Raw genomic sequence first — 288,358 nt, forward strand, 5'->3', positions numbered from 1 at the left:
GTCTTCTATCCACCTTGAGGTTATTTTTGTGTATGGTGTAAGTTGGTGATTGAGTTTCATGTCTTTGCATGTAGCTGTCCAGATCTCCCAACACCATTTATTTTAGAGGCTCTTTTTACTTCACTTTATGCTTCCGCTCCTTTGACAGATATTAAGTAACCATAGAATCTTGGGCTTATTTCTGAGCTCTGTATTCTGTTTCATTGATCTATGTGTCCATTCTTATGCCAGTACCAGACTGTTTTGATTACCATGGCCTTGTAATATAGTTTGATATCAGGTATTGTGATCCCTTAATTTTTTCTTTTTCTCTCAAAATTGTTGCAACTATTCAGGGTTGTTTATGGTTTTTCTCTTGTTGAATATTATTTTATTTTAAAATTATGTAAATTTTTCACATTCTTACAAATTTACATCTATAAAACATCATATATTGAATGGACTCTAGCTTTTCTTTCCATCACCTCAACTTGTTTTTTTTCTTCCCACAAAATAATATGCTGTTTAATATTATGGTCTGGAGGTTAATTCTTCTTCTTGTAAATGTAAACGTATTGTATACATGTGTGCATATAAATATATAAGACACTACACACACATTATTTTTTCATAGGAAAATATACATTTTCCTACTTTGTTCGAATTCCATTCTTACTTTTAAGATTTCACTCATAGTATCATATAGAGTTATTCCTCATTCCTTACTATAGCTGCCTATTATCTTTTCTGGTAGGTCTACCAGAATTTATTCAATAGTTTGCTTATAAGGGATATTTGTGATGTCTCCATCTTTTGCTATACAATTTTTTTCCTTCACGCATGCTTTTGCATATACACTGCAATGTATTCTTAAAGTAGGGTGTATTTGGAACAAATGTCAATATACATCTAAATTTGATAGATATTGCTACTTTATCTCTATAGATATTGTATCATTTTGTTTTTCCACTAACATGATTTCTTCATGGTCTCCACAACAAAGCATATTGTCAATATGTTGGATAAAAGTTATATATCACTTTAAAAATCTTTGTCATTTATCTCATTATTACTCAGTTTGAGAATAATTTATATGATAAAGGGCAATGAGCATTCTTTTTATGCAAAATATGTGTTCATATAGCTAATCTATTTTTCTATAGAGGTGTTGGTATTCTTTAATATATTCTCTTTTAAAAAAAGGATTGTTTTTATATGTGGATTTCCAATTTTTCCAGCACCATTATGTGGTTTTGGCTCCTTTGTCAAAAATTATTTTCCTATATGCCTATTATTTTCTTTCTAGACTCTCAGTTCTGTTCCATTGGTCTACATGTCTGTGTCCCTCTTTTTCCCAATACTATTCTGTTTTAATTATTGTTGCTCTGTAGTATAATTTGAAGTGAGGTAGTGTATAAACAACAGCCCCAACAGGGGGTTAATATCAAAAATATATGAAAAACTCATACAATGCAAAACCAAACCAGTAATTCAAATAAAAACAGAGAACCTGAACAGACACTTCTCCCAAGAAAAGAAACAAATGGCCATCAGATATATAAAAATATTCTCAACTTCACTAGCTATTAAGGAAATGCAAATCAAAATAACAATGAAATACCACTTCACATTGTTAAAATGGCTATTATCAACAAGACACATAATAACAAATGTTGGAGAGGTTGTAGAGAAAGAGGAATCCTCATTCACTATTCATGGGACTATAAACTGGTATAGCCACTATGAAAAACAGTATGAATTTTCTTCAAAAATTAAGAATAGAATTACCATAGTACCCAGCAATCCTTCTTTTGGGTATATACCTGAAAAACTTGAAATAATATGTTTGCAAAGATATATGTGTCCCTATGTTCATTGCAGCATTATTCATAGTGGCAAAGACAGGACAACAACCAAAATGTCTTTTGATCAATTATTGGATAAAGAAGATGTGCTACATACATACTATTGAATACTAATCAGCTCTCCAAAGAGATGAAATACTGCCATTTGCAACATTTTGGATGACTGTGAGAATATTTATATTATACCATATGATTTCATTCAATATGGTGATTACCAGAGGGAAGGTGAGTAGGGGGTAGTTAAGGGTAAAGGGAGCCAAATATGTGGTGAGGAAAGGTGATTTGACTTTGGGTGGTGGGAACCAGATGCAGTATACATATCATATATCATAAAAATGTATACTTAAAATTTATATGATTCTTTTAACCAATGTCACCCTAATGAATTTAATGTAAAAATAAAAAATAAAAATAAAGGATCACCCTGGCTGGTGTGGCTCAGTGGGTTGGGTGCCAGCCTGTGAACCAAAAGGTTGCTGTTTTGATTCCCAGTCAGGGAATATGCCTGGGTCGCAGGCCAGGTCCCCAGTAGGGGACATGAAAGAGGCAGCCACACATTGATGTTTCACTCCCTCTCTTTTCCATCCTTTCCTCTTTCTTTAAAACTAAATAAATAAAATATTTTTAAAAAATAAATAAAAAATAAAAGATAAAATTTTATATTAGGTAAAATCTTTTTTTCAGTGTTTTAAATTGCACCAAAATTTCATTGACACATTTAAGACTCCATTATTAATGCTACTGAGAAGTAAAGAAAGTCAGACAATAATGAACACACCTTTTGCACAACATAATCTAAACCTGAGTTCAAAAGTGAAGGGTGAATATAAAGCCTTAGATTTTATGATTGCTGGAATTTTTATAAAATGACATGTGTAGTCTTCCATGTAGAAGACCAGAAATTCCAAAGAAAAATCCAAATTCTTACAGTTTAGGTTTTCATGCAGTTCTTGAAGAAGAGAAAATAATGTAGAGTTTTTGTTCTCTTTCCTTGGAAAGATTTAGCTATGGTGGAGGGAGTAATAGAAGAAGCAATAAAGTTCTTTCAGAACAAAGAATAATTGAATAGCACAAATGTGCTTATAGGTCTGTCAAGTGACCTGTATAACAGCAGCCCAGAAAAGCAAGATAAAATGCTATTTATTCTCAAGCAAATAGAGGTAAATGCACTTGAAGTTCCCAACCACATTAATGCAGACATTTTTTTTAAGTTAAAGATTTTGAGTGAAAAAGGTAAAAACAAGCCCCATATAATTGTTTTAATTCCCATTCCCTGCCATTTCCCCTTTGGCAAACTTAAGCTTGCTCTCTATATCCATGAGTCTGTTTCAGTTTTGTTATGATTATTAATTTCTTTTTATTTTTCTTTCTTATCTATTTTATTGTTGTTCTATTACAGTTGTTCTAATTTTCTCCCATTGCTCTCCCCTGCCCAACCCACCTCCCACTTCCACAGTCAATCCACACCTTGTTGTTCAAGTCCATGGGTCATTTATTCTTGTTCTTTGACTAGATCCTTCCTCTTCTTTCCCACCTTATACCCTTCCCCTTCCCCTCTGGTGGCTGTCAGTCTGTTCCTTGTTTCCATACCTCTGGTTCTATTTTGCTCATTTGTTAGTTTTGTTCCACTTATAGGTGAGATTAAATGGTATTCATATTTCATCACCTGGTTTATTTCACTTAGCATGATACTCTCCCGTTCCACCCACACTGTTGAGAAAGATAGGAGTTCCATCCTTCTTTCTTTCGTGTATTATTCCATTGTGTTAATGTACAACAGTTTTTGATCTATTCATTTACTGATAGGAACTGAAACTGTTTCTAGCACTTGGCTATTATAAATAATGCTCTTATGAACATAGGGGTTCATAGGTTCTTTTCAACTAGTGTTTCAGGATTCTTAAGGTATAATTCCAGCAGTGGAATCCTTAGATCAAAAGGAAGTTTCATTTTTAGATTTTCTGAGGAAATTCCATACTATTTTCCACAGTGGCTGCAAGAGTCTGCATTCCCACCAACAGTGCACTAGCACTTTTATCTACTTTTATCCCTTTTATCCACATCCTCACCAGTACTTGTTGTTTATTGATTTGTTAATGATGGCCATTCTAAGCAAAATAAACCAGGTGATGAAAGACAAATCTCATATTATCTCACATATAAAGGTAACCTAATCAACAAAACAAACAAGCAAGCAAAATATGAACAGAGACATTGAAATAAAGAACAAACTGACAGTAACCAGAGGGGAAGAAAGAGGGGATAATGGGGGAAGGCAGGGAAGGTTCATCAAGGAACATGTATAAAGGACCATGGACAAAGTCAAAGGGAGACTGAGGGTGGGAGGTGGGGGTCAGTGGGGCCAGGGAGAGAAGTGAGAGGAAAATGGAGATAACCGCTTGAATAACAATAAAAAAAGGATAGAGAGATGGCCATTCTGACCAGTGTGAGGTGATATCTCATTGTGGTTTTAATTTGCATCTATTTGATGGCTAGTAATGTTGGTATTCCTTTCATATACCTCTGGGCCCTATGTATCTCCTCCTTGGAGATGTGTCTATTCAGGTGTTTTACCCATTTTTTATTTGGACTGTTTTGTCTTCCTGGTGTTGAGTCATATGAGTTCCTTATACATTTTGGAGATAAAACTGTTGTCCAAGGTATCATTGGAATATATGTTTTCCCATACAGTTGGTTCCTTTTTCATTTTGATGATGGTTTCTTTAGCTGTGCAGAAGCATTTTAATTGGATATAGTCCCCATTTCATTATTCTTTCCTTTATTCCCTTTCCCTAGAGGATATATAATCGAAAAATATTGCTGCATGGGATATCTGAAATTTTACTGCCATGTTTTCCTCTAGGACTTTTATAGTGTTATAGGTTCTACTGAAGTCCTTTATCTATCTTTGTTTTATTCTGGTGTATGGTTTAAGTTGGTGGTCTAGTTTGATGTTTTTGCATGTACCATTCCAGTTATCTCAACACCATTTATTGAAAAGGCTAATTCTACCCATTTTATGCTCCTTCCCCTTTGTTGAATATGAATTGACCATAGCGACATTGGTTTATTTCTGAGCTCTCTATTTTGTTCCACTGATTTATGTATCTGTTCTTATGCCAGTACCAGACTGTTTTGATTATAGTGGCCTTGTAATATAGTTATATATCAGGTATTGTGATCTCCCCTATGTTGTTCTTCTTTCTCTAGATTGATGAGGCTATTTGGGATTCTTTATGGTTCCATACAAATTTTTGCAGTATTTGTTCTAAGTCTGTAAAATATGTCATTGGTATTTTAATAAGAATTGTGTTGAATCTACCACATTTATTCAACATAGTATTGGAAGTTGTGGCCACAACAATCAGACAGGAAAAAGAAATTAAAGCCATCCAAATTGAAAGGAGGAAGTAAAACGGTCATTATTTGCAGATGACATGATTGTGTACATAGGAAACCCTGTAGCAGGGGTATCAAATTCATGTTCACTAGGGGCCACATCAGCCTTGTGGTTGCCTTCAAAAGGCCAAAATTATTTTAGGACTGTATAAATGTAACTACTTCTTAACTGTTAAGTTGTTGAAATTACATTATGCCCTTTGAAGGCAACTGTGAGGTTGATGTGGCCCCCAGTGAAAATAAGTTTGACACCCCTGCCCTATAGGCGCCACCAAAAAATTATTCAACCTAATCAGTAAATTTGGCAAATAGTGAGATATAAAGTCAATATTCAGAAATTGAAGGCATTTTTGTTCACCAACCATGAAATATCAGAAACAGAAACTAGGTAAAAAATCCCATTTGCTATAGCAACAAGAAAAATAAGGTACCTAGGAATAGAATTAACCAAGGATACAAAGGATCTGCACTCAGAAGACTACACAATACTGAAGAAAGAAATTAAGGAAGTCACAAGTAAATGGAAGCCTATATCATGTTCATGGATTGGAAGAATTAACATCAATAAAATGATTATTCATTTGTTTTTACTTTTAAGTATTTTTAATTTTTATTCAGCACAGCTGATATACAACGTTATATTAGTTTCTGGTGTACAATATAATGATTCAACTTTTGTATGAATTACAATGTGATCATCACACTAAACCTTGTAATTTTGTGTTACTGGGAAAACTATCACAATATAATTGACTATAATCCACATATATTGAAATCATGTTATTTGTATTTGTCTGATTTACTTCACTTAATCTTACCATATCCTCTAAGTCCAAGATTTTTAATCCTGATTCTATTCAATTGTCTTAATAATTTAAAAAAGTTTATATCTTTCATTATCATAATTGGAGGGCAAAACAGTCTGGGTTTCTGTGGAAGTATTACTACCCTTTTTTGTTAGTCTGAATAATCTTATAGATTGAATCAAATGCTATATGGGATTAGAAATAATGCTCTTCTTCAAATTCAATGTGTTTTTTCAACTGAAGTTTATTCCACTGTTCTTTTGATGGAATGTTAGACTTTCTCAAGAGCTACAGGTTGCAGGTCTTGTAAATACTCTTTGTCACACTATGCAAATAAATAGAGGATTTAAGTCAGAGAACCATAGAATTTTTTAAATCTGAAAGGTAATTTGGAATTTTCTGCTCTAATCTCTTAATAACCAGTGAAAAAATAAATGAGTCAAGTGGGTTGCATTATGTGACCCTAAGCACAGTGTTATTTATTGGAACAGCAAAAGCATGATTTAGCTCTCTTTGTTTCAGTATGTTGTTATTTTCTGCTAAGCCAAGTTGACGCTACTAAATACTGTCAATTAAATCAGAAAACACACAACATAGAGTCACCCTTGGCCACAGATCTAATGATATCAGATAATATTTCTAAATTTAACATGGACTATCAACAGTTTTATATTTGTTCTCCAATTTAAATTGTATAAGCCTTTGGATTTTACAGGGGGCAACTAGAGGGTTAAAACATTTTATATGTAGCCCATGCTAGAATTGAAAGTTTAAGCCTAACCAATTTCAATTTTCCATATCACCTGTAACCTCATCATTATAATTAAGTTGGATATTTACTTTTAATCTTGAAACTCAAGAGCAACATAGACAAGATCATGTAAAATAGTAGTCACTAGGGTATCATTGAACAAAGGAGCTCTACACCTGGGAAATCTGGTATAAGCTGCCATAGCTTGTGCTTACAGAGGCTCTTACTTATCTGTCTTCATCAGTAGTTCTTAGACACCAAAAGGCTTTTTTTTAATGCTACAGTTAACACAAAAGACAGAGAACTAAATATAAGCTTTCAACTAGTAAAGGCTTCAAAGGCATAGTTTTGATTGTCTAATATGCCTGTGTATGTGAAGGTCACATATAAGTTCCAGTTCTTTCACAGTATTGTAGACATTCATAGAGCCTACACTACATGCTGTTTTGCCCCTTCATGATAAACGGTAAGGGTCTGAGCAAAGCTCTGGTACAGTCTAGAATTCAGTGACTTTTTTGGAGCCCCAAATCCAAACTTTGCTTTACTTTATCATTGAAGGTGTCTTAACCCCACTGCTAACAAACTCCTAGAAAGTAACTTTTTTTTTTACATGAAATGGCTTAAAAAGAGAGGATGAACTATATATATCCTTAATGCTGTGTGCACCTGCTGCTTGTCTTCTGATACATGGTCAGCACTGTGAGGACAAATACGTCGATTATGGCTGAATGGTTCAAACTGATGTAAGTTGTGATAAACCTTTCGTAATTGTTTTAATATTCCAGATTCCATAATGTGAAATTGTAATGCAATAAATAAAGCAGAGGCTTGAGGTCACACTGTCCTATAAAAATCTAGAATTGTTACAACTTCAGGAAACTCGCTTCAACTCTTTGAACTTTATTTTTCTTTCCTCTGAATTTAATGTGGTTTCCTCTTTCTGGAATTCTTTTCCCCCCTCTTCAGTTCAGTTTACTGTCTCATCTTTAGTTCTTAGCTCAGGTATCCCAGTATCAAGGAGGTCTTTTCAAACTTTCTAGTAAAAATAGCACATGGACCTTACATGGCATTCCTATTCTGCTTCCCTGAATTGTTGTCAATGTTACCTACAATCAGCTGACATGGTGTGTGTTTCATTTGTGCATTCTTTGGGGGTTAATGCTGGATATGACCCTTCCACCATTTGTGATGGAAGACTGGCCAGAGGGTCCCTGCCTTGAAGGAGTGTGTATTATCCTGAGATTCTGAGGAACTGAATGTAGCTCCCTCATCTCTTCTGGGGATCAGTTTCTTGCCCAGTGACTGCTTCTTGATCTTTCCCTCCTGCACCTACACACTGATATAATGTGGCTCTAGGCTGCATGCAGGTTTGTGCAACTTAGGCCAGTCCCACCTTTGCCTGGAGCTCCTTATAAGGAGCCTCTAACTGGAGGAAGTATTATCCTGCTTTGCTGATTTGTCACTGTGGATGCTCCCTGTGATATGAGTAATAAAGACTATGCCTGCTCCATCAGGTCCTCCTTGTAGTTTTTTAGGTCTATCCAAACTAGTGACCAAGATCCCTAGGCTTTACCTCCTGCTTTACAACTGTGTGTATCCCAGACTGGAATGTAAGTTTTATGCAGGGAAGGACTCCCGTCTGTGCTGATTATTGCATTCTCATCAACATTTAAAAGACGCTCATGCTATGCAGCATGACAATATACTCAATATATTGTCAAACAAATTTAATAGAATTATACAAAATAGGAAAATATCCATCTCCAAAGGATGTTGAGAAGATCAAGTGAAATAATTTTCTCAACAAATATTATCAAGCATCATTTATACATACATAAGAGCCTTCACAGGTATTTGAGACACTGGTTAAAATTAGGTGAATTTGGTGCCAACTTTCACTGGTCCTATATTTTTAACCAATATAAGTAGACATTAAGGTACAGAGTCTACTATAAATCATTTAATTAATTTTATATATACTATGAAAGGCAGTAAATGGTGAAATGAGAGGGTATGGCAAAGAATTATTAATGGTCCAGCATCGGGGAAACAGAGAAGTAATGTTTAACTTGAAACATAAAGGTTCAGTGGGTTTTCAGGATCAAGTGGGGAATGATTCTATACACTGAACAGCATGTGTAAAGGCACCGATGTTTAAAAAAAAAAAAGCGTATATTTGTTGACTGAAAAAAAACCAGCATGGGTGGAGTAAGAGAGTGAGCACAAGTATCTCTTGAGGTGAGAATAAAGAGACAGGTAGGCTGGAGCACATTCATTGCCATGCCTGGAGCATAGTGGCCTCTCAGTAAATTGTAGCCATATGTAATCAACATAAATTTCCAAGAATCACAGTTTCAATAATTCAGAGGAAAGTAACTGTGGCTGGATATCTACTCTAGGGTGGCCGTAGAATATGATGGGTGTAGATATCCAGCGTGTAAAGGCATAAGCAGGAAAACAGAAACTAATATGGGCACTTCAAATAGAATAATTTTAATGCAGAAAATTGTTCTCATGATATTGGAATACCTAAGAAAATAAAGAGGGACCTAGTCATTAACAAAACAGGAAAACACTGTCTTCTAAAAAATGAGGGTACCAGGAGAGGAGGCAGTATAACTGTAACCTGGTGGAGACTGACTAGAGTGTGACCATATGGCAGGTCTGAGAGCCATAGCAAAGGCCTTGCAGTCTCTTGTACAGAGAGATACTGGCCAGGAAGAGAGAGAAGAAAACATGTGCTCTTTCTTCCTTCCACCTTCAAATCACAAGCCTATGCCTCCTAACTGCTGAACTTAGTGGAAAGCCAGTAGCGAGGCATCCTGGAAAATGTAGTTTCTGTGATAGTTGAATGACAAAAAATCAAGGGATGTTGCTGAAAGCAGTCACTTCACAAGTAACCCACTTTTAATAGAAATACAGATGCTAATCCTTTTACAGGTTGTGCCCCATCTCCATAGCTGTCATGTGCCAAGTTATTTTTTTATCTATTCAATGTCAGAAAGAGAATAATTGTAGTTACATAAATTTGAAAAATAATGAAATCTCATTTCATTGAAGGTAATATAGTATTATAGCAAGTGACAAAGTGTGAATAAAATTTAAAGCATTGGTTCCCATTGCATGAGTAGAAACAAACAAAGCAAAACGTTTTTTTAAAATACATTTTATTGATTATGCTATTTGTTGTCCCATTTTTTCTCCCCTTTATTCCCCTCCATCGTTCCCCTACCTTACTTCATGTCCATGGGTCATACATATAACTTATTTGGCTTCTCCAATTCCCATTCTTTTCTTAACCTCCCCTGCTTATTTTTTATCTACCATTTATACTACTTATTCCCAGTACCTTTTCCCCCATTCTCCCCTCACCCTCTCCCTGTTGATAACCCTCCATGTGATCTCCATTTTTGTGATTCTGTTCCTGTTCTAGTTGTTTGCTTAGTTTGTTCTTGGTTTTTTTGTTTTTTTTTTTTTAGGTTCAGTTGTTGATACTTGTGGGTTTGTTGTCATTTTACTGTTCATATTTTTTATCTTCTTTTTCTTAGATAAGTCTCTTTAGCATTTCCTATAATAAGGGCTTGGTGATGATGAACTCAATTAACTTGACCTTATCTGGGAAGCACTTTATCTGCCCTTCCATTCAAACTGATAACTTTGCTGCCTAGAGTAATCTTGGATGTAGGCTCTTGCCTTTCATGACTTGGAATACTTCTTTCCAGCCCCTTCTTGCCTGTAAGGTCTCTTTGGAGAAATCAGCTGACAGTCTTATGGGAACCCCTTTGTAGGTAACTGTCTCCTTTTCTCTTCCTGCTTCTAAGATTCTCTCCTTCTGCTTCATCTTGGCTAATGTAATTATGATGTGCCTTGGTGTGTTCCTCCTTGGGTCCAGCTTCTTTGGGACTCTCTGAGCTTCCTGGACTTCCTGGAAGTCTATTTCCTTTATCAGATTAGGGAAGTTCTCCTTCATTATTTTTTCAAGTAAGTTTTCAAATTTTTGCTGTTCCTCTTCTCCTTCTGGAACCCCTAAGATTCAGAAGTTGGAACATTTAAAGTTGTCCTGGAGGTTCCTAATCCCCTCCTCATTTTTTTGAATTCTTGTTTCTTCATTCTGTTCTGGTTGAAGATTTATTTCTTCCTTCTGGTCCAAACCATTAATTTGATTCCTGGTTTCCTTTCTTTCACTGTTGGTTCCCTTTATTTCACTTTCCATGGCCTTCATTTTTTTTCTCTATTTTGTGACCATACTCAACCAATTCTGTGATCATTTTGATTACCAATGTTTTGAACTCTGCATCTAATAGGTTGGCTATCTCTTTGTCACTTAATTGTATTTTTTCTGTAGCTTTGATCTCTTCTTTCATCTGGGTCATATATATTTTTTTATTGTTTTTTCAGCATTCCTGTTATGTAGTAAGGGATGGAGCTTTAGGTATTTGCCAGGGTGGGGCAACCCATGTAGCTGTGATGTGGCATTGTATGTGGGGGAGGGGTCCAAGAGGGAACAATGCTGCTTGCTCACCTCTCAGTAGGCTTTCAGTCACTTCCTCTGCTACCCACAAGCAAGTTGGGCCATTCTGATGCTCATTTCCAAGTGGGTGGTTTTGTGTCCATTCTAGGGCCCTGTGGGTCTCTCCAATGAACTCTCCTGTGAGTCTGGGAGTTTCTCCTGCTACCTCAACCCCCACAGGTTTTTTCAATTAGAGGTTTTGAGGCTTTATTTCCCCTTGCTGATACCCTCCCCAGTGCGATCTCACTCCCCAGTTGTTCCTCCCAGTTTATCCTCATGCAAATGTGGGACCGGCAGCTCTGCCAGCTGCAGCCTCACCTGCTCCAGTCCTCCAGTTGCTGCCTTGCTGTGAGTCCTCTCCACCCCAGCTGCCCGTGTCTGCCCCTTCTACTGATCTGCATGAATGTTTCTTCTTTAACTCCTTGGTTGTCAGGCTTCCACCCAGTTTGATTTTTCTGGCAGTTCTGTTTTTTGTTTTTTGTTTTTTTTTTAAATTTGTTGTTGTCCTTCTTTTGGTTGTATGAGAAGGAAAAGTGTATCTACCTACACCTCCATCTTGGTTGGACGTCCAGAAGCAAAACCTTTTGATGGAAACATCTTGGGACTAAACCAAAATTTGGTTTAAATGTTTCTTTATGAATTGAAAACTAATTAGAAGATAATACTAATAATCATGAAGATTGATCCATTTTCTCAGTCTTTTTACTTCTATTTTATTTGCTAATTTTATATATTTGGGATAATACTAAGCATAATTGTTAATTTATATTAATATGGTAGGAAAGGGTATATTCTTTTCTAAGTTCACATTATTAGATTTTAAATACTTTTTTCCCCTTAGGTCTTCATAATATACACACTTAAAACAAGTGGCTTCAGATGAATTTGGAGAATAGGTATCATGATCAACAATATTGTCCACTTGAAAAGGAAAAAAAATATTCTTGTCAAAAGCTGAATAAGCTGAATGGAAGCTGAATATTGTCTCCTTGAAAAGGAAAAATAATATTCTTGATGAAAGCTTTATTTGAAGCTAAATGAGCTTTCACAGAGTATTTACTGAAAACAATCAATAAGTCCCTAGTAAGTGTAAGTCAATGTATACAAAGTCAAAGTACACTATTACTTGGAAGTCAATACGTTTTGCCAAGCTCATAGAAAATTTACATTAAAACAGGCCACTGATGTTTCCAATCTATTTTTTGTTGGTAGTATAATGTATGGCAACTCAAGCAAAACCATGTTACCAAGTAACTAAATCACTCGGTAAAAAATGCATTTAGCCAATTCTCAAGAAAATAATATTAAATTGACTCCAAAAAGCCTCCTCAGATTGTTAGTCCATGAGCATAGTTTGGAGTGCATTCCTTCTTTCTGCCCTTACCTTGCAGGAACCATGGAGAGGGCAGTGGTTATGGGTGCAGACATCAGCTATACACTTGGATTCTAAGCTCCAGTTTGGCACTTACTAGTTCTGTGATGTTGGGGAAATTATTTAACCTTTTCGAGCTAAGAGCTTTCAGGTTTTTTTTCTCCTTCCCCCAGCTTTCATATGTTCATACTTTTAAACTCACGCTTAACTTTTTTATTAACCAAATATTTTCTGATGTCTACTCAATGAGATGGAAAGATCTGACAGCTGAGTATGAGAAGTCTCACTTAACATCACAAAGACAGTCTTTCTTGTACTCTTGGACTTGCTTCTATGGACAACTGTTTAAACTACTGTCTCACTAAGAGAAACCTGACCTTGGACGTCTTTTCTGGCTGTTGTCTGCAAGGCCAGACTGGACTGATGGGTTATTGCACAGCAATAGAAGAAGCTTCCTGGGAGAGCAATAGAGCTGACTGGTCAATCAGGAGCTCAACTTGATCAATGTTCAAATCCATCTATTTCTATATTATCATATTTTATTTGTTAAACATAGTATAACAGTTTTATTTTATGAGTTGGAGGGTTGTCATATTTTTATCTGTAAACTGGAAAACAGACAGTGCATATTCTATAGGGCAGGAGATGGTCTGTATCTGGACAAACATTAGTAAGCAAAGGATGGAAGGCCTGAACAACAACACAGGCTGTAGAGTTAGGCTAGGGCATCAGCTGGCTTGCCCAATCATCACCCTTTCAAAGTGCCAAGAGACTGGTAGAAGAAGAGCATGAATATGCTGCACTACGCAAGACAGATCCAAGAAGGATGCTACGGAAGCACAGGAAAGTGAGTGTTCTCTTAGGGTTTTAAAGATCAAGAATGATATCATGAGTTTCTTGGCCTGGATTCCAGCACAGTGGTCAAAGTTTCTAGAGGTAAAATAAAGGCAAGGAGTATTCTGGTGACCAAGATCCAGAATGTGAGTTTGCTGTGATGACTTCATGGGAATGACAGACAACACCATTCCACAGAGCTTGTGATTGAAGGATTATCAGGACACATAAAGCTGGGGAAGTAGTTTTGCCAAATAAATAAATAGCTCTGATATGCAGTAGAATTTAATATAGAATGATCCATCCTTGATTGTTGTATGTGCTTGATTTGATTTTTTTAAATAGAATAACCTGTGTAATCTGACAATTCTTTAAGACAATCTTTACAATTGTATGACAGACTTTAGATAAGTGAGAAGGTAGATAGAGATATAAATTATGAGGATTGTAAAGTCTGCTATTTCCTAAAATGTATTCAAAGTAACTAACTCTTCATGGAATTTGACTAAACGTTGCATGGAAGCAAAGATATATATAAAATTGTTTTTGTAAAACCAGACCTACATAACATAACACAGATTCCTTCACTACAAGATATCTAATAAACTCATATGTACAGCACATATCAAGGAAGAGCTAATAGCATGTAGCACTCTACAAACTTGTTTGACCATGACAATCTCCTTTAAAGAAGCATATTGCAGAAACATTGTTTAGAGATCCTATCTTCAGTGCAGTGGATTCTGTAATAGGGCCCTCACTGTATTGTTAGATACACTCTGTGTTGGTAACATTTGTAACTTCTGTTTCTAGTTTGGCAAGGGGTAAGTCCTCCAGAAATATTTATTTGAATGAAGTTGACAGAAGGAGCAGAATTAGAAAGAAATGTGGATAGAGAATAGGGTTGGACACTTGCACTTGCCTGGTTCTCTACACTACATTATCCTCAAATCATTGCTTTTGGGGTTTGTAGGGTGTGACCATTCAGCAAATTAGATTTGGAAGATGGGCTTATAGAAAAATAATCTAGAAATATTATATTTGGGGCTGGAATAATTTCCCCTGCTATTGTCCTATGTAATCTACAACCTAAACCAATTTGTCTTTTAAAGTATCATCATAGAAAGTGTTTCTCAAAGGAATCTTATTATTAAACATGGATGAGCTAGAATTTACTGGTGCCATAGACAATGAATGACAAGTAGTGTGGCAAAGAAAGACAACCTGATTTACTGAAAAAATATATTATTAGAGCTGGAAAGGCTTTCATGGGATGCTAGCTTTCCTACTTACTAATTGTGGGACAATGGGGAAGTTATTTAATCTATTTCAACTTTAGTTTTTGTTTTTTCTTTTTATCTGTAAAAATGTGAAATTAATAATACAGAGTACAGTATTTGAGCATGTTAAATAAGGTTATGAACTTAAAGTTCTTAGTACTGTGTCTGGGTCTTAGTAGCCCTTCAATAAATGGATTATAGAGAGTTTACAAGAGCTAAAGAAATTCCAGAATCATCCCTGGCATGAAAAAAAGTGGCAAAATTATAATAATCTTCTAAGCAGGATAATGAGATATTGAATGTCATCAATACAAGCACAAAACCATAGAGTTTAGGCTCAGGAAGAGGATGTATTCCTCCTTCAATACACAAGATGTACAGAAATCACTTCATTTTTTTTTAATAAAAAGCCACCACTTGTTGGGCTATGCACCTTTTCAGCCAATTCTTAGAACAATTCTATGAATTTGATTATGTTTGTGTCCACCATGTTTCCAGCCCAGTATAATATTTTTGGAAAATAAAAATGCATAGTTATTTTTAATGACAAGAACACTCTCCGTTTTATGGCAGAGAATTAGAAACACCCATACAAAGTGCATTTGAGGGAATAGTAATTCACTGTGGCTGGAGAAGAGATTTAGAGGGAGAGTGGGAAGAGATAAAAAAGTAAGCATTCACCTTTAACTGGAACATAATCAACAAAAGAAAAAAGCAAACAAAATATAACCAGAGACATTGAAATTAAGAACATTGTAACAATAGGCAGAGGGGAGTGGGGAGGGGATAGTGGGGAGAGGGGTCTATAGGAGCTACTATAAAGGACACAAGGACAAAATCAAGGGGGAAGGTAGAGGTGGGGGAAGGAGGTGGGACTGGCTGGGGTGGGGTGGAGGGAAGGGGAGAAAATGCAGACAATTGTAACTGAATAAAAACAAATAAATGAATTGAAAAGAAAAAGAAAAAAGTAAGCATTTACAGATGATTGAATCAGGATAGATTACAACCAAATTGAGGAGGGAATATAAACCAGGTCTAGGTGTGTGTGCTGATCTGCCCAGAAGACACAGCTATTAAGGGATTCTGAACTGGAGAAGAACAATATGGGAGTAATTTGCTTTAGAAGACACAATCTGATAATGGTAATTTTTCAGCTGTGATTTGATCAGGTTTACTGACTATACTTCCCAGCTTCACACAGAAACTGTGACACCAAGTTCAGGAGATTTTCTTCCTCTTGCATTTGTCACATTTTGTGATTAATTTTTAGAAAGTCATCCAAGTTAGTTGTTCAGAGCAGATGCTCTGGAGCTAGCTACCAGCTCTTACACTAGCTGTATGACCTTATTTAAATCATTTAATCCTAAACAAAACAGGGTTTTTTTCCCATCTGTCAAAGTGCTGATGTGACTTTTCTAATAAGGGAAGGTTAACTTAGCTCCAGATACTATAATAGTGCCTACCACACAGTAAATGCTGAAATTGTTTATTTTGTATTATTATTACAATCTTTTTTTTAAAGCATTGGCATTTTCACAAGACTTCCTCTTAGGAAGATTTACATTCTAACTAGCCCTTGGATTTAAAATTTATCTCTACTACCTTGCTCTGATAATCAGTGTTTTAAGAAGAGATACATTGTCAGAAATATCAGAATTCCTAAGCTTTGGAAATTTTTAAATTGTAATATAAGTATTTTTGTTGCTCTTGATCTCCTGTTTCTCTATGTGTCTCCCTACCCCTACACATGTGTTTTACCACAATACTGTCACTTCTCTCTCAGAGCTTCAAAACTTGGCTACTTTAGGAAATTAACCCCCAGCATTAGTAACTCTGAGTGCAACCATTTTTTATTTTCTGACCCTAAAGCTAAAAATCTGTAATTTGACTGTTTTCTTTTATGGACATACAGTCCTCTTAGCTATGTTCACACTGCCATTTATGATAAGTGTAATCAGAAAATCACATGGGGTCACTTGGGCAGAGGGAGTTTGTTTCTGCTGTGGCATCTGAACCTTCATTTACTTCACTCTCACCTGAGCTGAAAAGATGACAAAAGTGAGCAGAATCTCTGGGTAATGCTTCCCAAACTGTGTAATCTTTTCTAGAATTAGGGTTATAAGAAGGTGAAACAGGACAGGTCTCACTGTTCTGTTTGGCTTTCAATGTGCACCTAGAAGTGTGCAAATCAGCTTTAGTTTGAATTTTTGAATGAAAATGTGCTTAAAGCAGAAAGTGTGACATTCTCCTACCTTTATGAACACAATTCACTCTTTTCCTAAAGACATTTGTGGTCCTCAGGAACATCTTTTATTCCTGTCTTTGCCATGTATGTTGATAAAATGAGCTGTCCAGGGACATGTGCTTGACTAAATGGTATACTATCTGTGTGCATTTGAAGCCCTGAGTCTGCTGTTTGTTTATTTCTGACACCTTATTAGACTTTCCTCCTAGCATTTCTCTCTTGCTTTTTTTATTCATTCTGTCAATAGGCAGTCTTGTTCACCCCACACTCATCCCCAATACATTTTTAAAAAATTTGTTGTTCAGTTGCAGTTGCCCCCAATTTCCCCCATTACTCTCCCCTGCTCTATCCAGCCCCCGTCTCCCATATTCAATCCTTCCCCCTCTTGTCTTTGTCCATGGGTCCTTTACAAATATCCTTGACTTGACCCTTCCCCTTATTTCCCCCATTATCTTCTGGGCCCTCCACTCTAGTCACTGTCAGTTTGTTCTTTATTTCCATGTCTCTGATTCTATTTTGCTCATTTGTTTGTTTTGGTTCCACTTATACATGAGATCATATGGAATTCATATGATCATATATATGATCATATGAACATTATAACATATGCTTCTAATAATTTATTCCAGGAGCTGGGAAATTCAGCATCCAAGCTCCTCAGAATTATATCAGACAGGAAAAAAAGAGTCTCTTAAGTAAAGGCTTTGAGAGTTCTATACTGAGTGGTATTTGTTTGCTTCTTATACTTACCTCCATGATTCAAATCTTCTCATCTTCTACCTGGACTATTGAGACCACCTACATGACACTTGGTACTCTGCATTTTTTTTTAACAAGGCTGACATTTCAAGTATGATTATGGTGGCTTTCTATTTAAAGTCATTTGGAGGTGTTCCACTGACTAACAACATAATCTGAGCTCCTCTGCATAACATTTAAGGTTCTACATGTTCTGAATGCTTCCCAACTTGCAGATTCATATCTGCCTCACCTACCTCACTGCCTACTATAAACACTAGGGAGTGCTGGCTTTCCCTCAAAAAATAAAAGAAGAGGGAGGAAAGAAAGAAAAAGGAAGAGAGAGAGAGAAGAAAGAAAAGAAGGAGGGAAGGAAGGAAGGAGGGAAGGAAGGAAGGAAGGAAGGAAGGAAGGAAGGAAGGAAGGAAGGAAGGAAGGAAGGAAAGAAAGAAAGAAGGAAGGGAGGAAGAAAGGGAGGAAGGAAGAAATCTTGTCCCATCTCTAAATCTTCAAATGTGTTGCAATCTCCACCTAGAATATTCTTGACATCTAGATACCCTTCAGAACATAGCTGAGGGTGTTCAGGCTGGTTATTGGCCCTCCAAAGGGTCTGTCAGTACATTTTTTATTTCATGATTTAAAAGCGCTCTCACTCACCAGGCCCTAGGACTATGGGCAGAGGCTATAACTAGTTGGGAGTGAGAGCTCCGTGGCCTTTCCAATCTCTTATCTACCTCCCACTGAGAATAAAGTTTCTCAGTCATGCCAGGCTGCTATTGTTGCTCTTCATACCTTTACCCTTGGTGTGAACTCCTCATGGGTCCAGATTCATCACAAGGTTACTTTACTTAAGGGCTTCCATAAAGCTCCAGATAGAAATGACTTCCTTCATTTTTAAGTCAAGTTTTCATACTTGTGTGATATCTGGTACTTTGTTGTCAACTTTAAGAACCTAAATTCCACCTGTAGACTTACATTTTCTTAAGAGGAGGAAATGTATTTGATTTTTCTTTGTGTTATCTGAGAAGAACATGGTACCTACTTAAATTAGGTTCTCATTATCAATGGTATATTAAATGAAAAATGCTTATTGTAATTCTGTTCTGCTGAGAAAGGAGGAAGAGAGTGTTGGTGATATACACCCACATATGTATGTGTATATATATAGATGTACATATATATGTGTGTGTGTATATATATATATATATATATATATATATATATATATAATTTCCATTGATTTGGACATGTTCTTGATTAGTGGTTCTCAAACAGGGCTGAAGTTTAAACATACCTGGATATAATTTAATAAACACCCTTGACCAGTGTTTTTCAGATGTTAATGTTCATAGGAAACACCTAGGAAGCTTTCTGAAATACAGATTGCAACTCAGTAGATATAAGGTGGGTTTAAGATTTCATTTTTCTAGCAAGCTCCCAGGAGATTGGCATATTTCTGAACACAGGTCATAGTGAGTAGTGTCAGCCATGACCTCCTGAATTGGAATGTAAAATTCTGCAATGTGCCTTGGTAATTCCACATTTCTAAGAATTTCTCAAGTAATGCAGCCCTGGCTGGTATAGGTCAGCAGATTGAGTGCTGGCCTGAGAACCAAAGAGTCGCTGGTTCCATTCCCAGTCAGGGCACATGCCTGGGTCGTGGGATAGTTCCCCAGTGGGGGGCATGTGAGAGGCAACTACACACTGATGCTTCTCTCCTTCTCTTTCTCCCTCCCTTCCCCTCTCTCTAAAAATAAATAAATAAATTCTTAAAAAAAAGATTTTCTGAAATCATGTTGATAATCAAGATTGTCACCTATATAAGGAATGATTTTGTGTATTCTAGTATCCATCATTTATTTATACTCTGCAACATTATTGAGCAGTTGGTCATACATAGTGCCAGAGGATGTGTCTGTATGGGTGAAGGACACAGGAATGTTCCAGACCTCATGAAGCTCAAAATATAATGGGAAAAAACAGATAAAAATATGTAATAAATGTTCTTACACATTGAGGTAAATGCTAAGAAAAATATAAAGTCACTTATTTGGCAATAATGAGGTTAGACCTACATTTCAGCTAACATTTGAATGATGTCATCGCACCATCTCTGGGATTATCAGTACAGGGTTGTTTCACACAAAATTAAGTGTATTTGTAAGTCTCTGAGTGACATAAGAGCCTGGCAAATTATAGATTCTGCACACAGACCCTTGTGGGTGGTAGAAGAAGTACAAATGGTAAAATGCCAAGCTGTGAAATGAGCAGGGAAAAAACAGGCACACACAAATTGGTCATGTAACCCAGCGGCATAATGTGAGAAACTTTCTCTAATCAACACCTGGGACAGTGGTGCTGTGGGTATTTTCCTTGTCTCTCTTGGTCCCTTTGTGACACTTCCTAGGTAAGAAAATCAGTAATAATTTCAATATTTGTATTTCTGATTTTCTGGATACACTTATGCATAAGAACAACAATATGAGCAATAACTATTTTTTACTTTTCAATAAGCTTTTATCTTTGTTTTACATTTATCTAAATTAGCAATTATGAAAGATTTCTGTCAATTTATTATTGGGACTAGTGTGTTGAAAAGCCAGTGCCCTCTAAAATTTCCTCAAGTAAGAATTTACTCAATTACAGGAGTGAAGCATAGACTGGCATTTTTCTTGATCAAAATTTTCAAGTTACTTCAAATCATAGGCCATCCATCATATGCCAGATTCTACATCTCTTGACATAGTTTCAAGAGATACCAGAACATAGTTTCAAAACATACCAGAATAGATGCATCTTCTACTACTTTCTGTACCCTGGATTCTATATCTTGGTGAATGATTGGTGCTAATTCCTTCATTTATGTCCTTTTTTATAACATTTTCATTGTTCTCATTTTTTTTATTTTAAAGCTCAGGTTACCTTAACCTTGATTTAATAATAAAATTAAAATTGGCATTTTAATTGTTTTATCAACCAACATGATTTTCAACTTACCTCCCCAAAATTCTCAAAATGTGTATATTCTGAAAACTATTTTTGAAACAGCCCAATATTTTTCCAATACACATAGTTTTTAACTGACATTACAACAAAAACATCTTAATGTAATAGCTAGTCAAATTGGTTTTACAACAAGTAGCAACAAAATAATCTAAGGGAATAGTCTTATTTATTCATTGTTTCTTTTCCATCCATACTTTATTTCTGAGTGAGCATTGTATTCTTTGCCTTGTTAGCCATAACATTATGCATTGTAATGTAGCAATTCTTTCTAATATCTTTAGATTCAAATCTTCAAATCTATTACAATTAAATAATTAGATAAAGCAGCTCAGTGCTTGACACAGAATAACAACTTGATAAATAGTAACTATTTTATTAATATCCTTAATTCCTTTCTGATACTATGATATGAAAATATTCGCAATAGCAACCTTGAGAATTTTATTACCTATTGCATGTAAGGACAGGGGAGTTTAGAGGGCAGGCCAATATTAGGAGACTCGAAATCTAGAGAAAATAGTTTTCAATAAAATAAAGAAAACATATACTTAATTCACTTCCAACACTTGAAGATCTAATAAGAAAGAAAATAGGTAGAAAACTATGGACAGACATTTTTATGATGGTTTTTCCTCATTACTTAATGTAATCATGAAACTTGTAAAAGTTTGTCCTATCTTTATAGATGATAAAACTGAGTCTCAGAGATATTAGAATTATAACACAGCCAGTAAGAAATTACACTAAGACTCAAAGAGATCTGACTTACACCAAAGTCCAAAACCCAAACTTAACTCTGAAACTTGAGCTTGCAATTTGGAATGGCAGAGTGACAAATCTGTGCCAGTGTCTATTCTCCATCAGTCATCCCTGCACCACATCCTCACTTTTCCTTGAGCCAACACAGTGGGTGCTGCTAATCAGGGCATGGGAAAGATGTTAATCTGCAGAAGTAGCAAATAGGCAATGGTTGCGTAAAAATGACCAATAGTGGAAATCCTTCTGTGGTATAGATTTCTTTTATTTTCTTTTTTTAATGTTGTTCAGTTACAGTGGTCCCTATTACCCCCCATTACTCTCCTCTGTCCTACCCACCCCCCCACCTGCCACCTCCCACCTCCCACATTCAACCCTTCCCCAGTTGTCATTGTCCATGGGTCCTTTATACATGTTCTTTGACTTGACCCCCCTTTCCTTTCCCCTGTTATCACCCACGCCCTCCCCTCTGGTCATTGTCAGTTTGTTCTTTATTTCCATGTCTCTGGTTCTATTTTGCTTATTTGTTTGTTTTGTCAATTAGGTTCACTTATAGGTGAGATCATATGGTATTTGTCTTTCACCACCTGGCTTATTTCACTCAGCATAATACTCTCCAGCTCCATCCATGATGTCACAAAGGGTAGAAGTTCTTTCTTTCTGCTGCATATTATTCCATTGTGTAAATGTACCAAAGTGTTTTTATCCACTCATTTATGATGGGCACTTAGGCTGTTTCCAGCACTTGGCTATTGTAAATAATGTAGCTATGAACATTGGGGTGCATAGGTTCTTTGCATCCAATAGGTTCTTTGAATTGGTGTTTCAGGATTCTTAGGGTATAATCCCAGCAGTGGAATTGCTGGGTCAAAATGCAGTTCCAATTTTAGTTTTCTGAGAAAATTCCATACTGTTTTCCACAGTGGCTGCACCAGTCTGCTTTCCCACCAACACACAATGGCAATCACAGTTTCAACTAAACAAAAATAATTTACATTGACCAATGAAATGCTCACTTTGGGGAAATTTTCAGGAGTATAGATTAGTAGGCTGAATGATGAAGATGTTACCATAAAAACCCAAGCCAAAGTCTCTCATCTTACAGTTTCTTATTTATCTACATCACCCTACAACATATTGTGTCAGGGACACTGGCTTTGTGTTTGAATGCGACATACTTGTTGTGTTTCTTCACAATAAGACTCTAGTACTTTAGTAGGTGAATATGCACAAGTAACAATTTTGAAACTTTTTTGGGGGGAGGAACACTTATTAAACATTGTTAAGTAATTTATATTCTGTTCTCAGAGATAGGGGAACCCTCCTTCTCTATTGGACCTAAGTGATTTGATATTTAGAGCCTTCACTTTTGTTACAATTCTATCAAGTTGTGATCCTTTCTTATGGTGTATTCTATTTAACAGTGTTCATCCTGTCTTGAAGCAATCTGTCTGAGTCGCTTCCAGCTGTTTCAATTCAAAAGTGAAAGAAAGAAATGTCGCCAAAATAACTGAAGTTACAACCTGAAGTTGGAGTTGAGAACAGAGGTAGAATAAGCAATCACTGATCCAGTCACAAGAAGTAGACAAATGATCAGTGAATCTTTTTGCTTGCACATCCTATCAAATAAACAAATGCAAGCATCTTTCAAATTCATGTATTACTGTCAAGTTATATTATATGTATTATAAAACAAATAAAAACCAGTTTTGCATTGGAGCTAATGATAAAAATGTATATTTTAATATCTTGCCACTTATTTCAGCTTTAAATTATCATTAGCCAGTTTCTTAAGGCACAAATATGCTTAAGACAAAGTTTATCTTTCATAGTTTACAGGCTATTTCAAACAGGCTCTATATAATTTTGACACTAGGTGGTCAAGTAGCAGTAAATGAGATTGCATCAGGAAATGGAAGGCCACCATCTCTATTTCTTGTCATTTCTTTTCTTATCCATCCTCATCGCAAGAATCTGTTCTGTGAGGATTCGTATATGTCCAAACTCAATAATATAGTCTGAAAATCTACTCAACAGGCCACAGGTCTGTACCTGGGAAGAAGGAGAGAACTCTGAGCTCTCTGCCCTGTAGATTGACCTCTGTCCTTGGAGTGCTTTACCTATCCTATCCTTTGTGACCTGAAAGTGAAGACAGAAAGACCTACAAGAGTGTAATTATCAGCCCATGCCAGTTTTTTGTTAAGATTATTTTTATTTATAAATTAGCTTAAAATATAAACATAAATGATGTTGTAATGTTTTTTTTTCCCAGTATATAAAATGTTACCTTATTTGGAAAGGAGTCTTAGCACATATAATTAAGGTAATAATCTTGAGATGAGTAGACTATTTTGGATTATCCAGAGATAGTCTACTATAGCCAGATAATCCAAGACTATATGACATTACTACTGTTCTTCTAAGTGAGAGACAGTGGCAGATTAGGCACAGACACAAAGGAGGAGGCAATGTGACCTCAGAATCAGAGAATGGAGTGATATGGCCACAAGCAAAGGACTGGTGGCAGCCACCAAAGGCTGAAATAAATGAGGTACATATGTTCCTCCAAATCCTCTGGAGAGAAGGCAGACCTGCTAACACCTTGATTTTAGACTTTTGGCCTCCAGAAATTTAAGTGAATAAATGTGCTTTGTGGTTAGGCAGTAAGTTTAATGTAATTTATTATGACTGCAAGAGGAAAGTAATACTGGTATTAGACATAAAATAATATTCTACCCATTTAGAAATCAGAATGAGTAAGTATAGGAAGTGATAGGTGTGATTTAACAACTTTTCAGTAGCAGTAGGACAAGGCTTAATGAAGAGTTTGGCAAGATGGGACTGGTTCCAAGAAGCAAGCTTTTACATCTTGGAAATGAAGTAAACACAAAGGTACATTTTATGTGCTGAGGACCATATATCAAGATCTTCATATTCTTGTCATTTTATTTTATTCTCACAAAATGAAGTGGGAGGTTTGAAATATTTCCCCCTTTTTATGGGTTGAAGTTAAATCTTAAAGATAACAAATTACTTGTCTATGAGCAAAGAATTTATGACTTGCACAGTTGGATGTATGCCCCAGGTCTTCTGATTCTAGTTTCAGGGTTTATATGACACTTACCCAGTATCCTTTCATTTCTTTTTCCAAAAAAGGAGCAGCATGAATTGCATGCCCTTGCAGGCCCATTACAGATTCATTCTATAAAAAACATATAGATTTGGTGGCAAATGTATATGGGAAAATGTTTCCATCCTGAGTGGCAGAGTCCCCCTGAATGTACAGAAAGTGAATGTGGTTGGTATTAATGCTTATAATTCCATTCACTGATGGGAACTGAGCAGATGATATGGCTTTATCATCCATTTAGGAAAAAATGGCACAACCCCTAAAAATACATGAATAAGAATCTGTTAGGTTTGCACTGCAATATAGAAACCGAAAATTACATTTGACATTCTCAGAATCCAAAAATCTTTCTCCAAATGCTAAATATTCAACATAGTCTTTTCACTATTGATATTCTTCCAAAAGATTGATTTATGTGATCCCATTAGTTAGTTAGTAAAAAATATGTATATTTTTAAATATACAAAGAAACATTCTACTATCATTCAATTATGATATTAGCTATAGACTCCATAAAAGTTATCCCTGACTTCATTTTCATCCAAGGCACTTCAAGACTGCATTCCAGAGAGAAATATGTGTGATAATGCCATACATTTGTGAGTAAAGATTCTTCAATGACCTTTGAACACATAAAAATAGATCTCATTCTCTGTAACAGGATTTTGGTAGTGAATCTCATCTGTAAGTCAGTCTTCTTGCACTGGCCCCATATTTTCCCCAAACAGTAGGCATACATATCAGGACATAAGGGTGTGGGTTCTGGTCATTCCTGTCTTGAGCCCCTCTGCTTGGCTTACTCTCTTTCTATACTGGCTCCCATCTGGCCCAGTTCCTTGGCTTTCTCTCCTACTTAACGACCTATGTATGTCTTCATAGTTGGTGTCTGTTTCTAGTTTCTTCCTCATAAGTTTCTCACTTTTTTGATTCTAGGACCTTAGCTCAGAATCACATTACCAGTCTATCCTGTTTCATACTGACTTGTTGTCCAAAGAATCTGATTTCTTGCTCCAGAATACTAGTGGGTGCACTTTTTGGCCCCCTGACCCCACTGTGCACAGATATTAGTAGTCCTGAGCAAATTTAAAGTCTTAATGAGGTTTCCCATTTAAAATATTCTCTAGAATCAACTTGAATATTCTAGTACAAATAATACACTAAATAATACACAGCTTATGCTCTAGTGAGTTCACAATTTAGAAAGAGAAGTATATATTATATATAATAAACATGATAATAAAAAGAAACATAGCACAGAAGTTACAGACAGAAGAGTGACTACAGTGAAGAAACAAGAGGTTCTTGAAAAAAATGAGTAAGATTTTTCTAGATAGATAAAGATAAAACTACTTAATTTGAAGCAAAGAGAGAGTTACTTACTCAAAATGTAAAATAGTATGGTCCCTTGGACAATTAAAACCATTTGGAATTACTAAACTAGCCTCAAACATGGAAACCAGAAAGATAGACTGTCAGCCTTTAGGGTCTCTTGGGCCAGGAAATATGAAATTCCTTAAAACATAAAAAATGGATATTAAGTCACAATATCTTAAGAAAAATATTAATAAAATTTAGCTTCTAATACAATTTTAAGAGCTCCATTATACTCTGAGATATTATTACAAGAATAGGAAAGTGTGTAACTCAGAAATCAAGGAGAGTGTACCACTGAGCCACACAGTTCTCTTACCACAAAAAGTTACACCATGAAGACACGGAGTCAAAGCAGATCAATCTAATATTCAGAAACAATCAAGATGTGTCACCTAAAGTGGGAAGAAAAAGAAACAACCCCCAATCAAAATGGAAGGAGCAATCCTCCGAAAGGTTGCTAATTGAAATGGAAGTACGCAAATGATCCAACACTGAGTTCAAAATAATGGTTATAAGCTCAATGAGCTCAGTGAGAACTACAAGAAACTTCATATAAGGTAGAAGGAACTTATTGCAAACTACATTGGCCTGAAAAAGGACATAAAAATTATCAGGAAGAGCCAGGAGAAAATGAAGAATACAATATTTGAAATGAATAATACATAAGAAGGAATTTTAAAAATGCTAGATGAAGCAGAGGATTGAATCAGTGAGCAGGAAGACAAGGTAGAAAAAAAAAAACCCACCAAACAAAGCAACAAAACAAAAAAAAGACTAAAAAAAATGAAGAGTTTATAAGGTAGCTGCAGGACAACATGAAACACAGTAATACTCACATCACAGGGATACCACAAACAGAAGAGGAGCAAGGGATAGAAAACCTGTTTGAAAAATTAATAACAGAAAATTTCCTTAATTTGAAGAGGGAAAATTTCATGCAAGTTCAAGAAGCACAGAGGGTCCCAATCAAGGTGGACCCAGAGAAACTCACTCCAAGACACATTATAATTAAAATGGCAAATTTTAAAGACCAAAAGAGAAATTTACAGGCAGCAAGGGAGAAATAACTACTAATGTGTAAAGGAGATCTGATAAGGCTATCAGCTAATTTCTCAGCAGAAATACTACAAGCCAAAAGGAATCACAAGAACTATTCCAAGTAATGAAAAGCAAACGCCTACAACCAAGACTACTCTACTCAGCAAGGCTCTCATTTAAAATGGAAGGTGAGCCCTGGCTGGTGTGGCTCAGTGGATTGAGTGCTGGCCTTAGAACCAAAGGGTTACCAGTTCGATTCCCAGTCAGGACACATGCCTGGGTTGTGGGCCAGGTCCCCCATGAGGGGCATGCAAGAGGCAACCATACATTGATGTTTCTCCCCCTCTCTTTCTCCCTCCTCTCTAAAAATAAATAAATAAATAAAATCTTAAAAAAATAAAATAAAATGGAAGGTGAAATAGGGAGCTTCCCAGACCAAAAAAAAAAAAAAAAGGATAAAAGAATACATATCCACCTAACCAGCATTGTAAGAGATGCTAAAGGAACTGCTTTAAGGAGATGAAGAATAAAGAGAGAGAGGAATACAGATACCAAGGGAAAAAATGAAAATGTATAAGCACCTATCAGTAATAACCCTAAATGTAAATGAATTAAATGCTCATTCAAAAGACAGTATAGCTAAATGGATAAGAAAACAACCTGCATAAATGCTGTCTATAAGAAACTCACTTAGAAAAAAGTATCTACACAGACTGAAAGTGAAAGTATGGAAAAATATTTCAAGAAAACTGACACAATAAAAAAGATCAGGTAATGCTTATATCAGAAAAATAGACTACAAAATAAGGCCATAAAAAGAGATAAAGAATATAATCCATGTAGACATAAATGCACCCAACATAGGAGCACCTAAATATATAAGGAAAATCTTGGAGGACTTCAAGAAAGATATAGACAGCAACACACTCATCATAGGGGATTTTACTACCCCATTGTCAACTATGGACAGATCTTCCAAGCAAAGAATCAACAAGAAAACGGTGGCATTGAACAACACTAAATCAAATGGACTTAATTGACATATACAGAACTTACTACACTGAGGAAGCAATATATATATTCTTTTCAAATGCGCATGGAACATTTTCAAAGATAGATTACATGATAGGACACAAAACAAGCCTCAACAAATTCAAGAAATTGAAATCATATCAAGTATTTTCATATACCACAGTGGCTTAAGATTATAAATCAGCCCCAAGGAAAAAAAACTCAAAAACTTTCAAATACATGGACTCCGAATAACTTGCTATTACATAATGAATGGGTCAACAATGAGATCAATGAAGTAAACAAAAAGTACCTGGAAACAAATAAAAAGGAACACACAACAGTCCAAAACCTATGGGACACAGCAAAGGCAGTTCTGAGAGGGAAGTTCATAGCAATACAGGCCAACTTAGAAACCATGGAAACATTTCAAATAAATGACTTAACCCTACATCTACAAGAACCAGAGGGACATCAACAAGCAAAACCCAGAGCAAGTAGAAGGATGGAAACAATCAAGATTAAAGCAGAATTAAATGACATAGAAATTAAAAAATAAATTCAAAGGATCAGTAAATCCAAGAGGTGGTTCTTTTGGATAAAGATAAAGATAAAGTTGACAAACCTTTAACCAGACTCATCAAGAAAAAAAGAGAGAGGACCCAAGTAAATAAAATCAAAATTGAAAGAATAGAAATTATAGCCAATATAACACAAATACAAAGGATTTTCAGAAACTATTGTGATCAACTATCATCCAAGAAATTTGACAACGTGGGTGAAATGGACAAATTCCTAGAAACATACAGTCTTCCAAAACTGAATCAAGAAGAAGTAGAATAGTCTGATAACTATTGAAATTGAAGCAGCAATAAAAAAAACTCCTGGCACACAAAAGCCATGAACCGGATGGCTTAAAAGCAGAATTTTACAAATCATTTAAAGAAGATCCAACTCATAACCTCCTCATTATTCCAAAAAAAATCAAGAAGGTGGACAATCAAACTCTTTTTTATGAGGCCACTATTTATTATCCGAATTCCAAAACAAAGATACAACAAAGAAAGAAAACTACAAACCAATATCTCTGATGAACATAGATGCTAAAATCCTCAACAAAATATTAGAAAACCAGATCCAGAAATACATTTAAAAGATTATTCACCATGGCCAATGGGATTCATCCCAGGATGCTAGTATGGTACAATATTTACAAATGAGTAAATGTAATACACCATATAAACAAAATGGAAGACAGAAATCACATGATCATATCAATAGATGTTGAAAAAGCATTTAATAAAGTACAGCACCCATTTACGATAAAAATACTTAGGAAAGCAGGAATAGAGGGCACATACCTTAACATAATAAGGGCCATCTGTGAGAATCCTACAGCCAACATCATACTCAAAGGGCAAAAACTAAAACTTTCCCTCTAAAATCAGGCACAAGACAAGTGTGTCTGCTTTCACCACTTCTATTCAACATATTAACAGAAGTTCTAACCACACTGATCGGACAAGAAAAAGAAATAGAAGACATCCAAATTGGAAAGGAGGAAGTAAAGCTGTCACTGTATGAAGATGACATGATAGTGTACTTAGGGGGGGATAATAGAGGAAAGAAGGGAAAGGGTCACCAAAGAACATGTATAAAGAACCCATGGACAAAGCCAAAGGGTAGTAGGATTGAATATGGGAGGTAGGTGTCGGTGGGGCTGGGGAATGTGGTCAGGGCAAATGGAGACAACTGTACTTGACCAACAACAAAAAAAGTATATGTTGTTATATGGAGAAAAAAAGAAAAGAAAACCCTGCATTCTCTATCAAAAAACTACTTAACCTAATAAGTGAATTTGGCAAAATAGTGGGATACAACTTCATTATTCAGAAATCAAAGGCATTTTTGTACACCATAAATGAAATATCAGAAAAAGAAACCTGGAAAAAATCCCACTTGCTATAGAAATAAGAAAAATAAAAGTATTTTTTTATTACAAAAATAAAACTTAACCAAGGAGTTAAAAAGCCTGTACTCAGAAAACTGCAGAATACTGAAGAAACAAATTAAGGAATACAAGCAAATGGGAGCATATACCATGTTCATGGATTGAAATTATTAACATCATTAAAATATTCACATTACCCAAAGCAATTTATAGATGCAATGCAATCACTATTAAAATACCAATGACATGTTTCATAGATGTAGCAAAAACATTTTGGCAATTTATATGGAACCGTAAATGACCTGGAAAGTGTCAGCAATCTTGAGAAAGAAGGACAAAATAAGAAAAATCACAAAACTTGAAAGCAAACAATTTTACAAGGCCATTGTCATCCAAACAGAATTGTACTGACATAACAATAGACACATAGATTAATGGAACAGAATACAGAGCCAGAAATAAAACCATGTTCTTATGGTCAATTACTATTTGACAACATGGCAGAAGCATAAAATGAAGTAAAAATAACCTCTTCAATAAATTGTGTTGGGAGATCTGGACAGGTACACGCAAAAAAAAAAAAAAATGAAGCTAGACCACTAAGTTACACTATACACCATAATAAACTCAAGCCATGACATCATAAAAGTCCTAGAGGAAAACATAGGCAGAAATTTTAGATATCCCACCCAGCAATATTTTTTTCTGATATATCCTGTAGAGCAAGGGAAATAAAGTAAAATTAGCAAATGAGATTACATCAAATTTAAAAAATTCTTCACACTAAAGAAAATAGCAGCAAAATAAAAAGTTGTCCAATCATGTGGGAAAACATATTTGTCAATGATATCTCAGGCAAGCATTTGATCTCCAAAATTTATAAAGAACTCACACAACTCCACAGGAGGAAGACAACCACCCCCACAAAAAAAAGAAAAAATGGGCAACAGACCTGAACAGCCATTTCTCCAAGGAGGACCTACAGATGGCCCATAGTCATATGAAAGGGTACTCAACATCACTAGCAATCGGAGAGATACAAATTAAAACTACAATGAGATACCACCTCACACTGGTCAAAATGGCTAACATTAACAAATCAACAAACAAATGCTGATGAGGACGTGGAGAAAAGGGAACCCTAGTGCACTCTTGGTGGTAATGCAGACTGGTACAACCACTGTGGGAAACAGTGGGGAATCTCCTCTGTTTTTATAGAATACTCTGCAGTGGAAGGAAGGAAGGAGCTCTTACCTGTGGTGACAGCATGGATGGCACTGGAGAATATTTTGCTAAGTGAAATAAGTTTGGCAATGAAAGGCAAATACCATATGATCTCACCTAGAAGAGTAGCCTAATGAACAAAATGAACAAACAAGCACAATGAACCAGTGGCATGGAAACAGGGAACAGACTGACACTGACCAGAGGGAAGGGATGAGGGGGATAAGCATGGAAAGAATGGGAAGGGACTAGTCAAGGAACATGTACGAATGACACATGTACATGGACAACAGTGTGGGGATTGACTGTGGGAGGGGGGGTGGGTTGGTTGGAGGAGAGCAAAGGGGGAAAAATTTGGAAAACTATAATAGAATAATAGTATCATATTTAATAAAAATAAAATAAAGCAAAATAAACTTTATGGAAGAAAGAGAAAAATGTATAACCCCATTTATAGGCTGAGTAAGGCTGGTAGAAAGTGCTGTACTCACTTTTCCATCTCTTTGCTCTCTGGTAACATTTGCTAAAGATGCCTCCAAAACTACAGTTAGGAAATGGGTTCCTACATTTGTACTGCACCAGTAATCCAAATTATTTGTGGAAACTGTGATAGCTTCATTTTTGATATTTAGAAGTCAGGCTCTGGAGGTTGTTCACCTTTCTATCCATGCAGTGTCTGCCTTTTGATGACAGCTAAGTGCGTTTTGACATTTACCTAAAAGATAAAAAACCATTTGAAGCAGAATACAGTCAATACCAAGAATGAATTTCAAAGTTATAGGGCTTTCTTTAGGGGTAATATTTCTGGACTTTAATGGGAAATGATGTTTTGGGAAGTTAGTTAAACCATGATTCAGACCCCAATTCTGCTACTTACAGGTATGCGAGTATGAGAAACTTGTTCAAGCTCTCCAAGTTTTCATGTCTTCAACTTTAAAATTGGAATAGAAACTTACTGGTAAACTAAAAATAAAATTAAAAAGCTAAAGTGAAAGGCATTACAGTTTTATTTTCAATCATAGACTCGCAATCCAAAGGCATGGACTCAGAAAGAAAGTCAAACTATGTCCGGAATACAGGGTGAGGGCAAAAAGATTTTATGGCAAAAGGAAGGGAATGATCACGTGAATAGAAGAAATGGGAATTTTTGGTGTTAGGAAGCTTAGTTACTCTTTACCTATACAGGGTTGCTTACTGATTCTAAATAATGCCCATAATCATCAGTCTTTGTGGTCAGAATGGCTGTTTTCCTGTTAACTTCACAAAGAGTTGTTTGGAAGATGTTGACATGACCCAGTCCAAAGGGTATTTTGCCCAATTCAAATATTCTAACTGTTAAAGGAAAAAGAAATGAAAGGAAGTTCCTCTAGCATGGCTGCTCTGGCTCCATTTTAAAGTGGCTACTCTTATGTATGCTTTTCACATTTTCCCCTTTTGATTGAGACCATTCTTTGAAAGCATTGCTGTTGAAAACTCGGAAAGCATTGCTGGTCAGTTATTAAAAGAAATGTTGATCGTCCAACACTGGGAAGGCTCATTCCTATGGGAGGAAATAGTTTCCATAGAAGGCTGAGGCTGTATCTTAGCAGTAAAGGCATGAGAACAGAGAAAGGCTTTACCACCATGTTACTTAGGGGATATATTTTTTACAGTTTTCTAAGATTTCTCACATAAAATTTCAAAGGCCTTAGTGAGAACCAAAAGTGTTGAGTGATCACTATCTGAGTGGTAGTTTTATAATACCAAGCTATTAAAAAAAAGACTTAAAACAAAATAAACAATCTTAAATAATCTTATAAATATTCACCTGAATTTCTTTTTTTTAATTTTTTATTGTTATTCAATTACACTTGTCGGCATTTTCTCCCCATCCCTCCACCCGACCCAAGCCAAACCCACCTCCCTCCCCCACCTCCACCCTCCCCCTTGATTTGGTCCATGTGTCCTTTATAGTAGCTCTTGTAAACCACTCTCCCCACTGTCCCCTTCCAACTCCCCTCTAGCTATTGTTACATTGCTCTTAACTTCAATGTCTCTGGTTATATTTTGTTTGCTTTTTTCTTTTGTTGATTATGTTCCAGTTAAAGGTGAGGTCATATGGTATTTGTCCCTCAACATCTGGCTTATTTCACTTCGCATAATGCTCTCCAGTTCCATCCATGCTGTTGCAAAGGGTATAAGCTCCTTCTTTCTCTCTGCTGCATAGAATTCCATTGTGTAAATGTACCATAGTTTTTTGATCCACTCATTTACTGATGGGCACTTAGGAACTCACACGACTCCACTCCAGGAAGACAAACAATCCAATTAAAAGATAGAATGCTAAAATTTTGAAGGCTAATGATAAGTTTACATTTTACCAAGTCATACTGAATATGTATAATATGTACACAGTTGTGTAATCAGATAAAGAACTCTGAAGAAATTTGGCTTAGAAACATGCATTTGGGTATCAGCTACATGTCAGCAGCATACTAGTCTGATGAGGCTGCCATAAGGTTCCACAGACTGTGCCTTTAACAATAAAATTTTATTTCCTCACATTTCCAGAGGATAGAAGTCCAAGATTAAGTTGTTGCCAAGGTGAGTTTCTTCTCCTTGGCTTATAGATGACTATCATCTAATGATACCTTCACACAGTCTTTTCCTTTATTCATATCTGCACCCTAATCTCGTCTTCTTGAAAGACAACAGTCATACTGGGGTAAAGCCCACACATATGGCTTTATTTTACCTTAATTATCTCAATTATCTCTTAAAAGCCCAATCTTCAAATACAGTCAAATTCTAAGGTTCTGAGGCAGGGGTTATTGCTTCAATATACATATTTTGGGGAGATACAGTTTAGTCCACACAATTGGTGGTAATTGCTGCTGTGGGTGTGGGGCAATATTGCCTCTTATGGAACATCTAAAGGGAGAGGGTCTTGGATTGCAACATGAGGAATTCAACATACAGTACCCAAAGAAAGAATGGAGAAAGAAGAATAAGAATCTTCATGAGAAAACACAGGAAAGAGCTAGGTTACAGAAGTCAAGGGAGTTGATGTCTTGACAAGAAGGCCATTGTGAAAATGTAGATTAATGAAAGATCTCATATAATCAGGACTGGAAAAGGATTATTGTTTTTTGTTTTATCTACTCAATGTCTAACCTAGTAACTTGGGTCTAGTGGTCATAAAGCAATGAATTAACTACATGTTGCCATATTTAAGTCATGAGGGAGCAGAAAGTTGACAAGGCTGAACATTTTAGAACTGACTAACCATATCTATGCAAACTTGAAGAAGTTAATATCTCAGAACTCAGTTTCAAATTATGTAAATTAAATTTGATAACTTTTATTTCCCTGTATTGATTGAGATTATATATCTTCTACACATATCAAGGAAACAAAGTGACTATCATTCTACTGATTGAAATACTTTAAGCATTGCACTTAAATTGTTTAGAGGTAGAAAGAAATAGAGAATGAATCTATATCAGGCCATCTCCTTACTAGAGAAAAATAGGGACTAAATCCAGAAAGGCTTTTTTCGGATATTAATTTCAAAGGGTGATTTGGGGTGAGAAATGGGAGTTTCTGCTACAGTGTAAGAGAACAAAAGCAACAGCAATAGAGCAAGCACAGAGCAAAACTAGGCAAAGTAAGCATCCCACACTCTAACATGAGCAGGTCAGGGTGTGGTCAGCTCAGTGTGACTAATGTCTGAATATTATGAAAAATGGAAAATGCCCTGGCCAGTGTAGCCAGTTGGTAACAACATTGTCTGTAGCTGAAAAGTTGTGGGTTCCATTCCCAGTCAGTGTACGTGCCTAGGTTACAGGTTTGATCCCTGTTCTGGGAATGAATGGGAGAAAACCAATTGATGTTTCTCTCTCAAATCAGTGTTTCTCTTTCTCCCTTCCTCTCTCTCTAAAGACAATAAAAAATATCCTTGGGTAAGGATAAAACAGTTTTTAAGAATCAAACCCAGAAATGAAATATTTTTTAATATATGTAGTATTTTTCCAAGACAATCAGTCACTCAAAGATATGGGTTATGTATATAATACAGGTAAACCTTTAACAAAGAAAGATAAGATCCTTACCTTAAGACAATACTCTAATATCTTGGTGGATGAAACATTCAGAGTTAAACACATATCAAACAAAAGGGCCTTTGTAGGGCATTTGTCAGAATAACCCAACATTTTCCCTACCTCAGGACCTGAGTTGTATAGGTGGCTTGTACAGGTGGGTGAAAATTCATGAACATGACCTTTGTAGCATGACCCATTGAAATAGAGATAGATGGCAAGAAAGTACAAAAATTGCCCTTAAAGAAATTGATCATGATAATAGCACATTTACTTCTCATAACTTCATTAAAGAAATATTGTTGACTGTACTGCACATATCCAGTTTTGAAACCTATAGAACATACACAGTTGGCAATGAGCAGAACCACAGTTTGTACCCATAGTTTCTAATGGAGTTCCTGGCACATAGTTGGCTCTCACTAATATTTATTGATATAAAACAAGGCCAATTGTGCAGCAGATTCCCTTAACTTTTCTTATTTTTAATAAGGAAATTTTTGAGTAAATTTTCCAAAGGATGATTTTCATAAATCAATTTGAAATCTGTCACTCTAATCTGATCTATCCTAAGATGGCATTTGGGAGGGATGAGGAGAAAATGCAGACAATTGTAACTGAATAAAAATAAATTATTTAATTAAAAAAAAAACATTAGTACCCAGAAAAAAAAGACGGCATTTGATAGGTTAGAGAGATAAGTTTGTGTTGTTGTTTGTAATAAAGGAGAAAGTAAACAAGTTTAAATAGATATAGAGAGGGAGATAGAGATCTGTTACTCAGATCTTTATTTATCCTATGCTACCTCTGGCATTCCTTTTCAAAATAGACATCCACAAAAAGAAAGTCAGCACAGAGGAAGATGGCGGCAACATAGGTGGGAGCGGAATCCACTTCCCCTCAGCGCCAGGGAAATACCTAGCTGATCTGAGGAGCAGAGCGAACAGCCAACAGTACTCCAGCATATACGAAGATTAGAGACCAAAGATAGAGGACATTGAAAGATCTGACGGTAAGAAGAGTGCTCAAGGACAATAAGGTCCCTGGGAACCGGGACCGCGCGGTACAAGGGCTGCAGAGGCGCCAGCCCTGGCGCAGGGGCTGCTGCAGGAGTCCTGGGAGAGGGCCAGGCTGCGCTGTGAGCAGCCAGGTGCTTGATTGGACCAGGGGGGCTTGAGAAGGAGGAATTTCTCAAAAAGAAAAAGAAAATAGAGACACTCAGGGGCTAGTTAGAGAACTCTCGGTGGTGGCCGAGGCCCCTGGCGCCCCTCCCCCCTCCGCCCCTGGACTGCGAACACGGAACGCGGGATAAGCAGCACCGGCGCTCACCTGAGGTCCGCTCACCTGAGGTCCGGTTGCGCACGGTCGCGCGAACGCAGATTAGCGAACGGGGCCCATACATGAAACCCCGGAGGGGCGCCCACACCTGAAACCTCCGAGATCTTTTGGAGCAGAGACTAGCTGCTCCACCCACAGACCCAAAACCTCGGAACCGAGTACCGCGTGATTCGGTCCCAGGGCGGCCCCGCCCACCCAAGAGTCTCAAGCCCCGGGTGGCTGGATCGGGCCCCCAAGCGTAGAGCCTCTGGCTCGGCGGCGGGCTGCGCGCTCACCAAGCATAGGGCCGGTTGGATGCGCACTTCCCAAGCACAAAGGGGCTGGCGAGAGTCGTAACACCAAGGCGGCTGAACCAGCAGCTTGCAGCGCGCCAGCCTCCCTAGCCTGGGCGGCTCAATTGGTCGATTGGTCGGCCGGCTGCGCGCTCAGAGCCCAAATAACGTCACAAACCCAAAGCGGCTGGATTCCCCTGCTGCGCGCACACGCGTCCGGAGCCAAAGCGGCTGGAGCGGCCACTCGAGAGTCCCAAGAACAAAGCTGCTGGATTGGCTGATCAACGGCCTGATTGCCTGCCAGGGACCACACCTACAAAACAGTGAAGAGTGTGACCCAGGAAGGAAGAAAAGTGAAACCAATCCTTCCAACCACCCCCTCCCGTTGCACAGACAGGACAACAGCAGAAATAACCTGAACGGTTTAAAGCCAACAGAAGATTTTTTTTTTTTTCCTTTTCCTTTCCCCTTGAACTCCTTCTTCCTCTCTCTCTCTTTTTTTTCTTTCATTCCTTCTTCCTCCCATCCTTTACCATTTTTATGTCTTCTTCCTGCCTTCTTTTATCTATTTCTATGTTTTAATTTTTGTTAAAATTCCTTCTTATCTTGCCTCCGATCTTTCTTTAATCCTTCTTCCCTCCTTCCTTCCTTTCCTCCTTTCCTATTTCCTTTTTCCCTCCTTCCCATCTTTGGTTTTTTTTTTGTTTGTTTGTTTGTTTTTTCCTTTTCTTTCGCCCCCCCTTTCTATTTTTCCCACAGGTGCGACAACAAAACCTGGAGTGCTGAAAAGACTAGAGTTAGACCGTGTTAAACACATAAACGTCAGCTCAAGACCAGTGAGCACAGGAGAGTAAGGAGACAGCACCACCGAATCCCATTGACATTCTACCATAGAAGTTCATATCATAAACCCAGGGATTCAGAACAAAGCAATTTAAGAAGCAGAGGCCAACAAGAAGAGCCTCACAAACAATGGGAAGACAAAGAAACAATTCCCAAATGAAAGGAAAGGAGGAAGTCTCAGAAAGAATACTAACCGAAAAAGAGGCAAGTCAACTATCAGATACTGAGTTCAAAGCAATGGTCATCAGGAAGCTCACTGAGCTCTCTGAGCTCAAAGAGAACTACCAGAAACTACAAGGAAACTACAATGAACTCACTGCAAACTATATCAACATGAAAAAGGAAATAGAAAATATCAACAAGAGCCAAGAGGAAATGAAGAATACAATTTCTGAATTGAAGAACACAGTAGAAGGAATTAAAAGCAGACTTGATGAAGCAGAGGATCGGATCAGCGAGCTGGAGGATAAAGTAGAAAAAAACACCCAGAAGGAGCAAGAAAAGGAAAAGAGGCTCAGAAAGAATGAAGAGGCAATAAGGGAAATGCAGGACAACATGAAACGTAACAATATCCGTATAATAGGAATACCAGAAGGAGAAGAAGAAGAGCAAGGGATAGAAAACCTGTTTGAAAAAGTAATGATGGAAAATTTCCCTAATCTGAGGAGAGAAAAAGTCACCCAAATCCAGGAATCACAGAGAGTCCCAAACAAGAGGAACCCAAAGAGACCCACTGCAAGACACATCATAATTAAAATGGCAAATTTCCAAGACAAAGAGAGGATCTTAAAGGCAGCAAGGGAGAAAAAGGAAGTAACATACAAGGGAGCCCCAATAAGGTTAGCAACTGACTTCTCAATGGAAACGCTCCAAGCCAGAAGAGAATGGCAAAAAATATTCCAAGTAATGAGAACCAGAGGCCTCCAACCAAGACTACTTTACCCAGCAAGGCTCTCAATCAAGATAGAAGACCAAATAAAGAGCTTCCCAGACAAAAGAAGTCTAAAAGAATACAGCTCCACCAAACCAGTTCTGCAAGAGATGCTAAAGGGACTGCTTTAAGGAAAGGAAGGAAAAGAGAAAGACAGAGGAACACAGGTAGGAAATAATGGCAATGAATAACTACCTATCGATAATAACCTTAAACGTAAATGGATTAAATGCTCCAATCAAAAGACATAGAACAGCTGAATGGATAAGAAAACATGACCCACACATATGCTGCCTACAAGAAACCCATCTCAGGACAAAAGACTTACACAGACTGAAAGTGAAGGGCTGGAAACAAATTTTCCAAGCAAACGGACAGGAAAAAAAAGCAGGGGTAGCAATACTAATATCAGACAAAATAGACTTCCAAAGAAGGGCCATAAAGAGAGACCCAGAAGGTCACTTCATAATACTCAAAGGAAGAATCCACCAAGAAGACATAAACATTATAAATATATATGCACCCAACATAGGAGCACCCAAATACATAAAGAAAATCTTGGAGGATTTCAAGAAAGATATTGGCAGCAACACAATTATAGTAGGGGATTTTAACACCCCACTATCAAAAATGGACAGGTCTTCCAAACAAAAGATTAACAAAGATATTGTGTCACTTAACAATACCCTAGAGGAAATGGACTTAACTGATATATACAGAGCTTTTCATCCCAAAGAAGCAAAATACACATTCTTTTCAAGTGTCCATGGAACTTTTTCAAAGATAGACCACATGATAGGACACAAAGCAACCCTCAACAAATTCAAGAAAATTGAAATCATATCAAGCATCTTCTCTGACCACAAGGGTCTGAAACTAGAAACCAACCCCAAGGGTAAAAACCCAAAACACTCAAAATCATGGAGACTGAATAGCATGCTATTAAACAATGAATAGGTCAAGAACGAGTTTAGGGAAGAAATCAAAAACTTCCTGGAAACAAATGAAAACGAACTCACAACAACCCAAAACCTATGGGACACAGCAAAGGCAGTCCTGAGAGGGAAGTTCATAGCAATACAGGCCTACCTTAAGAAGTTAGAAACAGTTCACACAAACAACCTAACCCTACGCCTACAAGAACTGGAGGAACAACAACAAAGACAGCCCAGAGCAAGCAGAAGGAAGGAAATAACCAAGATCAGAGCAGAACTAAATGACATAGAGACTAAAAGCACAATTGTAAGGATCAATGAATCCAGAAGCTGGTTCTTTGAAAAGATAAACAAAATCGACAAGCCTTTAAGTAGGCTTATCAAGAAGAAAAGAGAGAGGATCCAAATAAACAGAATTAGAAATGAAAGTGGAGAGATTACAACTGATACCACAGAAATACAAAGGATCGTAAGAAATTACTATGAAGACCTATATGCTAAGAAATTTGAAAACCTAGATGAAATGGACACATTTCTAGAAAAATATAATCTTCCAAAACTGACTGAAGAAGAAGCAGAAAACCTGAACAGACCAATATCAGCAAAGGAAATTGAAGCAGTCATCAAGAAACTCCCATCACACAAAAGCCCTGGTCCAGATGGTTTCACAGGAGATTTCTACAAAGCATTTAAGGAAGAACTAACCCCTATCCTTCACAGACTATTCGAAAAAATCCAAACTGATGGAAGACTCCCAAACTCTTTTTATGAAGCCAACATCATCCTAATCCCAAAACCAGATAAAGACACAACGAAGAAAGAAAACTTCAGGCCAATATCGCTGATGAACATAGACGCTAAAATTCTCAACAAAATATTAGCAAACCGCATCCAGCAATATATTAAAAAGATCATCCACCATGACCAAGTGGGATTCATCCCAGGGATGCAAGGATGGTACAATATTCGCAAATCAATAAACATAATACATCACATCAACAACAGCAAAGACAAAAATCACATGATCATATCAATAGATGCGGAAAAAGCATTCGATAAGATACAGCACCCATTTCTGATAAAAACACTCAGCAAAGTGGGAATAAAGGGAGCAGTCCTCAACATAATTAAGGCCATATATGAGAGACCTACAGCCAACATCACATTCAATGGACAAAAACTTAGAGCTTTCCCACTAAGATCAGGAACAAGACAAGGATGCCCTCTCTCACCACTCCTATTCAACATAGTATTGGAAGTCCTAGCCACAGCAATCAGACAAGAAAAAGCAATAAAAGGCATCCAAATTGGAAAGGAGGAAATGAAACTGTCACTGTTTGCAGACGACATGATAGTGTACATGGAAAACCCTATAGACTCCACTCAAAAACTACTCGACCTAATAAATGAATTTGGCAAAATAGCTGGATACAGAGTCAATACCCAGAAATCAAAGGCATTCCTGTACACCAACAACGAAACTGCAGAAACACAAATCAGGAAAAAAATCCCATTCGATATAGCAACAAGAAAAATAAAGTACCTAGGAATAAACCTAACCAAGGAGGTAAAAGACCTGTACTCAGAAAACTACACAACACTGAAGAAAGAAATTAAGGAAGATACAAACAAATGGAAGCATGTACCATGTTCATGGATTGGAAGAATTAACATCATCAAAATGGCCATACTACCCAAAGCAATTTATAGATTCAATGCAATCCCTATTAGAGTACCCATGACATATTTCACAGATATAGAACAAACATTGCAGAAATTCATATGGAACCATAAACGACCTCGAATAGCAGCAGCAATTTTGAGAAAGAAGGACAAAGCAGGAGGTATCACAATACCTGATATCAAACTGTATTACAAGGCCACGGTAATCAAAACAGCCTGGTACTGGCATAAAAACAGGCTCATAGACCAATGGAACAGAATAGAGAGCCCAGAAATAAACTCAAATCTATACGATCAATTAATATTTGACAAAGGAGGCAGGAGCATAAAATGGAGCAAAAACAGTCTCTTCAACAGATGGTGTTGGGAGATCTGGACAGCTACGTGCAAAAAAATGAAACTCGATCACCAACTTACGCCATACACGAAAATAAACTCAAGATGGATAAAAGACTTAAATATAAGCCGTAACACCATAAAAGTCCTTGAGGAAAACATTGGCAGGAAAATCTCAGACATTCCACGCAGCAACATCCTCACAGACACATCCCCTAAAGCAAGGGACATAAAGGAAAGAATAAACAAATGGGACCTCATCAAAATAAAAAGCTTCTGCATGGCTAAAGAAAACAGCACCAAATTACAAAGAGAACCAACAATATGGGAAAGCATATTTGCCAATGATACCTCAGACAAGGGCCTGATCTCCAAAATATATAAAGAACTCACACGACTCCACTCCAGGAAGACAAACAACCCAATTAAAAAATGGGCAAAGGACTTGAACAGACACTTCTCCAAGGAAGACATACAGAAGGCCCAGAGACATATGAAAAGATGCTCAGCATCACTAGCCATCAGAGAGATGCAAATTAAAACCACAATGAGGTATCATCTGACACCAGTCAGAGTGGCCAACATAAACAAATCCACAAACAAATGTTGGAGAGGATGCGGAGAAAAGGGAACCCTCGTGCACTGTTGGTGGGAATGCAGACTGGTGAGGCCACTGTGGAAAACAATATGGAATTTCCTCAGAAAACTAAAAATGGAACTGCCCTTTGACCCAGTAATTCCGCTGCTGGGATTATACCCTAAGAACACTGAAACACCAATCCAAAAGAATCTGTGCACCCCAATGTTCATAGCAGCACAATTTACAATAGCCAAATACTGGAAGCAACCGAAGTGCCCATCAGCAAACGAGTGGATCCAAAAACTATGGTATATTTACACAATGGAATTCTATGCAGCAGAGAGAAAGAAGGAGCTTATACCCTTTGCAACAGCATGGATGAAACTGGAGAGCATTATGCTAAGTGAAATAAGCCAGGAAGTGAGGGACAAATACCATATGATCTCACCTTTAACTGGAACATAAGCAATAGAAGGAAAAAGCAAACAAAATATAACCAGAGACATTGAAGTTAAGAACAATGTAACAATAGCAAGGGCGGGGGTGGGGGGTGGGGGCAGGGACAGTGGGTAGAGGGGATTACAGGAACTACTATAAAGGACACATGAACAAATCCAAGGGGGAGGGTGGAGAGGGGGGAGGGAAGTGGGTTCACCTGGGGTGGGGTGAAGGGATGGGGGAAAAGACATACAACTGTAATTAAATAACAATAAATAAATTAAAAAAAAAAAAAAAAGAAAGTCAGCACATTATCCATTAAAATATTATGATACAGAGTCAGTTCTTAAAGAAATAGGAGTATCTTCCCATTGGGAGATACAAGGGTACCCCATGGAGACCTGCACTTTCTGATTTGGCTCTGCCTTATGGAATTAAAAAAAAAAATGTATTACCATGCTTTAGGCACTTTGCTGGTCTACCTCCAAGGAAGACAGACTCAGTGCAAGAAAGCTTCTCATTGTATATCCTCTTTGTGTTTCTCTTTCAAATTAGTCTGAAATCCTGGGGTGCAGAGGTTGGGATATATGAGAAGTCCTAGCCCTCCACCTTCCCTGGGCTTGGGATAAGTCTCTCCCTTATTCTGAGTCACCATTTCCCAATCTTTAAAGGACTATAAAGACACATGATGAGATAGTCTCTAAAACTTCTCCAGATCAAGGATTTCATGATCTAAAGAAATTACAAGGTTGCTCATGCTGAAAGGTTTAATTGTTGTTTCTGAGCAATTTTGGTACCAACCTAAAAATGTCCTGGAAATAACATGAGGAATATCCTCACCACGACAACTATTTGATTGCAGTGTGGTTGATATGCTGATTTCCTAAAGTTAACTACATTTTGGGCAGATGATAGACCAAGGTAGACATAGATGTCAACCACTTGGCTTTGGTCTCTGGGAGCCCTGGTGCTTTTTAGTACTAGTATCAAAAGTCTCCTTGATGTTTTAAAAAGTATCAATTCCTCCATTCTTCTAACCCTGCTCTTCCTTTTCAAAAACTAAGAAAAGCAACTCTAGCATTTAAAGTTACCTCAGGAAGCCTTCCTTCCCCATGACTCTCTCACTCTTACTTGATCTGCTACTCCCAACTCCTATTGACCTTCTACTCTATCTCTTTTTTCTATTTACTGCTTATTTTTCTATCATTCTTCATCCTTTGGCCCAATCACGATTTACAAAAATAACCATAGAATTCATTATAAGTGAAACCATTTAAAAGGGTTTTCTTTAATGCAGGTCCTTATTTTTGAAAATAATGTTTATGACTTCAATTCAATAAGCTCTGAGTTTGTGCAGTAGTGAGGCTATATTGGACACTGAAGTTGTGAAGATAAATAATATACAGCCCCTTTATGAAAAATCTAGGGAGGAAAATACATGTGTGATGGTGTTACAGAGCAGAAGCAGGGGTGGTTCCTTCACGATAAATTATTACAGAAAGGATTCCCCCTTTCTGTCTCTGGAGGTTCCTTCCCCCCACGCCTCCACCTGCTAGGTTCGCAATGCCCGCCGCCAGAGGAAGGACGTCTCTCAATGCCAGAGACTGGTGAAAAGGAAAGGAATTGTTTATTTGAAAGTTACACAGACTTAGAGTAATGGCCTAATGTCTTCAATAAGATACTAAAGTCCTCTAGAATACCCACAGATGCACAGTCCTTCCCTCTCCCTGTGCCCAGTCCGGGGTACCGTGTCTCAGGAAAAGATGTAGAAGTCCGTGATTCAGGCTCCCGGCACCATCCGCTGTGTGGCTGCTGCGATCTCCAGTTAATCCAAAGCCGTGTGGCACCTTCTCATGGCCCACCAGCAAGAGTCCTCTCTCCCCTTTCTCTATGGCTGCAAAGTCTCTCCTGCTGCCTAAGCCGCGTGGCAAGAGGAAGCACTCCAAAACCTCGTGGTCCTCTTCCTTTCCCTCAGAATCGCGGGGTCTCTTTTCCCCACTTCAGAACCACATGGACCTCTATCTATCTACTTGCTTCAGAGCCTCGTGGTTCTCCCATTTACTTCAGAGCCACGTGGTCTCTTCTTCTCCTTAAAACCTTGTGGTCCTCCCCACTACTTTGAAGCCGTGTGGTCTCTCTCCTTTTTCTATGGCTGCCGGGCCTAGGTTTAAATCCCAGTGCCCATCTTCCTTTGCAGCCCATTTCTGACTCCTCCTACAGTCAGCTACACCTGCCAGCATCCCTGTATTCTTCCAGCTTTACTGGGCTGCCATAGTAAGTCTGGGCAGGTGTGGCCCCATGGCATAGAGCCAATCATCTCCACGCTCTCACGCAGGCCCTGTAACCAGGGGGAGTTACTTCCCAGTCCCATCCTGGGTGGAATTTGGTCCCATCCCCCTGGCTCAAAGCATGGCCACAGCTACTTAACACATCCATGAAACCAGTTAAAGGTTATAGATATGTTAAATGACTGTGCCAGGGGTTAGCTGCAAAGCTCTTGCTACCCAAAACAGCTCTGAATGGCCCTGTTCCATGTGTCCCATCCCCCTTGGCTCAGGCCTGTGGGGGTGAAGACATCCTACATACATTTTTCTAATATTTCCTGGACACCCTGAGTCCTGGACCCCATTACAAATCCCTTCTTGGGGCCCTCCTCTTGGCTGCACCCTGCTTCAATGGGTCATTGTGAAATAGTTTTATTTTTCCAATAACTTCCACACTTGCACTTTGTCATTTCCCCTTTGTCACTGAAGAGTGGATTCATTGAGTGTCATGTCCTTCCCTTAGGACTTTAATTGTTATTTATTGCTTTATATTATCTAGGTACACATTTCTATACTAAAAGCCTTTTTTTTTCAACAGTTGCAGATTCATTCACCATAAGAATATCTATTCTACCGTGATGGCAATATTTCTAATCCCAACACTTTTTGAACCAAACATGAGAAACATTTTATACAAAATTACAACATTTTCTGCCATTTAACTGCTGTCAGTTGAAAGATAGTTATCACAGAATATATGCATGGATGTAAGAATGAATTCACAGATTTCAGTCAAGATAAATTGAAATTCTTAGGTTCCTTCTTAGCCTCTAGCTTGCTCCTTCTGCCTAGGCTATTTTCTCTTAGAACAAAATATGTACTGTAAAGTACCAGGCAATGAAACAACATGAAAAGATAGATTTCAGTCTTGGATACCTACATGTTTTAGAAACATGTGCTTTGCAAACACTTTATCTTTAAAAAAATGTATACTATCTGGCAGATGCAAGTCTGTGGCCAAGTCAGTAACCCACTGGTATCTTTGACAGATAGGCTTTGTACCTGACCCAGTCATTATCAGTCATTTCACATGTTAGGTGCTTCCTGAAATTGTTCCATCTTCACATATAGCATATTTCATTTGAAGCTTTATCAGTTACAGACATTTGGATACTTGGGTCTCATTGAATGTATAAAAATCTGACTGTCTAGGGTTAGGATGCTGACATCTGACATCTGTTTATTTTTAAACACATTTATTGTTATTCTATTACATTTGTCTCAATTTCCCCCTTTTCCATCTCTGCCCATCCCCTCTGCTGCTCCCACAGTCAATTGCCACACTATTGTCCATGTCCATGGGTCATTCAATACATGCTCTTTGTCTAGTCCCTTCCTCTTCTTTCTACCATTATCCCCTCCCCCTTACCTTCTGGTCACTTTCAGTCTGTTCTATGGTTCCATGTCTGTGGTTCTATTTTGTTCATTAGTGTATTTTGTTAATTAGATTCCTCTTATAGGTGAGACCATATGGTATTTGTCTTTCATGGACAGGCTTATTTCACTTAGCATTATATTCTTCAGTTCCATCCATGCTTTCACAAAAGATAGGAGTTCTTTATTTCTTTCTGCTTCTTATTTTTATTTATTTGTTTTTTTGTCTTTAAATAAGTGATTAGATGCACATTGTTTTTAGAATTGTGTCTCTGCTAACTTTCAGGACAATAGTTTAAGATATATAAATGACCAGGAAATGATCTTTGCCAGAACAGCCTAACAAAAGTTGTGAGCAAATCACAAATAAGATAGTACAGAAGACAGAAAGGAGCTGTCAGGGACCTGGGTGGCTACACGCAATGCATACCCTGATTATCAGAAGAAAGAAGAGATTATCTAAGCCTAAAAGGCAGCAAAATGCATTTTAGAGAACAGAAGCAACTGTTAAAAGGGAAAAGAGGAGGGTAGATGCTAATGGTTGAGTTTAAAATAAATAGATATTGGATACAAGGAATCAAAGTCAGATTATTTTTCTGAGGTGATTATGAATAGAAATAGGGATTAAATATATTTTCTTAATCAGGCAGGAGGATGGTAGTCAGTCACATGTCATTTAAAGTCATTAACGAATTTCAAATAAAAACAAAAGTAGCTCTTGAGGAAGTTGTTTCATGAAATCATATTCCTCTAGACCAGACTGCCTGAGAACCCTCAAGTTCTAATGATAGTTGTTATTAGAGCATGAAGAAAGGGAGGAACCTTGTACTTTATGATTGAATCCACTGGGGTTAGTAGCCTTGTCAAATTTTAATTTTGTTGACTAACTGTTTTGGAGAATGGGATTTATGAAAATAGTCATACACAAATAATTTAATGAACCAAATATGAGTGTCTTGCAAGTACTTAGTTTTAAAATTAATCTTACACCCCTTGCCTTAGATAATATAATTTTCCTCCAGTCATCAACAGTTAGTTTCAAAAAGAAAACTGAATGGCAGCATGCAATGCCTGCCATCATTTAAATGTTATTTATTTATTTTATTTTTTTATGAATGAGGTGAGTAATCACAGAAGTAAGGAGAGTGCTAGGGCAGCTGGTTTGGGGGATTGGTGAATGAAGAGCTGGGAGAAGGGGATGATAAACTTGTTTTCTCCTCTGCTGCTAACTTGACAGTTTGCTACAGGGAAAGATGCTGAGTCCCAAGTGCCTCCAGGTCCCTGTTACATAGTCAGAAATAATGAAGCACTGTACTTATTGGTGTTCTATCTCCAGGCTCATTAAATATGTTAATGGACTTCTGCCTACACAGTTTATCTTATACATTTCTCTTATTATTGGTGGACATGAGGTGTGGGGAACCTTATCCAAGCGTGGGAAATGTGGCTCAGCCCCCACTCAGAAAAACCAGTGGGGAGTGAGGTTGGCGGGCAGGACCCACGTCCATGGATAAGTTCTCCAGTGGGAAATCAGGCCTGCATTGTACCCAGACTGCTATGAGACTTGCTCTTGCTGAAACTCCCTCACCCTGAATTGAGGAAGCAAATGTTTACTGAGTATTTTTATCTTTACAGAATCTGGGCTAGACCCTCCAGGTATGGGACATAGCCGTTTAGACCTTTTCTCCTTTTACATTGCAAATGTCCTCCTTTGATGTATTCAGTGACATCCTCTCTTTTGTCAGCAAAAGATAACCACCCAAGACAAACCTTTGTATAGTAAAAGAGGACCTTCTTTGATGTGAGAGGCCTGAAAAACCTATAATGGCTGGTCAAGGCAAGGCTCTGGGCGTTCCCCCCTTGAGAAAGTGGCCCAGGCGATCAGAAGCACTCTCCTCTTGAGAGAGTGGCCATGCTGTCCCTTTTCCCCCAAAGGACCTCTGTAGTCGTTTGTATGTGTATTGGAATCTGAAACCTCAACAGCAGATCTTGCAGGCCGAGATCTGCGTCAATGAGGCATGCAGGGATCCACCGTATTAAATCCTGAGCTGATATTTTCCGGCAACCATAAGCAAAAGTTTCAAGGGATAAAATACTTATTTACTAGAAAATACAAAACAGAGGGTAAAGTCCACTTAAAGGGAGAAGTATTGATATTTGTGTGGATGGATATTTCCAGCAGGGGAGAAGCTGATCTTCCCATCTTCTGGTCTCATCTCAGAAATCATGGGTATTTCAACAAAGGAGTTCTATAGAATGGAATTTAGGACAATAGATGCAAGGGTAGCTTTGGGAAATGAACACATAAGAAATTGAGCAATAGTTTTCTGGAAAGCAATTTTACAATATGTGTCAAAAACATTTAAATATTTTAAGGGTTTTATTTTGCAATTTCACTTTTAGAATTCCATCTTTAAGAATAATAATGTATGAAATCTTACCTTTTGTGACAGCATGGATGAACCTGGAGAATATTATACTAAGTAAAATAAGCCAGTCAGAGAAAGACAAATGGTTATTATTTCATTTATATATGGAATCAAGTGAACAAAATAAGCAAAACAAACAGAAACAGATTCATAGATATAGAGATATACTGAAAGCTGTCAGAACGGAGGCAGTTTGGAGGGATGTGTGAAAAAGCAAAGAGAATAAAGAGCAAAAATTGGTAGTTACAGAATAGCCACAGATGTAGATTACAGCATGGGGAGTATAGTCAATAATACCATAAACGTGTATGGGGCCAAGTTGGTAGCTGAAGCAGCAGCGGGCTACTCTGTAAAGCACATGATTTTCTAACCACTATGCTCTGCATCTAAAACTAACACAGAGTAAGACTGAATGCAGACTATGACTGATAAAATTTTAAAAAGAGAAAAGAAAAATAATATGTGAAAATAAAAATGTAAGCAAAAAAGTTGTTCATCATGTTATTATTTTTTAAAGAAAAATTAGGAATAGCCTAGATACCCAACAGGTTTAAAAGTTTAAGTGAAAAGTGTCCATCACTATAGTAAACTATTGTGCACCCATTTAAAAATTATGTTTATAAATTGTTTGATGACCTGATGAGATTTTTACAAATATAATCTTAAATACAAAGAGTTAGATATAAATTTATGTGCACAATTTGACCCTTTGTAAATATGTATGTGTTAAGTGTGAGTGAATAACTGTATGTGAAGACAGAGAATGAAAGGAAATTAATTAACATACTGTTAGCAACACTGATCTATGAATGCTTAAGATTATCGTGTTTTATGTTTTTCTCTTTAGTATGTTTTCTCAATTGACAAATTATCTATCATACCTAATCTGTATATTTACACTTAAAAAAGCCAATAGTGTGGCAAGTACATCTCTAATTATTTCTGCATGGAGGCCATGCTTGTGTATTAACTTATTTTGACTGGTGGAGTGAAAGCAGAAGTGGCATGTGCCGCTGCTGAGAAAAACCTCTGAGAGCCTTCATGTGGTTCCACTGTGTATTTATTGGTTATGCCTGAGAACTGCAATGTCCCTGACAGGTGCTTCTCTTTTAATCTAGATCTCAAAAGAAAAAAGGGAACTCTAGTGCACTGTTGGTGGGAATGCAGATTGGTGCAGTCACTGTGGAAAACAGTATGGAATTGCCTCAGAAAACTAAAAGTGGAACTGCCTTTTGACCCAGTAATTCCACTGCTGGGATTATATCCTAAGAGCCTTAAAACACCAATCCAAAACAACCTATGAACCCCAATGTTCATTTTTGAAGTGTAAATATATAGCAGCACAATTTACAATAGCCAAGTTCTGGAAGCAGCCTAAGTGCCCATCAGTAAATGAGTGAATAAAAAAAAAAAAGATACATTTACACAATGGAATACTACACAGCAGAGAGCAAGAAGGCACTCCTACCCTTTGTGAAAGCATGGATGGAACTGGAGAGCATTATGCTAAGTGAAATAAGCCAGGCAGTGAGGAACAAATACCATATGATCTCATCTTTAACTGGAATATAATCAACAAAAGAAAAAAGCAAACAAAATATAACCAGAGACATTGAAATCAAGAACAATCTAACAATAACCAGAGTGGAGGGGGGAGGGGACAATGGGGGGAAGGGTTTTCAGGAACTACTGTAAAGGACACATGGACAAAACCAAGGGGGAGGGTGGGCTTGGCTGGGGTCAGGGGGAGTGGTAAGGGGAAAATGGAGACAACTGTAATTGAATAACAATAAAATTATTAAAAAAATAAAAATAAAAAAAGAAATGTAGAGTAGAGCCAGTGGGGACCCACAATGGCATGTATATGGCATGAATGAGAATTCAACCTTTTCTGTAATATACCACTGAGAATTGAGGTCTGTTTTTACTAAAGAATAACAAAGAGAAAACTTGAGTATCACAGTCTATCTTACTAAATTTTCCATTTTAAACATTGGTTAAGTGACTATTTAGCTGGTTATTTTAAGCAAGTAACTTATTGTTAATCTCATAGACCCAGATAGAGAGGCTCAACTATGCCATGAATAACAACATAAAGACAAACTAAACAAAATCTCCTCTTACCTTGTCACATTTGTCCAGTTATATTTCCAATGTTTTTGGTCAGATACATGAATAAATAAAATTTAGTTTCTATCTTCACTTCTATACCTTCATTGCTTTACCTTTTGAAATCTGATTTCTATCTGTGCCAACATAGTAAATTTATTCACAATTTTGATATTTTAAATTTTCCAGTTCAATTATTTTCTAGAATACACTTGTATTTCTTTAATAACTTAAATTTTCACATGATTATATTTGTTTATATATTTTGGTAGGAATTCCAATTAAATAATGTTATTTTCTTCTCAGTAAATTACAACAGAAAGCACAGAATGTCATTTTGCCCCGTCACTGGAAATGTTTACTTTAATCTCTTAGTTAAGATGGTGTTTAACAGGATTCTTCACTCTAACGGTTGCTATTTTTCCCTTTGTAATTAATGGGCAATATGTTGAAAGATACTTTGAGACCATGTAAATATCATGTTCTTCATGAAACATCCATTAATTTTCATATACATGTGGTTTTATCTGAAATTATTCTCTATTTATATCAGAATAAACACATCCATTTTCATTGTGTTGAATATGTTATAATCTGTGATGATAATTATCTGCTTTGTTGATCAAGTTGCCCAAGTTTGGTCACTGAGAGTTCCTTCAGTCTGGCTCCTATCTTTTTGGTGTGTCCCTACACCTCTTGAGATGTTTCATAAAGTGTATCTTGCACTTTCCCTGTCCTATTCCTGAAATCAGGCATTTTTCCCAAGGGGTTCTGGGTTTCTTTGATAGAGAAGAGTGTTTAAAAACTGTTACCAGGGAGACCGAAGTCTTGGGGCTCCATGTCTCTTCTCAGTTCCTCTCTTGCTTGTAAGAGATGAATTCAATCACGAGACAACATGTAAAGTGGAAATGAGATAGCAAATTTATGACGCACACAGGCACGAGACTACAGGCAGGCACCCACCTAGTCTAAATGCCCCAAATATAGAGGAAGTAAAGTTGTTATTAAGTTTGTTCTATACACTTGAGCTAAGCCTACAAGTGGGTACATTCAGCTAATCTGAATGTATTGACTATTGGGGGTCAGGGGTTATATACTTTAGTTAGCTTCTAGGTCTCCCCACCTTCTCCCCCTTCTAAACCTTGGGGATAATGTACAGCTACACAGGCTTTCTTTCTCAGATAGTAAAGGCTCTTTTGTCTTAGTTAATAAAATTGCTACCGAGGATCCCTTTCCCAGTACACAGAATTTCAAAGACTCTCTTCCTCTTGCACTATCATTGCTTGTAATGTTCGGAACACCTGGCAATCTTACCAGACCAGTCTCAGGACTGCTGAATCAATGGGTGGGGCATCTCTCCCTCCTCCTCCCTGCCTTAGTTTATTAACTACCCTAACTAACAAAACCAAGATGTGGGATTTGGGTGTTTTCATTACCAGTGATGTACCATTCTACTAGACTCAGTGGAGCTGGGAAATATGGATAGTTATAAATATTTTGATATCTTCATATCTTTATCTAAAAACTTGACTTCATGCTGTTGTTTCCAATTCCAAGTTCACATAGTTCAGTTTATACTATCCTCTAAACTATATGTGGAAGTTACTTTAATACTGAAAATCCTATTCACATTACACTCATATTTAATTTTTTGCTCAAACATGTAATACACTGAAGGTAATTTCAGAACTACTAACTCACACTAATTGAAAAAGACACCTAGAACTACATTTCACAAATTATTTATAGTTATTTTCATCTTTAGTCTGTGTATAGTCAAACATTCAAAGCTACTTAAATTACAGTTCTTTTCCTTCATGGTGGTTACGTTACAATATTCCTTGGAAACATAGTTATGTCATTTGGTTTTATTTTAATCCAAATTTAGGATTTTTTCTTTCCAGTGCTTATTGATTTCATTTTATATTTTGGAATATATAAAACAACAACCTGGTTCCCTAAGTCAAAACCATACAAAAATATGCATCAAAAAAGTAACCTTCCTTCATCCTAATTTCTACTTCATTCATAGCCACCCTTCCTAAGTAATCAGTCTCATTAATGTATGATTTATTTTATAGAGTTTCTTTTACTGAAAATAAATTCAATTCACATGCATTTTTATTTTCCATATTTTCTAATAGGAAATAGCATACTTTTTTTAATTGTTATTCAATTACAGTTGTATGCCTTTTCTCCCCTTCCCTTCCCCCCCACCCCAGCTGAACCCACCTCTCGCCCCCACCCCCACCATCCCCCCCGATTTTGATTTTGTGCATGTGTCCTTCATAATAGTTCCTGCAATCCCCTCTTCCCACTGTCCCCACCCCACTCCCCCCTGGCCACTGCTAGACTGTTCCCAACCTCAATGTCTCTGGTTGTATTTTGTTTGCTTTTTTCCTTTGTTGATTATGTTCCAGTTAAAGGTGAGATCATATGGTATTTGTACCTCACCGCCTGGCTTATTTCACTTAGCATAATGCTCTCCAGTTTCATTCATGCTGTTGCAAAGGGTATAAGATCCTCCTTTCTCTCTGCTGCATAGAATTCCATTGTGTAAATATACCATAGTTTTTAGATCCACTCATTTGCTGATGGGCACTTAGGTTGCTTCCAGTACTTGGCTATTGTAAATTGTGCTGCTATGAACATTGGGGTGCACAGGTTCTTTAGGATTGGTGTTTCAGGGTTCTTAGGGTATAATCCCAGCAGCAGAATTGCTGGGTCAAAGGGCAGTTCCATTTTTAGTTTTCTGAGGAAATTCCATAGTGTTTTCCACAGAGGCCTCACCAGTCTGCATTCCCACCAACAGTGCACTAGGGTTCCCTTTTCTCCGCATCCTCTCCAACATTTGTTTGTGGATTTGTTTATGCTGGCCACTCTGACTGGTGTGAGATGGTACCTCATTGTGGTTTTAATTTGCATCTCTCTGATGGCTATTGAGGGTGAGCAGGTTTTCATATGTCTCTGGGCCCTCTGTATGTCTTCCTTGGAGAAGTGTCTGTTCAAGTCCTTTGCCCATTTTTTAATTGGGTTGTTTGTCTTCCTGGAGTGCAGTGGTGTGAGTTCTTTATATATTTTGGAGATCACACCCTTGTCTGAGGTATCATTGGCAAATATGTTTTCCCATACTGTTGGTTCTCTTTGTAATTTGGTGCTATTTTCTTTAGCCTTGCAGAAGCTTTTCATTTTGATGAGGTCCCATTTGTTTATTCTTTCCTTTATGTCCCTTGCTTTAGGGGACATGTCTGTGAGGATGTTGCTGCGTGGAATGTCTGAGATTTTCCTCCCGATGTTTTCCTCGAGGACTTTTATGGTGTTACAACTTATATTTAAGTCTTTTATCCATCTTGAGTTTATTTTCGTGTATGGCGTAAGTTGGTGATCGAGTTTCATTTTTCTGCACGTAGTTGTCCAGATCTCCCAACACCATCTGTTGAAGAGGCTATTTTTGCTCCATTTTATGTTCCTGCCTCCTTTGTCAAATATTAATTGACCGTAAAGATTTGGGTTTATTTCTGGGCTCTCTGTTCTGTTCCATTGGTCTATGTGCCTGTTTTTATGCCAGTACCAGGCTGTTTTGATTACAGTGGCCTTGTGATACAGTTTGATATCAGGTATTGTGATCCCTCCTGCTTTGTTCTTCTTTCTCAAAATTGCTGCAGGTATTCGGGGTCGTTTATGGTTCCATATAAATTTCTGAAATATTCATTCTATATCTGTGAAATATGTCATGGGTACTCTAATAGGGATTGCATTGAATCTATAAATTGCTTTGGGTAGTATGGCCATTTTGATGATGTTAATTCTTCCAATCCATGAGCATGGTAAATGCTTCCATTTGTTTGTGTCTTCCTTAATTTCTTTCTTCAATGTTGTGTAGTTTTCCAAGTACAGGTCTTTTACCTCCTTGGTTAGGTTTATTCCTAGGTACTTTATTTTTCTTGTTGCTATATCAAATGGGATTTTTTTCTTGATTTCTGTTTCTGCAGATTCATTGCTGGTGTACAGAAATGCCTTTGATTTCTGAGCATTGAATTTGTATCCAGCTGTTTTGCCAAATTCATTTATTAGGTCGAGTAGTTTTTTGGTGGAGTCTATAGGATTTTCCATGTACACTATCATGTCATCTGCAAACAGTGACAGTTTCATTTCCTCCTTTCCAATTTGGATGCCTTTTATTGCTTTTTCTTGTCTGATTGCTGTGGCTAGGACTTCCAATACTTTGTTGAATAGAAGTGGTGAGAGAGGGCATCCTTGTCTTGTTCCTGATCTTACTGGGAAAGCTCTAAGATTTTGTCCATTGAGTATGATGTTGGCTGTAGGTCTCTCATATATGGCCTTTATTATGTTGAGGAATGCTCCCTCTATTCCCACTTTGCTGAGCGTTTTTATCAGAAATGGGTGCTGTACCTTATCAAATACTTTTTCTGCATCTATTGATATGATCATGTGATTTTTGCCTTTGCTGTTGTTGATGTGATGTATTATGTTTATTGATTTGCGAATATTGTACCATCCTTGCATCCCTGGGATGAATCCCACTTGCTCATGGTGGATGATCTTTTTAATGTATTGCTGGATGCGGTTTGCCAATATTTTCTTGAGAATTTTAGTGTCTATGTTCATCAGTGATATTGGCCTGAAGTTTTCTTTCTTCGTTGTGTCTGTATCTGGTTTTGGGATTAGGATGATGCTGGCTTCATAAAAAGAGTTTGGGAGTCTTCCATCAGTTTGGATTTTTTCAAATAGTCTGTGAAGGATAGGGGTTAGCTCTTCCTTAAAGGCTTTGTAGAATTCTCCCGTGAAACCATCTGGTCCAGGGCTTTTGTGTGTTGGGAGTTTTTTGATGACTACCTCAATTTCCTCTGTTGTTATTGGTCTGTTCAGGTTTTTTCCTTCATCTTCATTCCATTTTGGAAGATTATATTTTTCCAGAAATGTGTCCATTTCACCTAGGTTTTCAAATTTCTTGGCTTACAGTTCTTCGTAGTAATTTCTTACAATCCTTTGTATTTCTCTGGTATCAGTTGTAATCTCTCCTCTTTCATTTCTAATTGTGTTTATTTGGATTCTCTCTCTTTTCTTCTTGATGAGCCTACTTAAAGGCTTGTCGATTTTGTTTATCTTTTCAAAGAACCAGCTCCTGGATATATTGATACTTAGAATTGTGCTTTTACTCTTTATGCCATTTAGTTCTGCTCTGATCTTGGGTAGTTCCTTCCTTCTGCTTGCTCTGGGCTGTCTTTGTTGTTGTTCCTCCACTTCTTGTAGGTGTAGGGTTAGGTTGTTTGTTTGAAATGTTTCTATCTTTTTAAGGTAGGCCTGTATTGCTATGAACTTCCCTCTCAGGACTGCCTTTGCTGTGTCCCATAGGTTTTGGGTTGTTGTGAGTTCATTTTCATTTGTTTCCAGAAAGTTTTTGATTTCTGCCCTAATCTCGTTCTTGACCCATTCATTGTTTAATAGCATGCTATTCAGTCTCCATGATTTTGAGTGTTTTGGGTTTTTTCCTTTGGGGTTGGTTTCTAGTTTCAGTCCCTTGTGGTCAGAGAAAATGCTTGATATGATTTCAATTTTCTTGAATTTGTTGAGGCTTGCTTTGTGTCCTATCATGTGGTCTATCTTTGAAAAAGTTCCATGGACACTTGAAAAGAATGTGTGTTTTGCTTCTTTGGGATGAAACGCTCTATATATATCAGTTAAGTACATTTCCTCTATGGTATTGTTAACTGACACAATATCCTTGTTGATATTTTGTTTGGAAGACATGTCTATTTTTGATAGTGGGGTGTTAATGTCCCCTACTATAATTGTGTTGCTGTCAATATCTTTCTTGAAATCCTCCAAGATTTTCTTAATGTATTTGGGTGCTCCCATGTTGGGTGCATATATATTTACAATGTTTATGTCTTCTTGCTGGATTATTCCTTTGAGTATTATGAAGTGACCTTCATGGTCTCTCTTTATGGCCCTTCTTTGTAAGTCTATTTTGTCTGATATGAGTATTGCTACCCCTGCTTTTTTTTCTGTCCAGTTGCTTGGAAAATTTGTTTCAAGCCCTTCACTTTCAGCCTGTATAAGTCTTTTGTCCTCAGATGGGTCTCTTGTAGGCAGCATATGTGTGGGTCATGTTTTCTTATCCATTCAGCTATTCTATGCCTTTTGATTGGAGCATTTAATCCATGTACATTTAAGGTTATTATCGATAGGTAGTTATTCATTACCTTTATTCCTACCTGTGTTCCTCTGTCTTTCTCTTTTCCTTCCTTTCCTTAAAGCAGTCCCTTTATTATCTCTTGCAGAGCTGGTTTGGTGGAAGTGTATTCTTTTAGACTTCTTTTGTCTGGAAACTCTTTATTTGGCCTTCTATCTTGATTGAGAGCCTTGCTGGGTGAAGTAGCCTTGGTTGCAGACCTCAGTTTCTCCTTACTTGGAATATTTTTTGCCATTCTCTTCTGGCTTGGAGCGTTTCCATTGAGAAGTCAGTTGCTAACCTAATTGGGGCTCCCTTGTACGTTACTTCCTTTTTCTCCCTTGGTGCTTTTAAGAACCTCTCTTTGTCTTGGAAATTTGCCATTTTAATTATGATGTGTCTTGCAGTGGATATCTTTGGGTTCCTATTGCTTGGGACTCTCTGTGATTCCTGGATTTGGGCGACTTTTTCTCTCCTCTGATTAGGGAAATTTTCCATCATTACTTTTTCAAACAGGTTTTCTATCCCTTGCTCTTCTTCTTCTCCTTCTGGTATTCCTATTATACGGATATTGTTATGTTTCATGTTGTCCTGCATTTCCCTTATTGCCTCTTCATTCTTTCTGAGTCTCTTTCCCTTTTCTTGCTCTTTCTGGGTGTTGTTTTCTACTTTGTCCTCCAGCTCGCTGATCCAATCTTCTGCTTCATCAAGTCTGCTTTTCATTCCTTCTACTGTGTTCTTCAATTCAGAAATTGTATTCTTCATTTCCTCTTGTCTCTTGTTGATAGTTTCTATTTCCTTTTTCATGTTGATATAGTTTGCAGTGAGTTCATTGTAGTTTCCCTGTAGTTTCTGGTAGTTCTCTTTGAGCTCAGAGACCTCAGTGAGCTTCCTGATAACCATTGCTTTGAACTCAGTATCTGATAGCTGACTTGCCTCTTTTTCAGTTAGCATTCTTTCTGAGACTTCCTCCTTTCCTTTCATTTGGGAATTGTTTCTTTGTCTTCCCATTGTTTGTGAGACACTTCTTGTTAGCCCCTGCTTCTTAAATTGTTGTATTCTGACTCCCTGGATTTATGGTATTAACTTCTATGGTAGAATGCCAATGGGATTCGGTGGTGGTGTCTCCTTAATCTCCTGTGCTCACTGGTCTTGAGCTGACATTTATGGGTGTAACACGGTCTAACTCTGGTCTTTTCAGCACTCCAGGTTTTGTTGTCTCACCTGTGGGAAAAAGAGAAAGGGGGGAAGAAAAATAAAAGAAAAAAAAAAGAAGAAGGGAAGGAGGGAAAAAGGAAATAGAAAAGGAAAGAAAGGAAGGAAGAGGGAATAAAGAAAGATCAGAGGCAAGATAAGAAGGAATTTTAACAAAAATTAAAACATAGGAATAAATAAGAGAAGGCAGGAATAAGGCATAAAAAAGGCAAAGGATGGGAGGAAGAAGGAATAAAAAAAAAAAGAAAGGAAGAAGGAATTCAGTGGGAAAGGAGGAAAGGGGAGAAAAAAAAAATCTTCTGCTGGCTTTAAACTGGTCAGGTTAGTTTTGCTGGTCGTCCTGTCTATGGAACAGGAGGGGGTGGTTGGAAGGATTAGTTTCACTTTTCTCCCTTCCTGGGCCATACTCTTTGCTGTTGTTCAGCCTGCAGTCCAGTTCCTCATGGTCCTTCTGCTCCCCAGTAGGCCTTTAGTTCACCAGTTCTGCTGTCCTTGAGTTGCACCAATTAGGTGCAATTCACACTGTACCTTCTTGCTCTTTGCTGTCTTAGATGCTAGGTGCTCTGGGTGCTGCTATGGGGTAGTTCAGCCCCCTAATGGGTCGAGTCTTTCCGGGAATGCAGTCTCTTCTAGCCCTGCAGCTCCCCTCTGCTGGGTGTTCTGCCTTTGTCCTAGAGAGCTAGTAGGCCCTGCAGGGCTCTGTGTGCAGGTGTTAGGTAGGTGTTGTAGGTGTGGTCCCTGGTAGGCAGCCAGACCTTTGATCAGCCAATGCAGCTGCTTTGTGCTTGGGATGCACGCGTGTAACCAGCAGATCCAGTGGCTTTGGGCTTGGGATGCTAGGGCTGGCGGGGCCGGGGGACTGAGTCAGGTGGCACTGGGTACGCTGTTTTGGGCCTGTGGGTGGAGCAGCTAACCTCTGCTCCAGATGCTCTCCCACCTGAGGTTTCAGGTGTGGGCCCCTAGTTCGCTAATCTGCGTGCACCCAACCGGGCCTCGGGTGAGTGCTGGGGCTGCTTATCCTGAGTTCACAGTCCAGGGGCGGAGGGGGGAGGGGCGCCAGGGGCCGCGGCTTTTGCCCAGAGTTCTCTAACCAGCCCCTGAGTGCCTCTATTTTCTTTTTCTTTTTGAGAAATTCTTCCTATTTAAGCCCCCCTGGTCCAAACAAGCACCTGGCTGCTCACAGCTCAGCCTGGCCCTCTCCCAAGACTCCTGCAGCAGCCCCTGCGCCTGGGCTGGGGCTTCTGCCGCCCTTGTCCCTGCGTGGGTCCCGGGTCCGGGGGACCTTATTGTCCTTAAGCACTCTTCTTACCGTCAGATCTTTCAATGTCCTCTATCTTTGGTCTCTGATCTTCATATATGCTGGAATACTGTTGGCTGTTCGCTCTGCTCCTCAGATCAGCTAGGTATTTCCCTGGCGTTGAGGGGAAGTGCACTCCGCTCCCACCTATGTTGCCACCATCTTCCCACCATTTAATCTAGCATACTTTTTAATTTGCCTTTTTTAGTTAGCAATATATCTTGGGAATCATTCCATAACATTTGGATAAGTCATAGGTTATTCAATCAACCTCTTACATTTGACCTTTAAAGTTATTTCCAACTTTAAAGATATTTCCAACATTTTGTTATGACCGAGTGTAGAAATCAGTAACTTCACACATATGAAAGTTCATTGGATTCGTGATGTACCTTCACAGTAAATTCCTATAATTGGATCAAAAGTGAAATTTATTTTTCATTTTGTTAAATATTTTCAAATTCTTTTTCATAATGGTTATTCCAATTTTATGTTTACCATAAGACTTATATGAGATCATCTGTTTTCCCAAAACCAAGCTACTGAAAGCATTCTGGTGGTTCAGCTTGACTCTCTATTTAAACTATTTTCTAGAATTTCCATTACTTCAAGTGGAATAAGGGACATTCTGCATGAACCCAGTTCATTAACTGATAAGAAATATTTCTGTTGAATAGAATTTTTGGCAGGTGTCACAACTTTGACTTTGTTATAGTAACATTCATATATCCTCCTCAGTAGATCTTAAGCTCATCAATAGAAGAAAATCAGGGGCTGTTTGATCTTTACCCACTGTCTAATGCAGATATCTATATTTAGCTCTCAGAAAATATTTTCTTAACTAGTGTATTTATTCTTAAAAGATAGGTTATAAACAATGGACTACTAAGGCACAATTAAAAGAAAATACATGTAAAGCCAGTTTGTTTTTTGTTTCCCTTCAGTACTGTAGTTACAGTCTTTCTAGATTTCACCATGACTTTCTTTGTTGTTTTAAAACAAAAGTGAAACCAAAATAAAGGGACCACTTAGTGAGGGACACTATAAGACACCATGAGAAATTATCAGGCCACCTGACAAGAGATGTGAATTTGCAAATGATTCCTTGATGAGCCTGAAATACAGTATGTCTCTTTCTCTGAACTTTCCATTTCCTGCTGCCTTTTCTTACATCAGCCTCTAACACAGGAAAGTTTCTGGAGGAATTTAACCTCATAGTTCCATGCTGATTAGAAGCCTTAGGACATGGTATCTCTGAAATTAGATCAATGTCAGAGTGCTTTTGCCCACAGCAGCTACGAAAGAAGGGAAAAACAAAATAAAAAAAATATTTCACAACATTTTTATTAGAAGAAAATATGAGTCAGAAGCATGGGTAAGAAAAAGGAAAGGGTTCCACATTGTGCCCTTAAAAAGTTTCAGCAATGCCAATAAGAGACAAACTTTCTTCCTCTAACTAGTATCAGTAAAGGCCTCCATATCCACATAAAATATGCCACAACTTGAAATTACAAATATTCTAAAGCATCTGGCCTGTACATTTGTAAATACTTCATCTACAGTAATTTATTTTTGAAATAAAATTGAGAGGAAGAAACCGAATTCCCAATTACTCCCTGCCCCACATACATTCATCACTATAATCATACATTAGGTAACTTTCTTAATAAGTACTATAAGTACTTATCTATTTGTTAACCCATCCTTTATGGAGGCAGAAGAACAGAGAGATTATTTTCTCCCTATCTGGATTCTTCGGACTAAGTTCCAGGATTCACCACCTTGCAGGTCTTCAGAAATGTATATCATATGAAAGTAAATGGATGAGTGAGTTAAAATATAAGAAAAGGTTTGAGCAGTGCTGATCCTGAGTGTAATATATATAACATCTTTGTAGGTAATGCAACAGCCTAATAAGCTTTCCATCCATCCTCATGCCTGCTAATCCAGTTATGTAAATACCACTCAACTGTTTATGTTATCTATTGAAACAGAGTCATGACTGGGTGTGTATTTGGATTATTGAAGTAAGAAGAGTCTGAGGGAACTGAAGTTTAAAAAAGGAAAGAGAAGATACTGCCTCCAACAGCTCCTCTCTTGCTTTGAGTACATAATGAAGCTGGACAAGGGGCTCTGTCTGAGCAGCAGGGTTATGAGTTGTGAAGCCAATGCTCATGGCCCAATAATCTCATATAGCATCAGTGAAAATATTTTAAGAGTATAATAGAATATAGTTTATTTGTACATATATGTAAAGTGTACAATTTCATCTGTGTTACTTAGTATAAACCTGGGACACTATAACCATTGTCAAGGTATCGAGCATTCTTTTCACTTTCCAGAGTTTTCTAATGCCCTGTTAATAATGCCTTGTTCCAGATCCCATCTCCAGGTAGCCTCTGATTTGTTTTCTTGAAGTATAGATTATTTTGCATTTTTCAGAATTTTTTGCATAAATGGAATAACATAATATGTACTATTTTTGCTCTGATTCTTTTCACTCTAATATTTTTAAAGAAATGTAAACTATATTATTAGTAGTAATAATGAGGATCATTAGTGACTCAATTTAATACTATATATTCTCTTTTAACTAATTATATCTGCAATGCTCTGCCAAGCCAACTTACTAAAGGAATTTTTAAAATTATTTTTATTGTTGTTCAAATACAATTGTCCCCATTTTCCCCCATTACTCTCCCTCAACTTCCCACATTCAATACTCCCCCACATTGTCTTTGTCCATGGGCACTTTATACAGGTTCCTTGACTTGACCTTTCCCCTTCTTTCCCCTGTTATCCCACTCCCAACTCACTTTGGTCACTGTCAGTTTGTTCTATATTTCCATGTCTCTGGTTCTATTTTGTTCACTTGTCTTTTTTTTGTTGATTAGGTTACATTTATAGGTAAGATCATATAGAGTTTGCCTTTCACCCACTGGCTTATTTCACTTAGCATAATCTCCAGTTCCATCCATGCTGTTGTGAAAAACAGGAGTTTCTTCTTCTTTTCTGCTGTGTAGTATTCAGTTATGTAAATGCACCACAATTTTTTTTGATAACTAATTTATTGATGGGCATTTAGGTTGCTTCTGGGCACTTGGCTATTGTAAATTGTGCTGGTATGAACACTGGGGTGCATAGGTTCTTTTGGATTGGTGTTTCAGTGTTCTTAGGGTATAATCCCAGCAGTGGAACTGCCAGGTCAAAAGGTAGTTCCACCTTTCATTTTTTGAGGAAATTCCACACTGTTTTCTGATGTAGTCACCAGCCCACAGTGTCTCTGGCGTTGTGGCTGAAATGAGACAAATTCACACAGACTACGAAATCCTGTGGAGGAAAAAGGATGGCACGGCCATTTTCTCAAGGGGAGAGTGCCCTGACCCTTGCCTTGACAGGCTTTTATTGCTTTTCTGGGCACATTACATTAAGGATGGTCCTTATTTACCTTTTACAGAAAACAAAGGAGAGGATGTTGCTAATTACATCAAAAAGGAAGGATATCGGCAAATGTAAAGGGAAAAGTGGTTGAAATGGTTACACTTAGCATAGATTTTAGGAAGTTACTTTAAAGATATGCAGTAAACATTTGCTGCCTCAATTCAAGGTGAGGGAGTTTTAGCAAAAAACAAGCCTCAAAGCAGCCTAGGTACAATGCAGGCCTGATTCCCCATGGGAGAATCTATCTCTGGGCATGGGTCCTGTGTGCTGGACCTCGCTTTCCACTGGCCTTTCTGAGTGGGAGCTGGGCCCATGCCATGCAGAACAGTCTCCTATAGTTTTCCACAGTGGCTGCACCAGTTTGCATTCCCACCAATAGTGTACTAGGGTTTCCTTTTTCCACAATGTCCCCAGTACTTGTTGTTTGTTGATTTTTTTTGATAGCCATTATGACTAGTGTGAAGTGGTATCTCATTGTAGTTTTAATTTGCATCTCTCTAATGGCTAGTGATGCTGACCATCCTTTCAAATATCTCTGGTCCCTCTGTATGTTCTTTTTAGAAAAGTCCTTTGTCCATTTTTTAATTGGGTTTTTTGTCTTCCTGGAGTGGAGTTGTGTGAGTTCTTTACATATTTTGGAGATCCAACCCTTGACTGAGATATCATAAGCAAAAATATTTTCCCATACAGTTGGTTCCCTTTTCATTTTGCTGATATTTTCTTTAGCCATGTAGAAGCTTTTTAATTTAATATAATCCTATTTGTTTATTCTTTACTTTATATCCCTTGCTCTAGGGGACATGTTGGTGAAAATATTGCTACACGAAATATCTGAAACTTCACTGCCTATATTCTCTTCTAGTACTTTTATGGAGTCACAAATTATTTTGAAGTATTTTATCCATCATGAGTTTATTTTTCTGTATGGTGTAAGTTGTTTGTTCAGTTTCATTTTTTGCATGTAGCTTTCCAGACCTCCAAAAACCATTTTTTGAAGAAGATATTTTTACTCCATTTTATGCTGCTGCCCCCTTTGTCAAATATTAATTGACCACAGAGACATGGGTTTATTTCGGGGCTCTCTATTCTGTTCCACCAATCTATGTGTCTGTTATTGGAGTTCTAAACTATTTTGATTACAGCAGCCTTGTAATACAGTTTGAAATTGGGTATTGTGGTTCCTCCTACTTTGTTCTTCTTTCACAAAGTTGCTGAGGCTATTCAGGATCATTTACAGTTTCATATAAATTTTTGAAATGTTTAATCTATGTTTTTCAAATATGTAATTGGTATTTTAATAAGGATTGTGTTGAATCTATAAATTGCTTTGGGTAGTAAGGACATTTTGATGATGTTAATCTTCCAAACCATGAACATGGTATATTCTTCCATTTGTTTGTGTCTTCCTTAATTTCTTTCTTCAGTATTCTGTAGTTTACTGAGTACATGTCTTTAACCTCCTTAACTAAGTTTATCCTAGACACTTTATTTTTCTTCTTGCTATAGCAAATGGATTTTTTTCTGATTTTTCTTTCTGATGTTTCATTATTGGTGTATAAAAATATGTTTGATTTCTGAATATTGACTTTGTATCACACTGTTTTTCCAAATTCACTTATTAGGCTGAGTAGTTTTTCGGTGGAGTTTATGGGGTTTTCTATGTACAGTATCATGTCATCTGCAAACAGTGACCATTTTACTTCTTCCTTTCCAATTTGGATGTCTTTTATTTATTTTTCTTGTCTGATTGCTCTGGCTAGGTCTTCCAATACTATGTTAAATGAAGTGATTGCCTTGTGTTGGTCCTTATCTTACTGGGAAAGCTTTTAGTTTCTGCCCGTTGAGTATGATGTTGGCTATAAGTTTCTCATATATGACCTTTATTATTTTGAGGTATGTTACTTTTACTCCCACTTTGCTGAGTGAAATTGGTGCTGTACTGTGCTTTTTCCCCTTCTATTGATATTATCATGTGATTTTTATCTTTCCTTTTGTTTATGTCATATATTATGTATAGTGATTTGCTAATGTTGTACTATCCTTGCAACTCTGGATGAATCCCATTTGATCATCTGTATGATCTTTCTAATGTATTGCTGGATGTGGTTTGTCAATATTTTGTAGTGGATTTTAACTTCTATACTTATTAGTAATATTGCCCTGTGGTTTTCCTACTATATTGTGTATTTATCTGGTTTTGGGATTAGGATGACATTTGCTTCATAAAAAGAGTATGGGAGTCATCCATCTTCTTGGATTTTTTGGAATATTTTGAGAAAGATAGGGGTTAGCTCTTTCTTATATGTTTTGTAAAATTTTTCTGTGAAACTCACTGGTTTCAGGGCTTTTGTGTGACTGAAGTTTTTTTTTATTACTTCTTCAATTTCATCAGCTATTATTTTTTTCTGTTCAGGCTTTCTGCTTCTTCTTCATTCAGTTTTGAAAGATTACATTTTTCTAGAAATTTGTCCATTTCACCCAGGTTTTCAAATTTCGTGGCATATTTTTGTATGTAGTAATTTCTTATAATCCTTTGTATTTCTGTGGTATTAGTTGTAATTTTTCCTCTTTCATTTCTGATTTTATTTACTTGGGTCCCTTCTCTTTTTTTCCTGATGTGTCTGGTTAAAGGCTGTTGGTTTTGTTTATCTTTTCAAAGAACCAGTTCCTGGATTTATTGATTCTTTGATTTGTTCTTTTAGTCTCAATGTCATTTAATTCTTCTTGGATCTTCACCATTTCATTCCCTCTACTTGCTCTGGGCTTTGTTTGTTGTTGTTCCTCTAGTCCTTGTAGATGTCCAGTTAGGTTGTTTATTTGAAATGTTTCTACTTTTTCTTAGGCAGGCCTGTATTGCTGTGAACTTCCCTCTCAGGACTGCCTTCTCTATGTCCCATAGGTTTTGGACTGTTCAGTGTTCATTTTCATTTGTTTACAGAAACTTTTTGATTTCTTCCTTGATCTCATTCTTAACCCATTCATTGTTTAATAGCATGCTTTTCAGTCTTGATGAATTTGAATGTTTTTGAGATTTTTTCCTTGAGGTTGGTTTCTAGTTTCAGTCCCTTGTGGTCCAAAAAATGCTTGCTATGATTTCTACTTTTTTGAATTTGTTGGAGTTTGTTATGTGTCCTACTGATGGGTTAAAAAGACCTTGAGAATCCTCCGTTTATCCCCAAGCTGTGACCTTCATTGGAAGAGTGAAATATAGGCATACTATCTCCCAGGGACAACTGGCCCTTCTCCCTGGGACATTAATACCTTTAACCTTTAATTGTTCCAATTCTTCAGAAGAATTGGCCCTTCTCCCAGAGGGACTGGTTTGTTAGTCAAGGCACACAAGGCCCTTGGTGAATAGCCACTTTTGTCTAAAACATACTTAATCATAACCCCCAAAGTGAGACTTTGGAATCTCACCAAAGGGAAGGACACTTCACTCGGAACTTTTCCCAGTAGGACACTGAATGCTGTCTCTGGGATTCCCCAGCATCTATGTTCAGGTGTTGGTGATTTCCCACCTGGTGATGTGTGCTCTTGATTCTTGCTTTTCTTTTTGCTGTAGCTTAATAAAGTGCTTAACTATTCACCTTTGACTTGGGGTTTTTATTGTCTGAGAATGTGAACCTCCAAATTAAGTGGTCACAATCCCTTATGTGCCCCTTAATGGCACATAATTGGAGTCACGAATAGGATTCAAGGACAATATGCCCTTTTTTTCCGTAAGCCTGAAGTGGAAGTGCTGGGGTGGGAGAGCTTGCCATTCTCCAAGATCGCACATGGCGTAAGGGAATGGGCCCCTGTTAGGACTGGGGAGGCAAGGTCAAGACTGGGGAACCACCCCAGTTGGTAGAATGCCTCCAGGAAGTAGTGATAGAGAAAGGAAAGGAAATAGTCAGTGTCTGCCACAGGGGATGGGTCATTCTAACTGTATATCAAAGTGTCATGAAACGAAAGAGCATATCATGATGGAAAAACTTCAGCTAGAGCAAGAGATTGCAGAATTGCAGGGGAAACTTTCCATGTTACAAGGTCAATATATTACTCTGGGGGATCAAGTCAGAAATTATCCGGCAGTGGCTGAAAAGGCTGCAGTACAGTATACTCAATATAAATATAAGAAGTGCCCGTGGAAGGTAAACACAAAGAAAGTGCACACCATAATTGTTTCTGCTCCACTTATTTGGGGCCCTGGTAAGTGGGATGAGGATATCTGGGATGAGAGAATTGGAGGAGGAGGCAAAATATCCCATTCAACAACAAGAGGAAAAGTGGTGCTTCTACGGTTCTGGTCTAGAAAATTGCCCAATGCAGGGGAGTCATATACTCCCTTTGAACAGCAACTTCTTGCTGCTTACTTAGATTTGACAGAAATAGAAAAGTTAACTGTGGGAAATGATGTCCTACTATGAACTGGAATCCCCATTATGAATTGGATATTGAGTGCCCCAGCATCCCAAAATATTGGGCATGCCCAAGAAGCTAGTATAATTAAATGGAATTGATATATGCAGAATAAGATGATGGATGGCAAATCAGGAGTGGCCACAACTTCACGAACTGGTAATATATGGAGGACAACTGGAGGGGAGACAACTATACTCCCCTGTACTAAGGAAAAGCTTACTTCCCCCATCCATTGGGGAGGGGGATATACCTCCTTAACCCCTGCCAAAAAACAGTATGCTTGGTTTATGATGGAACAGCTAAATATATTAGTTAAGAAAGACATTGGAAGGCTATTGCTTACAATCACAATCCCCACACTCAAGTCACTTTAGAAACCACTGGAAAACAAGGCAGCAGTCAACTGGCTAAGCTGAAAACTGTTCACCAAACCCTTGTACAGGAGAAGGGGAGAGAATGTCATTTATTTACTGACTCCAGGGCAGTAGCCAATGGATTAACTACATGGATGCCCATTTGGAAATGGAATAATTAGGAAATTCATGGACAGGAGCTTTGGGGAAAACATCTATGGGAAGAAATTTGGGATATTGTTCAATACACTATCTCTGTTTTTCATGTAGACACACATACTAAGAAGGATTCACCTGAGTGTGGGTATAATGCCACTGCAGATGCTCTGGGATAAATAGCTGCTACCACCACCTCTGAAGACAACTATTCCCTTGCCCAATGGATACACCGTCAAGTGGGACATTTAGGAGCACAAGCTATGAACATATGAGCACATGCCCTAGGAATAGATGTCCCTCTGTCCAGTTTGAGGCAAATAAAGGATGAGTGTGAAATCTGTCAGAAGGATGCTTTACACTCCATCCCCAAGATAGTAATGGGGGAATTAGCTAGAGGTACACTCTCTGCTCAAATTTGGCAACGAGATTATATTGGACCATTGCCTGTAAGTTGGTAATGCCAATTTACTTGTGCTTGTGTAGATACCTATTTGGGGGTATTGGTCCCCTGTGCATACCAACATTCTACCCAGAAAAATACATGCAAAACCCTTGACATAATTACACTTTATTATTGTTCCCTTTTACAAATTCAGAGTGATAACAGTTCTTATTTTAAAGAAAAGGAAATTGAGACTTACTGTCAGCAACATAATCTGGAATGGGTATATCACATTCCTTATTACCCACAGGCTGCAGGCCTATTTGAAAGAATGAATGGTCTCCACCAAAAAAGCTGAGAGTGTTAGGAAATAATTCTTATAAAAACTGGAAAGATCACTTATTCCTTGCTTTGCAACAATTGAATAATTGGCTTTTAGGCAATTCTATATCTTTGACTTGAATAATGACTCCCAATTTGCAGATTCATAGCCAGCAATGTCCTTCTACCTTAAAATGGTGGGCAATTGATTGTAATGTTCAAGCTCCATATAAGGGCACTTTAGGATTAGCAGGAAGTGATTTATGCACACTGCAAGAGATCTGGATTGATCCTAATATTACTCAGACTATCCCCACAGGATTAGGTATACAAATCCCAAGAGAACATTTTGGACATATGCTCCCATGATCCAGCCTAGCTTTAAAAGGATTGCAAATTATGGCTGGAGTTATTGATTCAGACTATGTGGGAGAAATAAAAGTACTACTGCATTATGTATCTTCACAACCTGTACAACTGCAAGCCCAGGAATGGGTGGCTCAATTAGTCATTATCCCCTATCACAAGGGGCAATGGCAACAACTTCCCCAGACTCTTGATGACACCACCTCAGTGGGAGGCTTTGGGTCTACCAATATGAAGACTGGAGCTAAGGTATAGGTAAAGAAACATCCTCATGATTGGTGCAGGGCCACAGATGTTTATTGCTGAAGGAGGTAACAATACCCTAGCAGTTACTTATACAGGAGAGGACAATATTGAAATTCTACCCACTAATCAGTTGTTCCTGCAGGAGTAACAATGTCTTTTAGGGCTTCTCCTTGGATGATGGTAATATGGATGGTCAAAATCTGGACACCCAGAACTTTTCTTGCCAGTCCTACACCACACCTGCTGCTCTTTTGGACTAACATCAGTCATTCTTGACAGATTAGCGGCAACCAGACAAGACAACAAGATGACTTTACTTGTCCAGCCTGCCAATGTTGTAATGTGTTTAATTGGACTGTGGGCCCTGATGTTTAATTATAGAAAGCACCTAATCCTGTTTGGATCTTTTAACATAATCTTATTACCAGGTAAACTGTTCTGAAAACTACTGTCTAAGAGAAATAATCTATTATGACCCTCAGCATGTTAAAACATTATGCCAATACCATTTACTCCTTTTGTGTTAAGAAACTTTTTTGCTGTGCCCCAATTAACTGGGACATGTATAGATTTGCCAAATGTGACATATAATCTCCAAGACTGTATTTCCACCCATCAAGGTTTGATATGTAATGGCTTAGCTAGACAAATGGAACCGTGCTTACTACATCATTCCTCTGATTTATGTATTCTTACTTTATTTCCTGTTAACAATTATTCAGCATTGTATGAAATAGAAGTACAGCATATATGCTTGGTTAGCAATAATCAGACAGAGATGGCCGTGCTGGGGGCAGAAGCTCCATACTCTGGGTGTCTGCAGCATCTAGAGGTTCCCCACTGGCAGGGTGATGTTTTTTACCTTTCCCCTGTCTGAGTGGATGATGTTTCTATCACCTGGGTACCCAAGTCTTTACCTCTTCCTTCTGTATATATATGTATTTACACTCCTTAATAAAGCTAATCAAGAATTCTACACCAATGCAAAAATTATTAGATCAAAACCAGAATCAACTTGTTCATTCCCTTCAATAGCTCAGCTGGTAGAGCAGAAAACTGTAGTGGTTTCCTTTCAACTTAATCAATCAATGTAGAGTACAAACACATATAATTGCTAATAAGTTGGTTGAAGCTTCCCATCTTATTGAAACCGATACTAATCATCATTAGTATTATTCCCTGTTTAAGTCTGTATCTGCATCTAAGTATTAGAATGCAACATTTCATCAGATTTTAATATGTATTATTATAATAGTTTTGCTCTATGTATGTAATATTTTCATGTATTGTCAAATAAGGAAAATGTATTTGACCACAAACCCCAAGATGTTAACTAGCTTTGCCATAAGTATGTCAAATTTTAGGGCCAAATTGATGGGTTAAAGGGACCTTGAGAATCCTCCCTCTTTATCCCCAAGCTGTGACCTTCATTGGAAGAGTGAAAAATAGGCATACTATCTTCCAGGGAGAACTGGCCCTTCTCCCAGAGGGACTGGTTTGTTAGTCAAGGCACACAAGGCCCTTGGTGAATAGCCACTTTTGTCTAAAACATACTTAATCATAACCCCCAAAGTGAGACTTTGGAATCTCACCAAAGGGAAGGACACTTCACTCGGAACTTTTCCCAGTAGGACACTGAATGCTGTCTCTGGGATTCCCCAGCATCTATGTTCAGGTGTTGGTGATTTCCCACCTGGTGATGTGTGCTCTTGATTCTTGCTTTTCTTTTTGCTGTAGCTTAATAAAGTGCTTAACTATTCACCTTTGACTTGGGGTTTTTATTGTCTGAGAATGTGAACCTCCAAATTAAGTGGTCACAATCCCTTATGTGCCCCTTAATGGCACATAATTGGAGTCACGAATAGGATTCAAGGACAATATGCCCTTTTTTTCCGTAAGCCTGAAGTGGAAGTGCTGGGGTGGGAGAGCTTGCCATTCTCCAAGATCGCACATGGCGTAAGGGAATGGGCCCCTGTTAGGACTGGGGAGGCAAGGTCAAGACTGGGGAACCACCCCAGTTGGTAGAATGCCTCCAGGAAGTAGTGATAGAGAAAGGAAAGGAAATAGTCAGTGTCTGCCACAGGGGATGGGTCATTCTAACTGTATATCAAAGTGTCATGAAACGAAAGAGCATATCATGATGGAAAAACTTCAGCTAGAGCAAGAGATTGCAGAATTGCAGGGGAAACTTTCCATGTTACAAGGTCAATATATTACTCTGGGGGATCAAGTCAGAAATTATCCGGCAGTGGCTGAAAAGGCTGCAGTACAGTATACTCAATATAAATATAAGAAGTGCCCGTGGAAGGTAAACACAAAGAAAGTGCACACCATAATTGTTTCTGCTCCACTTATTTGGGGCCCTGGTAAGTGGGATGAGGATATCTGGGATGAGAGAATTGGAGGAGGAGGCAAAATATCCCATTCAACAACAAGAGGAAAAGTGGTGCTTCTACGGTTCTGGTCTAGAAAATTGCCCAATGCAGGGGAGTCATATACTCCCTTTGAACAGCAACTTCTTGCTGCTTACTTAGATTTGACAGAAATAGAAAAGTTAACTGTGGGAAATGATGTCCTACTATGAACTGGAATCCCCATTATGAATTGGATATTGAGTGCCCCAGCATCCCAAAATATTGGGCATGCCCAAGAAGCTAGTATAATTAAATGGAATTGATATATGCAGAATAAGATGATGGATGGCAAATCAGGAGTGGCCACAACTTCACGAACTGGTAATATATGGAGGACAACTGGAGGGGAGACAACTATACTCCCCTGTACTAAGGAAAAGCTTACTTCCCCCATCCATTGGGGAGGGGGATATACCTCCTTAACCCCTGCCAAAAAACAGTATGCTTGGTTTATGATGGAACAGCTAAATATATTAGTTAAGAAAGACATTGGAAGGCTATTGCTTACAATCACAATCCCCACACTCAAGTCACTTTAGAAACCACTGGAAAACAAGGCAGCAGTCAACTGGCTAAGCTGAAAACTGTTCACCAAACCCTTGTACAGGAGAAGGGGAGAGAATGTCATTTATTTACTGACTCCAGGGCAGTAGCCAATGGATTAACTACATGGATGCCCATTTGGAAATGGAATAATTAGGAAATTCATGGACAGGAGCTTTGGGGAAAACATCTATGGGAAGAAATTTGGGATATTGTTCAATACACTATCTCTGTTTTTCATGTAGACACACATACTAAGAAGGATTCACCTGAGTGTGGGTATAATGCCACTGCAGATGCTCTGGGATAAATAGCTGCTACCACCACCTCTGAAGACAACTATTCCCTTGCCCAATGGATACACCGTCAAGTGGGACATTTAGGAGCACAAGCTATGAACATATGAGCACATGCCCTAGGAATAGATGTCCCTCTGTCCAGTTTGAGGCAAATAAAGGATGAGTGTGAAATCTGTCAGAAGGATGCTTTACACTCCATCCCCAAGATAGTAATGGGGGAATTAGCTAGAGGTACACTCTCTGCTCAAATTTGGCAACGAGATTATATTGGACCATTGCCTGTAAGTTGGTAATGCCAATTTACTTGTGCTTGTGTAGATACCTATTTGGGGGTATTGGTCCCCTGTGCATACCAACATTCTACCCAGAAAAATACATGCAAAACCCTTGACATAATTACACTTTATTATTGTTCCCTTTTACAAATTCAGAGTGATAACAGTTCTTATTTTAAAGAAAAGGAAATTGAGACTTACTGTCAGCAACATAATCTGGAATGGGTATATCACATTCCTTATTACCCACAGGCTGCAGGCCTATTTGAAAGAATGAATGGTCTCCACCAAAAAAGCTGAGAGTGTTAGGAAATAATTCTTATAAAAACTGGAAAGATCACTTATTCCTTGCTTTGCAACAATTGAATAATTGGCTTTTAGGCAATTCTATATCTTTGACTTGAATAATGACTCCCAATTTGCAGATTCATAGCCAGCAATGTCCTTCTACCTTAAAATGGTGGGCAATTGATTGTAATGTTCAAGCTCCATATAAGGGCACTTTAGGATTAGCAGGAAGTGATTTATGCACACTGCAAGAGATCTGGATTGATCCTAATATTACTCAGACTATCCCCACAGGATTAGGTATACAAATCCCAAGAGAACATTTTGGACATATGCTCCCATGATCCAGCCTAGCTTTAAAAGGATTGCAAATTATGGCTGGAGTTATTGATTCAGACTATGTGGGAGAAATAAAAGTACTACTGCATTATGTATCTTCACAACCTGTACAACTGCAAGCCCAGGAATGGGTGGCTCAATTAGTCATTATCCCCTATCACAAGGGGCAATGGCAACAACTTCCCCAGACTCTTGATGACACCACCTCAGTGGGAGGCTTTGGGTCTACCAATATGAAGACTGGAGCTAAGGTATAGGTAAAGAAACATCCTCATGATTGGTGCAGGGCCACAGATGTTTATTGCTGAAGGAGGTAACAATACCCTAGCAGTTACTTATACAGGAGAGGACAATATTGAAATTCTACCCACTAATCAGTTGTTCCTGCAGGAGTAACAATGTCTTTTAGGGCTTCTCCTTGGATGATGGTAATATGGATGGTCAAAATCTGGACACCCAGAACTTTTCTTGCCAGTCCTACACCACACCTGCTGCTCTTTTGGACTAACATCAGTCATTCTTGACAGATTAGCGGCAACCAGACAAGACAACAAGATGACTTTACTTGTCCAGCCTGCCAATGTTGTAATGTGTTTAATTGGACTGTGGGCCCTGATGTTTAATTATAGAAAGCACCTAATCCTGTTTGGATCTTTTAACATAATCTTATTACCAGGTAAACTGTTCTGAAAACTACTGTCTAAGAGAAATAATCTATTATGACCCTCAGCATGTTAAAACATTATGCCAATACCATTTACTCCTTTTGTGTTAAGAAACTTTTTTGCTGTGCCCCAATTAACTGGGACATGTATAGATTTGCCAAATGTGACATATAATCTCCAAGACTGTATTTCCACCCATCAAGGTTTGATATATAATGGCTTAGCTAGACAAATGGAACCGTGCTTACTACATCATTCCTCTGATTTATGTATTCTTACTTTATTTCCTGTTAACAATTATTCAGCATTGTATGAAATAGAAGTACAGCATATATGCTTGGTTAGCAATAATCAGACAGAGATGGCCGTGCTGGGGGCAGAAGCTCCATACTCTGGGTGTCTGCAGCATCTAGAGGTTCCCCACTGGCAGGGTGATGTTTTTTACCTTTCCCCTGTCTGAGTGGATGATGTTTCTATCACCTGGGTACCCAAGTCTTTACCTCTTCCTTCTGTATATATATGTATTTACACTCCTTAATAAAGCTAATCAAGAATTCTACACCAATGCAAAAATTATTAGATCAAAACCAGAATCAACTTGTTCATTCCCTTCAATAGCTCAGCTGGTAGAGCAGAAAACTGTAGTGGTTTCCTTTCAACTTAATCAATCAATGTAGAGTACAAACACATATAATTGCTAATAAGTTGGTTGAAGCTTCCCATCTTATTGAAACCGATACTAATCATCATTAGTATTATTCCCTGTTTAAGTCTGTATCTGCATCTAAGTATTAGAATGCAACATTTCATCAGATTTTAATATGTATTATTATAATAGTTTTGCTCTATGTATGTAATATTTTCATGTATTGTCAAATAAGGAAAATGTATTTGACCACAAACCCCAAGATGTTAACTAGCTTTGCCATAAGTATGTCAAATTTTAGGGCCAAATTGATGGGTTAAAGGGACCTTGAGAATCCTCCCTCTTTATCCCCAAGCTGTGACCTTCATTGGAAGAGTGAAAAATAGGCATACTATCTTCCAGGGAGAACTGGCCCTTCTCCCAGAGGGACTGGTTTGTTAGTCAAGGCACACAAGGCCCTTGGTGAATAGCCACTTTTGTCTAAAACATACTTAATCATAACCCCCAAAGTGAGACTTTGGAATCTCACCAAAGGGAAGGACACTTCACTCGGAACTTTTCCCAGTAGGACACTGAATGCTGTCTCTGGGATTCCCCAGCATCTATGTTCAGGTGTTGGTGATTTCCCACCTGGTGATGTGTGCTCTTGATTCTTGCTTTTCTTTTTGCTGTAGCTTAATAAAGTGCTTAACTATTCACCTTTGACTTGGGGTTTTTATTGTCTGAGAATGTGAACCTCCAAATTAAGTGGTCACAATCCCTTATGTGCCCCTTAATGGCACATAATTGGAGTCACGAATAGGATTCAAGGACAATATGCCCTTTTTTTCCGTAAGCCTGAAGTGGAAGTGCTGGGGTGGGAGAGCTTGCCATTCTCCAAGATCGCACATGGCGTAAGGGAATGGGCCCCTGTTAGGACTGGGGAGGCAAGGTCAAGACTGGGGAACCACCCCAGTTGGTAGAATGCCTCCAGGAAGTAGTGATAGAGAAAGGAAAGGAAATAGTCAGTGTCTGCCACAGGGGATGGGTCATTCTAACTGTATATCAAAGTGTCATGAAACGAAAGAGCATATCATGATGGAAAAACTTCAGCTAGAGCAAGAGATTGCAGAATTGCAGGGGAAACTTTCCATGTTACAAGGTCAATATATTACTCTGGGGGATCAAGTCAGAAATTATCCGGCAGTGGCTGAAAAGGCTGCAGTACAGTATACTCAATATAAATATAAGAAGTGCCCGTGGAAGGTAAACACAAAGAAAGTGCACACCATAATTGTTTCTGCTCCACTTATTTGGGGCCCTGGTAAGTGGGATGAGGATATCTGGGATGAGAGAATTGGAGGAGGAGGCAAAATATCCCATTCAACAACAAGAGGAAAAGTGGTGCTTCTACGGTTCTGGTCTAGAAAATTGCCCAATGCAGGGGAGTCATATACTCCCTTTGAACAGCAACTTCTTGCTGCTTACTTAGATTTGACAGAAATAGAAAAGTTAACTGTGGGAAATGATGTCCTACTATGAACTGGAATCCCCATTATGAATTGGATATTGAGTGCCCCAGCATCCCAAAATATTGGGCATGCCCAAGAAGCTAGTATAATTAAATGGAATTGATATATGCAGAATAAGATGATGGATGGCAAATCAGGAGTGGCCACAACTTCACGAACTGGTAATATATGGAGGACAACTGGAGGGGAGACAACTATACTCCCCTGTACTAAGGAAAAGCTTACTTCCCCCATCCATTGGGGAGGGGGATATACCTCCTTAACCCCTGCCAAAAAACAGTATGCTTGGTTTATGATGGAACAGCTAAATATATTAGTTAAGAAAGACATTGGAAGGCTATTGCTTACAATCACAATCCCCACACTCAAGTCACTTTAGAAACCACTGGAAAACAAGGCAGCAGTCAACTGGCTAAGCTGAAAACTGTTCACCAAACCCTTGTACAGGAGAAGGGGAGAGAATGTCATTTATTTACTGACTCCAGGGCAGTAGCCAATGGATTAACTACATGGATGCCCATTTGGAAATGGAATAATTAGGAAATTCATGGACAGGAGCTTTGGGGAAAACATCTATGGGAAGAAATTTGGGATATTGTTCAATACACTATCTCTGTTTTTCATGTAGACACACATACTAAGAAGGATTCACCTGAGTGTGGGTATAATGCCACTGCAGATGCTCTGGGATAAATAGCTGCTACCACCACCTCTGAAGACAACTATTCCCTTGCCCAATGGATACACCGTCAAGTGGGACATTTAGGAGCACAAGCTATGAACATATGAGCACATGCCCTAGGAATAGATGTCCCTCTGTCCAGTTTGAGGCAAATAAAGGATGAGTGTGAAATCTGTCAGAAGGATGCTTTACACTCCATCCCCAAGATAGTAATGGGGGAATTAGCTAGAGGTACACTCTCTGCTCAAATTTGGCAACGAGATTATATTGGACCATTGCCTGTAAGTTGGTAATGCCAATTTACTTGTGCTTGTGTAGATACCTATTTGGGGGTATTGGTCCCCTGTGCATACCAACATTCTACCCAGAAAAATACATGCAAAACCCTTGACATAATTACACTTTATTATTGTTCCCTTTTACAAATTCAGAGTGATAACAGTTCTTATTTTAAAGAAAAGGAAATTGAGACTTACTGTCAGCAACATAATCTGGAATGGGTATATCACATTCCTTATTACCCACAGGCTGCAGGCCTATTTGAAAGAATGAATGGTCTCCACCAAAAAAGCTGAGAGTGTTAGGAAATAATTCTTATAAAAACTGGAAAGATCACTTATTCCTTGCTTTGCAACAATTGAATAATTGGCTTTTAGGCAATTCTATATCTTTGACTTGAATAATGACTCCCAATTTGCAGATTCATAGCCAGCAATGTCCTTCTACCTTAAAATGGTGGGCAATTGATTGTAATGTTCAAGCTCCATATAAGGGCACTTTAGGATTAGCAGGAAGTGATTTATGCACACTGCAAGAGATCTGGATTGATCCTAATATTACTCAGACTATCCCCACAGGATTAGGTATACAAATCCCAAGAGAACATTTTGGACATATGCTCCCATGATCCAGCCTAGCTTTAAAAGGATTGCAAATTATGGCTGGAGTTATTGATTCAGACTATGTGGGAGAAATAAAAGTACTACTGCATTATGTATCTTCACAACCTGTACAACTGCAAGCCCAGGAATGGGTGGCTCAATTAGTCATTATCCCCTATCACAAGGGGCAATGGCAACAACTTCCCCAGACTCTTGATGACACCACCTCAGTGGGAGGCTTTGGGTCTACCAATATGAAGACTGGAGCTAAGGTATAGGTAAAGAAACATCCTCATGATTGGTGCAGGGCCACAGATGTTTATTGCTGAAGGAGGTAACAATACCCTAGCAGTTACTTATACAGGAGAGGACAATATTGAAATTCTACCCACTAATCAGTTGTTCCTGCAGGAGTAACAATGTCTTTTAGGGCTTCTCCTTGGATGATGGTAATATGGATGGTCAAAATCTGGACACCCAGAACTTTTCTTGCCAGTCCTACACCACACCTGCTGCTCTTTTGGACTAACATCAGTCATTCTTGACAGATTAGCGGCAACCAGACAAGACAACAAGATGACTTTACTTGTCCAGCCTGCCAATGTTGTAATGTGTTTAATTGGACTGTGGGCCCTGATGTTTAATTATAGAAAGCACCTAATCCTGTTTGGATCTTTTAACATAATCTTATTACCAGGTAAACTGTTCTGAAAACTACTGTCTAAGAGAAATAATCTATTATGACCCTCAGCATGTTAAAACATTATGCCAATACCATTTACTCCTTTTGTGTTAAGAAACTTTTTTGCTGTGCCCCAATTAACTGGGACATGTATAGATTTGCCAAATGTGACATATAATCTCCAAGACTGTATTTCCACCCATCAAGGTTTGATATGTAATGGCTTAGCTAGACAAATGGAACCGTGCTTACTACATCATTCCTCTGATTTATGTATTCTTACTTTATTTCCTGTTAACAATTATTCAGCATTGTATGAAATAGAAGTACAGCATATATGCTTGGTTAGCAATAATCAGACAGAGATGGCCGTGCTGGGGGCAGAAGCTCCATACTCTGGGTGTCTGCAGCATCTAGAGGTTCCCCACTGGCAGGGTGATGTTTTTTACCTTTCCCCTGTCTGAGTGGATGATGTTTCTATCACCTGGGTACCCAAGTCTTTACCTCTTCCTTCTGTATATATATGTATTTACACTCCTTAATAAAGCTAATCAAGAATTCTACACCAATGCAAAAATTATTAGATCAAAACCAGAATCAACTTGTTCATTCCCTTCAATAGCTCAGCTGGTAGAGCAGAAAACTGTAGTGGTTTCCTTTCAACTTAATCAATCAATGTAGAGTACAAACACATATAATTGCTAATAAGTTGGTTGAAGCTTCCCATCTTATTGAAACCGATACTAATCATCATTAGTATTATTCCCTGTTTAAGTCTGTATCTGCATCTAAGTATTAGAATGCAACATTTCATCAGATTTTAATATGTATTATTATAATAGTTTTGCTCTATGTATGTAATATTTTCATGTATTGTCAAATAAGGAAAATGTATTTGACCACAAACCCCAAGATGTTAACTAGCTTTGCCATAAGTATGTCAAATTTTAGGGCCAAATTGATGGGTTAAAGGGACCTTGAGAATCCTCCCTCTTTATCCCCAAGCTGTGACCTTCATTGGAAGAGTGAAAAATAGGCATACTATCTTCCAGGGAGAACTGGCCCTTCTCCCAGAGGGACTGGTTTGTTAGTCAAGGCACACAAGGCCCTTGGTGAATAGCCACTTTTGTCTAAAACATACTTAATCATAACCCCCAAAGTGAGACTTTGGAATCTCACCAAAGGGAAGGACACTTCACTCGGAACTTTTCCCAGTAGGACACTGAATGCTGTCTCTGGGATTCCCCAGCATCTATGTTCAGGTGTTGGTGATTTCCCACCTGGTGATGTGTGCTCTTGATTCTTGCTTTTCTTTTTGCTGTAGCTTAATAAAGTGCTTAACTATTCACCTTTGACTTGGGGTTTTTATTGTCTGAGAATGTGAACCTCCAAATCAAGTGGTCACAATCTCATATGTGCCCCTTAATGGCATACCTATGATGTGGTCTATCTTTGAAATGTTCCATGTGCTTTTGAAAGGAATGTATATTTTGCTTCTTTTTGATGGAACATTATATCAATCTATCTATCTATCTATCTATCTATCTATCTATCTATCTATCTATATGTGTGTGTGTGTGTGTGTGTGTAAAGTTAAATCTATTTGATCTAGTGGAACATTCAGTGCCACAATATCCTTGTTGATATTTTGTTTGGAGGATCTATCCATTGTTGACAATGGGTTATTAAATTTCTCTACTATAAGTGTGTTGCTGTCTATATCTTTCTTGAAGTCCTCCAAGATTTTCCTTATATATTTGGATGCTCCTATGTTGGGTGCATGTATGTTTATAATATTTGTGTCCTCTTGATGGATTATTCCCTTGAGTATTATGAAGTATCCTCTGTGTCTCTTTTTAAGGCCATTGTTTGAAGTCTATTTCCTCTGATGTAAGTATTACAATCCCAGCTTTTTCTCCCTGTCCATTTTCTTGGAGTATTTTTTCTAACCCTTCACTTTCAGTCTGTGTAGGTCTTTTGTTCTGAGGTGGGACTCTTGTAGGCAGCATATTTGCCAGTCGATTTTTCTCATCCATTCAGCTACCCTATGTCTATTAAAGGACCTTTAACAGGGTCTTTATGCAAACTGATTTGTTTGTGACAAGGATACTTCTCCATTTACAAAGGCTGATTATTTTACTCACATAATAGAAACTATGCATTGCTCTCGTGCAAGTAACAAAAAGGTGACTGCAATAAAATGACAATTTATTGTTTATTTATTAAAAATAGCATTTTTCCAGCTCATTTCAACTAATTCTCTCAGAAATGTAAGCACATACTTCGGATTTAAAGTTCAGGATAAAGCATCAATTGTATACGTTTTTCTTTTGTGCAGCTGCTTCCTAAGTGCCTTTATGCTTTGAAAACTCTCACAACCCTCTCTAAATCTGCATGCTGGCTTCACATCTAACTTGAGCAAGAATATTAATGGAAAAAGATAACTTTTTATATAATATTTTAAAAAGACCTTTTTCGGAGCTGATGGAGGTGTTATAAAATCATATTTTAATAAAAGGAAGACATGTGCATTTCACAGACTCTTAGAAGGCACACCCAGGGTGGCGACTCTTAGAAGGCACACCCAGGGTGGCATGAATATAATTCTATTTCAACAAAAATGTGTCTTTCAAAAAATTTCATTCTATAATTGTTTTTACTTTATGTATTGTGACCAAAAAAATACTTTCATGTGTAAATGGAAGTATTAAATATTCATATAACCCTCACATCAAAAATGTTTCCTGACATTTCTATCCAGTTTACCATCAGTCAACAATATCCTTTTTCCTATGTGTCTATCAGCAAGAAATTATGCTAGGTGCTGTTGGTGAAAAGACACCTTTTAAAGCACAGTTGCTCTTTCAAGGAATAATGCATGCAAATGATAGAAAACAAGAAATACATAGTGATACACAGTCAGTTTGCAAAAACATGAGGAGGTAAAGTGCACTATGTGATTAGAAGAGAGAGCCAGTGGTGGCCACATGGCCCCAGGAGCATCAGAATGAAGAACTGGGGATCAATTTTGAGGCAAGTGGGATTCAAACAGCATAGTGATGGGGGATGAGGGCAGGATAAAGTTCCTGGGCAGAGAAATGGGAGATTACAAAAAGAAAAAGGCAAAGTATAATCTCATAGAATAGACTTATAAGGAATATATGACAAGGCACAGAGAAGATGTGTCAAATTGGGTTTGGAAAACCCAGAAGAAGGATACTTAAACAATGTATACTTCGATCTGGGGCTCAGGACATGTGCTTACTCTATACTTCAGATAATTCTGGAATTTTTCTACACTCTCATCCTTCACAAAATCATTGCAGACATCCCATGTTTATAGTTGTGAGCAGAGGGGTAGCAGAGTTGGTCATAGCTGTTACTTGATCCAAGCCCATTTGGGTGAGGCTAGATTATTAAACCTCTGGCAGTCACACAGAAAGCCCCCAAATATTGCCTTTTATTTTTGAACCAGTGTTGAGGGGGCTGGGTTGTGCAAGTAGTGCTGTCCCCATAATTGAGCGTCAGATTATACATGTTTCATCCAAGGCCACATAATTAAGAGGTTTAATTAGAACCATATTTTTTGCTGACATTTCAGGGTTCTTTTCAGTAAACCAAATAGCTACTAAATACTGAGTTTATTTGTAAATATTGACAGAAGTCAAGTAAGGTGCAATCTGGAATTCAATCACTGTTAAACAATGTTAGTGAACTTTAGTAAACAGTAGTCTACAATGTCTTTTAAAATTATGTTATTTGTAAATAATAAATATTTTTACCAACTCTAGACTAAAATGTTGAATTTATCACACATTTTTTAAAATATATATTTTTTTACTTTAATTCCCTTTTCTTTCTTCCTTTGCCACTGCCCTACAGAATCCTTTACTCTTCTGTTCAGCCAGTGTAAAAGCACCAAACACATCCAATTAGACCACTAGATCTGAGGTAACCTGTGCTTTTATGGCTGTGTCCCCAGGACACCAGACAGTGCCCGCCCGAGTAGGATGGGGCCAGTGATACCTGAGGATGAATGAGAGGACATGAATGAATATTTGAACTCCATGATGAAAATAAATCCCTTCCCAATGCTGCAATCCTAGGCTCATTGAGTTTGAATTATTCTTGGTAGTGTTTCTAAACTTGTCCTCTTTTAGCCACAGTCAAGAAATCAACCAAGAACAATGAACAAAGGCTTATTATGTGCCTTTTATGATAGCTAATTCTTGGCAACTGGTATGTTGGAAACACATTAGCAGAATGTATTTCTCAAAAAACCAAAAGTTTCACACTCCCTTTTCTCTCTGTTATTCTGTGATATTTCTATTTCTTTTTTGCTGAAATCTCCATGAATATATTTAACACTGAACATTATTTTATCTAATTTCTAAGTGAACCAACTGACTGGTAAGTAATTACAAATCATTTGGGTCAAACAGAAGGTTATGTGTGTCAGTTTCCTCTGTCATTGATACATATGTCATTGTGTCATGAGAAATTATTGGGCCATGTTTTCTAATACTTCTTATTTGTTTAGTTTTACAATGTAAATATCTTGGTGGTGAATACCAACTTTTTAAAATAAGGGGTAAAATGTCCATTCCTTCCTCTATCAACTTCTCAGAAAAAATATTGCCCCTTATCAATAAAGTAGAGTAGTTATATTATAGGATCTTTAATCTGAACACTAATAAAGTGCAAAAGTTTGATTTTAGATGTGATACACATATCTGTGGAAATCTGTGGACAGTGGCTAATTTTCATTATTTTGAGTACAAAGAGAAAAAAGGTTTTTCATATTTGTTTGATTATATTTTGTTTTACCTCCACTAAGAGTCGAGGATTGTATTGAGGAAATTAAAAAGCTTGTCACAGCTTCTGTTGTCCTTCAGGTATGTGGTTGGTGCTGAACTCCCTGCTTTGTCTTAGATGCATCCCATGCATGTCAGCACTCCTATGTTTTTACTTCACTGCAAATACTATTCACTCTAATTTTTCCACATTTTTTTCACAATTTTTTCTTCAAATTTCTGACTTTAAATGACTTTATTTTTAATTACAGTGGACATACAAGATTATATTGGTTTCAGGCATATAATCCAGTGATTAGACATTATATAATTTAATAAGTGATCACCCTAATAAATCTTACACCCATCTGACACCATGCAAAGCTATTACAATATTATTGACTATATTCCCTACACTGTATTTATATCTCTATGCCTATTCTATAACTGCTAATTTGAACTTCTTAATGTGTTTACTTTTTTCACCCAGCCTCCCAACTCTTCCACCATCTGGCAACTTTCAAAATATTCTATATTTTTTTAATCCTCACCCCAGGATACAATTTTTTTTCTATTTACTTTAGGGGTTAGGGAGAGAGAGTAAGGGAGAGAGAGAGAGGGGTAAACATTGAACACTGATGTGAGAGAAACACTAATCAGTTGCCTCCCATACATGACCTGACCTGGGTTTGAAACCACAGCCTAAGAATGTGACCTGAATGGGAATCAGACTCACAACCTTATGGTGTATGGGAAGATTTTCCAACCAATTAATCCACCTGGCCAAGGCTTAAAATGTTCTCTGTATCTGTGAGTTTGTTTCTGATCTGCTTGTTTGTCTATTTTGTTTTATAGGTTCAATTGTTCATAAATAGTATTCTATTGTGAAAATGTACCTCAGTTTTTTGATCCACTCATTTACTGATGGGCACTTTATCTGTCTTCTGATTCTAAATGACAGCTTACCTAGATAGAGTAATTTAGGTTATAGGCCCTTGCTTTTTATTTCTTTAAATATTTCTTGTGATTCCCTTCTGGCCTGCCAATTTTCTGTTAAGAAAATCAGCTGACAGTCTTATGGAAGATCCCTTATAGATAACTAACTGCTTTTTTCTTGCTGCTTTTAAGATTTTCTCTTTGTCTTTCACCTTTGGCATTTTAATAATGATATGTCTTGGTGTGAGCCTCTTAGGATTAATCTTGTTTGGTACTGTCTGCACTTCCTCAGCTTGTTGTCTACATTCTTCTCTAGGTTAGGGAAGTTTTCCATTATTATTTTTCACCTGGTTTTTAAATTATTTACTCTCTCTCTTTTCCTTCTGCCCCCCCACCATGATGCAAATCTTGTATGCTTGAAATTGTCCCAGAGGCTCCTTATACCATCGTCATATTTTTTTGTTGGGGTAGATTCTTCATTTTTCATGCTGGTATTATTAGGTGTTTTCCACTTCCTTATTGTCCAAATCTCTGATTTGATCCTAGCTTTATCTATTCCACTGTTGATTCCCTGTAATGTATTTTTCATTTCAGTTAATGTATTCTTCATTTATGACTTGTTATTCTTGTCTAGTTCTGTTTTTATGTTTCTTATCTCTTTGTTGAAGTTCTCTTTAAGTTCACATACTCTTCTCCTAAGTTTACGGACCATCTTTGTTTTGAACTCTGTATCTAGTTGCTTTTTTCCATTTAGTTTAGGTTTTTTTTTTTTTCCTGGTAGTTTTGTCAAATTTTTTCCTTTGGAAGATGTTTCCTTATCTCCTCATTTTGGCTGCCTCCCTGTGTTTGCTTCTATAAATTAGGTAGAGCTACTACATGTTCAGAACTTGGTAGAGTGGCCTAATGTAGTATCTATCCCCTAGGGTCTAGTGGCACAGCCTCTGCATTCACCCAAGTTGAGCACTCTGGTTGCAACCCCCACCATCCCATGTAAACTATATACATCCTCCTGTTGGAGATAAGTCTTAATTGCTATTGACACATCAATGGGAGTGATTTACCCTCAGGCCAATCAGCTTCAATAATTGGCTGTGGCCACATTGTAAGATCACCTGAGAAGGGTCCCATTCTGCAGAGCAGGACTTACTTAAGCAGTGCTTCTATACCCCCTAAGATTGCCCCTTGAGTGTGCTACTTGTGAATGCAGTTGGATAGTGCTTTGATGGGGTCTGAAGCTGTGCACTGGGTACAGTGACTCTGCAGCCTTCAAGGAGTTGCAGGCCAAGTTTAGCTAACACCTGTGCCTGCCCAGGGTCACCTGGCATGAGCTACAAAGCATTCTCCAAATGGCTGATACCTGTGCTGGGCATGATAATGCCTGGGAGAAGTCAAGCTGAGAACCAAGGACGGGCCTGAGGTCACTTAGCAGGACGTATGGGCACACTGCAGCCAGGTGCAGCTTATTTTAGAGATTTTAGAAAAGTCTGTGGCATGAACCAAGACAGGCCGTTTGTATGGTAAAGCTACTGGAAATAGCATAGGTGGGTCCAAAAGTTGGGTAGGACGAGGCCTCAAGGAATCACCAGGACAAAGCGAATTATGTTAGCCAGGTTGATGGAGACTTACATACGGTGCCCCCCTGCCAGCTCCCTGGGTCAGAGGTGAGCTTAGAAAAGGAACAGTTGCTTCTGCCAGCACTTATATCTGGGAAAAAAGCAGCCCCTCAAGTTCTTGCCCAGAAGCTAGACAATTCAGTTCCTCCTGTTATGTCCCTATTGCCATATGAGTTGCTGCTCCAGTGCTGGAGTTCAGAGCAAGAGAATCTGATTAATTTGTATGGGGGCTTTTTAAGAGGAACACCTGGGACTCAGATACCCTTCAGCCAAAATCCATGCTGGTTTTTATAGTCAAAAGTTATGGGGAATTCTTTTCTAGGCACTGAAGCTCTAGGCTGGGGACCTGGTGTGGGACTGGGACCTGTCATTTCTCAGGGGGGACCTCTACAGCTGAGATATCCCTCTTAATTTTTAACTGCCATATGTAGGTGTAGGACCAACTAGTTCAGCATTATTGCCCCTCCTACAAGTCTGGATGTGGCTTCTTTATATCTTTACTTGTAGGACCTCTGCTCATCTACATTTCAGGTGGTTCTGAATGATGTTTTTCTGTAGTTTAGCTGTAATTTAGATGTGGTTGTGGGAGGATGTGAGTACCATATTTACCTAAGCTGTCATGTTGAACCAAAATCACTAATTTTTTTAAAGGTCTATTGCAGTACACATACACACTATAACTCAGTAGGTCTTCTGCTACTCATTGTGAGGTGCCAGATTGGGTGATGGAGCTGCATGGAGCCTACCCAAAAGTCCACACTAGGCAGTGGGGATCACCATGGAGAGTTGTGCAGAGCTCCAGAGACAAATATGGATGCTAGGCAGTATAGAAAAGTCAGCCAAGTAGACATCCAATCAGAGAATATAGAAAATGCGAAGCTTCAAAAAGAACGTTGTCTGCTTGGAAAAGATGTTTTGAAATGCTTGGAGCAACATGTATTTCTCCATAAGAGGCAGGAGATAACTCATGGCAGCTCAGTGAGAAATATGAGGTGACACAGACAACTTTTGATTCTTTGTTCTCAGAGTGAATGACTACACTTCTTAGGAAAACACATGGAATCTTCCTTCAGGGAAGCCTCTGAGACATGCAATAGTCCTGTGTGAACATTAGGGATGAGGAAGAAAGAGAGAAAGGAATGGAAGCAAACAGAGGGGGAAGCTGGACTTAATGGAGTAGACACACTAGAAGCAACTGTGAAAGAAAGAGAGGATACTTTATAAAAAAAAAATAAAGAATATGTTTACTAATTTGTGAGAGAGAGAGAGAAGAGAGAGAAACATTGATGTGAGAGAGAAACATTGATTAATTGCCTCCCATATGTGCCCCGACTGACTGGGGATTGGACCCACAACCTAGGTATGTGCCCTGGGGAATTGAACCCCCAGTCTTTTGGTGTACTGGGGACACTCTAATCAACTGAACTACACTGGCCAGGACAAGGATATTTTTACATTTGTACATAGAGACTTAAATCAATCTCATACTGGGTTCAATTTTTACTTCTAATTTACCACAGAAGACAAACCTACAAGGAAAGGCAATGACAGGATTAGGACAGCATGAACATGTGCTACAGAGTGATTTTGTCCGTGAGTTTTGTCTTCCTCGGCCACGTGATTTGTGAAACATACTGTACTGGCCTTGTGTACACACCATTTTCTCCTGCTCTCTGTTGAGCTCTTAAGGTTAAGCCCCTCTCTTCATCTTGGAATCACTAGTATCTAACACAACCCTGGAACACAAGCAACTGCTCCACCCTTTGTATCAAACTATTTAAGACATTTGTTTCATACCCTAACTTTTTATTTATGTTGCCATGGTTTTTGTGAAAAATATGAAAGAATGGATTACCAAACTCTCAAAAATATCATTAAGTAAAATATAAAAGACACCATTGAACCTACCCTCTTTGTTTTTGTCCATGTGTCCTTTATACATATTCCTTGATGGACTTTTCCCTATTTTTCCCAGTTTTGAAGGTGTGAGGTGGGGTTGGGTGGGGTGAGGGGTCATGGTTGGGTGAAAATGGAGACAACTGCACTTGAAAAAAATTTAAAATATATATATATATATATATAAAAGACAAAGTTTGTCACATTTATTATTTAAAATATATATTTATATAAATATATATGCACAGGACTATCTGAAGTCTCTCAGGATTAACATTCTACATCTTGTGATGGGTCCTCCTTCATCCCTCTACTTAGATCATTTATTTACTTTATCATTGACAATAGAGTTATTGAGAACTATTACATTTGACTGAAGAGAAATGTATCGTAATACTTTTTTATGAACAACCAAAAATGAAGAAAAAAATGTGTACACTTTAATAACAAGTTCCATTGACTTGCCTTGCAGTCGGAGGGTAGGAAATAGCTAGTTATCTGCACAAATGCTACTGCAGAGAAGTGATACATCCATGCTTCGTCACCACCCTGAAAAAAGGATGACATAAAAATAACTACAAAAGTATTAACCTTTTTCCAAATGCTGGGTTACTTTTTGACTGTTGAAAGTTTCTATTTAAAATTGGAGATCGTAAATGAAGCAGACATAACACAGAAGAGATAAAAACTAAAAACAAAACTTATTGTTGGAATATACTTAACTAACCCAAGGAAATATTTTATTTCAGACATATTATTATTTGATTGCTTTTGGATTGGCTGCATCAATAGAGGGCAGAGCAACAGTGCCTGGGAGAAAATAGGTTTCCAATATCCTTTTCTTTACCTACATGGAAGAAGGAAAAGTGAAATTAAGAAAAATCTACCAAAATTAACTTTACATATGCTGTTTTTAGATAAAATATCAGACTAGCGATGTTTCATTTTAGAACTTATGTACATGTCTGTGTTCTACTAAATTAAAAAAAATTAAATTCTTTTAAAAATAATTAGCAGTGTATAAATATTCAGCAGTCCTATGTACCAAGCATTATAATAAAAACTATAGGTTATTTATTGCATATTGAGTGAGGAAGAGACCTTTCCCTTGAAGTAAGATAAGAAGATAGGATATTACCTTTATGCAACTCATACCTCTAAGAAAGTTTTGTGTTTTAATATGCACAGAAGTCCAGCTGGGTGCTTGGAAACATGAATATTACACCCCCACCCAAAGGGAGTCTGGTTCATTACCTCTGGGATTAAGCCCAAGAAACTCAATTTTTAACATATGTTGTCAAGTGTTTGGTAATGTGGCCAGCAGGATTCAAACCTATCTGCATATTAAAATACCCAGGTGATTTTTATAAAAATTCAAATGCTTAGTCCCCACACTCAAAGTTCTAATCTAATTGCTTCTGGTATAGTATTTTTGAAAGATATTCAGTTTATTCTAAGGCACACTCAGAGCTGAGGAACATTGCTTTACAGAACCAGAACAATGAAGTTAGGCACCCCTGGAAGATTACTTACATTGGGTGGGATCTACCTTTTTCTAATGTGACCCTGCTTCCTAGATCCTAATTAACTAATCATCATACCATCATCATCATCATTGTCAAAATCATCAGCAAAGAAATAGCTACTCCCTATTTTACTTTTGTCTTTTATATTGCAGGCGCTCTTATGCTTTACACAGTTATAATTTTGTTTAATTTTCCCAATCATGATCTTGTTTCTTCATTTGTACAAGATGGGGGTTGATTTTATCATCTTAAAGATTGTTTTCTTGTTCTCTGGAGAGGAACAAAGAAATCTGCATTTTATTCACACATTGTAGGGGATTGTTATTTGTATTAAATTTGAGAGTCATTAACTTCTTTTTTTAAATCATTTTATTGTTGTTTAAGTACAGTTCTCTGCATTTACTTCCCACAACTCTCCCCACACCACAGCCATCCTCACCTTCCTCCCCTGCTTCCACCCCCCTTTGCTTTTTTCCATGTGTCCTTTACAGTTGTTCCTGAAAACCCTACCCCGCTTCCCCCCTTTATCCCCTCCCGCCTCCCATCTGGTTACTGCCAGATTGTTCTTAATTTCAATGTCTCTGGTTATATTTTGCTTGTTTGTTTGTTTTGTTGATTAGATTCCACTTAAAGGTAAGATCATATGGTATTTTTCCCTCACTGCCTGGCTTATTTCACTTAGCATGATTCTCTGCAATTTCACCCATGCTTTGCAAAGGGTAGGAGTTCCTTCTTTCTTTCTGCAGCATAGTATTCTATTGTGTAAATGTACTATAGTTTTTTGATCCATTCACTTACTGATGGGCACTTAGGTTGCATCCAGCACTTGGCTATTGTAAATTGGGGTGCATAAGTTCCTTTGGATTGGTGTCTCAGGGTTCTTAGGATATAATTCCAGCAGTGGAATTGCCGGGTCAAAAGGCAGAGACAGTAACTTCTGATCCTTTCTCTTCAAAACTGCCAGTATAACTTTCATTAATGCCCACCATGTGATCTTGTAAAATCACAATCTGAGGATAAATGACCTTGCTTGAAGCTCTCAGAGCCTCTGACCCCACTGGTGATTATTTTGAGGTGCATTTCTGCTTCGTACCCTCAGATCTTGTGGTTATGAGTATTAAGAAAAGGCATCTGTTTGTAAAGAAATATGAATGTCCAGAAACCAATAAGTATAAAATCTGACCCCAATGTCAGTTTGCCTCTCTAGTTTCCTCATCATCATCCTCCCCACAGGTGCACACACAAACACTCTAAACTCTTTGAAGAAACAACACAACGCTCCTTCTGCTCTGGTAGCAGAAGCTGTGGAACTAATTTTGCCACAACATGTTTCATGCCAAGATCCTGCATCAAAATCTCAGATGCAGTAGTTTTTGGAATCACCAGATCAGCTTCTAATTGTCAAACTGTTAGTTGCCAATCAAGTGTCCAGCCATGCAATAGGAAAAATAGAGAAATTTATTGAAGAAGATACAAGATACAAGAGATATTATACATAGGACAATGATGCCTCAGTCTTCTTCAAAATAGGGCCCTTGGTACCTCACACAGTTTTCCCAGGGTCTCTTTCACTGTTCGAAACACTGCAAAATCCTTTGCTGGAATCACCATCAGCTGCCCCATTGTATTTTCTTGAATCTCACTGATGGTCTGAAATTTCTTCCCTTTCAAAGGTCATTTTAGTTTCGGGAAAAGCCAGAAGTCTCAGGGCACCAAATCTAGATTGTAGGGGAGCTGAGTCACCTGGGTGATTTGATTTTGCCAAAAAACTCTGCATGGGCATGATGCATGACCATGCAAATTGTCATGATGAAGCTGCCAGTCACCAGTTACCCATAGATGCGGCCTTCTGAATCATCTGAATAGTTTCTCTAGAGGAATTTTCAAGCTTAACACAAAATTTGATACAGATTCCATTGCTCTACTTGTACAGTCATTTTGAATGTGATGGCTACACAGTATGCATGTTCACAGAATGGCATCTACTGCCCGCCCCCAAAGTAGTACAGTGAAGTTGTCATTGTTCACACATGTTGCATTCCAGTCCACTCTCCTTGGCTGTCAGGTTACATCTATGTTACACAAACCATTCTTGTTATATTAACAATGACTGGGCTTTTTCTGTGTAGACTCGTGTATATGTATAAATACATATATAAATGAGAGTACATCTACATCTAACTAGCTATATAAAAACTTTAATTAGTTTATAAATATATTATAAAAATGATCAGATTTTATAAACTATTTTTCCAGAGAAAATTTCTCCAAACTTTGAAACAGATTTTCATATTGAGATAGTACTTATTAGTGCTTTACAGACAGCAGAGAAGTCCCATGAGTTGGGCTACTCTAAAGACATCAGCCTATATCCAGGCCATTCCAGAGATGTTGCTATTGCTCCAAAGTTGCTACTGATTATCCACATGCACTAGGAAATGTGACTGAGTACCACTATGATGATAACCCTATCGTTGTCTCCGCAACAAAAATTCACTATTTCCTGTTTATTTGTTCTGAACAATAGATAAGTTGCCAGTAGGTCTAATTATGTCTCAATATAATGTTAAAAATATAAAGAGAGGTAGAATCAATTATGAGGAAGTTGGGTTTCTCCCCTGGTATTTTTTCCATATAAATTTTAAATACAAACATGGGCATATAAAGTATTAAAACCATCAGGACCTTTTTGAGACTATATTTCCAAACTTTAGCTTCATGACAATTGAAAATAAACCTCAAATATTCTGGGAAAATGAATGTTATTCAGAGAATTTAAAGAGTACTTTGATGTTAATTTATATTATAAAATCAATAGAATCAATCGTAAAATGTCACTACACTTTTTTTACTGAATTTTCCAGCAGGAGCTACACATAATGTTCATCCAAGGAAATATTTTCATTGCATCTGTAGAGACAGAGGAAGGGCGAGAAAGAAACACCAATTGGTTTCCTCTCATACACTCCCAGACTGGGGACTGAACCTGCAACCTAGGTATATGTCTGACCAGGTTGTGGGAATCAAACCCACAACCTTTTGGTTATGGGATGACACTCTAACCAAATGAGACACACCAGCCAGGAACAATAATTTTTAATGTCTGTTTTATATTATTCCTGTATATTTCCTTTTAATATATATTAATCTCTAAATTCATAAATAGCCATATGATGAAATATTATACTGGTATTAAAATACATAAGAAATGAAAAAACAGGGTTTATAATTTATATGTACTTACTACAAATTATAAAATAATATATTATATATTTGCTAAAAGTATTACACATAAACAAAACAAAATAGTTAATACCCATTAGATATTTGTGATGAAATCATGTTCTTATTTTAATAACAATATTTTGCTTTCCATAATTTTGATAATGAATATGTGAAAATAAAAGCCATGTGACTTCATTTAATTATGCATGTAAATTAAGTAGAATTTCACATGTGAAATACCCAAGACAGTACAATGCTCAATGAAATTTCAGCCTTAGTGATGTTTACACCCTGAGATTATATTTGAAAGCAATCAGAATAGTTTCTTCTCAACATAGCTTGTCCACAATCATTTACAGTTATTGAAATTCCACCATTAGGAATTTTTTTCACTTGAGTCTTGAAGCTGTTTAATTATGAGCATGCCTGTGATAATTTAGTTAATGCTTGAAGGAATCCAAGAAAGAATTGCCTGCAATTGGTGTGGTTTTTTTTTTTTAGATACTACAATACATATAAATAAAGTCATATTATATTTGTCTTTCTCTGCCTGATTAACTTATGTTAGCATAGTACCCTCTAGGTCCACCACGCTGTTGCAAACAGTAAGACTTGTGTTTGGGTGGGGGGGTTGCAGGCAGGGAGCTGAGTAGCATTGCATTGTAAATATGTACCATTTTTTCTTTTAGAACCATTTACTAATGGACACTTTGGTTTCTTCCATGTTGTGGCTTTTGTAAATCCTGCTGCAATGAACATATAGATGTATATATCTTTTCATATTAGTGTTTTGGATTTCTTTGAATAAATATCCAGAAGTGGAATTGTTGGGTCATATAGTTCTATTATTTTTAATTTTTGAGGAACCTTCACATTGTTTTCCCTAGTGACTCCATCAATTTGCAATTTTACCTACACTGCAGGAGGATTTCTTTTCCAGATACTCACCAAAACTTGTTTATTGATTTAGTGATGATAGCCACACTGACATGTGTGAATTATCTCACTCTGGTATTAATTTGTACTTTTCTGATGATTAGTGACATTGAACATCCAATCATATGTCTGTTGGTCACATGTATGTCCTCTTTGGGGAAATATTTATTCAGGTTCTGTGCTCATTTTTAACTGGATTGTGTGTGTGTGTGTGTGTATGTGTGTTAAGTTCTATGAGTTCCTTATATATTTTGGACATTAATCCATTATCAGATATATCATTACCGAATATCTGCTCCCATTCAGTAGACTGTTTTTGTTGAGGATTTTCTTTTAGCATGCCAAACATTTTAGTTTGATATAGTCACATTTGTTAAGTTGGTAATCAAAGCAGTTGAACAATTTACTGCCTATGTTTCCTTCTAGGAGTTTTATATTTTTGGGTCACTGCTTTTCTGGGATTTGTGGAGCTTTAAAAGACTTTTAGGAAAGTATGCAGTGTGGGTTGAGGCCACTGCTTGTGAGGAATAGTAGCCACTGAAAGAGTTTCTGGTTGTTATATGAGCTGGCTGGGATAGAGTCTCAGGGAATAATCAGGATGGGAAAAGCTCTGTTAGCCAGGATAATGGAAACTCAGATTAGGTACCCAACTTTCCCTGCAAAATGGGTAGGGAAAAGGCTTAATAAGTTAACAGCAATGCTGACCAACACTTCCATATGAGAGAGAGCTGCTTCTCTATCCCTTGCCCTGAAGCCAGACAGTTCCTCCCTGCATGCCCCTTGCACTTTTTTGAGCTGTTGTCCCTTTGCTGGAGCTTAGGGTGAATGTTTGTGAGCCAGAGAGTCTACACACAGGTCTTCTAAAAAGGAACCTAGGTCTACAGCAACCCCCATCTCACCTGGATGGAACCCCTGCTAATTTTCACAGCTTGATATTGTGGAGATTCCTTTTCCTAGCACTGATGCTCTGGGCTGCAGAGCCTGTTGTAGGGCTGGAACCCTTGCTTTGTAGGGAGGACCTCCACAGAATGAAAGAAAAATAATTGAGCACTTTTACTTTGATTCTTCAGAATCTTAAATATGCTAAAGTACATCATGAATTAGTGAATCATCCAGAGGAGAACTTAGCACTCAGTATACCACAAAGCTGTGTGACAATGAATCCACCTTTCTCAGTGCACTCATTCAACTCTCCTGAAACTAATATTTTCTGAACATAGTTTTAAAGATGCTGGTCTCCATCAAGAGTCTCAAGAGATAGTATGAGCAATCCACTGTTTTGTATCCCAGCTGAGAAAGACCATAACAGCCACGTCATTGAGAAAGTTTAACTATATTCTTATCTGAAAAATTCATTTGCATGTTGGGGCTGAGTAACTTCCTGGAAAGTAAAATGTTTAAACCTTGTTTACTTTTAAAATTTAAGTATTGTGTCATTCAAGATTTTGGGTTCCCGCAGGAAAATGACCCTGATGACATTAAACAATGGAAATTCATTTTTTAAAATATATACCCATAATAGCTCACATTATTGAGGAGAGTCTTGAAAATAAGCTTGATTAGCATGAGGAAACCATGGAGGGCCTGAATGGTTAAGAAGCAGCTAACTGAATTTCCATACTTAACTAATATAGTCTAGAAAGTGTGCTGGCACAACTAGGTACAAATGCCTAGAAACATTGATGCCACAATGAGTTATTCAATGTGTTCTAAATAGTTCTCAGCCCACTTACTCATGATTCAACATTTTATGGAGAATTATGCAATTGGTAAAGCCTATGTTATCTGTCTTTTTCTTTTGCTGGCAAAACTAAGAAAATAAATTACATGTCTCCTAGAATTTAGAGTGGTAGAGGCTATCTGCCTCCCATTGAGGCTAGACACTTGTGGGTTTCCTCAAAACATTCTGTTTAAAGACATGAATGTTGAACATCCAAATACATACAAACTTCCATACTTGCATACATATGTATATATAGAATATGAGCCATATTTCCCTGTGGATTATTATAACTTTATCTAAAAGACTTGGATGGATCTGACAGAGGGCTTAGTATAGGGAAAGCAATGAAAACTGGCAGAGAAATATCACCATTAAGTAATGAATGTCATTTAAAGAACCAAATGCTACAACTATGCATGAATTTGGAGAATTCTCTTGAGAACGTTCAGGTTGGAGGCTTCATGAGAAATCTGACTATGTGGTCAAGCAGGAGGAAGTTCATAGTCACTGAAATTTGGACATACATGTTAATAGAACTATTTGTCTATTCAAGGCTGAGAAATATAAAACACAGTTTTTAGTGTATTTATTCAGTCATTAATTCCCTCATTTATTTATTGACTTGCTAATCCAATTATATTGTCATGAAGATGGACTACTATCTTTGAGGAGCTTGAGAGAATCAACATAAAAGTACATCATTACGATAAAGGATAATACATGAAATGATGTATTCAACAAATTTCTTGAGCACTGATTATGTGTTATGCTTCTGAGAGATACAGATATTCAATACCTAGTGATGACTCTCAAAAGAACTCCAGTTAATGATAGAAATAAATGAATAAATAAGTGTAGTAATTACAGTACTGTGTGATAAGTGCAATAGTAGAAATATAGATGCTGGTAACAGAGATGATTTAATAAACTATAATGCACATTAGAGCAAGTACTTGGTAATTATTGAGTACAAGAGGTGAAAAATAGTAATAATATTTTCTAATTTATTAGTTCAAAAATTTTCTAATTCTAATGTTCCTCTCACTCCCAGTTGTTCCTTTATTGAATGATCTCTCTGGCTTCATCCACCATATTATAAAACACCTTACCATTAAGTAGCCTTTAGTCAGCAGCTCTCAGTTACCATGGGAGAAGGAATTGCATTCAAGAGTTATATTTAAGATTTGACATTTATATTTGTTGTGAATGCAGGAGGGGGTCAGTGAAAATATTTAGATGAGTAATATACTATATGATATTGCTCTCACTATTCATATTATCAACTACAAAGATAAAAGCCAAATTACTTCTGGGTCCTAATTGGCCAATCTTATTTATGCATACATGGATCCATTTGATTATTCAATAAATACTTCTTGTGCTTGATACCCATATCACACAGAGAAATCTGACACAGTCATGGATTTGAGATGCTAGAAAAAATATTGAAATATTATTAGGTGATTAAGTACAATAATAATAGTAATTTTAAGAATGTTCACATAGGAGAGTACCTGGAAGTCCATAGGAGCCAACATTTTATTAGTTGGTTTTATAGTAGTAGAGCAAGTTGTTTGTAGATCAGTTTGCCACAATGAATTCTTATGACAGAAATCAGGAAAGAAAGAATTGGTTTAGAAATTATATATGGGGACAGTAACTGAATAGATTGGTATATGTTTTTCCCAGTGAAACAATCACTAAATTGCTGAAATTATTTTTTTAAAAACTAACAAAAGAAATTAAAGACAGCCAGTTAGTTTCTGGAAATTTTCCTAAGCAGAAACAGAAAACAGAGATGCATGTATTTATGAAAATATGTTAAACTCTCAGTAAAAACAGTGAGTCTGTGGCATGACCACCTTTTTTTCCTCTGATCTCATCATACAGGGAGCTCTGTAATAGAAGAATGTAGCCAAGAACATGCATACACACTCATAGCAGCTGCTAAGCTATAACTATAGTTTCCCTCCAGGAAGGGCAGGCCACTGACATCTTCTTGAACCCTCTCCCCATCTTTGACTTACAAATGTTTAATTATTTCACACAGATGTGAGTACAAGGACTGGTGTTCTCTTAATATTGTTAAGATACAACTCTCACTGAATTGTTGTAAAGATTCAACATATTTTCAATCAAAAGTCTAGCTTCCTCTTTTGCAGAAATTATCAAGTCGATCCTTAAATTCATATGGAAATGTAGAGATGCATAATAGCCCAAATAATCTTGAAAAAAGTTTGAAAATCACAGAGTTTGAGAACTCAAATTCCTGATTTATTTTTCCCCAGCTTTGCTTGAGGTACAAATGACAAATAGAATGATACTATATTTAAAGATTACAATTTGATGATTTGATATACATATATACTGTGAAAGGATTCCCACAATAAGTTAGCACACCCATCATCTCACATATTTTTTCCTTTCTTTCTATAGTAATTTATTTTCTTTTTTCTTTCTTTATTTTTTCTCTTCCTTCCTTGCTCCCCCCTCCCTCCTTATCTCTACCCCCTCTTTTTTCTTTCTCTCTCTCTATTTTTTTTTCTTCCTTTCCTTCTTTTTTGTCAAGAACACTTAAGATACAATATTATGAATGATAGATACCATGCTGTAAATTAGATCCATAAAACTTATTTAACTTAAAGCTGGAAATGTGTACCTTTTAATTAATGTCTTTTCATTTCTCCCACTCCAAAGTCCTTAGCAACCACCATACCACTCTCTGCTTCTGTGAGTTTGACCATATCACACTTGTCTGTCTTTCTCTCTGACAATACATAATGCCCTCCAGGTTCATCCATGTTATTGTGTTATCATAAATGCAAGATTTCCTTCTCCACTGAAACTGAATTATATACCTTCTTATGTATACATACATGCACACATATGTGTGTATATATACATAAATACATATATGTATCATATTTTTAAGTTTTAAAACTATGTATAAAGTCAGAATAATCAAAGCAACATGGTACTGGTATATATATTTTTTTAATTTAAAAAAAAGGCCAGAAATAAAACCAATCATCTACACTCAGTTGATTTTTGACAAGGGTACTGAATCCACTAAATGGGGAAATGAATAATTTTGTCAACAAATGGTGCTGAGACACCTGTATATCCATATACAATAGAATTAAGTTGATCACTCTGCTCACTCCATAGACATAAATTAACTCCAAATAAATTGTAAGGGGAAGGTAAAAATTAAAAATATAAAACTTTCAGAATAAAATGTAGAAGTATATCTTTATGACTTCGCATTGGGCTTTGTTTTTATTTTTATGAAACACCAAAATTCAAATCAACATGGGAAAAATAGATGAATCAAAATACACTAAAATAAAACTTTATGTTTGCAAACAACACCATTAAGAATGTGAAAGAAAAACCACAGAATTACAGAAAATATTTGAAAATTATCTATCTGATAAGGGAATTATATCAAGAATATATATAAATCACTTTCAACTTAATAACATGATAGATAATCTAACAAAAGTAGGCAAAGCATCCTAAATTTCCTCTACTTGTACAGGTGAGAGTCACGTTAGCACCAACAACTCAATCTCCCTGGCTTTGGTCTTCGCTTTTTTATATTGGGCCATGGTTTCCTCCAAAGTCACTCTCCTCAGTAATATTTGGGTGTCTTCCATGTGTACACCAATAGATTTCTCCTTACCAGCATCCTTGCTCAGTGCTCTGAGCTCTGCTATCTCTACTCCACAGAACTCCACTGGCACTGGAGTCTGCTCTTTGCTCCACTTGTCGCTTTGGGGCCTGCTGCTGTCACCTTTGGTATGCCTCACCCTGTGGGGTGCCTCTGCTGCCCTTCATTGTATGCCCCTGCTGGTCCACACAAGCTATACTTGTGGCCACTGCTGGAGGACTAGACTCCTTGGGCACACACCGAGTCTAAGCCACATCATGGTATGCTGTATCAACAAGTGACCATTGGGGTTTAAGGCAAGATAGAGAATGAAGCTCTCTTTCACATTTTATCTGTTAGGGTAAGCATCATTGGTTACTTACTGGGATTTTGAATTTCAGCAGAGACCTAAAGTTTTAGAGCCATCTCTTTTCCTGTATGCACATCCATAGAGTTGGGCCGAGTGTGTAACAGTCCCCTCACTACAGATCTCACAAGACAGACCTCCACAAGGCTGTGTACATGCACTATTCCAAAGACTAAGTAAAGTTTTGTTTCTAATTTATCTTTTAGTAGCTTCCTCCTTCTTCTAATTTGAGCTATTTTCTGAATGCTACCATATAGACTTTGTCTACCTAACTAGTTCATATTCAGCCCATAGCTGAATTGCAACAGTAAATAAGGTTTGAGTTTTTCAAGAGGCAATTCAGTCCTCCTGGGAATAGAGTCTCACTTCTCTTCTCCTATACCATTTGTTATGCACTCCTCCCTTAGCATACACCGTGACATACTGTGATTATTAATTTACTTCTATGTCATTCTTCTATGCCTCTCTGGAGAACCTTCAGGGCAGGAACAATGCATTATGCAATTTTTTTGTATTAATCCTAGTGTCAAGGACTAAGCAAACACTCAGCAAATGTGTCCTGAATTAATGAATTAAGTCATATTCCATTTATTTGTTTTCCTGTCATTCCTGCTTATTAAGCTCCTTGAACTAAAGATATCTTATTCATCTAATTCTCCCAACAAACTAGCAAAGTTGGGCTCATTTTAGACACGCACTAAATATTTGTTAAATTAAATTTTGTGGAATTTATAAATGTGTGAGAATTATTCATAAATTATTAAAAATTTGATTATAATATAAGTCCTAAACTATTGTTGTAGGCCCTATCACATTAATTTCTTTTTAAATGAATATAAACTGTAAAAACCTAATCAACAAAACAAACAACAAGCAAAATATAACCAGAGACATTGAAATAAAGAACAAATGGACAGTAACCAGAGGGGAGTGGGGAGGGGGATAATGGGGGAAATAAGGGAAGGATCACCAAGAAACATGTATAAAGGACCCACGGACAAAGCCAAAGGGAGTAGTATTGAAGGTGGGAGGTCGGAGTGAGTAGAGGGAGGAAAAGTGGTGGCAGTAAAGTGGAGACAACTGTACTTGAACAATAACAATAATAGAAAAAAAAAGTATTTGGTTACTCTGGAAGTAGATCTCCAACCTCCAACCAAGTAGGCATTTAGACACAAGCTAGAATGAAATAAGCTGATGCATTCCATTCAAAGGTTAAGATAAAACTGCTGTTTGGCATTCACATCGATGTGTGAGAAAAGCCTTTTTGCTTTTCTGAAATACGGTAATTGTCTTATTTTTAGTCCCTTGCTGTAGACCTTTGCCTCTGCCAATTACTTGCCAGACATGGTCTCAATGCTAAGAAGGAAAAGATCCTTAGAAAGCATAAGATAAATATTGAAATCAAACACTCTTTTATAACTATTGTTTTCCAGTTTCCACTAGATCACCCTTCTGGTGATCTTTCATACTCATTGGACTTCAAAACACATAATGAAAGAGTAACTAAAATTAAAAAGTCTTTATTTACAGATGTTCTGTACACCTGAAAGGTAAAGCAAGTTTTTTTTAGTGTGATTTATATAAATGATGCACCATTTTTTCTTTCTGACTCTACTTTGATTTATCCTGGTTAGCTATGGCATTGAATTTGGATTTAAATACCAGCATATTACTTCCTCTGTGATTTCTAAAGTTAGGGTCAGAATAAAAGATTAAAAAACAGAATGGGTATTCAAAGGTTTCATCTCTACTTTTAAATAGATTTCTCTCTTAGACTATAATACAATATCTTTATCTTATCATTGCCATGTTAGAAAAATATTAAGCCTTCTCATTTATCTTAGAATAAGACCAAGCCTAATAAACACTTGAAATTATGGAACATGTTTCAAAACCTTTACTCTGTCTTTTTATATCATGGTTCTCTTATGTGTAAAATAAAATGAATATTAGATATAACACTTATGTTTTAGTCTCATGTTAAGAATATATTTGGGAGTGATGTCAGCAAGACAGCAGATTAGAAAACTCCACTCCCTCATCCCCCCCCACAAAAAAACATTAAATAAACAACTAGATACTGGCTAAAATAATGTTATTGGACTTCTGAAAATAACTCAAAGATCTACAGTAACCAAGTGAAATATCAATCAAGGAACAAAAAAAAACACATTCAAAATGGTAGAAAATTTCATGTGTCTTTAGTTGTTTTTGCCTCACACCTTCTCCAATGTGGTGTGTCAGCAGCATCTTATTCCCCAATTTCCTTTCATGAAAAGACGAATCAAAGCAGTCCTAATTTGCAACATTCTAACTTGGCTGGGGACTGATAAATTGGTCTTTCCATCAGCTAACTTGGAAGCTAAAAGTCCTAAAAGAGCACAGCTTAGATCTCAGCTAGTGAAAGCCATAAGAAGCAGCAGGCAAAGGCTCGTGGAATACGCAAGTAGACCACATGCCTGCAGATGCTTGGGACAAGTGATCACTAACTGAGGAACACAATAGCACACCTAGGGCCCAGAGAAGAAAAGGAGAGACTCTCAATAAAAACAAGATATTAAAAAACTGTATAAGAAGGGTAATAAAATACATACAGAAGTCTATAAAAGATACATGGCCAGAAAAGGATTGAGAAAACCTTCAGCCTCTGTGTTGAGTCACTTCCACAACTTATATCATACCCTGACAGAAAGTCTTCTGTCTACATTAAACCAGTCTACAAGACTGGTAGAAGTGGATGTTTTTTCAGATGACCAATTTTCAATTTAAGATCACAAAAACATGTAACCCATCAAAGGAATAAAAAGTCACTATAATCTGTCTTTGAAGAAACACATGCATTGTGTTTACTAGAGAAGTGCTTTAAAATGATGTTCTTAAATATATTAAACAAGGGACAACATAGAGAAAAATTAAATAAATGGTACATAAAAAATGATAAAATCACCAAAGACATAAAATTATTTCTAAAAGAACCAAAGTAAAATCCTGGAGTTAAAAAATAAAACAACTGGATTAAAGAATTCACTAGAGAAATTCAACAACTGGTTCAAAAGGCAGAAGAAACAGCAAATTGAAAGATAAGTAATTGGAAAATATTACATCTGAGGACAAAAGATAATAAAGTCAAGTCATCAATAGAACCAGAAATAAACATTATGGGAAATAAGGGAATAAAAACTGCACTACAAAAAAATCAACTGAACAACAAAGAAAGGCAGTAGTGGAGAAAATAAGGGACAAAAATGGTGTAAGACAAACAGAAAAAAATAACATATCAAAAGTAAAGTCTTCTCTCTCAGTAATAACTTTAAATATTCATATATTAAAATTTCTAATAAATATATTGATATAATTTATATAAAATCAGATATAAGCTGTCTAAAAGAGACTCACTTTAGATAAAAAGATATAGATTAATAGAAAGTGAAATGATAAAAGGGATTTTCTATATGAATAGTAACCAAAAGAAAGCAAGGGTATCTATACTGTCATAAAAATAAACTTTATAAATTGCTACATAAAACAAAGAATAACATTATGTTCTGATAATAGGGCCAATTCACTAAAAAGGCATGACAATTATAAATATATATGCGCTAAGCACCGGGGGTCCTAAATATATAAAGAAAAGACTGACAAAATTGAAGGGAGAAACAGAAAGCTCTACAATAATGGTAAAAGGATAAATACTCTTATTTCAATAATTTGTAGAACAAACAGACAGAATATCTATAAGGAAATGCAGGACTTGACCAACACACAAATATTGGAGCACACAAATAGGTACAGAACACGTAACCCCACAACAGCACATTTTGTTTCAAATGTACATTGAAACATTTTTCAAAAGAGACTGTATGTTAGATCAGAAACTTTAAAAGATTGAAATCACATAGAGTATCTTTTATGACCCTAATGGAACAAAAATTAAAAAGGACAGTAAAATAAAATTTTCAAAATAAAAATTTGCCTGGCTGGGTAGCTCAGCTGGTTAGAGCATCATCCCGATACATCAAAGTCCTGGGTTCAATCTCTGGTTAGCGCACATACAGAAACAACCAGTGAATGAATAAGTTAAGTGGAACATCAAATCAATCTCTCTCTCTCTCCTCTCTTCCTTTTTCTCTCTCTCTAAAATCAGTAATTTTCTTTAAAAATTAAAAAATACAAATCTTTTAGAAAGAAAATCTCTCAAGGGAAATTAGAGTATCTTGAGATAAATGAAAACAAAAATATAATATACATAAACTTATGGAATTATAGCTATAATGCTTAAATGAAAATCCAACCAGAGACACTGAAATAAAGAACAGTCTGACAGTAATCAGAGAGGAGGAAGGAGAAGGATAATAGGGGGTAATGAGGAGGCATCAAGGAACATGTATGAAGGACACATGGACAAAGCCAAAGGGAGTGGGTTGGAGGGTTGGAGGTGGGATTGGTTGGATGGGGGGATATGGTAGGGTGAAAATGGAGACAATTGTACTTGGACAACAATTTTTTAAAAAGAAGCATACTTGGTAAGAACAAAATAGACATGAAGATGTTAAGAATAGCATAGGAAATGGAGAAGCCAACAAATTTACATGCATGACTCAAGGACATAAACTAAGGGAGCAATTGCTGGAGGGAAGGGGATACCAGGCTGAGGGGGATAAAAGGGGAAAATTGGAACTACTGTAACAGAATAATCAATAAAATATGCTTTAAAATAAAGAGAGAATCCTCAAATCAACAACCTGATTTTATACATTAATGAACTAGAAAGAATAATCTACAAACAAAACTAGAAGAAAAAATAAAGATTACGGTAGAAGTAAATAAAATTGCAAATAGAAAATTTGTAGAGAAAAATCAATAGAACCAAAAGTTGGTTCTTCAAAAAGATCAGCAAAGTTAACAAGCATTTAGATTGGTTGACTAAGAAAATAAGAAGACACAAACACCTAAAATAAAAAGTGAACGAGGGAGCATGTACTCATTTTATTTTTATTTTTAATTATATTTTATTGATTAAGCTATTACAGTTGTCCTAATTTCCCACTTTGCACACCTCCACCCTGCACCCTCAATGGCTATTCTGTAACTACCCATTTGTACTTCTTAATCCCCTCACCTCCTTACCATTCCCCATACCCACTTCCCAAGTAGCAACAATCAGAATACTGTCCATATCCATGATTCTGTTTCTGTTCTTGTTTGCTTTGTTTGTCTCTCAGATTCAATTATTGATAGGTATGTATTAATTACCATTTTATTGTTCATAGTTTTGATCTTCTTTTTCTTAAATAAGCCCCTTTAACATTTCATAAAATAATGGTTTGGTGATGATGAACTCCTTTAGCTTTTTCTTGTCTGGAAAGCTCTTAATCTGCCCTTAGATTCTAAATGATATCTTTGCTTGGTAGAGCAACCTTGGCTGTAGTTCCCTGCTATGATTTTGAATATTTTTGCTGATCTCTTCTCTCCTGCAAAGTTTCTTTTGAGAAATCAGCTGACAGTCTTATGGGAACTCCCCTGTAGGTAACTAACATCTTTTCTCTTGCTGCTTTTAAGATTCTGTCTTTATCTTTAACTTTTGGCTTTTTAATTATGATGTGCCTTGGAGTGGGCCTCTATGCAAACATCATAATTTGCTTCCTGGACTTGCATGTCTATTTCCTTCGCCATATTAAGGTAGTTTTCTTTTATTATTTTTTTGAAATAGATTTTCAATTTCTTGCTCTATCTCTTCTCCTCCTGGCACCCCTGTGATGCAAATGGTAGAATACTTGATATAGTCCCAGACCTTTTTTGGATTATTTTTCTTTTTGTTGTTCTGATTGGTTGTTTTTTGCTTCCTTATTTTCCAAATCATTGATTTTATCTTAGCTTCATCCACTCTAGTGTTGTTTCCCTGTAAACTGTTTACTTCAATTAGGGTACCCTTTGTTTCTGACAGGATCTTTTTTATGCTGTTGAGGTCCACACTAAGTTCCTTGAGCATCCTTATGCACAGTGGTTTGAACTCTGTATCCGATAGATTGCTTATCGGATTTTTGTTTAGCTCTTTTCCAGGAGTTATGATCTATTCTTTAATTTCAATCATGTTTCTTTGTCTCCTTGTTTTGGCAGCCTCCCTGTGTTTCTTTGTATGTGTTAGGTAGAGCTTCTTTGACCCCATAACTTGGTAGTGTGCCCTAATATGGTACATGTCCTGTAGGGTGCAGTGGCACAGCCTCCTCTATCACCCAAGCTGGGTATTCGGGGTGCACCCATAGTGTGGGCTGAGTACACTTTCCTCTTTTAGTTGAGCCTTGGTTGCTGTTAGCATTTAATGGGAGGGATTTGTCCTTGCAAGTCAGCTGCAAAACCTGGCTCTGACCAATGACCACCAACCTCCTCCATCCATGGAGGATCAGCTGTGCAGGGGCAGGATGGTGGTGCTCTGACGTGGTCTGTAGCTGCCTACTGGGTGCACATGCTCTGGGTTTTCCCGAGTGGTGCAGGTCAAGTTCAGCCTCCACCTGTGTTCTGCCCAGGGCCACCCTACATGAAATATAAATCAATAGGAGATGGCTGCCTCTTGTGCTGGGCTTGGAGATTCCCAGGCAAAGTCAAGCTGTGAATCTAGGCTGGTTGCTATTAGTGCCATGCTTGAGGCCACTTAGGAAGTGATACAGGGGCTGAGGGTTTACTGAGGCTGGCCGTTCCTTGTTTGATAGAATTTAGGAATTTGTGAAGCATGATCCAAGACCAGCCATTCATATGGAAAAGTCACTATTAATAGTTTGGGTGGTCCCATAAGTTAGGTGGGAAGGAGTCTCACAGGATCACAACAGTGTTATCCAGGTTGATGGAGTCTCAGACATGGCATCAGCCTGCCAGCTCTGTGGCTCTGTGGGAGGAGGGTTCAGAAAGGAACAATGGCCTCTACTCGCCCTTCTGTCTGAGAGAAAACTGTCCTCAGCTCTCACCTTGATGTTAGACACTTCAGTTTCTCCCTGTATGCCACCAGTGCCCTTCAAGCTGCTACCATGGTGCTGCAGCTCAGAGGGAGTGAGTCTGAGTAAGTCTGTGTGTGGGTTCTTTAAAGGGACTGCTGGGGACTCCATAAGTTTCTTCCACCAACTCAATCCCTGCTAGTTTTTGCAGCCAGAATATATGGGGACTTATCTACCTAGCACTGGATCCCTGCGCTGGTAGGCCTGGTGTGGGGGGTGATACTCCTCACTCCCAAGATATCCCTTCTGAATTTTTACCCACCACATTTGGGTGTGAGAACAGACCATTCTGCATCTCTGCTGCTCCTACCAGTCTACATGGATGTGGTTTCTTTAATTTTGTAGTTGTCAGACTTCCATTCATCTCAATTTCTGATGATTCTGAGTGATGGTTGTTTGATGTATTAGTTGTAATTTTGATTTTGTTGTATGAAGGTGTGAATCATATTTACCTATGCTATAATCTTGACCAGGATGACCCATAAGATTGTTCACTACTCATATTAGAGAAATCAAATGGATTATGAGAGTACAATGAAAAAATCATATGCCAATAAAATAGATAACATAAAATGAGATGGACAAATTACTAGAAACACACAACATACCAATACCAAAACCTGAAGAAAAGACAAATTTTGAACAGAATTATATGACTTAAGGAAATTAAGCTGGTAATCAAAACCTCCCCCAAAAGGGAAACCCAGTACCAGCTTGCTTCTTGTGAATTTTCCCAAATATATGAAGAAGACTTAATAGAAGTTCTTCTTAATCTCTCTCACAATGTTGAAGAGAGAATACTTTCAAACTCATTCTGAGGCCAGCATGACTGTGATATCAATGGCAAAGACACCACACACACACACACAAATGGAGACCATTATCCATAAAGAATTTTGATGCAAAAATAAACAATGTGTTATTAAACCAAATTTAGTAGTTCAAATACATATTAAATGAGTATACATAATGACTAAGTGGGCTTTCTTCCTGGAATACAAGGATCGTTGAATATATGAAAATCCATCATTCTAATGTATTAATATTAACAGAATGAAAGAAAACACATATATGATCATCTTCATTGAATGAGAAAGAGTTTAAAAATATTAAGCACTATTTCACTTAAAAGAAAACACTTAATAAACTAGGAATAGAAAAATTTATCTCAACATAATAAAGTCAATATGCGAAAAAAACGCAGCAAACTACCCAATGGTGAAAGACTGAAAGTTTTTTTCCCCTAAGATCATGAAAGACAAGAATACTGCTTTGATCACTTCTTTTCAATATATTCCTAAGAAGAACAATTAGGTAAGAAAAAAGACATCCAATTTGTAAAGAAGAAAGTCAAATAATTTATGTAGAAAACACTAGTGATTCAACATCAAAAAAGTGTTATAACTAATAAATTAATTCAGTACTATTGTAGGATACATTATCAACACACAAATTCAGTTATGTTTTTATATACCAACAATGAAAAATCTGAAAGGGAATTTAAAATACAACTCCATTTTTCACATCTCAAGTATAAAAAATACTTAGGAATGAACTTAACTAATAAAGTGAAAGACTTATACACTGAATACTACAAAACATTAATGAAAGAAGCTAAAGGACACCCAGATGAATACAAAAACATCTGGGTTCATGAACTGAGAGACTCAATATTGCCAAAGATATAAATACAACCCAAAGTGATTTACAAATTTGGTGTAACTCATATTAAAAGCTTCATGTTTTTTCTTGCATAAATAGAAAAATCAATCCTCAAATTTATACAGAGTCTCAATGAACTCTGAGGAGTCAAACTTACCTTGAAAAAGAACAACAGAGTAGTGTCTGAGATTTCCTGATTTCAATTTGTAACTCTAAGCAACTGTAATCAAAACAATGTGGTCCTGGCATAGAGACAGACAAGAAAAACAAATTTATTTATTAAAAATTATATATTTATCTTTACATGTTTAAACTTCAGTCACCTTCAAAGTACTCTCCATTCGATGCAATACACCTACTGAGACATTTTTTTCTACTGCTCAAAACGGTTTTTGAATTTGTCAATTTCAATGCCTTTTACTGCTTCTGCCACTTTTTGTTTCACCTCGTCCACATTAGCAAAGGTTTCCCTTTGATGACTTTGTTTAGCAAAACAAAGCAAAACAAAACAAAAGCCACCTGGGGCAATATCAGGCAAATAGAGAGGGTGGGGCATGGAAGATATGTTGTTTTTGGTCAAAAACTGCTGAACACTCACCATGGTGTGGGCAGATCCATGTGCCCTCATAAATCACCCATCATGAAATGGGCAAATATGTTGAAAGAATCTTCAGAAAAAATTCACTGAAGCCAAACACAACCTCTCTCAACAATGCCAGCTAATACACTGATACAGATGGGTTCCTAGAATACTCACCTGTCAGGAAAGCCTATATTACAAGGCACCCACCCTCCAGAAGATAATTCTGGGTTTTTTGAGGGGTGCCCCTTCATATACACCAGTAAAATACAATAGATACCCTATAAATAAATCATTGCATATATGACAAAATGAACCAGTACCAAGATCATTCAATGGAAAAAATATAGTCATTTCAACAAATAGTGTTGGAAAAGACTGGATATTCACATGTAATAGAATACAGTTGAAACTTTACCTTACATCATATATTAATATAATTAATAGATGAAAGATCTAAATGTACAAGCTAAAACCATAAAACTTTCCAAAAATACAAAAGCTTTATTATTTGCCAAAGATTTTTTAGTTTAACACAGGCAACAACAGAAAAATAACAGAAAAAGTGGATTAGATTAAAAACTTTTGTGCCTCAAAGGTCACTATCAGCAGAGTGAACCCATAAAATGACAGAAACATTTGCAAATTATACATTTGATAATGAGTCAACATGCAGAATATATAAAAATTACAACTCAACAACAAAAACAAAAAAACATTTCGAAATAGCAAATAAGTAGATATTCTCTAAAGAACACTTTTTTATAATATTCTTTTTTTATTTGTTTTAGATGCATTGAGGTAACATTGGTTAAGAACATTATATAAAAGTCAGGCGTACAGCATTATAATTTATTATGTGCATACCCTATTGAGTGCTCACTACCAAAAGTCTAGTGTTTCTAATACCATATATTTGACTCCCTTTATGCAATTTGACCATCCCCCACCCAGGTACCTCTCTGGTAAGCACCATTTTGTTGTCGGTATCTATGAGTTTGTTTTGGCTTTGTTAGTTCATCTGTCCCTTTTTTATTTTATATTCCACATATGAGAGAAATCATATAGTATTTATTCTTTTCCATTCACTTATTTCACTTAGCATACTACCCTCAAGATCCATTCATGTTGTCATGAATGATAACATTTCATCATCTTCTGGATAAGTAGTATTCCATATTATATATATATTTTCCATATTATATATATTCCATATTTTATATATATATATGTATATATAATCTCACATCTTCTCTATTCATTTGTCCATCGATGGGCACTTACATTTTTCCCACATTTTGGCTATTGTAAATAATGTTGTAATGAAAATATTAATGCATATATCTTTAAAATTAGTGTTTTCATATTCTTTGATTAAATATTCAGAACAGAAATCACTGAACCATATGGTAGTTCTATTTTTAATTTATTTTTACTGTTGTTCAAATATATTTGTCGCCATTTTCCTGCCTCCATGGCCCAACCCATCCATGTCTCTCACCTTCTTACCTTCACCCTTTGGCTTCACCTTGTGTCCTTTTTATATGTTCTTTGATGGCCCTTCCCCTATTTTCCTCCCATTATCCCTCTCCCCGCTCCCCTCAGGTTACTGTCAGTTTGTTCTTTATTTAAATGTCTCTGGTTATATTTTGCGTGTTGTTTGTTTTGTGGATTAGGTTCCACTTCTAGGTGAGATCACATGGTATTTGGTCTTTCCCCTCCTGGCTTATTTCACTTAGCATAGTGCCCTCCAGTTTTGTCCATGCTGCTGCAAAGGGTAGGAGCTCCTTCTTTCTTTCTGATGCATAGTATTCAATCATTAAAAATACCATTTTTTTGATGCACTCATTTTCTTAGGTTGCTTATAGCACTTGGCTATTGTAAATTGTGCTGCTATGAACATTGGGTTGCATAGGTTCTTTTGAATTCGATTGTTTCAGGATTGTTGCAGTATAATCTCAGCAGTGGAATTGACAGGTCAAAAGGCAGTTCCATTAATATTTATATGAGGAAACTCCATGTTTTCTACAGTGGTTGCACCATTCTGCATGCCCACCAACATTATACTAGGGTTCTCTTATCTCCAAAGCCTTGCCAGTACTCGTTTGTTGATTTGTTTATGATGGTCATTCTGACCGATGAGAAGTGGTATCTCACTGTGGTTGTAATTTTCTTTTCTCTGATGGCTAGTGATGCTGAGCATCCATTCATATGTCTCTGAGCCCTCTGTATGTCCTCTTTGGAGAAGTGTCTGTTCAGGCTCTTTGCCCATTTTTTTAACTGGATTGTATGTCTTCCTGGACTGGAGTCGTGTGAGTTCATTTTGTAATTTGGAGATCAAACCTTTGTCCAAGGTATAATTTGCAAATAAATTTTCCTATATTGTTTGTACCCTTTTTGTTTTGCTGATTTTTTGTTGTTGTTGTTGTTTTTACCATGCAGAAGCTTTTTGTTTTGATTAAGTCCCACTTGTTTATTCTTTCTTTTATTTCCTTTGTTCTAGGGGATGTATCAGTGAAAATATTGATAGGTGGAATATCTGAGATTTTCCTGCCTATGTTCTGCTCTAGGAGTTTTATGGTATTGTGACTTATATTTAAATCTTTTACCATCTTGAGTTTATTTTTGTGTATGATGTAAGTTGGTGGTTGAGTTTCATTTTCTTGCATGTATCTGTACAGCTCTCCCAACACCATCTGTTGAAGAGGCTACTTTTACTCCATTTCATGCTTCTGCCCCCTTTCTCAAATATTAATTAACCATAGAGACTTGGGTTTATTTCTGGGCTCTCTGTTCTGTTCCATTGGTCTATGTTTCTGTTCTTATGCCAGTACCAGACTGTTTTGATAACAGTGGCTTTGTAACATAGTTTAATACCAGGTATTGTTATCCATTGCATTTTGGTCTTCTTTCTCAAAATTGCTGCTACTACTTGGGGTCATTTATGGTTCCATATAAATTTTTGAAATCTTTGTTCTATATCTGTGTAATATGCCATTGGTACTTTAATAGGGATTGCATTGAATCTATAAATCACTTTGGGTAGTATGGCCATTTTGATGATGTTAATTCTTCCAATCCATGAGCATGATACATACTTTCTATTATTCTTCCTTAATTTCTTTCTTCAATGTTGTATAGTTTTCTGAGTATAGGTCTTTTACCACCTTGGTAAGGTTTATTTCTAGGTTTTATTTTTCTTGTCGCTATATCAAATGAGATTTTTCCCCTGACTTCTGATTCTGATAATTTGTTGTTGGTGTATAAAATTACATTCAATTTTTAAATGTTGACTTTCTATTCCACTGTTTTTGCCAAATTCACTTATTAGGTAAGTAGTTTTTTTGGTGGAATCTATAGGGTTTTCTGTGAACATTATCATGTCATCTGCAAGAAATGACAGTTTTTCTTCTTCTTTTCCAATTTGGGTGCCTTTTCTTTTTTTCTGTTGTCTGATTGCTATGGCTAGGACTTCGAATACTATGCTGAATAAGTGTTGAAACTGGGCATCCTTGTCTTGCTCCTGATCTTAGTGGGAAAGCTTTTAGTTTTTGTCCATTGAGTATGATGTTGACTGTAGGTTTCTCATATATGGAATTTATTATGTTGATGTTTACTCCCTCTACTCCCACTTTGTTGAGTGTTTTTATCATAAATGGGTGCTGTACCTTATCCAATGATTTTTCTGCATCTACTGATATGATCATGTGATTTTTTGTTTTTTCTTTTGTTTACTTGATGTATTACATTTATTGATTTGTTAATATAGTACCATCCTTGCAAACCTGGAATGAACCCCACTTGATCACAGTGCATGATCTTTTTAATGTATTGCTGGATGTCATTTGCCAATATTTTGTTGAGGATTTTAGTGTTTAATTTCATCAATGAAATTGATTTGTAGTTTTGTTTGTTGGGTCTTTATCTGGTTTTGGAATTAGGATGATTCTGGCATCAGGAGTTTAGGAGTTTTCCCTCTTCTTGGATTTTTTGAAATAATCTGTGAAGGGTAAGTGTTAGCTCTTCCTTAAATGTTTTGTAGAATTCTCCTGTGAAACTATCCAGTCCAGGGCTTTTGTGTATCTTGAGTTTTTTAATCTGTACTTCTATTCACCAGCTGTTATTGGTCTGTTCAGGCTTTCTGCTTCTTCTTCATTCAGTTTTAGGAATTATATTTTTTCTAGAAATTTTCCCATTTCAACCAGGTTTTCAAATTTCTTGGAGTATAGTTCTTCATAGTAATTTCTTTTTTTCCCACATTTTTTATTGTTGTTCAAGTACAGTTTTCACTTTCTCCCCACCACTCCCACCCAACCTAGGCAACCCCATTTCCCACCTTTGACCCTACCCACCTTTGGCTTTTTCCATGTGTCCTTTATAGTAGTTCCTAGTAATTTCTTACAATCCTTTGTATTTGTGTGGTACCAGTTTTAATCTCTCCTCTTTTACTTCTGACTGTGTTTATTTCGGCCCTCTCTCTTTTTTCTTAATGAGTCTATTTAAAAGCTTCTCAATTTTGTTTATCTTTTGAAAGAATGAACTGCTGGATTTATTGATCCTTTGGATTTTTTTTTTATTCTCTATGTCATTTAATTCTGCTCTGATCTTGGTTATTTCCTTCCTTCCACTTGCTTTGGCCTTTGTTTGTTGTTCCTCCACTTCCTGTAGATGTGGGGTTAGGGTCTTTATTTGAAATATTTCTATCTTTTTTAGGTAGGCCTCTATTGCTGTGAACTTCCCTCTTAGGACTGCCTTCATTGTGTCCCATAAGTTTTAGACTGTTGTGTGTTTGTTTTCATTTTTTTCCAGAAACTTTTTGCTTTCTTCCTTGATCTTGATATTAACCCTTTCATTGTTTCATACAATAGTATTAAGTCTCTACCATATGATCTCACCTTTAACTGGAACATAATCAACAGAAGAAAAAAGCAAACAAAATATAACCAGAGACATTGAAGTTAAGAACAATCTAACAATAGCCAGGGGGGAGTGGGGAGGGGACAGTGAGGAGAGGGGATTACAGGAACTACTATAAAGGACACATGGACAAAACCAAGGGGGAGGGTGAAGGTGGGGGAGGGAGGTGGGTTCAGCTGGGGTGAGGTGGAGGGATGGGGAGAAAAGGCATACAACTGTAATTGAATAACAATAAAAATTTTAAAAATATAGTATTCAGTCTCCATGAATTTGAGTGTTTTTGAGTTAGTTCCTTTAGGTTGGTTTCTAGTTTTAGGTCATTTTAGTCCAACAAAATGGTTGATATAATTTCAATTTTCTTGAATTTGTTAAGTCTTGTTTAATGTCCTATTATGTGGTCTATCTTTGAAAATGTCCTATGTGCATTTGAAAATAATGTATGCTTTGTTTCTTTGGAATAAAAAGTTTTATATACATGTCAGTTAAGTTTATTTGATCTAAGGCATTGTTCAATGCCACAATATCCTTGTTGATATTTAGTTTATCAACTAAATACCTATTCATTTTTGACAGTGGGGTGTTAAAATCCCCTAGTACAAGTGTGTTGCTGTGCATATCTTGCTTGAAATCCTCCAGGATTTTCCTTATAAATTTGGGTGCCCCTGTGTTGGGTGCATGTATGTTTACAATGTTTTTGTCTTATTGATGGATTCTTCCCTTGAGTACCATGAAGTGTACTTCAGTGTCTCTCTTTATGGCCTTTGACTTGAACTCTGTTTTGGCTGATATATGTATTGCTATCACAGCTTTTTTTTTCCTGTCCATTTGCTTGGAATATTTTTCCAACCCTTTCCTTTCAGTCTGTGTAGATATTTTGTTCTGAGATGGGTCTCTTATATGCAGTATATGTGTGGGTTACATTTTCTTATCCATTTATCTATCCTATGCCTTTTGATTGGAGCATTTAATCCTTTTATATTTAAGGTTATTATTGGTAGGTACTTATACATGGACATTTTACTCCCTTCATACCAGTGTCCCACTCTCTCTCACTCTTTTTCTTCCTTTGTAATCCCTTTATCATATCTTACAGTGATGACTTGGTAGAGGTATATCCTTTTATCCTTCTTTTTTTTTTTTGGAAATTCATTATTTTACTTTCTATTTTAATAGGGTAGGGTAGTCTTTGTTGCAGGTCTTTGCTTTTCATTCCTTGGAATTTTTCTTGCCATTTTCTCCTGGCTTACAGGGTTTCTGTTGAGAAATCAATTGCTAGTCTTATGGGAACTCCTTTGTATGTTACTTCTTATTTCTCCCTTGCTGCTTTTACGATTCTCCTTTTGTTCATAACTTGGCATTCTAATTATGATGTGTCTTGGAGCAGGCCTGTTTTGGTTCATCTTGATTGGGACCCTGTGTGCTTCCTGAAATTGCATGGTTTTTCTCCTCTCCAAGTTCAGAAAGTTTTCTGTCATTTTTTCAAACAGGGTTTCTATCCCTTGCTCCCTTTCTTCTCCTTCCGGTATTTCTATGATTTGAATATTGCTGCATTTCATATTGCCTTGCAGTTCTCTTAAGCTATCCTCATAATTATTTAGTCTTTCTTCATGCATCTGCTGTACCTTGGTATTTCTTTGTACTTTGTCTTTCATCTACTATTCAGTCCTCCGCTTCATCTGGCCTGCTTGTAATTCCTTCTAGTGTGTTTCTTATTTCATAAATTATACTGTTCGCTTCTTCCGGGTTCTTGATTATAGTTTCTATTTCCTTTTTCATACTGTTGTAGTTCTCATTCAGTTCCTTGTAGTTGTCTGTGATTTCCTTGAACACCCTTATAACCACTCTTTTGAATTCTATATCTGATAGTTTGTTTGCCTCCATTTCATTTAGCTCTTTTAGTGGGGAGTCTTCCATTCCTTTTGGATGCAGATTCTTTCTATCTCTCCCCATTTTAGGTGATTTTTTTTGTTTGTTTATTTCTGTGAAACCTGATGCTCTGCTTTGATAGCTGTCTTCATAGGGTTAACTTCTATGGTAAGAGGTCTGTGGGGTTAGGTGGTGTGGTCTCTTTGATCTCCTTGTTTGGATGCTCTAGGGTTGCCCTTTTTTCTGTTTGAATGGGCTCTCTTGATATAGTTAGGTTTTACCCATTAGTGGCTCCATTGTTGCAGGTTTATTGGTATTCACAACTCCCACCTTATCTTGTATGTGATCTGGGGAAGTACAAAGTGGAGTGGATTATGACATTTAGAGAGTATTCTATGGGATTTAAAGTACCAACAAGTAGAAAGGAGATAAGAGATCCTTTGGAGAAGTACAGCATTAACCAACTAGCCACTTTTTATAAAAGATGAAAAAGAGATAAGACTCTTATTAGAGGGGAAAAAGAATGTGAGCTGACTCCAGAAAGTAGAGTGCTTATGCGAGGTTAGATGTTAAGATATAATGAGAGTAGGGGATAGAAACTTGGCATACTATGCAAGAGAATGAAGTGAACCACAATGGTAATACAGCTCAGGAAAATAGTAAAATGGACCAAGACCAGGGTTAGGATGCTGTGTGGGATGGGAACAACAATGATATGAAAATAAATATATGATCTGAATGAAAATAATAAAAAGTAAAAGACCAAGAGTAGTGTGTTTTTGGAATGCAAGTGAAGTGAAAGAAATTAAAATTCAGTATGAAAAGAAGAACAAAGAAAACTTGTCAGATGATGAAAACAAACAAACTAAAGGAAGGATGAGAAATAAAAAATTAAAACAAAAATAATAACAAAAACAAAAATGAAAATAAAAAGTAAATTTTTTTTTTTTTTATTTTAGTTCTGTAGGATCGCAAAGTAAATTTTGTCTCAGTTCTTGGCGTCAGCCTTCTGATCTCTTTCTGGATCTGTCTTTGATCCTTTCACAGCTTTAGGTCTTTAAAACAAAGCCTCCTGCTAACTTTAAACCAGCCAAGTGGGTTCTGCTGATCATCCTGGGTGCTGCAGGCAGAGGGGACTAGGTTCCATTGTTTTTCCTTTCCTGTGTTTCTGCATTAGGGGTTCCATCTGGGCTCCAATATTCAGAGGTGTTCAGCCTCCAGCCAAAGCCCTGAGAGTGTTGTGAGGTCCTCACTGTCCATATGCACCAGGCCAGGACCTTTAATCCACCTCATTGTGACACCCTTTGATCAGTCCATGAGGCACTCTGATTTGAAGCCAATAGTGCTCCTACTCCTCCCTCTTCTCTGGCCTGGCTGCAGCAGGTGAGAATTCCTTAGACAGCAAAAAAGAACACATATTAATAGCTGATGAACACATGATAAATTGCTCAACATTACTAGTCATTAGAAAAATTTAAATCAAAATTGCGAAGGGTTAGGCTATTATTAAAAGAGAAAATAACAAGTATGGGTGAAGATGTGAAGAAATTAAGTCTTTGTTCATTGCTGGTTTCAATGTAAAATGGCACAGCAACTATGGAAAATGGTATGGTTGTTATTCAAAAAAGTAAATATAAAATTGTCATATTAATAAATATAAATAGAATTACCAGAAATTCCATTTTTTTCTTATATATTCTAAGGAATTGAAAGCAGACTCAAACAGATATCTGCACACCCATGCATTTTGCACAATATCCAAGATGTTAAAGCAACCCAACTCTCTATCAGTGGGTGAATAAAAAACAAAATTTAATAAATACACATGCTGCAATATTTTTCAACCTTAAAAAAGAAATTCTGGCATATACTGCAACGTAAACCAGACTTGAAGACATTACATTAAATATAATAAATCAGTCAATAAATGATATAAACTGTATAATTCTACTTATATGACGAACAGTCAGTAGCCAAGAGTAAGTCGTTAGCAAGGTTACTTATTTGAGGAATGTTCCATGGTTTTAAGCTCAAAGGAGTGAGAATATGTTAGTTCCGGGTCACCTTTGTATTAGAGTTTTCTCAGGAGAGGCAGATAATTGAAGCCAGAGTGAGTAAAAAAGTGGATAGAGCAAATAAAAATTCTCTTACTTCTGGGTGCATGACTATGTGCTTAGCTTTCGATAAAGAAATATGAGAAAAAATAATACATGTCACTTGGGTACTAAAGCATTTGTCTGTGCTTGACTCTCCAGCTGTCTCTGTGAATGTTATCATGACTTCTGACCCTTAGTCTGAGAAAATGACATGATAAGGATGGTGGTGCCCTTGTCTACCATCCTCAGGGTGTTGGGAAGCAGACTTTCCTTTGCCAACCTTTTTCAGACACTAAGTATGAACAGGAATAATCTTATGATTTTGTTAAACTACTAAAATCTGGAGGTTTTATTTTATGGCAGTATAAATTCGATAAATTTGAATAATACATAATCCACCATCACATTTTCATCACAAAGGAAACATTCACAGCAGTGCACAGTCTCAGGTGAAGATTCTTTTCAGAGAGATAATTTGTACTGTGCAATAAATTTCATTTTCAATTTTACAAAGAGAGATAAAGGAGATAGACCACCAATGGCTCCATAAAGATAGAACTACTCAGCACTGTGGAGTTCATGAATTTATAAAATGTCTCTTGTAAAATGCTCAGAGTTCAATTAACCCTTCTTATTCACAGAAATAAATTACTTTCTTAGTTTAATTTATGTAAGCATTATTGGATTTCTACCATAGAAATATAACTCCTTGCATTTTAAGTGGAAATAAAGGAAGGTATGTTAAATATGTCTTTGACTTAAAAAACAATAACATCAAAAACATTTTTGTTCTGTTTGTAACCTTATACAAAGCACAAAATATGAAGATCACAACAATGTGATTGTCATCCAGAATAACAATCCCCCTGCATGGAGAATAATGTATTTTTCCCCTGAAGGTTTTGTTAATTTGCCAAAGTTTTCTAATAAGGAGCCAATTATTACATCATTAAAGTTTTACCTCAATGTTCACAGAGAAAATGATGACAAAAGGGTAATATCCTTAATAAATAGAGACTATCTACCAATATCCAAGAAACTCATTATGGCTTCATCATGTATACATTGGAAAGCAAAGAAACTCACTCTACTATACTTCCATGTAGCCAATGAGAAGTTAGCAGAAGGCACTACTAGTTGGAACTTGAAGGAAGTTCTATAATGAGGCAGACTAACTTTGGCATTTTGCCCTTCAAATATTACCCTACCCTCTTCTTTCTGAAATCCAGATGTATTTAGAGGAACAGACTGTGTTGGGACCAGTGGAGAGAAGATTGTACAATGTGCATAGTAGATCAGGAAAGCAGCAATAACCCGAGTCCATGAAGACATCACCAGAATGCTGATCTCAGTTGTGACTTGGGTAGACCTAGCTCTCTAATTCAGTAATAACAAATCTACCCCTATACTTGTTAAACCACTTTTGGCCACATTTTGTTGCTTGCAGACAAATACTACTCTAACTGCCCAAAACTTACCATGTAGCTTACTGTTCTAAACTCTTTAACATATTTTTCACTTTTAATTTAAAACCACTTAAGACACAAGGATATTATTCACAGATGAGTAAACTGAAGCCTATGGTGAAGTCACTCTTCCACCACATCCATCAGATCACTTTAATAGCTCATTCTTCCCTCACTGTTGCTACCCCAAAGAATCTGGTTTACAGGTTTCCAATTTTCTTTTTCAGCAATGGGCATCTTATTTTTAAACCAGTAATATTATGCTGCCACAATGTGGGTAACTTTTCACTAATCACTATTACTTGTGTGATTTGGGGCAAGTAAACAAATGTCTCTAAACCATTGTTTTCTTATAAAGTTGTAATAAGGATGAAATCTAGTACTGTACTTATAGGTCCTGGCAAGTCATAACAGCTAAAACTGATGTAGAGCACTTACCTATATGCTAGGTACTGTTTTAAACACTTCGTACAATGACTTATTTAATCCTGACAGCAGTCCTGTGGAATAAGTAATATTGTAGTCCCAAATATAAAGATGAAGACAGAGACAGGGGGAATGTCAGTGATTCCCCTGAAGTTGTTCTGAAGGTGATAAAGCAGGGCTTCTGTCCTTGGTGGTTTGGGAACAGCATCCATGCTCAGTCCTTTATGCCACACAGGTGAGTCTATTCCCATAGCTTTATTCTGCATTGTATTCTTTCTCATGAATGGCTATACCCTAATAAGAGACCACATCACCCTCCTGTCCCAATGGAACATTCCCATGTGGCTCATTCCCTCCTAGTGTTCACATCATCACATTCTGCATGTGTTTCCTACCAGTCTGGCCTCAGTATACGTGGCAGCATGGTGTCCCTACATCCAAACTAATTACCCTCTTGGTCACACCACTCATTGTGCATTCCAAGTCGAATGTCTAATTACACACTATCAGCAAGGCATCTTATTATAGCCCCAGAAAATCATCTCATTATGGCTTACCATCCAGGCATCTCATTACAGGGCCTGGACACATCTGATTTCCCACAGAAACACCCATCTCATTAAACATTTTTGAGAAACACAAATATGAACCAAAGACTTTAGAGATTCATATCATTAAACCTGTTCTGTCATAACCCATTTACATCAATACTTGACAACCATTCATGTGTGTTTCAGAGAAGCTGGCCTCATCCATTACTGAGTGCCTGGGGATGGAGGTAGAAAATAATCAGAAGCATGTGTCAGAGATTCTTCATTGGATAAACATGGAAAACCTATACATTTTTTAGTCTTAAAAAGACAATACATACAAGTAACATATTTACTTAACTAAAAATTAAAAATTAAACAGAAATCACCAATACTATCATCATTTGAATATAATCATAAGCTTAAGATTGTATATTGATTTGGCTATATATGATAATATGTAAGTGATAGGCAGAATTATGGCTCCCAAGAATATCCTGTACCCCAATTCTATGACAAAAATATATTACCCTATGGCAAAAGAACTTTGCAAATGTAATTAAAAGTACTAATCAGTTGACTTTACGATGGGGCAATTTTCCTGAATTTTTGGGATGAGCTCAATGTAACTCATACAAGCCTTTTGAAGCAGCAAAAGAAGGCAAAAAAGTAAATTCAGAGAGATTAGAAGCATGAGAAAGATTTAACTGGCCATTAACATATTAAAGATAAAGGGAGCCATGCATTAGGAAAATGAAGACCTCAGTCCTACAACCACAAATAATTGCATTCTGTCCACAGTGAAAATAAGTTCAGGAATGACATCTTCAGAGCCTTCCTAAAATAATGCACGTCTGTCAAACTTTGATTTTAGGCTTCTAAGACCTTAAGCAGAGAATTCAGTCATCTTGAGTCAGAATTCTGACCTATATGACTGTAATATGATACATAGGTATCATTAAACATGATAAAGTTGAGTTGTGGTAATATCTTATACATTAATTAAAAAACTAATAAAATGTATATAGTTTTATAATTGAAATTATACTATGCATTATATTTTGAAGCCCATATATGTGAAAAGGTATCAAAAATATTTTTCATATCAACAACAGATGTTGATACTCTGACTGGTGTGGTTCAGTTGGTTGTACCATGGTTCCATAAGCCAAAAGGCTGTGGGTTCTATTCTCCTTCAGGGCACATGCCTAAGTTGCAGGTTCTATCTCCAGTCAGGGTATGTGTGAGAGCCAACTGATTAATGTTCTTCTTTCTCGGTGACATTTCTCTCCCTCTCTCTCCTCTTCCTCTCATTCTAGAATCAACAGCATATCCTCAGGTGAAGAAATAAAAATGCACACATTGTATTTAATACCTGCATATTTCTTTCATTACTGAATCATAACATATAAAAAATTATGCATTTGTGGAAATATAGGTGATTGTTATTTTGCTAGTAAGAATCAGTATTATTGTTAGCACAGGTAGCTAGATATCAATAAAGTATGAAAACAAAGGTAATCAGAAATTATTAATCATAATCAACTAGGGAACATAGGCTTGTTTCCCTAGGAAGTTACAGCTTTATACAATCCTCAGGGAACCATTGGTCTTTTCCCTTCTGATCACTGGGGGAAGAAATAGAAAATAAAGGGAGAGGTAAGGACATGTATAGTAGGAGCCATATTGGCGACCGCAATGGCCTGTTAGTCTAACCTGGGGAAAGGATCTGGTTGGATAAAAGACTCACCCCAGAAGATCTAGCAAAAGGGTTAATTAGAAGGTAGACCCATCAGAAGCCCATAAAAGCCTGGGACATTGATTGGATTAGTTTCAAAAAGGAGACTAGTCCTTCCAGCCCAAGATAATATAATCACCTAAATAAAGATTTCTCTCTTTCTCTCTTTCTCTCTCACCCTCCCTCCCTACCTCCTTCCCTCTCTAGGTAACACACACACATGTCCTGTTTGTTCATATGTGGTCTATGTAGCAGCCATGTACGACAAGCAGCTGCCTGTAGCTAAAATGGCCAAAGGTAAGACTGGACTGGACTAGCTTTGGCATGGTGCAAAATGTCTAGACACTGGCCCTATTTCTGGGTCTGAAAAATTGGTCTTTTTCCATGGTGGGACAGAAGATGAGACATTGGAAACCCAGGAGAATTCCTTTGATTTTGCATCTGGTGCCACAAAGAAATCTTATCCTCCCTTTTGCACACCTGAAATGCTTTACTTGCAACACTCAAGGACTCTACTTCCACTGGCAACATTATAATTTATCAATTGTGTTCTTTTGGATTTTACAGGTCACTCATCAATATACAATATACAATACAATATAATTGCAAACAAAAAACTAGCAAACAAGAAGTAATTATGGATTGATTAGCTGTTAAATTTGGGGGTAGATTAAACTGATCATCCTTACAACTACAGTTGAAAAAACAATCAGAGGGTTATTATTTAGCAGCATAACACAAGGATTTTAATTGTCCATTCTACAAATATCTACTCAAACCTCTTCTCTTCTAGGCTTTGTGCTGGGTTTCAGAAATACAAGGATGATAAAACAGTTAAGATTATGTTCAGTAGCCCCAGTTTGACTGAGGGATATAGGTAACGATCAAACTTTAACATTCTAGAAGTTAATAGAGTGTTTCCCTAGCTTTCATATCATTCAGAAAGAATATTTTATACTTTAGTTTATTATTTTTTTCAGAGATACATTGTGTATAAGTCTCAAAATAGAAAAGAAATTAAAAATATATATGAGCCAGGTAGTGAAGCCAAAACTGAACACCAAAGAATCTTCATAAACAAAGTCTAGGAATAGCAATGAATATTTTCTAATTGAAGAAGTTTTGCCTCATATTGTGGGGGAATGTGAAGAAATGATATAAAAATTTTAATATATTGGGATTGTTATTTACTTCTATTACTATGTAATTTTTGTTGGAAATAGTTTTATTGAAGTTCCTATAATGTTATTATGTAAATTACAATTTAAATATATAAAAATGAATCTGCATCTAATATGGATATGATTATATACCTTAAAAGCTAAAGGAATTAATAAAAAAACTACCCCATCTACAAAATGTACAAGATGATTTTTTTATTGTTGTTCAAGTAAAATTGTCTCCATTTCCTCCCACCACTCCCCCTATCCACACCTCATACCCTCAGTCCTACCCCCTTTATCTTTTCCATGAGACCTTTATACATGTTCCTTGATGACCCTTCCTATTCTTTACTCTTTATTTCCCCCCTTCTGCCTACTGTCAGTTTGTTCTTTATTTCAACCTCTCTGATCTTATTTGCTTGCTTGTTTGTTTTGTTGATTAAGTTCCACTTGTAGGTGAGATCAGGGGAGGGGGACAATGTGGGGAAGGGTTTTCAGGAACTATTATAAAGGACACATGGACAAAACCAAGGGGGAGGATGGAAGCAAGGGAGATAAGTGGGTTTGGTTAGGGTGGTGGGGAGTGGTGGGGGAAAATTCAGACAACTGTAATTGAACAATAAAATTTTAAAAAATTAAAAAATTAAAATAAAATAAAAGTTCCACTTATAAGTGAGATCATATGGTATTTCTCTTTCACCACCTGTCTTATTTCACTTAGCATAATGCTCTCCAGATCCATCCATGCATTGTAATGTATAAGAGCTCCTTTGTTTCTGCTGCATAGCATTCTATTGTGCAAATGTACCATAGTATTTTTGTCCACTGATTTACTGATGGGCACTTAGGTTGCTACCAACACTTGACTATTGTAAATTCTGCTGCTATGAACATTGGCATGCACATGTTCTTTGAATTGCTGTTTCAGGATTCTTAGGGTATAATCCCAGTAGTGGAATTGCCAGGTCAAAAGACAGTTCCATTTTTAGCTTTTTGAGAAAATTCCATACTGCTTTCTGCAGTGGCTGCATCAGTCTGCATTCCCACCAACAGTGTACTAGGTTCTCTTTTCTCCACAACTTCACCAGCACTTGTGGTTTGTTGATTTGTTTATGATGGCCATTCTGACCAGTGTGAAGTGAAGTGGTACCTCATTGTGGTTTACAATTGCATCTTTCTAATGGCTAGTGATGCTGAGCATGCTTTCATATGTCTCTGGGCCCTCTGTATGTCCTCCTTGGAGAAGTGTCTGTTCAGGTCCTTTGACCATTATTTAACTGCATTGTTTGTCTTCCTGGAGTGGTGTCATGTAAGTTCATTATGTATTTTGGAGATCAAACCCCTGTCCAAGGTATCATTGGCAAATATATTTTCCCATATGGTAGATTCCTTTTTAATTTTGTTGATGTTTTCTTTACCTATGCAGAAGCTTTTTATTTTGATGAAGTCTCATTTGTTTCTTCTTTCCTTTATGTCCCTTGCTCTAGGGGCATATTGGTGAAAATATTGCTGCATGGAATATCTGAAATGTTCCTGCCTATATTCTTTTCCCGCCTAGGACTGCTATGGTGTCACAATTTATATTTAAGTCTTTTATCCATCTTGAGTTTATTTTTGTGTACAGTGTAAGTTGGTGATTGAGTTTTATTATTTTTGCACGTAGTTGTCCAAATCCCCCAACACCATTTGTTAAAGAGGCACTTTTTACTCCATTTTATGCTGCTTCTCTCTTTCTCAAATATTAATTGACCATAGAGACTTGTTGGGAACTTCCCTGCCTGGTTTCAGAAGCTGTAACCCCCATGGTTAAGGCTGAGTCAGAGACCTTGGGACCATAAGCCACTAAGGACACAAAGCTTATCTCCCTGGCAGGGGTGCCATCTCTGCCCACTTTACCCTGCTTGGCCCTGAGTTTGACCAGTTAGACAATGATGGGTAACATTCCTCAAGGGAGGAACAACCTAAGAAAGGCATGGTCACAAAAAAGGCGCACAGGGAAGGACTCGGGGGGCTATAGAAAAAGGGGGTGATGGACCCTCGCCCCTCGGCTTTGACATAGCCTGAGTCCTCATTCTGTCTGCAAGAAGTCTCCTAATCTCTTGGCTGCCTTACTTCCCTTGCCTGACTTGAGCCTGCAGCAATAACAGAGGGCAGTGCAGTCCTGTGCTGGGAGGGGTGGATTCCCTGGGAAATCAGGCCTAACAAAAATACATACATTCCTGTGAAACCTACTTAATTTGTACCCTCAGCTTAAAAGTAAGGGTCCAGGCCTGAAATGAGTCTGGCGCCCAAAGTTTCATAGCCCTTTAACTAACTGACCGTAACTCAGAATTAGCCCTCAAAGTTCTCTATGAGTTATGTATTATTTGACCCTTACTGCCTGACAATGATTGATGAGCTTTATCCAAATTCCTGTGCAAATGAACCTAATAAAAGCCCATGGAGGAAAAGGTTCTGGGCCCTTCTCCTTTGAGAGATCGGCCACCTCTCTTCCCCAAGCAGATCATGTCTTGGTAGACGTATTCTTCATCCATGGCGGATGTGGGGCTCAGAGATAAAGCTCCACGACAGAGACTTGCATTTATTTCTGGGCTCTCTATTGTTTTCCATTTATCTATGTGTCTGTTCTCATGCCAGTATCAGACAGTTTTGATTACCATGGTCTTATAATATAGTTTTATATCATGTATGGTGATCCCTCTTACTTTCTTTGTTCTCAAAATTGCTGAGGCTATTTGTGGTCATTTATGGTTCCATATAAGTTTTTGAGGTGTCTGTTTTATATCTGTGAAATATGTCATTGGTATTTTAATAGGGAATGTGTTGCATCTATAAATTGCCTTGGGTAGTATGGACATTTTTATGATATTAATTCTTTCAATCAATGAACACATTATATGCTTCTGTTTGTTTGTGTCTCCCTTAATTTCTTTCTTCAGTGTTGTGTAGTTTTCTGAATACAGCTCTTTTATCTCCGTGGTTAGGTTTATTTCTTGATAGTTTATTTTTCCTGTTATGATAATAAATGGGATTTTTTTTCCTGGTTTCTGTTTCTGATTTCATTGTTGATGTACAAAAATGCCTTTGATTTCTGAGTACTGACTTTGTATCCTGCTGTTTTGCCAAATTCACTTACTGGGTCAGGTAGTTTTTTGGTGGAATCTATAGGGCTTTCTATGCACACTATCATGTCATCTGCAAACAATGACAGTTTTTCTTCCTCCTTTCCAACTTGGATCCCTTTTATTTATTTTTCTAATCTGATTTGTTTATGTTGGCCACTCTGACTGGTGTGAGATGGTACCTCACTGTGGTTTTAATTGGCATCTCTCTGATGGCTAGTGATGCTGAGCATCTTTTCATATGTCTCTGGGCCCTCTGTATGTCTTCCTTGGAGAAGTGTCTGTTCAAGTCCTTTGCCCATTTTTTAATTGGGTTGTTTGTCTTCCTGGAGTGCAGTCGTATGAGTTCTTTATATATTTTGGAGATCACACCCTTGTCTGAGGTATCATTAGCAAATATGTCTTCCCATACTGTTGGTTCTCTTTGTAATTTGGTGCTGTTTTCTTTAGCCATGCAGATACTTTTTATTTTGATGAGGTCCCATTTGTTTATTCTTTCCTTTATGTCCCTTGCTTTAGGGGACGTGTCTGTGAGGATGTTGCTGTGTGGAATGTCTGAGATATTCCTGCCAATGTTTTCCTCTAGGACTTTTATGGTGTTACGACTTATATTTAAGTCTTTTATCCATCTTGAATTTATTTCCGTGTATGGCGTAACTTGGTGGTTGAGTTTCATTTTTTTGCACATATCTGTCCAGATCTCCCAAGACCGTCTGTTGAAGAGGCTGTTTTTGCTCCATTTTATGCTCCTGCCTCCTTTGTCAAATGTTAATTGACCATAAAGGCTTGGGTTTATCTCTGGGCTCTCTGTTCTGTTCCATTGGTCTATGTGCCTGTTTTTATGCCAGTACCAGGCTGTTTTGATTACAGTGGCCTTGTGATACAGTTTGATATCAGGTATTGTGATCCCTCCTGCTTTGTTCTTCTTTCTCAAAATTGCTGCAGCTATTCGGGGTCATTTTTGGTTCCATATAAATTCCTGAAATGTTTGTTCTATATCTGTGAAATATGTCATGGGTACTCAGGAGACCTGTACTCAGAAAACTACACAACACTGAAGAAAGAAAGTAAGGAAGAATTAACATCATCAAAATGGCCATACTACCCAAAGCAATTTATAGATTCTTTGTTGGGTCTTTAACTGGTTTTAGAATTAGGATGATCCTGACCTCATAAAAACAGTTTAGAGTCTTCCCTCTTTGGGGATTTTTTGGAAAAGTCAAAGAAGGATAGGGGTTGTTAGCTTGTCCTTATTTGTAAATGTATGAAATGATATTAGCCTCATGTCAAATGAGAACATAAGGAAGCAATCAAAGACTATGAAGACCATATCAAAAGAATTGCAGAACCCAACCTGCCTGAACTTTATCTTCCAAGGACAAGATGTTTTGAGCCTCTGCTAGTATTATAATGACAATGGATTAAAACTTATTATATAAATTGAAATCTATGGTCTTCTTCAAATCTGTTGATAGCAACCTTTGTTGGACATTTTTTGAGAGTACTAAAGAAGCCACTAATTATTTTAGTTTTCCAATGAAAATTGGAAAACAAAACAGAAGATTCAAGTATTTGTCCAACTTCTTGTTTGATCTGGACCTTATAGTAAATGAATAGTTGATGAGAAGTTTCTTAAGTAATTATTCTAGCTACATAATGAAAAAAGAACATTAAAATTAGTGTTACAACTTGCAACCTTGATCAAATAAATGTCACTAATAACTGCTAGTATAAAAAGTCAAACATGCATTATGCATTTCCTGAAAATGTCTTACCAATGAATGAATAAATAAGTTATTTAATTATATAATTAATCTGGCTACCTATTTTCAGGAAATAAAAGAAGCAGAGGAATGTATCAAATAGTGCTGTGAATATATACCTTTCAATATCCTAACTTTTGGCAACCTTAAAAAACAAATAACCTGGTTTATTAAAAAAAGATCACACTAAAGAAACTGTTAGTGAGCGGGTATTTGTTACCTTTATATGGAATGACACAAAGTTAACACTAAATATTTAATAATACAAAGTACTTATTGTTAATTTTGTTTGTTATGATAATACTATTGTGGTTTTGTTTACAAAATGAATTCCTATTTATTAGAAATACATCGTTAAATATTTATGGGTAAAATAATGTGTCTGGGATTTTTTTTCATAGTAACCCTGAGGACTGGAGTGAAGCTATAGAAAAATAAGATTGGTCATTATTGAATTTGTCCTTTTTGAAGCTGGGTATGTGGAGACTCATTGGGTCATTTTATTTTCTTTTGCATGTTTGAAACTTCTGAACTAAATTTTTATCAGAAATCTTTCAATAAACTAAAATACTCAGTGTTTTAAAGGTTATAGTAAAACATAGTTAGATGTGCTGTTTGTTAAGGTATAAACATTTGTATACATTTAGGAAAATATTTTGTTATTATAACTGTGTTAGTTAAAAGTTTAAAAATGTATGCCATTGACCTAATAATTTCAAAATCAGGAATCTAGTCTAAATATGTAATTATAATACAAATAAGAGCATATGCCTAAAATCATTTATTAAAGTAAAATATGGTGGCAAGTGAGATATTTAATACTATAAATAAGTAAAATATATCTATACAGTTGAATATTACATAGATATGTCTGATGTTTCTTTTATTGTTTTTTCTATTACACATGCCCAAGTTGTTTCCCTTTTGTCCCTCTCCACCCAGCCTGCCCCTCTCCATCCAAACCACCCCTCTTGCCCACAGTCAATCCCTTCTCCACTATTCATTTCCATTAGTCATTCAGAGTTTTAATGATAAGGAAAGCTCAAGCCATGAGGTAATACAAATTGAAATAAGCTGGATTTAACATGATACTGTGTGATTGTACCTATGTAGGAAACACTTGCATATTCAATCATCCAGTCACAATAATTCAGGTCACATTTCTTAAGGTCTTCTATAAGCTGAAGACTAGAAAATCTGCTGGGATATCATGGTTTAAAAATTTTGTTTAGCCCTGGTTGGTGTGGCTCAGGGGATTTAGCACTGGCCTGTGAACCCAAGTGTCACTGGTTCAATTCCCAGTCAGGGAACATGCCTGGGTTTTGGGCCAGGTCCCCAGTAAGAGGCACATGAGAGGCAACCACACATTGATGTTTGTTTCCCTCTCTTTCACCCTTCCAACCTCTTTCTCTAGAAATTAATTTAAAAATCTAGAAAATTTTTCTTGTTTAAAAATTAAAGATAGATATGGTCTCTACCCTCAAAACTTTGATAGGTTTTGGTTGGGTTGTTGCCTTGTTTATGTGGCTCAAGACTAGGTGCAATAACAAGCAATACACAGGCCTTTCAGTTGAGGCATTCACAAATATCCCCAAGAAATGGACAGAAGATTACAAATAATAAGTTCTATGAAAAGTTTTAGCTTTAAACAACCAAAGAAATATGAGAAACATGTTCTCAACTCTTACAGAATGGCAGCAATGAGGTCTAATTAATGAATTAATAGTATTAATAAACAAGGTGGAATATAGAATGGGAAAAATGGCAAAATATCTAGGAAAAAAATCAGAATAAGCAAGAAGAATGATGTCATGTCAACCTAAGTGAAAACAATTTAGTGTAGTAAGAATGTAGTTTGCCACCCAGTATTGTCAAAAAAAGACAAGCCTGGGGAGGCCATAGTATAATGTGTGATGAGAAGTATCTCACTGGTATTCTAGGGAAATGAAACCCATGGGATTAGGGATGTCTTGAAAATTTGCTGGATTAAAATTTTGCTCTTTATATTTTGCAGCTAGCAAACTTAAACAAAAATTAAAATGGAGAAATTTAAGGGCTACAGACATTGTGGGTTACTCACTGGAGGGGACAAATGAGAAAAATAGCATTTAAGGAAGATTAAACAAACATTGGGGAAAGGGCAGTAGCAAAGAAGAAAGATAGAGGCAAGAAAGAAAGCTTATAGTAGACAATTACCACCATCTAAACAAGAGTTATGCAGGCTCTGAATAAAGAAGCTTACAAGGAGATAAAAGAATTAATGAATTTGAGACCCTTTGAAGAAAGATGTGACAAGACTAAAAAGTAAAGTGTAAGTGACAAGGAAGAATGAAAGTTCCAAATGTGTAGACTGAGACAAGCAGAGTATGATGCTGCCATTTGTTAGAAGTAGAAGAGTATATTGACAATTAGTCATTTGGAAGTCACAAGCTCTACAGCTTATTTTTGAGCAGCATCAAAATGTTTTTGGGCTCAAAGCAAAGGCCCCACACACCTATAATGCTATATTTGTAATATATTTGTTCATTCACATATACCATAAACATCAACGTCTGGGAGCCAAACACTCCATGATAGTAAAGGTTTTCATGAAGATGAAGAACTAGTAAAGCATATTATTTTGAGGATTGAAGTGGCCATTTCGAAGCTGGTGTGGCAAATAATTAAGTCAGAAGTGGTATTCTCCAAAAATACTCATTCTGCAGCCATATACTTTACTCAAAAACACAACACAAAAAAACAATTGCTAGTTTATATCATTCTAATGCATTTTACCTGTAAAGCAGCTCCATTTAATAGTTGAAGTAGAACTCTTTATCATAAATTGAAATGCTATCATATTGAATTAGAATCATTGTTGTTGTAAAGATGAAGGAGCTACATTATTCTAGAGCAAATATTGGTGGGTCTGGACATTAAGGCACTTAACTTACGTTCACCAGTCTTCTCATACATTTTACATAGACAGGTGTCAAATTACTTGCAAATGATGAATTCAAATGGTTGTACATTTGTTAGTGAATCAATAATTCAGGTCATTCCAGATTAGCACTCTGCTGTCCATTGAGTAATTTGATGGTTATTTTCACATGTGTTAGCACAGAACTGTTTTGTAAATGTTGTTGCATCCTGCCTTATAACTAAATAAAAAATGGAAAAAAAAGGAATCACAAAAGTGCTGATGTAAGTGATGAAAACTTTGTGTCTCTTAAACTAAAGCAATTGAAAGTAAAAATCACCTTTTATGCTGATAGAGCAACTCCTTAGCTTCTGTAAGATCACCATCAGTAAACTTAAGCCATCAAAGGGGAAAAAAGTTAAAGAAAATTGTAATGATAGCGATATTCGAAGTTGATTTGTCCTTAAATATATTATATTACTGTCAGTCTCCTGTTACTGAAAATCATGCTTATAACAAACCACAATAGCTCACACTTCTCTATTTGATAATTGTACACCTTTAGAGAAATATATTGTTATGTAGTGAAGGATGGAATTGTGTGTTCAGAATTTCAGGTTCTGAGTACACCTTTTATCCATTAATGCATTTTATACTCACAGCAGGGCTCAGAGTTTTCTGAATGCAGGTCTTTTAAATCCTTGGTTAGGTTTATTCCTAGGTATTTTATTATTTTTAAAGCAATTACAAATATGATTGCTTTCTTAAACCCTTTTGCACTGGTGGTGGGAATGTAGTTTGGTGCAACCACTGTGGAAAACAGTATAGAGATAGCTCAAAATATTAAAAATGGTTCTCACTTTTGACCTAGCCATCCCACTTCTGGAAATATATCTGAAGGAACCCAAAACAGTAATTCAAAAGAACATAAGCACCCCTACACATTCATGGCAGCACTATTTACAATCACCAAGATATGGAAACAGGCCAAGTGCCCATCAGTAGAGAGTGAATAAAACAATTATGAGATGTTTACACAATGGAATACTTTCTGGCTGTAAAAATGATAACAATTTTAGCTTTTGTGACAATGTGGATGGACCTGGAGAATATTATGCTAAGTGTAACAAACCAGTCAGAGAAATACAAATACCATATGATTTCACTAATATGTGGAATCTAATGAACAAATGGAACTAAAAAGAAAAGCAGGATGACAGCTAGTGAGGGTTGGGAAAGTTAGGGAATGGAGGGATTAAGCAAAAAAGGAAAAAGGACTCATAGACATGGACAACAGGGTGTTGATTTCTGGGGGGCAGGGAAATGTAAGGGGGCTAAATGGTAATGGAAAAAAAGGACAGTAAGTTTAAATGAAAAAAAATGAGATAAAGGTATGACCAGCACTGCAGGTGTCATGCTCTTACATGACCATCAGAGAAGACACAGGAAATGAAGTATAGGAGGTAAATCCCAGATGCAGAAAGGTGACACATTTATCCATGGGATCCCATCACCATTGGTCAAATGTTTTCCCATGTGAGGACTTAAGTTGCCCTGCCCACTTCCAAGTAGTGGATGCACTGGTATAGGTACTCAGCAGCTTCCACAGTATGATATAAGAGAAACTTAGCCAATCCTGAGTCAAGACCTTAGTACATTGCTCCTGTTTGAAGTTACTCAGAGCCCCTCAGAAGTGTTGTCTGTTGTGATGGTTGGAGTAACAGACAGGAGAAGCCAAGATGAGATGAACTGGTAGAGTTGACTGATACACTCAGATACATGCATGCACATAATATATGTTTGTGTGTGAGTGGATACACATGATCATCCCTTAATCCATTCATTCAAAAGCAATTTTTGAAAGCCTACAGTGTGACAAATTTTGTGCTAGAAAATGGGAAACGTATGCACACACACAGTCCCAGCCATTAAAAACATCATGCACCAAAGAAAGGAGACAGACACACAAAAGCCAGGACTAAAGTGTCCCAGTGCTCTATTATATCACATGTGTGATCTTCAAGGCAAAATGGAGGTTTATTTTCCATTCAGGGAAGTTCAGGAAAAAAGAGCTGATGTTCCCATGCAAAGGAGCCTTAAGAGTTCAGATCTGACATTACAACAAAGCTCTGTCTTGCTGATGTGAGATACTGAACTAAACCCAAAACTATAAACTGAAGTTTTTAGGTAGGCACATGATGTAATTTCTATTTCTCTTTCTTGCTGTGGTAGAGAATAATTCTTACAGTAAGTGAGGTGGTAGATAGAGAAACTATTAGGAAGTAATGACCATTTAGGCAAGATACAACATAGGTCTGCAGTGAGATAATGACTAAGGTTCTGGGTGGGATTGGAGAGGAGGAGAAATTTCAAGAAATATTTCAGTCGGTAAATAAACAGAACATGGGACAAATGGGCAATGGGAGGAAGGGAGAGGAAGAAGTCAGGACTACTTGCCAGGTGTTTATTTTAGGTAACTGAATAAATAATGATACTATTCAACAAAGCTGACACGCAGTTAGAAGGTAAGGATGGGGGAATTAACAACTTTTATTTTTGTGTGTGGTGTTTGAGGTAGTCTGTGTATGTGGTATGCGTGTGGGAATGTGTGAATATTGCCCAAGTTCAGGCAGCAGATTAGCAATTGCATAGCATCCCCCTGATTCCAGAAACAAATCTGGGTTTGCTGAAGCCTGAAACAAGATACATGAATGCAACAAGAAGATAGCAAAAAATGATGAAAAAAATATGGGAAATCAGTACTTAAGGCAGAGAAAGGGGCCAGTGGTGCCTTTGGAGAAGAATCAGAACCATGAGTGCTCTTCTCTACATCTTTCCCAGAAAAGACATAGGGAAGAGTGCTCATGGTAAATCAAGAATGACTTAGGATGAGTGTAATCAGCAGTCCCAGCAATGTCATATAGAGATTCAGAAAGAATGTACAAATATGTTCTTGGCTTTTTGTTAATGACCACTGAGGACCATGGGATAGCAGTCAGGGGTGTGACAGAGAGTGGACCCAATGAATTAGGTGTTCAATGTGTATGAGTAGAGGTGGAGTGGGAGAGAGTGAGCACAGTGCAGAAGTAGAAAGCACTGAGTTAAGGAAAAAACATTGATAGAATAGAGTTAGTGGGGAAAGATACAGGTGAAAATTATTTTTTTAAATCCATTTTCATATATAAGAATCCTGAAGAGTTTTAAGCACAAAGGGAAATACTCAAAATTTTAAGTTGAAGGTAATTAACATAGCAAGATTCCAAAATAAGTTTAAGGAGGTGCTGCTTGTGAGTTGTTTGTAGGTTGTTTATTTTTCTGTCTCATCTGGGTCATGAATTAGCTGTGTGCACTTTGACTTGTCTACCGAATGTCTGTAGTTTTAATTTTTTTTATTGTTGTTCAATTACAGTTATCTCTATTTTCCCCCATTACTCTCCCCAGCCCTACCCACCTTCCACCTACCACATACAATCCTTCCTCCCATTGTCTTTGTCCATGGGTCCTTCATAAATGTTCCTTAACTTGACCTAATGCTTTATGTTCATTTTTTCCCACTTACAAAAAACAGAAATCTGAATAATATTCTGGATCTGAATAAAGCTACATACTCTAAGCATGCAAGATTCTTGCACCTCATGAGAAATTGTTCATACTTTTCTCTAACTGGTATTTATATCCAGTAAATTTTGCCTGTTTTGATTGTGACATGGGCAATGAGATTCCACTGAGACCTTAATAAACTGTCTGAATTACAAAAAAAGCTGCCATATCCTGGATCTTTATATTTTTATATTCATTATCTGGTGACCTCCCTTCCCATTCCCTAGGAGACACATCCAGAAAATCACTTCTGTTGAAAGTTAATAGAGAATTTATTGCTTCAAAACACACCCATCCTGTTTATAAATGTGGAAAGGTGTTCATATTCTAAGGCAAGCAAGCATGTCTATCGTGTAGGGGAAAAAAAAAAGAATGCTCTCTGAAAGCTTAAGTACAAAACAAAATGGACTATGGACAACTGCACATGATCTATGAGCAGGAGGCTAATTAGTATCAAGGGTTACAGAAGGTAATGATTTCCTCCACCTGCCCTTGGCACCTGCTGACAACTCAGTAGTCACACTTTGCTCCTCTGACTATCATCTTAGAATCTGCAATCTCATATTTCCTCCTTAAGAAACATAGACTGGAGAAGTAACTACCATGTTAGATCACTTTTAACAAGCTTTCACCAAAGACTTGCTGCAGAAATCTAATGACTTCCTCATTGCATATGCTTAAGAGAGTGGATTAGACTATTACAGAGAAAGCAATGTAAGAATTAAAATATTCACATTTTTAGTGCCCACATTTATTTTGTTGACCACATCAAGGGATATCTCACAAGTTATAAGATTGTGGTGATTTTATCAATTGTGACATAGGGCATTCTTAGAGCCATACTGTTCATCATATATACTTTGGTTTAACTATCGGTGTGGTAAAGAAAATGCTCCTTTAATTCCTTTTCTATTTCATAAAGGTGCACAAGACAATGCTCCAACCAAATTAACCACCTGGCCAGGGCATAAGTAGCTAATTTTAGACTTTGAAATACTGAAAGCTAGAAACATAAAAATAAAATAAATGTATTTAATAAAATAGCATAATAGTCACGATAGAAGTCCACATAGAATGGTGTCCTGAGTATTCTGCTTGTTTTTAAAGAAACACAACTCAAACTAGCTTACTTTGGAAAAGGAATGTAACAAATTTGGAAAAGTCATGTAACAAAACATGAAAAGGAATAGACATTGGAGCCAAGGGCAGAAAATTGACTTGTGATTCTTTCTGCATCTTTTCTGTTTCTTTCTCAGGAAGTTTCATTCCTTAACATCTACTTAATCCACAAAGCTAGAACACTAGCTCCCAGCACATCCAATCCACATCATTCCAGATTCTCCTCACCCACAGCTCTTATTTCAAAACAAAATGTAGTAATAACGCTGAACAGCAATGGTTCACCTACTGATTCACTGGACTAATGATTCTGGTCAACAAGAGGTGATAGTGCCTAGGCTATGAGGAGACCCTAAATCCCAGTACCCATTAGCACCAGCAAACGTCATAGATTTGTAGTCTCTGAAAGAGGAAAGAGTGTACAGGCAAAAAAAGAATGATAAATGTCCACTGCAGAGGGTAAGGACACAAGGCAGGGAAAGATTAATTTTAGTTGGAATATCTGGGACATACCATCATCAATTAGATGGCACTTGCATTGAGCCTGGAAACACAAGACTAGTATGGCCTGAGGAGGAGGAAGTCCAAAAGTCCTCCACACAGATTTAAAAAAAAAAAAAAGGCAGCCATACACCTTTATGGGAAATGCACCTAGTTCAGCACAAGATTTATTAGTTTAAGTATAGGGGTGATCAGTCCCAGGCTGGAGAGAAAGCCAGCATCCTGTCCTGGGGCCCTTGCAAGCCATGCTCAGGAATTTGGTGTCTTCCTCAGTAAGAAAACATTGAAGAACTTCATCCATATTTTCCCTTATATTTTTTCATTTTTAAAATATATTTTATTGATTATGATATTACAGTTGTCTCATTTTTTCTCTCCTTTATTCCCCTCTGCCCTGTACAGCCCCTCCCACCATCATTCCCCCACCTTAGTTCATGTCCCTAGGTCATACATATAAGTTCTTTGGCTTCTCCATTTCCCATACTACACTTAACTTCCCCCTGTCTATTTTGTACCTGCCATTTATGCTTCTTAATCCCTGTACTTTTTCCCCCATTCTCCCCCTTCACCTCCTTGCTGATAACCCTCCATATGATCTCTATTTCTGTGAATCTGTTCCTTTTCTAGTTGTTTGCTTAGTTTCTGTTTTTGAATTTTAGGTTCATTTGTTGATAGTTGTGAGTTTGTTGTCATTTTACTGTTTGTGGCTTTGATCTTCTTCTTTCTCTTAGATAAGTCCCTTTAACATTTCTTATAATAAGGGCTTGGTGATGAACTCCTTTAACTTGATCTTATCTGGGAAGCACTTTATCTGCCCTTCCATTCTAAGTGATAGCTTTGCTGGATAGAGTAATCTTGGGTGTACATCCTTGCTTTTCATGACTTTGAATACTTATTTCCAGCCCCTTCTTGCCTGTAAGGTTTCTTTTGAGAAATCAGCTAAGTCTTATGGGAAGTCCTTTGTAGGTAACTGTTTCCTTGTCCCTTGCTTCTTTTAAGATTCTCTCCTTATCTTTAATCTTGGCTAGTGTAATTATGATGTACCATTGTGTGTGCTTCCTTGAGTCCACCTCTTTTGGGACTCGGAGCTTCCTGAACTTCCTGGAAGTCTATTTTGTTTGCCAGGTTAGGGAAGTTCTTCTTATGTTTTCAAAAAAGTTTTCAATTTCTTGCTCTTCCTCTTCCCCTCTGCCACCCCTATGATTCAGATGTTGGAATGTTTAAAGTAGTCCTAGAGGTTCTAAAGCCTCTCCTCATTTTTTTGAATTCTTGTTTCTTCTTTCTGTTCTGGTTGAATGTTTATTTCTGCCTTCTGCTCCAAACCTTTGATTTAAGTCTTGATTTCCTTCCCTTCACTGTTGGTTCCCTGTACATTTTCCTTTATTTCACTTTTCATAGCCTTCACTTTTTCCTCTATTCTACGACCATACTCAACCATTTCTGTGAGCACCCTGATTACCAGTGTTTTGAATTGTGCATCTGATAGGTTGTCTATTTCTTCATTGCTTAGTTGTGTTTTTTCTGGAGCTTTGATCTGTTCTTTCGTTGGATCATATATTTTGGTGTCTGTGCACCTGTTAAGTAGTAAGGGGAGGAGCCTTAGGTATTTGTCAGGGCAGACAAACCCACATTGCTGTTTTGTGATACTGTATGTGGGGGAGGGGTCCTAGAGGGAACAATGCTGCTTGCTCAGCTCTCAGTAGGATTTCAGTCACTTCCTCATCTCCCCACAAGAAAATTGTGCCCTTCTGGTGCTGATTCCCAGGGGTGGGGGATGGTTTTGTGTATGTTCTAGGACCCTATGGGTCTCTCCATTGAACTGTCCTGTGAGACTGGGGGTTTCTCCTGCTGCCTCAACCCCCACAGGTTTTTTTAGTCAGAGGTTTTGAGGCTTTATTTCCATGCACTGGAACCTTAGGTTGTGTAGTCTGTCTCACTCCCCAGTTGTTCCTCCCAGTTTATCTGCACACAAATGTGGGACTGCCTGCTCTGCCAGCCACTGCCTTTCTGCAAGTCTTCTCTGCCCTGGCTGCCCGTGTCTGCCCCTCCTACTGGTCTGGATGAATGTTTCTTCTTTAGCTCTTTAGTGGTCAGACTTCCATACAGTTCGATTTTCTGGCTGTTCTGGTTATTTTTTTGTTTTTAAATTTGTAGTTTTCCTTCTTTTGCATGTGTGAGGAGGCAAGTGTACCTACCTACACCTCCATCTTTTTCAGAAGTCCTTTTACTCCAGCAACTTCACTGAAAACTAACTGGGGCAGTTCCAGCAGGGACAGTGGGACACAGTAGGAAGCTTTTGGAATCTGATCTCATCACCAATTAATAGTTTTTAATAAAAATAATGAGATTAATTTAAAACATATTCCACTTTATATGTTATTTTGGCTGAATCATTGTGAATCATGCAAAATACTTCAGCAATTTAAGTGGTTTAAATTTTGTTTTCTGTTCAATGTTTTTTATTAGGTGTTTATCATGGCCTTCTTAATGCCTTAAAAATTCAAACATTATCAGCAAGAATGTAGAGTTCAGAATATGGGCATCATCAAACTCTCTATGTACAGGAGGAACCAACAGCATATCATAACAGAAGAGGTATATTCAAATTTAGCTTTTAAATTAGCTCATCTTGGAGTCACAGTTAGACTCACTTTTTTAAAAACTATAGTGTAGTATTCCATTGTGTAAATGTACCACAATTTTTTTAACCAACCATCTACTGATGGGCACTTGGGCTGCTTCCAAATCTTGTCTATATGAATACCACCCTAATTATCATAGGAGTGCATATATTCTTTTGAATGAGTGTTTCAGATTTCTTCTGATATATTCCCAAAGTAGAATTTCTGGGTCAATAAACCATCTTCCCACAAGTCCATTTGTTTAAAAACAGCCTCATTCCAGATAGTGCCACTAATGAGATTATTTTAAGTATGTCAGCCTGCATGTTTTTCCTTCCAAACTATAAGATTTTACTATATTTTGTGCTTGTTTTTTTTTTAGTTTGTTTCTAAATCATGGCTTTATTTCCAGTGTTTACTGAAGAAACCCTTAAAATGATACTATCTACAATTTTGTTGCTTCACTCAAACTCAGTGGATGGCTTTGTAGTAAATTTTCCTGTGTCACAAACTATTCTTCAAAAAACATAAAAATAAAAAAGCTCAACATTCTTAAGCCAAACATATTATTCAATAGGGGAAATGACCAGACATTCTATCACTATATTCTTCTCAGGTAAAATCCCATCTCCTTTCCATTTATAAGATCACATCAACTTTGTCCCACTCTGTGATTTCTGTTCAAATCTCAGATCTAATCCATCTACCATACAGTTTTCCCAGTGACATCTTCTGAAGTTCAAACTGTTCAGATCCAATGTAACTTATAAATACAATAATTGCAAATTAAAGTATAATAAATTTTATTTGTATATTTTATATTAATATTGGCATGTTTATTAATCCAGGCAATTTATTCATCATAGCAAAGGCTAATTTTGTGGATATAACTGTAGAAAAATAAATACCCTGTAGCACTATTTTTGTAGGTGAAAATTACTACCATCTCTTTACAAGACTCGGCAATACATATTAAAATTAATAAAAAGTCTATGTGACCCATTAAAGTAAATATATATATATATATATATATATATATATATATATATATCTGAAAGACACATTCAAGTAAAAGAATATATATAAACAAGTACAAGAGATAAAGATATGAGAACCATCAATTGGTGTTAGTAACACATATTGAAATACATTATTCAGATAAAATATTAAACACCTACTTTTTCTTTTTTTTAATCATCACTGAAGGATATATTTACTGATTTTAGAGAGAGAGGAAGGTAGAAAGGGGGAGAGTGGGAGAGAGATGAGAGAGAGGGAGAGAGAAACATACATGTTGAGAAACATCAATATGTTGCTTCCCAAACACAACTAGACCAAATATCAAATGGACTTTATCTTTTCTCTCTTTGCTTGCTCTTTTCCTCCCTCCCTCCCTCCCTTCCTTCCTTCCTTCCTTCCTTCCTTCCTTCCTTCCTTCCTTCCTTCCTTCCTTCCTTCCTTCCTTCCTTCTCTCTCTCTCTCTCTCTCTCTCTCTCTCTCTCTCTCTCTCTCTGTCTTTCATGTACAGTACCACCTCCAGCCAACTGAGTCACTTGGCTAGGGCTAAACACCTACTTTTTAAATGAGGTAGATTTACATGTGCTATTTAGAAAATCTCTTTAGGATAAAACCCTGATGCAGAAAGCATGTATTTATTGTATTCTTTTTGGGGAGACACATGGAGATAGATTATATCTATATATCTATATATCTATATATGGCACAAGTAGAACTGTGTGTTTCTATTGTCTAAACTTTGCTTAGTTAGGGTTTTGCCACAGGAAAATATTATTTTTGTCCCATAAAAAGGCACTGCTCTTTAAAATAAAAACAAGATTAAAATAGAAATGGATGTCTCCTTGATTCCAGTGTCATTTTTGGTAATTCTTATAATCTCAAACTAGATTACAGGCATTTACAGTAGTGCCCAGAACCTGCCATGCATTTTTTCTACTCTTTGTATCATCCTTATAGATAACTCCCTCTTGTTTCTCAGAATCCAATGTATTCTCAGCTTCTTTATGTGTTTTGGTACTCATTACTGTGAGGATGCTATGGACAACTTGTTCCATGTCCTTCCCCCACTCCTTTCCCTCTAAAATCTTCTGCTGCTTCAGAGAATGGGAAGTTAAAAATGCATTTCTTAGATTTTTTTTTTTTGCAGTTTCTTGATGTATAGTAGGTTGTGCTGATTAGATACTCTTGTACGGGGTTCTAAAGGGGTTTTTTGTTTGATTATTTGTTTGTTTGTTTTGGTACAAGGTTGCAGTATTTCAGCATTCATTCTTTTTTTTTGGGGGGGGGATGTCCATGAGGCATTGAGGCAGCAGTGACAGTGATCACAGTTTTCTGATTTAGCCATGTTAACTCCAGGGTCACAGCTCCTGGAACTGATTCGTGGACTCAGTGGTTTGGCCATGCATAGTGATAGCTCCCCTCTTGTTTCAGTTCTGCAGCATTTTGGGAGACCTTACTGGAAGATCTGCTACATACATAAACAAAGATGATCTAATAAACATAATGTTTAATGATTATGCTCAGAAATTAGGGTATATATTGTATAATTTCACTGTAGAAAATTGAAAATAATTGAAGTCAAAATAGTGTTCTGGACCCTGGGAAGGAAGATACCTACTAAGATGGTCTCCTGGTGGTTAACTGGGCTCAAATGAAAACAAACAAAACAAAACAAAGCAGAGCCTAGTAGCCATTTGTGATCAAGGCTTGTCAGGAAAACTGCACTTCAGGGAGAAGCTTCTGCACTGAACTGTTGGTTTGAATGTGTTTCTGGGCTCTGAGCCAGTCCTTACAACGGAGTTCTTGGAATCAACCAATAGGAATGAGGCTTTCCCCATCCAATTGGAGCTGTGCAGCTCTGACCAACAAGATCTGCTCTATTCTGCCTAGTAAGGGCAGTGTCTTTTGGATTAAACTGCAAGGATTTGTAGTACTCATTTGCATGAGGATGGACCAAATGGGGACCAGGAGAGCCAGTTCTACTCTGGTTCTGGAATTGCACTTTCCATTTCCCCCAGAGAATGAAGAATGCTGGCTGTGCTGAACCTTATTTCCTTATAGAACCTCATCTTCCTTATAGATGACTTCTCAGAGCAGAGCACAGCAGTGAGGAGCAGAGTGGAGCACAGCTGTCTGGCTGGAGATGGGCCTGGTCCCAGATTGCTACTAAGGTAGGCATCTACCGTGTTATTTCCACAGCCATGCTGTATCACAATTGAAATGTTTTACACTAAATGAAGTTTCCTTCTTTACTGCTCCCCAAATTGGGAATTCCCATTGGTATTGAATTGGCACCAATGAACAACATGTGACAGTGGCTAACTCATGTGTGAGAAGAACATGTCTGGGTGGGTCATAAGGGAGACCACTGGTTTTATTGATGTTCTTCCTTTTTTACATTGGGGTGGATACTAAAATTAATGATGTGTTCACTAATAATTTAGATACTTTTCTGTATGATAAGTTACACTGCAATTTAAAAAATTACTTAAAAGTATACATTTGATTTAAAAAACACTTTCTTATTTATTTGACTTTATTCATATTTTGTGCTGAATTATGTTCCCTTGGAAGATTTATTGAAGTCCTAATTCCTGGTAGCTGAGAATCTGACCTTAATAAGAAATAAGGTCTTTGAAGATGTAATCATATTAAGTAACATGGAATTATACTGAATTAGCGTTAGCCCTAAATATAACAATTGGTGTTCTTGCAAGGAAAAATTGGAACACAGAGAAAAGCAGGAAGGAAAGGTATGTGATGACAGAAGCAGAAATTGGACTGATGCATGTACAAGCAAAAGTCAAGAAATTCCAACAGCCCCTAGAAGCTAGGAAGAGGCAAGGACAGACCCTTGCCTGGATCTTACAGAGGAAATCAGCACGTTGATTTCAGACTTCTAATTACCACAGCTGTGAGAGAATACATTTCTGTTACCTACAACTACTAGCTCACTTACTTTTCTACTCTGATGTAGGAAAGAAATAAAAGTCTATCTCTTTTGGAAAATAAAACCTCTTCTTGTGTGAAGTACTTAGAGTAAGTTTTGTTTCCTGCACTAAACCCAAAATAAGATCAACTCCTGTCGAGAAGGTGGCCCGTTAACATATCCTCTCATTTTACTCAGGAAGCCCAAGGTGGCCACAAGGACAGGTCACAATGAGACAGAAGCCTGACTAGCCCCTGTGTTCAATGAGGACAACTTCATATGCCTCCAGAACCAGATGCCATCTGACTTCAAGCAAAAACTGTCCAGCCAAAATCTACAACTCAGAGGGGTAATGATAAACTGTTTTAAACCATTAAGATCTGTGGCAGCTCACTCTGCAGTAATAGAGATAACCTGAACATAGATGCAATATATTCTCCTTCCTATTTTACTATATTCCTCTTTATTTTTTTTTTTTGTTAATGATAACTACACTGTGTTTATTTACTCAGAGTTCTGTTTTTTCCGTGCCTGCTATCCATGTTGGAAATTTTTCTCATGTGCTCGGCAGTACTTAGGTATTCATTTTGAATCAAGAGTGAGACTGCAGAATCAGATAGGAAACTCTGTTGGCTGGAGGGGCTTGCTGGTGGATGAGATTACCTACAAGAGGTTTTAGTAGCTCATCTTTCCTGCTCTGAGTTCACAGGTTTCCCGGTTTAAGGGTCTCTAGATGATAAATTTTTGTTCCTTCCTATGGCAAAATAAAGATACTTGGGGCTCTAACTGCTTTTTTAAAAAAATTTTTATTGTTATTCAATTACAGTTGTATGCCTTTTCTCCCCATCCTTCCACCCCACCCCAGATGAAACCACCTCCCTCGCCCACTTCCACCCTCCCACTTGATTTTGTCCATGTGTGCTTTATAGTAGTTCCTGTAATCCCCTCTTCCCACTGTCCCCACCCAACTCCCTCCTAGCTATTGTTAGATTGTTCTTAACTTCAATGTCTCTGGTTATATTTTGTTTCCTTTTTTCTTCTGTTGCTTATATTCCAGTTAAAGGTGAGATCATATGGTATTTGTCCCTCACCGTCTGGCTTATTTCACTTAGCATAATGCTCTCCAGCTCCATTCATGCTGTTGCACAGGGTATAAGCTCCTTCTTTCTCTCTGCTGTGTAGAATTCCACTGTGTAAATATACCATAGTTTTTGGATCCACTCGTTTGCTGATGGGCACTTAGGTTGCTTCCAGTACTTGGCTATTGTAAATTGTGCTGCTATGAACATTGGGGTGCACAGGTTCTTTTGGATTGGTGTATCAGGGTTCTTAGGGTACAATCCCAGCAGCAGAATTGCTGGGTCAAAGGGCAGTTCCATTTGTAGTTTTGTGAGAAAAGTCCATACTGTTTTCCACAGTGGCCTCACCAGTCTGCATTCCCATCAACAGTGCACTAGGGTTCCCTTTTCTCTGCATCCTCTCCAACATTTGTTTGTGGATTTGTTTATGCTGGCCACTCTGACTTGTGTGAGATGGTACCTCATTGTGGTTTTAATTTGCATCTCCCTGATGGCTAGTGATGCTGAGCATCTTTTCATATGCCTCTGGACCCTCCCTCTGTTCTCCTTGGAAAAGTGTCTGTTCAAGACTTCTCTCCATTTTTAATTGGGCTTTTTGTCTTCCTGGAGTGGAGTCATGTGAGTTCTTCCTATATTTTGGAGATCAGGCCCTTGTCTGAAGTATCATTGGCAAATATATTTTCCCATATAGTTGGCTCATTTTTCATTTTAATGCTGTTTTCTTTAGCCATGCAGAAGCTTTTTTATTTGATTAGGTCCCATTTGTTTATTCCTCCATTTATATCCCAAGCTTTAGGGGACATACTAGTGAAGATGTTGCTGTGTGGAATGCCTGAGATTTTCCTACCTATGTTTTCCTCTAGGACTTTTATGATGCCAAGACTTATATTTAAGTCTTTTATCCACCTTCAATTTATTTTTGTTTATGGTGTAAGTTGGTGATCGAGATTCATTTTTTTTTTGCATGTAGCTATCCACATCTCCCAACACCATTTGTTGAAGAGGCTATTTTTACTCCATTTTATGCTTCCCCCTTTGTCAAATATTAATTGATGGTAGAGACTTAGGTTTATTTCTGGACTGTCTGTTCTGTTCCATTGGTCTATGAGCCTCTTTTATGCCAGTACCAGGCTGCTTTGATGACAGTGGCCTTGTAATACAGTTTGATATCAGATATTGTGATCCCTCCTGCTTTGTTCTTCTTTCTCAAAATTGCTGCTGCTATTTCAGGTCATTTATGGTTCCATATGAATTTCTGAACTGTTTGTTCTATATCTGTGTAATATGTCATGGGTACATTAATAGGGATTGCATTGAATCTATAAATTGCTTTGGGTAGTATGGCCATTTTGATGATGTTAATTCTTCCAATCCATGAGCATTGTACATGCTTCCATTTGTTTGTGTCCTCGTTAATTTCTTTCTTCAGTGTTGTGTAGTTTTCTGAGAACAGGTCTTTTATCTCCTTGGTTGGGTTTATTCCTTGCACATTAAATACAACCTGCATGAAAATCCTAATGTCCTTTTTTAAAGAAGTAGAACAAGAAATCATCAGATTCGTATGGAAGCATAAAAGACTCCTAATAGCCAAAGCAGTCCTCAGAACAAAAGAATGAAGCCAAAGATATCACACTACCTGACTTCAAATTATGCCACAGAACTATGGTAATCAAACCAACATAATATTGGCAGAACAGAACACAGACCAATGGAACAGAATTCAGAGGCCAGAAATAAAACCACATGTACATGGGCAAATAATTTTTCACAAAGTAGGTAAATCACACAATGGAAAAAAGAAAGGCTCTTCAATAAATGGTACTGGGATAATTAGAATGCCACATGCAAAAATAAAAATAGATCACAGTTTGTCACCATGTACAAAATTAATTCAAAATGCATCAAAGACATAAACATAATAACTGATATAATAAATAACATAGAAGAAAACATAGGAACTAAACTTATGGGCCTTGGTCATAGAGAATATTATATGAATTTGACCCAAATGCAAGAGAATTAAAGACAAAAAAAAAAAAAGAAACTGGAGCTATATCAAACTAAAAAGCATCAGCACAGCAAAAGAAAAGAAGAACAACAAAAAATCAACCAAATGGAAGAAGACATTTGCAAACAACAGTTTCAACAAAGGATTATATCCAAAATGTACAAAAAACTTATGCAATTCATCACCAAAAAAATCTGATTTAAAAAATGGGCAGAGGACCTGAACAACACTTCTCCCCAGAATAGCCAACAAATGTATGAAAAGACGTTCAACTTTACTGGCTGTTAGAGAAATGCAACTCCAAACTACAATAAGATACCACATCATACCTGATAGAATGGCTATTATAAACAAGTCAAGTAATAATAATTGTTGAAGAGGTTGTGGGGAAAAAAAAAAGGAACACTCATTCACAGCTGACTGAAATGTAAACTGGTACAGCCACTATGGAAAAGAGTATAGCAGTTCCTCAAAAAATTAAGAATAGAGTTACCATATGACCCAGAATTCCCTATTCAAAAATTTTGAAAACATTTATTCACAGAGATATATGCAACCCTATATTCACTGCATCAACATTCACAGTGGCCAACACATAGATGCAACCACAGTGTCTTTCAGTAAAGGATTGCATAAAGAAGATGTGGAACATATATACAATGGAATACTACTCAGCCATATGAAAAGATGAAATACTGCCATTTGTGACAACATTGAAGGACCTTGAGAATATTATGTTAGGTGAAACAAGTCAATCAGTAAAAGCTAAGAACCACAGGATTTCAGTCATATGTAGGATAAAACACTGAGATTCACAGACAAAGACAACAGTATTTTAATTACCAGAAGGAAGAGGTCATAGGGTAGCAAAGGGTAATGGGGGCCAAATATATGATGAAAAAGATGATCTGAAATTGTGTGATGGGAACACATAACAATATACAGATCAAGTATCATAGAGATGTGCAGCTGAAACTTACATGATCTTATTAACCAATGTCATTCCAATACATTTAATAAAAATAAAAGTCACAGTGTTTCTAGCTTTTTTCTTACATAGAGAGGTATTATATGTTTTAGTTGTTAACTCATTTCAAAGTTATCAACTTTATTCAACATAGAATAAGAAATATAACTTCTAGCCCAGCTATTTTTTCAGTTACTTTCTGAAATACACACATACACAAACCCACATGTGATCTATGTTTAAGTTACTTTTATCTGATATATTTAATGCAATTGATGTTTTATTACTTTTTTCCTCTTAATTACTTTATTCCTATTACAATGTTTAGCCTTCAACTGAAGCAATCATTTTTTTGTTAATAACAGGTTTTTTTAATTTTTATTGTTATTCAATTACAGTTGTATGACTTTTCTCCCCATTCCTCCACCCCATCGTAGCTGAACCAACCTCCCCCCCCACCTCCACCCTCCCCCTTGATTTTTTCCATGTATCCTTTATTGTGGTTCCTGTAATCCCCTCTCCTCACTGTCCCCTCCCCACTCCCCCCTGGCTATTAAAACATTGTTCTTAACTTCAATGTCTCTGGTTATATTTTGTTTGCTTTTTTCTTCTGTTGCTTATGTTTCCATTAAAGGTGAGATCATATGGTATTTGTACCTCACCATCTGGCTTATTTCACTTAGCATCATGCTCTCCAGTTCCATTCATGCTGTCCCAAAGTGTAGGAGGTCCTTTTTCTCTCTGCCGCATAGAATTACATTGTGTAAATATACCATAGTTTTTGGATTCACTCATTTGCAGATGGGCACTTAGGTCGTTTCCAGTACTTGGCTATTGTAAATTGTGCTGCTATGAACATTGGGGTGCATAGGTTCTTTTGGATTGGTGTTTCAGGGTTCTCAGGATATAATCCCAGCAGCAGAATTGCTGGGTCAAAGGGCAGTTCCATTTTTAGTTTTCTGAGGAAAGCCCATACTGTTTTCCACAGTGGTCTCACCAGCATGCATGCCCACCAACAGTACAGTAGGGTTCCCTTTTCTCTGCATCCTCTCCAACATTTGTTTGTGGATTTGTTTATGTTGGCCACTCTGACTGGTGTCAGATGATACCTCATTGTGGTTTTAATTTGCATCTCTCTGATGGGTAGTGATACTGAGCATGTTTTCATATGTCTTTGGGCCCTCTGTATGTCTTCCTTGGAGAAGTGTCTGTTCAAGTCCTTTGCCCATTTTTTAATGGGGTTGTTTGTCTTCCTGGAGTTCAGTTGTGTGTGTTCTTTATATATTTTGGAGATCAGGCCCTTATATGAGGTATCCTTGGCAAATATTGTTTCCCATACTGTTGGTTCTCTTTGTAATTTAGTGCTGTTTTCTTTAGCCATGCAGATACTTTTTATTTTGATGAGGTCCCATTTGTTTATTCTTTCCTTTATGTCCCTTGCTTTAGGGGACGTGTCTGTGAGGATGTTGCTGTGTGGAATGTTTGAGATTTTCCTGCCAATGTTTTCCTCTAGGACTTTTATGGTGTTACGACTTATATTTAAGTCCTTTATCCATCTTTAGTTTATTTTTGTGTATGGTGTAACTTGGTGATCGAGTTTCATTTTTTTGCCCGTAGCTGTCCAGATCTCCCAACACTATCTGTTGAAGAGGCTGTTTTTGCTCCATTTTATGCTCCTACCTCCTTTCTCAAATATTAATTGAGCATGAAGACGGGACTTTATTTCTGGGCTCTCTGTTCTGTTACATTGGTCAATGAGCCTCTTTTATGCCAGTACCAGGCTGTTTTGATTACATTGGCCTTGTAATACAGTTTGATATCAGGTATTGTGATCCCTCCTGCTTTGTTCTTCTTTCTCAAAATTGCTACAGCTATTCGGGGTCGCTTATGGTCCATATGAATTTCTGCAATGTTTGTTCTATATCTGTGAAATATGTCATGGGTACTCTAATAGGGATTGCATTGAATCTATAAATTGCTTTGGGTAGTATGGCCTTCTTGATAATGTTAATTCTTCCAATCCAAGAGCATGGTACATGCTTCCATTTGTTTGTGTCCTCGTTAATTTCTTTCTTCAGTGTTGTGTAGTTTTCTGAGTACAGGTGTTTTACCTCCTTGGTTAGGTTTATTCCTAGGTACTTTATTTTTCTTGTTGCTATATCAAATGGGATTTTTTTCCTGATTTTTCTTTCTGCAGTTTCATTGTTGGTATACAGTAATGGCTTTGATTTCTGAGTATTGACTTGGTATCCTGCTGTTTTGCCAAATTCATTTATTAGGTAGAGTAGTTTTTTGGTGGAGTCTATAGGATTTTCCATGTACACGATCATGTCATCTGCAGACAGTGACAGTTTCATTTCCTCCTTTCCAATTTGGATGCCTTTTATTGCTTTTTCTTGTCTGATTGCTGTGGCTAGGACTTCCAATACCATGTTGAATAGGAGTGGTGAGAGAGGGCATCCTTGTCTTCTTCCTGATCTTAGTGGAAAAGCTCTAAGTTTTTGTCCATCGAGTATGATGTTGGCTGTAGGTCTCTCATATATGGCCTTTATGATGTTGAGGAATTCTCCCTCTATTCCCACTTTGCTGGGCATTTTTATCAGAAATGGGTGCTGTATCTTATCAAATGCTTTTTGTGCATCTATTGATATGATCATGTGATATTTGTCTTTGCTGTTGTTGATTTGATGTATTATTTTTATTGATTTGTGAATATTGTACCATCCTTGCATCCCTGGGATGAATCCCACTTGGTCATGGTGTATGATCTTTTTAATGTATTGCTGGATGCGGTTTCCCAATATTTTGTTGAGAATTTTAGCATTTTTGTTCATCAGCAATATTGGCCTGAAGTTTTCTTTCTCTGTTGTGTCTTTATCTGTTTTTGGGATTAGGATGATGCTGACTTCATAAAAAGAGTTTGGGAGTTTTCCATCAGTTTGGATTTTTTTGAATAGTCTGTGAAGGATAGGGGTTAGCTCTTCCTTAAAGGCTTTGTAGAATTCTCCTGTGAAACCATCTGGTCCAGGGCTTTTGTTGGTTGGGAGTTTTTTGATGACTGCTTCAATTTCGTCTGCTGTTATTGGTCTGTTCAGGTTTTCTGCTTCTTCTTCATTCAGTTTTGGAAGACTATATTTTTCTAGAAATGTATCCATTTCACCAATGTTTTCAAATTTCTTGGTATACAGTTCTTCATAGTAATTTCTTACAATCCTTTGTACTTCTGTGGTATCAGTAGTAATCTCTCCTCTTTCATTTCTAATTGTGTTTATTTGGATCCTCTCCCTTTTTTCCTTGATGAGCCTGCTTCAAGACTTGTCAATTTTGTTTATCTTATCAAAGAACGAGCTCCTGGATTCATTCATATTAGAATTGTGCTGTTAGTCTCTATGTTATTTAACTCTGCTCTGATCTTGGTTATTTCCTTCCTTCTGCTTGCTCTGGGCTGTCTTTGTTGTTGTTCCTCCAGTTCTTGTAGGTGTAGGGTTAGGTTGTTTGTTTGAAATGTTTCTATCTTTTTAAGGTAGGCCTGTATTACTATGAACTTCCCTCTCAGGACTGCCTTTGCTGTGTCCCTTAGGTTTTGGGTTGTTGTGATTTCGTTTTCATTTGTTTCTAGAAAGTTTTTGATTTCTTCCCTAATCTCATTCTTGACCCATTCATTGTTTAATAGCATGCTATTCATTTCCATGATTTTGAGTGTTTTGAGGTTGTTTCTTTGAGGATGGTTTCTAGTTTCAGCCCCTTGAGGTCAGAGAAAATGCTTGATATGATTTCAGTTTTCTTGAATTTGTGAGACTTGCTTTGTGTCCTATTATGTGGTCTATCTTTGAAAAAGTTTCATGTACACTTGAATAGAATGTGTTTTTTGCTTTTGGGATGAAAAGCCCTATTTATATAACAGTTAAGTCCATTTCCTCTAGGGTATTGTTAAGTGACACAATATCCTTCTTGATATTTTGTTTGGAAGACCTGTCCATTTTTGACAGTGGGGTGTTAAAATCCCCTACTATAATTGTGTTGCTGTCAATATCTTTCTTGAAATCCTCCAAGATTTTCTTTATGTTTGTGGGTACTCCTATGTTGGGTGCATATATATTTACAATGTTTAGGTCGTCTTGATGGAGTCTTTCTTTGAGTATTATGAAGTGACCTTCTGCGTCTCTCTTTATCGCCCTTCTTTTAAAGTTTATTTTGTCTGATATGTGTATTGCTACTCCTGCTTTTTTTTCCTGTCCGTTTGCTTGGAAAATTTGTTTACAGCCCTTCACTTTCAGTCTGTGTAAGTCTTTTGTCCTGAGGTGGGTCTCTTGTAGGCAGCATATGTGTGGGTCATGTTTTCTTATCCATTCAGCTATTCTATGTCTTTTTATGAGAGCATTTAATCCATTTTTGTTTAAGGTTATTATTGATAGGTTGTTATTCTTTGCCATTTTTCTATACCTGTGTTCCTCTATCTTTCTCTTTTCCTTCCTTTCCTTAAAGCAGTCTCTTTAGTATCTCTCGCAGAGCTGGTTTGGTTGAGGTGTATTCTTTTAGACTTCTTTGTGGGGGAAAATTCTTTATTTGGCATTCTATCTTGATTGAGAGCCTTTTTGGTTAAAGTAGTCTTGGTTCCAGTCCTCTGGTTCTCATTACTTGGAATATTTTTTCCCATTCTCTTATGGCTTGGAGCATTTCCTTTGAGAAGTCTGTTGCTAACCTTATTGGGGCTCCCTTGTATGTTACTTCCTGTTTCTCCCTTGCTGCCTTTAAGATCCTCTCTTTGTCTTGGAAATTTGCCATTTTAATTATGATGTGTCTTTCCGTGGGCCTCTTTGGGTTCCTCTTGCTTTGGACTCTCTGTGTTTCCTGGATTTGGGTGACTTTTTCTCTCCTCAGATTAGGGAAATTTTCCATCATTACTTTTTGAAACAGGTTTTCTATCCCTTGCTCTTCTTCTTCTCCTTCCGGTATTCCTATTATAAGGATATTGTTACGTTTCATGTTGTCCTGCATTTCCCTTATTGCCTCTTCATTCTTTCTGAGCCTCTTTTCCTTTTCTTGCTCTTTCTGGGTGTTTTTTTTCTACTTTGTCCTCCAGCTCACTGATCCGCTGCTCTGCTTTATCAAGTCTGCTTTTCATTCCTTCTACTGTGTTCTTCAGTTCCGAAATTCTTCATTTCCTCTTAGCCCTTTTTGATAGTTTCTCTTCCCTTTTTCATGTTGATATAGTTTGCAGTGAGTTCATTGCAGTTTCCCTGTAGTTTCTGGTAGTTCTCTGTGAGCTCAGTGAGCTTCCTGATAACCATGCTTTGAACTCAGTATCTGATAGTTGACTTGCCTCTGTTTCCATTTTCATTCTTTCTGAGGCCTCCTCCTTTCCTTTCATTTGGGGTTTGTTTCTTTTTCTTTTCATTGTTTGTGAGACTCTTCTTGTTAGCCTCTGCTTCTTAAATTGATCTGTTCTGACTCCCTGCATTTATGGTGTGAACTTCTATGGTAGAATTCCAATGGGTTTCAGTGGTTCCGTCTCCTTAATCACCTGCCCTCACTGGTCTTGAGCTGAGGTTTATGGGTGTAACACAGTCTAACTCTTGTCTTTTCAGAGCTCTAGGTTTTATTGTCTCACTTGTGGGAAAAGGAGAATGAAGAAAAAAAAAAGGAGAAGTGAAGGAGGGAAAAAGGGAATAGAAAAGGAATGGAAGGATGGAAGAAGGAATAAAAAAGATCGGAGGAAAGATAAGAAGAAGGAATTTTAACAAAAATTAAAACAAAAAAAATAAATTAAAAAAGGCAGGAAGAAGGAATAAAAAAGTTAAAGGATGGAATGAAGGAGGAATAAAAAAAGAATGAACGACAGAAAGGAAGAAGGAATATAGGGTGAAAGGAGAAAAATAAGAAGAGAGAGAGAAAAGAAAAAAAAAGCCTCCTGCTGGCTTTTAAACCTGTCAGGTTAGTTCTGCTGGTCGTCCTGTCTGTGGAATAGGAGGGGGTGGGTGGAAGGATTGGTTTCACTTTTCTCCCTTCCTGAGCCACACTCTTCGCTGTTGTTCAGTGTGCACTCTAGTTCCTCAGGTCCTTCTGCTCCCCACTATGCCTTTAGTTCACCAGTTGTGCTGTCCTTGAGTTGCACCAATTAGGGGCAACTCACACTCCACCTTCTTGCTCTTTGCTGTCTTAGATGCTAGGGGCTCTCAGTGCTCCTACAGGTAGTTCAGCCCCCTACTAGTTCAAGTCTTTACGGGGACTGCAGTCTCCCTTAGCCCTGCAGTTCCCCTCTGCTTGGAGATCTGCCTTAGTCCTAGAGAGCGAGTAGGTCCTGCAGGGCTCTGTGAGCAGGGGCTAGGTGGGAGTTGTTCAGAACCAGTGCTTTTATATGTGGTTGCTGGCAGCCCGCCAGGCCTTTGATTGGGTTGCGCAGCAGATCCCCAGCTTTGGGCCTTTGTGCGGGGCAGCCAGCCGCTGATCCGGGTGCTCACCCACCCAAAGTTTCACGTGTGTGCTGGGGCTGCTTATCCTGCTTATTCCATGTTCACAATCCAGCGGCTGAGGGGTTAGGGGCTCAAGAGGCCATGGCTGCTGCAGAGAGTTCTCTAACTAGCTGCTGTATGCCTCTATTTTCTTTTCAAGAAATTCTTCCTATTCAAGCCCCCCTGGTCCAAACAAGAACCTGGCCTCTCACATAGCCCAGCCTGGCTCTCTCCCAAGAATCCTGCAGCAGACCCTGTGCCTAGGCCAGGGGCTTCAGCCACCCTGGTCCCCGCACTGGTCCCAGGGACCTTATTGTCCTTAAGCACTCTTCTTACCATCAGATCTTTCAATGTCCTCTCCTCTATCTTTGGTCTCTGATCTTCATATATGCTGGAATACCATTGGCTCTTCGCTCTGTTCCTCAGATCAGCTAGGTGTTTCACTGGTGCCCAGGGGAAGTGGACTCTGCTCCCACCTATCTCCCTGCCATCTTCCCACCTCCCTCGCCATGGTTTTTTTTTTTTTTTTCATGGGGAGAGTGGTTCTATTGTGGATCTATTCACTTCACACTTGCATATTATTAAATTTTTCTAAGTAAATATTAAGGCTGGACATACTCTTTTCATTTTGTGTGTCTCTCCATATGATGTAAAGATGCATCAAGCTAAATCATATGCAATTCACAAAAGAAAACTTGCCTTCTGCAGAAACACACAAAAATTTGTAGAAAAGCTATTAAGAGCCAACCACACCTGGCTAGCAATATTTGTAAACCAGCACACATCCTTATCTAGTCTTTGCAGTACATGCCTTGGGAACCCCCAATTCGGCCTTCCAACACTGGGTTTAAAATACCTCCCTGGGCTGAGATGGTGCCTAGCGTATAGTTCTTATTCTATCAATATTTATTGAATGAATGGATAAGGACAAATTCTCTCCTGATTTTTCACACTTAAAGCCCTAAATGTATGAGCTGAGCCCATATATTTATTTCGCTATCTTTATGGTAGCATGCCCTTATTTATTCAGTAACTTATTTACTCTTATCTCACTAAAAGTCTGTATAAGGGACTACCAGTTCTTTGTTCCATATGTAAGAATCTTAAAAGCCTCCACTTGGTCTTAACATGCGAAAAGATATATAAACTGAAAAATCAACAACTCTTCTGGTATCAGTGAGAAAAGAGAGAAATAGAGCAAATTTCTGCTCCCAAGACTGGAGAAAAAAGGCAGACAGATACACATAGCAGAGACTCGGCAGCAGAAACATCTGTTAGAATAGTGTTAGAGCAGGAAACCTGAACTGTGGCTGATGAACTGATGAAGGCTCAGTATGAACAACTCTTGAGAGTTAAAAACTATAGGGGGACTTGGTCATGGGCCCTCTCATAATTTTGTGAGACTTGTATCCAAGAGCTCAACCAGGGTCGCACAGTATATATCAGAGAAAAATCCTTCATGATTTTGATAGGGAAAGGGAGAAATGAACCATTTAAAATATGACAAGTATAATGTTCTTCTAAACAAGACCTGACCTCAAAAGAAACTAGTTACCAGATCCAAATCTGCTGGGATATTATCAGAGCCTAACTGACATGGAAGAAAGAAAAATACACAGCTATACCCCACTTGAGCAAACCTCTCCCACTTAAAAGGGAAAACAATAGTGAGAAATACTTGTGAAGATTGTAGTCTAGATACACAAGCTCACTAAAAGGCAGAAAAATCTTCATAAGAGTATCAAACACTTTCCCTCCTTTTATACCTCATCATAACATTACTAAAAGTATATTTATAGAAGTTTGTTTCCTGATACATTGTATCTGGCTATCAAGAACAATTATAAGGGAAAAATCACAACTTTGAGGAGAGAACAGCTTCAGAAGCAGACAAGGTTTTATTGTGAGAGTTATCATATCAGAATTTCAAAACATCTATGATAAATATACTAAAAACTTTAATAAAGTAGACATCATGCAAAAACAGATAGACAATATAAGCAGAGAGGTAGAAACCTAAAAAAGAACCGACAATAAATGTTGGAGTTTGGGGATCAAAGATGGGGGTAGTGTATGTGGAAGGTACACACACCTCCTCCCAGGACCAAACTGGAATTACAATTCAAATATAGAACAACCAACTTGAAGAACCAACTGAAAACTAGCTGAAAAGAAGTTGAATAACCAAGTGTCTACAGAAGAAACAACATTGAGACTGTTAGGAAGAGCAGAGAAGTGAAAAGGACTGACCCTGCTCCCCTGGGCAGCACCTGAAATTCTGGAGGTATCTCAGCTACTAAGTTACCCCCAGAGGAGCATGGAGTCTCAAACCCATGTGAGCTCCCCATCCCAGAGTACCAGAGACAAGGAGAGTCTTTCACATAACGTTTAGCTGTGAAAATCATTGGGATTTTGTTCCAACAAGATACAGAAATCTGGTAGAGACATAGATTCCCTTTTAAAAGGCAAAAGCACAAAATCTCCTTATAAGATACTCACCATGGGCTCTTGTGGAGGGAGGGTGGAGACATAGTAGAGAAAGGGCAAAGATGACCAGAGTTGTGTGAGGAGAGAGGGAGTTTCTGGCTCAGGAGAAAGAGCTGAAGGGGCAGCCACCAGGACCCTTGTGCTGAATTCCTCTTTGACACCACAGACATCATCTTTCTTAGGCGGAGCCACTCCCCTTCATACAGCATTATCCTGGGGGAATGCAACAGCCCCAACCTCTGGACTACCTGTCATCTCACCCTGAAGAGCTAGTTACCTATTAAAAAGTCAGCTGCCTAGGCCAAGGTGTAGAGGTTCAGGAAGCCTCAGGGATTGTCAGTGACTGAGTTGTGTGGCTTTCATGTGGTGGCCATTTCCCCCATTTTTCAGTGAATCTGACCAGTGCTTTCTCCTCACGGGATACCCAATAGCCCCACACTTCTAATTCCTGGTAGGCTCCCCAGGAGTCTTGGGCAGAATCCAAAACAGAATGTGTTGTATGGCTCTGGAGAGGTGGCCACTCTCCCCATCTTTCCCCAAGCCTGACCTATGTATGCCTCTCCCTCACAAGAGATCCACTAATCCCACCCTCCAAGCTCTAAAAGGCCCTATTCACTTAACAGCTAATGGGTTCCCCAGGAGTTATGGACAGAATCCAAGACCGACTGAGTTTTGTGACTCTGGGTTGAAGGTCACTTACCCCAATTTCTCCCAAGTTTGACCAATTCCTTCCTCTCATAGAAGGTCCACTAGCTCCACACTCCCAACTCTAGGTGATAGAATCTGAAATAGACTTTTTTTCTTAATTGTACTTTACTTATTTTAATTTTTATGATTTTATTTTACCTTATTTAAATATTTTAATTTTATTCCCATCACCATTTATTCCTTCTACACCCTCTTTTACTTCCACCCACCCAATTCTCCCATAATCACCACACTGTTGGATCAGTCTGAGTTTTGTGGCTTTGGGACTGGAGCCATTTTTTTCCTTGCACACCCAACTGGTGCAGAGCCTTCTCTTTCCTCATATAAATCTTCATCTGTTTTGGACTAATAACTCTATTGGCTTCACCCTGATGACTCCCTTGGGAAACCACTCCACCACTTAGGTCTGTGGGCACTGGGCATGGGCAGCTAGACTTGGTGTACTATAGGGCTTATTCTGAGTGGCCTTAGACACAGCAATGGCACCAAATTTGAACCTGTATTCATCTGGTTAACACCATTACCCCTATCTGCTGACTCACTGAGAACCTACCTCATGCAAATCTAGTACCATCAGAAGGTGTTTTAGTGAATGAGCCTAACAGGCAGCTGGCAGGCAGAGGCAGGTGGAGGCAAGCAGAGGAAGATGGCAGATCTCAGGGTGCCTTGGACAATTTTCTGAATATCTTTCCATCTAGATGTTGGTTAAAACTGGCAAACTGGCTTTGGTATATAGCTTGGTCCTCCCCCCTCTACACACCAAGAATCACCAGGGGCAGCCACCAACTATGGATGGCTTCATAGTTCAAGACATTGCCCAGGGCCAGTCACAGGCAGTGTCTGATATTCACATACACCAGAGTTCTCCACAAGAAGCTCCAGAATAGACACATCCAGTGAGCAGCTTCAGATAACATCAGAGTAGAATCAAATTAGCTTCACAAGTGGCACTTTCAAATTATAATCTTGGCAGGTATCAGAATTTTCTGAGAGAATCTGTTTTGTTCAGTCAGCACCTGAACAGCAGCTCCTACGCTGTGGTCAAGGTCAACCCTCAGCCAGTCAGCTTGAGGGTCAACTCCATGCATGAATGGGCCAAGAGCAACCAAGAATCAATTTCAACAGGAAGTCTCATGTAACCCACACAAGGCACATTCCTGGAGCACCTAGCTTAGGTCATCAATGAGACTGTGCCACTGGGTGTCACAGGAAACCAACAATATAAGGCCACCATACAAAGACTGGGAGACATAGTAGATCTACCTAATATATAGAAACAAACGCAAAGAGGCAGCCAAAATAGAGAGACAAAGAAAAAACAAACTCAAGTAAAGGAACAAGGAAAATCTCAAAAAAAGAGCTAAATGAAATAGAAGGGAGCTATTTACCAGATATAAAGTTCACAAAAAATGGTATAAGTATGCTGAAGGAACTTAGTGAGAACTTCAGAGAACTTAGTGAGACCTTAAACAACATGAGAAAGTGTTGGGAACCGCCCTGCCTGGTTTCAGAGGCTGTAACTCCCCATGGTTAAGGCTGAGTCAGAGTTGGGACCATAAGCCACTAAGGAGACAAAGCTTATCTCCCTGGCAGGGTTGCCACCCCTACCCACTTCACCCTGCTTGGCCCTGAGCTTGGCCAGTTAGCCAATGACAGGTAAGAATCCTCAAGGGAGGATCAACCTAACACAGGCATGGTCATGGAAGAGGCCCGCAGGGAAGGACTCGGGGGGCTGTGGAAAAAGGGGGTGATGGACCCTCGCCCCTTGGCTTTGAAATAGCCTGAGTCCTCATTCTGTCTGCAAGAAGTCTCCTAATCTCTTGGCTGCCTTACTTCCCTTGCCTGACTTAAGCCTGAAACAATGACAGAGGGCAGTGCAGTCCTGTGCTGGGAGGGGCGGATTCACTGAGGAATCAGGCCTAAGAAAAATACATACATTCCTGTGAAACCTAATTAATTTGTACCCTCAGTTTAAGAGATAAGGGTCCAGACCTGAGCTGAGTCTGGTGCCTAAAGTTTTATGGCCCTCTAACTAATTGGCTGTAACTCAGAATAAGCCCTCAGAGTTCTCTGTAAATCATGTATTGTTTAACCCTTACTGGCTGACAATGATTGATGAGCTTTATCTGTATTCCTATGCGAATGAACCTAATAAAAGCCCCTGGAGAAAGAGGCTCTGGGCCCTTCTCCTTTGAGAGAAGTGTCCACCTTTCCTCCCCAAGCAGATCATGTCTTGGTAGTCTTTTTCTTCATCCGTGGCAGACCGGGGGGCTGAGTTAAAGCCCCCCGACAAGAAAGGACATAGAAACCATTAAATATAATCAGTCAAAAATGAAGAACACAATATCTGAAATGAAGAACACACTAAATGGAATAAACAGCAAGGTGGATGGAGCAGAGGATAGAATCAGTGATTTGAAGGGTGAGGTAGCAAAAACACTCAACCAGAGCACAAAAAGAAAAAAATAATTTTAAAAAAATTTGGATAGTTTAAGGGACTCTGGGGACAGTGTGAAGTGTAAAAGCATCCACATCCTAGGAGTAACATAAGAAGGAGAGAGAGAGCGCAAAAGTTTAGAACCTCTCAGAAGAAAAAATGACTGATAATGTCCCAAACCTGTTGAAGAAAATACACAGAAATCCAGGAAGTGCAGAAAGTCCTAAACAAGATGAACCAAAAGAGGCCTACAACAAGACATATCATAAATAAAATGCCAAATGTTAAGATGAAGAGAGAATTGTAAAAGCAGTAAAAAATAATAAAATAAAAAAAGCAGTTGACCAGGGAGCTCCCATAAGACTGTCAGATGGCTTCTCAACAAAAATATTACAGACCAGAAGAGAGTGGCAAGAATATTCAAAGTGATAAAAAGCAAGGACCTACAACCAAAACCATTTAACCAAATAAGGATATCTTTTAAAATTGAAAGAAATAAAAGAGCTTCCCAGACAAGAAAAAGCTCAGGAAGTTCAATACAACCAATGTTACAAGAAATGTTAAAGGGTCTTATAATGAAGAATAATGAGGAGAAGGGGAAAGGGAAGGAGAAGAAGGACAAGAAGGATGAGGAGGAGGAGGGGAGGAGGAGGAGGAGAAAGAAGAAAGAAGGAGGAGGAGGAGGACAGGGAGAAGAAAAGAAGAAGAAAGAAAGAATAAGAGCAAGATGGAAAAGAAGAACAACAAAGGAACATATTTATAAATAACTAAATGACAATAAATACATACCTATCAGTAATCAATTTAAATGTAAATGACTTAAACCCTCCAATTAAAAGGCATAGAGCAACTAAATGGATAAGAAAACAAGATGCACATATATCCTGTCTTCAAGAGACACATCTCAGAACAAAAGATACAGACTAAAAGTAAAGGGATGGAAAAAAGAAATATTTCATGCAAATGGAATAAAAATATTTATATCAGGAAAATAGACTTTAAGACAAAGCATTAATAAGAGAGAAAGAAAGGCACTATATTACGATAAGGGGATCAATCCAAAAAGAGGATATAACCCTTGTAAACATCTATGCACCCAACATAGGGGCTTCTAAATATATAAAGAAAATATTGATGGAAATAAAGGGAGAGATTGGTGGTAATATAGTCATTGTAGAGGATTTTAACACCTCATTTATATTAATTATAGGTCTTGCAGACAACAAGGGAAAGCAGCCTAAGTCACACACTAGAGCAGATAGATTTAATTAACTTGAGAGCATTTCACCCAAAAGCAGCAGACTATACATTCTTTTTAAGTGCACATGGAACATTCTCTAAGATAGACCACATGTTAGAACACAAAATAAGTCTGAATAAATGTAAGAAGATTGAAATCATATCAAGCACTTTTCCTCAGCATACTGTTATAAAACCATAAATCAATCATTAAGAAAAAATTTAAAAACACACCAAGACATGGAGGCTAAATAACATCTTACTACACAATAAACAGGTTAACAATTAGATCAAGCAAGAAATCAAAAGATACCTTGAAACAGATGAAAATGAAAACACAACAATCCAAAATGAATGGGCACAGCAAACTCAGTTTTAAGAGGAAAATTCATAGTGTTACAAATCTACTTCTAGAAACAGGAAAAATTTCAAATAATCTAACTTTACACATAAACTAGAAAAACAAAAAACAAAAAAACGAAGCCCAAAGTGAGTAGAAGAAAGAAAATAGTAAAGATGGGAGCAGAAATATACAAAATAGAGTATAAAAACAGTACAAAATATCAATGAAATAAAGAGCTGGTTTTTGAAAAGGTAAACAAGGTTGAAGAGAAGTAACAACTTCCCAGAAATACAAGAAATTTCAAGAAAATATTGTGAAAAACTAAATGACAACAAACTGGACAATCTAGATGAACTAGGTATATTCCTAGAAACATATAATCTTCTAAAACTGAAACAGGAAGAATAGCAAACCAGGAGTGGTGCATGCTGGGTGGAGAATTGAGCAAAAAAAAAAAAGGAAAGAAAGAACTCATGGACACAGACAACTGTGGGTAATTGTGAGTGGATGGGGAGGATGGTTGGTGGAAGAAGGTATAAGGAAGATAAATGGTAATGGATAAAAATACAATAAAATATAAACTACTAAAAAAAAACCCCTCTGAATACATTACAACTAATGAAATTGAAGCAGCAATTCTAAAACACCCAACAAATAAAAGCCCTGAACCAAATGGCTTCACAGGTTGAATTTTATGAAACATTTAAGGAAGAACTAACACCTCTCCTTCTCAAACTATTTGAAAACTTTTAAGAGAAGGGAAGACTCCCAATCTAATTTTACAAGTATAGAATTATCTTAATTCCAAAACCACATAAAGACATTACAAAAAATAATAAACAATATCCCTGATGAACATAGATATTAATATCCTTAACAAAATGTTAGCAAACCAGATTCAGCAATACATTAAAAAGATTATAAACCAAAATCAAGTGGGGTTTTTTGAGGTGATGCAAATTTAGTACATTTGCACATCAATAAACATGATACATCACAAAACAAAGTTAAGGATAACAATCATGTGATTATATTAATAGATGCAGAAAAACATTTAATTATATACAGCAGCCACTTGTGATATAAACTTTCAGCAAAGTTGAAATATAAAAAAAGTTTACCTCAAAATAATAAAGGCAACATATGGCAGACGCTACACAAACTTAATATTTCGTAGAAAAAATTAAGTTATTCCCTTAAGATCAAGAACAAGACAGAGATGTCTACTTTCATCACTCTTCTTCAACACAGTACTGGTGATTTAGCCACATAAATCAGACAAGTAAGAGTAATAAAAGTCATCCAAATTGGAAAGAAAAAAATAAAGCTGTCATAATTTGTAAATACATGATCCTGAATATAGAGAATCCTAAAGTCCACCAAAAATCTACTAGAATTGATAAATAAATTCAGTAAAGTAGCAGGATACAAACTAAATATCCAGAAATCAATTGCATTTTATACACAGAAAATGAACTATCAAAAAGGGAAACTAAGAAAATAATCTCAAATAATATTTTGGAATAATTTAACCAAGAATGTAAAGACCTATACTAGGGATATTATAATACATAGAAAAAAGAAGTTGAAGAACACACAGATAAGTGCCAAGTATATAGTTTGTTCATGGATATAAAAAAATAATATAATTAAAATGTCCATACTACCCAAAACGATCTATAGATTCACTGCAATTCCTACCAAAATACCAATGGTATATTTCACAGAACTAGAACAAATATTCCAAGAATTTATATGGAACTACAATAGACCCCAAATAATGTCAGTAATCTTGAGAAAGAAGAACAAAGTTGGAGGTATCATGCTACCTAATATCAAACTATGCTACAAAGCCATAACAATCAAAACAACATGGTACTGGCACAAAAAAGACATATAGATAGAACAAAACAGAGAGCCCAGAAATAGACACACATCTTTATCGCCAACTAATATTTGAAAAAGAGGCAAGAATATACAATGGTGTACAGACAGTTCATTAAATAAATATTATTGGGAAAATTGGACAGATACATTCACAAAAGGGAACTTGACTACCTCCTTAAATCATACACAAAAATAAACTTAAAATGAATTACAGACTTAAATGTAAACTTTAAACTGTAGAAATCCTAGAAGTAAAACACAGGCACTATAATAATCTTGGACATTTTTCATAATAATATTTTTTCTGATATATCTCACAAAGCAAGGAAAACAAACAAACAAATAAACAAATGGGACTACATAAAACTCAAAAGCTTTTACACAACAAATAAATCCATCAACAAAATGAAAATTCAATCCACTGAATGGGAGAACATATTTGCCAATGTTATATATCTGATAAGGGGTTAATATCCAAAATTTATATAGAACTTTTACAACTCAACACCAAAGAAACAAACATTCCATTTTAAAAAATTGGCAAAGGACATGTATAGGTGCTTCTTTAGGAGGACATACAGATTGAACATTGAACATATGAACATTGAACATTGACATTGAACATGTGAAAAATGTTCAATGTCACTAATCACAGTAAATGCAAATTCAAACCATACTAAGATACCATTTTACACCTGTGAGAAGTCTATTACCAATAAGTCCATAAACAATAAGTGCTAGAGAGGATATGAGAAAAGGGAACCCTATTACATTGTTGGTGGGAATGCGGATTGGTGCAACCACTATTGAAAACAGTATGAAATGTCCTCAAAAAATTCAAAATGAATTACATATCTTTTTTTAATTAAACATTTTTTATTGTTGTTCAATTACAGTTGTAAGCCATATTTGTCTTGTTCATCTGATTATGATTTTCTCTTGTGTTTAATCTTATCCAAATAAATGGAAAATTAGGTTATAGACAAAAATTAAAAAAAAAAAACACCTCAAAATGAAACCACCTCCTGACCTAGTGATTTACTTCTGGGAACATACTCAAAGGAACCCTAAACACTGATACAAACAAATATATGCACCCTTATGTTCATTTCAGCATTATTTACAATAACCAAGATTTGGAAGCAGCTCCAGTGCCCATGAGAAGATGAGATGGGATGGAAAACTATTCAACTGCAAAAAGAAAGAATAACAATAAAAAATTAAAAAAAAGAGCTGCCAAAAAATAAAAAGAGGAAAGTTTGTATTTTGTATCAGTATGGATATACCTGGTGAGTATTATCCTAAGTGAAATAATCCAAAGAAAGATAAGTACATATGATTTCACTTATGTGGGAAATCTTGTGAAGAAAGTACACTGACAAAGAAAAAGGAAACAGACTCATAGATAGAAAACACTGACAGCTGTCAGATGGGAGTGAGGTTGCAGGGCTGGGTGAGAAAGGTGAAGAAATTAAGCAAATGGAAAAAATGTAATAGACACAGACAACAGTATGATGATTACCTGAGGTAACAGATGGTGGGGAAGGTGGAAGAGGGTAAAGGGGAGATAAATGGTGATGAAGGGAGTCTTGACTTGGGGTGGCCAACACACAATACAATTTACAGATGATGTGTTATAAAATTGTTTACCTGACACTTTCATTATAATTTTATTAACCAATGTCACTACAATAAATTCAATAAATCTTTTAAAAAATGAAAAATAAAAAGTCTAGTGACATGACAAATAAAAAATAAATTCTTTAGATCTAAAACACTGTAAAAGAGGTGAAGAATACCTTTGATGTACTAATTTATAGAATGTACATGGCTAAGGAAAAGATATCTTCTATTGAAGATATTTCAATAGAAATATCCAAAAGTAAAACTCAAAAAAAAATGAACACTGTTAAAAAACAACACATTATTGAAAGATTATGATGCCAAAGATGTAACATATACAAAATGGGAATACTATAAGGAGTAGAGAGCTAGAAAGTAGCAAGTGATATTTGAAACAACAATGACTAATTCATGTTATACCTCAAACTAAAGATCCAGTGAGTTCAGAACACTTACAGGAAAACGAAACAAAACAAAAACAAATGAACAAAAAACTACACATAGGTATATCATATTCAAACTACAAAAAAAAAAGATAAAGATGAAATAAAAAAAACAAGTTATATTATATATACAGGACAAAAGATAAGAGTTACACCGGACTTCCCATAAACCAAGAAAGAAGAGAATGGACCGAAATAGAGTGCTAAATAATTATAAATAAATAAATTGCTGAAAATAAAACACCCAGTTAGAATTCTCTATCCTTAAAATCAGTATGTCAAATGTAAAGAAGAAATAAATATTCTCAGACAAAGAGAATTTCAGGGAATTTGTTGCCAGTAGACCTGCCTAGCAAGACAAATGTTAAAAGAGGTTCTTTGGGAGAAAGGAAAATAATATAGGTCAGAAACCTGGATTTACCTAGAGAATGGAAGCATATTGAAGAATAGATAATGAAAGGTAAAAATAAAAATATATATTTTCTTATTCTTAGTTCATCTAACAGGGTATATTCAAAATAATGTATGCTTATAGATATATATGTTTATATGCATTACATATTCTTATATATATTCTTATATTTAATTGAAAAATAATAGAAATGATATAAGTTGTGAGAGAAATAAAATAATAAACTTTGGTGATTATAAGGTACTCATGTTGCCCATAAAATGATGTAGTATTACTTGAAAGTTGACCTGAATTATTTATACATATATATTGCAAACTCAATCAGCAAAAAATATATATATATATATATTAAAAAGTTATAATTGATATGTTAAGAAATAAAAGAAAATTATATAACATGCTCAACTAAAACAACAGAAGGTAGCAAAATAGTGGGGGATAAGAATAGAAGCAAAGAAAGAAGGCAACAAGTAGAAACAAATAATGGGAGTTTATGGAATATATTAATCTAAACATATTAATAATCAATTTGAGTGACAATGGTCTAAATACACCAACTAAAAGTCAGAAATTGTCAGAGTTGATGAAAAAAAAAAAGACCAAATAATGATTTGTTCCTTTTTTTTCCAGAAATACTCTTTAAATATATGATGTGCAGCTTACTTATTGCCAGGTAGGGTCAATAGTCACAACCCCTACCGTGCCACCTAAACAGGTTCTCCATGCAGCTGATGTTGAGGCCTCAGTGTCTTTGACCTTGAATCCTGTTTACCATCCCCTATCCCTAAGGTTTGTGTTTGGAAACAGCCTGAGGGTCAATCAGTGAATGAGCGAATAAAAAAGCTGTGCTATATTTACACAATGGCATACTCTGCAGCAGTAAGAGGAAACTGTTACATTTTGCAACAGCATGGATGGACCCAGACAAAATTAGGCTAAGTGAATTAAACCAGTCAGTGAAAGAAAAATACCACAGAATCTCACTTATGTGTAAAATCCGGTGAACACAATAAACATACAAGAAAGTAACAAAAGCTTAGGTATATAGAACAGACTCATAGCTGCAGGAAAGGAGGGGGAAGACAGGATGAAAGATGGTGAAGAGTTAACCAAAGAACATTTATGCACAGCCCAAGGCTACAGACAACAATGTGGGGATTACCTTGGGTTGGGGAGAGGGTGGGGCTGGGTGACGAAGAGGAAAGGAAAAAAAAATGGGAACAACTGTAGCAACTTAAAAATAATAAAAACAAAGCAAAGCAAATAACTAAAAAACTTATAAAAACACTTTTAAAAGTAAATGAATAAAGATGTATAAACTATACTAAATTAATGAAAAGTAGAAAGCTGGAAAAGCTATAGTGATTTTAGATAAAGCAGACAGCAAAGCAAGGAAAGTGATCAGGTAGCAAAAAACAGTGTTATATGATATGTGTCAGTGCTCCAAGAAGACATAATCCTTAACATGTATGACTAAAAATAGAGCATTATACTACATGAAGCAAAATTCACAGAAGGGCAAAAAGAAATAGATAAATCCACTATCCTATTTGAAGACAACACCTTTCTATCAGACATTAATGGATTTACCAAACATAGAACATAAGGACATAACAGAAATCAGCAACAATATAAATCAACTGGATGCAATTAGTATTAATAGACTACTTAATCCAAAAGCAGCAGAACACATATTTTTCTCAAGTTCATATGGAATTTAGCAAGATAGGCCACATTCTAAGCCAAAAGCCACCCCTTAACAAATTTTTGAAAAATTTATTATATAACTTCTGCTCTCAGAACACAATAGAACTAGAAATCCATGCCTTAAAAATAATTTAAAAACACAAAAATACACATAAATTAAATCACATTTCTAAAAAAATGTGTTAAACATGAAATCTCAAAAAATTATAAAATTTTTAAATAAATAAAAAGAAACACAATTTATCAAACATTGTGGGGAGCAGTAGCACAGTACTCAGAGAGAAAATTATATAATTGTATGTACATATTAGGATATCAGAAGATCCAAAATCAGTTATCTAAATGTCCAACATAGAAAACTAGAAAAAGTAGAGCTTATTAAATCTAAAGTCAACAGAAAAAAGAATAAGAATTAGAATATAAGTAAATGAAATAAAAAACAGTAAAACAATAAAGAAAATCTATAAAACCAAAGCAAGTCCTTTGAAAACATCAAGAACATTGATAAGCTTCTAGCTAGAATAAAAAAAGAGAGACAGAGAGAGCACAAATTACTAAAAGACAACAGAGGGACATCACTATGGATATGGACATTAAAGGATAATAAAGAAGTAGTATGGGGAGAGAAACCAAGATGGAGGCGTAGGTAGACACACTGTGCCTCCTCGCACAACCAAAAGAAGAACGACAACAATTTAAAAACAAAAAAACAACCAGAACTGACAGAAAATTGAACCGCACGGAAGTCCAACAACCAAGGAGCTAAAGAAGAAACATTCATACACACTTGTAGGAGAGGCGGAGACAGGCATCCAGGGCAGACAGGGCTCTTGGTGATGCAACCAGACAAGAGACTTGGCAGATTATGGAACAAATGGGGCAGGCAGTGCGACCGCTAGCAGACACCACTCCCCACATTTCCGCCTAGATGAACTAGGAGGAACTGCAGGGGAGGGAAACAGATTGCGCAACCTAGGGCTCCAGCTCTGGGAAATAAGGCCCCAAACCTCTGATTGAAAACACCCGTGGGGATTGAGGCGGCAGCAAGAGAAACTCCCAGCCTCACAGGAGAGTTCCTTAGAGAGACCCACAGGGGCCTAGAGCATGCACAAGCCCACCCACTTGGGAATCAGCAGCAGAGGGGCCCAATTTCATTGTGGGTAGCAGAGAGAGTAACTGAAATCCAGCAGAGAATGGAGCAAGTGCCATTGCTCCCTCTTGGCCCCTCCCCCATATAATACAGCATTACAGCGAAGCAACAGCAAACAGCCCGGTGTACCCCACTCCAGTGAACACCTAAGGCTCTGCCCCTTTACATAACGGGTGCGCCAAGACAAAAAAAAAAAAAAAAAAGGCCCAAATGAAAGAACACATCAAAGCTCCACAAAAAATACAACTAAGCAACAAAGAGATAGCCAACCTATCAGATGCACAGTTCAAAACACTGGTAATCAGGAAGCTCACAGAATTGGTTGAATTTGGTCGCAAATTAGATGAAATAATGAAAGCTATGCTAAGAGAAACAAAGGAAAATGGACAGGGAACCAATAGTGTTGTGAAGGACAGTGGGACTCAAATCAATGGTGTGGACCATAAGTAAAAATGAAACATCCAACCAGAAAAGAATGAAGAAACAAGAATTCGGAAAAATGAGGAGAGGCTTAGGAACCTCCAGGACATCTTGAAACATTCCAACATCCGAATTATAGGGGTGCCAGAAGGAGAAGAGGAAGAACAAAAAATTGAAAACTTAATTGAACAAATAATGAAGGAGAACTTCCCCAGTCTGGCAAAGGAAATAGACTTCCAGGAAGTCCAGGAAGCACAGAGAGTCCCAAAGAAGCTGGACCCAAGGAGGAACACACCAAGGCACATCATAATTACATTAGCCAAGATGAAGCAGAAGGAGAGAATCTTAGAAGCAGCAAGAGAGAAGGAGACAGTTACCTACAAAGGAGTTCCCATAAGACTGTCAGCTGATTTCACAAAAGTGACCTTACAGGCAAGAAGGGGCTGGAAAGAAGTATTCAAAGTCATGAAAGGCAAGGACCTACATCCAAGATTACTGCATCCAGCAAAGCTATCATTTAGAGTGGAAGGGAAGATAAAGTGCTTCTCAGATAAGGTCAAGTTCAAGGAGTTCATCATCACCAAGCCCATATTATATGAAATGTTAAAGGGATTTATCTAAGAAAAAGAAGATAAAAAATATGAGCAGTAAAAATGACAGCAAACTCACAGTTATTAACAACCACACCTAAAACAAAAACAAAAGCAAACAACTAGAACAGGAACAGAACCACAGAAATGGAGATCACACAGAGGGTTATCAACAGGGGAGTGGGAGGGGGAGAGAGGGGGGAAAGGTACAGAGAATAAGTAGCATAAATGGTAGGTAGAAAATAGACAGGGGGAGGGTAAGAATAGTATAGGAAATGTAGAAGCCAAAGAACTTATATGTATGACCCATGGACATGAACTATAGTAGGGGAATGTGGGAGTGAGTGGGTGGTAGGATGGTTTGGAGTGAAGAGGGGAAAATGGGACAACTGTAATAGCATAATCAATAAATATATTTTTAAAATAGTAAAAAAAAGTAGTATGAAAAACTTTATATCCCCAATTGATGACCTGGATAAAATGGACCAATTTCTTAAAGGCATAATTTGGCAAAACTCACAAAAGCAGAAATAGGTAAATTAAATAGGCCCATAGCTAACAAAGAAATTGAGTTATAATTATATTCTTCCAAACTGAAAGCATCAGTCCCAAACAGATTCACTGGTGAATTCTACCAAATACTTAAAGAAAAATGTATATCAATTCTCTACAACATCTTTCAGAGGATAAGCAGAGGGAGTACTTTCTGACCCATTCTATAAGGCCAGCATTATCCTGTTACAGAATGGACCTGGGGGGTTACAGGGTCCCTCTGTCACTATGGATACTTTGCCCACTGCCAGGAAATTGGAATTATGGTTCTCAATGACAAAGTTTGGTGAAAAGGAAAGCAATTATTTATTCAAAAGTTATACAGACTTAGATTAATGACTTAATGTTTTTGTTAAAATCCAAAAGTCCTTAAAACGCCCACAAATACTGACAGTCCTTCCTTCCCCGCTTTGCCCTGGCAGGTCAGTCTCAAAACATGCCAATCAGAAGTACCGTCCTCTGGGAGACTTAAAAAAAAAGAAATAGAAATCCGTGGCTCTGCTAGCTCCCAGTTCTTCCCAGTAATCTGTGCTCAGCTGGGCAGTCCTCCCCGCCCTTCCCAGCACCATCAGCTGTGTTGTCATGATCTCCAGTTCTTAATCCAAAACCCATGGCACCTTCTCATGGCCCATCAGAGAGAGTCCTTTCACCCCTTTCCTTCCCTGCAAGGTCTCACATTGTCTCGATCCCTAGTCCTGCATTGTCTTTCCTGCGTTCTTCTTAACAGCTAAGAGAGAGCTCTGCATGTCTGCTACATCTTCCTCTCCTGATTCCTAAGCCATGGTAAAGGGAGCCCCAAAACCACATGGTTAGCGCCCCCCCAAACCATGTGGTTAAGCCCAGCATGACTGCCAAGCCTGGGTTTTTAATCCCCATAAATCTTCCTCTGCAACCCCATTTCTGACTCCTCCCACAATCGGCTACACCTGCCAGCACTCCTGTATTTTCCCAGCCTTCCTTGGCTGCCATAGTAAGTCCAGGTAGACGTGGTCCCATGGCCTGGAGCGAACCATCTCCAATCTCTCAGGCAGGTGCTGCTGTAAGGGGAGCTACCTCTCAGTTACAGCAGGTGTTAAAGCCATGTCCATCTCTCTGGCTCAAAGCATGGCCACAGCTACTTAGCATGCCTATGAAGGTAGCCAGCTGTTATAGATATGTAAAATAACCATTTTTGCATATCAGGTATGAAGCTGGCCAACTGTTGATATGCAAAATAACTCTCAATGGCCCTGCTTCATGTGTCCCATCCCCCAGTCCTGATTTGTGGGGGTGAAGATATACTATATTTTTATCTTTTCTGGACCCTGTCACAACTCCCTCTTTCCGGGGGCCCTGGATGTAGCCCATTACAATCCTAGTAACAAAACCAGAAAAACATAATATAAGAAAAAAAAAGAAACTACAGACCAATATATGTCCTGAACATAGATAGAAAAATCATCCAGAAAATATTAGCAAATTGAATTTAAAATTTTAAAAAGAACTGTACACCACAAGCAAGTGGAATTTATCCCAGGTATGCAAAGCTTATTCAACATTTAAAAATCAAGTAATGTAATCCATTACATCAATAGATTTTTTAAAAATCATGTGATTATATCAATAGATGCAAAATCACATTTGAAAGAATTCCAGTTGTAGTGATTATGATAAAATCTCACAGTAAACTCTGTATAGAATGGAACTTTCTCAACTTGATAAATACTATCTACAAAAAAACCCTACAGGTAGCATCATACTTAATTTTGAGAAACTCAAATCTTTCCCACTAATTTCCTTTTCACCACTATTTCTCACCATGGTACTGGACATTCCAGCTAATGCAATACATCATGCAATAAGAAGGAAGTAAAAAGAATATGCATTGGTAAGGAAGACATAAACTTTCTTCGTTACAGAAATATAATTGTCTATACAAAAAAAATCCAAAATACTCAACAAAAATATCCTGGAATTAAGTGGTGATAGTCAGGTTATAGAATGAACAGTTAATGTACAAAAGTTAATTTCCTGTATAACAACAATGAAGAAGTGAATTTGAAATTGAACACATACTACCATTTATATTAGCACCACAAAAATAATAATTAGTTATAAATCTAACAAAATCTATTCCCAATTTATATGAGAAAACTACAAACTCTGATGAGTGACATAAAAGAAGAACTAAGTGAGTGGAGATATACTTCATGTTCATGGATAATAAGATTCACCATTGTCAGTTGTCAGTTCTTCCCAACTCAGTCTATATACATTCAATGTAAACCTTATCAAAATTGTAGTAACTCATTTTATAGATAGCAATAAACTAATTCTAAAGTTTATATGGAGAGAACATCCCCCAAAATGTCAACAACTTTTTAAATTTTTTATTTGTCAATTATAGTTGACACTCTATTAGTTTCATGTGTACAAAATATGGTTAGATGTTTATGTAATTTATAAAGTAATCTCTCAATAAATCTAGTACCCACCTAGTAATAACATTATATTATTGACTGTATTCCTCATGCTATATTTTGTAGCCTGTGACTATTTCATAACTATCAATTTGCACTTCTTAATTCCTTCAACTTTTCACCCACCCCCAGCAATCTCTCTTTCATGACAACCATTAGTATCTTTTCTATATCTGAGTCTGTTTCTGTTTTGTTTGTTTATATATTTTTCTTAACTTCCCACACATAAGTGAAAAAATGTGGCATTTGTGTTTCTGTCTGACATATTTCATTCAGCATAATATTCTATAGGTCCATTGATGTTGTTACAAATAGTAAGATTTCATTTTATTTTTATGGCTGAATAATATTCCATTGCATATATGTGCCATTTCTTTATCCAATTATCTATCAATGGACATTTAGTTTGCTTCCCAACTTGCATATTGTGGATAATCCTGCAATGAACTTAAAAATGCATATATATTTTCTAATTTGTGTTTAGGATTTCTCTGAATTAATACTTAGAGGTGGAATTGCTGGGTCATAAGGTAGTTCTATTTTTAAGTTTTTGAGGAACCTTCATACAGTTTTCTTTTGTTGTTGTTGTTTTTTTGTTTGTTTGTTTTACAGTGGCTGTATCAATTTTCAATCTCATCAAGCATGCAAAAAGTTTCTTTTTTCCCCATCTTCTCCAACACTTGTTGTTTATTGATTTAGTAATAATAGCCATTCTGACACATGTAAAATGATATGTCATTGTGGTTTTAATCTGCATTTCTCTGATGATTAGTGATGTTGAGCATATCTTCATCTGTTGACTCTTAAATGTGCCCCACCCAGAAATTAAACCTGCACTTGATGTATGGGGATGACCCTCTAACCAACTGAGCAACCCAGCCAGGGCAAGTGCCTCAATTTTAATCCCCAAATCCTCTTCTGACTAAATTGTACCTTAGGATATTTATATATTTTAATATATTTATTGATTATGCTATTACAGTTGTCCCATTTCCCCCCCTTCACTCCATTCCATCCTACCCACCCACCCCCTCCCACAGTTCCCTACTATAGTTCATGTCCATGGGTCATACATATAAGTTCTTTGGCTTCTACATTTCCTATACTATTCTTACCCTCCCCCTGTCTATTTTCCACCTATCATTTATGCTATTTATTCTCTGTACCTTTCCCCCCTCTCTCCCCCTCCCACTCCCCTGTTGATAACCCTCTGTGTGATCTCCAATTCTGTGGTTTTGTTCTTGTTCTAGTTGTTAGTTTAGTTTGCTTTTGTTTTTGTTTTAGGTGTGGTTGTTAATAACTGTGAGTTTGCTGTCATTTTTACTGCTCATATTTTTTATCTTCTTTTTCTTAGATAAATCCCTTTAACATTTCATATAATATGGGCTTGGTGATGATGAACTCCTTGAACTTGACCTTATCTGAGAAGCACTTTATCTTCCCTTCCACTCTAAATGATAGCTTTGCTGGATGCAGTAATCTTGGATGTAGGTCCTTGCCTTTCATGACTTTGAATACTTCTTTCCAGCCCCTTCTTGCCTGTAAGGTCACTTTTGTGAAATCAGCTGACAGTCTTATGGGAACTCCTTTGTAGGTAACTGTCTCCTTCTCTCTTGCTGCTTCTAAGATTCTCTCCTTCTGCTTCATCTTGGCTAATGTAATTATGATGTGCCTTGGTGTGTTCCTCCTTGGGTCCAGCTTCTTTGGGACTCTCTGTGCTTCCTGGACTTCCTGGAAGTCTATTTCCTTTGCCAGACTGGGGAAGTTCTCCTTCATTATTTGTTCAATTAAGTTTTCAATTTTTTGTTCTTCCTCTTCTCCTTCTGGCACCCCTATAATTCGGATGTTGGAATGTTTCAAGATGTCCTGGAGGTTCCTAAGCCTCTCCTCATTTTTCCGAATTCTTGTTTCTTCATTCTTTTCTGGTTGGATGTTTCATTTTTACTTATGGTCCACACCATTGATTTGAGTCCCACTGTCCTTCACAACACTATTGGTTCCCTGTCCATTTTCCTTTGTTTCTCTTAGCATAGCTTTCATTATTTCATCTAATTTGCGACCAAATTCAACCAATTCTGTGAGCTTCCTGATTACCAGTGTTTTGAACTGTGCATCTGATAGGTTGGCTATCTCTTTGTTGCCTAGTTGTATTTTTTTCTGGAGCTTTGATCTGTTCTTTTGTCTTGGTGGGCCTCTTACATAAAAGTGCAGGGCCTTAGGTGTTCACTGGGGTGGGGCAACCCTCCTCGCTGTGCTGTGATGCTGTACGAAGGGGAGGGGCTGAGAGGGTGCAATGGCGCTTGCTCCACTCTCTGCCGGATTTTAGTCACTCCTTCTGCTATCCACAATCAAATTGGGCCCCTCTGGTTCTTATTCCCTAGTGGGTGGGGTTTTTCACTCTTTAGGCCCCTGTGGGTCCCTCCACGGAACTCTCCTGTGAGGCTGGGAGTTTCTCCTGCTGCCTCCTCAACTCCCTGCTGGGTGTTTTCAATCAGAGGTTTGAGTCTTTATTTCCCTGAGCTGGAGCCCTGCGTTGCAAGGTCTGCTTCACTCCCTGCCATTCCTTCAGGTTTATCTATGCACGAATGTGGGGCCACAGGTTCTGCTAGCCACCACCTCTTGAGGTCTGCTAGCTGAAGCCTGGTCTGCCCTGTTCCACAATCCAATCTGCCACGTTGCTGGGTCCACCAGGCCCCGCCTTGCCTCGAGTCCTCTCTGCCTCAGCTGCGGGTCTTCACCCCTCCTACCAGTCTGGATGAATGTTTCTTCTTTATCTCCTTGGTTGTCAGACTTCCATACAGTTCGATATTCTGTCAGTTCTGGTTGTTTTTTGTTTTTAAATTGTGGTCCTTCTTTTGGTTGTGCAAGGAGGCACAGTGTGTCTACCTATGCCTCCATCTTGTCCAGAAGCTCCAGGATATTTAATTATTTTATCTAGGCTTATATCATGGAAGTTACTGTTTTTTATTTTTTATTGATTGATTGATTTGAGAGATAAAGATTGATTTGTTCCACCTATTCCTGGATTCATTGCTTGATTTTGATATGTGCCCTTACCTGCAACTTTGACATATTGAGACAATACTCTAACTAACTGAGCTACCTGCCCAAGGCCTTTTTATTATTCTTGCTACTATTTTACTATCACTATCATCATCATGTTCATCTTTCTTTCCAAAGAAAGAAAGAAAGACATTGACATTAGTTGAGAGCTGATGTGCAAATCTCTCAAGTTCTCTGATGTTTGTGTGGCCCCACCTACCCCTCTCCCATAAATTCTAGACATGTAGTTGGTCATCTCTTTTCTTAGACAAACCAACAGTTTTCTCCAACATTTCTTTTTCATTGTTGTTCATCCATTATAAATATACATAACACATATATTTAATATATATACATAATATGTTTATATACATATCATATAAACATGTGTTTATACAAAATGTTATATAAATATATAATGTTAATGTATATAATATGTTATATATGTTGTATATGTTTATTTATATATATATATGTAAAAGTATTCTTTTTGCCTGCAATGAGTGATTTGGTGCCTGGCCCTCGAATTCTGCTTCCGTGGAAGGCCATGCAAATATGTGTTATCATAAAGCAAGAGTGCCTGCTATGAATGCATTTTTGTTCATTTAGAGTCACTGCATGCAGAGAAACAATGATTTGGAACCCGAAAGGACAAATCAGAAAGGTACCTTGGAATTTATGATTGTTAAATTGAACATTCTCGAGGATAACTCTTTGAAATGCATTCTATGGCATTCACCAGTTTGATAGAAAGTTAAATGCTTGATCAGCAAGGCCAAAAGCAATATTTGTTATTGATACAACTTAATTTTACTACAGAAAGAAGCAGTAAACCAGAGATTGTTGTTTCCTTTATTTTATTAAACTATTTTTAATGTATTTTTTATTGTTGTTCAAGCAGTTTTCTGCCTTTTCCCCTCCCCCCTCACCCCTGCCTCCCCTACTCCCTACCCAGTTTCCATCCTCCCCCTTGTCATTTTCCATATGTCCTTTATAATTGTTCCTGTAAACCCTTTACCCTTTTCACCCATTATCCCCTCCCCTCTCCCCTCTGGTAACTATCAGCCTATTCTCAATTTCAGTATCTTTGGCTATACATTGGTTGCTTGTTCATTTTGTTGATTAGGTTCTTGCTAATCGTGAGGTCATATGGTATTTGTCCCTCACCACCTGGCTTATCTCACTTAGCACAATTCTCTCCAGGTCCATCCATGCTGTCACAAAGGGTAGGAGCTCCTTCTTTCTCTCTGCTGTAAAGAATTCCATTGCATAAACATACCATAGTTTTTTTATTCATTCATTAACTGATGGGCACTTAGGTTCCTTCCAGCACTTGGCTATTGTAAATTGTGCTGCTATGAACATTGGGGTGAAAAGGTTCTTTCGGATTGGTATTTCAGGGTTCTTAGAATATAATCCTAGCAGTGGAATTGCCAGATCAAAAGGCAGTTCCATTTTTAGTTTTCTGAGGAAATTCCATATTGTTTTCCAAAGTGGTTGCACCAGTTTGCAATCCCACCAACAGTGCACTAGGGTTCTCTTTTCTCCACAACCTCTCCAACATTTGTTCTTTGTTGCTTTGTTTATGATGGCCATTCTCTCCGGTGTGAAGTGGTATCTCATTGTGGTTTTAATTTGCATCTCCCTGATAGTTAGCGATACTGAGCATGCTTTCGTATGTCTGTGAACCCTCTGGATATCCTCCTTCAAGAAGTGTCTGCTCGAGTCCTTTGCCCATATTTTTATTGGGTTGCTTCTCTTCTTAGAGTGGAGTCATGTGAGTTCTTTGTATATTTTGGAGATCAAACCCTTGTCTGAGGTATCATTGGCCAATATGTTTCCCCATATAATTGGTTCAATTTTCATTTTAATGCTGTTTTCTTTATCCATGCAGAAGCGCTTTATTTTGATAAGATCCCATTTGTTCATTCTTTCCTTTATGTCTTTTACTCTAGAGGACATATCAGTGAAAATATTGCTGCATGGAATATCTGAAATTTTCCTGCCTATGTTCTTTTCCTGCCTAGGACTATTATGGTGTCACAATTTATGTTTAAATCATTTATCCACCTTCAATTTATTTTTGTGTATGGTGTAAGTTGGTGCTCGAGTTTCATTTTTTTTTTTTTTTTACATGTAGCTGTCCACATCTCCCAACACCATTTGTTGAAGAGGATATTTTTACTCCATTTTATGATCCTGCCTCCTTTGTCAAACATTAATTGACTATAGAGACTTGGATTTACTTCTGGGCTCTCTGTTCAATTCCATTAGTCCATATGTCTCTTCTTATGCCTGTACCAGGCTGTTTTGATTACAGTGGACTTGTAATACAGTTTGATATCAGGTATTGTGATCCCTTCTAGTGTAACCATTTTTCTAAAAATTGCTGAAGCTATTCAGGGTCACTTATGGATCCGTATATATTTTTGAAGTGTTTGTTCTATATCTGTGAAATATGCCATTGGTAGTTTAATAGGGATTGCATTGAATCTATAAATTGCTTTGGGTACTATGGACAATTTGGTGATGTTAATTCTTACAATCCATGAACAAGGTATATGCTTCCATTTCTTTGTGTCTTCCTTAATTTCTTTCTTCAGTGTTATATAGTTTTCTAAGTATAGGTCTTTTACCTCCTTGGTTAGGTTTGTTCCTAGGTATTATATTTTTCTTGTTGGTGTATTAACTGGGATTTTTTTCCTGATTTTTGTTTCTAATGTTTCATTATTGGTATAGAAAAATGCTTTTGATTTTTGGATATTGACTTTGTATCACTCTGTTTTACCAAATTATTTTATTAGGTCGAGCAGTTTTTAGGTGGAGTCCATAGGATTTTCTATGTACAGTATCATGTCATCTGCAAACAATGACAGTTGTACTTCCTCTTTCCCAAATTGGGTGCCTTTTATTTCCTTTTCTTGTTGTGGGTAGGATATACAATACTACATTGAATAGAAATGGTGAAAGTGGACAACCTTGTCTTGTTCTGAACTTAGTGGGAAAGTTTTCAGGTTTTGCCCATTGAGTATGATGTTGGCTGTAGGTCTCTCATATATGGCCTTTAATATGTTGAGAAATGCTCCCTCTGTTCCCACTTTGCTGAGTGTTTTTATCATAAATGGGTGCTATATATTCTCAAATGCTTTATCTGCATTTATTGATATCATCATATGATTTTTGTCTTTTGTTTTGTCTATGTGATGTATTACGTTTATTGATTTGCGAATATTGTACCATCCTTGCATCCCTGGGATGAATCCCACTTAGTCATGGTGTATGATCTTTTTAATGTGTTGCCTATATTTTGTTGAGGAATTTAGCATCTATGTTCTTCAGCAATATTGACCTAAAGTTTTCTTCTTTGTTTTGTCTTTCTCAGGTTTTGTGATTAGGATGATGCTGACTTCATAAAAAGAGTTTTGGAGTCTTCCATCTCCTTGGATTTTTTGGAATAATCTGTGAAGGATAGTAGTTAGCTGTTCCTTAAATGCTGTGTAGAATTCTCCTCAGAAACCATCTGGTCCAGGGCTTTTGTGTGTTGGAATTTTTTTGATTACTGCTTCAATTTCATCAGCTATTATTGGTCTTTCAGGCTTTCTGCTTCTTCTTGATTCAGTTTCAGAAAATTGCATTTTTCTAGAAATGTGTCCATTTCACCTAGGTTTTTCAATTTCTTGGTGTATAGTTATTCGTAGTAATTTCTTACAATCCTTTGTATTTCTGTGACATCAGTTGTAATTTCTCTTCTTTCATTTCTGATTGTGTTTATTTGGGTCCTCTCTCTCTTTTTTTTCCCTGGATGAGCCTGCTTAAAGGCTTGTTGATGTTGTTTATCTTTTCAAAGAACCTGCTCCTGGATTTATTGATCCTTAGAATTGTGCTTTTAGTCTCTATGTCACTGAATTGTGCTCTGATCTTGGTTATTTTCTTCTTTCTACTTGCTCTGGGCTGTCTTTGTTGTTGTTCTTCGAGTTCCTATAGGTGTAGGGTTAGGTTGCCTATTTGAAATGTTTCTGTCTTTTTTAGGTCGGATTGTATCGCTATGAACTTCCCTCTCAGAACTGCTTTAGCTGTGTCCCATGAGTTTTGTATTGTTGTGAGTTTATTTTCATTTGTTCCCAGAAACTTTTTTATTTCTTCTTTGATCACATTCTTGACCCATTCATTGTTTAATATGGGCTGTTCAATCTCCATGAGTTTGAGTGTTTTTGAGTTTTTTCCTTGAGGTTGGTTTCTAGTTTCAGTCCCTTATGGTCAGAGGAAATGCTTGATATGATTTCAAATTTCTTGAATTTGTTGAGGCTTGTTTTGTGTCCTATCATGTGGTCTGTCTTTGAAAATGTTCCATATGCATTTCAAAAGAATATGTATTTTGCTTCTTTGGGATAAAAGACTCTATATATGTCAGTTAAGTTCATTTGTGCTAGGGCATTGTTCAATGCTGCAATATCTTTGTTGATATTCTGTTTGGAAGATCTGCCCATTTTTGACAGTGGGGTGTTGAAATCCCCTACTATAATTGTGTTGCTCTCAATATCTTTCCTGAAGTCCTCCAAGATATTCTTTATGTATTTGGGTAATCCTATGTTGGGTGCATATATATTTACAATGTTTATATCTTCTTGATGGATTCTTCCCTTGAGTATTATGAAGTGACCTTCTGGGTCTCTTTCTATGGCTCTGTTTTTGAAGTCTATTTTGTATGATATAAGTATTACTATCCCACCTTTTTTTCCCCTTTCCATTTGCATGGAATATTTGTTTCTAGCCCTTCACTTTCAGTATGTTTAAGTCTTTTATTCTGAGGTGGGTCTCTGGTAGGCAGCATATGTGAGAGTCATGCTTCCTTATCCATTCAGCTAGTCTATGGTTTTTGGAGTACTTAATCCACTTAAATTTAAGGTTATTATTGATAGGTACTTATTCATTGCCATTTTTTTGTACCTGTGTTCCTCTTTCTCTCACTCTTTTCCTTCCTTTTCTTGAAGTAGTCCATTTAGCATTACTTGCAGAGTTGGTTTGATGGAGGTGTATTCTTTTAGACTTCTTTTGTCTGGGAAGCTCCTTATTTGGACTTCTACTTTAATTGAGAGCCTTTCTGGCTAGAGTAATCTTGGTTGCAGACCTCTGGTTCTCATCACTTGGAATATTTCATGCCATTCTCTTCTGGCATGGAGCGTTTCCATTCAGAAGTAAGCTGCTAACCTTATCAGGGCTCCCTTGTATGTTACTTCTTGTTTCTCCATTACTGCCTTTAAGATTCTCTCCTTGTCTTGGAATTTTGCCATTTTAATGATTATGTGTCTTGAAGTGGGCCTCTTTGGGTTCCTCTTGATTGGGACTGTCTGTGTTCACAGGTCTGTGTGGCTTTTCCCCTCATCAAATTAGGGATGTTTTCCATCATTACTTTTTTAAACAAGTTTTCTATCCCTTGCTCGTCCTCCCGTCTAGTATCCCTATGATAGGGATATTGTTGTTTCTTATTGTCTTGCAGCTCCCTTACCACCTGTTCATTCTTTTTGACTCTCCTTTCTTTTTCTTGCTCTATCTGGGTGTTTTTTCTACCTTTTTCTCCAACTCGCTGAATTGATCTTTTGTTTCATCCAGCCTGCTTGTAATTCCTTCTAATGTGTTTTTTATTTCTTAGATTTTATTGTTCATTTCTTCCTGGTTTTTGTTTTTAGTTTCTATTTCCTTTTTCATGCTGATGTAGTTCTCACCCAGTTCCTTGTAGTTGTCTGTGAGTTCCTTAAGCATCTTTATAACCATTATTTTGAATTCTGTATCCTGTAGTTTTGTTACCTCCATTTAGTTTATCTTTTTTAGTGGGGAGTATTCCATTCCTTTTGATTGCATCTTCTTTTTTTGTCTCCCCATTTTAGGTGAATCTTTTGTTTGTTTCTGTGCTTCCTAATGTTTCACGTTGTTAGCTATCTTTGTAGGGTATACTTCTATGTTAGGAATTCTATGAGATTCAGTGGTGTGGTCTCTGATCACCTTGTATGGATGCTCTAGGTTTGCCTTTTTTTTCTGTTTGTGTGGGCTCTCTTGTTTTACTTTGGTTTTTACCTTTTGTTGGTTCCTTTGTTGGCGGTTTCTCTCTTCTAGCAGGTATACTGATGTTCACAGCCCCCACCTATTCTTGTATGTGATCAGTGGCAGGGTGTAGGCAAAATGGATTAAGACAGCAGGAGAGTATTGTATGGGATTTTAGTACAAGAAAGTAGAGAAGGGATAGCAGATTCTTTGGATAAGTATAGAGTTAATTATGATATTTCACCCAATTGGCCACTTTTTATAAAAGATGAAAGAGAGATTAGACTCTTTTTAGAGGGGAGGATGATGTGAGCTGAATCCAGAAAACAGAGCATTTGTGCAAGGTTAGATGATGAGATATAGTGAGATTAAAGGGTAGAATGTAGGTGTAGTGTGAGAGAGAATAGAGTTAACCACAACAATAATAATGCTCAGGAATAAAGTGAAGTGGGCTAAGATCGTGGAGGGTTGCTTTGTAGTATGCACAGTTGCATGGAACAATAATTATTTACAATAGTACTGGAACCACAATAATATGACATGAAATATATCATTTGGATAACCAGAATAGAAAGTACCCTATCAAGAGTTGTATGTTATTAGAACAGAGGTGAAGTGAAAGAAAGAAAATTAAAATACAATAAAGATAGAATAAGGAAAATCAGTCAAACAATGCAATTAAACAGGGAAATATAATGAGGAATACTAAACATAAGGAAAGGAAATAAAAAATACTAATAAAATAAAAGTGGTAAAAAATAATGACAAGATAATAATAATACACATACACAATAAAATGCCAGCTCTGTGGGATAGCAAAGTGACATTTGGCTCAGTTTCTCAGTTTTTGGTGTTAGCCTTATGCTCCCCGTTTCAATCTTTCTCTGGACCCTTTTTAACTCCATGTCTTACTGTTTCATTTGGGGGAGGAAAAAAAAAGGGGGGGAAAAGAGAGAGGATCCAAAAAGAAAAAAAAAGATAATAATGTCTCTTGGTGACTTTAAACCTGTTCAATGAGTTCTGCTGGTCATCCTAGATACCATAGGAAGAGTAGGGCTGGGCTTCACTTTTCTCCCTTTGTTTGGTTCTGAGAGGCTGGGGGCCAGGTCTGGGTCACAATATTCACAGTTTTCCAGCCTCTGGCCCAGGTCCTCAGAGAGCTTCCAGGCTCAAATCAGCCAGTCAGCTGCTCAACGCATGAGTCAATATCTGGAGAAGAGCCCAAGACAAGCGAGGCACACGGTTCTGCCCAGCCTCTCACTCTGGGCTTGCAGTGTGAGACAGTCAGGATAAACTCTTCTGCTCAGCTACTGTCTCTTGGCAGGCAGTGCCAGACAAGTGGGGTGCATGGTTCTGTTCAGACACTCACTCTGGGTGTGCAAAGCTGAAATCACCCTCAGGGTATGCCAGCCACTGCCGAGCATTCCTTACAAAGCCTGCAGCTCCCAACAAGTTCATGGATTTTCACACAGCCCCAATTTCCAACCAGTCCAGAGATTGTCCAAGTCAGGGCCCGACATGGCCCAATTCCTCCCTTTTCTAGGTGTTGCTGGGCACTCCAATTTTTCTGGTGCTAGCATCTACAGTCCCAGTGAACGTGTACCACCTCTATGTGTCTCCCACTTCGTCTTTATTCCCCGCAATGACTTCCAGCATCCAGGTCCCTCCCGGTGCTGGTCTGCCCTCCCTGCACTGGTAGGGGAGGGAGCTATGACTTAACTCTCCTCCCTGTATCCTGCAGCAGGTGCTGGGCTGGGGGCTACAGCAGCCTCAGTCCTGTTGCAGATCCCTATGGACCTTACTATCCCTAGTAATCTCCTAAAACCTATGAAAAACCATAGGTTTTTCAATGTCCTCTGAAAATTTTTGCCTCCAAACTTCATATAAGCTGGGATTGCATTTGCCGTTCACTCTGTTCCTCAGAAGATCATCTAGGTGTTCCAGCTGGGCACAGGGAGAACTGGACTCCACTCCCACCTACCTCGCTGCCATCCTCCAACCCCCGGTTCTTTTAAATTTGAGGAGTTGTTTTTTTTTTTTTGTTTGTTTTTTAAAGCTGTATTGTGTAAACATGAGAGCAGGGGTAACTTAGATAATTAAAAATTCACTTATGAGAAAAAGAATCAGATGGATTGGTGTAATAATGCTAAGCGTAACTACTTAGTATTCCCCAAAGTCAGTGTGCGGATGTGAATGTAAGAACAAATGTGATGGTAAATTATTAAAGATTATTAAGCATGGCAAGTGTAAAATTACTTCTGTAATGCATGTTTTCCCTCAAAATCACAGTTATCTTGAATGCCCAAGGCTTAAGGAATTAATAAAAACACATCCATCTTGAACATCAAACTGTCAAACATGGGTGGTTGGGAAGATGGTGGTGAGATAGGTGGGAGCGGAATCCACTTCCGCTCAACACCAGTGAAACACCTGGCTGACCTGAGGAGCAGAGTGAACAGCCAACGGTATTCCAGCATATATGAAGATCGGAGACCAAAGATAGAGGACATTGAAACATCTGACAGTAAGAAAAGTGCTTAAGGACAATAAAGCCCCTGGGACCTGCGCAGGGACAAGGGCAGCTGAAGCCCCAGCCTGGGCGCAGGGTCTGCTGCAGGATTCTTGAGAGAGAGCCAGGCTGGGCTGTGTGAGCAGCCAGGTGCTTGTTTGGACCAGGGGGGCTTGAATAGGAAGAATTTCTCAAAAAGAAAAAGAAAACAGAGGCACTCAGCAGCTAGTTAGAGAACTCTCCACAGCAGCTGCGGCCTCTGGCGCCCCTCCCCGCTCAGCCACTGGACCATGAACTCGGGACAAGCAGCCCCTGGGCTCACCTGAAGCCCGGTTGCATGCACCCAGATTAGCTGACTGGGGGCCCACACCTGAAACCCCGGCGGGGCGCCCACACCTGAAACCTTGGGTGGGTGCGCACAGGGAGCAGAGACTACCTGCCCCACACACAGGCCCAAGGCAACAGACCAGCCAGCTGCTCCACACAGGCCCAAAGCCGCGGACCAGCCAGCAGCACAAAACTCAGGCCTAGAGCTGTCAAAAGGAGCACCCCATGACTCAGGCCCAGAGCAGCGGGCGAGCCGAGCATGACCCAGGCCCAAAGCAGCAGATCGGCTGATCAACTGCCTGGCTGCCTCCAAGGGACCACACCTAAAAGCACCAGTTCTGAACAACTCCTACCTAGCCCCTGTACACACAGCACTACAGGGCCTACTGGCTCTCTAGGACTTAGGCAGAACACATAGCAGAGGGGAGCTGCAGGGCTAGGGAGACTGCATTCCCCAGAAAGACTCGACCCAGTAGGGGGCTGAACTACCCCATAGCAGAACCCAGAGCCCCTAGCATCTAACACAGCAAAGAGCAAGAAGGGGGAGTGTGAGTTGCCCCTAATTGGTGCAACTCAAGGACAGTACAACTGGTGAACTAAAGGCCTAGTGGGGAGCAGAAGGACCCCAAGGAACTGGAGTGGAGGCTGAACAACAGCGAAGAGTGTGGCTCAGAAAGGCAGAAAAGTGAAATGAATCCTTCCACACACCCGCTCCAGTTCCACACACAGGAAGACCAGTAGAATTAACCTGACCAGTTTAAAGCCAGCAGAAGACTATTTTATTTTCCCTTTCCCCCTTTCCCCCTGAATTCCTTCTTCCTTTCTGTCCTTCTTTCTTTTTTTATTCCTTCTTCCTTCCATCCTTTACTTTTTTTATTCCTTCGTCCTGCATTCTCTTAATTATTCTTTTGCTTTAATTTTTGTTAAAATTCCTTCTTATCTTGCCTCTGGTCTTTCTCTTCCTTCTTCCTTCCTTCCTTTCCTTTTCTATACCCTTTTTCCCTCCTTCCCTTCTTCCCCACCCCCTTTCTCTTTTTCCCACAGGTGAGACAATAAAACCTGGAGAGCTGAAAAGACCAGAGTTAGACCGTGTTACACCCATAAAGGTCAACACAAGAACAGTGAGCACAGGAGATTAAGGAGACACCACCACCGAATCCCATTGGTATTCTACTATAGAAGTTCATACCATAAACCCAGGGAGTCAGAATAGATCAATTTAAGAAGCAGAGGCTAACAAGAGGAGTCTCACCAACAATGGAAAGACAAAGAAAAAATCCCGAATTGAAAGGAAAGGAGGAAGCCTCAGAAAGTATGCTAACTGAAAAAGAGGCAAGTCAACTATCAGATACTGAGTTCAAAGCAATGGTCATCAGGAAGCTCACTGAGCTCACAGAAAACTACCAGAAACGTCAGGGAAACAACAATGAACTCACTGCAAACTATATCAACATGAAAAAAGAAATAGAAACTATGAACAAGGGCCAAGAGGAAATGAAGAATACAATTTCTGAATTGAAGAACACAATAGAAGGAATGAAAAGCGGACTTGATGAAGCAGAGTATTGGATCAGCGAGCTGGAGGACAAAGTAGAAAAAAACACCCAGAAAGAGCAAGAAAAGGAAAAGAGGCTCAGAACGAATGAAGAGGCAATAAGGGAAATGCAGGACAACATGAAACGTAACAATATCCGTATAATAGGAATACCAGAAGGAGAAGAAGAGCAAGGGATAGAAAACCTGTTTGAAAAAGTAATGATGGAAAATTTCCCTAATCTGAGGAGAGAAAAAGTCACCCAAATCCAGGAAACACAGAGAGTCCCAAGCAAGAGGAACCCAAAGAGGCCCACTGCAAGACACATCATAACTAAAATGGCAAAATTACAACCAAAGAGAGGATATTAAAGGCAGCAAGGGAGAAAAAGGAAGTAACATACAAGGGAGCCCCAATAAGCTTAGCAACAGACTTCTCAATGGAAACTCTCCAAGCCAAAAGAGAATGGCAAAAAAAGTAATGAGAACCAGACTCCTGCAAGCAAGGCTACTTTACCCTGCAAGGCTCTCAATCAAGATAGAAGGCCAAATAAAGAGTTTCCCAGACAAAAGAAGTCTAAAAGAATACAGCTCCACCAAAACAGCTCTGCAAGAGATGCTAAAGGGACTGCTTTAAGGAAAGGAAGGAAAAGAGAAAGACAGAGGAACACAGGTAGGAAAAATGGCAAAGAATAACAACCTATCAATAATAACCTTAGATGTAAATGGATTAAATGCTCCAATCAAAAGACATACAATGGATGAATGGATAAGAAAGCATGACCCACACATATGCTGCCTACAAGAGACCCATCTCAGGACAAAAGACTTACACAGACTGAAAGTGAAGGGCTGGAAACAAATTTTCCAAGCAAATGGACAGGAAAAAAAAGCAGGGGTAGCAATACTCATATCAGACAATATAGACTTCCAAAGACGGTCCATAAAGAGAGACCCAGGAGGTCACATCATAATACTGAAAGGAAGAATCCACCAAGAAGACATAAACATTGTAAATATATATGCTCTCAATATAGGAGCACCAAAATACATAAAGAAAATCTTGGAGGACTTCAAGAAAGATATTGACAGCAACACAATTATAGTAGGGGATTTTAACACCCCACTATCAAAAATGGACAGGTCTTCCAAACAAAATATCAACAAGGATATTGTGTCACTTAACAATACCCTACAGCAAATGGACTTAGCTGATATATATAGAGCTTTTCATACCAAAGAAGCAAAACACACATTCTTTTCAAGTGTCCATGGAACTTTTTCAAAGATAGACCACATGATAGGACACAAAGCAAGCCTCACCATATTCAAGATAATTGAAATCATATCAAGCATTATCTCTGACCACAAGGGGCTGAAACTAGACACCAACCGCAGAGGAAAAAACCCAAAACCTTAAAAATCATGGAGATTGAATAGCATGCTATTAAACAACGAGTGGGTCAAGAACGACATTAGGGCAGAAATCAAAAACTTTCTGGAAACAAATGAAAATGAACTCGCAACAACTGAAAACCTCAGGACACGGCAAAGGCAGTCCTGAGAGGGAAGTTCATAGCAATACAGACCTACCTTAAAAAGAAACAAATATTTCAAACAAACAACCTAACCTTACGCCTATAAGAACTTGAGGAACAACAACAAAGACAACCCAGAGCAAGCAGAAGGAAGGAAATAACCAAGATCACAGCAGAGTTAAATGACATAGAGACTAACAGCACAATTCTAAGGATCAATGAATCCAGGAGCTCGTTCTTTGAAAAGATAAACACAATCGACAAGCGTTTAAGTAGGCTCATCAAGAAAAAAAGGGAGAAGATCCAAATAAACAGAATTAGAAATGAAAGAGGAGAGATTGCAACTGATACCACAGAAATACAAAGGATTGTAAGAAATTACTACAAAGAACTGCATGCCAAGAAATTCGAAAACCCAGGTGAAATGGACACATTTCTAGAAAAATATAATCTTCCAAAACTGAATGAAGAAGAAGCAGAAAGCCTGAACAGACCAATAACAGAAAATGAAATTGAAGCAGTCACCAAAAACTCCCAACACACAAAAGCACTGGACCAGATGGTTTCACAGGAGAATTCTACAAAGCCTTTAAGGAAGAGCTAACCCCTATCCTTCACAGACTATTCGAAAAAATCCAAACTGATGGAAGACTCCCAAACTCTTTTTGTGAAGCCAGCATCATCCTAATCCCAAAACCACATAAAGACACAACGAAGAAAGAAAACTTCAGGCCAATATCGCTGATGAACATAGACGCTAAAATTCTCAACAAAATATTGGCAAACCGCATTCAGCAATACAGTAAAGAGATCATACACCATGACCAAGTGGGATTCATGCCAGGAATGCAAGGATGGTACAATGTTTGAAAATCAATAAATATAATACATCACATAAACAACAGCAAAGACAGAAATCACATGATCATATCAACAGATGCGGAAAAAGCATTTGATAAGATACAGCACCCATTTCTGATAAAAACACTCAGCAAAGTGGTAATAGAGGGGCATTCCTCAACAAAATAAAGGCCATATATGAGAGACCTACAGCCAACATCATACTCAATGAACAAAAACTTAGAGCTTTCCCACTAAGATCAGGAACAAGACAAGGATGCCCTCTCTCACCACTTCTATTCAGCATGGTATTGGAAGTCCTAGCCACAGCAATGAGAAAAGAAAAAGAAATAAAAGGCATCCAAATTGGAAAGGAGGAAACGATATGTCACTGTTTGCAGACGACATAATAATGTACATGGAAAATACTATAGACTCCACCAAACAACTACTCTAACTAATAAATGAATTTGGCAAAACAGCTGGATACAAAGTCAATACTCAGAAATCAAAGGCATTCCTGTACACCAACAACGAAACTGCAGAAACAGAAATCAGGAAAAAAATCCCATTTGATATAGCAACAAGAAAAATGAAGTACCTAGGAATAAACCTAACCAAGGAGGTAAAAGACCTGTACTCAGAAAACTACACAACACTGAAGAAAGAAATTAAGGAAGACACAAACACATGGAAGCATGTACCATGCTCATGGATTGGAAGAATTAACATCATCAAAATGGCCATACTACCCAAAGCAATTTATAGATTCAATGCAATCCCTATTAGAATACCCATGACATATTTCACAGATATAGAACAATCATTTCAGATATTTATATGGAACCATAAACGACCCCGAATAGCTGCAGCAATTATGAGATAGAAGAACAAAGCAGGAGGGATCACAATACCTGATATCAAACTGTATTACAAGGCCACTGTAAATCAAAACAGCCTGGTACTGGCATAAAAACAGTCACATAAACCAATGGAACAGAACAGAGAGCCCAAAAATCTACTCAAGACTTTACAGTCAATTAATATTTGACAAAGGAGGCAGGAGCCTAAAATGGAGCAAAAACAGCCTCTTCAACAGATGGTGTTGGGAGATCTGGAAGCCACGTGCAAAAAAAAGGAAACTCGATCACCAACTTACACCATACACAAAAATAAACTCAAGATGGATAAAAGACTTAAATATAGGTTGTAACACCATAAAAGTCCTAGAGGAAAACATTGGGAGGAATATCTCAGACATTCCACACAGCAACATCCTCATAGACATGTCCCCTAAAGCAAGGGACATAAAGGAAAGAATAAACAAATGGGACCTCATCAAAATAAAAAGCTTCTGCATGGCTAAAGAAAACAGCCCTAAAATATAAACAGAACCAACAGTATGGGAAAACATATATCCCAATGATACCTCACAAAGGGCCTGGTCTCCAAAATATATAATGAACTCACACGACTCCACTCCAAGAAGACAAAAAACCCAATTAAAAACGTGGGCAAAGTTACTTGAACAGACACTTCTCAAAGGAAGACATACAGAGGGCCCAGAGACATATGAAAAGATACTCAGCATCACTACCCATCAGAGAGATGCCAATTAAAACCACAATGAGGTACCATCTCACACCAGTCAAAGTGGCCAACATAAACAAATCCACAAACAAATGTTGGAGAAGATGCAGAGAAAAGGGAACCCTAGTGTTCTGTTGCTGGGAATGCAGACTGGTGAGGCCACTGTGAAAACAGTATGGAATTTCCTCAGAAAACTAAAAATGGAACTGCCCTTTGACCCAGCAATTCCACTGCTGGGATTATACCCCAAGAACCCTGAAACACCAATCCAAAAGAACCTGTGCACCCCAATGTTCATAGCAGCACAATTTACAATAGCCAAGTACTGGAAGCAACCTAAGTGCCCATCAGGAAAGGAGTAGATCCAAAAACTATGGTATATTTATACAATGGAATTCTACACAGCAGAGAGAAAGAAGGAGCTTATACCCTTTGCAATGGCATGCATGGAACCAGAGGGTATTATGCTAAGTGAAATAAACCAGGTGGTGAGGGACATATACCATATTATCTCACCTTTAACTGGAACATAATAAATAGAAGAAAAAATGAAACAAAATATAACCAGAGATATTTAAGTTAAGAACAGTCTAACAATGGTCAGGGTGGAGTGGGAAGGGTACAGTGAGGAGAGGGGATTACAGGAACTACTATAAAGGACACATGGACCAAATAAAGGGGGAGGGTGGAGATTGGGTAGGGAGGGAGTTTCAGCTGGTTTGGGGTGGAGGGATGGGGAGAAAAGGCACACAACTGTAATTGAATAACAATACAAAATTAAAATTAAAAAAAAGAAAGAAACAACAAATTATTTGTCTAACATTATATGTTTAGCAAGTAACAGAGCAGATTCAAGTTCAGGTCTCTCTGTTTCCAGAGGGCATTCCCTTACCTGTTAAGATTTAATATTCTTGTCTTACTGTTCATCTACCCACATCCATCATCTGTCTCTAATCATCACTCTATTTCAATAAAAGGTCTCCAGTTGGGAGTGTGAGAGAGGCAACCAATCAAAGTATCTCTCACACATTGGTGTTTCTCTTACTCTCTTTATCCCTCCCTTCCAACCTCTTTAAAATAAACAAATAAAGTGTTTTTTAAAAAGGCAAACTGAGAAATATGAGAGGCAGTGTTGGAGGAGCAAGAGACTGGTGGAAGCCTGTTTCATTACACCCACTCAGAAATGAAGGGATAGTGTGTTGAAAGGTAGATAAAATTGAGATTGATATACATTATTCAAAGTTAAATAGTTAATTAAAGTAAAACTAGAAACAGTAGCATGCCTTTCAAAAATTTAGAGCACAGTGGAGAGCTAAATGTGGCACTATCATTTGCACAACATGATTTGTAGTACACAAAGTTGACAAATATTAAAATAAAGGTATAGGCACATTATTTAGAGATAAGTAGGTAAACACCAGAGAGATCAAGAAAGAGGGGAGGTGGGATGGGAAAAAGGAAAGAGAAAGGAAGAAGAGAGAGGAGAGGAGAGGGGAGAAGAGAAAGGGAGGGAAGGGGGAGGGAAGGGGGAGGGAATGAGGAAAGGAGAAGAAAATAAAGAAACCTAAATGCAGAATTAATTAAAACTTGTTTTGGGGTGTTATCTTGTGAGGATGGAGGCCTGTCATCCTGTTATCCTGGGGATAATGGACGAAGAAATGTTTGAAACAATAAACTCTTGATTTGCATTTTAGACACACTTTTCCTAACTTATTTTAAAGGGTTAATATATAACACGAATAAAAATAAGATGAGTATTGATTTTTTGGCAGGTGTTGGAGAGAAGGGTGGGAGGAGGCAAGGAGTAAGGAACCAGGTGGGATTTAATCTAAATTTTCTATGCTGGCACATTGAATTAGTGCTGCACTAATAAAAGAGGCCCGGTATTCATATTCCTATATCTGTGTTCTATATACTCCATGCACTTCCTCCCATTGATTTAGATTTATATGATTTTGGAAAGTGGTCCAAGTACTTTTGATGTGAATGATTAACGTTTAAAAATAGTGCCAGTTCATTTTGTAAGCCATAACCAAATGGCACTCTCTTGCACACTGTGACCTGTTGGCTGAGGGATGTCAGGGTTTGTGGGGCCTTTGAATGAAGTTGCAATAGTCCATGGTCTCTTGTTCTGCATACAGAATTAGTGTCCATTGGGCTCATTAATTTCTGGACACTCTTTATATTAACACTTACAGGGTGCCACAACATTTAGGTCACCTTTAGTTTCAAGCCAGTATTTACCTCACACTGAAATTAATGAACATTCAAAGACAGATCCACAAATGCAAGAAGCTCTTGAAAATTAAAAATGCTTTAGAGTCCAGAGAAGAGTTACATTATCTTTCACACAAAAGGTCTGGTTTATGAAATATGCATTCAATCAAATAAATAGCATACTGTCAAGGGATCATTGGGCCAGATTGTCTGTTTGGGGTAGAACCTTCTCCCTTCCTGCTCAATGGTCTTTTAGCAGATTATATGGTTCAGGGTGTATAGAATAACATCTCCCATCCTAACTAAGGAGCAATCTTTATCTCTCACTTTCAAAATTCACTGAATATGTAACAAATAAAATTTTTGTAGAAGTTTTATGCTGATTGAAACTGTTTTCCTTGTTAATAACTTAATTGGGCCCAAATTTGGCACTAGCAGAAATACAACCTCTTGTATTTCTTACACTTTCCAGAGACTTTAACATCCAGTATCTTGCTTAATGTTCAGCCTTGTACCAATGCAATAAGTTCAGAAGGGGAGATATCTACCCCATTTAAAAAAAAAAGAACAAACTTGTCTTTCACCACCTGGCTTATTTCATTTAGCATAATGCTTTCCAGTTCCATCCTTGCTGTTGCAAAGGGTATGAGCTCCTTCTTTCTTTCTGCTGCATAGAATTCCATTGTGTAGATGTACCATAGTTTTTTGATCCATTCATTTACTGATGGGCACCTGTTGCTTCCAGCACTTGGCTATTGTAAATTGTGCTGCTATGAACATTGGAGTGAAAAGGTTATTTTGGATTGGTGTTTTAAGGTTCTTAGGATACAATCCTAGCAGTGGAATTGCTGGGTCAAAAGGCAGATCCATTTTTAGTTTTCTGAGGAAATCCCATACTGTTTCCATAGTTGTTGCACCATTCTGCAATCCCACCAACAGTGCATTAGGGAACCTAATCAACAAAACAAACAAGCAAAATATAACCAAAGACACTGAAATTGAGAACAGGCTGACAGTGACCAGAAGGGAGTGGGGAGGGAATTTCAGGGGGAAGGGGTGAAGGGTTTGTAGGAACAATTATAAAGGACACATGGACAATAACGGGGGTGGGGGGGTTAAAATAGGAGGGAGGTGGGGAGGGATAGGGGTTAGGCTGGGTTGGGGAAAATAAGGCAGAGAACTGTACTTGAACAACAATAAAATTTAAAAAATGAATTAAAAAAAGAGGAAACTGAGAAATAGTTGTAGGACTATGGTGAGCATATTTATAAAATATTCCAGTCTTCTTTCATTCTTTGAAATGAAACACAGGGCTGAGGAATCCCTTTGAGGAGTGTCTTCCTTATTTAGTGCTTGCTATCTGAAAAGTAAACAATTGAGTTGTTCTTGGTCTTCTTCACCTTATATTTAACAATATATATTTACTTACCTGATCTACTTACCTTGAAGTGCATTTGGAATCACACTGAGAACATTTACATTCAGTCATTGACTTGGGTCCAGGACTCCAAATAGAGTCTTCAAGAAGCAGAGAATGTCTTTCCCAATCAGTGAAGAAGGAAAACAATGTTTGCTTTAATCAAAACACAACAAGAGAACATTTGAATCAATACATAGTAAATTTAATACCACGGACTGTCACAGTCACAAAGAGAATGTTAATGACAGAAGGAAAAAAGAAGCATGATTATGGAAAAGTTATAATGAAAGCCTTGCTTAGCTCTATAAAAAAAGGCAAAGGATAGCATTGCCCATAATCTTAAATTTTGTCATTGATTCTTTTCTTTTTTTTTTTTTTGGTTTTTATTTTCCCTCTTTTATGTTTTTTAATCTTGATAAGATTTTTTTTATTGATTATGCTATTACAGTTATTCCATTTCCTCCCCCCCTCATTTCACTCCATCCTGCCCACCTGCTCCCTCCCACAACCCCCCCCCATAGTTCATGTCCATGGGTAATACATATAAGTTCTTTGGCTTCTACATTTCCTACACTATTCTTACCCTCCCCCTGTCTATTTTCTACCTACCATTTATGCTACTTATTCTCTGTACCTTTCCCCCCCTCTACCCCTCCCACTCCCATGTTGATAACCCTCCATGTGATCTCCATTTCTGTGGTGCCGTTCCTGTTCCAGTTGTTTGCCCAGTTTGCCCTTGTTTCTATTTTAGGTGTTGTTGTTAATAACTGTGAGTTTGCTGTCATTTTTACTGTTCCTATTTTTGATCTTCTTTTTCTTAATGTAACTCCCTTTAACATTTCATATAACAAGGGCTTGGTGATGATGAACTCCTTGAACATGACCTTATCTGAGACGCACTTTATCTGCCCTTCCATTCTAAATGATAGCTTTGCTGGATGCAGTAATCTTGGATGTAGGCCCTTGCCTTTCATGACTTGGAATACTTCTTTCCAGCCCCTTCTTGCCTGTAAGGTCACTTTTGTGAAATCAGCTGACAGTCTTATGGGAACTCCTTTGTAGGTAACTGTCTCCTTTTCTCTTGCTGCTTCTAAGATTCTCTCCTTCTGCTTCATCTTGGCTAATGGAATTATGATGTGCCTTGGTATGTTCCTCCTTGGGTCCAGCTTCTTTGGGACTCTCTGAGCTTCCTGGACTTCCTGGAAGTCTATTTCCTTTGTCAGATTGGGGAAGTTCTCCTTCATTATTTGTTCAAATAAGTTTTCAATTTTTTGTTCTTCCTCTTCTCCTTCTGGCACCCCTAGGATTCAGATGTTGTAATATTTAAAGATGTCCTGGAGGTTCCTAAGCCTCTCCTCATTTTTTTTGAATTCTTGTTTCTTCATTCTTTTGTGGTTGAATGTTTATTTCTTCCTCCCTTCTGGTCCACACCATTGATTTGAGTCCCAGTTTCCTTCCCATCACTATTGGTTCCCTGTACATTTTCCTTTGTCTCTCTTAGCATAGCCTTCATTTTTTCATCTAGTTTTCAACCAAATTCAACCAATTCTGTGAGCATCCTAATTACCAGTGTTTTGAACTATGCATCCGATAGGTTGGCTTTCTGTCCGCTGCTTAGTTGAATTATTTCTGGAGCTTTGAAGTTTTCTGTCATTTGGGCCTTTTTTTTGGTCTTGGTGCTTCTGTTACTTAAAGGAGCAGAGCATTAAGTGTTCCCAGAGGCGGGGTAATGCTGGTCGCTGTGCTGTGACTCTGTACATGGGGGCGGGGCCGAGAGGGAGTAATGGCGCCCACTCCACTCTCTGCTGGATTGCAGTCACTCCCTCTGCTATCCACAATCAAATTGGACACCTCTGGTGCTGGTTCCCGAGTGGGTGGGCTTGTGCATGCCCTAGGCCCCTGTGAGTCTCTCTAACGACCTTTCCTGTGAGGCTGGGAGTTTCTCCTGCTGCTGCCCCAACCACCATGGATGTTTTCACTCACAGGTTTGAGGCTTTATTTCCCCACGCTGGAGCCCTGGTTTGTGCAGTCTGCTTCGCTCCTTGCCATTCATCCCGGTTTATCTATGCGCAAATGTGGGGCCGTGGGGTGCTACCCGCTGCTCTGCCTGCCCATTTCTCCGCCACTCTGAGTCTGGCCCTCTCACATTTATCTGTGCACGAATGTGGGGCCACAGGGTCTGCTAGTGGTCGGACTGCGGGTCCTGTTCATCCCACACTCCACCAGTCTTGGTCCCGCCATGGCAACCTGAGTCCTCTCCTCCCCGCCTGCTGTCTCTGCCCCTCCTACCGGTCTGGATGAAGGTTAATTTTTTTATCTCCTTGGTGTCGGACTTCCTTGCCATTTGATTTTCTGTGAATTCTGGTTGTGCGAGGAGGCGCAGTGTTTCTACCTACGCTGCCATCTTGGTTCTCCCGATTCTTTTCATAAAATTTTAAAACATAATATTTAGCACATCAGGTTTTGAAATCTGAAAGTATATATTCTGTCTTTAGTCAACAAATATGACAGAGTTTACACATATTTAAATATATCTTAAGTACACTTAAATATATACACATTTTTCAATTTATTTAAAAATATACGTAAAAATTGGCAAACAGCACATAAAAGCAATACAATGAATCCCAATTAAGGTATCAACTAGATATAAAAAAATCATGATTTTAGTACTTTCGCTTTATATAGTATTTTGTTTTGCTACTTCCATTATTTTATTTTTGAGAAAGTATTTAAAACACAAAATCCCATCACTACTAAATGTTTCAGTAAAAATATTTTTAAAAACATAGACTCTTACAAAGCCACAATGTCATTATTTTCCTGATATAATTAAATATAATTTTCTGATGTCATCTCATATTTAGTACATAAAAAAGCCTGAAAATGTATTCTTATTTTAATTATGTTTCAAAAATCATTATACAAAAGTTTAAAATGATAAAATAAATAGTTTAAATAAAAACTCAAATAATATATTAAAATTTTAATAGCTATCATCAAATGATCAATTCTTGCAAATATTAGTATCTAATTAAAATGACGTTAAGGTAATATTAATGTTATTAATTTAAGGCTTATTTTATTTATGTAACAAATTTTAATACTTATTTAAAAACAAAATATTTATAGTATTTAACCTTGATAAAACTTGGGATAGTTAAATACAGTTTTTCATTGACAAAAATGTAGTGAATCAGGTCAACTGTTTTTGATACTAGAGTATCAAAAGACAATGTTTTTAAGTCAGTTCCATTTTTAATTTTTTTTAAAAGAAAGTCCATACTCTCTTCCACAGAGACTACGCCAGTCTGCATTCTGACCAACAGTGCACAAGTGTTCCCTTTTCTCCACATCTTCACTCACACGTGTTTATTTATTGGTAATAACCATTCTGACAGGTGTGAGGTGATATCTTATTGTAGTTTTAAATCGCATTTCTCTAATTACTCAGGGATTCTACTTCTGGGAATATATTTGAAGAAACCAAAAATACTAATTAAAAAATGCATGAATCTCTATGTTCATTTCAGTGTTATTAACTTACACTTGCCAAAATTTAAAATCAGCCCACATGTCTATCAGTAGATGAGTGGAAAACTAAGCTGTGGTAAATTTAAATAATGAAATACTACTCAGCCCTAAAAAAGAAGGAAATCTTACCTTTTGTGAGAACATGTATGGACATGTATGGCTTATTCGAAGAAAGGAAAGTACCACATGATTTGACTCATATAATCTAATGAACAAAATAAAGTAACATACAAAGGAGAAATAGACTGATAGATACAAAAACCAGATTGACAGATATCAGAGGGGAGAAGGGTTGGGGGATTGGATGAAAAATGTAGAGGAATTAACAACAACAAAAAAAAACAACCAACAGCAAATAAAGCTCATAGGCACAGACAACAGTATTATGATTGCTGGAGGGAAAGAAGGATGAAGGGGAGTAGAAGAGGGTAAAGGGGAATAAACGGCAATAAAAGGAGGCTCAATTTAGGCTGGTGAGTACACAATACAATACATAAATGATGTATTATAGAATTTTACACCTGAAACATATATAATTTTATTAATAAATGTCAACCAAAAAAATTCAATTTTTTTAAAGGCAATATTCTTCCACTTGAACAATATTGAATCACTCTTGAAGATTTATTCTAAGAACAGAATTCAGGCAAAGTGAAAAAACTTGTATTTACATAGATTTTTCAAGCAGTATAATTTTTTTTCAGACAGTTATTTTGTTTTATTTTATTTTTTAATTTTTTTCAATTTTTAAATTATTTTATTGTTCAATTACAGTTGTCTGCATATTCTGCCCACCCCTCTACCCCACCCCAGCCAAACCCACCTCCCTCCCCTGCTTCCACCCTTCCCCTTGGTTTTGTCCATGTGTCCTTTATAGTAGTTCCTGTAAACCCCTCTCCCCACTATCCCTCCCCCCCTCCCCTCTGGTTATTGTTAGATTGTTCTTAACTTCAATGTCTGTTTAGATTTTGTTTGCTTTTTTCTTTTGTTGATTATGTTCCAGTTAAAGGTGAGATCATATGGTATTTGTCCAGCAGTGTAATTTTTAAGTGCAAACATATAATGGTAAAAATGGGTAAATTTAGAGTATTACACATAGGTCTTAATATAGGACTTAATAAATATTAAGGTAGCATCATGTAGTCATTAAAATGATGACTATATGATTAAAATTCAACATGGGAAATTTAAAATGTATATAGTAAGTGAAAAGCTCCCACAAGACTATCTATTTTAACTGTAACAAAACTATGTAGGAACATAGATTATTGAAAGAAAACACAAAGAAATGATAAAAGAGAGACAAGATGGCAGAGGAATGAATGAGTTTAGCTTCACTAACCTCCCTAGAGTTAGCCACACTAACCTCCTCCCAGGAACAATCTGACTTACAACTAAATTGTAGAGAAATCATCCAGAACAAAAACTGAACGATAGCAAGAGCCTTATAACCTCAGACAGAAGAATGACCTTCAGCACTCACTGACTGCCACTTACCCAGGGCTCCAGCAAAGGTGGGAGCAGAGTGGGCTGGAGGCACCTGAGGAGAGAATGAGGATGGAAGCATTGGGGAGAGAACTAAGAGACTAGACACTAGGATCCAAATGCAGAGTCATCCCCCATAACACAGCAGCCATGTTGCTCAGACAGACCACTCCCCTCTGAGCAATAGCAGCCCGAGGGGAAACAACAGCCCCAATCCCAGCAGAGACTCTGCCCCAGCTCTGTGATGCTTAACACTGATTACCGAGTGCAGAGTGACCATATTAACAATGAAAAAAGACAGCCGTAGACAGTAGATCCCTGGCAAAGGGTGGGAGTAAGTGGAATAGAGAAGCTTGAGGAGATACTGGGTATGGAGACTTTGGGGACAGTACTTAGAGAGTAGCTGCCAGGATCCCAGTGCTGAGTCACACCCCATACAGCAGCAGCCATCCTGCTCAGGCAGACTACTCCCCTCAGAGTGGCAACAGCCTAAGGGGAAACAATAGTGCCAACCCCACGAAGGATTCTGCCATGCCCTATGGAACTTAAACCAGACTGCTGAGTGCAGGGTGACTAGATTAACAACTGAAAGAGACAGCCACAGAAGACAGATCCCGGGCGGTCTCAGAGCAGGCTGCCAAAGGTCAGGTGGGGTCAACATCTGACATCACCAGAGGCAGATCTAGAAAAAAAAAAAAAGGTAAATACGAGAGGCTACCAAGATGAAATCAACTGTGGTCTTCTCCATGGTTAGCAATATTTTCTTTCCTACATAGCTTTTTAACATTCATTTCCTGCACAGCAAGTTTTTGGATATTAAGTCACTACATTTTATACTATAGTTTATTTCTCTCCTTTCTTATAATAGTCTAAATCTCTTCACACCCTTATTAATACTGGTTTACTTGCTGTTAATAGTGGGATTGCAGGGGGAAGATATTTTTGCTGATGTGGATTTGTTCCCTGAGCTTTGTGGTTTTGTTTTGGTAGCACCTGCAAAATAGCATGTGGCGCTATTTTGGTGTGTGGAGTAACCCTCAATCACCCAGCTGGAGGGAAGGATACACCAAAGAACAACCCAACAAAAATCAAAACCCAAGTACATCTAGAGAGCCAACATAAATGGCATAAAGGGAATCCCAAGAGCATAAGTTCAGGACATCAGGAAATTGTACCATAGAATCTCACAGGTCTCCTACCATAGAAGTTCACACCACAAACACAGGGAGTCAAAGCAGATTAATTTAAGAAGCAGAGGCTAACAAGAAGAGTCTCACAAACAAAGGGAAGACAAAGAAATAACTCTCAAATGAAAGGAAAGGAGTAAGCCTCAGAAACTATTTTAAATGAAATATACGCAAGTCAACTATCAAATATTGAATTCAAAACAATGGTTATAAGGAAGCTCAATGAACTCACTGATAATTACCAAAACTTACAATGAAGCTAAAAGGAATTTACTGTGAATTACAACAGCGTGAACAAGGACATAGAAACTATTAACAACAACCAAGATGAAATGAGAATACAGTTGAATCAAAAACAGACTTGATGAAGTAGAGGATCAAAACAATGAGTTGGAGGACAAGGTAGGAAAAAACTCCCAGAAAGAGCAAGAAAAAGAAAAAAAGACACAAAAAGAATGAAGAGGGGTTAAGAGAAGTACAGGACAACATGAAATGCAATAATATCCACATAATAGAAGTACAAGAAGGAGAAGAAGAAGAGTAAGGGATAGAAAACCAGTCTGAAAACATAATGATGGAAACCTTCCCTAATTTGATGAGTGAAAATGTCACACAAATCCAGGAAGTACAGAAGGTCCCAATCAAGAGGAACCCAAAGAGGCCCACTCCAAGACACACCATAATTAAAATGACTAAATTAAAAGACAAAGAGAGAATCTTAAAGGCAGCAAGGGAGAAACAGGAAGTAACATACAAGGGAGCCCAGATAAGGATAGCAGCTGACATCTCAATAGAAACAGTACAAACAAGAAGGGAATGGCAAGAAACATTCCCAGTAATGAAAAGCAAAGGCCTGCAACCAAGACTACTCTATCCAGCAAAGCTCTCAATTAAATTACAAGGTGAAATAAGGACTTTCCCAGACAAAAGAAGGCTGAAAGATTACAACTCTACCAATCTAGGACTGCAAAATATACTAAAAGGACTGCTTTAAGAAAAGGAAGAAAAAGAATGAGAGAGAGAGAGAGGAACACAGGTATGAAGGGGAAATAATGGCAATGTAAAAGTATCTATCAGTAATAACCTTAAATGTAAATGGATTAAATGCTCCAATCAAAAGACATAGGGTAGCTCAATGGATAAGAAAACATGACCTGCACATATGCTGCCTGCAAGATACATGCCTCAGAACAAAAGACCAAAACAGACTAAAAAGGTAGAATTGGAAAAAAAAAATATTTCAAGCAAATGAACAGGAGAAAAAAAGCTATGGTAGCAATACATATATTAGGCAAAATAGACTACAAAACAAAGGCAATCAAGAGACACTGAAGGACTCTACATAATACTCAAGGGAAAAATCAATGAAAAAGACATAAATATTATAAACATTTGCACCAAACATAGGAGCACCCAGATATATAAGGAAAATCTTGGAAGACATCAAGAAAAATAAACAGAACAACACACTTATACTAGGGGTTTTTAACACTCCACTGTGAAAAATGGATAGATCTTCCAAACAAAATATCAACAAGGATATTGCAATGTTAAAGAATGCCCTAGACCAAATGGGCTTAAAACACATATATAGAAAATTTCATCCCAAAGAGGCAAAATACACATCTTTTCAAATGTACATGGAACATTATCAAAGATAAACCCCAGGAGAGGACACCAAACAAGTCTCAGCAAATTCAAGAAAATTGAAATCATCTCAACCATATTCTCAGACCACAAGGGCCTGAAACTAGGAACCAACTTCAAGGAAAAAACTCAAACAGACTCTAATTTGAGGACATTAGATGGCATGCTATTAAACAATGAATAGGTTAAGAACAATACATGGAAGAAATCAAAAAGTTTCTGAAAACAAATGAAAATGAACTCACAAAAGTCCAGAACTTATGGGACACAACCAAGGTAGTCCTGAGAAAAGGAAGGTCATAGCAATACAGGCTTAACTAAAAAAAGATTGAAATATTTCAGATCAACAATTTAACCCTATGTTTACAAGAACTAGAGGAACCAGAACATAGAAAGCCCAGCGTGAGTAGAAGAAGGAAATAACCAAGATCACAACAGAATTAAATGACATACAGAATAAAAGAACAATTCAAAGGATCAATAAATCCAGGAGCTGGTTCTTTGAACAGATAAGCAAAATCAACAAGACTTTCAGAAGATTCATCTAGAAAAAGAAGAGATAAGACCTAAATGAACAAAATCAAAAATGAAAGAAGAGAGATTACAACTAATAATACAGAAATACAAAGGATTGTAAGAAATAACTACAAACAACTACATACCAAGAAATTTGAAAACCTAGGTGAAAATGACAAATTTCTAGAAAAATATAATCTTCCAAAACTGAATCAATAAGAAGCTGAAAGTCTAAACAGATCGATAATAGCTGAAGAAATTGAAGCAGTAATAGAAAAACTCACAGCACACAAAAGCCACGGACCAGACGGTTTCTGAGGAGAATTTTACAAAACATATAAGGGTGAGCTAACCCCTATCCTCCACAGACTATTCCCAAAAAATCCAAGAAGATTCAAGACTCCAAAACTCGTTTTATGAAGCCAGCATCATCCTAACCCAAAACCAGGTAAAGACACAGCAAAGAAAGAAAACTTCAGGCCAATATTGCTAATGAAGAGAGACACTAAAATCCTCAACAAAATATTCACAAACCACATCCAACAGTACATTAAAAAGATCATACACCATGATCAGTTGGGATTCATCCCAGGGATGCAAGGATGGTACAATATTTGCAAATCAATAAATGCAATACATCACAAAAACTAAAGGACAGACAAAAATCACATGATCATATCAATAGATGCAGAAACAGCATTTGATATGGTAAAGCACCCATTTATGATAAAAACACTCAGCAAAGTGGGAGTAGAGAGAGCATACCTCAACTTAATAAAGGTCATATATGAGAAACCTACAGACAACATCATACTCAACAGACAAAAACTAAAAGCTTTCCCATTAAGATCAGGAACAAGACAAGGATGTCTGCTTTCACCACTTCTATTCAATACAGTTTTTGAAGTCCTAACCACGGTGATTAGATAAGAAAAAGAAATAAAACACATTCAAATTGGAAATTAGGGAGCAATACTGTCATTGTTTGTAGATGACATGACAGTGTACATAAAAAATCCAATAGACTCCACCCAAAAACAACTCGACTTAGTAAGTGAATTTGGCAAAGTAATGGGATAAAAGTAAACACTCAGAAATTGAAGACATTGTTATACACCAACAATGAAATATCAGAAACAGACATCAGGAAAAAATCCCCTTTGCTATAGCAACAACAACAAAAAAATAAAGTACCTAGGAATAAACCTAACCAAGGAAGTAAAGGCCTGTACTCAGAAAACTACACAACATTGAAGAAAGAAATTAAGGAGACACAAATAAATTAAAGCATATACCATATTCATGGACTGGAAAAATGAACATCATCAAAATCTCCATACAACTCAAAGATATTTATAGATTCAATGTAGTCTTTATTAAAATACTGACAACATCTTTCACAAATTTTCAAAAATTTATAAATAATTTTTAAAAATTTATATATAACAAATTTTCAAAAATTTATTTCTAACTCTAAATGATGCTGAATAGCCACAGCAATTTTGAAAAAGAAAAACAAAGTAGGAGGGATCACAATACCTGATTTTAAACTATATTACAAGGCCACTGTAATCAAAAGTCAGGTCCTGACATGAGAAGAGACACAAAGACCAATGAAACAGAATAGAGAGCTCAGAAATAAACCCTAGTCTCTTGGTCAATTAACATTTGACAATGCGGGCAGAAGCACAAAATGGAGTAAAAATAGCCTCTTCAACAAATGGTGTTGGGAGAGCTGGACAGCTACATACTAAGAAATGAAAGTAGACCACAAATTTACACCATACACAAAAATAAACTTAAGATAGATAAAAGACTTAAATATAAGTCATGACACCATAAAAGTCCTATAGGAAAACAGGCAGGAAACCTCAGATATTCCACACAGCAATATTTTTTACCAATGTGGCCCACTACAGCAAGGAACATAAAGGAAAAAATAAACAAATGGGACTTCATCAAAATAAAAAGCTTCTTCATGGCTAAAGAAAACATCAGGAAAATGAAAAGGCAATCAACCATATGGAGAATATATTTGCTGATGATACCTGAGAGAAAGGTTTGATCTCCAAAATATATAAGGAACTCACAGAACTGCAATCCAGAAAGACTAACAATACAATTAAAAAATGGGCAAAGGACCAAAACAGACAGTTCTCCAGGGAGGACACACAGAGGGCCCAGAGAAATATGAAAGGATGCTCAGCATCACTAGCCATCAGAGAGATACAATTGTAAACCATAATGAGATACTACTTCACATTGGTCAGAATGGCCATGATAACCAAATCAACAAACAAGTGTTGGTAAGGTTGTTGTGAAAAGGGAACCCTAGTGCACTATTGGTGGGAATGCAGACTGGTGAGGCCACTGTGGAAAACAGTATGGAATTTCCTCAGAAAACTAAAAATGGAACTGCCTTTTGGCCCAGCAATTCCACTGCTGGGATTATATCCTAAGAACCCTGAAACACCAATCCAAAATAACTTTTTCACCCCAATGTTCATAGCAGCACAATTTGCAATAGCCAAGTATTAGAAACTACCGTAGTGCCCATCAGTAAATGAGTGGATCAAAAACTATGGTACATTTACACAATGGAATACTACACAGTAGAAAGAAAGAAGGATCCCCTACCCTCAGGACAGCATGGATGGATCTGAAGAGCACTAGGCTAAATGAAATAAGCCAGGCAGTGAAAGACAAATTCCATATGATCTCATCTATAATTAGAACCTAGTCAACAAAACAAAGCAAGCAAAATATAATCAGAGACATTGAAATAAAGAAAAAACTGACAGTAACCTGAGGGGAGGTGGAAGTGCAATAATGGGGGAACAAAGTGGAAAGGTCATCAAGGACCATGCATAAAGGACTGATGGACAAACCAAAGATGGGTAGGGTTAAGTGTGGGAGCTGTGGATGGTCTGAGTAGAGAAAAGTAGTGGGGGAGGTGGGGAGGGAAATGGAGACAACTGTACTTGAACAACAATAAAATAAATATATAAATAAATAAATATAATGTAAATTAAAAACCCAACATATTAAGAGTTTTGTGAGCTTCTGGTCTCCACTTGGCCATCACGAGGCGCAGGAGAGCCAGTGATATAGTTCCAGTCTGACTGTGAAGGCTTGAAAACAAGGAAAGCTGAGGGTTTAAATTGTAATACTCACATGAGTCCAATGGTTGGGGAAGATCAATAATCTAAGTAGTTAGAGAAAGAGGGAGGATCAAAGGGAGAGAGAGAGATTGAGAAGTAAGGAGAGGGAATGAAAGAGAAAGAGATTTGGAAAGCCAACATTCTCCACTGGGCAGGAACATGCTAGGGAAATCAAACAAATGCATGGGGGGACTATTTAAAATGAGGTGCAGGCCCAATATATTAAAGACTAAAGATACACATATTGACCATGTTTTGTAATGCAGATCATGATAGAATTGTTTCAACATAACCTTTCCATTATAACCCTGTGCGTCTTTCTAGCCTGACCATGGAATTTGAAAGAGTGCAGAATAAAGGGTGAGGGGCTTACTCACAGTCAATGTAGCAGCAGATGGTATAGAAAGATGGTATATAAACCTATTTTCCCTTCTGACAAGTTCTAGATCATTTTCTTCCAACTGATCACTGTCCAATCCTTATGATACCACCTGAAAATCCTAAATGTTGTGAACAAAAAAAGGGGCTACATACTGAATCTGACAAGCTCAGGGGAGGCCTGCACCTTGGCTGAGACCTAAAGTAATCACACAGGATGGTCTGAACATAAAAATCCCTAACTAAAAGAGGGTCATTATGTGTGGTCACATCCTAGGCCTGTAGCTTCCTTGACAAAATTAAATCTTTACCTTAACACAGCCTGTCTATTGCCTTTTTGCATCCAAGGTAACATACCTTTGGAATGTCAGAGCAATCACCTTTCTCCAGATCCCTCAGGGCACAATCTCCCACCAGACCTCAGAACCCCTCATTGTTATTTGTTGACCACATACCATCTCTGTGTGCTATAAATATTTACTATTCCATGCCCCCCAATGTAAAAGAAGTATTTGTCTCTCCATTTTACTTTTATTCAGCCCCAGAGAGTTCCCCACTTTGCTTTCTCCTGCCTCCCTAATCTACCACCAATGAATTTTATGTAACCGTCCTTAGGTCTTTTCTTTTGATTCTTTTGTATAAAATAAGGTGCAAAACTGCCATTCTCTGGAGCATTTTATCAATCTGCTTCTTGGCAATTGTCATCAGTTTGGCTCAAATAAACTCTTTTTTTTTAAAAATAAACTCTTATAAGAGTTTTTTAGGCTAGATGTTCTTTCACTGACACTTCTATAATATTTAACACTTAGAAAAAGTCAGTGAGACATTGACATAGAATCATTTTATTGGGAGTAATCAAAATGAAAATTACTAAGCCGTGTACTAAAACACATCTTTAAACCTGGCATATCACTGGTTTTGGATGAAAAATAAGTGGATGGTGAGTGTCAAGGAAGAATTGCAGCCTTTGTCTTTTTGAATGCAAAATACATGCTCTCTTTCACTTGATATTCTTGCCGATTTCCAAATTAGCTGTTTGTATTGTGCACACTTTTGATCATTTTGAGCAAATATGTCCCTACCTGGTATAATGTGGTTGTATTTGCAAAGTTGGACACCACAATTCCCGCCATCCCACCTCCTCTTCTAGAAACCCCACCCTTCCCTTCATCATGTTCCCCATTCCTTTGATTGTGTGTGGCCTTTGTTTCCAATGGGACACAGTGGAAGTGTTACTAGGAGACTATTGAGGCCAGGTTATGCCTTGCCTTTCCCTGGCTGGAACACACACTGCAGCCCTGAGCTGGCATGTAAGCCATTTAATGCATTGGCATGTGGAAGCCTAACTCACCCGTGCCAACTGGCTGCTTGCAACAGCTCCAGCACCATCTGACTGCAGTTACAGAGAAATACTTAGCTAAAACTTCCCAGAAATGTCCTCCTAACATTCTTACCCAACCAAAATGTGAAACCAGGAAGTTTTACATGAATTCATTGTGCAGCAATAAGTACTAGACTAGGTACTACTAGCCAGTAGTGAGGAACCCAGTATGCAGGCAAAATCTGGCCCACCAACTGGTTTTGTAAATAATGTTTTATTAGAACATGGTCACACCCATTTATTTACGTATTGCCTGACTTCTTTAATGCTGTAATGGTGGAGTTCAGTATTTTCAACAGAAACGATCTGATCTGCAAAGGCTAAAATATTTACCATTTGGCTTAAAAAAAAAAACATGTGTGCCAACCCTTAGTCAATGGGAATCTTTCTTTTCTCATATTCCTGGGAATGCAGATAGCAGGAGCTGCTTTATAAACCTTAAATTTTTTAAGGTTTATAAGTAGAATATTATAAACCTTATAAAATGTTCTACCTGTCATGGTAGAATATTTTTCAATGGCATCTGTATTTTTCTCCTTGTGCTTTGTGAAGATCTCTTTGACACTGACTCTGAGCTTACTAATGTGTCTTTCTTTGCCCAGTGGGACATTAGCAAATGTGATGCTAACAGAAAAGTGAAAAGTGATTATACATTGGCATTTGTGCCCTCTTGCTGCTGGGAACCCCTCTACTACCACCTGAAGAAGCCTGGGCCCACCGCCTGTATGATCAGTGACAATGTCTGGGCTATATAGTAGGCATTCTAAGAGTCCTCATGTCCCAGATGCCCCACATCTCCCACTGAGAACTCAAACACGTCAGTAAGGCCATTTTAGATCATTCAACCCAGCTGAGCAACCCAGAATTATGGGTGATCTTATATTCATTGCTTTAAGTTATTTATTAAGTTTTTGGGGTCTTTAATATATCACAAAAGTTAACAGACACATCTACAAGACAGTTTAATGCTCTCTGCTTGTACTCATATACAGTAGGGAGCAAATTTAGAAAAAATATTAACCTCAAGAAGTAACAGAGGTTAAAAGTATATAAGGATCAAAGGAAAATTATTTAAACTCTCTTTAAGAATTTAAACTATCTCTTTAATATGAGAAGCTAAGAATTAAGGGTTTGAGGTAGAGAAGGATGATGTTTTGCCTTCCTAATATTTTGAGTTTGATTTTTAATTGTAATTCATGAAAAAGTGGGCTTTGGTCTGACCTAATGTGACTGTCAAGAAACATAAAAATCCTATGTAGTGCTGGCCAGGTGGCTCTTATGGTTGAAGCATCCTCCTGTACACTAAAATGTTGTGGGTTCAACCACTGGTCAGGGTGTGTACAGGATGTAACCAATTGATCTTTCTTTCTCTTTCTCTCTCTCTTATTCTTTCTCTAAAAATTAATTTTTAAAAATCCTATGTAAAGTGTCAGAAAGAAGTGAAGATTTTTGGATTAAATATGTGGGCAAAGAAACATTTAGGATAAAATTTGAAGGAGCAAATAATTTAAAAAATCTTATGAGTTCATTTAGTCAGTTGTTGGGAACTGCCCTGCCTGGTTTCAGAAACTGTAATCCCTCATGGCTAAGGCTGAGTAAAAAGACCTTGGGACCATAAGCCACTTAGGAGACAAAGCTTATCTTCCCTGGCAGGGGCGCCACCTCTGACCCCTTTCACCTCACCCTGCTTAACCCCGGGTGGATGCCTGGTTAGCCAATGATGGGTAAAATGCCTCAAAGAAGGGGCAACCTAAGACAGGCATGGTCACAAAGGGGCCCTCAGGGAAGGACTTGGGGGGCTATAGAAAAAGGGGGTGATGGACTCTTGCCGCTCAGCTTTCACATAGCCTGAGTCCTCATTCTGTCTGCAAGAAGTCTCCTAATCTCTTGGCTGCCTTACTTCCCCTCCCTGACTTAAGTCTGAAACAATGCCTTAAGCCTGAAACAATTCTAGAGGTGAGTACAACCCTGTGCTGGGAAGGGCTGGTTCCCTAGGGTGATCAGGCCTAAGAAAGAATGCATAAAATCCTATGAAACCTACTTTGCTAATACCCTCAATTTAAATGATAATGATCCAAGCATGAAATGAGTTTGTTCCCCAAAGTGTTATGGCCCTTTAGCTATCTGACCCTGACTCTAAATAAGCCCTCAGAGTTCTTTGAGGATTATCTATTGTTTGATCATTTCTGCCTGACAGTGATTGATGAGCTTTACATATATACGCCCTGTATTCCTATGCAAATTAAACCCAGTAAAAGCCTGTCCAGGCAAGGGACAGAGCTGGCCCTCTCTTTCATTGAGAGGGTGGCTGTGTCATCCCTTTTCCTCCACAGGATTTCTGTAATCCATATGAATTTGTCTTGTCTCATCCATAATGCTGCATATACTGTGGGTTGGTGTCTGCATCTGTCAGTGATAGGAGAGTTGACATTAAGATCTAAGGCAGACAAGTGTATGGCTCACTGAAAAGTCTTCTCACTACCCACATCTTTTTCCCCTCAGAGAAGTGTATTTATGCATGTGCTGTTACCACATGCCTGAATAAAATAATCTCTTAGCAAATTCATTTTCTAGCATTTTTGTTTCCTACCGATAATGCTAAATAAAATGTAGATAAAACATTAAGTGTACCTCCCTGCTGCTTAACCACTGGGCCAGACTCCATCTGTAGGCATTCTAATGAGCTCACAAAGAGCTCATTCAAATGAGCTTTGTGCTGCTGCACAATCACAGGACATTAAAACAAAAAATTTAGGTCAGACACGTACAGTTGCTATGAGTGACCTTTTCACTTCCAACTCCTTGTAAATGTATCTGTATTAGTCAGTTTAGATGCATGTTTCAGAGAAGCTGGAATTCCCTCCAGAAACCTTGTTTCTGCTGTGAAAGGAACCCCATGGTGCAAGGAGTTCTGCTAAGACCATTCACAGGGAAGCAAAGTCCAACTTATCCTCCTGAGAGATCCTGTGACATTGGAAAAACTGAGTACCAGAGCCAGTAATTTCCATGCTAAATATTAGTTCAGAGATTCAGGTACTTTGATCCTAGAGGTCCACCAAGAGCTTTTCCTTTATCCTCTTCAAGTAGAATGAGAGGTCGGCCAAAGATCAGTTATACTGTGAGCCTTCGGTTCATAAAATACTTAACTGGCTATTATGCTTCTGTTATTATATGACCTTCAGCAATAGAATGAAACTTGCTCTTTAACCCAAATTGCTGAGATCACATGAAAAAAAACAACATAAGTGACTGAAACAGTGTTTTTCACATAATGAGGGGTTAACAAATATTTAAAATAAATAATTAGTTCATTTCAGTGAAGAACCTGTGAATTGACACTTTGAAGAAAGTAATGTGCAAAACTGGAATTCAGTTCAGTTCAGCAAATGGTATTGAACACTCACTGTGGATAGATCATACCCTACCTGCCTGCACTACTTCACTGTGTGCTAGCCTGCTGCACACAGTGTCCCCAGCACTCCAATCATCAATAACAGCAATCTCATTATAGTTCTTTTATTTTCTCTTATTTTTATTTTTTCTTTTGTGAGACTCATCAAACATCTGCATTCCCATATGCCAAGGACATAATTATGTTTTCAATTGATTCAATTTTTCAATATCATTCAATATTACTAAAATTTCATTTCAGGGAACACCCACATCCTAACCTACTTGTCTGCCTTCATTTTGACATTTGGTTTCTTTCCCCACTTCTTGTGTTCTCCTACTGAGCTCAGGACCAGGTGAGGTCCCCATGTCCATTTGCACCAGGGTTCTGGGTGATCTTGTGGACTTTCCTTCTTATTACTTCAGTTTACATTCGCCATCCCACAAAGTCTTTTCTGGGTACATACTTGTTCCCTTATCCATTAGTTCACTCATTCACTTATTCATGAAATATGAGGGAAACTAGATATTTCCCAGGATGCTAAATCTAAAAGTAAAAGTGTCTTCAGGGGGTGTACAAAGGAGGTTCCATAAAGAGTTAAAAGCAGAAAGAACAGTTGAAGGAAATTTACTCAGGGAAAGGTGAAGTAGTAAATCTTCCTTTTCATTGTAGATTCCTTTTGTTCCTAGGGATTATGAAAATACACTCATGGATCACCCTATCAGAGTCAACGTGATTGGTTGTAAAAAGATGCATCTCTAAGACCCTAAAACAAACGCATCAAAACAGAACAACTGGAGTTATTGAGTAGGTGAAAGAGTTAAAAACTGTAGTTTTGAACATTACTTTGACCTCATTTCCTAAGTTTTGTGTATTTTTTGTTTATTTTATTTTATTAGTTTTTGTATCTAGTCTTTAATTTGAATTTTGCTTTTGTTACTGAATTTGAAAATATTTGTTTCATCTTTATCTGTATATTTTTGGTACTTTTATTGTTTTAAATGTTTAATTCTTGTTGCATATGAGACATTTCTAGGATTTTATTTCAAGAGATTGGGTTTTATTGTATTTTAAATATTTAATATTTTAAACTAAATTTTTATATTTGAAAAATGTTTATTTTCTCTTTGACATATATTATGCATGTTATAATTTGAGAATTTTTATTCCTTTGTAACTTTATGTAGTATTTCTCTATTAAAGGTATTAATATCTGTAAAAAGTGAATTATAATTCCTCATTACGAGTGAGTATAATTTTTTAAATATCACCTTATAGTTTTAAAAGACCCTACTTTATATAACTTACTATTATGGTATTGAGTGTGAAAAAGTTCATAACAATATATCATTTTTAGTAATTTTTATCTTTCATAAATTTAAAATATTTTCCTGGTCCTTTGAATGATTTTTACATCAAAAATTTATACTTATAATATGAATATTTTCACATCTTCTCTTTTTTTCTTTTTTATTTTGAGGTTTCATTAATGTGAAGGTCTTCATCTAAGGATCTGCTTAGTTCAACTTTTATGTGCTATTTTACTTAAATTCTTTGTTATAAATTTCATTGTTCAGGTACAGTTGTCTAATTCATTACTTATAAGAAATGTACAGGTATTTATTCAAATTAAAAGAATGAAGATTCAAAAAATCCAAACTGGTGGAAGACTTCCAAATGCTTTTTATGAAGCCAGCACATTCCTAATCCACAAACCAGATAAAGATACAACAAAGAAAGAAAATTTCAGGCCAACATTGCTGATGACCATAGATGCTAAAATTCTCAACAAAATATTGGCAAACCGCATCCAAAAATACATTAAAAGATCATACACCATGACCAAGTGGGTTTCATCCCAGAGATGCAAGGATGGTACAATATTCACAAATCAATAAACATAATACATCACATCAACAACAGCAAAGACAAAAATCACATGATCATATCAATAGATGCAGAAAAAGCATTTGATAAGATACAGCCCCCATTTGTGATAAAAACACTCAGCAAAGTGGGAATAGAGGGAGTATTCCTCAACAAAATAAAGGCCATATATGAGAGACCTACAGCCAACATCATACTCAATGGACAAAAACTTAGAGCTTTCCCACTAAGATCAGGAACAAGAGACAGATGCCCACTCTCACCACTCCTATTCAACATGGTATTGGAAGTCCTAGCCACAGCAATCAGACAAGAAAAAGAAATAAAAGGCATCCAAATTGGAAAGGAGGAAATGAAACTGTCACTGTCTGCAGATGACATGATAGTATACACGGAAAATCCTATAGATACCACCAAGAAACTACTCGACCTAATAAATGAATTTGGCAAAACAGCAGGATACCAAGTTAAAACTCAGAAATCAAAGGCATTCCTGTATACCAACAATGAAACTGCTGAAACAGAAATCAGGAAAAAAATTCCATTTGATATAGCAACAAGAAAAATAAAGTACCTAGGAATAAACCTAATCAAGGAGGTAAAAGACCTGTACTCAAAAAACTACACAACACTGAAGAAAGAAATGAAGGAAGACACAACCAAATGGAAGCATGTACCATGCTCATGGATTGGAAGAATTAACATTATCAAAAAGGCCATATTACCTAAAGCAATTTATAGATTCAATGCAATCCCTATTAGAGTACCCATGACATATTTCATAGATATAGAACAAACATTTCAGAAATTCATATGGAATCATAAAGTATCCCGAATAGCTGCAGCAATTTTGAGAAAGAAGAACAAAGCAGGAGGAATCACAATATCTGATATCAAACTGTATTACAAGGCCACTGTAATCAAAACAGCCTGGTACTGGCATAAAAACAGGCACATAGACCGATGGAACAGAACAGAGACCCAAGAAATAAACCCAAGTCTTTATGGTCAATTAATATTTGACAAAGGAGGTAGGAGCATAAAATGAAGCAAAAACAGCCTCTTCAACAGATGGTGTTGGGAGATATGGACAGCTAGGTGCAAAAAAATGAAATTCGATCACCAACTTATGCCATACACAAAAATAAACTCAAGATGGATAAAAGACTTAAATATAAGTCGTAACACCATAAAAGTCCTAGAGGAAAACATTGGGAGGAAAATCTCAGACATTCCACGCAGCAACATCCTCACAGACATGTCCCCTAAAGCAAGGGACATAAAAGAAAGAATAAACAAATGGGACCTCATCAAAATAAAAAGCTTCTGCAGGGCTAAAGAAAACAGCACCAAATTACAAAGAGAACCAACAGTATGGGAAGACATATTTGCTAATGATACCTCAGACAAGGGTGCGATCTCCAAAATATATAAAGAACTCACACGACTCCACCCCAGAAAGACAAACAACCCCATTAAAAAATGGGCAAAGGACTTGAACAGACACTTCTCCAAGGAAGATATACAGAGTGCCCAGAGACATATGAAAAGATGCTCAGCATCACTACCCATCAGAGAGATGCCAATTAAAACCACAATGAGGTACCACCTCACACCAGTCAGAGTGGCCAACATAAACAAATCCACAAACAAATGTTGGAGAGGATGCGGAGAAAAGGGAACCCTAGTGCACTGTTGGTGGGAATGCAGACTGGTGAGGCCACTGTGGAAAACAATATGGAATTTCCTCACAAAACTAAAAATGGAACTGCCCTTTGACCCAGCAATTCTGCTGCTGGGATTATACCCTAAGAACCCTGAAACACCAATCCAAAGAACCTGTGCACCCCAATGTTCATAGCAGCACAATTTGCAATAGCCAAGTATTAGAAACAAACTTAGCGCCCATCAGCAAATGAGTGGGTCCAAGGACTATGGTATATTTACACAATGGAATTCTACGCAGCAGAGAGAAAAGAGGAGTTTATACCCTTTGCAACAGCATGGATGGAACTGGAGAGCATTATGCTAAGTGAAATAAGCCAGACGGTGAGGGACAAATACCATATGATCTCACCTTCAACTGGAACGTAATAAATAGAAGAAAAAAGGAAAAAAAATATAACCAGAGACATTGAAGTTAAGAACAATCTAACAATGGGCAGGGGGGAGTGGGGAGGGGACAGTGAGGAGAGGGTATTACAGGAACCACTATAAAGGACACATGGACAAAATCAAGTGGGAGGGTGGAGGTGGGGGAGGGAGGTGGGTTCAGCTAGGGTGGGGTGGAGGGATGAGGAGAAAAGGCATACAACTGTAATTGAATAACAATAAACATTTAAAAAAGAATCTAAGATTCTATGTTATTAAATTTTAGTTTTTTCTTTAACAACTGATGTATTTATACAATATTCATTCAAGATGTTACCTTTTTTGTTTTCAGTTAATATTTTGTAACTTTTATTTTTTCACTCTGATATATAGTTGTTTTATTATGTATTAGTCTTGTTTTCTGTTTTTTTATGATTTTTTATGTTTTATTACATTAAAAATAAAATTGGTGAATTAAACAATAATACCTTCCTATCCAAGATATCTTTGGGATCCTTTTACTTCATATTCTTCTTTCTGCTCCATACCACCCCTCACCTTCATACACTGAATATGCTCTGGAAGGTATTTGTTTGCAGTTGTGTCTTATTTTAATTTTGGTTATCTTTAATAATGCTTATCATAATGATAATTTTACAGAAAAGCTTATTCTTCTTTGGACCATACAGTAACTTCATTAATTTTTCTGAATGTATACATTAGAACATTTGTTTGTCCTTTTATTTGCTTTTTTCCCCCCTAAATTCTCTTCATTAAATCTGTTGAGTAGTGGCTATCTTATACCGTTCCTTCACTATGAACTTTGGCTCTCTCTTCAATGTTCAGTGTTTTGCTTGTTTGTATGATATAATCAGCAAGCTAGAGAAGAACAATGTATGCAGCAGCAGTATAACAAAATGGTTAAGAGCTCAGACTTTAGGGCTAGACTTCCTTAATTACTATACATTAAGTACCTACTATGGGGCAAGACAAGACTTGCAGAGATGTTAATTATTATCATACACAATTTGTTTGCAATATCTGTATTGAAGTATAACTCACATATGACACAGTTGTCAATGTTAGAAACATCCAAACCTACAGAGATGTTTTATGATTTTATTTCAGCCAAATTTAGGGCAATTGCCCAGGAACAAAATTTCTGCAGATTGAGAAAATGCTCTGGAGAATGGCAGTTTTACTGCTTATTTTATGCATCAGAATCAAAGGGTAAGATGTAATGGGGGTTACATGAAACTCATTGATAGATTAAGGTGCAGAAGAAAACAATATAGAAAATCTATGAGATTGGATGAAAAGTAATGGAAAGAGAAATACTTCTTTTTTATTAGTGGACACAGGATAGTTAATATTTATAGCACATACAGATGACATATGTTTACCAAATAGCAATGAGAGATACTGTGGTCTGGTGGGAGGTTCTGTCTTGAGGGATCTGCAAGAAGGTGATTACTCTTACATTTCAAAGGTGTGTTATCAGTAGATGAAGAGACTGTAGACAGGCTGAGTTAAAGTAAAAATTGACCTTTGTCAAGGAAGATACCAGCCCACTATGTGACTACTCACCATGACTCACTTTTAATTAGGAAGTTTTAATCCCAGACTAACCTATGTGGTTAATTCAGGCCTCTGAGTTTGTAAGGCCACCATGCAGACCTCTGTTGAGCTTGTCAGGTTTAGTATGTGGCACCTTTTTCATCCACATAGTTAATCCATTTAAAACGTACAATAATTTTTTAGCATATTCACAAGGCTTTGCAACTAGTACAACCACCAAAAAACACTGTACCTTTAAACTTTCACCCCACCAAACCACCCATAATCTCCAGCCATAAGCAACCACTAATATACTCTATGTCTCTATTGATTGGATGATTCTGGACATGTAATAGACATAGAATCATGTAATAGGTAGTCTTTTGTGACTGACATCTTTTACTTAGCACAATGTTTTCAAGTTTCATTCATGTTTAAGTGTGCATCTGCATTATACTTAGATAATTAGCTAGATATTAGTAAAAAGACCAAGGGGAATTAGACATTGAGTTTAATAAACTGGGGAGTATGAGCCTGCTTGCTTAGCCAAGAAGCCACAGCATTTACAGACTCATTCACACACTCCAGGAGATAGCTTTTCAAGAAAGTTAAACTTAGAAGCACAAGAAATCTTCCCAGGAGCACTGTGTGCCCTCTGGTATCTGCCCTCTGGTACCAGATTGTTGGGGGGTCACAGGGAGAGGTACTTGACTATAGAGGCCTGTCAGTCTAAGAAGGGAGTGGACCAGTTAAAAGACTGAAAAATCTTAAGAAGTTGATTGGTTATTTTGAAAAAAAGCTTTTGGTCTTTCCTAAACCTGAGATATAAAACCCCAGTGGAACACAGAAGCTTTCTCTCTCTTGCTCAGTGACCCATACTCACCTCGTTTGTTTGTCTTCTCTCTTACCTGGGAACACACACAAACACATGTGTCTAGCATCCATGTAGGCCCAGCAAACCACGTGGGCTCCAAAGAACTATGTTTTAATATGAAGTAGAAACTGTAATCACTGGACTTTGGGTTTGCTGAAGAAAAGGTTGGATTTTTTTCAAAGGCAGAGCAGATGGAGCTGGGACATTGGAACCCTACAGGCAGTCCTCCACTTGAGTAAACCTTCCCACACCATAGTGCCCTATGTATAGGTCTGTGACAAGCTTTTCTCATGATCTGGTGGAAGACCCAGATTTCCATTAGAAACATCTGTACATCATGTTTTCTTACTGCTGAACAATATCCTGTTGCCTAGATATAGCATATTGTATTTATACATTTATCAGTCAATGGACATTTGGGTTTCACCTTTAGGATATTATGAATCATGCTGCTATGAACAGTCATAGATAAATTTTTATGTGAACATATGTAGTTTTTATTTCTCTTGTTTATAGACCTAGAAGTGGAATTGTTGGGACAAATGGATAGTTTATGCTTGACTTTTAAAGGACCTGACTAAGTGTTTTCCAAAATGGCTACATTATTTTATATTCTTACCAGCATTGCATGAGTGTTCTAATATTCTACACTCTTGATCCTTTTATTTCAACTATCTTAGTAGCATATACTTTAAAATTCATAAATATTAGTATTCACATTTGTTGAGGACAACAAATCAGGAGATGACTGCCATTAAAAAGGCAGTGTGTTACTCATAGTTCCCAAGATGAGGAGGTTTGCAACTCCATGTAAGGCCACGTAAGAAAGCACCAGGAGTGGTCAGAAACCAGAAGTGATAACTGGGAAGCATGGGCAGGGTCTTTATTGTGGTTTCCATAGGAAACTTAGAAAATACATGGTAACCAGGAATTAGAATTGGCCAGCTTGAGTGACTTCAGAAGGTTCTAGGATACAGGGCTGTCTCTAATTATCTGGTATCTGGCACTGGTATAATCAGAACAAAATAAGACTACATCCTAGAGTTTAAGGGGCAGATAAATAGTTGGTTAGTGGTTGGTTGGCTTGTGTGGGAAAGGTACAATCAAATGGGAGTAATTTATTATCTCTGAGAATTAGATTTCCATGGAAGGGGCAGTGTCTCCAAGGTCAGCAAAGCCCCAGATACCAGACCATCAAAAATACAGAAAAAAGAACATACCATTAATACATTGTTAAGTGGTATTTTGTCATACTTTTGATTTGCATGTCTCTGATATATGCACTTTTGGGGTGATTTCATAAAAAATTTCTGGATGTATTCTATGTGTTAGGCATTATTCTAGGCACAAGAAATATAGCAGTGACCAGAGGAGGTCCTTGCTCTCATGATGCTTAAAAACCTTGGAGATTACATAGACAATAAACCAATTTTTTTAAGTAAAATTCTATAATGAAAACAAAAGAGCATGAAATGAAAAGGCATGAGTGGTGCTTTGGCTAAAAGAAAAGGATCAAGCCCCTATGAGAAGGTGGGACCTAGATGATACCTCAATAAAAAGACAGCTGTGGAAAGGTATGAGGAAAAAGAATTCCAGGCAGAGAAAGAAGTCAGCACAATCATCCCAGAACTAGAACAATCCTGGCTATTCAGAGAACAGAAGACAGGTGCATGTGGTAGAGACCATAGTAAGGTAGGAAGAGCATGACGAGGGATAAATTTATAGAGAAATCCAGGAAACAGATCCCATATAAGTTTGTGAAAAGCATATGTTAATTTTTTTAGGATTTCCATAACACATTGTCCCATGCTGAGTACCATAGAACAACAGAAAGAGTATTGCCTCCTCACAATTTTGGAGCCTAGAAGTCAAGAATAAAGGTGTCGTTAAGACCATATTCCATCTGAAACAAAGGAGAATGCTGCCTGGCTTCTTCCTAGCTTATAATGGTTTTCCAGCAATGCTCTATGTTCCTTAGCTTGTAAGGTTTCATTCTTATCATCCATGTTCACATGACATCACCCTATTCCAATACGACCTCATCTTTACTTAACAATTTATCTGCAATTAATCTACTTCCAAATAAGTTTACATTCAAAGGTACTGTTAAGGAACTGAAAGAGTTCATCCAACTGGTGCTAGCATAGCCAATTTAACATTGTAACACCAAGAATTGCAGTGAAGAATATTGGTTATTCCATCATGAATAGCACCAATTAGGAGAATGGGAAGGTAATGCTCAAAAGCCTGAGCTCCTGGATGATGTGTGGGTTATAGATTATATAGGGAAAAATAACAAGATAATATGGGCTAAGGGCTGGGGATTATGCTTCAAACAGATTAGTCAGTAGTGAGGTGAGGGTAATAAATTATTTCTTCAGGTCCTGAGGGCTGTTCTGAGGTCTTTTTTGAAATACCTTTGTCAGGTCTTACTGGAAAGTAGCCAGGGGGTCATTTTAACTTAGGGCTCAGGAACTGCAACATACCTAGGTCAAGATTTAATCTTTAGTTTAACAGAAACTCATACCTGTGACTCTTAGTCAAGTCATGGCCATTGTTTCTGGATGCCTCAGGGGGTTAATGACTAGTAAGGATAAGGACTAAGGCTTGCAGGGCATGCTGTGAAAAAAACTGAATACAGTGCTGGGGTTACATAGTAAGTCAAAATCATACAGTACATTAAATCAGGACCTTTCATTTCACCATCACTAGCAGAATAATGGAGGTGGAGAAGACAATGGACTGGTGGGCAGAATCTTCAGGATACCAACATTTAGAAGCAAAAGAAGAGCCCAAACAGGTTTTAAGAAGAGAAATTGTGTGGTTCAAAACAACCAGGAAAGGGAGGTGTCATTTCACTGAGTCCAAAATTGTAAGAATTTTTATTTAATTAAATTAAACCTCAAGAGAAATAAGTATTCAAAGGTGACTCTAGTCAACAATTTTAAATGGGACTTAGCAGTGGAGTAAGACAAAAATGGAAAATTTTGGCACACCAAACCTCTCATTGATCTCATGGAAAGAAGAAAATTATTATTTGGAATAGTAAATACAGTTATTAAACTAAGCACACAAACTAAAATTTTGAATGTTTTTCTTTGTTTTTCTTTTTTTTAGATCTGAAAGTAACAATGTTGGTAAAAAGAAACAAGACAGTACAGAATTATATGTGTGTGTATATATATAATGTATATTTTAGAATTATATATAATGTATATTTATATGCATGCATATGAATATAAAAATACTTGTAAATACAATATATACACATATATAAAATATAAGTTACAATTATTTTCGTTTTCAAAGGACTGTTAAGAAATTAGATAAGGGGAAAGTATTTGTGACAGTCCTAGACAGGCCTAGGAGGAATGGAAAATCACCAAGCAGAAAACCGTACTGTGAGAAACTGCACCCTGGGAAACTGCCTGCTGACCCTCCCCAGGACAAACAGATGCCTGGCTAAGATTGGGGTCTGGAGTCGGCCTATCTGGCATAACAGGATGCAGCTTTAACCCGAGGCTGACAAGATGTATCAAGAACAATGGTCAGCAGAAATGGCACCCAGCAACCAGCTCTAGCCAATCAGACTCTGACACCCCAGCCAGTCACCCTTTGCGTGTTTTTGCGGTTAAAAACCCTGCCCTAAGAACAACCAAGTGAGTCTTAATCTCCTTTGGTTGGCTCCCCAACCTCCCTAGGTTGGCTCCACTTTCCCCTCTTTTCCCCGGCTAATAAACCCTGCTCCTTAGCTTGCTGAATCCATCTGGTTTCTTGAATGACTCTGACCTAACAATTTGAAAGATATCTATCCAACAAAGGACTTATGTCCAAAATACATAAAAAACTCCTACCACCCCATAAAAAATAGACAAGCTACTTAATAGAAAGACATACTTTATAAAGGAAGTTACATAAATGGCTAAAAATTACCTGAAAAAGCACTCAGTCCTTTAAAACCACAAAAAATACCCACCAGGTAGAATATAATTTTTAAAACTAAATAATAAAGAATATATAAGAATTAAATTATACTAAAGATAGCAAAGCCTGAAATGACAAAGGAAAACAGTATTTTCTGAAAGGAATTTCTATCCCTGTTTTTTTTTTAAAAAAAAACACCTGTAAAAGTTCAGATTGTTAAATCCTGGAACAAGGCATTACAAATTATGGCACTGACTGAAGCACAGTTTCAACTTAAGAAACATCCAACCCTGTAAGAATTTTTATGTTTATTTGAGTCAAACTGGTGAAAGTTGCCAGGAAGTAAAATCTCAACAGATTGCGAAATACTAAAAAAAATGACAGTTTTTCACCTTGTTTTATGCATAAGAATCAAAGGGAAAAACGTAAGGGGGTTACATAAAATTCATTGGAGGTAGTTTAAGGAGGTAGTTTAAGGAGGCAGGAGAAAGCAAAGTGGGGAACTCTCTGGGACTGGATAAAAGTAAAATGGAGAGACAAATACTTTTACATTGGGGGTTATGGGATAGTTAATATTTATAGCACATAGAGAGGGTATGTGATCAACAAATAACAATGAGGGGTTCTGAGGTCTGGTGGGAGATTGTGCCCTGAGGGATCTAGAGAAAGGTGATTGCTCTGACATTCCAAAGTTATGTTACCTTGGATGCAAAAAGGCAAATATATCTTCAATGTAGAATGGCTCTGTCATGGTAAAGATTTACCTTTGTCAAGAAAGCTACAGGCATAGGACATGACTACCCACCATGACCCACTTTCAGTTAGGAATTTTTATGTTCAGACCATCCTATGTGATTACTTTAGGGTTTTTTTTAAACATTTTTTAAATTGTTGTTCAAGTACAGTTTTCTGCCTTTTCCCCCCACTCCTCCCCACCACCCCAGCCCTCCCTACCTCCCTCCCATTTCCACCCACCCTTGTTATTGTCCATGTGTCCTTCCTGCAAACCCTTCACCCTTTTCCCCTGAAATCCCCTCCCCTCTCCCCTCTGGTCACTATCAGCCTGTTCTCCATTTCAACATCTTTGGTTATATTTTGGTTGCTTGTTCAATTTGTTGATTAGGTTCCTGTTAAAGGTGAGATCATATGGTATTTATCTTTTGCCACCTGGCTTATCTCACTCAGCATGGAAGGAGCTGGAGAGCATTATACTTTAGGTTTTTGAGTTGGTAAGGCCACCATGCAGGCCTCTGCTGAACTTGTAAGGTTCACTACATGACCCCTTTTCATCCACCGATGATGATATGGCTCATACAGTACCTGGAACATACAACACCTTGAATAAATGGCAGCAGTAATTTATATTAGCGGTAACTATTCTTACTGATACCATCATACATACCATCTTCAATGCCAAAACATGTGTATTAGATCTGAGCTATTTGAATTTGGGTTAATAGTAGAAGAATGGAGAGATATGCTGCTGTGTAATTGTAGGGGGTCAGTCAGATTGATCTGGGTTCAAGTCCTGATCAGCCTCAATCAGCATTAGTAGATGCTAAGTGCCTGGCACAATGGAACCACTTAAAAACCTCTCTCTCCAACCCACCCACCTCTCTTTTCACAGTGGAAACAACATATTTGAATTAAATTAGACTTATCCAAAATGAGCCAATAACATTTAAGGAAATTCAAACTGAAGAGTTCAAATATTATTCCAGTAAATCTTGTAAAATATGTTTAAATAGAAATTGCACTCTAAATCCTAACCAATAAAAGCACTAGCACTACTAGCAGTCTTTTATTTTTCATAATATTATTTACCTTAAATAGGAGACCTAATATTTACTGGAGACAAGAGAAGATGTGAATTTTATCACAGTCAGAAAAGTAGCTTGTTTGATGCTACCAGCATTTTTAAATCTATAAAATCCACATTATTAATTAAGTAGTTTAGATTTTCTATAATTCTTCTAACTTTCCGGCCATTGAATCTGTCTTAGATGGAGGATGTTTGAAAGTGTTCCACTGAGTTTTGATTTCTTGTTGTTCTCTAATATTTTTTCTCTGTAAAAGCTGTTGCTGTGTTAATTTGATTCATAAGTGTGAATATGGTTATTACTTAATGGTAAATGTTAGATTTAAGCATTATGAAACACCCTTCTTTTTTTAATGCTCTGTGATCTTAATTCTACAATAACACGTATCAATACTGATATTGTCTCTCCAGTTTTCTTTCTATGTATACCTGTTATATTTTTCCTAGGTTTTCTTTCTTTAACCTTATAAATTTGTTTCTCCCCACTGCATATTGTTTATTTTGCAATTATGCAGGACGGGGAAAAATACAGTTGTGAGTATGCAAAATACAGTTTATTCATGTTTTATTATTTATTATTATATTATTTTCCATATGACCAACTCTAAACCTATCTTTGCCTACTCTGTAAGTGAATTGAAACCATTAACCATATTCTAGGTTTCATTCTTTCAAAAATTTTATGTGGTGTGAGGGATTTGTATATGCTATTTACATAGTTTTCCAAAATTCAGTCTATCAGTGTGTGATAATTTTGATTTAACACTCAATATTTAATTTTTTTGTTTTATTTTGTGTTCTTGGTCACTTTGTATGCAATACTATTAATTTACCATGGTTCTTTTGTGGAGAAAGGGCCTATATTCTATAGGTTGCCTACTATGAAGAAGAGTGAAATCAGCTAATAACTTCTATTTTCCATTTTTCTCTATTAACCTCTAATTTAAAGTAACATTCTATATCTTCAGTTAATTCCTGTAATGCCATCTCGTACAGCTTTACTTTTTCACTTTGTTATAAGTTACAACCATTAAGTCTTTAATCCATTGTAATTGCAATTTATCTCATTTACATACAATGAAATATATTTAATGTTCAGTGAAAGTTCTATTGCTAACATTACTACTGTCATTTTTGTTGACCCCCTAATTTCTTTTTTTAGCAGATTCTTTACAGGTGTTCCAACAAACATATTTTCAAAGTCCTTACAAGTTCAAGGAGTGCCCTTCAAACGTGATGATTAGTTTACCAGATATATAAACGTTGGCTCGCATTTCCAGTCCCTCAATATTTTACACTATATTACTGCACTGTCTTAAAGAACAAAACATTGCTGTGAAAATGTTACCAAACAGCCTGGTGCTGTTGCCCAAGAACCAGAGGGGCCCTACACTTGTTGCCCATAAGCAAAAAGTCTGGAGACAGAGACCAGTGGAAAGGAATAAGAATACTTTATTTAAAGTATATACAGCTTCAAATAATGGCAGGTTTCTGCTTCAAAGCCTGTTTCCTTTAAAACCCCTCAAAGAAAATCACCCTGCCACCCTCAGAAAGCTAGTTCAAGGTTGTACCAGGAACCTCTCCTACAACCAAAGTGCCCCCCTTTTCATCTTTCGGAGTCCCTATGTCCAGGCATCCAGACATCCCACTCACAGTGTGCTGTCCTTTTCCTACAGCAGCTGTCGCTCCGGTGGTCTAAGCCCTGTCCTGCAATGAATCCAAGGTCCTGTCTGGGCTAGATCTGGAGGAGTGGCGGCAATGGCAGGAGCAGATGTTTTGGGGACCCCCGCTGAAAGAACACGAAGGTGGCAGGCAAACAGTTGCTGTCGTAGCTTTTGGGCATTGAGGCTGCTGTGCTGGAGCTGCTACTGATGGTGGGGGCACTGAGGAGCCCGTGGCAAAAGACAAGTTGGTGGCTACTGAGGAAGCTTCCCGCAGTTTCCCATGCAGTGAAGGGGCACAAGGCTTGTCTTGGAGCCACGCTGGAGATGGCAGGTGGGCAGCAGCCACCACAGCTTCCCACGTAGGGGAGGGGCACGGGTCTTGCCACCCAGCCATGCTTCCCTAGCCCACCAGGGGGTCCCCCTCCCCTGCCCTCTACGTGGAGCCTGCAGTGCTCCAGGCAGACCCCAGAGTTTTCAGGGAAAGACCTGGGAGCATTACTGGACTACCCAGTTCCCAAGGCGCAGGTCCCAAGAACTCCAGTTCCTGGAGGCCAGGAAAGAGGGGAGAATCCAAGAGAGTGGAATTTCTATGCTCTCTTCTTTTAAAGTCTCCCCCAGAATGCCCTACATGGGCAGCGTGTGTCACTGTGGTTGCCAGGGTGACCTGTGCGGTTCAGCAGCTGCAGTGTGCCATCACTGGAACGTCCCAAACCCTCTGATTTCCAGGACTAGGGGGTGACTTCTGTTACAAAAAGTCTGGTAATTTTTTTTTTTCATTTCAGGTCCTACTAATTTTACAAAAATGTATCTTGGCTTTGAGTCATCAGGTTGAATTTCTAAGATATCAAATGTACCATTTTGTGTTGTTTATTTTGTATGTATTTATTGTTTAATTATTTTATTCACTATAGTTGGTATACATTCTTATATTGGATATATTAATTTCAGCTGCACAATATAGTAATTTGGCAATTTTATGCTTTACAATGTGATTAAACCACTAATTCTAGTAATCACTTGCTACCATGAAAACTTATCACACTATTATTGACTGTATTCCTTATCACCAATCCTCTCCACAGCCTACCTTCTGGTAGACTTCATCCCTTTATTATCTTTCCATGATCCTGTGTTTCTTTTGTTTTGTTTTGTTTTTAGATTCCACATAGAAGTGAAACCATATGGTATTTGTCTTTCTCTGCCAGGCTTATTTCACTTAACATAATACCCTCTGGATCCATTCATATTTTCACAAATAGCAACATTTTATTTTTTATTTATTTAAATTATTTTTTATTTATTGATTCCAGAGGAAAGGGAAGGGAGAGAGAAAGAGAGGGAGGAAAAGATCAATGTAAGAGAGAAACATGGATTGGTTGCCTCCTGCATGGCCCCTGACTGTGAACCAAAACTTCAACCCAGGCGTGATCCCAGACTAGGAATCAAACTCATGACCTTTCAGTTTCTGCAATGATGCCTAACCAACTGAGCCACACTGGCCAGGGCTATTGTTTTTAATTGATGAATAATATCCCAGTGTACATATACAAAATATCTTCTTTATTCACTTGTATATCAGTAACATTTAAGTTGCTTTGATATTTTTGTTGTTGGAAATAATGCTGCAATGAACATAAGGGTGTTTATAGCACACAGGTATGTCCAGAAAGTATCCAGCCCTGTAATATGAAAAATAGAGACATTTATCAAAGAAGATACAAGAAACATGATACATAGGACAAAGATACCACAGTCCCCTTCAAAGTAGGCACCCTTGGATTTCACACAGTTCTCCCAATCGTCATCAGCTTCCTTGTATTTTTTTAAATTATTGTTCAAGTACAGTTGTCTCCATTTTCACCTGTTCCACCAATCCTCACCCCCCACCCTCGATCCTAACACCCTTTGGCTTTGTCCTTGTGTCCTTTATACATGTTCCTTGATGATCCTTCCCTTATTTCCCCCCATTATCCCTCTCTCCCCTCCCTTCTGGTTATTGTCAGTTTGTTCTTTATTTCAATATCTCTGGTTATATTTTGCTTGCTTGTTTGTTTTGTTGATTAGGTTCCACTTATAAGTGAGATCATATGGTGTATGTCTTTCACCATCTGACTTATTTCAGTTAGTATAATGCTGTCCAGATCCATCCATGCTGTCGTGAAGGGTAGGAGCTCCTCCTTTCTTTTGGCTACATAGTATTCCATTGTTTTAATGCACCATACTTTTTTTATCCACTCATTTACTGGTGAACACTTAGGTTGCTTCCAGCACTTGGCTATTGTAAATTGTGCTGCTATGAACATTGAGGTGCATAGGTTCTTTTGAATTGGTGTTTCAGGATTCTTAGGGTATAATCCCAGCAGTGTTATTGCTGTGTTAAAAGGCAGTTCCAGTTTTAGTTTTTTGAGGAAATTCCATATTATTTTTCACAATGACTGTACCAGTCTGCATTCTCACCAACAGTGCACTAGGGTTCCCTTTTCTCCACAACCTCTTCAGAACTTGATACTTGTCACTTGTCACTTTGTTTATGATTGCCATTCTGACCAGTGGGAAGTTGTATCTCATTGTGGTTTTCATTTGCATCTCTCTGATGGCTAGTGATGCTGAGCATCCTTTCATATGTCTCTGGGCCCTCTGTATATCCTCAGAGAAGTGTCTGTTCAGGCCCTTTGCCCATTTTTGATTGGGTTGTTTGTCTTCTTGGATTGGAGTTGTGACAGTTCTTTATATATATTTCTTGAATCTCATTGACTCTCTGAAATCTCTTCCCTTTCAAAGGTGATTTTAGTTTTGGGAAAAGCGAGAAGTTACAGGGCACTAAGTCTAGGCTTAGGTGGGCTGACTCACCTGGGTGATTTGATGTTTTGCCAAAAAGTTCTGCATGAGACAAGATACATGAGTGTGCATGTTGTTATGGGGAAGCTGCCAGTCACTAGTTGCCCATAACTGCAACCTTCTGAATCACCCTACTAGTTTCTGCAGAGGAATGTTCAAGCTTAACAAAATTTGATTCAGATTCATTGTTCTACTGGTTCAGTCATTTTAAAGGCAATGGCCACACTGCATGAATGTTCACTCAACGGTGGCTGTGGCTTCCACTGACTAGCCCAGTGAAGTCATCATTGTTCATACATAAGCATTCCACTCCACCCTCCTTTGCTTCCAAGTTACATCAGTGTCAAGCAAACCATTCTTGTTATATTAAAAATGACTGGACTTTTTATGGACAGGCATTGCATATCTTTTTGAATTAGTGTTTTCATTTTTTTTAATATCCAGAGTACAATTGCTGTATCATAAGCTATATCAATGTTTAGTTTTTGAGGGAACTTCATACTCTTTTCCATAGTGTCTGCATCAATCTTTGTTCCCACCAATAGTGCACAAGGTTTCCCTTTATTCCACATCCTTGCCAACACTTGTAGTTTGTTGATTTTTTGATAATTGCCATTCTGTCTAGTATGAGGTGGTATCTCACTGTGGTTTCGATTTGCATTTCTCTGATGAAAATAGTCATTTATTGAAGAAGATACAATATACAAGAAACATTGTACTTAGGACAATGATGCCTCAGTCCCATTCAAAGTAGGCACCTTGGAACCTCGCGCAGTTCTTCCAAATCACCATCAGCTGCCCTGTCATATTTTCCTGAATCTCATCAATGGTCTGAAATTTCTTCCCTTTCAAAGGTGATTTTAGTTTAGGGAAGAGCCAGAAGTACCAGGGTGCCAAATCTGGGTCGTAGGGGGCTGAGTCATTTGGGTGATTTGAAGTTTTGCCAAAAAACTCTGCATGAGACATGATATATGAGTGTGTACATGTTATGATGAAGCTGCCAATCACCAGTTGCCCACAGCTGTGGCTGTTTTCATTGTATTTCATCTCTCAGCCGATGAACAACATTGTGGTAGTACTCCTTATTAATTATTTGGTCTGGAGGGGCATATTCATAATGGGCAATGCCCTCCCCGCAAAAAACACAGTTAACATGGCCTTGATATTGCTGAGACTTTGCCATGTTTTCTTCCCCACCATCCTGAAGCATTTGAAACTTGTTTGCTCATTTTTTGATCATTGATATTCTCAGTGGTATGAGGTGGTATCTCAATGTGGGTATCATTTATATTTCTCTGATGATTAGTGATGTTGAGAATTTTTTATTTCTGTTGGTAACTTGTGTGTCTTCTTTGGAGAAATATATCCTATTACTGTGTATTTTTATGAATCATTTTTACCACCGTAAAACATTTTTACATTATTGAAACATATCTGCATATTACTTCATATTTTTAATTTATTTTTAATTTTAAGAAATATTTTTTGCTTTTTCTATTTCTTTTAAGGTATTTTCTAAGTTTATATGATACTTGCATTTTATTTTTTATTTCCAATCCCAAATTAATATATTCCATCATATTTATTTTTCTTTTCAAATCTTTATTATTTACACTTTGAAAACATTTTTCTTTTAATTTTGATTTATTTTGTTGTTGTTTCGCTTCTATGATTTTATTTGCCATGTTCTGAATTATTTGATTAAAGTTTTCAATTGTGTTTTTGAGTTACTTTTATAATCCATAGTAGAGTTATTCTGCTTTTTGTTTATTTATAACTTAAATAGAACTTGGAAGAATATTGTGTTATATTTATTTTAGGTAAACCAAGTTTTGTTATACTTTAGGATGAAATGGGGCAAGAAAAGTTTTATAGCTTCACATTTTTCAGTCTAACTCCTCTGTTATTTTCAAAAAATTATAACATTATAATTTTTCTTCAGTTTCTCCTCTCTTCCAGTTTGTCTTCCTCCCTTTGTATCTGTTGTCCTTCACAAGCTCATTTTGTATTGGACAGCTATTTAGGAGGTTTTCAAGCCCTCTGGGTGACATAAGCTCTCGTACTCTCTCTCCTCATTTCCACACAATTTATAATACCTATTGCATTGCGTGGCTATGCCTGTTCTGTCTTTACCCACTCATATTTTAGGTCTTATAAGAATATATTATATGTAGTTTTTAATTTTTTTTGCAAATTTTATTCTGATTTTTTGGTTTCTAAATTAATTTGAAAAGGATTAAAGTCAGGAAGAACCCACAACTACCATGCTTAGAATTCTTAGAAATCTTCTTAGAATTCTTTCATTTCATTATGTTAAGTGAAACAAGCCAGGTGGTGAAAGACAAATACCATATGATCTCACTTATAAGTGGGACCTAATCAACAAAACAAATAAACAAGTAAAATAGAACCAGAGACATGGAAATAAAAAACAAACTGACAGTAACCAGAGGGGAGGTTGGAGAGAGATAATGGGGGAACAAATGGGAAGCGTAGTCAAGGAACACATATAAAGGATCCATGGACAAAGACAATGGGGAGGGCAGGATTGAATATGGGAGGTGGGGATGGGGGGAGAGTAATGGGGAGAAAATGGGGACAACTGTAATTGAGTAACAATAAAAAAATTAAAAACAACTCTAACATGCTCTTTTTGAAGTTAATATTTAAAGTAAAATTACAGGGCTAAGTTTAAATAAAAACTAGCAAGTCAGTGACGTTGTAATTCTTTTTTCCTTTTTCTACTTAGGGTCTACTCTCAAATTAAATATGGAGTCAAACCTTTTAGTCTTCCTTGAACCACATGGATTGTGAGAATAGCTAGTGGAAACAAAGAAATATGAATTCTGTTAGGAAGAATAACAGAGACATGAATATTGTGCAAAGTCCTTGGATGATCCTATAGCAGTATGTAAAGGGTATGATTCTTTGCTATGTGACCATATTTTTTTGTTTTCACTAAGATAGTAAGGGTTAGATTGTTCCTTTCTCTTAAAACAATTTAAATATCTTATGATAAGAGATATGATTTTTTTCTTCTATCTGTACTTCTTGTTCTTTGTAGTGATAATTTTTCCATGACTGATACTTTTTAGTATCTCAGTGTCTGTCAGCTCTAGAAATAAAAAAGAAAAAATTTATTACCAGTGACCACTGTCAATCATCTCTGGAGAAGTATCAGCCAGACCACACCCATTAACTTGCATGTATCTCTTTTACTCACTCTTCCTGTGAGCCCTGACCAGAAGTATGAGAATAATGTGTGAATAATAGATATTTTAATGTTATCTTGAGAAGATAATAAGAGATACTATCAGAATAATAACTATATTGCATAAAACCTATTTTTGTTTTTTCCATTACCATTTAGTCCTCTTAGTCCCTTTGTACTATATCTGTGTCCTGAAAAGGGGAAGGGAATTTTTTTAACCTGTAACCAAAAGTTTTCCTAAAATAAATATATATTACAAACACAAATAACAAGGAAATACTTAGAAACTCCAACATGTATACAATAGTTATAAATAAAAAAGGGCTCATTCTATGAAGTAATACAGAATGATTTAAACAATAACATTAAAGGACTTTCCAATGTGACTGCAGAGTAGGTAGAAGCTACCTCACCTATTCCCAATGCTAAACCAGATTTACAGCTAAATTACAGAGCAATCAGCTTGAATAACCAACTGAAGGATAGCTGAACTACAGTATTATAACCAAGGATTTACATAAGAAGTTCCATAGGAACTGACAAAAAGGGTGGAGACACAGAGAGGCACACACAGTGGTTGAGGAGCTGTAGGGTTATATCCCAGCTGCAAAAGTCCCCATAAGGAATGTGAAGTCTCTACTCCATACCAGGATCTTCAATGAAGAGTGCCGGGGCTGGGAAAAGGAGCCAGCATGGTATCAGGAAGAGAAAATCAGTGGGGATTTTGTCCACTTGGAAGAGGAGGGATTCTGCTAGAAATCCAATGGCTCTCTTAATGGGTAACCCACAGAATCTTGCTCTCAAGCACTCACCAGGAGTTACAGTATGGGGAAGGCAACTCAGGGCATACAAAAGCCACAAAAAGGAGATACAGGTGTCATGGCCCTAAGGAGAGATATGGAAGATCAGCCACTGAGGCTCTGGTCCTAAATTAGTATCTCAAACCATCTTCAGGTTCCATCTTCTCAGGGTCAAGTATTCCTATTCTTACAGCGCCAGCCTGGGGAGTGAACCAACCTGAACCTCCAACTACTGGCAGCACTACCCTGCCAAGCTCAAGTCCTGAAAAAAGGGCCAGTTGGCTACATTTGGGACATTTGGTGCACTCTTTTTCTGGAAAAGCTTCAGGTAGTCACTCAGTCATTGTGATGCATAGTTGTTGAACAGGGGCAAGTCTTTCCCCCCACCTGAAGATTCGACCAGCACCACCCTCACCGGGATTGGTCTGTCTTCTCAAGTCCTGGTGGCCCTACCTTGCTGAGCTCAGTTCCATCAGTGGTGTGGTGGGGGAACAAGGTACTTCTCAGACCTGGGAACTTTGGAGCATGACTCCTTCAGAGTGTCTTAGATGGGCACAGTCTTAAAGCTGGGGAAAGCCTTAGTGCTTCTCTCCCCTCTTGTGGGCTCTACCAGCATCACCACCAAAGGGAGTCTCTTTCAATGTGCCCTCCCAAGCCCTATAGCTCTTCCCTGAGCTTTCTCCTGCAGTAGGGATGGCTGGCTAAACACAACTTGAACTGTGGTATGATCCTCTTAGAGGAGCCCGACTTGGAGACTCTGACAAAGAGTGAGTAATATGTCTCTGGAATAGGGGCCAATTTTTTTTTTTTTTCTATTGAGTGCCTGACCACACTGCCTTAAGGTGGATACCTAGTAGCACTGCCCTCCTGATTCCAGTACCTTTGCCCTACTGATATTATGTCTTGTGGAAGGGTCTGTGGGTTGTGGAAAACTTGAGCCCACTTTACAGTGTTTCTTCAGAAGGCAAACTCAGGGGTGGCAAAGTAGCTGACAGCTGGATGCCTGCCTCAGGGAGCCTTGCATCTTTCATCGATCTGCCCCAGTTCAGAAGTGCAGGAAGCCAACACTTGTATACAAGTTGGCCCCTCCCACACACACCTAGCCCCAACAGACACAGCCACAAACAGCGGATAATGTGGTAGCTCCAGAAGGTAGCCCACTGGTTACACACAATGTCTGGCATCAACCTGCAAGGGAACCCCACCCAAGTGGACACGGAAACAACACAACCAGTGGTGGACTTCAGACCACACCAGAGCTCAATCTAATTAGCTACTCTAGTGGCACAAAAAAAGGATGATTCCGCAGGCCTCAGACACTTGGGAACAACTCTGCCAAGGGGGCAACCTGGGCAGAGTGACACATACATGATGAAGGAGGTGTATCCTTATACTCAGTCAGCCTGAGGATTAACTCTATCCACAAACCAGCCAACAGCCTTTAAGACTCAACAACAACAGGAGGGCACACATAATCACACAGGAAACATTCCAAGAGCACCTAACTCAAGTGATCTGTAAGATTGTGCCACTGAGACCCACAAGCCACCTACATCATTAAGCCATCATAACAAGTTTGGGAGTCATAGAAAATCAACGTATTAACAGAGACAAACACACTAAAAAAATTTGGTAAAGGGAGGGGGACAAAGAAATATGCCCCAAATGAAAGACCAAGAGAGGGATTTGGAAGATGGCAGCGAGATAGGTGGGAGCGGAGTCCACTTCCCCTGGGCACCAGTGAAACACCTAGCTGATCTGAGGAACAGAGCAAAAAGCCAACAGTATTCCAGCATATATGAAGATCGGAGGCCAAAGATAGAGGACATTAAAAGATCTGATGGTAGGAAGAGTGCTTAAGGACAATAAGGTCCCTGGGACCAGCGCGGGGACCAGAGTGGCTAAAGCCCAGGCCTGGGTGCAGGGTCTGCTACAGGATTCTTGAGAGAGAGATAGACTGGGCTGTGTGAGAGAGGCCAGGTTCTTGTTTGGACTAGGGGGGCTTGAATAGGAAGAATTTCTCTAAAAGAAAAAGAGAAAATAGAGTCACTCAGCGGCAAATTAGAGAACTCTCCGCAGCAACCACAGCCTCTGGCGCCCCTCCCCGCTTAGCCCCAGGACTGTGAACGCGGGATACACAACCCCAGGGCTCACCTGAAGCCCAGCTGGCACACACCCAGATTAGCTGACTGGACGCCCACACCTGAAACCCCGGCTGGGCACCCACACCTCCACTGCATGCACACCCGGATCAGTGGCTAGCTGTCCTGCTCACAGCCCCACAGCCGCAGATCTTCAACGCACCCCAGGCCCAAACCCACTGATCTCCCACAACCCTGATCAACCGACTGGCTGTCAGCAGGCGACCACATCTAAAAGCAACAGTTCTAAACAACTGCTACCTAGCCCCTGCACACAGAGCCCTGCAGGGCCTACTGGCTCTCTAGGAGGAAGGCAGAACGCCCAGCAGAGGGGAGCTACAGGGCTGGGGGAGACTGCAGTCCCCGTAAAGACTTGAACCAGTAGGGGGCTGAACTACCGGTAGGAGTACTGAGAGCCCCTAGCATCTAAGACAGCAAAGAGCAAGAAGGTGGAGTGTGAGTTGCCCCTAATTGGTGCAACTCAAGGACAGCACAACTGGTGAAGTAAAGGCATAGTAGGGAGCAGAAGGACCTGAGGAACTAGAGTGGAGGCTGAACAACAGCAAAGAGTGTGGCTCAGGAAGGGAGAAAAGTGAAACCAATCCTTCCACCCACCCCCTCCTATTCCACAGACAGGAGGACCAGCAGAACTAACCTGACAGGTTTAAAAGCCAGCAGGAGGCTTTTTTTTTTCTTTTCTCTCTCTCTCTTTATTTTTCTCCTTTCACCCTATATTCCTTCTTCCTTTCTGTCGTTCTTTCTTTTTTTATTCCTCCTTCATTCCATTCTTTAACTTTTTTATTCCTTCTTCCTGCCTTTTTTAATTTATTTTTTTTGTTTTAATTTTTGTTAAAATTCCTTCTTCTTATCTTTCCTCCGATCTTTTTTATTCCTTCTTCCATCCTTCCATTCCTTTTCTATTCCCTTTTTCCCTCCTTCACTTCTCCTTTTTCTTTTTCTTCATTCTCCTTTTCCCACAGGTGAGACAATAAAACCTAGAGCTCTGAAAAGACCAGAGTTAGACTGTGTTACACCCATAAACCTCAGCGGAAGACCAGTGACGGCAGGTGATTAAGGAGACGGCCCCACTGAATCCCATTGGAATTCTACCATAGAAGTTCACACCATAAATGCAGGGAGTCAGAACAGATCAATTTAAGAAGCAGATGCTAACAAGAAGAGTCTCACAAACAATGGAGAGAAAAAGAAACAAACCCCAAATGAAAGGAAAGGAGGAGGCCTCAGAAAGAATGAAAATGGAAACAGAGGCAAGTCAACTATCAGATACTGAGTTCAAAGCATGGTTATCAGGAAGCTCACTGAGCTCACAGAGAACTACCAGAAACTACAGGGAAACTACAATGAACTCACTGCAAACTATATCAACATGAAAAAGGGAAGAGAAACTATCAAAAAGGGCTAAGAGGAAATGAAGAATTTCGGAACTGAAGAACACAGTAGAAGGAATGAAAAGCAGACTTGATAAAGCAGAGCGGCGGATCAGTGAGCTGGAGGACAAAGTAGGAAAAAAACACCCAGAAAGAGCAAGAAAAGGAAAAGAGGCTCAGAAAGAATGAAGAGGCACTAAGGGAAATGCAGGACAACATGAAAAGTAACAATATCCATATAATAGGAATACCAGAAGGAGAAGAAGAAGAGCAAGGGATAGAAAACCTGTTTGAAAAAGTAATGATGGAAAATTTCCCTAATCTGAGGAGAGAAAAGGTCACCCAAATCCAGGAAACACAGAGAGTCCCAAGCAAGAGGAACCCAAAGAGTCCCACTGCAAGACACATCATAATTAAAATGGCAAATTTCCAAGACAAAGAGAGGCTCTTAAAGGCAGCAAGGGAGAAACAGGAAGTAACATACAAGGGAGCCCCAATAAGGTTAGCAACAGACTTCTCAATGGAAATGCTCCAAGCCAGAAGAGAATGGCAAAAAATATTCCAAGTAATGAGAACCAGAGGCCTGCAACCAAGACTACTTTACCCAGCAAGGCTCTCAATCAAGATAGAAGGCCAAATAAAGAATTTCCCCCACAAAGAAGTCTAAAAGAATACACCTCAGCCAAACCAGCTCTGCGAGAGATACTAAAGGGACTGCTTTAAGGAAAGGAAGGAAAAGAGAAAGACAGAGGAACACAGGTAGGAAAAATGGCAAAGAATAACAACCTATCAATAATAACCTTAAACAAAAATGGATTAAATGCTCTCATAAAAAGACATAGAATAGCTGAATAGATAAGAAAACATGACCCACACATATGCTGCCTACAAGAAACCCACCTCAGGACAAAGGACTTACACAGACTGAAAGTGAAGGGCTGGAAACAAATTTTCCAAGCAAACGGACAGGGAAAAAAAAGCAGAAGTAGCAATACACATATCAGACAAAATAAACTTTAAAAGAAGGGCGATAAAGAGAGACGCAGAAGGTCACTTCATAATACTCAAAGAAAGACTCCATCAAGAAGACCTAAACATTGTAAATATATATGCACCCAACATAGGAGTACCCACAAATATAAAGAAAATCTTGTAGGATTTCAAGAAAGATATTAGCAGCAACACAATTATAGTAGGGGACTTTAACACCCCACTGTCAAAAATGGACAGGTCTTCCAAACAAAATATCAAGAAGGATATTGTGTCACTTAACAATACCCTAGAGGAAATGGACTTAACTGTTATATAAATAGGGCTTTTCATCCCAAAAGCAAAAAACATATTCTATTCAAGTGTACATGAAACTTTTTCAAAGATAGACCACATAATAGGACACAATGCAAGTCTCAAAAAATTCAAGAAAATTGAAATCATATCAACAATTTTCTCTAACCACAAGGGAATGAAACGAGAAACCATCCTCAAAGAAACAACCTCAAAATACTCAAAATCATGGAGATTGAATAGCATGCTATTAAAGAATGAATGGGTCAAGAATGAGATTAGGGAAGAAATCAAAAACTTTCTGGAAACAACTGAAAATGAAATCACAACAACCCAAAACCTAAGGGACACAGCAAAGGCAGTCCTGAGAGGGAAGTTCATAGCAATACAGGCCTACCTTAAAAAGATAGAAACATTTCAAACAAACAACCTAACCCTACACCTACAAGAACTGGAGGAACAACAACAAAGACAGCCTAGAGCAAGCAGAAGGAAGGAAATAACCAAGATCAGAGCAGAGTTAAATAACATAGAGACTAACAGCACAATTCTAATATGAATGAATCCAGGAGCTCGTTCTTTGATAAGATAAACAAAATTGACAAGTCTTGAAGCAGGCTCATCAAGAAAAAAAGGGAGAGGATCCAAATAAACACAATTAGAAATGAAAGAGGAGAGATTGCAACTGATACCACAGAAGTACAAAGGATTGTAAGAAATTACTACAAAGAACTGTATACCAAGAAATTTGAAAACATTAGTGAAATGGACACATTTTAGAAAAATATAGTCTTCCAAAACTGAATGAAGAAGAAGCAGAAAACCTGAACACACCAATAACAGCAGACGAAATTGAAGCAGTCATCAAAAAACGCCCAACACACAAAGCCCTGAACCAGATGGTTTCACAGGAGAATTCTACAAAGCATTTAAGGAAGAGCTAACCCCTTTCCTTCACAGACTATTCGAAAAAATCTAAACTGATGGAAGACTTCCAAACTCTTTTTATGAAGCCAGCATCATCCTAATTCCAAAACCAGTTAAAGACACAACAGAGAAAGAAAACTTCACGCCAATATCTCTGATGATTGTAGACGCTATAATTCTCAACAAAATATTGGCAAAACACATCCAGAAATATATTAAAAACATCATACAGCATGACCAAGTGGGATTCATCCCAGGGATTCAAGGATGGTACAATATTCGCAAATCAATAAACATAATACATCACATGAACAACAGCAAAGACAAAAATCATATGATCATATCAATATTAGCAGGAAAAGCATTTGATAAGATACAGCACCCATTTCTGATAAAAACACCCAGCAAAGTGGGAATACAGGGAGCATTCCTCAACATCATAAAGGCCATATATGAGAGACCTACAGCCAACATCATACTCAATGGACAAAAACTTAGAGCTTTCCCACTAAGGTCAGGAACAAGAAAAGGATGCCCTCTCTCACCACTCCTATTCAACATGGTATTGGAAGTCCTAGCCACAGCAATCAGACAAGAAAAAGCAATAAAAGGCATCCAAATTGGAAAGGAGGAAATGAAACTGTCACTGTCTGCAGATGACATGATAGTATACACGGAAAATCCTATAGATACCACCAAGAAACTACTCGACCTAATAAATGAATTTGGCAAAACAGCAGGACACCTAGTTAAAACTCAGAAATCAAAGGCATTCCTGTATACCAACAATGAAACTGCAGAAACAGAAATCAGGAAAGATATCCCATTTGATATAGCAACAAGTAAAATAAAGTACCTAGGAATAAACCTAACCGAGGAGGTAAAACACCTGTACTCAGAAAACTACACAACACTGAGGAAAGAAATTAAGGAAGACAAAAACAAATGGAAGCATGTACCATGCTCATGGATTGGAAGAATTAACATTATCAAAAAGGCCATATTACCCAAAGCAATTTATAGATTCAATGCAATCCCTATTAGAGTACCCATGACATATTTCATAGATATAGAACAAACATTTCAGAAATTCATATAGAATCATAAAGTATCCCGAATAGCTGCAGCAATTTTGAGAAAGAAGAACAAAGCAGGAGGGATCACAATATCTGATATCAAACTGTATTACAAGGCCACTGTAATCAAAACATCCTGGTACTGGCATAAAAACAGGCACATAGACCAATGGAACAGAACAGAGAGCCAAGAAATAAACCCAAGTCTTTATGGTCAATTAATATTTGACAAAGGAGGTAGGAGCATAAAATGGAGCAAAAACAGCCTCTTCAACAGATGGTGTTGGGAGATCTGGACACCTGCGTGCAAAAAAATGAAACTTGATCACCAACTTAGGCCATACACAAAAATAAACTCAAGATGGATAAAAGACTTAAATATAAGTCGTAACACCATAAAAGTCCTGAGGAAAACATTGGCTGGAAAATCTCAAACATTCCACACAGCAACATCCTCACAGACACGTCCCCTAAAGCAAGGGACATAAAGGAAAGAATAAACAAATGGGATCTCATCAAAATATAAAGCTTCTGCATGGCTTCAGAAAACAGCATTAAAATACAAAGAGAACCAACTGTATGCGAAAACATATTTACCAATGATACCTAAGACAAGGACCTGATCTCCAGAATATATAAAGAACTCACATGACTCCACTCCAAGAAGACAAACAACCCAATTAAAAATGGGCAAAGGACTTGAACAGACACTTCTCCAAGGAAGACATACAGAGGGCCCGGAGACATATGAAAAGATGCTCAGCATCACTAGCCATCAGAGAGATGCAAATTAAAACCACAATGAGGTACCACCTCATACCAGTCAGAGTGGCCAACATAAACAAATCAACAAGCAAATGTTGGAGAGGATGTGGAGAAAAGGGAACCCTAGTGCACTGTTGGTGGGAATGCAGACTGGTGAGGCCACTGTGGAAAACAGTATGGAATTTCCTCAGAAAACTAAAAACGGAACTGCCCTTTGACCCAGCAATTCTGCCGCTGGGATTATACCCTAAGAACCCTGAAACACCCATCCAAAAGAACCTTTGCACCCCAATGTTCATAGCAGCACAATTTACAATAGCCAAGCACTCTAAGCAACCTAAGTGTCCATCATCAAACGAGTGTATCCAAAAACTATGGTATATTTACACAATGGAATTCTACACAGCAGAGAGGAAGAAGGAGCTTTTACCCTTTGCAACAGCATGGATGGATCTGGAGAGCATTATGTTAAGTGAAACAAGCCTGATGGTGAGGGACAAATACCATATGATCTCACCTTAACTGGAATATAATCAATAGAAGAAAAAAGGAAACAAAATGTAACCAGACATTGAAGTTAAGAACTATCTAACTATAGTCAATTTGGAGTGGGGAGTGGACAGTGAGGAGAGGGTATTACAGGAACTACTATAAAGGACACATGCACAGAATCAAGGGGGAGTTTGGAGGTGGGGGAGGGAGGGAGGTTCAGCTGGAGTGGGATGGAGTAATGGGGAGAAAAGGCAAACCACTGTAATTGAATAACAATAAAATTGTTTTTTAAATCCGAATCCAAAAAAAAAAAAGGCAGACCAAGGGAAATTCCCCGAAAAGGGATTATATGAAATGAAATCAACTGTGAAATCAGATGAATAGTTTAAAACAATGTTTATTAGGATGGTCAAGGATCTTAAAGAAAGAATGAATGATCTCAGTCAGAACTTAAACACAGAGGTAGTACACAAGAAAAAGGACATTGATGCCATAAAAAAGAAAGTCAGAAATGAAGAATACAATTTCTGAAATAAAGGATATACTAGAAGGAATCAGCAGCAGGCTAGATGAAGCAGATAATTAAATCAGATATTTAGAGGACAAGATAACAGAAAACACCCAAGCAGAGCAACAAAAATAAGACAGATTTTTATTTTTTTTAAATGAGGAAAGTCTAAGTGATATCAGGAGCAGCATCAAGAGTAACACATCCACATTACAGGAGTACCATAAGGAGAAGTAAGTAAGCAAGGGATCAAGAACCTAATTGAAGAAATAATGGCTAAAAACCTCCCTAACTTGACAAAGTAAAAACCATACAAGTCCAGGAAACACACAGATTTGAAATCAAAATGATCAAAAGGAAATCCACATAAAAACACATCATAATTAAAAGGCCAAAGTTTAATGATAAAGAGAGAATCTTAAGAACAGCAAGAAAAAGACAGTTAGCTATCTGCAAGAGAGCTCACATAAGACTATTAGCCGAGTTCTCATAGAAACACTTAAGGACAGAAGGGATTGGTATGAAATATTCAAAGTGATTTGAGAGTGAAATAGAGAGTGTTCCAGACCAATAAAGAGCTAAAGAAGTCTCATACCAACAAATCAGTATTTCAAAAATTGTTAAAAGACCATCATTAAGAAGAAGAAAGTTTTTTTTTTTTTTAAAGAGAGGAAGAGGAACACAGGTATAAAGAATAAAATGTCAATACATAATTATCTATCAATAACTTTAAATGAAAATGGATTAAATGCTACAACCAAAATACATAAGATAACTGAATAGATAAGAAAACATGACCCATGTATATGCTGTCTACAAGACACCAACCTCAGAAAAATAGATACAAACAGATGTAAAGTGAAGGATAAGAAAAGATACCTCCTAAAAACTTTTTTAAAAACTAGGGTAGAAATACTTATATCAGGCAAAATAAACTCCAAAACAAAGTCTATAAAAATAGGCAAAGAAAGACATACCATAACATTAAAGGGATCAACCCAACAAGAGGACATATTCCTTGGAAATACAAATGTACCCAACATAGCAGTACCTAAAATATGAAGAAAATCTTGATGGACATTAAGGGAGAGATTGTCAGTAATTCACACAGAGTAGAGGATTTTAAGACCCAATGGACATTAATGGATAGATCTGAGAGGCAAAAATTTAAGGCAACAGCAACCTTAAACACAGCAGAACAGATGGATTTAACTGATGTTTACAAAATATTTCATATGAAAACAGTAAAATATACATTCTCTTCAAGTGCACAAGAAACATTCTGTAAGGTAGACCATATATGAGGACTCAAAATAAGTCAATAAATTTAAGAAGATAGATGTTATTTTAAGCATCTTCTCTGACTATAATGGTATGAAATTAGAAATCAATTATCTTCCAAAAACTAAATAAGATACTCAAATACATGGAGGTTAAACATTTTACTAAATAATGAATTAGTTAAAAATTGGATCAAAGAAGAAGTCAAAAATTACTGTGAGACAAGTGAAGATGAACAAGAAACAACCCAAAAACTATGCGGTACAGCAAGAACAGTCCTAAAAGGAACATTCATAGCATTACAGGCCTACCACAATGACGTGGATCCCGGCCCGCAGGATCCTGTGTTGTGGCTGCAATATACAAATACACATGGACTACAGAAATCCTGTGGAGAAAAAGGGATGGCATGGCCACTCTCTAAGTGAGAGAGGGCGAGAGGGCTAGAGAGAGCCCAAGAGAGAGAGAGAGAGCCGACCCCCACCTGGACAGGCTTTTATTGCTTTTCTGGGCACATTACACGAGGATGGTCCTCATTTACTATGCACAGGTTCACCACAGGTGATACCTTTTAAGGACAGCAAAGGACAGAATACTGTTAATTACTTCAAAGACAAGGATGTTACAGCTCAAGGGGGAAACTGGTCACACTCCATACTTGGGTGGTTTAGCACAGACTTTAGGAAGTTAAAGATACTCAGTAAACATTTGCTGCCTCAATTCAGGGTGAGGGAGTTTTAGCAAGAGCAAGTCTCATAGCAGCCTATGTACAATGCAGACCTGTTTTCCCACGGGAGAACCTATCAATGGACGTGGGTCCTGCCCACTAAACTTGCTCCCCACTGGCTTTTCTGAGTAGGGGTTGAGCCACATTTCCCATGCTTGGAACAGTTCCCCACACCACAAAAAGCAAACATGGACAAAGCCAAAGGGGGGTAGGATTGAGAGTGGGAGGCAGGCGTGGGTGGGGCAGGCAGGGGAAAATGGTGGCAGGAAAATGGAAACAACTATAGTTGAACAACAATAAAAAAAATCAAAAAAATTCTCAAATAAACAATCTAGCCCTACACTTAAAATAACTAGGAAAAGAATGACAAAGACCAGAGTAAATGGAACAGAGGAAATAATACATATTAGAACACAAATAAATAACATAGAGTCCCAAAAAATACAAAAAAATCAATGAAACCAAAAGTTGGTACTTTGAAAAGACAAAAAAAAGAAAAAAGATTGATGAAATTATAACTGGACTCAATGAGAGAGAGAGAGAGAACCCAAATAAATAAAATCAAAAATGAAAGAGAGGATGTAACAACTGACACCACAGAAATACAAAATATTGTAAGAAAATATTTCAAGCAACAAACTGTATGCCAAAATTTGGACATATTGGGCAAAACAGATAAAGCCCAAGAAACATGCAATCTTTCAAAACTAAATCAAGAAGAATCAGGAAATCTGAATAGACCAATTACAACTAATGATATAAAGGAGTAATTAAAAAAAAAAACACCTCCCATCAAACAAAAGTTTTTGACTGGATGACTTCACAGGTGAATGATGCCAAATATTTAAAGGAGAAATAGCACCTATCTTTTTTCAAACTATTCCAAAAATTTCAAAAAGAAAGAAGACAACAAAGATAATTTTATGAAACCAGCATTGTTTTAATTCCAAAACCAAACAAAGACATTGCAAAGAAAATTATAGGCCAATATCCACAATGAACATAGCAGGTACAATCCTCAACAAAATATTAGCAAACCATATCCAGCAAAGCATTAAAATATCATACACCAAGATCAAGTGGGTTCATTCTAAGGATTCATAGGTAGTACAATATTTGCAAATCAATGATACATCACATAAGAAAGGATAAAAATCACATAATTGTATCAATCGATATAGAAAAAAACATTTGATTAAATACAGCACTGATTTTTCATAAAAACTCTCAGCAAAGAGGGAATAGAGGGAATATACATCAATATAGTATAGACCATATATGACAAATGCACAGCCAACATTTTCCATAAGATCAGAATCAAGACATGGATGTCTGCTTTCACCACTCTTATTGCTGTGGCTGGAAGTCTAACCACAGCAATAAGACAAGAAGAAAAAAATTTAAATTGTTATCCAAAAAGTCATCCAAATTTTAAAAAGGCACTAAAACTGACATTAGTTGCAGATGGCCTGCTACAGTATATAGAAAGTCCTAAAGACTCCACCAAAAATCTACTGGAACTGATAAATGCATTTCGTAGAGTATCAGGACACAAAATTAATATTTAGAAATCTGTGGTATTATTATGCACCAATAATGAATTATCACAGAGATATTTTTTAAAAAATTCCATTACAATTGTCCCCCCAGAATAGTAAGGTTCTTAGTAATAAATTTAACCAAGAAAATGAAAGACCTAAACTTGTAAAATAACAGGATTATGAAGAAATAAATTGAGGAATATACAAATAAATGGAAATATATATACTCTGTCCATGGATTAGAAAAATTAACATTATTAAAAATGTCCATACTGCTCAAAACAATCTATAGATTCAATGTCATTCTTATTAAAATACCAATGGCATATCTTAGAGAACTAGAACAAATATTCCAACAATGTATATGGAACCAAAAAAGATCCTGAATAGCCTCAGCAATCTTGAAAAATCACAAAGCTGGAGATATCATTCAACCTCATATCAAAATATACTATGAGGCCATGGTAATCAAAACATGATGCTACTGGTATAAAAACATACATAAAATAATGGAAGAGAATAGAGAGCTCAGGAAAAAATCCACACCTTTATTGTCAATTAATACTTGACAAAGCAAGGAAGAACATACATTGGGCTGAAGAAAGTCTATTCAATAAATGCTGTTGGAAAAATTGGACAGATACACTCAAGAAAAAGAAATTAAATCACCTCCTTACACCATAAACAAAAATAAACTCAAAATGTATAATATACTTAAATGCAAATCATGAAACCATAAAAATCCTAGAAGAAAGCATAGGCAGGAGATGAGAAGATGGTGGAGGAGTGAATGGAAGTCACACTAACTTCCTCCCAGGACCAATCTGGAATTACAACTAAATTTTGGAGAAATCACCCAGAACAAACAACTGAGCAATAGCAAGAGGGAACAACAATACATACATACATACATACATACATTAAAAAGAGGGAATCTTTATAACCTCAGACAGACAGAAGAATCACAACCTGTCTGGTAAGGAGTGTGGTAGAGACTCAAGAGGGCTGGCTGGGCACCCATAGGCAGCAGTGCTAGAGGGATAATTAAGCAGCCAGTTGAATCCCCCTGAGAAGAATGGGATCTAAACCCTAAGTTAGGAGTCCCATCTTAGAGCACCAGAGCAAAAAAAGTACACATATAACAACCAGTGGTGAAAAGTGGCAGGGTTGCTCTCTGCCAGTGATGGACCTCTGGAGACACAAAGAGTCTTTTAAAGGTCCAGTATACAAAATTTTCATTTGCAGGCACTTACCCTGGGCTCCTGCAAAGGCCAGGGTAGGCTTGGAGATGCTTGAGGAGAGACTGGGGATGGAAGCTTTTGGGAGAGAACTGAGAGAGAGAACTGGGATCCTGTTGCTGAATCATCTCCCACACAACAGCAGACATCATGCTCAGGCAGACCACTCCCCTGAGGTGCAGTAACTTGAGGGGAAACCATAGCCCTGACCCCAGGAGGGACTCTGCCCTGGCCCTATGGTACTTAGCCTGACTGCTGAGTTCAGAGTGACTAGATTAACAACCAAAGGAGACAGCCACAGACAGTAGATCCCTGGCAAAGGGAGAGCAGAATAGAGTTGCTTTGGGAGAGACTGGAGGAGGCTTTGGGGAGAGAAATTAAAGAGTAGCCTCCGGGATCCTGGTGCTGAGTCAACCCACGTAAGGCAGCAGCCATCATTACTCAGGCAGACCTCTCCCCTCCCAGCAGCAGCAGCAGCCGAGAAGAAACAAAAGCCCCAATCCCAGGAGGGATTCTGCCTGACACTATACTGCTTAAACCTACTGCTGCATGCAGTGATTAGATTAACCACTGAAGGAGACAGCCACAGACAGTAGATCTCTGGAATTCTTGAACAGACTTCATAAAGTCAGATAAGATCAACATCTGACATCCCCAGAGGTGGATCCAGAAAGAGAAAAAAAGAAACAGTGGTAAATACTAGAGGCTACTGAAATGAAATCTACCATGGTCTTCTCCATGACTTGTGATATTTTCTTTCCTGCATAACTTTTTAATGTTCATTTCTTGTCCAGCAAGTCTGTGCATATTAAATCACTAGATTTTATACTATAGTTTATTTCTATTCACATATTTTGTCCCACCCTTCTCTTACTTCATTTTACCTTATTTCTTCTCATTATTTTAATTTTAAATTCTGTTTTCTTTCTTGCTACAACTTGTTTCCATTCTACACTTGTAATATTTCTCCCTCATTCAGACACACAAAACCAGTTTTCTTGTCAATGCTCATCTCACATCCTTTTTCCACTGCTCTTAAAATACCTGAGATATCTCTCCATCTTTAGCAATCTTTGCTAGTTGGTTGTGGGCAGGATAGTCATTGTTACATTTTTTTTCAATTTTATCTCTAGATCTTCACTAATTTTATATTTCAAATATCAAATTTTGCTGGTCCCTTCTCCTACTCTTTTTTGTCTCAAATTTTTAATTTTGCTCTGTCTTAGCCTGTTCCCTTTTTTTCCTACTTCTCTCTCACCCTGCTCATCTATTCTTGTTTGTTCTCCTTTTATAATTTACAATTTTCCTTTTGTCTCAGATTTTAATTTTTCCCTGTGATAGCCTGGATTTTTTCCCTCACTCTTAGTATTCATCTCCCTTTATCATTTCAGAATCACTTCCTATTACTCTAAACATCTCTTTAGCTTTTATTTATTTATTTATTCCCTCTTATTCCCATACTATCTATATTAATTTTTGCTCATTTTTTGTTGATAATGCTGTGGTGGATTTATCTCTCCAATTTGGCTCCTATAATTTATTATTTATTTATTTATTTATTTTTCTTTCCATTTTCTTTCCTTCTCTCACTTAATTTAATTTTATTTTCTGTTTACACCTAATACTATACACTACCCTTCTCATAATTCATTCCACATTTTTCATTCCCTTTTTAATTTATGATGTAAATTTTGCTTTCTCTCGTCGCATTGCTCCAACTCTGAACTCTTACTAGTGCTCCTCACTCTACCCTCTCAAAGTCATTTTTCCTTCAGTAGGTCATCTCATATTCACTATCCTTTCTTATAATACTCTTAATCTCTTTACACCCTTATTAATATTGTTTCACTTGCTGTTGATAGTGGGATTGCAGAGGAGGGAACTATTTTTGCAGGTGTGGGTTTCTTTTCTGGGCTTTGCAGTTTTGTTCTGGCAGCACAAAAGATATGGTGGGTAGACTGACCCACAGTCAACCTGCTAGAGGGAAGGACCCACCAATAACCCAACAACAATCAAAACCCAATTACAACCAGGGAACCAACATAAATAGCATAAAGAGAATCTGAAGAGAATCAGGTTTAGGAGATAAAGGAGACTGTACCACTGAATCTCACAGGTCTCCTACCATAGAAGTTTACACCACAAACTCAGGGAGTCAAAACAGATCAATTTAAGAAACAGAAGCAAACCAGAAGAATCTCACAAATAATGGGAAGACAAAGAAATAACCCCAATCCAAAGTAAAGCAGGAATCCTCAGAAAAAGTATTAAATAAAATAGAGGCAAGTAAACTATCAGATACTGAGTTCAAAACAATCGTTATAAGGAAGCTCAATGAGCTCAGTGCCAATCACCAAAAACTACAGGAAAACTGTGAGGAACTTACTCCAAACTATATCACCATGAAAAAGGACATAGAAACTATCAGCAAGGACCCAGAGGAAATGAAGAATACAATTATAAAGGACACATGGAAAAAAAAAAACAAGGGTCAGTGGGATCAAGGGTGGGAGGTGGGGATGGACAAGGTGGGGAAGTGTGGGGGGAAATGGAGACAACAGTAGCTGAACAATAATAAAAAAAATTAAAGACTTAAAAAAGGAATACAATTTAAGAACACAGTAGAAGGAATCAAACACAGGAGAGATGAATCAGAGAATTGAATCAATGAGCCTGAGTACAAGGTAGAAAAAAAAAAACCACACAGAAAATCAAGAAAAGGAAAAAAAAAGACTCAAAAAGAATGAGAGGGGTTAAATGAACTTCAGGACAAGGTGAAAAATAATATTATCTGTATAATAGGACACCAGAAGGAGAAGAAAAGTAGTAAGAGATCGAAAATCTATTTGAAAAAAGTAATGATGGAAAACTCCCCTAATTTGATGAAAAAGCCACACAAGTTCAGGAAGCAGAGAGGGTCCCAATTAAGAGGAACCCAAAGAGGCCCCACTCCAAGACATATCATAATTAAAATGGCAAAATTCAAAGACAAAGAGGGAATTTTAAAGGCAGCAAGAGAGAAACTGCCAGTAACATGCAAGGGAGCCCTGATAAGGATGGCAGATGAATTCTCAACAGAAACACTACAAGCCATAAAAGAATGGCAAGAAATTCCAAGTAATGAAAAGCAAAAAGCCTGCAACCAAGACCACTCTCCCAGCAAGGTTCTCAATTAAAATGGAAGGCAAAAACAACGAGCTTCCTAGACAAAAGAAGGCTAAAAGAATACTCCTCCAATACCAAACCAGCACTATAAGATATGCTAAAGGGACTGCTTCAGAAGAGTAAGGCAGACTTCCAGCCAAGATGGAGGCATAGGTAGATACACCTCCTTGCACAACCAAAAGAAGGACAACAAAAAATTTAAAAACAAAAAATAATTGGAACTGCCAGAAAATTGACCTGTATTGAAGTCTGACAACCAAAGAGTTAAAGAATATATATTCACCCAGATTGTTAGGAGGGACAGATTAGGGCAGCTGGGGTGGAGGACTCCCAGCAAGGCAGTGGCAGGGGGACTTAGGTGAGCAAGCGGCAGCTGACAAACCAGGTAAGACAGTGGCTGGCAGAGCAAGGGTTCCCACATATTTGTGTGGATAAACCAGGAAGAATAAGTAAGGAGCAAGAAAGATCGCATAACCCAGGGTCCAGTGAGGGGAAATAAAGCCTCAAAACCTCTGACTGAAAAAACCTGTGGGGGTTGAGACAGCAGGAGAAACTCCCAGCTTCACAGGAGAGTTCATTGGAGAGAACCACAAGGTCTTAGAATGTACAGAAAACCACCGCTGCCCTGAGAATCAGCACCAGAAGGGCCCAAATTACTTGGGGGTAAAGGAGGAACTGACTGAAAACTGACCAAGGGCTGAGCAAGCAGCACTGTTCCCTCTCAAACCCTTCACCCACATACAGTGCCACAATGAGTGACAAGGGTAGCCATGCCCAGGTAAATACCTAGGGTTCTGCACCTTGTATGTAACAGGTGTGCCAGATAAAAAAGTAAGGCCCAAATGAAAGAATACATCAAAGCTCCAGACAAAATACAACTGAGTGATGAAGAGATAGCCAAGCTATCAGATGCACACTTCAAAACACTGGTAATCAGGATGCTAACAGAAACAGTTGAATATGGTTGCAAAATAGAAGAAAAAGTGAAGGCGATGAAAGGTGAAATAAAGGAAAATGTACAGGGAACCAACAGTGAAGGGAATAAAACCAGGACTCAAATCAACAGTTTAGAGCACAAGGTAGAAATAAATATTCAACTGGAACAGAATGAAGAAATAAGAATTCAAAAAAATGAGAGAGCCTTAGGAACCACTGGGATAACTTTATATGTTCCATCATCTGAATCATAGGGGTGGCAGAGGGGAAGAGGAAGAGCAAGAAATTAAAAACTTATTTGAAAACATAATGAAGGAGAACTTCCCCAATCTGACAAAGGAAATGGACTTCCAGGAAGTACAGGAAGCTCAGAGAGTCCTAAAGAATTTGGACCCATGAAGCATACACCAAGGCACATTATAATTACATTATCCAAGATTAAATATAAGGAGAGAATCTTAAAAATAGCAAGAGAAAAGAAGACAGTTACCTACAAAGGACTTCTTATAAGACTCTGGTGATTTCTCAAAAGAAACCATGCATGTAAGAAGGGGCAAGAAATAAGTATTTGAAGTCATTAAAGGCAAGTGCCTACATCCAAGATTACTCTATCCAGCAAAGCTATCATTTAAATGGAAAGGCAGATAAAGTACTTCCCAGATAAGGTCAAGTTAAAGGAGTTCATCATCACCAAGGTCTTATTATATGAAATATTAAAGGGACTCATCTAAGAAAAAGAAAAAGATCAAAAATATGAACAGTAAAATGACATCATACTCACAATTATCAATAAATGAACCTAAAAAAAACAAAGACAGAAATGAACTAAGCAAACAAGTAGAAAAGGAAAGATTCACAGAAATAGAGATTACATGGAAGGTAATCACTGGGGAAATGGAGGGGAGAGAATGGTGGAAAGATAGAAAATAAGAAGAATAAATTGTAGGTACAAAATAGACAGGGGGAGGTTAAGAATAGTATGGGAAATGGAGAGGGCAAATAAGTTATATATATGACCCATGGACATGAACTAAGGGTGGGAAAATGATGATGGGAAGGGTGGTGCAGGGCACAGGGGAATGAAGTGGGGAAATAATGGGACAACTGTAATGGCATTATCAATAAAATATGTTTAAAAGAAGAAGACGAAGAAAAGTGTGAGAGGGAGAGGAACACAAGTAGAAAGGGAGTAAAATGGCAATGAATAAGTACCTGTCACTAACAACCTTAAGTGTAAATGGATTAAATACTCTAATCAAAATACATAGGGTAGCTGAATGGATAAGAAAACATGGCCTTTGCATATAATGCCTACAAGAGCCATCTCAGAACTAAAGACCTACAAAGACTGAAAGTGAAGGGTTGGAAAAAAATACTATAAGCAAATGTGTAGGAAAAAAAATGCCAGGGTAGCATTACTTATATCATACATAATAGCTTTCAAAACAAAGGCCATAAGGAGACACAGAAGGACACTTCATTCTTCTTAAGGGAAGAATCCATTAAGAAGACATAAATATTGTAAACATATATGCACCCAACATATTCACATTCAAATATATAAATGAAATCTTGGAGATGACAAGAATGATATAGACAGCAAAACAATAATAGTAGGGGATTTTAACACCCAACTGTGAAAAATGGATAGATCTTCCAAACAAAATATCAATGATACTGTGGAACTGAATGACAGATTAGATCAAATGGACTTAAGTGATATATATATATATAACCTTTCATCCCAAAGAAGCAAGATACACATTCTTCTCATTTATATACATGGAAGACTTTCAAAGATTGACTACATGATAGGGCACAAAACAAGCCTCAACAAATTCAAGAAAGCTGAAATCATACCAACCATCTTCTCAGACGACAAGGACTTAAAACTGGAAATCAATCTCAAGGAAAAAATTCAAAAACATCCGAACTCATGGAAAATGAATAGCATGCTATTAAACAATGAATATGTTAATAATGAAATCAAGGAAGAAATCAAAAAGCATCTGGAAACAAATGAAAATAAACATACATCAGTCTAAAACCTATGGGACACAGCGAAGCCAATCTTGACAGGGAAGTTCACAGCAATACAGTCTTAACTACAAAAGATTGAAACATTTCAAATAAACGACCTAACCCTACATCTACAAGAACTGGAGGAACAACAACAAACAAATACCAGAGTGAGTAGAAGGAAGGAAATAATCAAGATCAAAGTAGAATTAAATACATAAAGACTAAAAGAACAATTGAAAGGATCAATAAATCTAGGAGCTGGTTCAATGAAAAGACAAACAAAATTGACAATCCCTTAACCAGACTCATCAAGAAAAATAGGAAAGGACCCAAAAATGAAATCAGAGATAAAATAGGACAAATTACAACTGATACCACAGAAATACAAAGGATTGCTGGAAATTGCTATGAACAACTATATGTAAGAAATTTGAAAACCTATGTGAAATGGACAAATTGGGATAAAAATATAATCTTCCAAAACAATAAAGAAGAAGCAGAAAGCCTAAACAGACCAATAACAGCTGGTGAAATAGAAGCAGTAATCAAAAAACTCCTGTCACACAAAAGGTCTGGACTGATTGGTTTCACAGGAGAATTTTACAAAGCATTTGAGGAAAAGCTAACTCCTATCCTTCTCAGACTATTCAAAAAAATCCAAAAAGAGAGAGGACTCCCAAACTCTTTTTATGAGGTTAGTGTCATCCTAATCCCCAAACCAGGCAGACACACACACACACACACACACACACACACAAATACAGGCTAAAACTACAGGCTAATATTGCTGATGAGCATAGATGTTAAAATCTTCAAGAAAATATTAGTAAACCACATCCAGCAATATATCAAAAGATCATAGACCATGATAAAATAGGATTCATCCCAGGGATGCGAGGATGGTACAATATTCACAAATCAATAAATGTAATGCATCACATAAACAAAAGGAAAGACAAAATCACATGATTGTATCAATAGATGCACAGGAAGCATTTGATAAGGTATAGCACCGATTTATGATAAAAACACTCAGCAAAGTGGGAGTAGAGGGAGCACACCTCACCGTTATGAAGGCCATATATGGAAAATCTACAGCCAACATCGTACTCAACAAACAGAACTTAAAAGCTTTGCCACTGAGATCACAAATAAAACAAGGATGTCTGCTTTCACCACTTCTATTTAGTATAGTATTGGAAGTCCTGGCCACAGCAATCAGAGAAGAAAAAGAAATAAAAGGAAGTAAATTGGAAAATAGGAAGTAAAACTGTCATCATGTGCTGATGACCTGATAGTGTATATAGAAAACCCTATAGACTCCACCAAAAAACTACTTGACCTAATAAGTGAATCTGGCAAAGCAATGGGATATAAAGTCAATATTCAGAAATCAAAGGCATTCTTGTACACCAACAATGAAATATCAGAAACAGAAATCGGGGAAAAAATCCTATTTGATATAGCAACAAGAAAAATAAAGTATCTAAAAATAAACTGAAACCATAGAGGTAAAAGACTTGTACTCAGAAAACTATACAAGACTGAAGAAAGAAATTAAGGAAGACACAAATAATTGGAAGCATGTACCTTGTTCATGGATTGGAAGAATTAACATCAAAATGCCCATACTACTCAAAGCAATTTATGAATGCAACACAATCCCTATTAAAATACCAATGACATATTTCACAGATATAAAACAAACACTTCAGAAATTTATATAGAACCATAAATGACCATGAACAGCCTTAGCAAATTTGAGAGAGAAGAATAAAGCAGGAAAGATCACCATATGATATAAAACTATATACAAAGTCATGGTAATCAAATGTGTCTGGTATTGACATAAGAATAGACACATAAATCAATGGAACAGAACAGAGAGCCCAGAAATAAACCCAAGTCACTATGGTCAATTAATATTTGACCAAGGGGGCAGGGACATAAAATGGGATAAAAGTGGCCTCTTTAACAAATGGTGGGAGATCTGGACAGCTACATGCAAAAATAAAGTAAAAAATAAAAATAAACTTGACCACCAACTTACACAACCATACACAAAAATAAACTCAACATGGATAAAACACTTAAATATAAGTAGTGATACCATAACAGTCCTAGAGGAGAACAAAGGAAGAATACCTCAGATATTCCACACAGCAATATTTTCACCGATATGTCCCCTAGAGAAAATGACATATAGGAAAAAATAAACAAATGTGAGTTCATGAAAATAAAAAGCACCTCTCTGCCGATTAAAGAAAACATCACCAAAATGATAAAGGAAACAACCATATGGGAAAAAATATATTTCCAAATGATAATTCAGAGAAGGGTTTGATCTCTAAAATATATAAAGAATTCACACAACTCCCCTCCAGACAAACGACCCAATTAAAAAATGAACAAAGAATTTGAATAGACACTTCTCCAAGGAGGACATACAGAGGGTCCAGAGACATATGAAAAGATTCTCAGCGTCACTAGCCATCAGAGAGATGCAAATTAAAACCACAATGAGATACATGTCACAATGGTCAGAATGGCCATCATAAACAAATCAACAAACAATTAGTGCTAGAGAGGTTGTGGAGAAAAGAGAAGTCTAGTACACTATTGGATGGAATTCAGACTGGTGCAGGCACTGTGGAAAACAATATGGAATTTCTTCAAAAAACTAAAAATGGAACTTCCTTTTGACCTAGAAATTCCACTGTAGTGATTATACCCTAAGAATCCTGAAGTACTAATTCAAAAGAACCTATCCACCCTAATTGTTCATAGCAACACAATTCATATTAGCCAAGTGCTGGAAGCAACCTAGGTGCCCATCAGTAAATGAGTGAATCAAGAAATGGTGGTATAGTCAGTTTGTTCTTAATTTCAATGTTGCTGGTTATATTTTTCTTACTTGTTTGTTTTGTTGATTAGATTCTACTTATAGGTGAGCAGATGGGAGTTGGGAGGGTATAATGGGGGGGGAAGAGAGAAGGGGTTTCAGTGATATGTATAAAGGACACCTGAACAAAACCAAATGGGGGTAGTGTCAAGAGTGGAAAGTAGGAATAGCTGTGATGGAGGGGGAAATAGAGACAATGGTACTTGAACAACAATAAAAAATATTCAGAAGAAAAAAAATAGGTGGTACATTTACACAATGGAATACCACACAACAGGAAGAAAGAAGGTTCTCCTACCTGCACAACAGCATAGATGGAACTGGAGAGCATTATGCTAAATGAAATAAACCAGGTGGTAAAAGACAAATACCATATGATCTTACCTATTATTGGAACCTAGTCAACAAAACAAACAAGCAAGCAAAATACAACTAGAGACATTGAAATTAAGAACAAATTGACAGTATCCTGAGGGGAAAGTGGAGGGGAATAATGGGGGAAAAAAGGGAAAAGGTCATCAAGGAACATGTATAAAGGTCACATGGACAAAGCCAAAGGGTATTAGGATTGAGCGTGAGAGGTAAGGATGACTGGGATGGGTGGGAGTCGGGGAGGGGGGGGAATGGAGATAACTGTACTTGAACAACAATAAAAAAGAGAGGAAAAAAACAACCCAAACAAACAAAGCTACCCTTAAGCAAAGCTCCCTTCTCCTGTAAACATCATAACTTTTAAACATGATTCTGGTGAGGATTGCTATGTTTTCTATTTTCTTCACCTGAACATGAACTGGGTAATGTACACTTGGAAAGTACCATATCTCTCATAGTTACCACCATTGTTTTATGTAACATAGTGGTACCTCATCAGATGTTACTGTTTTCATCCACTGGGTATCACAATATGGATTTAATGCCACCATCTCCTGCTTAAGTTACCATTATGTTTAATGGATACTTTCATCACCCCTCTAGGCATTATCACTCCTGCACTGACATAATGGTCTAGTGTATGACTAAGAAACTTGGAATGAGACTGTGTGATGAGTGGGTGCACACGTGCATATATGTGTGTTTGTGTCACATTCTGTTAGAAAGATCTATTGGAAGTCCTTGATTCTCTGCAAATAATACTAATGTTAGCAAATAGTAAAATAAATTTTTTACTTTTTGCCTCATTACCCTACATAGGACACGTATGAGTATAGGCAGTTTCTGTTCGGAAGCATAAATAAGAGAATACATGCTCTCCTCAAAATCTTTACTTACTTTGATCTCTGAGGTTGTTTATAGATCACACTCCACCTTTCTCAAGATGAAACCTCCTTGTAGGACACTCTTCATAAGTAGACTTTTGAGAGGTCACTATTCCACTTCCTTTCCACAACTTCCCAATTCCTCCAGAATCACACCAAAAGGGTTGTGAATAGTTGTGTGAAACTGCATTCATTTTAGGACCATGTTAAATAGATCGGTTTCAGTCACACGGTCTAAAATCCAAAGCAACATTTGAAGTTGATTATTTTGAATACTAAATAAATACATTTTGTTCTTTTAAAATTTATAACTTCTAATCACGATTTAACTCTATTTAAAATGTATTTTAAGAACAATTTTGATTATGCTAACATTTTGATTATATTAAAGTTGTGTAATAAAATTGAAATTGAATTAAAATTTACAATTGTATTACACTTTAATACCTTCATTGATGATTACTAATTACTCTTTTATAACATTCTTTTGAAAAATGATTTTGGAATAAATAATTAGAAAACCACCATAAAAATCCAAAAATTATTAACTGAATTAATTGGAATTTGAAATTTCCAATGTGAATGAATATATCACTGTGCAGTCCTTTAATCACACTGAAACTCAATAATTTATTTATTCATATAAAAATATGCATTGGGCTATCTTCTATTTGCCAGACATTATTCAATGAACATGAGATACATCATTAAGAATAAATAAATACATAAGTAAATAAATCACATTCTTTCTTTGTGAATCTATGAAAGAAAAAATATGTAAAGCAGGATAATGGAGACTGTAAATTCTGAGTGATAGAAAGGAGGGCAGTTGTCAAGGTTGGTCTGTCTTAGAAAAACTTATCTAAACAGATACTTGCAGATGGGGAAGGCAGTTGTGTGGCTGTGAAGAAAGAGCCTAGCCTAGCATGTGTGAGCAACAACAAGGAGAGTGTTAAGGCAAAGATGAGATGAGCCAAGGCATGTGTGAGAGGAGTAAAGCTGCAGAGAAGGCAAGAAAAACAACAGGAGCAGATGAAAAGTTGAGTCATTATGGGGTTTAAACAGAGGAATGATGTTCTTCAACCTCGATTTTAAAAGGAAGTTTGGTTGATAATGACTCTAAGGGGAAGGATAAATAAAAGTAGAGAAATAAGCTATGTAGCTTTTGCAATGATCTATGTAGGAAAAGGTGGCATGGTAATTAAGAAATGCAGAAGAGCCTGTCATCTGTATCTGGTATACTTACTTTATCCCTAACATTTAATACTTGATTTGATCATCTTCATATCTGTCAGATCCATAACCTTCTTGTATTCTCATTTGCTTTCTACTTTCTTTGTTAACATCATAATTTGTTTTTGGGAATCAACATAATTTATTTAATCCTTATTTCAGTTAATTCCAGTGTTTTGCTCTTGTAGACAATACTGAAGTAAACAATTATATATATACATACATATATATACATATATAGTTTCAAACAAACACCAGCATTTCTGTAAATACATCTGTAAAAGTGAAATGTTGAAACAAAGTATATGTGAATTTGTGTTCTCTTTGTATGTTTGTTTTATTTCTGGTTTTTACTTTTACTTTTCTTAGAACAACAAATGTGTTATCTCACAATTTCTATAGGACAGGAATTTTGGTATGTAGTAACTCAGGAACTCACATGATGTTGCAGTAATGATGTTGACCAGGAATGTAATCATCTGAAGGTTTGGCTAAGACTAGAAGATCTGATTTCAATATAATTTGCTCATTTGACTGTTGGTAGGAGATTACAGTTCATCCACATGGGCTACATGGACTACATGAACTGAATTCTTCAGGGCAAGTGATTTAAGAGAGCAAGACAGAAGCCACTGTGTCATTTATAACATAGGTAGACACTGTTTCTGGTCCTTTTCACTTTTTTATGTAGATTCAGATTTCAATTTGGTTTTATTTTTCTATCTGCCGAAAATATAGGGTCTGGCACAAACAACTCCCCTTTGTATTACAAAATCTTTTATTACAAAATCAGAAGCATGTAATTCTGTAACATAACAATATCACACTCAAGCACACCATGTGATATTTTAGGTTAAATGTTCAAATTAAAACTATAAATTATTACATCCATATTACCCTACCAACCACACTGAAGCAGGCCTTACTTCTACTGGACCCTATATATTCAGGAACTCTTTTTTATACAGTTAAGGTCTGAGAGTCATGATTTTTTTTCAGTTTTCATGTGTTAGAGAAAGTCATTATTCTCTCTTTACTTTTTAAAGACATCACTGATTATAGAATTCTGGGTTAACAGTATTTTCTTTCAGAACTTAAAAGATGGTGATCCACTAACATTCGCTTGCAGGTTTAATTTTCTCTCTCTTTTTTGATTGTTCAAGTACAGTTAAATGAGTGGATCAAAATATTATGGTACATTTAAACAATGAAATACTATGCAGCAGAAAGAAAGAAGGAGTTTCTACCCTTTGCAACAGCGTGGATGGAACTGGAGAGCATTATGCTAAGTGAAATAAGCTAAGTGGTGAAAGACAAATACCATATGCTTGCAGGGTTGTTAACAGAAATTGTCTGTTATCCTACCTTTGTTCTTTATATAGCTTGTCTTTTTTGTTTAAAATCTATTTGGTTGTAGTGCAGTTTTCTTCATGTTTCTGAGCTTGTGGTTTATTGATCTGCTTAACTTTATGAATATATGGAACACAATTATAGTAACTTTTTAAAATGTCAGTGTTGGTTAAACTTGGTATCTGTGTCAATTCTGTATTTTTGGCAGTTGATTACTTTTTTCTTGACTGTGGATCATATCTTCTTGCTTTGATGCATGATTAATAACCTTTGATTGGGTGCCAGAGAGTGTGAATTTTTGCTTCTTGAATACCCAATATTTTTGTGTTAATAAAAATCTTGAGATTTGTCCTGAGGTGCACTCAATGTACTTGAAAACAATTGGCTCTTTCAGACCTTGTTTTATGATTTAGTGGGACTAAAGCAGGGCTCATTGTAAGGGTAAGTACTACCATGACTGAGATAAAACATGTGCTCTGCCCAGTGACCTAGGACTCATGAGAGTTTCTAGTTTAACTTGTGGAAACTGGCAGTGTTTCTGGTCCTGGACCACATGAGATAGTTTTTTCCTCATATCTATTCAGTTGGATCTTGTTCTGGCCTCAAGTAGCCTCACATGTTTGTGCTAAATGTTGCACAGCTAAATATGTAATGAGGACTCTCCATAGATGTCTAGAGATTTCTCTTTATAAAATTATTTTTCTCAGTACTCTGTTCTGAAAAGAGTTAATGATTTTTTTTTAAGAGTTCTGATTTTTTTTCCTGTGACCCAGGATATTCTACTTTGTCAGCTGTCTTCATGCAGTGGTCTTCTGTGGTAGGAGTTCTGTGTGACTGGGTGGTACAGTCTCTTTGATTTCCTTGTCTGGATATTCTAGAGTTGCCCTTTCTTTTGTTTGTGTGGATTCTCTTGTTCTACTTGGGCTTTACTTTCTGGTGGCTACAATGTTAGTGGGGTTCCCCTCTAATGGGTTCACCACTATTCACAACTCTTAGCTTATCATGTGTGTTGTTGTATAGGTGTTGGTTAACAAAGCAGTACTACTAGGCAACTGAACCCATGCCAGTAAATGGGACCTCCCTATCACATCAGCAATCTCAGCTGCACTTCAGCAGATATTGATAAATGTGATGAGAGATTACGGATATTAAAAGATATTACAAAGGGAATACAAGATGATCAAAAAAGGGGAAAATATTATTGAATGGTAAGAAGGAAGATAATTGATGAGAGTATGGATAGAACTGAGGCAGAGACAGGGAGAGAACAAAATTTTAAATGTAAGTAAGACACGTATGGGCAATGGAAACAATGGGGTAAGAAAAAGGAAAGGTATAGTATGAGGTCTGAGGTACAGTTTAAAAGTTATTGTACCAACAGGGGCAATATTAGAGAAAAAACACATTAGGTCATTAAGAATGACAGCTGAAAGAATTTTAATAAAGTTGGAATGGGAATAAGAATATTGTACTAAAGAAAAAATTGAATATGAGATGTCTACCATATAGTAAATGATTTTAAGAGGATGGAGGATACAAACTAATAAGAGTAAGAAGTAAAGCCCAGGTTGGGAGAGGGGGGAAACAAAACAAATACAAAAAATGAAATAATTTTCCACACTCCACTGATCAGGGGCAAGGGGAAGATGAAATGGAATAAGACAGTGGGAGAGTTTTCTTTGAGGTTTAAAGAACCAACAAATAGTGAACAACTATGAATTCTGTTAGAACAATACAGCAATAACTGTGGTCTTTTGCCTAACTAGCCACTGTTTATATAAGGAGGAAGCAAAACAAGATTTTTATCAGAGGGGGAGAAGAATGTGTGTTGATTTGAGGAAGAGGAGCACTTATGAGAGGTTAGAGGTTATGGAGGAGCAATAGTGAGAGGAGGCGATAGGAAATCAGCATAGTGTGAAAGCAAATAAGTTTATCATAACAGTAATAAAGCTCACAAAGATGGTAAAATGAATTAAGACCAGGGAGGGGTGCTGCATGGTCTTTAGAATAACAATAATATGCTAAAAATATAATCTAAATAAAAATAATGAAAAGTAAAAGACCAAGATTAGTGAGTTATTTGGAATATGAGTGAAGCAAAAGAAGAAAAGATACAATATGACAGGGAGAAAAACAAGCCACAACAAAACAAACAGAAAAAACAAACAAATAACAATAAAGTATATAAATGAAAAGAAGTAAAATAAATTAAATTAAAAAAAAAATGCAAGTTGCAATGAAGGGTAAGGTGAACTTCATTTCAGGTGTTGGTTTTTGTCTTCTCACTTATTTCTGAATCTGTCATTCATTTTCTCCCAGCTCCAGGATATTGTGTTACTCTTGAATTTAAAAAAAAAAAAATGGAAATGGAAAAAAAGGAAAAAGAGCACCACTTACTGGTTGTTGCTAAATGTGCCTGGCTGGTTTTGCAGATCCTCCGTGCTTCTAAAAGCAATGGGGTTTGGGGTCCATTTTTACTTTGTGGTGGTTCTGCTTGGAAGTGGGCTCATTTTGGGCTGCAATAATCACAGTTGCCCAGTTTCTAGCCCACACCCTCAGAGTGCTGTGTGATCTGCACTCTCCACTTTGTGTCTTTGTGTATGTATAAACCACCTTGCTACACACCCCTTTGATCAATCCATGAGGTAAGTCCAGAGTCTATCTCAGACGTAACCAGTAATGGTCCTCTTCTCCCAGCTCCAGGTGCAACTAGGTTCTCAACCACTCTCTGGCACTGTCCCAGATGGCTGGCTACCACTGCCCCAATTTGGGTGTACTGTGTGTGTGCTCGTGTCTTTGGTTTCCACCGCAGTGGTTTTGCACAGTTAAGACTCTCTGAGCTTTCCCTGGTCTGTGCCTTGCTCTCCCTGAAGGAGAGGGAGCTGCTAGCCTACTATCACAGACCAGCTTTCCTCCGAAGTCCAATGTTGTCTGCGTGGAAACCATGGCTAAGGCTCCACATTGGGGATTTTCCCCATCTGCCTATGACACCCCCTTACCACATATTTTGAAACATCCCCTCCTCACCTTGGCTTCCAAACTGCGTATCAGCTCAGTGTCTGTTGGTGTCTCATTTTGTTCTTCAGAAGGACAGCTAAGAGTCCCAGTTGGGTGCTCAAACAAGTGTACTCAGTTCCCACCTATTTCACTGCTATCTTCCTTCCATAAAATTTATTGTTATAAGCAGCTAAGTGCAATTTGTTACACAGCAAACTAATTGACACTAGTAGTAACTAATTAAAACTCATGTCTGGAATCTTTGACTCAGTGGGCTTGAGGCAAAACTTAGAATATAGATGAGAATCCAAGATGGCGGAGGAATAACTGGAAGCTACACTAACCTCCTCCCACGACCAATCTGGAATTACAACTAAATTCTGGAAAAATCATCCTGAAAAAGTAACTGAACATTAGCTGGAGAGAAACCTCATAACCACGGACAGACAGAAGAAACCACTTCACTAGAGCGATACTGGTAGGGAGTGTGGAGAAGGTACAAGAGGGCTTGCTAGGTTCCCATGGGCAGGAGCTGAAGTACCAGAGGGATATTTCAGAAGCTGGAGTGGTCCCCCTGAGAAATGTGGGGTGTAACTTCAAGCTGGGTTCCCCAGCCTAAAGCACCAGAGCAGGGAAAGGAACCCAGGTAATATCCAGCTGTAAACAGTAGCAGGGTTTCTGTCTGCCAGGGTGAGATGGCTGGACATGCAGAGAGCCTCTTAAAGGGACAACATGCAAAATTTTGTTTGAAGTCCCTCACCTTGGGCTATGGGAGAGGGAGAGCAGAGTGTATTAAAATTGCTTGAGGAGAGGTTGGGGTTCATGGCTCTGGGGAGAGACACATCAGTATCCCTGTGCTGAGTCATTCTCCATACTGCAGGAGGCATCTTTCTCATATAGAGCAGTCCTCTCCAAATGGCATCAGCCTGTGAGGAAGCAATAACCCCACCATCAGAAATTACTCAACCCCACCCTATGATGTTTAAGTTGAGATGCTAATTACAGCTTAAGGCTATATCACTGACTAGTTTAACTAGTAAGGCAGAAAATACAAAAAAGCAGCCAAAATGTGAAGACAAAGAAACACATCAAATGCAAGAACAAGACAATTCTCCAGAAGAAGACTACATGAAATGGAGGCAAGAAATTTATCAGATAAAGAGTTTAGAGTAATGATTACAAGGATAGTTAGCATGAAAAAAGACTTAGAAAACATAGAATAAGACCAGTCAGAAATAAAGAATGAAATATCTGAAATAACTAATACAATAGAAGGAATAAACAGTAGGCTACACAAAAAAGAGGATTGAATCAGTGATTTTGTAGACAAGATAGAAGAAAACACCCAGGCAGGGCAGGATAAAGAAAAAAAGAACTAAAAACTGAAAAGCTTAAGTAACATTTTGGACAAAATTAAGTGGAACAACATCTGCACCATGGGGATACCAGAAGAAGAATAGATCAAACAAAAGGATGAGAAATTGTTTGAAGAAATAATGACTGAAAATGTCCCTAATCTATGAAGGAAATAGACACACACGCCCAGAAAGCTCAGGGAGTCCCAAACAAGTTGGACCTGAAGTGGCCTACACTGAGGCACATCATAATTAAAATGACAAGGCTTAAAAACAAGGAGTGAATCCTAAAAGCTGCAAGAGAAAAGAAGGTAGTTACCTACAAGGGAGCACAAATTAGATTGTCATCTGATTTCTCAGCAAAAACGTTAGGACAGAAGTGAGTGGCATGAAACACTCAAGGTAATGAAAAGCAAGGACCTACAACCAAGACTACTTTACCCAGAAAAGCTATCATTGACAAACAAAGGAGAAATAAAGAACTTCCCAGGAAAAAAAAAAAAAAAGCTAAAGGAGTTTGTTAACACCAAACTAGTAATGTAACAAATGTTAAAGTGCTTGCTTTAAGACGAAGAAGAGAGAGAGAGAAAGAGAGAGAAAAAAGAGGAAAATAGTCAAATAGTAAAACAGCACTAAATATGTATCTATCAATAATCACCCTAAATGTAAATGGCTTAAATGTTCCAACTAAAAGACACAGGGTAGCTGAATGGATAGGAAAACAAGACCCATTCATATACTGCCTCCAAGAGGCCCATCTCAGATAGAAAGATATACACAGACAAAGTAAAGGTTTGGAAAATTATATTTTGTGCAAATACAAAAGGAAGAAAAGCTGGGATAGCACTACTTATATCGAACAAAATATACTTTAAAACCAAGGCTATGGTAAGAGATAAAGAAAGACACTACATAATGATAAAGGGAAAATCCAACAAGAGGATATAATCCTAGTAAACATTTATGCACCCAACATAGGAACACCTAAATACATGAAGCAAATTTCAATGGACATAAAGGGAGAGAGAGGTCAACAGAAATACAGTCATATTTGGGGAAATTAACACCTCATTGACTTCAATGGATAGATCTTCCAGAAAGAAAATTAACAAAGAGTCAGTGGCGTTAAATGACGCACTAAATCAAATGCACTTAATTGATATCTTCAGTGGATTTTACCCAAAAGAACAGAATATACATACTTTTCAAATGTACATGGACTTTTTCTAGGTTAGACCATATGTTAGGACACAAAACAAGTTTCAATAAATTTAAGATTAAAATCATATTAAGCATTTTCTTTGACCACAATGCTATGAAGCTAGAAATCAATGACAAGAAGAACACTGAAAAACACACAAAAACATGGAAGCTGAATAACATATTATTAAATAATGAATCAGTCAACAAGGAGATCAAGGGAGAAATCAAAAGATACCTTGAAACAAATGAAAATGAGGAAAGAGCAATCCAAAAATCTGTGGGACCTTGGGAAATTAATCCTAATGGGAAATTCATACCATTATAGTCCTTTCTAAAATAAATAAACAAATAAAGCTCAAATAAACAATCCAACCTCACACATAAAGGAACTTGAAAAAGAACAAGTGAAACCCAAAGTGAGTAGAAGGAAGGAAATTATAAAGGTATCAGCAGAAATAAAAGAAATAGAATTAAAATACATACAAAATACCAATGAATCCAAGAGCTGGTTGTTTGGAAAGATAAACAAAATTGACAAATCTTTAACCAGACTCATCGAGAACAACACAGAAAAGACCCAAATAAATAAAATCAGAAATGAAAAAGGAGAAATAACCACTGAAACCAAAGAAATACAAAGGATTGTAAGAAAATACTTTGAATAATTATAGGCCAACAAACTGGGCAATCTGGACAAAATGGATAAATTCCTAGAAACATATATTTTTTTAGATAAAATCAGGAAGAATCAGAGAATTTGAATAGAGAGATTGCACCTAATGAAATGGAGCAGTGATAAAAAAAAAAAAAAAAAACAACAACAAAAAACCTCCCAACAAACAAAAGTCCTGGACCAGATGACTCACAGATAAATTTTACCAAACATTCTAAGAAAAAACTAACACCTCTCCTTCTCAAACTATTTCATGAAATTCAAAAGGAGGGAAGGCTAACAAACTCAATTTACAAGGCCAGCATTATGTTTAATTCCCCAACCAGATAAAGACACTACAAAAAAGGAAAAGTATATACTTGAAGAACATAAATGCTAAAATTCTCAACAAAATATTACCCAAGTGAACATAGTAATGCATTTAAAAGATCATACACCACGATCAAGTGGGATTTATTCTAGGAATGAGAGGTTGGTACAACATTCACAAATCAATAAATGTGATTCACCACATAGAATGAAGGCTAAAAACCATGTGATCATATCAATAGATGCAAAGCATTTGATAAAATCCAGTACCCATTTATCATAAAAACCCCTCAGAAAAGTGGGAATAGAAGGGCCATAACTAAACATAATAAAGTCCATATATGGGAAACCCACTGCCAGCATCACACTCAATGAGCAAAAACTACAAACGTTTCTCTTAAGATTGGGAACAAGACAGGGATGTCTGCATTCACCTCTTATTCAACATAACACTGTAAGTCCTAGCCACACCAAACAGACAAGAAGAAATAAAAGGCATCCAAATTGGAAAGGAAAAAGTAAGACTGTCATTATTTTCAAATGACATAATACTGTACACAGAGAACTCCAAAGATTCTGCCAAGAAACTACTAGAACTGAAAAATGAATTTATCAATGTAGCAGGATATGAAATTAATATCCAGAAATCAGTTGCATTTTATATTCCAATAATGAACTAATAGGAAGGGAAATCAAGGAAACAATCACATTTACAATTCCTACAAAAAGAATAAAATACCTAGGAATAAAGCTAACTGAAGATGTAAAAGACCTGTACTCAGACAATTATAAGACATTAAAGAAAGAAATTGAAGAAGATACAAATAAGTGGAAGCACACACCATGTTCATGGATAGGAAGAAGTAACATCATTAAAATGCCCATACTACCCAAAGCAATCTATAGTTTCAATGAAATTCCTATCAAGATTCCAATGATGTATTTCACAGAACCAGAACAAATATTTCAAAAATTTATAAGGAGCCACAAAGGCCCTGCATAGCAACAGTGATCCTGAGAAAGAACAAAGTTGGAAGAATCACATTATCTAATATGAAAATATACTAATCAAAATATAGTTTGGCCATAGTAATCAAAATAGCAGAGTACTGGCATAAAAATAGATACATAGATCGATGAAAAAGAATATAGAGCCCAGACATAAATATACACTTTTATAGTAAGTTAATATTTGGCAGAGGAAACAAGCACATACAATAGGCTACCAATAGGTTATTCAATAAATGCGTTTGGGAAACTTTGACAGATACATGCAGAAAAGTGAAACCAGACCACCTTTTTACGCCACACACAAGAATAAATTCAAAATGGATCAAAGACTCAAATTTAGATCCAACACCATAAAAATCATAGGAGAAGACATAGGCAGTAAAATCTTGGCAATATTTTATCAGATATTCTCCCCAGACAAGGGAAACAAAAGAAAACATAAACAAATGGAACATCATCAAACTAAAAGTTTATTGCACAGTAAAGGAAATCACAAGCAAAATAAAAAAGACAACCCACAGAATGGGAAAACATATTCTCTGATACATTTGATAAGGGGATAATATAAAAAATATATAACAAACTTACAAAACTCAACACCAAAAAAACAAACAGCCAATTAAAAAATGAGCAAAGAATATGAATAGACACTTCTTGAAAGAGCACATATATGCATCTAATAGACATATGAAAAGATGGTCATTGTCACTAATCATCAGAGAAATGTAAATTAAAACCACAGTAAGATATCATCTCACACCTGTCAGGATGGCCATCATCAATAAGTCAACAAAAGACAATAGGTGACGAGGATGTTAAGAAAAGGGAACTCTTTAGCGCTGTTGGTGGGAATGTAGATTGGTGCAGCCATTGTGGAAGTAGTATGGAGATACCTCAAAATATTAAAAATGGATCTGCTTTTTGAATTAGCAATCTCACTTCTGGGAATATATCTAAATGAACCCAAAATACTAATTCAAAAGAATATAAGCACCCTTATGTTCATTACAGTATTATTTACAACCACCAAGATATGAAAGTAGCCCAAGTGTCCATCTGTAGATGAGTGAATAAAACAACTCTCGGACATTTACCCAATGGAATACTACTTGGCCGTGAAAAAGAAGAAGAAGAAGGAAAAAAAATTTACCCTTTGCAACAGTGTGGATGGACCTGGAGAACAATGCATTACGTTAGGTGAAATAAGCCAGTCAGATAAAAACAAATACCATATGATTTCACTTATATGTGGAATCTAATGAACAAACTGAATTAACAAGGAAAATAGGTTCAGACTCAAAGATGGAGAGCAGAATGATAGCTAGTAAGGGGGCAAAAGTAAGGAGGTGGAAGGATTGTGCAAAAAGGAGAAAGGACTCAATAGACATGAACAACAGTATGGGGACTGCTGGGGTGTGGGATATATAAGGAGACAAAATGGTAAGGGAAAAGATACAATGAAGATTAAATTAAAAAAACAATATATATTTAATATAATCATCCTCTTAATCCTGATGCAGTTATTCTGTCACTGGGTATTTAGGAACTGTTACAAATTTCCAATACAGCTGTCTTAGCTTGATATTACCTACACCTGAGGCCCAGTCAATATTACTATTATCATACTAGCTACTGTTACCTCTTTTGCTCTACCTGGACATCAAGAACATGGAGAAAAAGTTGTTAACTGCTAAGCATTGTACTTTTAAAACAAGTGGTTGACCTTTTTTTATTATAAAGGTAGTTTATACTTTTTATAAAACATATAATATTTTAAAAACATAAAGCATACTCATAGATTTTTCCAAAAATCTTTATAATTCTATTTTGAAATAGTTTCTTTATATTTAATTATAAATAATTGTGATAATATTGTCACACAATTTCTTATCAAACTTTTGCTTACCAAAGAAATGGTGCCTGGCATATAATGAAGCTCAATAAATATTTGTTGGATAACTATCTTCTAAGCATTTCCTAAAATATTTAAAATTCTCTAAGAGAAGCTAATAAAACAATATTGCATCATGTGTATGCACAATCATTAATTGAAAAATGACTAGATAAAATTATAAACATTATTAACGCTTCTTACACATTTTGCTGCATTGTTTCCCCAGAAAGCAATAACATTCTGATTTTGAAAGTGATCTTATTTATTTTTCAATTTCATAAATTGAATCATACTGAGCTCATTGATAAATGAGTTCATTTTTTCCTTTTTATTGAATTTATTGGAGTGACACTGGTTAACAAAATTATACAGGTTTCAGGTGCACCATCTACAACACGTCCTCTGCATTGTGTGTTCTCCACCCCAAATCAAGTCTTTGTCTATCACCATTTATTCCCCTATACCCTTTTCTGAAGTGAATTTAAAATGGCTAAAATTTTCTATGAGAAAGCACAAATTCCATAATAAAATGAAACAAACATGAAAGAGAAAAGACAGTGGATTGTGTGGGTTTTATATACAAAAGATCAAAACTATACACCAAAATCTGATGCTCTACTTACCTGAAAATTTGGAAAAATGAAACCTTATTTTACAAGAGAATAGAAAAAGGGGAAATTGCAGAAGAGAAAGGATGAGATGATGAAATGTGTGGCTTATAGATCGCTGACTGAACCCGGACATCTTCAGACTGAAACTGGAGAGCAACCAAGTCCAGGGGTCTTGCTGCCTGTCACCACTCAGCCAAAAAGCAGAGACAGGAATTGGATTAAAATTGTACTTTTATTAATATCAGAAGCCCTCAGTCTGAGAAGATGGCAGGTAGAAATCATAACATCCACCTTCCCTTGAACTTTGAGAAGCAAATTTATATAGGGAAAAAGTGGGGGGGGGTTGGAGGGGGTGATCCCTATGGGGAGTGGACACAGACATGCTATTTCTGAAAGGAGGGTTGAGCAGCTTCTTCCCAAGCTCATTCATTTTTTTTCCTGCATTACCTCTCCCTTGGCAATAGCATTCCCCTCTTCCCTGACAACTGTGGTTTATGGCCAGAGAAACTATGTATTCTCTGATTAGGGAGAAGAGGTATAAACCATTTACCCTCAAATGTCTTTGGTTAGAGGAGATAAGGTCTTGAAATTTATCAGCTGGTTGTAAGCTGCTCAAACTGTTTGGCCTTTTTTAATTTTCTTGTCTCAATTTTCCCATTCCACTTGCCCAGGAATTTTTCTAGCTTGTTACTATCCTGTCACAAGACATCTAACTAATACTTATTTAATTCATAAGTAACAACACTTGGGAGAACAGAGACTGATGGTAGACTCTTTTCTCACACTATTTCTCATTAGAATATGTCTTATTAGAACATGACTTTGAACAAAAGGATGATATGGTGAAGCCTACTGTCTGTGGGTCTAATTCAACTAGTGAGGAAGAGCAACTATTATAAAAACTTTAGGATACACAATCTGACCCTTAAGAGAATATTTATTTAAAGAAAAACAATGTATAGCAATTGATACAAATGAAGGAAATAGCTTTATATGGTAAACTAGCAGAAAAGCAACCTGAACTATACCTTGAGGATATGGAACACTGTTTTATTTATAATGCTATTTACAAGTTCAGGAGAGTGATCTCAAGATAAAATGTAGGTCATGTATGCATGAAAATCAGGGAAGTCTGAGCTCATGTTAATTGAGACACAGGACACATCAAATGGTTGTGTATGTTATGTGTTAAGGGACATTAGAAATCCCAGTGAATGATGAAACAGAAGTCTTATTGTGGAAATGGTCTATACCTGCTGGAGAGGGTGATGAAAAATGGAGTATGTTATGTTTGAGTATTACTGTTATATGGATTTTAAATAATAATGATGATGACAATGATGATGAAATAATAATGTTCTAAGGGATGAAAAAGAAATTCCTTATTGGTTAGTGCTGCAATTATTGTTCTTGGTTGTTTTTTCCCCATGCTTTCATTATTTTGAAAAATATGACTGTAATGAATATGAAGAATAAGGAGAAATATCAGAATAGCTCATGTTAAAAGCCAAAGTCATGGCTCTCATTCAACCAAATATGTGAAGATCAATTGGAAATTTTGATAATAATGCATGCATATTATTATTTATAAAACATGATAAATTGTTAAAGATAAACCTATAAAAACAAACTGAAAAATTTTTTCTTCCCTAAGATTCTGATAAGCCAATTTAAAAACCATTATAGAAATAACAGGCAAAAATTGGAGACCCACCTAAATACTAGATACTTTTGTGGAAAAGAAAAATGGGTAAGAAAGTTTTGCTAATTTCATTATGTTTGTAATGTTCTGTTCAAGCACATAGTCCTATTCCAACACATTAATCAAAGACGCTTGATCTGTGGTTTAAAAGAAATGGAATTCTGGGCATTTCGAATTTTGATTTAATGTTCAGGGAAAAAATTCTCAACTTTACTTTCTTTTCTTTTTTTCTCCCCACCAAAAACTAACAAACTGTCAGGACACAAAATATGCATAGCCCCTGCTCCCTCCAGTCCCGTCAGACACTGGCCAGTAAGTCAATGAAAGAGTTGATTTTCCATATCCAAGTCTCTGTGGGGCTCATGCAGGTGCTGGTAACACTCAATGTATCAGCAATTTTAAGACTCTGCTTGTTGAGCAGTGACAGCATTTGATTGGGAAAAAATGATCCATCTGGTTTCCATGGCTATGCTGATGACCAAATTGAATCAACCACTCAGCTGAACTGGTCAATTGCACTAAAAGTGACCATTAATATAGCTGGATACACTATTTCCAAAGAAAAATCACCACTTTGGAGGCTGCGCATGACTTTCAAGTCAGTCTATGACAACATAACTGTGACAGACTGGATTCCTAGAAGCATGGGTTTGTAATTTGGAGAAATCACAAAGCTTTCACATACATAGATGTTACAGAAATGAATCATTTTCTCAGGCTTTATTTTCTTATTTGTAAAATGTAATTGACTAGGTTCTGCATTTGGTTTAGACAGCTGAGCAGACAAACATTGCACAGAAGGTAGTTGGGGCAAGGAAGAGAAATCCAGATGTGGGATTGTACATACTAAGCCCTGAGTAGACCTCTACAAGTTTCTTGATTTTTTTAGTTTTCCTCATCACTAAAGTTAATGCTATAATTTCTATGTTGCCAATTATTCTTAGAATTATATGAGATAATATATATTTGTAAGACTCTAGTACAGATCTGTAATAGAACAACTATTCAATAAATATTTTTGAATGAATGATTGTGGAAAGAAATGATTGATTAGGGAATGAATAATTAAGGTTACACATAGGTTTCTTAAAGCTAAGAAGTAGAAAAAAAATTTAATCTAATTGATTATCTTACTTCTACCTGTCTTTGTCATATTGACTAAATTGAAACATAAAACAAACAGGACTAAAAAGAAATTCAAATGAGAGCACAATTAGGAGCTGTCAGTGATGGAAATTTATACATGCCTAACATTTACATGTTATTAACTAACAATAAGGATAATAGTAATAGACATTATAACACCTACTATGTGCCAAGCACTGTGGTAAACACTTTGTATATGTTCACTCATTTATAATTTTGTGAAAATCTTATAAAGTAGATACTATATTTACTTGCATATCTTTCATGAAGTTATTATCTTTATCTACACATGAAAAACTAAAAAATTAGATTGACTAAGACACAGACATGTACCGAGTAACTGACTTTATAGTCTACAGATTCCATTGCATCAATTGACTCACCAGGGAAGATTCCTTCCAGGAACAGTAAGGTGGTTGTGAAAGGACCAATGGCATCAGAAAAATGCATAAAACCAAGGAGTTGAAAAGAAAAGGGATGTTCAGCAGATGACAAGTTTTGGCAAGAGAACCAAAAGTTGATACTTGTCACTGGGACATTGCCTCCCAGTCTGTTGGGGGATAGAGCTGAATTGTGCCCAGTTCAGGTAATCTCCTAGGTTACAACACATGTCAATGTGCAGTCACTGTACAGGAGTGTTATCGGCCTTTTGTATAGAGAAAAAGACTTGGAATGATAACTGGGATTAACATGGACTGACTGTATTGATGATAGTTTCTAAAAACATTCACATTAGCATTATAATCACTATTCATGTTTTAGAGAAACTGGAAATTATTTGTCACAAAGGGCTTTAAATATAGAATTAATTAAAATGTAAAAATGGCATCTAATCTCATTTTCAGGGTCTGTCAAAATATGAATTGAATTAACCAATCCATGTTTCATGTCCTGGAATTTTATTTGAAGTATGCTGTATTTAACAGAACATTTTCTTTGTAAGAAATGAGTTCTCATTGTCTGGAATTATGAAGATACCCAACAGTAAATTTAACCTTCTTCCACTTTTCACTTTACTGGAATTGAATAGCACATTCAATGCATGGTTTTTGATATCTAGTTTCTTAGTCACTCCTAAATCATTTAGTTCACTTGCCTGATTTGTTGTGAAGCCATGTTTAGTTATATTCGTATTACTCACCTCCCTCAAAGTTACTCAGCTTCCTGTCTGATTCCTCTCAGGAAGAGAGACAGTGCTGAGTCTCCCAGGATGAAATTCATTTCAAATCAGAGCTGTGATTCTTAGGAGGCCCCACCTCACTGGATGCTCTGAAGCTGTGGTCTGCTGGTGTCCCCATATCCACCTTTTTGAAAAGTTTATCACAGCTTCCCAGAGCCTAGGTATTAAAAATTTAAAAGCAACTTCATTTTTTCCTCTCTTTCTTCACTTTATCTAACCCTACCTTACCACTTCATCTTCTCCTTGAGTCCCATTCTCCAGTGAAGGAGGCTGGAGATCCACACTCTGCAATATCACCTCTGACATTTGCATGGCTGTGTCGAGAGCAGAAGTTGAGCTGCACTTTATGTATGTCCAAATAGTTAAATATTATAAATCAAGCTAATAGTTAAAATATGTTCTATAATCTTAATTTAAAATAAACTTTTAATTTTTAAAATTGTATTAAAACTTATAAAGCTAAGGTTTTTATGTGACTAAAATTTGGCAAAATATTAGTCAGATAATGCATAATTATTTCTAAAGTTATTTTTAAAAATTAATAGCATCATTTAAAGCATATAATGCACAACACTTATACAGCGATTTTCATTACTTCTTAAAGCAATACCAAGAGCCACACTGTCAGTGTTTGTGCACAGTAGTATAAAGAACCTTAATACTAGGTGTATGGCTCAGTTTGTTAGTCTGTGTTTTAACAAGGTTGTATCTTCATACATAAAGGGCATGATTAAATATAAATTGAATTCTCAAGCTGGACAAAGAAGAGTTCTGAGGATATCTGTTATGATCTTCTGCAGAGTAGAAGGAGATTGATTTCTCATATGCCAAAGCTCTAAGCACTATAGATAATAAGTTGTGCACTGTTAATTAAATGATGTTTATTTTAATGTAACTTATTATAGAAGACTTGATTATGTATTCCAGGAACTCAGTGTGATGAGATTAGATGTATGTAACAACATAGACAAGAATGGCCTTACAAAGAAATGTCCATCCTTAATTTTCCTTAGTGTCCTTTAGATGCCCACATTGCCTTCAGGTTTTAGCACTTATGTCAGACCTGGGCTCTAGAGACTGAGCTGAGAACAAAGCACGAGGATGAAGCTTGCATATGGTCTCAGTACCTTTGCTCATGTGACATGTACCCAAATACTTACCAATAGCTGATATCATTAACTATAAAATATTTGAGGGCATTGGTTAAAAGACTGACTTTTAAATTGGCATATTCTTGGGGCCTATCAGAAGGTCCAGGGCTCAGTAAACTCAAAATAATTGTGTGTTGAATACTGAATTTCAGTTAGAGGATCTTTTCCAGAATAAAGTTGAAATACTCTTTTAATAACCAAATATAATCAATCCATCCTCTTTCATCATTCTAATGGAACAAAGTCATTTTCATGAAGAACTGTTTCCAAATCTTGGTTCTGAAGATTTTATATTCAGTTTATGCATATGAGAATGAGACATATAGATCCTTAACAAGCTAAAGAAAATATTTAAAAACTGCATTGCTTGGCATGGAGAGAGTGTGATGTGAAAACTCAGGGAAGGGTGACTAGTGAAACTGGAACTGTCAGGAATGTGAGTGTAAATTGAATTGGATCCCAAATGATGATTGAAGATATCAGAGATTGAAAAAGAGAGACAAGATAGTCTCAGCAGAGCAAAGAGTTGAAGGAAAATATTAGTAATATTTCTCAATACAGTAGAGTTATCGAGACAGTGTAGGAAATTATTGGTAGAAAAATCACATAAAGTAATGTTGCATGGATCAAATTGAATCATCTTAGCCTAAATTGAGCATAGACAAAGAATTTGAATTTCATGTGAATTAGGCTGTTATTAAATATTTTGAAGAAAAAACATTATTTTTATTTATACCAGCATCCACTATTGTTATCTGTGATTGCTGTAGAAGTCACCTTCCAAACAGAAAAGTTGTGTGTATGTATGTATGCATGCACACATTTTTTAAGACTCAGTAAAATGAAGGGATTAAACAAAAAAATAATCATTATTTATCTATTATCTATCTATCTATCTATCTATCTCTCTAATCAATCATCTACCTATCTATCATCTACCTATCATTTCATAACACACATAAACACAATACAGATAGAAAGGGGGTGGGGGAGGTTGGAGAGGGTAAAGGGGGGTTAAATGGGGATGTAAAGTGACTTTGTGCGTATGGTGCATTATGCCAAAGATGTTTTGTTGAGCTGTACACTTGAAACCTGCATGATTTTGTCAACCAATATCACCCCAATAAACTCAATGCAAATAAATAAATGAATAAATGAATGAATAAATAAATAAATAAATAAAATTACACTTTAAAAAAAGATTCAGTAAGGGTAAAAGAAGTAGAAATTATCAGATTAAGATAAGTCCTTTGCCCCATAAACCCTTAGCTCCTCAAACAATGTATTCTTCTGAACTCTATGAAAAAAATAATTCTTCCCTACATGTCATGTACCGCAAACACATGGAATTTGCAGTTAGAAGCATTTCAAGGGCACTTGATACAATAGCTTCTTTTTCCCTACTATGGTGACATTTACCAACATAAAAATGTCAGAATATGACAAACCCAAACTTAAACCAAAATAGATGAAGAACTTGAAACTGTAAATCATTGAACGCAATTTTAAATTAGCTCAATTCAGTGTCTTAGTGTTTTATGTCAGTCAACCTATATATGATAAAGTGATGGTTTATTCAAATTTTCTGATAAGTGCTGAGCAGTTTCAAGTTTCTGGAAAAGGATGAATAATATTTTAGCTTATATTTTATGTAAATATGAGAATTATTTTATTTTATTTTTTAAATTTTAATCTAATGATGTTTATTTAAATAAGTAACTGAAAATTCAGACACTTATATTTTTATAGAATTCCCTTAAATATTGTGCACAAACTGTAGGGCAGCAAGAGTCACTGAAATTATTCATTAATTTGAGGGAAACATATCTGGTTTAATTCAGAAATTATTTTTCACTATATTTTCATTTTTTTTTAATTTTTGAATTTACTTTTGAATTTTATTGTTGTTCAAGTACAGTTTTCTGCCTCTTCCCCCCACCCCTCCCCACCACTCCAGCTATCCCCCCTTCCCTCCCCTGTTTCCACCACCCTCTTGTTTTTGTCCATGTGTCCTTTATGGGGGGAAAAGGGTAAAGGGTTTACAGGAGAGTGATTTTAAAAGAAAATATTAAAAACAGTATATTTTTACCTTTCTTTTAAGTATACAAATTACATTTTAGTATCATTGTTTAAATATTTCTTATAATTTCATTATAACAAAAAGCGTATGTGTATGTATGTGTATGTATGTATGTATTTTACAAAAAAATACATGAGAACAGGAGGCTTTTTGCACAGCAGAGAATTAACATGGCTCTTAAGAGAGGGCTCACTCACTATCTGCCTCACCTTGGTCTGAAGGCACTTGAGAATCTCATTAATGGTTACTACTATTATAGGTGATAGTTTTTTTGTTTGATTTGATTTTTTTGCTTTGTCGATCCCCTTGAACACTCCTATTGAATACATGGGGGGACTGCAGTACAGGATGGTTAAGCGATTTGACAAAGTTGAACAACTGCAAGTGATGATCCCCGAAATCAGACAACATCATCACAATGCTCACATGTTAAGCACAAGTCATACCACCTCCCACATTGGTAGTATGCGTTAGGAGTGCTTGAAAATAAGTTAAGCTTTAGCATTACAACTTTAATAGAATAATAATAATAAATGTTTTAAAAATTAAAAAAATAACAGCAGGAACAAATCACACAGCCTCAACATGCACTGCAAATTGTAATGCTTGCTATCCTTTAGAGAACTTCTTTATTTCTTTTGTAATAAAAATTAGTATTAAATTTTAATTATGTAGGAGACATATGAGAAAATTCCTTTTACTAAAAATTAAAACATTACAGACAAGCAACATTTCCTTTTCCTATAGCCCTCAAACATCCCATTCTCCCCTCTACCTCCCTAAGATTCAGTATTAACTTATAGTTGATCTTCTCAACACTTTATAATACAGACATTTATTCTGTCCACACACATATATAAAGTATATAGTAATTAATTACATAAACTATATCATCCAGTATATAATTTTTACATGCTTTCATTAGGCAATAATACACATTTACTTCAACCATTTAAAATACAATATTCCAAAGTACAAATATGTTAGTTTATCAATCACCTTTTTAATAATTTGTTTTTGCTTTATTTTGTTTCAATAAAAATTCTTTTTCACACTTTGTTTTATATAGGTGGCAATACTTTTCTAAGGAAGATGCCTTGAAAACTTTCATGCAGTATTTGTACTTGTATTTCAATAGCAATTCCAAATTACCATTCAATTTTTTTGTGCCAATTTATTTTCCCACAGCAGGGTACAGGAGTTTTAATTTCTCAACAAATTCACAAAGTCTTGACACTATCAAACCTTTTAATATCTGTGTTCTAATACATAAAAATACTATTGTTTAATATGACTTCTCTGATTGCTAGTAACTTTGAAAATCTTATTCAATGTAGTATTATGGTATTTTTGCTTTTTTCTAATTTGTCTCTTATCACCACTAATTTTTCTAGATATTTGGTTTCTTTTTCCTTAATGTTTTGTAATTCTTGATGTATCTTTTGCCTGATAGAATTTTATTCACTGGTTATAAGTTTTAGAAGTTAAAGTATTTTTCTCTTTTTGTTTCTCCTGACTTCACATTTTGGAGAATAAAATTACAAATAGGTCTTTAAGGAAGCTGGTATGAACCACAAATACACTTTTGAACGGAATCTTTCTTAAAAAAAATTATCAATTTAAAAATTTATGAAATTTGCGCATTTGAAATATCAGGTGGTATCCTTGATTTCACATTGGAAGTTATGACAGAAAGAAGTATAGGTCAGTATTAGGGGTGTGATTAGATCCTGGTATTTTGCTGTTTCAAATTTGTTAAATGGGAACAGTATTAATTTCTAGTAAGGGAGTGTTGACATTGTTTTTATTGAGTTTGAGCAATCAAAGTCCAACATAAAAGCCCAATTTGAAATCAAAAGGCAGATAGAAGGTATGTGAGGCACAACTGAAGGCAGGTAAATAGTGACGAGGGAAACAGATATGGTCTAACACACCCAATTGATAAAACCAAATGGAAAAACAAAGATCTGTACTTTATAATGGGTAACAATGCACATAATGAAGGTATTTGCTTATCCAATTCACTAAAAGTGGACTCAGATTCTTAATACCCTGAATTATGTTAGTTCTGTCAATATGATTTTAATAAATGATAACTCAGCACATATTAATAATATTGTCTAAAAAATAAAGTAATGCCATTAATAGAATAAACATTTAATTTTATGTCAGTATTATGTTTGGACTTTAGAGGGAGTATAAACCATTACCATACAGCATAACCATTGAGAATGCTTAGTTTGTGCCCTATAGGGATCCTAAATGTTACTTTAAAAATAATTGTCTTATATAGATGATATACTATGCCATTAGATTCTGTGATTCCTAAAATGTTTTTGAGACTTTAAATGATGTTCCATTATAAGATACCAAAAACCTGGATAATCATAGAGCCTGTCATTCAAAACAGTGTTTTTAGTAGAGTTTGCAAATATGTGAATGATGTGATCTCCTGCCCACTGGAAGAGCCAGGCTAGATTGTTCTTGCCAGCCAGAGTGAAAAAGAATTGGGAGAGGTCAAGTGGATGTTATCAGAAATTGGCCATATGAAATGGGAAAGACAGCAAATATCAAACTAACAGGAGGGTCAGAGCTAAGGGTCAAGCTGAAGCAGCCTTATTAGAGCCAAGGAACACATTTCATTGTAGATCATGGCAATGAACTGGCAAAGATAGTAAATAGTTTACAAGGCTCCTTCTTATACAATCATTATGTTTCTCAAAATCGTTCTATGTGAAATTCTGAATAGTAACACTACCTTCTTTTATGTGAGGGTTTTAGATTAAGAGGAAATGTAAATAAATAAGGTGCCTAAGATAATGTTTCACACATTATAAATGTTTGATTATGTTTTTTTTCATTTCTGTTTTCCATCGCATATGGGCTACTGCAAAAACTATAACAGCATAGGCTCGGTTTGTAAAGTCATATGTCCCATTTTGGTTCTTACAGATGATACTATAGCAATATTTCATGATCTTAAGCTTACTTAATTATATATGCCTTCCTGGTCCTTAAATGTTTCTCTACTACTGAAACCACATGGACTCCCAATACAATGTTAATTGTTTCAAAGAGAGATATCAAATATGACATCGAATACCTAAAGATGTAAGTAGTTGGGGATGCGTGGGATCAGAAGAGGAGACTGTGTCTGATTCTTCTTGAATAAAGTCTCATATGAATTTTACTTCCCATGGAAATTTCCACAAAGCATAAGATTGGTTCATTAAGTAATTGCCTATATTTCACTCAGCTGCAGTGATAAAAGGCCTTAGAGGGCACAGATCATAGAAAACTGTCACTTAGAATAAATTAACATCCGTCTTTAAAATATGACTTTAGGTACATTTCAAAAGACACTTAAAGTAACCAGTATTATTTATTTTACTTTCATTACTGAGCCAAGTGACTGACATGGGAATACAGAATTCTACTCTACTCAGAGTAACAATTCCACCATTCTAGATCACTATTAAATAGGTATTCCTCATGGTTAATTAAAATCTATTCCAATGAATAACTACTGTACCTCTGTTTAACAATTTCTGTATTCTTATTAATTTCATTTGAGTAAAATGGGAATTTCTTTCAGTTAGTTAACTCTTCTATATATTGCTAAATCACCTGTCTTACAGAATCATAGGATTATAAACAATTAAAATTAAAATGGACCATTAAATCATCTAATATAGGAGAGGATAATGATAATAGATTGGATTTTACTTTTGTGTCAGATAGTGTTAAATTCTCTACCAGCATCATTTTATTCACTAGAGTAATGGTTCTTAAACAGGTTTATATCTGAGTCAGATGGGAAAGTTGTACTTCATTGATCCTGGGACTTTATATAATTAGCTGTAAAGATCATCTGTTGCATGATAAAGTTTAAGACATTCTGCTTTTGGAGGTGGAAACTATTGAGGCTTCATTTTGTATTTTGAGAAAACTGGTGTGTAGATAGTAACTTGCTGGAGGTCACAGAGCCAGTCAGTATTAGAGTCAGTATCTAAACCTCTGTTGGCTGAAGCTGACAGGGAAGTCCACTCTGTGGCTATGCTCTATGGGACAGAAATCCAAGTGGCCACACAAGGTGAACCAGTGATGGCTGCTTAGAATGTTGCTTGGAGAAAATGATGAGGTCACACTGTGACCCAAGAAATGGTTGACCAGCTACTGATGTCTGCCATAAATGCAAGAAAAGTCACCCAGTTCAATTTCTTTGATTTAAAAATAGCTCAAGATCAATTCTGTGTATTCATTTAGTTAAACCCCCTATTGTCTTTAACAGTTTTGGGTGAAATATTCCAGGTCTCAGAAATTTCTTGTATGTTCCTTAGGGGGTGTTAAAGGTAAAAAGAAGTTCAGTGAATCAACAGGCAGGACACAAGTTCCAGTCCCTGCCCTAAAATGCATGTGTTGTGAACTTGGCCAAGATAGCTCTTTGCTAAAGGATAGAGGTTTACTTGTGACAACATTGAATTATTTGGACTTAGTAATGTGAAACCTGTTTTTTTCTAGTGTAACATAGCCAGTGCTCTATATTTTGACAACAATGGGGGCCAGTGCATGAATATGAGGATACCTGCAAATGTCTGCCAGAGTAGCAGAGTTACCAGAGACGATTAAGATAGATAAGGGGAAGATGTATATGGTGGCCACTGTAGCCTGATCCTAACTTTGTGCTCAGAGGTTTCCTTGGGAAAAGGCATCAGTGCTGGCCACTAGGAATCACTCGTTGAAATGTGATCTCCAATTAGAAAGGGAAGCCCACTGGGCACAGGTGGCTACTACTGAAGGGCTTGCATAACATTTGCCAGAAAGTGATAGAAAGTAGAAACCTTAGCCTCAACAGAAAATGGGTGCCAGGCTGCCGAGTCTGGGCAATTAGGGCTAAGGCCAATTGAGATCCAAAGACCTAGAATCCATCAAAGGATTCTTCCCTCCCTTTCTCCTTATCTGATAAGGATGAAATAATTCACATCCCTCAGGGATCCCTAGAGTCCTGCCCAATCATGATAACTAAAATAAAAACAGAACAACCTTTGTGGCAGGGTGTGAATCTTGCAAACTTCCCAGCACTAGACAGATGCCAGTTCATGTCCATGAGAGAATATACTCATCATATGTCCATAGAATTAGAGAAGTGAGAAATATATACCAACACAAGAGAAAGAGTCAGTGTCAGGCTGACTGCTTTGCTTATGGGATTCAGGCACCAAGGGAGTTATTTTGACTGGTAGGAGAAATGTCCAAGCTCGCCTCAGTAACTACTCACCCAACCTTGTGACAGCAGTTACACAACCCAGTGAATGAAGATCAGGTAGTTTCTTTACTAGTCTAAGTACAGTGGTTATGTAAAGGTACAAGGCCAAATATTGGCAATCTGCCCTCTTCACTACCCTGCTGGAAGACCATAAAAGCACTCCAGGAAATAATTAGAGAATTAGGAATGAGAAATGTCATTTATGCTCAGAATTTTCAGGATCAGATAATGAGACATTTTCCTCTGGCATGAAGGACATTATTCTGCAGTGCTCTCCAAACTAATACTATGGACTCTTAGTCTCCATTCTGAACCCTATGCGTAGGCAGCCAGTGAATCAAGTAGCCCAGGATATAGCTGATTTAGGAGAAACATAAAAGACTTAGAGAAAGGAAAATAGCTTGGCTACTGAGAAGAAAGGAAGAAAGAAGGGGAAAAAGATCCTGTTACCATCTGTTGGCATCAATTGTGGTTTAATCTCATGAAGTGGGGACACCATTAGAAAAGACTGATAAACAGCCAAACACTGTGTTGGTGCAATTGTGGCGGAAACTAAAAACTAAAAAGAAATTTCAGAAGCTGCCACCTACGAGTAGATCCATCACAGACTGGAAATAGGTTATGCCATCCAGTCCTTCTTTATGGGAGGAACCTGAGCCACTGAATTTGGAAACTGGCTGATGTTTCTTAACAAGGATGGTACAGGGGTATGAGAGACCCCATGTAGAGTTAATCATTTAACGTCTGCTCTGGTAGATGCTGGAGCAGAATGCACAGTGATTTTTGCTAATATCCATAAGTTGGTAGACTATGTTACTGATACAGATGGCTATGGAGGTAGTTCCATAAAGGTGAAGGAAGTCTCACTCTGCATGCAGATTAGTTGGTTGTCCTTGAGGCCCTATCAGGTGTTCATTTTGTCCAATACATATTGGACATTGACATTGTTAGCTTAATTAAGCCAAAATATCTATCATGATAGGATAGTTTCATTTGTGGATATAAGCAAGCAATCCCACACTTAAGGGAAAGGCAAAATGGACACCCATGAAGCTCCTTGCACCAAGGTGGATAGTATCAGTGAGACAGTATTGCTTACCTGGGGAGCATGCAGAGATCACCAATATAGTTAAAGAGCTATGCAGAGTGGGTATAATTTGTTCCACTCACAGCCCTTTTAACAGTCCTGTCTTTCCAGTCCACAAGCCAGATGGCTCATGGAGAATGACAGTGGACTACTGGAAGCTTAGTAAAGTAATTCTCCCAATCCATGCTGCAGTTCCTAATATCACCCAATTACTAAATGAAGTCAGTGAGTCTCTGGGAACATATTATTTTGTATTAGATATTGCTTTGGTATTCCTATAGATCCTAAAAGTCATGATCAATTCTCCTTCAGCTGGAATAGAGAATACTGGACATTTCAGGTGTTGTCACATGCATAACCCCACAATTTGTCATGGTTTAGTAGCAAAAGATGTATCTGTGTGGAGAGGTGGGGAAGGGTGGCATTACATTATTATATTGATGACATTATGCTATCTGGTAATGACCTTGCTATTTTACATAAGGTAGCGGAGAGTCTACTAGAGCACCTGAAAGATAGGAATGGGCCATAAACTGCAACAAGGTACAAGAGCTTGGGTTTTCTGTCAAATTCTTGGTAGTTGTCTGGTCTGGTAGTACAAAAGTCACTCCCACTGCTGTGTTGGATAAAATTCAATATTATCCTATGCCAGAACCAGTAGAGGCCTTTTATTCCCCTTCTAGCTTAGCTGTTATGTCCCTTGCATAGATCAGTAAAGAGCAATTTGGTATTGGAGACAAGAGCACACTGATGTCTCTGCCAATGCAAAGTTGGCAGTGAGACAAATGCAAGAATTGGGGGTAGTGGATGCCCAACTCTTGTGAATTAGATGTTTTTGTCTATCCAAAGGACTTTGGGTGGAGCTTCTGGAAAAAGTAAAATGGGACGAAGGTGCCCCTAGGTTTCTGGTACCAATTTGGAAGGGAACTTAACAGAGATATAGTCCTATGGGGAAACAACTTTTGGCAGTGTACCTTAGTCTACTGAATGTAGAGAACATCATAAAGCCTTGCCAGTAACACTAAGGACACAATACCCCATTGCAGGATGGATCTAGGAGTTTTCCAAACCTAAATCAGGAGTGGCCAGTCCACTACCTTGCATAAGTGGTATGCCTACCTGCAGCGACAATCTGATCTATTGACCAGTCCAATCAGTGCTGAGCTGCCTGCCATCTTGGACCCAGTCATGTATTTTAGTGAAATGCCTGTGGACACTGACATGGTTTGTGGACACACCAACCATTAGAGTAGCATATTAAGGAAAGTCAGTTACCAATCCCCATGACTGCATGGTATGCCAATGGGTCTGCTAAGGGCAATCTGCTCTGTGGACTGCAGTGGTCATAGCCTAGTACAGACACTATATGGCTGAATGGAGGAAGCCAGCAAAGCAGTCAATGGGCAGGAATGAGAGCGGCTTGGATGATACTGATGCATGAACTGAGCTCTATGGCTCTGGTGATGGAGAGCTGTGTTATCACTCTGTAGATGGGACAATGGAAAAAATACAACCAGTAATTTCAACACTGTCCCCTGTGGGGAGCTGAAATATGGAATAAGATCTGAGAAAGGACAAAAGTCTTGAAGGTCACATTATGGCACATACCAGCCCATAGGGTTACATCCCATCTGGGAAACAGGGATGCAGATCCATTGGCCCAAGTCTGAAACATAGAGGAAAGCAAGAAGTCATGCACTGGCTACATAGAAAGACTGGAAACAAAGGGGTACATGCCCTTTGGGAAATTGTCAAACAGATGGGCATGAAGTTCACCCATGTCCATATTACGGAGGCACACCAGGAGTGTAGCAATTGTTCACTCAAACACAAGAGATAGTCATCATGGCATCTTGGACAGATAGCAAGGGCAGAAGCATAGGCCATGAGGTCTATGGATTATATTTTGCCTTTGCTGCTATCTCAGAATTGTAAATATGCCTTGATGAGCATAGACACTGCCACTGATCTGTTACAAGCATACTGTAGTAAGGAAGTAACCCAGAGGGCTGCCAGACAGGGACTCAGGCAATTGTGTGCTACATACGAATGCCCATGAACATTGACAGTGACCAAAGGACTCATTTCAGCCATCACCAGGTGTAGGAATGGGCCAGCAAGAACAATATAATGTAGCACTTTTATTTGCCCTAAAATTCTAAAGCTGCTGGATTGATTGAGAGAATAAATGGACAATTGCTACAAGCTCTATGAAGAGAAATCCACTCTTTAAAAGGGTGAACACGTAGGTTACCAGAAGCTCTGATGGAACTCAAAGCTACACTAGACAACCACATTCTACTGCATATCACCTCTTAGCCAGTGGACCACTAACAGTGATGAGGATTCAGCTGGAGAGCATGGCTGCTGAAAGGACTTTGTAAATGGGGCCATGCAGTGGAAAATTACTGACACCTGTACACAACTGCACCAGGGACCAGTCATCTACAGGTACCTTTAGTATTCAGATTCCCCTCCAGATGGTTTGGGCTCATTGAACCCTTCAGGGAGGACAAAAATCTTAACTTGCAAATAATTCCTTGGTTGCTTCCAACATCCTCTCAGTGGCTTGTGCAAAACCTAAAAGACCAAACACTAATGTCAGTAACTTGGAATATTATCATTCCTCACTTTACATTAGTACCCATAGCAGTCCCATTGCTAGCTGGGAACTTGGTCTAGTACAGCAAACCATGGCAGAAAACTCCCAGCTACAGTGATTTTACTTTGTGCTCATTTTTTTCATTGTTTTTCAATTACTGTTGTCCCTATTTTTCACTCATTTTCACTCATGTGGGAGGTGGGTGTGGGTAGGGAGTTCTCCCCTGCCCTACCCACACCCACCTCCCACATTCAATTCCCCCCATTGTCTTTGCCCATGGGTCCTTTATACATGTTCCTTATCTTGACCGTTTCCTTTCTTTCCCCCATTATCCCCCTCCTCCCTCCTCTCTGGTCACTGTCACTTTATTCTTTATTTCCATTTCCCTGGTTCTATTTTGTTTGTTTGTTTTGCTGATTAAGTTCCACTTATAGGTGATATAATATGGTATTTGTCTTTTCCTTAGCATAACACTCTCCAGTTCCATCCATGCCATCACAAAGGGTAGGAATTCCTTTTTTCTTTCTGCTGCATAGTATTCCATTATGTTCATGCACCACAGTTTTTTGATCCACTCATTTACTGATGGGCACTTAGGCTGTTTCCAGCACTAAACTTTTGCAAATTGCATTGCTATGAACACTGGGGTGCATATGTTCTTTGGAATTGGTGTTTTAAGACTCTTAGGGTATACTTCCAGCAGTGGAATCACCAGGTCAAAAAGCAGTTCCATTTTTAGCATTTTTAGGAAATTCCATACTCTTTTCCACAATGGCTGTACCAGTCTGCATTACCAACAACAGTGTACTAGGGTTCCCTTTTCTCCAGCACTTATTGTTTGTTGATTTGTTTATGATGGCTATTCTGACTGGTGTGAAGTGGTACCTCATTGTAGTTTTCTAAAAAATATATTTTATTGATTATGTTATTACACTTGTCCCTTTTTTTCTCCCCTTTATTCCCCTCCACCCTGTAATGCCCTCCCATCATCATTCCCCCAACTTAGTTCATGTCCATGGGTCATACATATGAGTTCTTTGAATTCTCCATTTCCCATACTATTTTTAACCTCCCCCTGTCTATTTTGTACCTAACATTTATGCTTCTTATTCCTTGTACATTTTCCCCATTCTTCCCCTTCCCCCACCCTGCTGATAACCCTCCATGTGATCTCTATTTCTGTGAATCTGTTCCTGTTCTACTTGTGTACACATTTTGTTTTTGTTTTTGTTTTTGTTTTTTAGGTTCAGTTGTTGATAGTTGTGAGTTTATTGTCATTTTACTGTTTGTGGTTTTGATCTTATTCTTTTCCTTAAATAAGTCCCTTTAACATTTCATATCATAAGGCCTTGGTGATGATGAACTCCTTTAACTTGACCTAATCTGGGAAGGACTTTATCTGCCCTTCCATTCTAATTGATAACTTTTCTGCATAGAATAATCTTGGATGTAGGCACTTGCCTTTCGTGACTTCAAATAATTATTTCCTGCCCTTTGTTTTTATTGTTGTTCAATTACAGTTGTCTGCATTTCTCCCCACCCCTCCACCCCACCCCCACCATACCTCCCTCCCTCCCCCGCCTCCACCCTCCCCCTTGGTCCTGCCCCTCCTTGCCTGCAAGGTTTCTTTTGAGAAATCAGCAAAGAGTCTTATGGGAAGTCCTTTGTAGGTAACTATCTCCTCTTCTCTTGCTGCTTTTAAGATTCTCTCCTCTTTAATCTTAGGTAATGTAATTTGATGCAACTTGGTGTGTGTTTCCTTGGGTCCAACTTTTTTGGGACTCTCTGAGCTTCCTGGACTTCCTGGAAGAATATTTCCTTTGCCAGATTGGGGAAGTTCTCCGTTATTTTTCAAAAATTTTTCAATTTCTTTCTCTCCCTCTTCTCCTTCTGGCACCCCCATGATTTGGATGTTGGAACATTTAAAGTTGCCCTGGAGGTTCCTAACTCTCTCCTTATTTTTTTGAATTCTTGTTTCTTCATTCTCTTCTTGTTGACTCTATTTCTTCCTTCTGGTCCAAACCATTGATTTGAGTCCCGGTTTCCTTCCTGTCACTGTTGGTTCCCTGTACATTTTCCTTTACTTCACTTTGCATAGCCTTCACTTTTTCCTCTATTTTTTGACCATACTCAACCAAATCTATGAGTATCCTGATTACCAGTGTTTTGAACTGTGCATCTGATAGGTTGGCTATCTCTTCATCACTTAGTTGTATTTTTTCTGGAGCTTTGATCCAAAATATATATATATATTTTGTCTTGGCGTGCCTGTTTCATAGTAAGGGGTGGAGCCTTAGTTATTCACTAGGGCAGGGCAACCCATGTTGCTGCATCGTGGCACTGCACATGGGGGAGCAGTGAGAGAGGGAACAATCCTGCTGCTCAACTCTCTGCTGTCTTTCAGTCACTTCCTCCTTTACCCAAAAGTAAATTGGGCCCTTCTGGTACTGATTTCTGGGTGGGTGGTTTTGTGTGTGATGTAGGACCCTGTGGGTCTCTCCAACAAACTCTTCTATGAGGCTGGGAGTTTCTCCTGCCATCTCAACCCCCAAAGGTTTTTTCAGTCAGATGTTTTGAGGCTTTATTTCCCCACACTGGTGCCTTGGGTTGCATGGTCTGTGTCAGTCCCCAGTTGTTCCTCTTGGTTTATCTGCACTCAAATGTGGGACCACCCACTCTGCCAGCCGCGGCCTTGCCACAAGTCCTCTCCACCTCGCCTGCTTGTCTCTGCCCCTCCTACCAGTCTGGATGAATGTTTCATCTTTAAGTCCTTGTTGTGAAACTTCCCTACAATTCAGTTTTCTGTCAGTTCTGGAGTTTTTTGTTTTTTGTTTGTTTTTAAATTTGTTGTTGTTGTTCTTTTGGTTGTGCAAGGAGGCAAAGTGTATCTACGTATGCCTCCATCTTGGCAAGCAGTTCCTCATTGTAGTTTAAATTTACATCTCTCTGGTGTCTAGTGATGCTAAGCATTCTTTCATATAGTACAGATGACAAAGTGGTTTGTGTTTTGCTTGAAGTTTATGATTTACCATTGCTTCTGCCTATAACTTCTTTGTCTTTCCAGTTATAGCATGCAAGGTAGTCTATTTGCCACCTGGGCTCATACACTGGTGGTACTTTAGAATTAGAGCAACTGCTGAGTCTGTGAAGAAATGCCCTTTTCTGCTGCCAATGAGCTTCCATGAAAAGATCCATCCTGTCAACCTTACTACTTGATGCGTGCTTGCTACCTGGAGACCCGCTGAGATCACTGTAGGGTCTGTCTGTCCTATAATGACACCCCTGTCCCCTTCTTCTCTCTTTCACAGAATAAGATTCTTAGTACTATTATATATCCCCTTAAGTGGGAACAGATCATTAATTCCCATCCAGTTATGTACACTAGCATTTGGGATTGCTTAGAGTAGCTATTCCCAGTTAATGTAGTTCTTGCCCATTGCACTCCTACTTCATTACTACTTATACAGGAGCTGCTTTATGGGTGTTTAAGCCCCTGTTGATAGCTTAACTAATATAGCGTTAAATCCTATTCAGTGGCTCCAAACCCAGACACCTAATAGAAGTGAAGCCTGTCCAGTGCGCTCAGGGTTGCTGTGAACATGTGGCACTCATGTCTGGACCTACCTGCCATGGACATGGACATGGACAGGTACATGTACACTAGAACAGCTGTACTTGTTCTGGTATATCTGGAATACTCTGGACATACTCCCCAGCTAATTGCTCTGCCATGCATGCCTGTTGGGAAAAGAACAAGACTATGACATTTTGGATGTATCCTTTACCATTCTTCTCCTCACTTATAAACCGTTGTTAGTCTAGAATGGCAAATCACTGCATTATCTAATTCTTTCCAAGCTCTTAATAGTTGTATGTGTGCTATAGCTCTTTTAGATTAAGAAACTACACAAATGATACAAGTGATGTTGCCGAACCACATGGCTTTGACTATACCAACGCTGCTCAGGGAAGAACTTGCATCCTTATACACACTGATTTTTTAGTGTGTAATCCTGATCATCATCAAAATAAATCTTTCCTATGAGCAAAATGGCTACCCAAATTTCCAATATTCAACTGTTAGGAACTGATCCTTTATCCCTCGCCCCTCGTCTTTGACAAAGCCTGAGTCCTCATTCTGTCTGCAAGAAGTCTCCTAATCTCTCTGCTGCCTTACTTCCCCTGCTTGATTTAAGCCTGAAACAATAACAGAGGGCAGTGCAGTCCTGTGCTGGAAGGGGCAGATTCCCTGGGGTGATCTGGCCTAAGAAAGAATACATAAAACCCTGTGAACCCTGCTTTGCTAAGAATGTCCTCAATTTTCTGATAAGGGTCCAAGCATGAAATGAGTTTGCTTCCCAAAGTTTTACAGCCCTTTTACTAACTGACCCTAACTCAGAATAAGCCCTCAGAGTTCTTTGTATATTATCTATTGTTTGATCCTTACTGCCTGACAATGATTGATGAGCTTTACCTGTATTCCTGTGCAAAATGAGCCCAATAAAAGCCCATTGAGGAAAAGGCTCTCAGTCCTTCTCCTTTAAGAGATTGGCTACCTTTCCTCCCCAAGCAGATCATGTCTTGGTAGACTTATGTTCATCTGTGGTGGACGCGGGGCTCTGCAGCAAAGCTCCCCCACAGCATATGTCCTCAGTTTGGTTCAAATAAGCTTGTAATAATTCTCTACTGTTTTGGACATTTCTTGTTTCTATTCTGGGGAACTTTCACCTTAGGAAAAAGCCTAATGTGATATAGAACCAGAAGCTGCTTAACCCTCAGGGCACTTAACACAGAAGACTAAAATCAACTCACTATATAGAGAATAGGAAACAATTCTGTCTTTATATGTTGTTCATTCTCAGTCTCCTGTATCTGGTCCCCTTTTTTTTGTTAAAGCCAAGATTACTAGAAGAATCCTGTCCCTACCCCAAGCATTATGCATCATTTCCCAGCCTATCATACACCACCCTCCACAATCTGCAATCTAAATCCTATTTTCCAAGTTAACAGCCCAGGTCTGTGAATCTTGGCTGTGTTACTATGGAGCCCACCTCTTTCTAGTCTCTAATTTTTCCCATTGGCTTTTTCTCAGAATGCATCTCATTGCAGATACAATTCTTTACGTTTCTCTGCCATCAACATTTGTCTCCCATTCTGTTAGGGGGAAGTAACCCTGCCCCCTCCAGCACAACTGTCACTAGGCTTAAATCAGAGAGACTGAACAAAGCGCAATTACTGAAAAGCCAATGTCCTGAACAGTCATCACTTCTCAATGTGGCTATGACTCCAATCTACAAAGGCAGCATTCTGTGATTACTATCATCAAAAGCCCATTACTCTAAAATAGACAAGACATATTTTGAATGATGCTATTAAGGAGTTTTTGTGGCTGAGGTTGCTAAATATTGAGTACTTCACCCTCACCCAGTCATGCAGGGAGCATTGAAATATTTAAAATATGAGGCAATCAGGCACTGAACCTAATATTTACTCTGTATCACTTAGCTATATTTTATCCACTTCCCTGTTCTTATGAATTTTCATCCACAGAACATACATCATGAAATCATCTAGTGAGGGGGAAGGTCACAACAACAGCTTTCAGTGACTTCCATGGTGATGGCATTAAAATGTGAAGATCCCTTCATTTTCTGAGATATGCTGTTCTCTTGTAAAATGAGGATAGACCAAGAGTTCACCCTGAAGAAATCAGACCAAGCATTTTTCTCTGCTCTTAAATCAAGCGGATCTTGTCACAGCCTCTGTGTTCACTTGGCATAATACTATTCTCTTTCCCTCTCACACATCTCCCCTCCCTACCACATCCACTGCATTCATATAATTATCAAGCAGGATAAGTACCTCAATATATATCTTAAAAAACATGAATGTGCTCATTTCTTTTAAAACATTGGGTTCATATCTAGTAGTAGGCAATTCTCCCCAGAGAGGAACCTTCACTGAGCTTATCACATAAAGGGCATAGGTAGAACTGACACACATGGGGACAGAGAAGTTCCATGGAAAACAGCCTGGCATAGTGAGGCTAAATTTTGAGTTTCAGGCCTGCCACTTTGCAACTCTGAGACATTGGCAACCCATTTAATCCATCAGAGCTTTAGATTCCTTATTTGCAAACTTAGGGTTATTGAAAATAAAAGACAACATTTGATAATGTATACAAATGTCCAAAATTATTAATATTACAGTTGTAATCCTAGGCATTATGCTTATTTTAAATTAACTAACACTTTTTAAAATTAAATACACTTATTAAGAGTGA

This window comes from Desmodus rotundus, chromosome 2, assembly GCF_022682495.2.
Source record: "Desmodus rotundus isolate HL8 chromosome 2, HLdesRot8A.1, whole genome shotgun sequence".
Taxonomy (NCBI): domain Eukaryota; kingdom Metazoa; phylum Chordata; class Mammalia; order Chiroptera; family Phyllostomidae; genus Desmodus; species Desmodus rotundus.